General features: G+C 42.4%; 6 protein-coding genes and 1 non-coding gene across 15 annotated transcripts in view; 3 read left to right on the top strand and 4 right to left on the bottom strand.

Annotated features, from left to right (window-relative positions):
* GLIS1 (GLIS family zinc finger 1) overlaps positions 1-41,799 on the bottom strand; it is a 245,769-nt gene extending 203,970 nt beyond the window's left edge. For all 3 annotated transcript variants that reach the window (XM_040231104.1, XM_040231105.1, XM_040231106.1), the window contains exon 1: positions 41,504-41,799. In XM_040231104.1, coding sequence (XP_040087038.1) covers positions 41,504-41,765 — 262 coding nt within the window. In that variant the 5' untranslated portion in view covers positions 41,766-41,799. The remainder of the gene's footprint in view (positions 1-41,503) is intronic.
* A 25,215-nt stretch (positions 41,800-67,014) lies between these two features.
* On the bottom strand, positions 67,015-127,176 carry NDC1 (NDC1 transmembrane nucleoporin). 2 transcript variants are annotated; one of them, XM_040231102.1, is made up of 18 exons: positions 126,886-127,176; positions 123,991-124,111; positions 120,611-120,712; positions 116,948-117,122; positions 115,501-115,639; positions 111,035-111,143; positions 106,490-106,541; positions 104,292-104,427; positions 103,356-103,448; positions 101,779-101,860; positions 98,204-98,362; positions 93,270-93,515; positions 93,052-93,167; positions 90,139-90,189; positions 87,709-87,772; positions 86,888-86,988; positions 73,108-73,268; positions 67,015-69,628 (listed from the first exon to the last, which is right to left on the bottom strand). In XM_040231102.1, the coding sequence occupies exons 1-18, from the start codon at positions 127,033-127,035 to the stop codon at positions 69,565-69,567; spliced, it is 2,121 nt and encodes a 706-aa protein (XP_040087036.1). In that variant the 5' UTR covers positions 127,036-127,176; the 3' UTR covers positions 67,015-69,564. The 2 variants fall into 2 exon arrangements, with proteins under 2 accessions (XP_040087036.1, XP_040087037.1); XM_040231103.1 differs by lacking the exons at positions 86,888-86,988; positions 87,709-87,772.
* Positions 127,177-140,873: 13,697 nt separating this feature from the next.
* Positions 140,874-183,366, bottom strand: YIPF1 (Yip1 domain family member 1). 2 transcript variants are annotated; one of them, XM_040231093.1, is made up of 11 exons: positions 183,200-183,366; positions 176,812-177,041; positions 175,997-176,076; positions 170,231-170,394; positions 167,826-167,906; positions 167,472-167,559; positions 160,228-160,344; positions 156,753-157,054; positions 156,229-156,411; positions 152,033-152,160; positions 140,874-141,715 (listed from the first exon to the last, which is right to left on the bottom strand). In XM_040231093.1, the coding sequence occupies exons 3-10, from the start codon at positions 176,025-176,027 to the stop codon at positions 152,071-152,073; spliced, it is 1,056 nt and encodes a 351-aa protein (XP_040087027.1). In that variant the 5' UTR covers positions 176,028-176,076; positions 176,812-177,041; positions 183,200-183,366; the 3' UTR covers positions 140,874-141,715; positions 152,033-152,070. The 2 variants fall into 2 exon arrangements, with proteins under 2 accessions (XP_040087027.1, XP_040087028.1); XM_040231094.1 differs by having other exon boundaries at positions 156,753-156,919; positions 183,200-183,362.
* Positions 183,367-190,406: 7,040 nt separating this feature from the next.
* DIO1 (iodothyronine deiodinase 1) lies at positions 190,407-210,195 on the top strand. The gene is made up of 4 exons (XM_040231095.1): positions 190,407-190,853; positions 202,591-202,734; positions 206,768-206,967; positions 209,143-210,195. The coding sequence occupies exons 1-4, from the start codon at positions 190,517-190,519 to the stop codon at positions 209,209-209,211; spliced, it is 750 nt and encodes a 249-aa protein (XP_040087029.1). The 5' UTR covers positions 190,407-190,516; the 3' UTR covers positions 209,212-210,195.
* On the top strand, positions 200,779-200,850 carry TRNAW-CCA. Its single transcript has one exon. It is a non-coding gene; the product is annotated as a tRNA-Trp (tRNA).
* Positions 210,196-223,929: 13,734 nt separating the features above from the next.
* HSPB11 (heat shock protein family B (small) member 11) lies at positions 223,930-259,604 on the bottom strand. Of its 5 annotated transcripts, none has more exons than XM_040231096.1 (7): positions 259,535-259,604; positions 246,482-246,552; positions 245,667-245,779; positions 231,598-231,704; positions 229,955-230,023; positions 226,512-226,555; positions 223,930-224,126 (listed from the first exon to the last, which is right to left on the bottom strand). In XM_040231096.1, the coding sequence occupies exons 1-7, from the start codon at positions 259,545-259,547 to the stop codon at positions 224,013-224,015; spliced, it is 531 nt and encodes a 176-aa protein (XP_040087030.1). In that variant the 5' UTR covers positions 259,548-259,604; the 3' UTR covers positions 223,930-224,012. The 5 variants fall into 5 exon arrangements, with proteins under 5 accessions (XP_040087030.1, XP_040087035.1, XP_040087032.1 ...); XM_040231101.1 differs by lacking the exon at positions 259,535-259,604 and adding an exon at positions 259,016-259,141; XM_040231098.1 differs by lacking the exon at positions 259,535-259,604 and adding an exon at positions 258,962-259,094.
* A 34-nt stretch (positions 259,605-259,638) lies between these two features.
* LRRC42 (leucine rich repeat containing 42) lies at positions 259,639-279,713 on the top strand. Its single transcript, XM_040231092.1, has 8 exons — positions 259,639-259,866; positions 265,501-265,987; positions 272,120-272,251; positions 273,382-273,500; positions 275,035-275,123; positions 275,330-275,443; positions 277,677-277,761; positions 279,213-279,713. The coding sequence occupies exons 2-8, from the start codon at positions 265,515-265,517 to the stop codon at positions 279,485-279,487; spliced, it is 1,287 nt and encodes a 428-aa protein (XP_040087026.1). The 5' UTR covers positions 259,639-259,866; positions 265,501-265,514; the 3' UTR covers positions 279,488-279,713.
* Positions 279,714-288,358: the final 8,645 nt, after the last annotated feature.

Raw genomic sequence — 288,358 nt, 5'->3', positions numbered from 1 at the left:
CCTATGTTCAGTCACTCAGTTGTGTCTGACTCTTTGTGACCCCATGGACTGCAGCACATCAGGCTTCCCTGTCCTTTACTATCTCCCAGAATATACTTTGGCCACCTGATTCGAAGAGCCAACTCATTAGAAAAGACCCTGATGCTGGAAAAGATTGAAGGCAAGAGGAGAAGGGGATGACAGAGGATGAGATGGTTGGATGGCATCACTGACCCAATGGACATGAGCTTGAGCAAACTCCAGGAGGTGGTGAAGGACAGGGAAGCCTGGCGTGCTGCAGTCCATGGGGTCATAAAGAGCCAGACATGACTGGGAAACGCCTGAACAACAATGTGTCCTGTGAGTCGATGATACTACTCTGCCTAAGAAACACCTATTCTTCGTTCAAAATATCGCCATTTGTCTCCTTCCTCCCCTGGGGGCCACTGTCTGTTCTTGAGCCTCTATTTCACCCAGCTAGTGAGCATTCCCGAGGTGGGTTCAGAGGATTGAATCCACTCCCAGCAGAGGACTCGCCCCTAGGGAAGGGCTCAGTGCACATCAGTGGAGCTGAACTAAACAGGAACTTGGAGGAAGAAGGGGAAACAAGTCTGCTGGAAGGACCACCCCGACCTCATGCCTCTTGCACAGTCCAGTGAAGGTTTGCTTAGCATTATTCTATGCCAGACGCTGTTCTAAATGCTTTGCCTGTCTCATCTCACTTCATCCTAAGAACAACCTATAAGATAGGCTACTTGTGTTATTTTACAGATGAGGGAACGGAGGTACAGAGAAGTTAAGAACCTTGCCAAGGTCACAGAGCCCATCAGTGGTAGAAGTGGGTTCAGAGTCAGTGGTTTTTGACCACTCCAGCCCACGCCTCTCTGAAATACAAGGACCTGCAGGGTGGGGCTAGACCAGAGCTATTCTAGCAACCAAACCCCTGCCCCTTATGTTTGAAAACCTCCCATCTCCACATCCGTTTTCTGACGTCTGCCCTCCTCTGCCCAAGACAGGCTTCCATGCTGCCCAGGCCAACATTCCGAGGATCCCCACCCCACCCACCCCACAGCCCCAGACCAGACAGCAAACAAACAGGACACAATTAAAGAACCAACCAGAAAATCCCATAAACTCTCCTGGGAACACACCCCTCCCGCTGACCCAGTGTGGGACGTCTGAGCAGGGGAACGACCTCAGCCCACAGCTCTGAAGTCAGATACACCAGGCAAGGGCCCCTCGGGACACACTCCAGAGGATGACGCCAAAGGAGTTCTAAACGGTGCTTTTCCACCCGAAGACTTCCGAGTCCCTGATGCCACAGAGCGGGATCCAAAGCCAGCTCAGCCAGTGCTTCCAGGTCTCCTCAGCTCCCAGAGACCGCTTTTGGCCTCAGTCCGGGAGGTTTCCCTGTTACCCAGGGCTCTCCCCAACTCAGGGTGGGACACTGCCAAGCAGCAAGGTCACAAGCTGTCTGTAGGCTGGAGTACGCACCTCTGCCTCCAGGCACAGGCCCCGCTTCCCCTCTACCTGGGGCTCCCCATTCCGAGACAAGACACTGAGCCCTGAATACCAAGCCCAGGAACCTCCGCTCAACCACTGCCACCTGGATACAGGTAGACAGACGCTGCTGCCAAAACAGTCACTTCCTGAAAGGACCGTGTTGAGAGCCAGGAGTCCCCGCCAGACCCACTGCATCACCATGCTGCTCAAACTCCATCCCACATTTGTCTGCCAAGCTCCATTCCATAAACAGCCAGCCCCTTCCACGGGCACGCCATCTCACAGTTTACGAGCCCCTCGACCTAGATTATCTCATCTGACCCTTACCACAGCCCTGTATGGGCAGCGTCTTGCCCTCATTCTACAGAGAAGGAAGTGACAACACTTCAGAGTCCAGTGACTCGCCTAAAGCCCCGCAGCTGCTAAACCCCCATCGCGGTGGTAGATGGAGCCACTTGATAGTAACAGCAGGCGTGCCTGCCCCCTGCCAGGCACTGTGCTCCGCACTGTACATCCATTACTGCTTCTAACGTCCTGGTGCAGTCTGCTCAGGCTGCCTTAACAAGAGAGCATAGACTGGGTGTCTTAAACCACAGACAACAATATCTCCCACTCAAGAGGCTGGGAGTCTGAGATCAGGGAGGCGTGAGGTCAGTGTCTAGTGAGGGCTCTCTCTTGCTGATGTGCAGATGGCCACCTTCTGGATGTGTCCCCATGGCAGAGAAAGATGGAGGAGAGAGAGAAGGCTCTCTGATCTCATCATGGTTCCTTTCCAGGCAGAGCAAGAGTAACTCTGCCTGCCAATACCGGAGACGCAGTTTCGGTCCCTGGGTCGGGAAGATCCCCTGGAACAGGAAATGGCAACCACTCCACTACTCTAGCCAGGAAAATTCCAAGGACAGAGTATCCTGGTGGGCTCCAGTCCATGGGGTCACAAATAGTCAAACACAACTGAGCACACACACACCGTCTCATTCTGAAGACCCCATCTGCATGATCTCATCCAAACCTAATTTAGACGAGGCCCCATCTCTAGATCCCACCACACTGGGAGGTCAGGGCTTCAACATATGAATTGGAGGAGGGACACAATTCAGTGTCCAGCATGCCTACCACAACCCATGTCTACTAAAGAGGACACTGAAGCAGAGAAAGGTTGAGTTGTCTGCCAAAGGTCACTCAGCTAGGAGAAGAGTTGGAAGTCAAGTCTGGGCCTCCCTGACCCAGAGCCAGCACTCAGAGCTGGTGCTGCCTCTATCAGGTGATGGCATAGCCCAGCTTCACACCCACCCATGACCTTGGCCCCACCAGTGTCCAACACTTCCCCCAAACATTCTGGAATACCTACAGAGCACAAGGCACTCGACCTGGAGAAGCTAACACACGATGGAGAATTCAGATGCTCCTGCTCTTGGTACCCATCCCAAGCCACGCCCACTCTCATTTCCCCCTCACAAGAGTCCTGCGCTCATAGAGTCCACCCTCCCACTTTCAGGCTAGGAAACTGAGACTCAGAGAAAGGGGCATGAGTGGGAAAATGCAAGGCTCGGTGGCTCCAAAGCTGTGGGTTTCTTCCCAAGATATCATCTACAAAGTGCTGACTTCCTGGCCCAGACAGCCTGCCGAGGGAGAATGGCATGGAGAACCAGAAGAGCCCAGGCTTGGCTGCACCAGGTGTTACCGCCTGACCACAGAGTGAGACGCGGCCCCAGAGCGGGTGGAGGGCTCACATCAGGGAGGGGTTTTGTTTCTCTTATTGGTTTTTTAAAAACTGAGGCATCTTGTACTTTTAATAAGCATTATTAGTAATACTTGGGAGAGTGAAAAAGCTGGCTTAAAACTCAACTTTCAAAAGACTAAGATCATGGCCTCATGGCCCCATTACTTCATGGCAAATAGTGGGGAAACAATGGAAACAGGGAGAGACTTTATTTTCTTGGGCTCCAAAATCACTGCAGATAGTGACTGCAGCCTCAGGATTAAAAGATACTTGTCCCTGGAAGAAAAGATGACAAACCTAGACAATGTATTAAAAAGCAGAGACCTTACTTTGCTGACAAAGGTCCATCTAGTCAAAGATACTGTTTTTCCAGTAGTCATGTATGGATGTGAGAACTGGACCATAAAGAAGGCTAAGTGCCAAAAAATTGATGCCTTTGAACTGTGGTCCTGGAGAAGACTCTTGAGAGTCCCTTCAATTGCAAGGAGATCAAACCAGTCAATCCTAAATGAGATCAGTCCTGAATATTCATTGGAAGGAGTGATGCTGAAGCTGAAGCTCCAATACTTTGGCCACTGATGGGAAAGCTGACTCATTAGAAAAAATGCTAATGCTGGGAAAGATTGAAGGCAGAAGGAGAAAGGGATGACAGAGGATGAGATGGTTGGATGGTATCACCAACTCAATGGACATGAGTTTGAGCAAGCTCCAGGAGATGAAGGACAGGGAAGCCTGGTGTGCTGCAGTCCATGGGGTCACAAAGAGTGGGATACGACTGAGTGACTTAACAACAAAATTAACACTTTTAATGTATATTATTGCTGGCTTCAGTATATTTGCAGAGCTGTGCACCCATCACCTCCGTCTAGTTTCAGAACATTTCCATCAGCCCAAAAAGAAACTCACACCTATTAACAATCACTTCCTATTTTCCCTTCCCTTAAACCCCGGGCGACCACTCATCTATACATTCTATCTCTATAAATTTGCTTATTGTGGGCATTTCGTATAAAGGGAATCATTCAATATGGGGTCTTTTTTGTCTGGCTTAACTTATCAGAACATTTTCAAGGTTCATCCATGTTGTAGCATAATTAGTATTTCAACCCTTTTTATGGTTGAGTAACATTTCTTTGCATGGACAGACATTTTGCTTGTCCATCCATCAGGCAGTGGACATTTGAGGTAGCATCTACTTTGGGGCTATAATGAATAATATTGCTATTAACATTCATGTACAAGTTTTGTGTAGATCAGTTCAGTTCAGTCGCTCAGTTATGTCCGACTCTTTGCGACCCCATGAATCGCAGCACGCCAGGCCTCCCTGTCTATCACCAACTCCCAGAATTCACTCAGACTCACATCCATCGAGTCAGTGATGCCATCCAGCCATCTCATCCTCTGTCATCCCCTTTTCCTCCTGCCCCCAATCCTTCCCAGCATCAGAGTCTTTTCCAATGAGTCAACTCTTCGCATGCGGTGGCCAAAGTATTGCAGTTTCAGCTTTAGCATCAGTCCTTCCAATGAACGCCCAGGACTGATCTCTTTTAGAATGGACTGGTTGGACCTCCCTGCAATCCAAGGGACTCTCAAGAGTTTTCTCCAACACCACAGTTCAAAAGCATCAATTCTTTGGCACTCAGCCTTCCTCACAGTCCAACCTTCACATCCATACATGACCACTGGAAAAACCATAGCCTTGACTAGACGGACCTTTGTTGGCAAAGTAATGTCTCTCCTTTTTAATATGCTATCTAGATTGGTCATAACTTTCCTTCCAAGGAGTAAGCGTCTTTTAATTTCATGGCTGCAGTCATGATCTGCAGTGATTTTGGAGCCCCCTCAAAAAAAGGTCTGACAGTTTCCCCATCTATTTCCCATGAAGTGATGGAACCAGATGCCATGATCTTCGTTTTCTGAATGTTGAGCTTTAAGCCAACTTTTTCACTCTCCTCTTTCACTTTCATCAAGAGGCTTTTTAGTTTCTCTTCACTTTCTGCCATGAGGGTGGTGTCATCTGCATATCTGAGGTTATTGATATATCTCCCGGCAATCTTGATTCCAGCTTGTGCTTCTTCCAGCCCAGCGTTTCTCATGATGTACTCTGCACAGAAGTTAAATAAGCAGGGTAACAATATACAGCCTTGACGTACTCCATTTCCACTGGAGAAGAGAATGGCAAACCACTTCAGTATTCTTGCCTTAAGAACCCCATGAACAGTATGAAAAGGCAAAATGATAGGATACTGAAAGAGGAACTCCCCAGGTCAGTAGGTGCCCAATATGCTACTGGAGACCAGTGGAGAAATAACTCCAGAAAGAAGGAAGGGATGGAGCCAAAGCAAAAACAATACCAGATTGTAGATGTGACTGGTGATAGAAGCAAGATCCGATGCTGTAAAGAGCAATATTGCATAGGTACCTGGAATGTCAGGTCCATGAGTCAAGGCAAATCGGAAATGGTCAAACAAGAGATGGCAAGGGTGAACATCGACATTCTAGGAATCAGCAAACTAAAATGGACTGGAATGGGTGAATTTAACTCAGATGGCCATTATATCTACTACTGTGGGCAGGAATCCCTCAGAAGAAATGGAGTAGCCATCATGGTAAACAAAAGTCTGAAATGCAGAACTTGGATGCAATCTCAAAAACGACAGAATGATCTCTGTTCGTTTCCAAGGCAAACCATTCAATATCACAGTAATCCAAGTCTATGCCCCAACCAGTAACACTGAAGCCGCTGAAGTTTGTGTAGATGGCTGTCTTCAATTCTGCTGGGTCGTAAGGTCAGTCTATGTTAAACTTCGGAGGAACTGCAGATTCTTTTTCACAGCACCATTTTCCATTCCCACCACACCAGGGTGTAGGACTCTGGTTTTTCCACGCCCTCCTTGACGCTTGTCAGCATCTGTCTCTTTTATCAGAGCCGTCCTGAGGGTATGCCATGGCACCTCATTGTGGTTAGGGAAGGCTGTGGACTCCTGACTGAGGGGTAGTCCTCTTCTCCCAAAAAGAACAACTCTGGGGATGATCAGAGCCTCCTGAAGTCTGCTCCACCTACTCTCCCTCAAGTTCCACACCCTCCTCTCCGAGAGTGATCACAATGTGCCACATACTGTCCTAAGCTCTGCTATTATCCCCATTTTATAGACACAAAAACTGAGGCACAGAAAGAAGTGACTGCCCAAGCTGGTAACTGGTGGAATTGAGATTCAGAGCTAGGAGTCTGGCTCCAGAGACCTGGCTGGCTCTTAACCAGCAGGATCTTCTATCTCCTAAGTCAAAAAAGACTGCTGGGAACAGCCTTGGTTTGAAAACTGAAGGATTGCACCGCTACCAGCAATCACCGCTACCAGAAAGCTCAGCTTCCTTCGAGTCAGCCTAGTGCCCCAGCCCCTGACACAATTCCCGATATAGTAAATGCTCATAGGATGCAGGCAGGCTTCACCCATTTCCCGCTCCCTGCATTCGCTCCTGGAGCTTTGCTCCTACCTCAGACTCCTCCCTGCTGCCCTCCATCGCGGGCAGCAGGGTGCTAAAGGGCCAAGACAGCACCGGCACTCGGCCCCCAACCTGGCTCCAAGGTCAGCACTCCTCCCCTCGCCAGCCTGTCTCTCCAAGGGGATGTCCAGCCTCTCTCCGCCCCTGAAAAGTGGGCTAACAAGAGTACCCACGTCACAGGTTCACAGGTATGGTGAAGACTGTGCTAGCACTGAGTGAGAGCTTAGGGAAGGGCCAACCTCAGGATGAAGGCACAGTAACCATCGGCTCCCACAAGGGAGGCTTCCCTTGCACCAGCCTTGTCTCCGAAGCGTGGGGAGCAGTCTGGCGGGGGGTGGCAGGGCCTCCCAACTGTAGTAGGAGCAGAGGAGAGGGAGATAGACCCTGAACCACCTGGCGGTGGGCCAGCCTTCTTCTCACCGCTCCCCACCCCAAGTCACACTCACAGCCCAGACCAGGGCACCTTGCTGCTCGCAACTCCAGGCAACCCAGCGGTGCAAGGGGGTTGCTGCTCCCCACTTGGCAGTCTGCCCTGAACAACTGATAAGGAACAACTGGGTCAGTGAGGGACCGTGGGCCTTGGGACTTCAGCCACAGAAGATTCTGGCCATGTTCTCTGCGTGGCCATAAAACTCTAAGCAAAGTGCCAGCCCTGACCAGTCTGCTCAAGCCCTCTCATGGGCTTGGGATCCTGCCCTTAGGAGCCCAGGCTGTCCACAGGGCTCATGGGAGAAGAGGGACTAGAGACGGCACGTCCCCCACGAGGGGGCTCCTGCACTCAAGACGCATCGTGGCATTGATGGTCTAGTCTCCCAACAGACATTCTCTGGCTTCGAAGTCAGCTAGACCCAGGTTCGAACTCCTGCTCTGCCACTCCCCAACACGGGCAAATTAACTCACCACTGTCAGATTCAGCCACATTCAACGTAAAAAGTAATTCCATATAAACTGGTGCAGCTACTATGGAAAACAGTATGGAGGTTGCTTAAAAAGCTAAAAGTAGATCAGCAATCCCACCATTGGGCATACAGCCAGAAAAGATATAATTTGAAAAGATACATGCACGCCAATGTTCGTAGCAACATTATTTACAATTGCCAAGACATGGAAGTAATCTAAATGTCCATCAGAAGGTGAGTGGATAGAGAAGATGTGGTCTATATACAATGGCATACTATTTGGTCATTAAAAAGAATGATATAATGCCATTCGCAGCATCACAGGTAGACCTAGAGATTATCATACTGAGTCAGAAAGACATATATCTACGATATCACTTAGATGTAGAATCTAAAATATGACGCAAGTGAACATATTTATGAAACAAAATCAGACTCACAGACATAGAAAACAAACTTATGGTTACCAAAGGGGGATGGGGATTCGGGAGGGATAAATTAGGTGTTCGAGATTAGCAGATAGAAACTACTCTATATAAAATAAACAACAAGGTCCTGCTGTATAAAACAGGAAATTACATTTAATATAATAAACCATAATGGAAAAAAACCAACTCATTTCATCCCTCCTGGCAAGGTCCTCACGGAAACTGATGTTGCTGTGCATCTATCTACCCTGTGCCCTGCCTGTTCTGAGCTCTGTGCATTCGTTCACTTTGCCTTCACCACCACCCTATGAAGTAGACACCGTTAGGATCCCCACTTTATAGAGCAGAAAACAAGACAGAGATGTGTACAGGAGACACATATGCAGGGCGCCTGGAACTGGCCGTGGCATCCAGGCCCGCTCAAAGTATGAATCCTTCCTCTTTGAAAGGATGGGGGCCGGGCTTGGGGCCCCTGAGACCAACAGGACAGCCCTTGTCCCAAGGAGTCCACATACCAAACTGGTCCCCACACAGCCCTCAACACAAACCTCCCGATCCAAGGCATCTAGAGCCAGGGGGCGTGCTGTGGATTCCGCCTGCCCAGGGGAAGGCTCCCCAGTTCCCCATCGGGGTGCGGAATGCTCCAACCACTGTCTGAGGCCCTCTGCAGCCTCTGATTCTACAACCACGGCCAGGGAGACCCAGGGCAGGGAAGGCACTCCGGATCCCTTCAAACCACACACGTTTAAAGCCTCTTAGATTTTCCGATTTTAATCAAGCCTAGCCCCGAGCAACATTCTACAATAAGGAGGGATTTGTTTGGCTTGTTCTGAGCATCATCGTTACCTACTAAAGAAACAAAATCCTTTGCCCCCTCAGTCTCACTTGTGCATTTAAGACCGTTCATGGCCTGTAAAAACCCTTCTCCACCCACTTGTTAGAAATGCCTGCTCACAACCAAGGATGCAAAATATTGGGCCTTCTCCCAGGATCAATGTGCCATAAGGACACACTCCTTTACCTGGGCCCCACCTGCTCACTGTCCTCGGCACTACTTTTAACCCATTGGAACAAATCTGTGGCAGAAATAAAGCAGATATTACCAATCCTATTTTACTGATGGAGAAATCAAGGCACAGAGAGGGGAAGTAACTTGCCCAAGGACACACAGAGTTAGCAGCCGTACACAGAGTTTTTAATTCAGTGGACTCACCATCTTGCACCATTCAATCACATCACTCGAAACCTGGGTGAGCGGGTGGACTATGGTGAAGAAGGGGGAGGCGAAAGGATGAGAAAAGAGGAGCAGGGAAGGGAGAGCTCATTGAGGATGGAGAGAACCAGAGGAGCCTCCTGCTTAATGAGCCATTCCAACTCCAGGAGTGCAGGGCCTCTCCAAGAGGGGGGCTTCAGGGTGGGGATGGAACAGGCCTGACCTGCAGTGGGACAGGTATCAGGTTAGCTCCTGGCTCTGTGGGACCTCGTAGCCCCCAAATCTTGAGCGACTCACTTCCTCCCAAACCCCACCCCCCAGCACTGCCTCATAGTGAGAGATATGACAGTAGCCCAGGGGGAGTGCTGTTAAGTTAGAGGAGAGGGTGCTCTCTGTAACTTTCCACGGGAAGCACAATCACTGTTATCATTATTTTATTTATAGGGTCTGCAGCTTTCCAAGGGCTCTCATAAGCACTGTCTCTTGGGAGGTAGAAGAGGGATTCTCGCCCCCATTCTGCAGATGAGTAAAAGGAGGCCGGGGGAGGGGAATGAGCAGGGGGAGCTTGCACTCACACTCACTCTCTGCACATACCTAACAGCACTGGGCAATGAAGGAAGGAGGCTTTGGCTCCTTGGGGCTTTTCCTAGGTCCCTGCTGCCTCCTGGGAAGATCTAGCAGCTTCTAACTTGGTGTCAGCCCCAGTTCAGAACCTTCATATCTACTGTGGCATCTGACTCCCATAACAACTATTTATCCTACAAGGATACTGAGGCCCAGAGGGAGAAAGTGACCTGCTCAAGATGCCCAGCTGGCCAGTGGCAAGGCCAGGGGGTGAATCCAATCTGGCAGATTTCAGAGCCAGCCTCCCCACAACTGCAGAGATCCCTACCTTGCCCCTTCATCGAGATGAAAATCAGATGTCCAGTCTCCAGGGAGAGGGCAGATGAGGGTCCATAAAGGCTCTTGCACAGAGAGGAAGTCAATGTTTTCAAGAGCAAGCTTTTCTACTGTGGGAAGTGGAGGGGGGCTGGCATGTGTCCTTCTCTCCTCTTTGTCAGTCTCTGCTCCTATAAAGCAGCTAAGCTAGTTAGAGGTCTTAAGAAGAAATTTTAAACATGAAAAATATCCAATCCTACTCTCAGTCATTCTCAGGCCACCTGCCACCAGGTGTCCTGAAAAGGGGGAATAAAAAGTGTGTCTCCTGGCTGTGCTCAGCCCCATAGGTCAGTAGCACCCCACCCCCCACCCGATGCCTTCTGAGGCAGAAGCAGGGAAGAAGCAAGGGAGGGAGGAGGAGAGAGGGAGGGAGATGGGGGTAGGGAAAGCCTTGCATCCCAAGCTGTTTCCACTTTTTATATTTACCCAAATCCTTTAATTGACCTCCATGGAAAGACTCCCGATTAGGCTAATCCTGCCTACCGAGCTTTCCCATTAATGCTCCTGGGAAGTCTCAGGAAGGCCAAGGGAATACCCCACGTGCCAGCACGGGAGTCAGCAGGCGGCCCTGGCTGCCCAGGCTGCCCAGCACAGCCCATCACAGCAGCATCCGGGAAGGCTTTGGAACCTGAAGGCCTGTACTCTGGCTGCAGTTTCCTACTGGCAGTGACCTTGATAAGTCATCCTCGCAGTGCACCTCCACTGATAGCACTGGCTCGTGGACTATGGAGCATGGACAATGATGGTCTTACTGGCCCCGCTTTACAGGGGAAGCAGTCAAGGCTTAGTGACATAGAATGGCAGAGCTAAGACCTGCAAGTGGTCCCTGCAGGCTGCAGCCAACATCCTCAATCCCATGCCTTGTGGATGCCCCTCAGGAAGGCAGTAGCATCAGAGTTGTGAGGTTCAGCTAGACTCTGCAGGAAAGCATTTCTACAAGAAAGCCTGGCACACAGTAGGTGCTCCAAAAAGGAGCACTCTTTCCTTTCCTTCTTCCCCAGTTGGTTGAGAGTAAGAAGGACTTGTCAAGACCTTTTTATTCTGACCCCTAGGTGGGAAATCCCAACACACGGGTCCCACCCTCGCCAAAGGACTGCTACCTTCTGCATTTCCTGCAGCCAGCTGAGGGGCAACTCCACCATCCAGGCCCCATCAGAGACTGCCTCCTCCTCTCTGAACCTGGCCTTTCAAAGGGGCTTTTCATTTATCGGACTTTAATGTCTCACATGATTTAATCGGAAACACGTGCCTTGTAAATATCATCTGTCATGTTCCATTAGGTTCACAGGGAAAAGTACAAGTCAATAAACAAAGGTTGCAGCATAAATCTACCTTGAACACATAATACCTCAAATAAGAAAATCAAAACATATGTGGCCTCTGACCCATGGAGTTTCACAAGCGGGAACTCTGGGAAGAGTCAGGAACATTTCTCAATGTTCGTAATTAATAGGAAGATTGGAGTTGGTCCTGGGCATAATATAAGTGCATGCAGGGCCCTTCAACAAAAGATTCTGCGTCTGCAGCACCTGTTAGATCACAAAGCACCTCCAGTTGGACCAAATACTGGCTATCTCCACTGCAAAAAGACTCTCAGAGACCAAGAAGCTTCTTTTTTTTTTTTTTTTTGAGGAAGGAGCGTTACTCCCCATTTTTCTCATAGGGAAGATACAGGAGAGGATGGTAGGATAAAAACCTTCCCCCTTCTCTTTCAATCTCCTTCCTCCCTGGCACTCTCCCAGTCTGTTTCGAGAGCCCTGAAATGGAGACAGGGAGAGAGGACGAGGCTTGGTGAGTCAAACAGCCTTGGATTTGAGTCCCAGCTGTCACTTAGGGCCAAGTGACTGCTGCCAGCATCTGTGTGACCCTCATCTAATAAGAAAGCAGTTAATTACAATATGTTCTGTCCCAGGGTTCCTGCTATTAAAGATATCGAAATCATGTATTGACTTTTTCCCTCAAAAAGAAACAAGGAAGCATTTGCCATCTTCAAAGATGATGTCCAAGGGATGAAGACAGAGCTCTGAGACCCTTAACACGTGCCCCACTCAGGGCTGGTGCTTCCAGACACACATGTCCGTCCATCCAGCAGTAGACTTCCCTGAAGCTTTGAAAGGAAAGCAAAGGCTCAAAGTAGCCTTGATACAGTAGGAAGACTCAGTTTTCTCATCTGCAAAGTGAGGGCAGCACTTCCTCCCTTACAAGATTGTTACAAAGATTATTACTCGAAATGGTATATTCAAGAATGCCACCATAAAACATGACATAACTATGTCTCCCCTACTAATTAAATGCATAGATCTCAAAGCCATGGTTCAGAAGACTTTATAGCTCACCTCATCCCACCCCTTCATTTTGTGATTCTAGGCCAGCAATTCAGACTGGGCAACACTCTGGCTTTAACCGGCAAATTTAGTAAACTGAATGCTGGCTCCAGGCATTGAATGGTCCCTCATCTGCATATTTCAGCAGGTCCCCCAATACTGTGAATTCCCATGCTGAACCCTGGCTCCCCTTCCCTGGGAGGTCCTTCTCAACTACCCCTCTGACCACCTGGAGTCCCTGCTATACAGGTGCACTCCAGTTTGGAACACAGCCCACACTCACAGAGTCTGGGAGTCTTATCTTTGTCCAGACTTGTCTCACTATCAGCTAGACTAGAAACTCCCCGAGGGAGCCTCGCCCACACCCGGCACACGGAGGCACTTACTGCAATTTATTACTCTTTCACTGTCTGTCTCCTTCACTAGAATGCAAACTCCACAAGGTCCAGGATTGTCTCTCTTGTTCACCACAGTATCCTGAGAGTCTCAGAGAGTATCAGGTACACAGCAGGCATTTAACAACTGTGAAACGTGTAGATTTGTTGAATAAATGAGAGCAGGATCCTTGTCTTGTGCTTCTACGTATTACAGAATATCAGAGTTGGAAAAGCTAATCTGAGTTTAAAAAGCCAATCTGAGTGACTCTACTGACGCGGGGAATTTATCAGGCTAGTTTTCCAGAATCTAATATAGTGCCTCATACATATACACTGTGATCATGCAAATATATTTGTTGATGGTATAAAGGTGAATGAGTTAGTATGCGGTTGGGTGGCTGAGTGGGAAGCAGGATAGTTGGGTAGTTGGTAGCAGTTAGATGGCTTCATGGTGGATCATACAGATGGGTGGATGAGTAGGCAGGTGGGTGGATAGATGGTAAGATGGGTGGACACATGAGTGAGTAAATGGGTGAATGGGTAAACAGACAAGTAGGTGGAAGGGAAAGGAAAGGTGGAAGGAAGACTCACTCAGATTTACTGTCTCATGTGATTCATCTTTAAAGGAAGGTCAAGGAGTTTATGGTCTTCTTTGATGTCAGACAGAAAGCCACGCCCACCTCCAGTGATTCCTCACAGAGGCAAATCTGATTCATCCCATGCCATCTAGTGCAGAGAAAGAGCAGGGCACGTGACAGGGCTTCGTAAATGTCGGCCAATCAGTGACTAGCTGGGTGGATACAAATACTAACGGGTATTCATACAAAGAGGTGGATGTGGGGCTAGGTGGGCAAAAGAACAACGGATATCTGAAAGCCTCACTGTCGGTGGGCAGACACAGAGGCACACAGGGGCACCCACAGATGTACAGAGGATGGAGGGGGAGTACTCGGACAGAAGAACAGAGAGGCTGGACCCTTCTTCCTGAAGCACCAAAGAGCCTTGGGTGCTGGCCCTCTGTGCAGCCAAGACCCACAAATGCCAGGACTATCCACCTCCATGGGGCGCTCTGAATCATACCCAGCCAGAAGGTTTCTGTCTGACCCAACAGTAAAGGAAATAAACAGCCCACAGCTTCCCCGGTGGCACCAGTGGAAAAGAACCCCCCTACCAATGCACGAGACATAAGAGACGGGGGTTCAATCCCTGGGTCAGGAAGATCCCCTGGAGAAGGAAATGGCAACCTACTCCAGTATTCTTGCCTGGGAAATTCCATGGATAGAGGAGCCTGGCAGGCTACAGTCCAGGGGTTGCAAAGAGTCGGACACAACTGAAGTGACAGCCCACACGCACGCACCACCTCGTACATGTGACACGCACAAGCTATGTGTGGTGCAGAGGTTGTGCACTCTCATGAATGTGGAGCCCGGGCAAGGGGTGAGATATGGCGACCCTGGTGAGACCACAGTTCAAGTCCTCTCGCGTGCTTTATCTCATCTTCACAACAAGCCTGAAGGACAGACAGTCTGAGACAAATGAAGAAACCGAAATTCAAAGAGGGGAAGGCACTCGCCCGGGCAGGGTCAGAGAACCGTTTTGCTGACTCCAAGTCCCATGCTCGGTCACTGATACCTACTTTCCAGGCTCTGTCTCACCCCTCCTGGAGACAACACCACCTACTTCACAGGGAGGATGAGAGGTTCAAGACGAGCTCTCCTCTACAAGCAACAGTCACTCTCCCTCCTCTGCCTGCCAGGCTCCTCGAAGAACTCCCTGAGTGGGTTCTGCAGGGTCCCTGTGCCCAGGCGACAACGCTCGGACACAGAGCCTTCATGCTCGTGCAAACGCGGTGCCTCCCCGCAGACCCCCAGCACATGTGGGAAGCTGGTGCCAGGAACCCTCCCACGCATGTGAATGTTCCTAAACAGAGTAATTAGAGCGCTGTTTAGGTAACTTTTACACAGGCCCCCTAATCAGAATCACATGTGGAATGGAGTCGGCGATGGTGGCCGAGCTGGAGGAGGCTGGTCAGTCTCCCCCCGGAACAACCGCCACCCCTTCCGCGTTTCTCTGACTACACACGCCCCCCACCTCCCAGCCCAGGACTGAAACAACCCACACACTTGTAGAAAGCAGGGCCAAGCCACCCACCAGCAAGCAGCTCTGCAGTCACTGCCTGACATACCCAAAACCAGACTCAGAACGGACCTTCGAGAGCCTCTCCTAGAACGTGACTGGTGAGGACGCTAAGAAGGGGCTCGCTCACCCAAGGGCACCCAAAGAGCCCAGGGATCACCACACTGGTGTGATCATCCCCAAACCCAGGTCTGACCAGGTCCTTCCCCTGCTCAAAAGCCTCTGTGACGTCCCATCACCTCTAGGATAAAGTTCACATCTCTCTGCCTGTCCTCCAGGTGGGCAGAGCAGCAGGTCCTGGAATCAGCCGCATATCAGTTCAGAGCCCAGCTCTGTCTCTAAAGCCCCTTGTCGTTAGGCAAAGAACGTTACCTCTCAGAGGCCTAGTTTCCTGTGTGTTAAGTGTAGATCACAATAGGGAAATGAACTATCACTAAGCCAATGGGAAGCTCTTAGCTGTATGCCTGGCCTGTAGCATGACCTTATTAAGCAGTAGTCATTCTTATTATAAGCAAACAAATTCCCAAAAGAGTCTGAGAGCTGTGGAGTCTGAGACACATGATTTCTCATCCCATCTCTCATCTTACTTGCTGTGTGATCTTAAACCAGTCACTTGGTATCTCTGGGCTTCAGTCTCCCCATTCATCTTATAAGAAAACAGGATCTGATGATCCCTAAAATCCTGTGGGTCTGGCAGTTATCAGCAAGTTAGCGAGCATGGCCCCAGCTCCGTCCTCCTCTTTAGTGGACTGTTGAAGGCCCAGCACACCTTGAGTCCATCTTCCATTTATAGTTCCATTCAGGCCATTTTCAGCCAATTTCCTGCAACAGCGAATTCCTCCCCATTGCCCAACACACAGGCTCTCTCCCATCAGACCTTAACACACTCTTGGCTGGTGCAGCGGGTCTTCAGCCTTGGTGCATATGAATCACCCAGAATCTTGTTAGAAAGCAGATGTTGGTTCGGCAGCTCTGGGACGGGACTGAGATTCTGTATGTCTATGAAGCTCCTAGATGCCCACGCTGCTGGTCGGCAAAGCACACCTTGAGAATCAAGCCTTCTCCCTGCTCACCACCTAGTAAAGCAACTCCTCACCCCTCAAAGCCTACTCAAGCAAGCCCTCTGCTGAGATACCTATACCCACAGCAGGATTCATAAAGCCCCAGCAGCAATGCTCATGACAAACGGCTTCCCTATCCATGTCCCCTGGTGTCCAGCACAGAATATCAGGATGTGCACAAAGGGAGAGGCAGGAGAGTCCCCCAGCTTTGTGCATAAGGTCATGGGCAGCAGGGTCGTTCTCAGACGTTCCCACTGGAGCCAGTTTCTAGGCAGTTCAAGTGCAGAGAAGAGCTTCCATGGCCGTGGGCCACCACATGGGTTCTTTTCAGACATAATTTGTCAAAGGAGCACTTTTCAGAAATAGCAGATAGCAGGAGCCTAAATCTGAGTATGGACCCAGGAAGGCAGCACCAGGGAGAAGGAAGGAAAAAGCACAGAGAGTGGGGCAGAGAGAAGCCTGGATAGAAAGACATAGAAGGATGCAGAGAGGAAGAAAAAGGGAAAGTCAGAAATAGAGACACTATAGAGACATCAACAAGTGGAGAAACAGAGATAGAAACAGAAGGAAGAGGCGACCAAGGACAGAGAGAGACAGAGAGCACACGTTTGGAAGCAGGAGAGAAGAGAAAGTGGGGAGAAGGGGATTTTGAAAACCGGGACACGGCCTCTAAGATTATAACTAATTTATCCCCCAAAGACATGAAAGCACAGGTTGTATGACAGCCTCCTCACAAAAGGGCACCTGGTCCCCTGAGGGCCTCAGCCTCTTCATGCTGAGACGGGCTGTGGGGTGTGTGGCTGGATGGGGCAAGTCCTAAGATCTCCCCATTTCCCTCTACCTTCCCCTATCCTCCTCCTCCCACATAAAGGAAGAAAGAAACTGAAACAGCAATTTGAATTTTTTTTTGTTTATAAACAAAGTTCAAAACTAGTAGGAAACTGAGCCAAGCCTAAGAAAACAGAGGCATCACAAGCTCCACAAATTACCAGCAAGTCATTCTTCTCCTCCAAGTCTCAGCTTCTTCAGTGCAAAATCACCAGGATCCTCACAGGAGTGCTGAAGATTAAATGAGCTTTGTAAACATGAACATTCCCTTAGGAGAGCACACTCTAGGTGCTTCATAAACGGTCACTGCATTTGAAATGCAGGATGAGTTAAACAAACGCCCTCTTTCTTAGGTTTGTTTTTTTTTTGTTCAGTCTTTTCCTACCCTGTTTCTCCCCTAAGCCTCACGGGATCCCAGACATGGTTTATCACCCATTTCACAGAAGAGAAAACTAAGGTCTTACATGGCTCAAGACAGTATGGAAATTCAGGTCCACCATGGTCCACCACCTTTTCTACTCTATCAGCTGCAGGCAGCATCAAAACCAAGGCCCACACAAGATGAACGAGAAATGCATTTTTTTTCCTACAAAAAATGGCCATGCCTTTGCAGAAGCTGTGCCAGGCCCCGTGCAGAGATGGGCCCAGAGCTGGATGGAGCATGGTCCTGCAACCGCCCCCTGCCCCCACCCCTCCGGGAGACAGCCATCACAATGTAACCACTGTCCAGATGGACAGGAATGGCAAGAGGGCCACCTGTGCTAAGCCCTGTGAGATCCCTGCTACTGGTGGAGTCTTCATTCTGGAGAGCAAAGGATGACCCTGAACTAGAAAACACTGAGTAATAACAAGTGCTCTGATGAAAACCCAAGAGCAAAATAAAACAAATGCACTGGGTGGTCAGGGAAGGCCTCTCTGGAAGGTGACCCTTAAGCAGACACCTGGGTCCGCTGTGCGAAGATGAGCTAGAAAAGCAAGCCAGGCAGCAAGAACAGGCCATGTAAAGGCCCCAACAAGAGGATAAGTTTACCATGTTCAGGACAGAAAGCTCAGTGTGGCCAGCATGAGCTAAGAGAGGCAGAGCAGATGGAGAGGATGAGGCCAGATGTCACGTCAGCCTCATGAGCCTGGACAGGAGAACAGAATGGAGGGCTTTAAACAGAGAAGTGTGGTGGCATGATTTGCATTTTAACTCCAGCTTGCACTAGACTACAGAGGGAGCCCAGTGAGGGAACTGCTGTATTTCCCAGGAGAGCAGTGCCGGGAGCAGCACAGACAAAGTGGTGGAGAGGCAGGGCTGAGCCCGGAGCCCAGCGACGCTGGAACTTGGGCATTGCTGGCGGAGAGGCTGGCAAGGGCAACGAGAAGGGGCAGCCAGAGACCAGGACTGGTCACTGCAGTGCTGCTGCCGCGCAGGCAGTAAGAGGGCGACGGACACAGAGGTTAGCTGAGGCCACGGGAGCCTTGACACAAGCAGGCTGCAGGCAGAGGAGGCCAGAGACTGGGAGGCGATGAAAGAAAGGCCGTAAACCGAGACAGCTCCTTCTGGAAGTTTCCGCCTCAGCAGAAGCCGAGAAGTAAAGCTGCAGCAAGAAGGAGTGTGAGCTCAAGGAAGCCTGCCTTTAGGCTGGAAGATTCTGGAGCAGTTTGTATATGCTGATGGGAATGAGCTCCAGAGAGGGGAACGTTCACACTGCAGGAGAGGGAGCACAGGAGAGACGTCTTAGAAGAAAAGGAAAGAGAATGGGGTGAGAAGCACAAGGCAAGGATGGTTTGGCTTTGACAACTGCAGGGGCCCCTGTGTGCACACAGCAAGAAGCAGCGGGCAGCCAGACTGTGGAGCAGATATGGATCGGATGGCTCAGTACAGCCATCTCTGCTGGCATGTCAACAGGCAGGCCCAGATGGTCCTGTTTGAAGCAGGCTTGGAGCCTGACACGAGAGCTGCTTGGAAAGGAGGGAGTGTAAGATGGAGTCTAAGCTGGGCAAGGAAGGCAGGGAGCACACAAGGGCAACAGGTAGAGAAAAGGCAATAGAATTAGTAGAAGAGATGGCTTCTGAAGGTCAGATCATTGTCACAAGCACGGGAGCAAAACCCCAAGCTGACAGAATGAACCCAAACAAGGACTAATGGAAATCCACAAACAAAAAATAGGAACACAGAGGATAGAAGAAAAGATGTGTTAGATACTGCATACACCACCAAAGACAAAATACAAGAAAAGGAACCTTTAGAGACCAAGAAAGTGCTTCTGCCAATTAAAAGTAACAATTTTAAAATAAAGTGGGAAAGTCAAGGAAATTCTCAGAAAACTGAACAAAAAGACAAAGAGCTAGAGATGAAAGAAAGATAAGAAAATCGGAGGATCAATACAGAAAGCCAAACATGCAACTAATGGGATTTCCAGGAAAAGAAAAAGATAAACGGTACAGGGGGAAAAATTTCAGGAACTGCTACATAAAAATGTCTAGAACTGAAGACCATGGGTCTCCAGAAACAAAGGACACAGCAAGTACTCACTTCAATTAATGGGAAAAAAAAAACCCACATCAAGGCACACCACTGGAAACTTTCAGAAAAGCAGGGATGAAGAGAGTATCTTGCAAGCCAGAAAACAGACTGGAGATGGGGAAGGGACCTACGTGGTTTCAGGCATCACTATGACATTGGCTGCTCAACAGCAATGATGGGAGCTGAGAGACAGTGGGACGGTATCATAGAAATTCTTAACAGGATCGGCTCTGAGATGGCCCAAGTTCAAATCTCAGCCCGGCCACTTACGAGCTGTGTGACCATGGTCAATTACTTAACCTCCCTGGGTCTCAGTTTCCTCGTCTGTAAAACAGGCATAACATTCAACAAGTTGTTGTGAGTATAAGTTAACTGATGTAATGCACTGAGAACTATGCCGGGCACATGGTAATAAGCATTAAAAGGTTAGTTATTATTACTAAAGTTCCCCAGCCAAACTATTAATCAGGAACAAGACACTTCTCTGACAAATACCCTTACTTACCTTTCTCACAAAGTGGCTGGAGGAGGGACTCCAACAAATTATGGGGCTCAACTAAGAAAAAAGGAAATACAGTGACAAGGACATTTGACCTTCTTTTGGGTGCTCAGCATCTGAACAGTTTTCTTCTACTGGGAAAATCACTCCCTTTATAAAAAAAGAACCCCACTTCAGCCCAACACACACACACACACACTGAAAGTGTCAGATCTCTCACAGCTCTTGTCTTTGCTGTGTCACACTATCATGACCACACTGGAAAACAGCAGTTCCCCTAGCTCCCTTCCCTGCTTTTTCTCCAAAGTATGGACCATCATTTGGTAAACATGATATCTGACTGTTGATTTGATCACTGTATTTTCCCCCTCTGAAATGAAAGTGCAGAGCTTTTTGCCTGTGTTCCCAGCATCTAGAGGGGTGCCGAGCACGTGCTCAATGAAAACGTGCCGAGTGCAAAGATGTGCCTCCCCAGCCACCCTTGCAGCTGAGGCATAGGCACGCGAGCCTTGGCCACATCCGTGGCCCATCCACCTCCGTGGCCCATCCGAAATACCCACCTAGGAGGACAGCTCAAATCTACCTGCACTGGCAAAAACAGGGTTCAGTGAGGGCCAGTGACCAAGGACAGTGGCTCAGCGGCCAAAGTCTGCCACTGCTTTCACTGCAAGCCCTGTGGCAGAATCTGGGGTAAGGTTCTGGCTCATCAGGTGGTAAAGAATCTGCCTGCAATGCAGAAGACTCAGCTCCATTCCCTGGGTTGGGAAGATCCCCGGGAAGAGGAAAGGGCAACTCACTCCAGTATTCTTGCCTAGAGAATCCCATGGACAGAGGAGCCTGGTGGGCTACGGTCCATGGGGTCCCAAAGAGTGGGACACGACTGGGCTACTAACACACTTCTTGGCTATGTAGCTTCCAAACCATAATTAGAAATTCTGAGAGTCACCCAGCATCCTTTTAATAAAGTCTCTTTCCTGCTTAAATCAGCCAGAGAATGTGATATGTGCGTGGGGCAGGAATCAGGGATTCCTACGGCATCAGTGGGAACCGCAGGAGGTCAGCAGTTACAAGAGAAATGCTCCCCACCTCTTTCAGGTACAGTAGAAATGGCACTAAGATAACCTCGAGCATTTGAGCATTCAGGAAAGTATGACTGACAGGTGTCTGACAAAACTGATGGAACATTTAGGAGAAAATGACAATAGATAGATACATACAAAACTAAGCAAACTTTTTAAACAATTAAAAAAAAAAAGATTTCCCTATTTAACCCCAGGAAAACAAAACGTTATACCACAAAGAAAAAGTTTCCACGGTGCATGAAAAAGTGGACTTCAGATGGCACTACAGAAACAATACTACCTTCATGCCACCCCATCCCCTCTGGCCCTTTTAAAACCCAATCAGCAGGGGACCTCCCTGGTGGTCCAGTGTCTAAGACTTCATCTTCCAATGCAGGGGGTACAGGTTTGATCCCTGGTCAAGGAGCTAAGATCATACATGCCTCATAGCCAGAAAAACAAAACATAACACAGAGACAGTATTGTAACAAATTCAATAAAGACTTTAAAAATAGTCTACATTTTAAAAAAAATTAGAAAAAAACAAAAAACAATCTCCAGACCTGTTTGTTCCTCATCCCCACTCCCCAATCCTGTGAAGTCTCTAGAAGTTCCCTTAACTCTTTGGATCATTCTTAGATCATAAAACATTTTCCAGACACTTTTAGTCCCGAGAACAGTCTCAGCTTAGTAATTAAGATGTCCCGTCCAGATTAATAATCTAAACCCTGAACTTCTTCATTTACAGCCAAGCTCCTCCCCTCGCCTCGCTTGGGCCTGTCTCGGCTAGGGGCCCTGAGCAAGGTAGAGGGGCAATAAGGTAGCCTTCCTTTGTCTACTGGAATGGCAGGAAGGGGCTCGATTGCCAGGTACCAAAAGAGCTCTCTGGACATAGGTGTTCAGTGCCCACGTCCACGGGTTAGCGGGAGAGCACTCCCCTGTTCCCATGGAACACCGCCAGTCTCATCTCTGCCTGGCAAGAAGCCCTCTCGGGCAGGGTGGGTCAGTCTGAAAAGGACCCCTGGAACACAACCCTCTACCCATCACAAGAACAGTGCAGCCTCCCCCTTCACTCTGCTACTAGGCAGGGCCTCCAACCACAGCTTTCATCTCCCAACACCTTCAGGGACGGAGAAGCACGTTGGTCCTCTGAGTGGGCCTCTCAGAGCCCTTCCTATTTAAGTTGTATGAGGAGAAACTAACCCCCTCCCTGTCCACTTCTCCAAGAAAATGTGCTTTCACATCTCAACCCTTTGACAGCCTCAAAGTGGGTACCAGGGAAGAATCTCCAAACCAGAGTTAAGTTTAGGTACCTGAAGTCCTGCTCCAGAAGGTAGAAGTAGGCATTGATAAGACTACTCTAGACAGCAGTATTATCAGTACTTACTGTCTTGGGGCTCAGCCAAAACCAAGGGAGCAAAATCCCCACAGTGCCCTCCAGCTCGCCACAGTGCCAGCTGTGCACAGGCTGCCCGACTGCAACCAGACACGCTGCAACCAGAGTGGGTGGGAGGACAGAGCCAGCGCAAACGGGATGAGAACTGAGTGGAGTGGTTCAAGAGAACCAAGTCCTCAGCCACCACACAGGAAGCCAGCAGACAGTGAGCCTAGGCTACCATCAGAAATCCACAAACAATAAAGGCTGGAGTCAGCGTGGAGAGAAGGGAACCCTTCCACACTGATGGTACAGCCACTGTGGAGAACAGCATGGAAGTTCTTTAAGAAACTAAAAATAGAGCTAACTTATGACCCTGCAATCCCACTCCTGGATATATATTCAGAGAAAAACATGATCCAAAAAGATACATGCACCCCAATGTTCACTGCAGCACTGTTACAACAGCTAAGACATGTTGTTTTTGTTGTTCAGTTGCTAAGCCACGGACTCTTCGACTCCGTGGATTGCAGCACACCAGTTTCCTCTGTCCTTCATGATCTCCTGGAGTTTGTTCAAACTCATGTCCATTGAATTGGTGATGCTATCTAACTATCTCAGCCTCTGCTGCCCTCTTCTCCTATTGCCCTCAACCTTTCCCAGCATCAGGGTCTTTCCAGTGAATCAGCTCTTCACACGAGGCAGCCAAAGTATTGGAGATTCAGCTTCAGCATGAGCCCTTCCAATGAATATTCAGGGCTGATTTCTTTTGGGACTGACCGGTTTGATCTCCTTGCAGTCCAAGGGACTCTCAAAAGTCTTCTCCAGCACCACAATTTGAAAGAATCAGTTCTTCAGCACTCACCCTTCTTTATGGTCCAGCTCTCACATCGTACAGAACCAACCTAAGTGTCCATTGACAGAGGAATGAATAAAGAAGGTGTGATACATATATACAAAGGAACAGTACTCGGTCATTAACAAGAATGAAATAACGCCACTTGCAGCACCATGGATGGGCCTAGAGATTCTCATACTGAGTGAAGTAAGTCAGACCGAGAAGCAGAAATAGCATATGACATCCTTCATATGTGGAATCTAAAAAGAAATGATACAAATGAACTTACTTACAAAACAGAAAGAAATTCACAGACTTGAAGAACAAAGGTATGGTTGGTGGGGGAGGGGAGGGACACCATAAAGGATAGTTGGGGAATTTGGGGATGGACATGTACACACTGCTATGTTTAAAATGGATAGACCAAGGACCTCCACAGAGCACATGGAACTCTGCTCAATGGTATGTGGCAGCTTGGATGGGAGGGGAGTTCAGGGGAGAAAGGATATTTTTCTATGTGTGGCTAAGTCCTTTCACCGTTCATCTGAAACTATCACAACATTGTTAATTGGCTACCCCCAATACAAAAAAACTCCAGTACTTTGGCCACCTCATGCAAAGAGTTGACTCATTGGAAAAGACTCTGATGCTGGGAGGGATTGGGGCCGGGAGGAGAAGGGGACGACAGAGGATGAGATGGCTGGATGGCATCACTGACTCAATGGACCTGAGTCTGAGTGAACTCCGGGAGTTGGGGATGGACAGGGAGGCCTGGTGTGCTGCGATTCATGGGGTCGCAAAGAGTCGGACACGACTGAGCGACTGAGCTGAACTGAACTGAATACAAAAAAAAACTAGGAGGAAAAAAATAGTGAAGTTGGTGAGCCTCCAATTTGAGCCAAAGTGGAGTCTGAATTTAGTGGGAATATCATTACAGTGAAAGAAAAAAAAAAGGAAAGAAATAGCAGCCTAAGTCTCACTTAAAGGCTAAACAGAGCACACCAGTTAAGGCCTCACCTCTCACTGTCATGTAACCCTGAACAAATCACTCCCTCCTCCGGATCTGTTTCTTCATCTGCAAGTCCGGTAACAGCAGTAACTCTTTCACAGGGTTGTTGGGAGAATCAAAGGAATAATACTTGTAATGCGCTCAGAGCGTCACTGGACCATGGTAATAAGCACCATGTTTAGCTATTATTGTTTTTATTTTTGCAACCGAGACAAATGGAAGAAAATACTAGAAAATGAAAACTAAGTAAGCTGAAGTCAGGGCCCCCATGGTGCAAGCTCAGGGAGCACTGTCCATGTAGATGGGGGTGAGTGGTGCCCCCTGGAGGTGGCCATCCCCACAGCTCTGGAAGAAGGCAGCTGCCTTTTGGCAATGCAATGAGGAAGGCAAGGGACTGACTCCCTGTGGAGTCTGAGAGTATTAGATGGTTTAAAAACTATGTTACTATTATTTTGCTGAAAATAAAAATTCATTTTCAGGATGTTAATAAAACAAGCTCCCCAAAACAGTAATAAGAAAAGCAATGAAGGAAATAAAGGAAAATCTTGGAATTAGGACTATATAAAATTTTTAAATTTTTGTTTCAAAATTATCATTAGAAAAACTTGCCTAAACAGCAGGCTCATAAAAATATTAGCAAAAATACGAAGAATTGAGCTAATTTATTGAGCACTTTAAAATATGTAAGGTTTTAAATTTTACATATAAAATATTTAGACCCCAACATAGTTGCAACAACTTGCAAAAGAGGAGCTATGGACTGTAAATCAATACACAGTATATATTCCACTACACCAACAATCAAATAAATGTAAATAAAACTATAACCAGATGTCACTTCCACCTTCCAATTTGGAGATTACTTCCAAAACAATGGTGAAGATAAAGGGAAGTAAGTTCTCTAAGACACTGCAGTTGTGAAAATTCATGCACCTTCAAAAAAGCTATTTGGTAATATGTAGGTCAAATATTACTAGCCTTTGACCCAGTCATTTTCAATTTGGGAATCTATCCTAAGAAAACAATCAGAGATGTAAATGAAGATTAAAGCATAAAAATAGTAACTGCAGCATTATCTATACTAAGGGAAAAGGTGAAAAATTCTAAGCATCACGCACATGCAAGTAATATATATATATATATATATGTATTTGTTTGTACCCACATCAACTATCTCTGAGAGGCTAAATAAAAATGGGGGAGGGTAGGGGGTATTACTAGTTGTTTCCAGCAAAGGGAACTGGGGGGTGGGGGGAAAAGAGGAAGGTTTTTCCTAAGAACCCTTTTTGGGTCTTCTGAGTTTTAAACTATTTTCATGTTCTGCCAATTAAAACTGTAATAAAATACAATACACTTTTGAATGTTTACAAAGAATTTTAACAGCATGGGAAAGTTTTATTATGTTACTAATAGAATGTTAAGTTTAAAAATAAGTACATAAGGCTTTATATTCAGAATGATACCAATGATAATAAAAATATTAATATAGAGATAAGTATAGAAAAAAGACTGAAAAGAAATATACTAAAACATAAATGGTGATCACCACCCAGGGTGGGATTATTTTCATCTTTAAATGTTTTTAGGGACCTCCCCGGTAGTCCAGTGGTTAAGACTTCATGCTTCCAATACAGGGGGTGCAGGCTTGATCCCTGGTCCGGGAGCTAAGATCCTACATGCCTCCCAGCCAAAAATAACAAAACATAAAAGGGAAGCAATATTTTACCAAATTCAATAAAGATTTTTAAATGGTCCATATAAAAAAAAATCTTAAAAAAATTAAATAATGTTTTTTATGGTGGTCCAGTGGTAAGGAATCTACCTGCCAATGCAGGAGACACAGCAGACTGGGGTTCAATCCCTGGGTGGGGGGAGATCCCCCGATGGAGGCAACAGCAACCCACTCCAGTATTCAGAGGAGCCTGGCAAGCTACAGTCCATGGGATCATAAAGAGTCGGATCCAACTGAGAGACTGAGCATGTATGCACACATCTTATTATTTCCAAATTTTCTACAATAAGTATATACTTCTGACGTGAGAAAAATAAAAATTATTAAATTACCTTTAAAAGGTATCTTTAAAGCTATATCTGTAGCTTTACCACTTCAGCCACTTCCCAAAGAAGGATGAGGAGTAAGATCAAGTAATTGGCTGGAAGTCAATGAGAGCTGGACTGTTAAAAAAAAAAAAAAAAAGGTGGTGGATGCCAAAGAATTGATGCTGTAGAACTGTGGTGCTGGAGAATACTCCTGAGAGTCCCTTGGACAGCAAGGTCAAACCAGTCAATCTTAAGGGAAATCAATCCTGAACACTCATTGGGAGGACTGATGCTGAAGCTGAAACTCCAGTATTTTGGTCATCTGATGCAAACAGCTGACTCACTGAAAAAATCCCTGATGCTGGGAAAGATTGAGCGCAGAAGCAGAAGGGACCAGTCATCAGAGGATGAGATGGCTAGATGGCATCACTGATGCAATGGACATGAAATTGGGCAAACTTCAGGAGATGGTGAGAGACAGAAAGGCCTAGGGTGCTGCAGTCCATGGGGTTGAAAAGAGTCAGACACGACTGGGCTACTGAACAACAACAACAGGAGTGATTCCTATCTAAACATCTATGCAAGATGCCATCAGGGGGCCATGTGCATGATTCCAGCTTCAGAGGTGTACTTGCATGAACCATCTGCCCTCTCTGGACTGCTTCCTGGGGAATCAGCAAAACACACCCACTACAGCTGGGCCATTGCTACTTTTCCAGGAAGGCTGCTCTGACCTCTCTCTTGTCAGTGCTAGCCTGTGAGCTCTCTGAGAGGCAGCAGACCCTAGGATTCACATCTGCACCCTCAGTAGGAGCCAGGCCTGGTAACCAACATGCTGGCCCTACCTCCAAGCTGTTATGTTCATCTGCCTGCCCTCTTGACTGGATGCTCCCAAAGCTGATGCCGAGCTTGGGTTATACCCACTTCTCCAGAGTCTAACAGAGAACCTAGCATATGACAGGGTTCTAGGAAATGTTTGCTGAACAAATGAATAAATTAAAGAAAGATACTCTAGACTAGCACTGTCCAACCGAACTTTCTCTGGTGATGGAAATGTTCTATATTTGCTGTCCAATATGGTAGCCACTGGGCTTCCCAGATGGCAATAGTGGTAAAGAACCTGCTTGCCAATGCAGGAGACACAAGAGATGAGGGTTTGACTCCTGGGTGGGGAAGATCCCCTGGAGGAGGGCAGGCAACCCATCCTAGTATTCCTGCCTGGAGAAGTCCATGGACAGAGGAGCCTGGTGGGCTACCGTGCATGGGGTCACAAAGAGTCAGACAGGACTGAATGACTAAGCGTGCAACACGCACACGTGGTGACCACTGGCCACATGGGCAGTGAAAGCCACTGAGCACTGAAATGTCGCCAGTCGTCTCTTTTATTTAATTGTAAATTAATTTAAATAGCCATAAATTCTTCCATAAGAATGCTTACATACAGGATAATTGTAAGATTACAGAGATGATCCATTTTAAAAAAGAGAGATGACCCAACGTCGTGTAGCACTCAAAAGATGATCACGGCAGGATACTGAAAATGAGGAGAGGGAAGAAAAGGGAGGTCCCCAGCCGCCCCCAAGCCTGTACCTACCTGGCCGATATCACACAATGGGAACCTACTCGTCTCCATAGCTGCCTGGCCAACAGCTCTGCTGTATTCTGGGTACAAAGCAGCCAAAATCATTGAGAGAATAAAAGACTGGGATGAATGAGAAGGGAAGGGTGTGGGTCTGGGAGAGGAGAGACTCTGAAGGGGTTGCAAAAGGTAAACTCTGGCCTTTTTTATCACCAGAGATAAGGAGAGAGGGTATTCCCTCCAAGACAAAAGCTTATGCAAGCAGGGACTAGCAACAGGTACAGGAAAAGAGCTAGCAAAGGCGTCCCCAACCCCAGGACTGGGTAACCCGTGTGACTCCACCACCAGTGTCCAGAGCAGAAGGCTGCTCTGCACACCCATGTTCCCGCCCGTCCTCAGATTCTAGGCTTGCAAGGGGAGCTAGCTAGCAAATATTTCCATCTTATAAGCTGGCAAACCAAGGTTCTGTGAGATCATCTGAGGTCACAGGTCTCAGACTGTCTGGAGCTCAGAAGTCTGCTGAGGACAGTGAGCCAGCTGATGAGTTGGTGAAGTCACACAGATGAGGACTGGAGACCTGGCCAGGCTGGGAGGGAAGCTGAACACACTGTCGTCTTGCCCTGCTGACTTCGAGCTCAGTGCAGGTAAGGGCTCTGTGTGTTAGACCACGATGGTGTCCCAGGGCCCAATCAATACCTGGGACATAGTAGCCATTCAATATACTGATGAACAGACAAAGCAACAACCAAACCCGGATTACAGCCCATCTGTTTTCAGGATACTTTCCCACACGTGTGGGTGCTCAGTCGTATCCGACTCCTTGTGACCCCATGGACTGTAGCCCACCAGGCTCCTTTGTCCATGGGATTCTCCAAGCAAGAATACTGGGGTGGGTTGCCATGCCCTCCTCCAGGGGATCTTCCAGACCCAGGGATCAGACCCACATCTCCTCCGTCTCCTGCACTGGCAGGCAGATTCTTTGCCATCAAGCCACCTGGATAAAGCCAATACTTCATTCCCTGGGCTCCTGACAATTGGCCAGGCAGAGATCACTGTCCAAGGCTCAGACATACAGAGCCACTCTGGGTTGCTGTCCTGAAAATCTGCTTGGGGAATTGCCCAGGAAGCCACATGTTGACTGCAGAAGGACAGATTAATTCCTCTGGGGACCTGCATTCATTCTTTTCTCTCGTCCACACTCCTCCAGCAAGTCGGAGATACAGTTATTACAGACCCTGCTCCACAGAGCTCACAGTCTCGTTGGGGAGGAAGCATCCATGAAAGCTGACTATTCAATGGGAGAAAAGTGACAAAGGGCAGCAGAAGATGAAGGAGAGAAACAGTAATTCTGGCTGGAGGAGGCAGTTTCTCAACCATGAAGAATGGGGAAGATTGGACCCAAGGCATTCGAGTTTAGAGGACCTGGGGGAAGGTCCAGAGAGGAGGCAAGGTGTGAGAAAGGACGGGGTCTTGGAGTCAGGCCTGCAGCTACCATCCAACAGCTCCAGAATTTTGGGCAGGTCATTCAGCCTTAGTTTTTCTCATCTGTAAAATGGGGGTGATGATACCTCACAAGGAGTAAGTGGCTTCACAGAATATCTGCTCAAGCAGGGCCCAACAAATTGAAGCTTCCCCAGGGCTGAAGAGCCCCACTGGCGTGGCGATGTGGGAGAAGAAAAGGAGCACCATCTTAAGGATAGGAGGTAGAAGCAAGGGAATTCAGCTGGATATTAGAGTTTTGAAGGCAACTCCCAACCCAACTAACCAGGGACAAGGGGAGGGAGGTCTGTACCTCCTGACCCACCCCAGAAATACCCACTCCTGCCAGACACCAGAGCCACTGCAGCTTGAATGAATGTCCTGGACTGACCCCAGGGCCGGGACTTGTCAGATAATTGTGCTGATACAGCCCACCCCCACCTGGGCAAGGGAGGTGGACAGCTCCTAACCTTCCTCCAACCCTAAGTGAAGTCAAGATCCCAGCCAGTCACATCTGTGAACTCCAGCACTGAGATTAGGACCTCAGTCTCTGAAACCCTGAAGTCCTTGTTCTTTAATTTTTCCAAATAAATAAAGAAAGAACAAAATCAGGACTTCCTTGGCAGTTCAGTGGCTAGGCTAACACTCCAAGCTCCCAACACAGGGGGCCTGCTTTCAATCCCTGGTCAGGGGACTAGATCCTGCAACTAAGACCCAGCACAGCCAAATAAGTAAATGAATAAACTATTTGAAAAAAGAAAGAAAGAAAGAACAAAACACCAAAATAAGGGGGTGGGGTACTGAGACATAGAGAAACACCATCAGACCAAGTCAGGCTTGGGGACCTAGCCCAGCTCTGCCACTCAGTAAGAGCAGTAATAACAGCTCACCTTTGTCACATACCTACTCTGTGCCAGCCCCTGAGCTAGGTGCTCTACAGACTCATCACTTAATCCTCACCTTAGTCCCCTCATCAACTCTATGAGACAGACTTTATCTCCATTTTACAAATGAAGAAAACGGGGGCTCAGAGTCCAGTGAATTTGCCCAAGGTCCAGCAAATGGTATAGTTGAGGTCTGAACTCAGTTCTGACTCCAAAAGCCATGTGACCACCTTTGCGCAAGTCATGTGACTTCTCTGAACCTTAGTCTTCCCATCTGTTCATAGGGGGGTGGAATGAATAATAACAATTTGGGCAGAGCTCTACAATTTACAAGCTCAAACCACAACAGTACCCAGAGAGGAGCCAGGAAGCCAACACAATCCCTGGGGTCCATCTAAGCCTGTCCTGGAGTGGGGATGAGGGTGTATACAGCCATCTCCACCCCAGCAGGGCAACTGAGAGCTGGCTCCTGGTTCTCATTTCCAAGGTTCTTCTTCATCTTAGAGAAAACTGAGTCAGATGTGTTGCAACCACCAATAACTGGTCTTTAAACCACAGGATGAGACACTCTTGAAAGCACCTGGGACTCTGCCTAGAAGGGAGGGCAGGTGTGTGGCAGAGAGTGCCTACAATCCAGGCCAGTGACTCCAGGACAGCATTGGCCCCTCACTCTTCCACCTGGCACCACTCTGCCTGGCCACAGCCTAGAAGGGTCTGTGATTATGGAAGCCAACTCCTCCCAGAAAGGAGAGGAAAGGGAGGCCCAAACAGAGAAGACTCGCCCAATGAATGTGACCCAGAAGAGCGGGGCAGACCTCACGGTGAAAAGTACCAAGACAGCGTGGAAAGAAAACAGGGCTGTGAGTACTCCTTGCACACCTACTGAAGTCTCGCGTGTGCTGAGAGCTTACTATATGTTCAATCTTGCAGGAGAAACAAAGACACCAAACTTCTCCTTTCCCGATGACAAGCTCCTTGAGGGCCAAGACTGGGCTGGACTCCATTCCCAAACTTCCTTGACACCCACTTTGATCCAGGCCCTGTGCTAGGCACAGGCGTGCAGGAATAATGAGACTCTGCCCTGCCCTCAAGGACACAGTAAGTAAATGGAAATTGCCACAGGACATGTCCTGTGCTACAGACGAAAGAAGAAGGGTTGTGGGTGCCAGAGGCCTAGCATCACCAGGCTGCGGGAGAACAGGAAGGCTTCCAGAAAGAGGCGGCATCTGAGCTGGGTCTTAAGATTAAGTAGGAGTCAGACCGGTGGAAGGAAGGGAAGGAAGGCCCTTCCAGGAGATTCGGTTTATCAGACGTTTGCATAACAGCAATAACAATAATAATTCCAACATTAATTGAGCATCTGACCATGTGCCAGTCTCTGTATTTAAGCACTTATACATATACAAGTATTAACTCATTTCATCCACATAAAAATCTTTTGAGACCATTACAACTACTATTCCCATTTTACAGATAAAAGAGCTTAATAACTTGCCCAAGATCCCTAAGTTGGTACCTAGAACCAGAGTTCAAATCTAGTGGTCTGGTTCCACATTACAGCCCCAACCAGCACCCTATATCCTTCTCAGATACGTATTTTGCGAGACAAGGTGCTAGACATAAGGCTACAAGGATAGATATTTGAATATTAACTATTTATATTCTAAAAATGATTTAAAGAGGCACACAAATGAATAAAAATAAGCTCACAGTGCTTAAGGACGGAAGGACACATAAAGAGAAAATTCCAGGTTCAAAAAATTCATCAGGAAAAGTCTGATGCTGCTGAAGGACAAGCAAATAAGACATTAGGAAGAGATGGTAAACTTTCCTGGTGGTCTGGTGGTTAAGAATCCACCTTCCAATGAAGGGGATGCAAGTTCAATACCTGGTCAGGGAACTGAGGTCCCACAAACCTCAGAGCAACCAAGCGTGAGTATTACAACTACTGAGCTCACAGACCACAACTAGAGAGTCTGAGCACCACAACAAAAGATTCCACTGATGCAATGAAGCAACAAAGACCTGATGCAGCCAAATGAATTAATTTAAAAATAAATAAATTCATTTCCTTTAAAAAAAAAAAAAGGAAGAGATGGAACTAGATTGGCCGGAAGGCTTTGAACACCAGACCAAGGTGCTCAGATTTTTCCCTCAGTCAACTAGCTGCTAATCTACAAGCCATGGAGAAGGCAATGGCACCCCATTCCAGTACTCTTGCCTGGAAAATTCCATGGACTGAGGAGCCTGCTAGTCTACAGTCCATGGGGTCGCAAAGAGTCAGACACGACTGAGCGACTTTACTTACTTACTTAATCTACAAGCCAAGATATGATTTCAGGGGAGAGCTTGAAAGCATGTGCCAAAGACTATCTCTAGAACAAACCGATATCACTACAGATATGTGAGTGGTTGATAAAATATAAATCTCTTTAAAATAGCCCTTAAAACTAGTAACCTCCAGGTATCTTTTCCACCAGTAGATAAAAAATATAACAGCTATCATAGGGGATGGATTTTTGTCCTTATGTTTAGAAAACTTGGGATACCCTGCTGTCAGGGATGGGAAGTAACAAGAAGGCTTTAAGCAAGGAACTCTTTGGGGATTGAAGGTCTGGGAATTTTGCCCTCCACCCACGCCTATACCTCCACCTCTCCAGGCTAGAAATCAACCATCTGAAGTCCCAAAGATGAGCTGAGCCCAGCCAAAAGCCCCAGTGCAGAGACATTCTCACAAAGAGAGCTACGTAAGTACAAATGACTGTTTGATCAATCATTTGGCCTCAGCGTGGGATTTGGTTAGAATTAAAGCCATCTGGTTGGGAGGGGGAGGAGACAAGCAGGCGGGAAAATGACCCACCCCCTCCCCCAAAAAAGCATTGTTAAAATATAACGGGGAAAAAACAGTAAAGTCTCTGCTGTTATTTCAGCCTAAGCCACTTAATCCTTCAGCACATAAAGCAACTTATTTTATGACCTTTTCCCTTTAAAAAGTAAATCAGAAGACGCTGCCTTGAATTCAGATATCTCTGAAACACACTACTCATCCCTCCCAGTGAAATATCCTGTTTCATAAACCTTCTTCGAGATACTTGAAACTGCAGATCACTAAATGCCTAGCTTTAGGCATCTGACATTCCAGAGAATTAATATTTAAACTTATTATAGGAAAAAAGAATTGAGTTTGGTTGAAGCATGAAATATTTAATAGTGTCTCCAAATTAGAAACCCTATTTTGTTTCGCGTTGGAAATGCCAACGTTATTACCTGGGCTTTGCACTCAAATAAGATAAAATGCACGGGCGGTCTTGAGATTAAACACACAATTATGGCCGTTTTCTCCAGAGAGAAGGGGAGCGAGACAGGTTTGGGGAGTGGAAGCGATTGGGTTTCATTTTTACGATACACTTAAAATTATATTATCATTCTCTGCCTGGAGGGTTGGACTTGAGAAGGTTGAAGCTACTTAACCACTGAAAACTGTGTCAAGACCGGTGAATCCACAGAGCCCTATTCACAGGCTGATGAAGCCGTCTATGTCTTGGAACGGGCCCGCTGCTGGGCAAAACCCCGGGAACTTTCTCTACTCGCTAGGACAAAAGTATTAAGTGGTTTGGGATAAAAATTAAGCTTCAATTGACACAGTGGATCCTGGCAGCCTCCGCCGGCACGTGTAATTTATTTACAGGGTTGGAAAGTCGGCAAAATACATCATCAACTCTTATACAAACTTCTATTAGGTATTAAATACCCAAGCCTCAGAGAAGTAATTCATATAGTCCAACAACGTTCCAAAATAAACCCAATCTCCAGCCCTCCGGAGAGCTTAAAACAGCAAATGGGATCTGTGTTTTTAAAGCCGTTTATAATACTCCCTGGTTTCTTGCTAAAGCTTTGCCATCAAACCTGTTACTTAAAAACAAAAGCAACAACATCTAAGAGAGTAATCCGGTTGCTAAAAAGGACATAAATAGGAAGAGGCTGAGCCACAAGGCAACCAGGCCATCCTTGACACCCCTTCCGGCTCTCGCTTTCAGACCCAGGGTCAACATCTAAAGGCAAAGGAGCTTTGGGCAAGCCTAAAGCCTCCTACAGTTTCCACTTCAGAAAAAATGTGACCCCTTGAGAATGTCCACGTTCACATACATTCTCACAAACACAGACACACCCCCTTGCAATGCCACAGACTCAAGCCAGCAGTGGGACCTCTTCCTTCCAGAGAGGGGCATTTGACTCATTCATCATTTGACACAAAAGACCCATTTCCCACAAACTCTAGTTCACTCTGATCCCTGACTTGCTCTCCCCCGCAAGCCTTTCTTCATCCCACCAGGCGTTTAATAAGAAATAATTAGTTAATAGATCTCCAGCCATCATGCCCAGTGAAGCATGCATTCTACACACCAAGTGTAGTGGGATCATGAGGAATTCTCTTCAAACAGAAGTCTTCATTACCAGCAGAAGGGAGATCACAGCCAGGGCCTGGGCAACAGAGCTCCCACTGTATGACAGGCTCAAATGGGGACTCGAACATGCAGTAACCAGTGGGGTGTGAGTATGCTGCTTCTGAGAGGGGTCTGCTTCCAGGGGCCCTCCAGTCTCAGGCTCCTTGCCTGAGGACCCCCATGTCACAACTGGGAACCACTGTTCTTTCCCCATTTCTGCAGCAGAGAGGAGTTGGGAGAGCCCCAGTGGAGGCAGAGTCTCCCCTTAAAGTCACACCTCAGCCTGTGAGCTGAGACTGCAGTCTGCCTGAGGGACTGGTTGTCTGGACCTGCCTATGGCCTTCCACTGTTGTCCCCCAGGGTTCAGAGAAACACGCTAGAGCCACCGCAACTCTTAGCTGCTGCATGGGTTTTAAGAGCTGTAGTTGAGAGCTCTGTGCTCTAGAGTAGCGGTCCCCGACCTTTTTGGCACCAGGGACCTGTCTCGTGGAACGTGATTTTTCCACGGACCAGGAGAAATGCAGGGTGGTTTGGCGATGATTCGAGCACATTGCGCTTATTGTGCACTTTATTTCTATTATTATTACATCAGCTCCACCTCAGATCATCAGGTATTAGATCCCGGAGGTTGAGGACCCCTGCTTCAGGGGGAAAGCACCGGCTTTGCTGTCAGACAGAGCTGGGTTCAAATCCCAGGCTCTACTATCTACTTTCTGTACAGTGAGTCACTGCATATTAAATATGGAGCTCACTGTTTAGACAAATTGCTCAACTTTTCCAAGCCTCATTTCCCTGATCTGTAAATTCAGAATAATGCCTCTTTTCTCATAAGGTTATTGGGCTTTATTAAATGCAATGACAGCTACGAACTGCTTGACCTGGCACAGAGTAGGTGCTCAGTAAAGGTTAGTTGACATCTCTTCCTCTTCTGGTTCCTTCTGTGGTCAGCTTTAGGAGTCAAGAGTTCCAAGAAGAGGTCAAGTCGAGAACCAGACCTTTTTCTGTACTCTATATCCTCCCCAACTGCCCCAGCCAAGTTCACATGGAATCCTGGAGCAACGGAGCAGGAAGGGACTATAGGTCATCCCAACCAAGTGCTTCCCATTTTACAGATGGGGAAACTGAGGCTCAGAGCCAAGGGCTGGGCCCACATGCATTGAGTCTGTACAATGGTGTGTGTGTTTGCTCCAGACAGGGCTAACCATAACCACCAAAAAAATTCAGGCCATACAGGAAATGCATTATTCAGGGAACGGACTGAAGGCTCCTCTCAGTGCATCTGACTCAAATGCTGACTTTAAAAACACAGCTCGTAATGCTAACACAATCCGCCTCGACCCACCGGAAACCTTCTGAAGGAATAACCCTTTAGAGTTAGGGAATGACGGAGAAAAGAAGAAAACAGATGCTTCAAGTGACTTTAAACTAAAAGACCACTGGGCCAGGGTTGTATTTTTTCCACCCCATCCCACCCAAGGCCTCTGTTTTCTTTCAGTTTCTTATAAGGCTGTAGGACACCAAAGCAGCCACAAAACTCCCCCCACCCCGACTCTTTTCTGCTTCCCTTAACTCAGTAACCCAGCTATCAGTCCCGGACTTTGCTTCTAATGCTGAAAGCATTTTTTTTTTTCATTGTAAACTATTAAGTCGGGCAGCGGCTGTTGATAAACAAGAAGTCCGTTTTTAAACTGCTAGAATCATTAGCACAGGGAAGGCGAGCAGTACAAATATTTCAGGAGTTTGCTCTTTTTTCCTGGCCCTAGTATCACAGCTGGGCTTTCTGCATGTTGCAGTTGAATTTTTCAAAGCCCAGGGCAGAATTTGTTTCATTTCTTCTCCCCCTTGAACTGAATGTCTTTGTTTCTTTAAACACAAAAATAAACTACCCCCTACAAGAAGAAACAACACAAGTCTCCAGGTCCAAATTAACTGCAACTAAAATCTGTATTAGGAAAAAAAATTAGCAAACCACACATTCTAATTTAACTTTGAATATAATCATAGATACAAGGTGAAGTTGTTGAAGTACTACCATATCAGCTTCAAAACAGAGAATTCTTTTCTAGGAAAATTGAGAGAAAGAAGGGAAATTATCTTCCCTATGCAAAAGTCCCAGTTAGTGACTGGTCCATTTACAAATAAAGTTGGTATTTATTTGTTTGGTTTTTTTTTCCTATTCCTATCCAAAAAAGGATGGAAAACCCCATTCCAAACTTTAGTTTCTCCCCTTTTCTAGGATGCTTGCCAAACTCCACAAAATAAAACCGAAGAAAATGATAATTATGCAACATTCAGAACAAAGAACATAAGAATATATTTTTTAAATGATTCATTGTGCACTTATGCCTGTAATGGGATTTTAACGCACTGTAAAAATAAGTGTGCTGGCTCACTTAGCTTCTCACGCAACTGTAACGCAGGGAGATGAAGAACTTAAAGATGGGGTGAGTTTTGGTTTTTTCCTGAAGGAGGAGATGTGTGAAGGAAAACCATGGTGTATAAAGAAACATGTTTTTTAATCAGAGGTGGAGCAACACAGCCTATCGATATAATTCCACAGCTAAGACAGTCCTGAGACCTCAGCCCAGCCAAGCACTACAGGTAAACGGGTCAGCAATAAGGAAGCCTAAGGAAGTTACAATCTCAAGGGCTGGTTCCCTTTCCATTTTGCACTCCAGGTCTTAGCAGCTTCTACAGAGCTTGGGAGGCAGAAAGGGAAGAGAAATTCTAGCCACCGAAGATTCTTTGGGAATCTTTGGGAATTGTATTTCCGCTACATGTCTATAAAAGATTTGTCGGATACATAATTCTTATGACTGTAGACGCAACATGTTCCTATCTTATTTGTGTACCCACACACAGACATGTTTCTCTTTGTCTCACTGAGCCTGACATTTGGCCAGCAGGTTTTTCTCCCCCTTATTTGAAACCTCAAGCACTGAAGAAATTTGGATCTGATTATTTCCGGATCACAGGACCAGCACTTTAAAATGGATGAAATGCAAGCAAATTGCCCACTAGAGCCGGAGGGGGTAAATGCTTTCAAAATAACTCATACCTTTCTATTATGGATGTGCTGGCCTCTCCAAAACCTCCCCAGAACATCACAGTGGCTTCTGATTCAAATGAAGAAACTCTACAAGGTAATGCCAACCAAAACCGTCACGTCTCACTCTCCACCTCGTCCCTAGTGCGCCTGCACACAACCTACAACTGCATTCCTTCTTTGTTTTCATTTTTAAAGAAAAAAATACATATACTTTTTCTTTAAGTTACACAATTGACTACTTTGGGAATTTTTAGCCACAGTACGATGGCTGTTTACTAACGTCAGGGTCCACATTGGTCATGATCATCAGCCTTTTTATTTGCTAGGATGTGTCCAGTTTCAGCACACTGTGAAAAGGGTCTAGTGAGTTGTTGAGAATTATTTGGTTTGATCTGAGAGCAGCAATTCTGATCAAACAGAATCATTTGGTAAACTAAGAAGTTTTCTAACGATGGCACAGATACTCGTTACCAAATTCCAAAGATTTGAGACAGAAGAAATACCAACAGCAAAAATAGTTTAAATTCTCTGGGAACGCTTGGGAAGCCGTCATGAACACCAGCTCTCACAACACACACACATAGAAGGCACTAGTTGTGGAATGGGAAGCCTTAGAAACTGCCACTTACTCTCTGTAGCCTTAAGCACATCCTTGAACCTGAATGTCTTCATCTATAAAATGGGAATCACAGTAGTAAGAGCCAGGATCTGCCTGCAGATACAAACTGCAAAGAGCTTTTACATCTGTCCCCTCAGAACAGCCCACAAGGTAGGCAGGGCTCAGCTGGCATGAGGCTGATGAAAGAACGTGTGCAGGACACAGGCTGAAAACTGCACAGAGAGCGAGCTTCACAGAGTCAGCGCCACAAAGCCGACCGCCTCCATAAAGTCCAGATGTTTACCTTCTTTCCTTGTCAGAACTTCCACAAGCAGAGCGTTGGGTGTTTAATAAAAAGAAAGAAAAAGAGCAGCATCTGGTAATTTGGCCTTTTCAGCTGTTTGGAATCTGGATAAACGGGACTCTGCCATAAACAGATCGTGATTCTTATTGTAAATGATGACAGTGTTAGTCCATGACGTTGCACCATCCCCAGTGCCTCCTAACTCCAGATCTGGAAATGCAGAGGACCCTGACATTTACGGATAAGCTGCTGGGTTCGAGAGCTCACGCCCCACCTCACTTTAGGGTCTGTCCGAGAAACAAGACGGCAGAGCATCTGAAACCTGATTCCAAACCAAGCAATACTGTCGTCTCTCCGGTCACCGGGGAAGCACTGGCCGCGGAAGACCTGCCGCTTGGCCCCTCTCAGCTTCCTCTGGCTAGGACACCAGTTAACAGTCATGAGAGTCAACAATTTAAAAAATCAAACCTTTCTCCCTCCTCGCCCTACCTTCTTTGCCTCAAATAGAGCTGACCGTAACGGTGCCCTACACGAATTAATAAATGTGAACCCTTCTTCCTTTTTAGTTTATATTCTTACAACTGTTTCATTTTCCCTTGGGAAGGAAGCATTATTACCTCTCGTGCAAATGAAAAACCAGCAGTTGAGAACGTTAAACACATCACAAGAGCCGTCTCCAAAATAACCAGGCACTGAGGTGGCCCTTTGACACCTTATATCACTAATACTCTCCTCAGTCTTTCTGTCTCACAGTAGATTTACAAATGAGGAAACTAAGGCTCAGAGAAGGAAATAACTTCCCCCAGTCCCACGGATCCTAGGTGGCAGGGTCTTACAATTTCCAGCACGGTCAACAAATATTTTTCAGTTGGTATTCTTGTCTTCTGTTTCCAGTAAGCCTGAGACTTGGAGCTAGACACCAAATATTCAAAGGGTTATGAGGTCTAGGGAATATCTGGGTGGGAACAGGGGCAGCAAGCAGGTTTCTTTTATGGCCTCTTTGAGAAGGTTGCCCAGCTCTGATTTTCTCTCAGGCCACTGTGTAGCTTGACTACAGGGGAAAAAATCGCCTAGAAAGACAGAAGCCGAGTCAGAAGCCTCTTCAAGCCTAGGTCCATAAGCTATGGGCTGGCCAGAGACCCCCACCCAGTAGGCCTCAGTTTCCTCATCTTTTAAATGGGTATGACAAATCTGAGCCCCACCATCCTCACTGGAGGCTGTGAAGAAAACAGAAGCCTCTTACAAAAAGCTTAATCAGTACAACCATCTTAAGGTACAAAGAAAGAGGTGCTTCCTCCCATTTTTTTACCCTCCTCTGCCCTTTCCAAACACAATCCTGATTTAAAGATCTCATATTTTAGACACTGGGGGCATGCGGATAAAAATAATTGGGGTTTAGGAGAATGGACGTCAGAAAGTTGTACACAATGAATGCATCCACATGAAAGGTCTCTAACGGCTTGGAACAAAGGCTATGTTTGGGAGAGCAATTTATTAGGTCTGCAAAGAACTGAGATCTTCAGTTGACAGCTATTTTTTTTTTTAAACACAAAATATTGCAAGAGGGTATCTATTTAAGGGAGGATTGTCTACAGGAGGGGGGCAAGTGAGGGAGCTCCGAGCTGCAAATATTACTCATGTCTTGCTGCACAGCCCTCCTCTCTTCCTAGTAAAAGGGAACCTCATGTGCGTATTCCAACAATAATACGCTAAAGGATTTTCCTCTATATCCTTTAAAAATGACCTCTATCTCTTGGAAAAGAGACTGAATTCAAAACAACAGACAAGAAATAGTGCTCTCCTACAAAGTCAGGTATTTTCATTAAAAAGCAAAAAGTATTTATGTTTATTTCACTTTACCAGTCTTTGAATTAGAGAGGTTTTTGTTTTTGTTTACCCTAAAGGAGCTCTCATCCCTAAAAGTAAGCCACCCTACCATCTCTAAGTTGCCAACTGATGCTAAAGTAATGATGCCTATAGAGCCGTTAAACAAACTTTTTGTCTTCCTTAAGAATTATCTAGAAATAGAACCAAGAGGTCCCAAACAATGAAATAATAAAAAAAAAAAGCTTTGCTTTTTCCCAGGGAAAAAAAGCAGATGAGGGGAAAGATATAGTGCCTCAACAATTTCCCCAATTTCTGGTTAATTATCTGTCAGTGTGAAACTTATAAATAATGGCTCAATAATAATTAACTGCGATGAGAAGAACGTGTTCATGAGAATCCAGCCTCATCACTGACTTTGACCCATTAATTATACTGGAGCCTGCACCTTATACCCACCAGCCTCACTGGGTAGAGGAAGGGTATTACAAACTAACTTTTGACCAAAGACTGTGCTGCTGAAGCATCAAGTACATAACAGCCATTGTTAAAGTCAGGACTTCACTCAGGCTAGACTACAGATTCATAAAATTTTCCATGAGGAATCCAGAAATCATCTGGTATAATTAATTCCTCACTTGACAGATGGGAAACTGAGGTCCCAAGAGGGGAGGGGCCTGGCTGAAGGCTTCGGGTTTTTTGTCACTGAGGAAGACTAGAATACTTCAAAGTATGCTGTTAGCAGGTTCAGAGACAGACATACTCGAGTTGCTACTCATCCTAATTTATAATAAGGTTTTGACAAATTTCACACAACTTTTATCAGAAACATACAGAAGCAAAATTATGTAATCTGAGCTTTCTAAACACACATCTCCCCGCCAAATAGGCTTACTGAGTTTAAATTAGGTGCTTTCTAAACAGTCACCATTTCAGAATGACAAGCGAGTCCCAAACAACTTGAGAGAAAACTGATGAACTCTGGAGAAAGTTCTACCAAGTGCTTGGGAAGACTCCTACAAAGGCCTGCGGTGGAATAAGACTACCCGAATCTCTCCATGCCCGTGGCCAGGCACGTCGGCGGGGCCATACTTACCCTTCCCGGCGGCAGCGGCGGAGGCCTTGGACGGACCGTAGTCTCGGGGACTCCGGGGCCGCAGGAGGTCGTGGGAGCGCGGTGGCGCGGGAGGCCGGGGCAGCAAGTCACGCGGACCTCCCTCCCCGCAGCCCCCGCCGCTCACGGTGACCCTGAAGGCCATGTGCGGGCCGAGGCCAGCGGGCCCCCGGCCGGGACCTGGAGCGCCGGGGGCCTCCTTTGGCCTCTTGTCTGAGTGCGCCTCGGCCACTTCGCAGTGCATGGCGCCGGGGCGGGGCGCACCGCCGGGGGTCGCGCCGGGCTTCTGCGGTGGGGAGAAAGCACAGGCGCGTCAGAATGAGCGGAGCGGTCCCCTTCTGGTCCAGGGGGCGATGTTTGAGCAGGTCACCATCCCTCCGCTTATTCCTCCTTAGCGCCACCACACTCACTCTAACGTGACAAACCTACCTGATCCACGGAAAAGTCCCCTCCAGGGCGCAGGAACATCTAGGATGTCCTTCCCTGACTAGTGGAGGGCCCAGCTACCCAATCTGCCCCCATCCAGTCCTCTTTGGACGAATGGGGAAACTGAGGTCTGGAGAAGGGAGAGCGCCTGTGCGCGTCACCCAGTGGGACACGGAGCTGACGGCAGAGATTCCCGGAGCAGGGTACTGGCAGAGCCGCGGAATGGGTCACGGGCTGCACACCTCGCCTCGTGGGTGCTCTGGGATACTGTTGAGCGCAGGGACAGCCGACTACGCACCCGCAGGCCCGCGGGCAGGCCCTCTGAGATACCAACACCACACAAGCTGCGAAAATGGGAGTCGGAGGATGTGTGCTCACTCCCGCAACGTGAACCCATACACGCACCGAGACGCACACTCCCACGCGCAGCGGAGAAAACGAACCTATCACGCATGCAAACCTGCAAAAAGTCGACAGCCCATGCACTCCCGCTCCCACGCACACCAAACACACCCCGCAAGTGCACACTCGGGGACAAGACGTGCCATACATTCTATTTTCATACACCAGCTCAGACTCTCAGCAACACTAGTAGCTGCACAGTCTCACGCTCACCATGCGCGAGCGCTGGGTGCCCCTCCACAGAGCCTTGGGCCTTCCATCATCCCTCCTGGAAAACGGACCCGGGGCCCCAAACTCTCCTTTCCCCTCGTGCTCCCCGCGCGATCCCAAAACTCCCCAATTCACCATTCCTGGGACACCAGCCTTGTCTGTCGGCCGGGCGCCCTCCCCCTTCCCGGGCCGCGGGCCGCACCCCCTCTCACCTCGCCCCCACTCACCTCGCAGCGGCTGCTGCAGCTCGCTCGCGGGGCGCACAGCTCGGCGCGCCTCCACTGGCGCGGCAGCCCCCGCAGCCGCAGCGTCCAGCGGGGCGGCATCCCGGAGGTGGGGGCGGGGCCGCAGCCTGCCTGACAGCCTCTCCAGCCACTAACTCGCTGCGGCCGCCCCGCCGAGGCCAATCGCGGCCCGAGGGCGGGGCCTCCGCGGCTGTGGGCCAGGGCCAGCCGCGCGCGAGGCAGGCCGGAGGGTTTGACAGGCGGCGGCCGGTGGCGCTGGGTGCTTCCCCGGGCCCCCTCCGCCCGCTGCCTATCAGGGATAGCCCGCGGGGCGGCGCCGCAGGCTGCAGAGCCTGGGCACTGTAGTCGGGGCTGGGCCGGCCAGGGGGGCGAGAGGCACTCCGTATCAGGAGAGCCGAATCAACCTGTCTCTTCTTCGCCTCTCCCAAAGGCTGAGACAAGACCCTTCTTCCCTCGTCCAGCGTCAGTTTTCTCCTGGTCAAATGGGACCCGCCAAGCCTGCTAACGTGGAGACAGTGGAAGTAAAAGTGCTTTCAAAGTTTCTTTGCAGAATACAACCTGCTCCCACAGATTTCTCAGCGGGTCAGCAGCGAAGTTGGGACCCCAACCCAGGGCTTTCAGACTACTTAAGTTTCTGTTTCTGTGGTGTTTTTCACCGAAAAGAAACCAGACTAGAGTGTCTCCTTCCAAAGTTAAAGGATAAACAAAAATAGATATCCAGATCCCAACTAGAAAATACCCCCAAGTGAATCTGGGCATCTGTCTGGGAGTAGAGTCCCTGAACCTTGATTTTTAGCGAGCCCCCAGGAGATCCTGGGCTGGAGAATTCCACAGACAGAAGAGCCTGGTGGGCTATAGAGTCCATGCAGTCCATCAGGACCTGGGACCTGGTTCCCCTGCAGTCCAGCTTCCCTCACAGACAGCAGCATGGCAGCAAGTCCTGCCCAGTGTGTAGAAAGAACGCTGGAGGAGGAACAGGACCTCTGGGCAACTGGAAGCAGTAGCTCAGTTCCCATCTCCGAACCTCAGTTTCCCCCTGGGTAAAATGGGGTTAACTCCCCGTGTCAGGTCTATCTAAGGTTACCGCAGGCTCCAGCCAGGCCTCTGAGGTGGTGTCTGTATTTCATGTCCACTTGCCGCACTCATTGTTTGTTGGTGATCTGGACCCACTTCAAGAACCTTGCTTGGCTCTTCACTCTTTGAAGAAAGGTGTCTGGTCTCTTTGGCCTTGATCTCAAATTTAAAAATGTTTATGGAGACCCTTCCTACTACACACCCAGGTCACGTCTCACAACATAGGATTCTACACAGGGTAAGAGACCTCAAACAGCATCCCTGAATTCTTAGAAAGCCAGGACATTAGAATTACCAAATCCTAAAATCTAATTTCCTGTCATTGATTAAATATAGCATCTTACAATTAGCAATAATGGCAGGAAGGATCTTGGAAATTTTGTTAGGCCCACCTCCACATTCAGAGGAGAGATGTGACTGGCCCATAGCAGTATGGTGGGGTGTGGCAGAACTGGCTCTGGAACCCAGGCTTCCTGACTCCCACTCCAGCACTCTTCCTCCTGTGACAGCCATGATGTCTCTCGTAGACGCAGTATGTCAGCCAGCCCCGCCCATCACGGATAGTCCAGGGGCCATGGGCTGCATAGGGCACCTCAAAGGTTTTGCCTCTATCCAGGGACTTGGAGTTGGGGATTTCTGCTACTTTTATGGCAGGAGAGAAAGGGGTAGAAAGGAGTCAGAGTAGCTCACCAGCCCCTCCAATGCACCACCAGATGCTCCTTCCCCTCTCCCTCACTCTTCTGAAGTGCCAGGGCCAGCTTTGGCACCCATAGGCCATGTGGCTTTTAGTAAATCAGAATCTCATTCTGGACCTCAGTTTCTCCCTCAAAAAGCTGGAGGGTTGGAAAAACATTCCCGGCCTTTCCCATTCTGCCCTTTGGTGAGGCCAGGAACCAGGAACTGAGTCCTTTGCTTCTCTCCTTACCACAGACACACACACACAACACTGCACACTCAGTCAGAACTCAGAAAATATTTGCTGAAGAAGTCACTTAAACCAACTGGCCCTGCAGACAAAGACTTCAGATTTCCAAGATGCAGCAACAACTCCTTTAGTTATTCTTTGCTGAGCACCTACTGCTGATCCAGTTTCCATGCCTGAGTTGGGGACATGGAGATCCTGCCTTTTCCTCAGTGAATTCACAGCTCCACCCCACCAGGACAGATGTGAAGTCTGGCAAAGTAATGAGAAGCTTAATCTACTCAATAGAACAGACCACTTAAACGTAGTATGTGACAGGACCTCTTTGGGGATATACTGAATCCAGGGGGTATATGCTTGGTTTCTTTTTTTCTTTTTTCCTAGAAGGAAACACAAGAAAGTGTTAACAGGGGTTAAAGAAATGGAAGACTGGGGGGTGGGGTGGGGTGGGGTGGGAAGCCTGTACTTTACATTTTACACTTCTCTGAACTGTTCATTTTTTCTAACAATATATATTCTCCTCTCTCCCTTTCAACAGGGGTTATTTAAGAGTAGTAGGATTACAGATTTTAATGTTTTTCTTTATACTTTTAGTTTGAAAATAAAATTTGTTAACATTTTAATTGTCAAGAGCAAAACAAATAAAATTCACTTCTCCCTTTTGCAGGCCAGGCAACACTGTGTGCTTTTTTTACACCGGCCAATGTTCCTGCTCAACACACAGACTGTCTACTAGGTAATTCCATCTGTATCCATCTGCCAAAACAAACATTATTTTCTCTTCTCTGACTTTGTTCCTCCCTCCTCTCCCACACTCCCGTATCTGATCTGCCATGAATACACCTAACAGCCCACCTCCTCTCCATCCTTCTTCCTCACTGATACATCTCTTACCAACCCTTCTTCCTGCCTCTAGCCTTATCTTCTTCCCAATCATTCATTCTCCACATACTGGTCTCCCTGTAAATCTCTAAAATATACATCTGACCATGTCACTTCCCTGTTTAAGCCTCATTAACAGCTCCCAGTGGCCATCTAAATAAAGTCAAACCATTTTCTCACAGCACCTCTTAGCTCTGTCCCATATTTCAAACACCTTAGAATATTTTACATCTCCTAGAACATAGAAAGTATGTTCATGCCTTCATAGCTTTGTATATTGTGCTTCCTATGCTAACACTTTCCTGTTGGCCCACCTCCATACTCCTTCATACTCCATACTCATTTAATACTCAGGTCAAGTGTCACTTTTCTGCAGAAGACTTCCTTGAATCCTCTAGCTAAAATTATTTTCTTCTTGCACATTCTCACAGCAATCTCTGCTTCATTCTATCTTAGAACTTGTTATGCTGCTTTATAATAACCCATCAGTCTCTCCCTCTAGACTGAGAGCATTGTAAACCTCTTTTGCCTTTGTAACTCCAGAACCTAAAACAGATTCAGGCAAAGTCAGCATGTTGATTGAATTATTAAAGAATGACCACTACTTCCTTTACTTACCTGCATTTCTAGCTAAGTGCTTCTTCACCCTACTGTGACCTCCCCCCTCAGCATGTTTATCCAGGGGGTATAAGCATATACTCAGCAAAAATAGAGAGTTCTATGTCTAGGGTCTCCTGTGTCCTGGAGGCAGGAGGAAGGATAAGGAATAGAGGTGATAGCTGTTACACTGCTTACCCTGCCTCTATTTCTTGCAGCAAGGGAAGAATTAACATTTACTGGGGAAACTACTGTATGCCAGGTACTATGGCTGACAGTCTCCATACATAATCCATTCAATCCTGATGACTCTGAGAAAAGGAGAATATCCTTCATCTTATATAGGTGAAAAATAAAAGCTCAAAATTAAGTGACTTGCCAAAATTCTCACAATCAAAAGTGTCCGCCTTCCATACATCTATGGCCAATGATTTTGTACATGAATGCCAAGACCACTCACTGAGAAAAGAATAATCTAACAAATGGTGCCACATAACTGGATATCTACATGCCAAAGAATGAAGCTGGATTCCTATCTCAAGCCATATACCAAAAGTGACTTAAAATGGATCAACATCTTAGATATAAGAGCTAAAACCATAAAACACTTAGAAGAAAACCTAGAGGTAATCTTTGTGACCTTGGATTTGGCAGTGGATAGGAGATCAGCCCTGGGATTACTTTGGAAGGACTGATGCTAAAGCTGAAACTCCAGTACTTTGGCCACCTCATGCGAAGAGTTGACTCATTGGAAAAGACTCTGATGCTGGGAGGGAGTGGGGGCAAGAGGAGAAGGGGACGACAGAGGATGAGATGGCTGGATGGCATCACTGACTCGATGGATGTGAGTCTGAGTGAATTCTGGGAGTTGGTGATGGACAGGGAGGCCTGGCGTGCTGCGATTCATGGGGTCGCAAAGAGTCGGACATGACTGAGCGACTGAACTGAACTGATCTACACAAAACTTGTACATGAATGTTAATAGCAATATTATTCATTATAGCCCCAAAGTAGATGCTACCTCAAATGTCCACTGCCTGATGGATGGACAAGCAAAATGTCTGTCCATGCAAAGAAATGTTACTCAACCATAAAAAGGGTTGAAATACTAATTATGCTACAACATGGATGAACCTTGAAAATGTTCTGATAAGTTAAGCCAGACAAAAAAGACCCCTATAGATGACCAACAAGTACACACAGGAAAAGATGCTCAATATTGTTAGTTATTGCGAGCACGTGCGCTCAGTCGCTTCAGTCGTGTCCGACTCCTTGCAGCCCTGTAGACTGTAGCCTGCCAGGCTCCTGTGACCATGTAATTCTCCACGCAGGAATACTGGAATGGGTTGCCATGCCCTTCCCTGGTGGCTCAGATGGTAAAGCATGTGCTTGCAATGCAGGAGACCTGGGTTTGATCCCTGGGTCAGGAAGATCCCCTGGAGATCTTCTTTCTAGAAGCAAATGGCAACCCACTCCTGCATTCTTGCCTGGAAAATCCCATGGTTGGAGGAGCCTGATAGGTTACAGTCCTTGGGACCGCAGAGTCAGACACAACTAAGCGACTTCACTTTCACTTTCCTCTGGGGGAACTTCCCAACACAGGGAACAAACCTGCGTCTCCTGAATGCAGGCAAATTCTTTACCACTGAGCAACCAGGGTAGTCATTAGGGAAATGCAAATCAAAACCAGAATGAGATATCACTTTGCATCTATTAGGATAACTATAATTTTAAAAGTTAAGAAAAAAAAAAAGAACAGAAAAATAACAAGCATTGGCAAGGATGTGAGAAAATGGAGTACTCACAAATTAGCCACTGTGGAAAACAGTTTGACGATTCCTCAAAAAATTAAGCATAGAAATTACTGTATGACGCAGCAATTCTACTTCTAGGTATATGCCCAAAAGAAAATTATTGTGAAAACAAGCCAACCGTTCATCAGTAGATGAATGTATAAACAAACTGTGGGGGAAAATATTATATTTATATATAAAGGATGAAATACTAACACATATCCCAGCATGGATAAACCTCAAAATCATTATGCTAAGTGAAAGAAGCCAGACACAAAAGGCCATGTAGTGTATGAGTCCACTTATATGAAATATCCAGAATAGGTAAATTCATAGAGACAGAAGGCAGCATAGTGGTTGACAGAGGCTAAGGGGAGGGACCAGTAAGTAGTATCTGCTTAATGGGTACAGGTTTCCTTTCAAGGTGATGAAAACTGTTGGCACTAGGTAGAGATGGTGGCCGCACAGCACCGTGAATGTACTAAATGTCACTGGATCGTTCACTTCTAAATGGCTACTTTTATGTTATACGAATTTCACTGCAATAAAAATGTTTAATTTAGTTAAAAGATTGTCTGCCTGTGTCCAAAGCTTGGACTTTTCACCGCATTTCAAGACTCGCGTTAGGAGCAGTCCACAGAAGGGCTTCTGTGATGGTCGTGGCTCTGGTGTTGCCAAGCCGAGGGGCACAAGCAAGTCGTCATCCCTGGCTCCTCAATACTACACCTGTCAAGCAAAGGTAACAGTACCTGCCCGCCAAGGCTACTGTGGAAACCAGATGAGAAGGTGGAAAAAGATAAAATCAGTTGGAAAATGAGAGGTAATGATGATGATTAATGAAATTCTCAACTTCTACCATTTCTAGAATCCGGCCTTTTTCTTGTTTTTAATTGTGATGGTGAAGTGAAGTGAAAGTCTCTCAGTCGTGTCTGACTCTTAGCAACCCCATGGATTATACAGTCCGTGGAATTCTCCAGGCCAGAATACAAGAACACTGGAATGGGTAGCCGTTCCCTTCTCCAGGGGCTCTTCCCAACCTAGGGATGGAACCCAGGTCTCCCACATTGCAGGCGGATTCTGTACCAGCTGAGCCACAAGGGAAGCCCCATTTTGGCTGCGCTGGGCCTTGACTGTAGCGTGCGGGCACTTCACTGTGGCATGTGGACTTCTCGTCGTTGGGTCTTGACTGCAGCGTGCGGGCACTTCATTGTGGCACGTGGACTTCTCGTTGTCACTGGGCCTTGACTGCAGCATGCGAGCACTTCATTGTGGCACGTGGACTTCTCATTGTCGTGTGTGGGCTTTTCTAGTTTTGGCAACGGCCTTGTTTTGTGGCCTGTCTTGTGGTTCATGGGCTTGGTTTCCCCGAGGCATGCGGAATCTTAGTTCCCCGACCAGGGATCAAACCCATGTCCCCTGCATTGCAAGGCAGATTCTTAATCAATGGACCACCATGGAAGTCCCTAGAATCCTTAGAATCATCTTATAACTCGAAGATGCTATTTTAAAAACCAAATCAAACAAACAAAAACCTGGAGAATCCCAATATTTCCATATTGGGATTCCATATTCCCTATTGTCACAAAGGGCCAAAGGTGATGTTTTATATATAAACTCATATATGGTTAGAGGATAAGAAACAACTTAAACTAGGAATAGAAATAAACTTCCTTAACTAGACAAGGGCATCAGCAAAAGCAAAACCTATAGCTAACATTACACTTAGGGCTTCCCAGGTGGTGCTAGTGGTACCCACCTGCCAGTGCAGGAGACATGGGTTCGATCCCTGGGTCGGGAAGATCTCCTAGAGGATGGCATGGCAACCCACTCCAGTATTCTTGCCTGAAGAATCCCATGGACAGAGGAGCCTAGAGGCCTACAGTCCACAGAGTCACAAAATGTTGAACACGACTGAAATGACTTAGCACATAGCACAACATCACACTTAGTGGTAGAGACTGAATGCTTTCCCCCTAAGATCAAGAACACAGTAAAGATATCCATCTGCACTATTCCTATTCAACTTCACACTGGAAGTCCTAACAAGTGTAGTGAGGCAAGAAAAAAAAAATATATATATATATAAAGGCATACAGATTGGAAAGATTAAAACCATTGGCTGTGTCAATGTATGGCAAAACCAACACAGAATTGTAAAGTAAAATAAAAAATATAAAATAATAAAAAATTTAAAAAAATAAAAAATAAATAAAACCATTGGCTGGCAACCTGATTATCTACATAAATTCCACAGGATCTCCCAAAACAAATTCCTCCTAGAACTAATAAATGAGCTCATTGAGGTTGCAGGATATAAGATTAATATATAAAAATCCATTGTATTTGTAAACACTGGCACTTATTAAACAATTAGAAATGAAAATTTTAAAATACTGTTTATAATAGCACTCAAATTATATACGTAGATATTAATCTAACAAATATTCATGCAGAATCTGCTAAAAACTATGAAACTGATTAAAGAAGTCAAAGAAATAAGTAAATAAAGAGGTATATTATGTTCATGGTTTGGGAGATTCAATACTGTGAAGATGTCAACTCCCCCCAATTTAATCTATAGATTCAACATAACGTGAATTGAGATCCTAGCAGGATTTTTAAATAGAAATCAACAAACTGATTCTAAAACTTATTTGGAAAGGAACTAGAATAGCCAAAAAATTGAAAAAGAAGAACAAAGTCTGAGGACTTGCTATTTGATTCTAAAATTCACTATGTGAAGTCGCTCAGTCATGTCCAACTCTTTGCGACCTCATGGACTGTAGCCTACCAGGCTAATGCTACAGTAATCAAGACAGTGTGATATTGACAAAAAAAATTATATATGTAGGTCAATGGAACAGAATACTCATATTCTGTGGAACCCACATATGGCCATATGCTTTTGCAAAGGTACAAAAGCAATTCACTGGAGAAATAGTAGTCTTTTAACAAACAGTGCTAGAACTGCTGTACATACATATGTAAAAAAATAAACCTCAACCTATATTTCACACACTATGCAAAAATTAACCACAAATGGACAAAAATGCAAAGCTATCACTTCTAGAAAAAACTAAAGTAATTAGATAATGATATCAAAACCATAGTCCATAAAATAAAAATGTATTAGATAGGATTTCATCAAATATTTAAAATTTTTACTCTGTGAAGGATACTGGCTGTTAAAAGAATGAAAAGACAAGTCACAGACTGGGAGAAAATATTCACAAATTATCCAACAAATGACTTGTACTCAGCATAAAGACCTCTTACAACTCAATAAAAAGAAAACAACCAGATTTTCTAAATGAGCAAAAGATCTGAACAAATATTTCACCAAAGAAAGCATGGCGATATAAAGTAAGTCATGAAAAAATGCTCAGAACTAGGGAACTCAAAGTATAAGCACACTGAGATACCAATACACATCTTTAGAATGATTAAAATTAAAAAATAAAACAATAAACCACATCAAATGCTGGCAAGGGCTAGATGCAAAATCAGTGAAGGACTTTCGGTTGGAGACTGACATGACCAGATCTGTTCTGAAAATATTCTAGCTCTTTTGTGGAAATGGATTGAGAAAGGAGCAAGTGTGGGTAATGGAACATAAGTCAGGAGATAATCCCAAGGAGAGATGCTGACAAGCCAGGGGTTGGTGGAGATGGGGCGAGGTGGCTGGAATGCAGCGTCACTGAGGAAGGAAATTTGACAAGCCTGGTAATGGGAGTGAAGAGAAAGGAGAGACTGTTTGGAAGAAGAGTAGTTTTAGAGTTTGGAACTTCCCCTGCATGGCCCTGGAGAATACAATGGCTACCCACTCCAGTATTCTTGGCTGGAGAATTCCATAGACAGAGAAGTCTGGCTGGCTACAGTCCATGGGGTCGCAAAGAGTCAGACGTGACTGAGCAACAAACTTTCACTTTTCTTTCACTGGGTGGCCCAAGGCATTCATCACCCTTAAGGGTGGCTTCTGGAAGCAAAGATGCCACAATTAACAGGCCGTTAAGTTATATCCTTTCCTCTTTCATTATGATGTAACTGCTTTTCCATAAAAAGTTGGTTTTCAGCACATCACTGTATTTATAAGGAAACAGAATCATCCAATATAAAATGTGCATCAAAGGATGCTAATGAGGACAATCAGAACTGACAGCTTGAAAAGTAGCGAGGGACAGTACGGGCTGTCCATTGAGGAGAAGGGGGCTGTTATTTACAGAAGTGCAGAGTACCAGAGTACTTTACAGAGGTTTCTTTTATGATAATTACTGTAGATCACACTACGTATATAAATTAAATGCAGATAACAACCTATGAAGAAAGTGGTATAGTTCCTACTATAGATGAGGAAAATGAGACCCAAACAGGTTACGTGACTTGCCCAAGGTTTCAACTAGCAAGTGGCAGATTCGGGGTTCAGCCTCAGGACTGCTTGATTCTAAATACAGTGGTCTTTTCATCCTGCCACTGTACCTCATCTCCAATTGAACTGGAACGTTCTCTTTGCCTGACCTTTATTTTCCTTTCATTCAGGATGCCTTTGTGGCTGACCACTCCCACCCAAATCCTTTCAGAGCCCCAAGGCTCACCACAAATGGCCCCTTATCCACATAACCTGCTTCCCCTCCCAGACGAACACCAGCACACAAAGCCACTTTCAGAGCGCTACCACCAGCACCGCCTGGGAAGCTCGCCTTATTACACGAAAGGGAAGGTGAAGTGAAAGTTGCTCAGTTGTGTCGTCTTTTTGCGACCCCATGGACTATTCTCCAGGCCAGAATACTGGAGTGGGTAGCCTTTCCCTTCTCCAGGGGATCTTCCCAACCCAGGGATCAAACCCAGGTCTCCCGCATTGCAGGTGAATTCTTTACCAACTGAGTTATGAGGGAAGCCCTTATTACATACCTATTTCCAGTTATAAACTGTAGCACCATTGAAGGCACAGACTTTCTATATGTATGAGAGATGATCAGTGGTGTGTGGATTTGAACACATGTACTAAATTATCCAAATATGTCCAAAAGTTGGCAAATGAGGCTACAACAAATATATATGGAGTAAGGAACAAGATAGTCGATTATTCACAGTTTTATAATAAATATTTTTATTTAATTTATTTAAGTAAATATCAAGTTCATCTGTGCACAGTAGTATTATGCAATTCATATGTTTTTTGAGCTAGTAGTGAAATCATCTATAAGAAGAAAGCATTCTGAAAAATAGAAGAATAGAATTGTATCTATGAATAAGTTTTAAATGAATAATGACAATAATCACTTTAAGACATTTGATAGACATCTTCTTACCATAATATTTTCTTCTAAGTCTTATTTCTTTGTGAAAACTATACTTACCTTACTATGTAACAAAGTCAAAGACTCATGCAAAGTTACAATGAGAAGGGAAGTTAAAAATCATTCAGTCCAATTCTTTTATTTTAGTGATGAAATCTTAGTTCAAAGTCACATGGCTAGATGATGCCAGATTAGAACTTGCTTCTTCCAAAACCAAACTTCAAACTCTGGAGGAGAGACTGCTGGCACTCTACATTAATATTCATTCAGAGCCCCAGTAACAAAACCCCAGTTTTATCGAGAAGTTACACACAGCCTCTAAAGGACATTTCCCAGACTCCGTTGCAGCCAGATACAGCCAGATACAGACTATGCTTCAGCCAATGAGATGCAAGGGTAAATGTGTAGACTTTTAGGAAGCCTCTTTGAAAGGGAGGGGATACAACATTCTCACTTCTCTTCTTCCTTCTTGTTACCTGGAATACAGATATAATGGCTGTAGTTTTAGCAGCCATTTGAAACCATGAGGATGAGGATCACACCTTGGGGCTAACCAAGAAAAGAGCTAGAACGAGCCTGAATCCCTGATAACCTCAGGAAGTCTTCCCAGGACAGCCTATTTCTGGATCTTCTTTTATGTGAAAAAATAATAAATGAGTAAATTTCTATGTTACTTAGACCACCATTATTTTGAGTTTTTCAGTTATATGCAGCCAAACTTAACTAGCCCCATCTTACTTACCCCACTGTCAACCCATTCCTCTCTCGTCTCAGCAAATGGAAATTCCGGTCTACCAACTGCTCAGGCCAAAAGCCTTGGAGTCAGTGTTACTGACTTGTTTTTTCTGTACCCCACAACCATCCCAGCAGCAACTCTCATCAACTCTTTCTTCATGATAGACCTACACCCGTCTGTTCTCCGTTGCTTTCACTGCTATCACTCCGGGCCCATCACTACAGTTGACCCTCGAGCAACACAGGACTCAGGGGCCCACACCCTCTGTGCACAGAGAGCTCTGCACCACACTTTACAGTCTACGTTCTGTGTCTATGGTTCCACATCCACGGATTCGACCAACCACTAATCATGCGGTACTATGGTACAGATTTACTGAAAACAACCTATGTGTAAGAAGATCCACTCACGCTCTTAGTTTTCTCCTGCCTTCAGCCCCCCTTGTATCTTTATCTTCTAGTCAGCCTTAAATGCTGGCTGAGATCTTTCTCCCTCTCCAGCTGTCCATATTCTCAAAGGCAAGGTCATCCATCCATTTCCTAAGAGCTGTCACCATTATCTAGAGGATCATCATCAAGAGTTCCAAAGTTAGAATATGAAAAAGGAGATATATATTGATGCATAACTGAGTCATTTTGCTGTACAGCAGAAATCAACACAACATTGTGAATCTACTCAACTTCAATAAATTTTTTAAAATAGCAAAAACAATTTTAAAAAAGGACCTGTGCAAGTTTGAACCCATTGTTCAAGGCTTAACTGCATTCTCTTTCATCTGGTTTACAGTAACCTCCTAACTAGTCTCCCTGTTTTCATTCTTACCTGCCACCCCCTCCCTCAGTCTGTTTTCCTCAGAATAGACAGATTTAATTTTTTTTAGACATAAGTGGCCCCATGTTCCTCCTTTGCTCAGGACTTTTCAGTGGCTGCCCTTGACGCAGACAGAGGATGAGCAAAGTCCTTGTCATCTGCCAGCCCTGACGTGAACTGGTCCCCTCCCCTGTCTCTCACCTCAGCTCCCACTCTTGCCCGCACTCACTGAACCCTGCCCCCAGGCCCTCTTTGCTATTCCTTAAATGTATCAGCCATGCTCTGGTCTCCAGGATCATAGCTTGCAGGAACTCTTCCCCCAGATATCCACACATCATCTCTCTTACCTCATTCAGGCCTCTGGCCAAGCATCACTTCATCAGGAGGGCATCCCCTCTCCACCCTACCTAAAACAGAATCCCACCTACCATCTACTGTCTGCTCGTCCCCCTGCATGCTCACCACCCATGACATTTGTTTATAGTCATTGTCTATATCCCCACTGGAGCCTTAGTGTTTCTACTCTGAGCAACCTGCCATCCACGTGGACATTTGGTAAATATTTCCCCGCAACAAAAAGAAGCAGCTCCATCTTATTAGTTAATTAAGAAGATCTATAAGGGTAATATGGCTTTCTGTTCTAATAGTAATAATAATTATTGTTATAGTTAACAGCAACTACAAAACATTAAAAATTTTGCAATAAGAATGATGGGCAGAAGTACGTGGGGCCAGTTTGTAAGACTGACTCCAGAACTAAATGTCCTTTTAGCAGCCCAGAAGATCCAAAGCCTGTTCTTACTGTTCTCATGTGACCTCTTGAGTGAGAATAGGGGTGGGCTGAGGCGGGGTGGGGGTCAAAATGACCACTCATGATCTAGTGATGAACACAGCTGTCCCCATAACTCTCCAGCTTTATGGAAAATCCGGATGACTTACTAATGTTTTTTAAAACATGAGTAAATAAAAGTCCATTAAAACAGATTTATCTTTTCATTCACAAACAGCTTATTTCTCGTCAAAGTTAGGAAGTTTTCCGTTAGACTTATAAATTGAAATTAGAAATCTTTTGGGTAAACTAACCAAATAAGCCTTAAGCTTGGGACATTTTTGGAGACAATGTACTACTAATATTTGTTTTTCCTGTGGAGAAGGAGCAAGGCTGACAGAACATCACAGTTCCCATCTTCAAAGACCAAGAAGCCAAGTTTAGCTTCTTGAAGAACATTTGCAAAGAAAAACAGCAAACTATTTATGAGGCTTTGCTTCAAAAATACACACTTCTCTCATACGTTCTTGATGACTGGTGCTTCGAGCTGCTAAAATATTCCTTCTTTGAAGAAAAAATACAGACCCCAAGAAAATTAAGAGTCTGGTTTTGAAGACAAGAGCTCCTTGCATCTGAATCCCATCTCCTTGAATTTCTCCTCATCTCAGCCTCCCCTTCTGAGGCAAGCATCACAGCTACCCCAGAAGACAGATGGCTATTACAAGATAAGAGAGTAGACAGCATGGAGCACCTCCTAGGTGTTCAGTAAATGTTATCACTCTATAAGCAAAACAATCTACAGAAGTCCACACAAGCCATCAGCACTTTTAAACAAAATACATTTTAAAAATTGATTTTTTTTTAGAACATTAGGAAAATACAGAAAATTTTGAATAGACCATCTCCCTCAAACAAAAAAGAAGTGGTGTGGACTACAGATAATTTTCCTCTAACAACTTTGAAACAGTGACCTCTGCTGGCCAGAGGAAAACATGCGCTTTCCAACCAAGTCTGGCGAGTGAGCAAGGGTTGAGTCAGCCAGGCTTGGTCCCTCTCCCTGGAACAAAAACCAGGTGTTGCGTTACAAGGGACAGAAATTGTCACAAGGGTTACCACGATGTAATTGGGATGTTAACAAAATTAAAGGCCGGCCTTTCCATTTGCTCATCTGCCCAGAAGTTTCTTTTTTTCAAACCCCGTGGTCTCCTATTTTTAAAATGTCATAATTGCATGCAAATGTTACAGCCGAAAAACAACGCAAGGGGCATTAAAAATCAATCTTCCATGTAAGCCTCAGATTTTCCAGCATGATGATCCAAAAGCAGAAGTGGTGACAAATGTGTAGAAAACAGAGTTAAAAAGTCAGAATGCATCATTAAGAATATTACAACAAAAGGAGGAAAAGAAACTTTGGGAACACATGCCTGATTCAGCTGGGGTACACAGCCAACTACAAAGAAGGATTTTTTTTTTAATCTACAAACCTTTTACAGATATGACCCAGAAATCCAATTAGGAAGCAGTCATGACCCTTTCCTTCAGGCAGAAATATGCCTGATGGAGGAGGCTGCCCAAGAGTCTGTTGGCTGGGATATTTAGACATCAAACACACTCCTACCTCTTAAGGTATGAAATAAAACAGAGGTTGCAAACTGGCTATGTGGTTTAATTTGGCACTTACTGCATCTTTTTTTAAATTAATTATTTACCAACACTTTAAAAATGGAGATTTCTGTCTTCTTAGAAACAAATGAGATCTAGACATACCAGGCAAGCATTTGCCCATAGCAATAATCAGCTGGGGCCAAACAGCAGTAGTTGCTCCTCTTTTATTAATTTTTAATGCAGTATAGTTGTTTTACAGTGTTGTGATAGTTTCTGCTGTACAGCAAGTGAATCAGTTATACATATATCTCTTTTTAGATTTCCTTTCTGTTTAGGAATCATAGAGCACTGAATTCCCTGTGCTATACAGTAGGTTCTTATTAGTTACCTATTTTATATATAACACCGGTATATGTCAAACCCAATCTCCCAATTCACCCTACCCTCCACTTCCCCCCTTTGTAACCCTTAAGGTTGTTTTTTTTTCTACATCTGTGACTCTATTTCTGCTTTGCAAATAAGTTCATCTGTACCACTCTTCTAGATTCCACATATAAACAAATGATGTTATACAACATTTGCCTTTCTCACTCTGATTTCATTCTTTTTTTGTTTGTTTTTGGTCATGCCATGCAGCATGCAAGATCTTAGTTCCCTGACCAGGGATCAAACCCATGCCCTCTGCAGTGGAAGCACAGAGTCTTAACCTCTGGACCACCAGGGAAGTCCCTTACTTCACTCTGTGACAATCTCTAGGCCCGTCTATGTCATTGAGGATGGTATTATTTCATTCCCTTTTATGGCTGAATATAATCCCACTCCTGGGCATACATCTGGAGAAAACCATGATTTAAAAGGATACTCATTGAAGCACTCTGTATAATACCCAAGGACATAGAAAAAACCGAAATGTCCACTGACAGAGGAACGGGTAAGGCAGATGTGGTACGTGCATACAATGGAATATTACTCAGTAGTCGTTCCTGTAGATGGGGCACGTGCTATTTGCTGCGCTCCCCATCCTGACAGCCTTACTCATCACTTTATCTGTCTGGCTTTTTGTAAGTTTAAGATTGAGACTCCAGGTTTCTGACCTCCCTAAGGCACTGAGGATGACCTGAATTCAGTGAAAACAATTATCAACCATGTGCAAGGTACTTCAACAGACACTTGGTTTATAAAAAGACATGAATCTTGGAACTCAAAGAACTCATAGATCACCATTTCCAATAAGGCCAAGTAAACTTGTTAATTATGTCATGTGCTTGTTGAAAAGGTATAGAAGTGGTAAAGAGCATCCAGTATCATGCATTGAACCTGGACTGGCGACTCATTTCATATATGATATTATACATGTTTCAATGCCATTCTCCCAAATCATCCTACCCTCTCCCTCTCCCACAGAGTCCAAAAGACTGTTCTATACATCTGTGTCTCTGATGCATGATACAGGATGCTTGGGGCTGGTGCACTGAGACGACCCAGAGGGATGGTACGGGGAGGGAGTAGGGAGGGGGGTTCAGGATGGGGAACACGTGTATACCTGTGGCAGAGTCATGTTGATGTATGGCAAAACCAATACAATATTGTAAAGTAAAAAAAAAAAAAAAGAAGTCGTAAAGAGAAACGTGATTAAATTTATTTTCTAACTTTTTGAGATGCTACTCAGCCCACTGATGTTCAACCATTCTTCTTTCCTAATATGTGCATTTAAGGGTTTAAATTTCCTTCCAAGCATTGCATTAGCTATATAAGTTTCAGCATGTATTCTTATTATCATTTTTTAAGAATCATTTTTCTAATTCCCACCTGTGTGATTTTGAAGTGTATTTCTTAATTTCCAAACACATGGAGTATTCTTTTTTATTTTGGAAATGAAGACCCAGGTTCAATCCTGGAATGGCTACTCATTCCAGTATTTTTGCCTAGAGAATTCTATGGACAGAGGGAGCCTGGCAAGCTACAATCCATGGAGTCACAAAGAGTCAGACAAAACTCAGCAATTAACACTTTCACTTTCATGGACTATTCTATTGGGTTGGCCCAAAAGTTCATTCAGGTTTTTCTGTAAGATAGTATGAAAAACCTGAACAAACTTTTTGACCAACCCAGTAATTGTCATTTCAATGGATATTTACCTTAATTGCCTTACAAATATAATCTAAATCATTTTAATCCTTTGAAATTTGTTGAAACTTGCTTCACAGGTCAACAAGTAGCCATATTTGTAAATGTTCAACGTGAGCTTGAAGAGCATGCCTGTTCTTTGTCAGTTGCAGTATTTCATATGTGCCCATGAGGTGAAGTTTGCTGACTGTGTCATTCAAATATTCCACACCCTTACTGATTGCTAAAATCTACTTAAGTGTGTGTGCTCAGCTGTGTCCGACTCTGCGATTCCATGGACTGTAGCCTGCCAGGTTCGTCTATGGGATTTTCCAGGCAACAATACTGGAGTAGGTTGCCATTTCCTACTCAAGGGGATCTTTCCCACTCAGGACCTGCGTCTCATACATCCTCTGCAATGGCAGGAGGATTCTTTACCACTAGTGCCACCTGGGAAGTTTATTCTCTGTTATTGAGAGAGGTATGTAAAGGATCTTGTCATAATTGTGGGTTTATTTCTCCTTGTACATGGTTCTGTCCATTTTTGTTTTGTGTATTTTTTATTAAAGTATACATGAAGCACATAAATCTTCCATATCCACTTCAATAAAAATTTTTTTTCAGTGAATTTGTTGTGTATATATCCATATAATCCAAATCAAGATACAGAATATTTCCAGGACCTCATAATATTTCCTTATGCTCCTCTAAGTCAATATGCTGCCCCTCTCTCCATTACAATTCTGACTGAGGGGGGTAAAGTTTTTACTTAGATTTGAAAAGCATAAAAATGTAATCATACAGTATATATTCCTTTGTGTCTGGCCTGTTTTGCTTACTACTGTGTCTAAGAGACTCATTCATGTTGTAATACAAAGCAGTAATCCACTCTTTTGCTTGCTATGTAAAACTGCATTGTAAAAGTGTAGCATAATTTATTCATTCTACTACTGATAGTTGAATTGTCTCCATTTTGTGGCTATTGTGAAAAAATCCTGCTGTAAGCATCCTTGTAAGTATGACTTTCGGTGAGCACATGGACTTACTTTCTTGGGCACCTGCCAATTAAGGGAATTGAGTCTAAGGCTGGCATGTTTAGCTTTAGTAGACAGTGCACATTGGTTCACTCCTTCCAGCAATTATGAGTTTTATTTGTCCACATCCTCAAGTCTGTCACTGTCAGTATTTTTAATCTGATAAGTGTGTAGTGATTTCAATTTGTATTTCCCTAATAGGAAATGGCAACTCACTCCAGTTTTCTTACCTGGAAAATCCCATGGTATTTTCAGAGGAGGCTGGCTGGCTATACAGTCCATGGGGTTGCAGAGTTGAACATAACTGAGCACACACACAGACACAATAACTAATGGTGCTGAATACCTACCTTCTCTTATAAGCCATTTCAATACCCTCACTTTTGAAGTGCTGTGAATCTTTTTCCCAATTGTTTTAATATACTTTGAGGCTATGTTATTAGGTGCATTAACATTTAGAATTGTTATCATTCCATGAATTGAATCTTTTATTTTGAAGGGACCCTCTTTATCGCTAGTAAGGCTTTTTGCCTTATACATTGTCAAAAATTAACACAAGTATACCAGCTTTCCTTTAGTCTGCCTGTTTATCTTTCCTATTATTTTCAATCTGTCTTTCTTTAAATGTGGCTTTTGTTGACAGCTAACAATTTTGGTTTTGTTTGATGATCCTTGTTTTATGAGTAGTGCATTAGTCCATTTATATGTAATGTAATTACTGATATCTTGGATTTAAATCTACAACTTACTATGTACATTTTCTTTGTCCTACCTACTTCAGATGTCTTTTTTCCTGCTACTTACTTTTGTTCATTTTTTATTTCATTTTTTCTGTCTTAGTTTGAAACTCTAACTATTCTTTTACAGGTTATCCTTAAGTTACAATGCACTCCTTTAATGTATCAAAGTCACCATATCAAAGTCCACTTTTACTCTATTCCCAATGTAAAGACCTTGTGCTTAGTCGCTTGGTTGTGTCCAACTCTTTGTGACCCCACGGACTGTACCCGGCTAGGCTCCTCTTGTCTATGGGGATTCTCCAGGCAAGAATACTAGAGTGGGCTGCCATGCCCTCCTCCAGAGGATCTTTCCAACAAAGGGATCAAACCCAGGTCTCCCGCATTGCAGACGGATTCTTTACCATCTGAGCCACCAGGGAAGTAAAATAAGTGAAGTTGCTCAATCATGTCCGACTCTGTGACCCCACTGACTGTAGCCCACCAGGCTCCTCAGTCCATGGAATTTTCCAGGCAAGACTACTGGAATGGGTTGCCATTTCCTCCTCCAGGGGATCTTTCCAACCCAGGGATCGAACCCAGGTCTCCCACACTGCAGGCAGACGGTTTACTCATCTGCGCCACCAGGGAAGACCTTAAGATATTTTAAATCCCAAAATCTGACTTATATACCATTATGCTGTGTACTTTAATTCTCTGTATATTTAAAACTCCATCAAGACAGTATTATTCAATAAGTCAATATTCATATTTATCTTTTTTGTTTCTTAATTTCTTCCTGCTTCTCTACCCTTTCTTCTGCCTGAAAAAAAAAAAAACAAAATGAACGAAAAAACCAAAAACTACCTTTATAAATTAAGTTCCTTTTAGTGTGTCCTATTGATGAAATTTCTCAGCTTTTGTATGTAAATGTTTTGAATTTCTCCATTATTTTTGTAGATTAATGCTGGATATGGAGTTCTAACTTTCAGCACTTTGAAATTTCCATCCCATTCTCTTCAGCTGTTTTTGTTGAAATGTTAGCTGTCTAGTTGTCGCTTGTTTGAATGTGGTCTTTTGTTTTTCACTTCTGGCTACTTTGAACACTTTAATTTTTAGCACTTTTACTCAGTACTCAGTGCCCAGGCTTCCCAAAAGTGGTTCACTGGTAAAGAATCTGCTTGCCAATGCAGGAGACTTGGGTTTGATCACTGGGTCGGGAAGATCCCATGGAATAGGAAATGACAACAGACTCCAATATCCTTGCCTGGAAAATTCCTTGGGCAGAGGACCCTGGGTGAGCTACAGTCCATGGGGTCACAGTCAAACATGACTGAGTAAACACACACACACACACACACCCCTCAGTGTGTACTCTTACTTTCCATGCTTTATTCTGAATAATTTCTTCTGACTGATCTTCTAAGTCAGTTTTTTCCAGCTATATCTATCTGCAGGGAAACCTATCCTTTGACTTAATTTAGTTATTCTATTTTTCTGTTCTAAACTGTCTGCTTTTTCAAATTATCTGTGTATGTGTAGTTTCTACTCCATATATATGGTAGTTTCTAGTTCTCTAAACAATTAAAGGTTTTTTTTAAATCTTAATGAACACAGTAATCATAATTCTTTTAAATCTTTATCTGATAATTCTAAGATCTGGAGTCCTCATGGGTCTATCCTATGGTCTATTGCTTTTGTTATTCTCATTCACATTGTCTCTTCCTGTGCCTGGTTATTTTTAATTGTCTGTAGACATTATATTTGAAAACTCATTTGTAGAAATAATTGAGACCTAGGATGTTGTTTTCCTCCAGAAAGGATTTATGATGGCTTCTCCCAGGAGCTAGAAGCACTGGCAAACAGAGATTACTGCAGTTCAACTTAATGAGGATTCTAACTCAACTACAGTTCATGCAATCTACTTCCTCCTCACCCTTCCTTCTAGGTTTGCAGCCCTCTGGGGTTCCAACCCAAAGCAAGGGGACTTACCAGCCCCTTTTTGCAGGTCCTTAACCCCAAATTCTGTCCCTTATGTTGGGAAACTGACCCTACCTGCCACTTATCCTGATCAACAAAGCTAACTTCTCAGAAGCCATGCTGGTGATCAAGGCTAATTTCTTTCAAACAGGAATTTGGTTGGCATTCAGAAAGAGCTGGTCAGTTTCTATCTGTTGTAAGTCAACTCAGGAGTTACAGGGCAGATGCGAAGAGTAGTAGAAAGCCACTAGACAGAGAAAGAATAAAGCTTTGGTGCACAAGAAGTAAGAAGAACCATTTAGAGATCCTGAGAGCTTTCCAGGTTCTTCATGGGGCCCAGTAGCAAATCTATACTTGTGCTCACCAAGACATCCCTGTGCCTTTAGGTCAACTCCCTGCCTTATGGGCTTCCCTTATAGCTCAGTTGGTAAAGAATCCGCCTGCAATGCAGGAGACCCCAGTTCAATTCCTGGGTCAGGAAGATCCTATCAGGAATACTCCAGTATTCTTGGGCTTCTCTTGTGGCTCAACTGGTAAAGAATCCACCTGCAATGTGGGAGACCAGGGTTCGATACCTGGGTTGGGAAGATCGTCTGGAGAAGGAAAAGGCTACCCAGTCCAGTATTCTGGCCTGGAGAATTCCATGGACTATATAGTCCATGGGGTTGCAGAGTTGGACACATCTGACTTTCACTTTCCCTGCCTTATGCTTCAGCTAAGTTGGAGATTGTGTCCTTGCAACAAAGAATCATAATATAGCAGGAGAGAGACTAGTGTTTAATATTTTTTCAAGACCATAGATCACTTTATCAGCTGAGAGATAAAAAGGATAAATCAATTGAGTTAATATCTCAGGACTTCCCTGGTGATCCAATGGTTAAGACTCCACGCTACCAATGCAGGGGGTGCAGGTTTGATCCCTGGTCAGGGAGCTAGGGTCTCACAAGCCATGTGGTGCAGCCAAAAAGAAAGCCAACATCTTTTCAAAAGACTATCAAGTAAAAGCCTGTGATTCAGAGGTCATCTCCCAATGTTTCTCTGCCACAGACATACATAGGTCTTCCAGCAAGGCCCCACTCAGCAGTATCTGGTAAGAGATATGTCTGCACAGGAAGAACATGAGCGATTAAAGACAAGGTAGAGCCATACAGCTCCTGAAAAACAATGCAAGAAACAAGTGGGCAGCACCAGAACGCCTAGAGAGATGCTGCACTCTGGGCAGGCTAGGAGCAGAATAGACACTCAACAATGAGACAGCATATAGCAAGACACACCAACTCTGCAAAGCAGCAGAAAAAGCAGAAAAAATAAGGGTTACCTCCACTTACTTCTTCAACACAAAGTAGTGATCTCTTTCTGTACTATCAGTGCCTATCACAAGGCCTGGTATACAGGAGGCAGTTAGTAAATGCTGAATGAGTAGATGGGAGAATTAAAGCATCTTACAAAAACAGGTCTACGATGCTTTGTCTTAAACTCCTAAGGCCCGAAGTTCTGAATAAAGGATTTTAGAAAGGTAAGAAAGATGCATATTACGTAACACTCCCATAGGGTCTGGGACAGCACCTACATCATCACTCTACAGTGAATGTGAACAGTCATATTACAAGGAGTAAATGAAGTCTACAAATAGCCTCCTATCAGTTAAGGTCAGATTTAGCTGCCAAATGTTTTGTCACCAAACTTAACAATAAAAACAACCTCTGGAATTCAGAATTGTAGAAAAGGTCTGCTAAAGATTAAATTTAAAAGTAATCCCCAAAACGACTGCTAATTTTCACTTATCGTGAAACTATTGTTCATGTAATAGGTAAGTTTACTGATTAGACACAGTTGAAGAAAATGACTTGTAAGATAGGTCAGAAGGAACTATGTAGAATAAAGCATGGAAAGTCAAAATAATTAAAAGTAAGAAGACAGGGTGATACACTGAGAAGGTGTACCTAGAATCCTGGAAGGAAAGAGTGCTTATAACCTACAAGGGGAAGCAGATTTGTAACCAGTTAAGTTACAATTCAATGTGATAAGGTCCAAAAAAGAATGACAAAGCATTGAAAAAACACACTGGAATCTATCTGGGAGTATGAGGGAAGGCTAAGCTCATTGTGAAAAACACTAAGTTTGCCAAGAGAGAAATTCAAGTGAAGGCTAGGTGCAAGAGAGCAACTCTGGGCAAATCCCTGCTGCAAACTCAAAATAAGCATCAGAACACCAGAATATTTCTCAGCATTCCTGCATTACCTTTGGGACCTAACCATATTCTTCACACTTTCCAACAAATATCAGATGTAAGAACTCCACCTTATAGCAATCATTGTTCATATGCTTCTGAAAGAATACCAAATATGAGAAAACTCACTAGGGCAGTGGTTTTCAAAATGTGGTCTCCTGACTAGCATCGTGTCTGGACACTAAAAATTCTTGGGCTCCACCTCAGACTTTAAAGACGCTTTGCTCCTTGGAAGAAAAGCTATGGCAAACCTAGACAGCACATTAAAAAGCAGGGACATCACTTTGCCAACAAAGGTCCATATAGTCAAAGCTATGGCTTTTCCAGTAGTCATGTACAGATGTGAGAGTTCCATAAAGAAGGCTGAATGCCAAAGATTTGATGCTCTGGAACCAATTGGTGCTGGAGAAGACTCCTGAGAGTCCTTTGGACAGCAAGGAGATCAAACCAATTAATCCTAAAGGAAATCAACCCTGAATATTCATTGGGAGGACTGATGCTGAAGCTCCAATACTTTGGCCACCTGATTCAAAGAGCAGACTCCCTGGAAAAGACCCTGATGCTGCGAAAGATTGAGGGCCAAAGGAGAAGAGGGTGGCAAAGGATGAGATGGTTAGATAACATAACCAAGTCAATGGACATGAATTTGGGCAAACTCCAGGAGACAGTGAAGGACAAGGAAGCCTGGTGTGCTATAGTCCATGGGGTTGCAGAGTCAGACACAGCTTATTGACTGAACACTTCAGACTTACTAAAACCTGAAACTCTGGAAAGGGGGCCCAGTTACCTGTGTTTTAACAAGCTTTCCATGTGGTTCTGATGCATGCTACATCTGACAACTCCTGAGCTAAGATAAACCCTTTTTTCACAGTGTGATTCTGAGATCATTGCTTGGAATTGGCTACAAACTACACCTCTTGGAAACTAGTCCAGACCTCCTGAAGCAGAATCTGTACTGAAGTGGAGCCCAGACTCTGTACCTCTAATGAGCACTCCCTGTGAGTCAATGCTTGTGAACCCAAGTTTCCAATGCCACTGCATTTGCTTATAAACTCCTAGAGGTCAGGACTGTCTTGTTCACAGGTCAATTTGTTTCCAGTAGCTGGGCCGAAAGAGGCATTAGGTGAGTATTTCTGAATGATTAGCTAGCTCCACATTAAAGCACCTATCACTACAGCAACTGCCAAAGCTGCTTAGGGCCGTGACTGAGAACTCTTAAGGTGGTAATATGCTGTGTGCCCCACTTCCCCCTCAAAAAAATGATTTTGCTCATTTTAGAATGGTGGTCAGCAGCTTTTTAAGAATAGCTAGATTATTAACTGATGAACTAAAGTCATCTTTGTTTTAAGCTATTTGGTTCTAAAGAAAGATAACTATGGATTGGATAGCAAACAGGGAAAGTTGAGGGCCTTAGTTATAGTACCTCAACTACCCTGAGGAGAAGTTCAGGCTAATTTAAGTAAAGTTGACAGACATAACTTTTAGCCTGGGGGAATATGATCCATTTAGAAACACTATTCTGGCAAGAAAAGAAACCTCTATTAAGAAATGGCTTTCAGCACCTGCATCCTTGAAGAAAGAGGCTTTTACAATTTAGGGTCCTCAGGGTTACCATTACAGATCACCCACCAGGGGAGTCCAGTCAGAGGCAAAAGCTGATTTCTCAAGGCATGTTTCAGGTTTTACAAGTATCAGCTCTCAGACTGATCAAAATGGCTAAGGACACACACACACATATACACCAGAAATTAAATAACCGATCTCACAGATATGCATATTTCAATTAACAGTCCCATTTCTAAAAACTATCAATTTATTTTTCTACCCAATTCAGTATCAGTGATATACAAAAGGATATAAACAGATTATCATATTTACAGGAAGACAGAGAACAATTACCAAGGAATAAACCCAGCAAAGTAACAAACTGTTGTTTATCCATGTCCACTCAACTATACAAAATTTTTTTTTTTTTTTAATTCTAGGACACCTTCCCAGTTCTCTAGGAAAGAAGTCACATAGATTTATACCTTCCAGAAGAGTCAAGAAAACATTACAAGAGCTGATACAATCACGTTTTGTACTGACAGTCAGAAAACACTTTTAAAGAACACCCTTTAATTTTCAGGCCAAGGTCAACAGTATCAGTGGGTTCACAGGCAGGATGTGACTTCATCAAGGGAAATGCTTCTCTCCTCTTGCTGGCCTTCCTAAGAGCCTCCTTCCTGCAGACAGGCGAAGGAGCTCTCTTCCCTCTTCCCTAACAGGTGATCAAGCCGTACCCTACTCCAACAGACGGGGGTATAGATTATCGACACAATGAGGAAAAGGAACTGATTTTCTTATCTACTAAATACAATCCAGATTTGGGGAGGCAGTTCCAAATTTCCACCAGGCAGATACCATGTGAACTGTATTGAGTACAAGGCATGTTATCTTCAGAAAAAATAGGGATGAACACCTGAGAAATTTTCACATTGCTCATCAAATACAGTTTGCCCAAAGCATATGGGAAATGACAGGGGAAAAAAAAAAAAAAAAAAACCCTTAAAACAAAGCCAGACATTTTATCCGAGTAAGTCAGAGTTTAAATTCTTTATGCAATTATAAGGTTAAGAGTCCTTTTCTCCCAAAATGCCTCAAACAGGGGCAGCACGGAGAATGGAATATAAAAAGCTCAATGACTGAAATATGGAACTCAATGGTTTCTGGTCATCTGTAAGTAACTTCTACATTCAAAATTCAACTTTTACATTCAAAAAACAGATCAACTCCACTTCAAATGCCAAAAAAAAAAAAAAAGCAATAGCCTACATACTCCAAACACTTGACAACTGGGAAGCTGTCTCATAAAGGCCAGCAGGATTCATTTATAATTTGGCATGTGCTGGCTGAAGGGGCAACAAATAAATCAAGATATAATACATCAAGTAATCAGATAAATGGGAGACATATACACCACAATAAAGATTCATATACAGTCCTGTGCTGACTTTAAAGAAAAAATTAGGGGACACTAGAGGGAAAAGATAATGGGAAAGAATTATAAGGAAGTATTTCTGTCCAAAGCTAGTCCAGTGAATGTCTACCAGTAGGATTTCCAATCTTTCATCTCCAAAGTTGAACTAATAAATTATAAAATTACCTACTCACTTTCAGGACATACAACATACTCCTAAGTACACTAATCCCCATTTTGGTTTCACTTGCTACCTGATGACTAAGTTGTTTCTGGGTATAAAGATGTTCCTAATCTATTTTAACCAGCCAGTTAACAAAGCAACGGTTGCTTCCCTGTGAGGACAATAAGCTTTAAAAAATAATTTGATCTAATGAAGATGGGGGGCCAGGGGGAGGAAGTTTCCTGGTTTTCTTGCAAAACTTTTTCTCTCACTTGAAAAACCTGGCAATCACTTAATGTTTTGTTCCAGAAAAAGAAAGAAAAAACTAGCTGAGAAAACACCCATACACATTGTTTACTAGCATGATACAAAATAAATTCATAGATGTCGGTCAATTATCTTTTGAAAACCAAATGTGAATGTTTCATCTTGTAACTTAAGAGCTGAATTTTTCCACATTCCTTTACATAGAGTTAGCATCTGTAAATTGAGACTTCTTTTTGACAATCATGCAAATTTAATTTGTCTCCAAAAGCAAAAACACAACCTAACAGATTAACAAAATATGTCCTTTAGACAGCATTTTCTGTGACTTTTTCTCCACTGTTACTCTTTTTATACTTTAGTAAACAGAAACTACTCCAAAAAAGTTTACGCATTTTGAGTTTACAGAGAGCTAAACTCTCAGACCGATTAGGAAGGAAGACTAGATCAAGTTGACCTGTTTTACCTTCTGAACTGCCTCTACTCCTCTCAAAAGTAACTTCTAAACATTTTCTAGTTCTTATTATTAAGCTGCATAAGCTACAAACATTTCTACTGGGATAGAGGCTTCTGTAAAATTGAATAAAGATTTTATTATACCACACACAAAAAAAACAATCGGTACAGAAAAGGCAGTTTTCGGTTTTTCTGTTGAGAATTTCTTTCCATGATTTCTCCCATTAAAGTATAGTTTTCAAAGCAACCACCACGACAAAGGAAGCATCTAATTAGTCCATTTTCTTCTGATCCAAGAATGCTGAACATTTACTGTCCCATCTGTAGTTGTATCAGCAGTGTAATGAACACAGTTTATATTACTTAACTATTCTTTGAACTCCAAGAACTGCTGAAGTCTCTTCTGATGTTCTGCAGATGCTTGCACAGCACTAAATGAGACATAAATTCAAAGCATAAGCTTTATTTTACATTAAGCATATTAAGTGAACCACAGAGCACAGAGTCAATATTTTTCAAAACAATTAAAAATGAATAGAAATTTTCACTTATTTAGTACTTCTGAAAAAAGTTGGATGAAAACCCTCCTTAATCTAATGAGAGGAGGACATGTATTGAGCAACAGCATGGTTCTACCTTCTAAAAGCCCAAAGAAAATTAACGCTGACAACTGAAGGCATCAACTGTAACCTGCTCTGCTGTGGAACCTGCTGTGCAGAGTTTCAGGCTGTGCAGTAGATTTTTCTGGATTTTATTATTTTATTTAAACCAGATTCCAACATTATCTTTGAGTTGTGGAGTATATGAATTGCTTTTAATATAAAATCCTTTAAACTAAGATGTTTGGATAAAATACAATAGACTCCACTAATCATTTTCAAAGGTAACAGCTTGGTGGTTTAGATTTACTTTTCCCTTTGAACATAAGTTATGCCTTGGATGGGGAATTGAGTTCTCTTCCCACCCTCACCCCTACAAAAATACATTACCTTGACAAAAGTGGGGCAAATATATACTGAAACTAGTATAGAGCTTTCTTTTAAAATTTTAGGCAGAAATTAAATACAATGAAAGATTCCAGTTTTCTAGTTGTTGATAATACTGTATCCTGACTGAATAATAATGGAGAAGAGAATGACAACCCACTCCAGTATTCTGGCCAGAGAATTCCATGGACTATACAGTCCATGGGGTCACAAAGAGTCAGACATGACTGAGCAACTTTCACACACTGAATAATAAAATTCCAGGTAACTGAAGGTCGCCACTTTTAAAAGTGTCAAAGGCTTACTGTAATAATTTTGCTACAAATTATCCTAAAACACCTTACACATTTTCCATCTGTGCTTTCTTAAACCATGTAGCTGCCACTGACTGAACCATCTCATGTATACTTTACTATTCAGACTTTCTCTCGGTGCCAGGGAGGCTGTCATCTCTAACTAAATGGCTCTGAATTTTTTCAAACACCAAATCTTCTCTCATGATTTTCTTTTGATTTTTATTCTCATGATTCCCCTCTGCCAGCAGGCACTGTACTTCTCTTACTGTTGTTAGTACTCTAATAGTAGTCTTCCTCTCAAATTTTAATGTTATTGGTTGGAAAGTCAGTAAATCAAACTTGTCTAAATTAAGAGTAAAATGAAGGTCTCCAATGTGTAACTGGTCTGTGTTAGTTTTCACACCTCAAGTGTTTACTTCATTTATACCTGGTTCTCAGAGGTGAAGCTCTGGGGAATGAATAAACCAGGTATTAATAGGGGCTTCCCTGTTAGTTCAGTTGGTAAAGAATTCACCTGCAATGCGGGAGACCTGGGTTCAATCCCTGGGTTGGGAAGATCCCCTGGAGAAAGGAAAGGCTACCCACTGCAATATTCTGGCCTGGAGAATTCCATGGACTGTATAGTCCATGGGGTTGCAAAGAGTCGAACATGAATGAGCAACTTTCACTTTCATACAATAATAATAGTTGTTGTCACAATAATATTTAATGTATGTGGGCTTTACATATGTATGATCTTATTTTATCTCTATTAACAGCAAATGAAATAAAATGGGACAAATAATATACACTTTTCATGGCAGGAAAACAGTATCAGAATGGTTTTCAGAGGTTTGTATATAGAATTCTAGGGTCTGAAAGATTTAGAGTCTAATTTCTGGTTCTACAACTTACTACCTACCTAAGTTACTACCTGGAAGTTACTTAAATCAATAGATAACTTGTCCACAACTACAACAGACAGTAGTGTAATCAGACATATATCCAAATGTTTTAATTCCAAATCTAATGCTTCTATTACCATTTGGTCCAATATTTGCACAAAATAGTCTTTACTGGCCTCATCAATTTTAGTATATATATAATATATGGCTCTACTCAGAGAAAAGAAACTAAGGCAGAGTTTCATTCTTACAGTTTTTTAATAATATCTACTTTTCTTATAGAAGAAATCTATTTTCCCCTTTTCTTCCTGTTTTGGTTATATCATCAATATACATCAATCATCATATGTATTTCATTATCTGAATTCACTGAGAATTTTCTAAGAGTACCTTACATCTTATACCTTACATTTATACCTTAAACCTTACAGTTTACATCCTGGAGGGAGTCTAGTGCTGTATAGGGTAACAAGTTAGAATCTTAAGAGCAAGACAGACCTAATTTCAGGTTTATGTTCTAACACTGACTTGACGGTGCTATCAGGCATGTTCTTAAGCTCTCTGAGTCTCAGTTTCTATATTATACAATTATGATGATCTCTATGCCTCACAGGCTCTTTGAGAAGAATAAATGAAAAGTGTTAAGTGTATTGTCTAGAATAGCACTGTCCAAAAGAACTTTCTGCAATGATGGAAATGTTTTATACCTAAGCTGTCCAGTATAGTAGCCAGTAGCCATGTGTAGTTATTGAGAACTTGAAAGGTGGCCAATGTAACTGACAGACTGGATTTTCAATTTTATTTAACTTAATTTAAATTTAAATAGCAACACATGGCTATCATATTAGAGACTACAGATCTAGAAAGCACTCAATGAATGTTTTTTTTCTGGTTTGTTTTTAAACAAATGAATAAACTTCCTAAGGACAGAGTGTTATCTACAGCTTTTCTGTATTCCCACACAGAACCAAAGTGTTCCATAAACTTGCTGCTGTGGCTACCTTAGGTATGTATATAGTATGTTTTATGTATTTGCCTTACAGAAGTAAAAGGAAATACACTACTGTTTCTAAAAGCAGCTAGTTTGAAGAAGTTCTAAACTATTAATTGCATACAGAAAAAAACAGAGCAATCTCATCTTTTAAGGTTTATTTACAATTATGATAAATGTAATTTAGTTAGTAAACTAGTATCCCTTACACTGCCTAGCTAGATTATTTCATGAAAAGAAAGCAGTAAACATCAATGAAACTAAATATACACAGGCTTGGCATTTGTGGTTTTCTTTCTGGTTCCGTTTCTGAAGGTGTTATGATCTGTTGCTGTTTTTCCAGCATGATTCACAAAGCACCAAGGACTCATCTATGGAATACTCTGCTCACCCCAAGTCTTGGTTTGCTAACCAAGATGTAATAACAGAATTATTTTTAATATGCTTTTCTGGAGAGTATTCATTTTGCCTTTTTTCTCCCTTAAGGTTATTTCAGGAATGTAAGAAAACAATATATAATTACATTTGCTGCTTTTTTAACTTTCTATCCTTTTTTATCCATCTGAAAGAAGGTCCCAAAGCTTATACAATAGGCCAATTTTTAAAATGCAAATATTAAATCTAAATCTAAGCTGTTACTTCCCAGTAGGAATCAAGAAGGTCCCAAAAAAACCACTTTCAATTTATGAGCCTTAATTCTCATGCCTGTTTCTCAGGGGAACTCTTGAAAGTGAATAGAAGAGGTAAACTTACTTTAGATGTTCACCAAATGTGGTAGTTATCCTATAGATGGCTGTTTTCAGTGATGCTCTAAACGCAAATCTTAATGTTTTATAGGAAGTGTCCACCAGGCTTCCTGAAATCCGAGGTGGCTTACTGGAAGCATGAGGAAGCTTGAAGTACTTATCAACTGACTATATCAAGAAAAAAAGGAAACACATTAGTTCAGACTATCAAAAAAGCCAACTCAGTGCAAGGATTCAAGAGATTTCATTTCATATAGATAGATACAGAGATAACACATAGACATATAATAAAGTATTTCTTTTGGATCACAGTCAAACGGTTTGAAAACCAGTGCAGTCAAGGTTCTGCCACTTCAGCAGTTACCAGGGAAAAAGTCTACATCCATCCTCTCAAAAGCAGTTATATACTTTTACAGCCTTGAAAATTCAAAAGTGGGAAGTGAAACACAGATGTCCTACTCTGCTTACAATGCATGACAGGTAAGAATACCTTTATTATGAATCTCAGTCCAAAAAAAGATCAAACTTTATACTTTACATAAGTAAGGTTATTTACAAAACTAGCTTATCTTCCTTTTCAATTCTAGATGATTAAGCATCTAATGTGCAAGAATAGGTAGGAAGAGAGAACTCACAAGTGAAACTGATTTCACTTACATACTTGACAATGTAAAAAAAAGAGTTAAGTGCAACTTTTAAAAGCCAAAGGTAAATATTATAATTTTAAATACTGGGAAGCCCAAGAATATTGGTGTGGGTAGCCTATCCCTTCTCCAGCAGATCTTCCCGACCCAGGAATCAAACCAGGGTCTCCTGCATTGCAGGTGGATTCTTTACCAACTGAGCTATCAGGGAAGCCCCTTTAAATGCTATAACTATATTAAGAGAAGGGAGAAGAGAAGATTGAGAAGAATAACTGTGTTAATCTACTGCAGCAAGTATAATGTCTAAGGTGACAAGAAGCAATAGCAGAAGCCTATTATTTATAGTTATGGATGTAAGCACCAAAAAAGTACCTAAGACTCTAGGTAAAATGATTTCTGCCATCATGTTTTTAATTTCAAGAGTTCTTTTATGTCAATTAAATGATCCTTTTTATTTCAACATCCTATTTTTGTTTCCAGGATGCAATACCCTCTTTTATTTCTGAGGGTTTTTGTGGTTTTTTGTTATATTTGGGGGTTTATTTTTGCTTTAGAGTTTCTTTTCCCTCTGTACTCCACTTGGTCTCTATCATCTGTATTGAAGACTTCCCTTGGCTCATGATTGAGAATAGGACCTTCTAAAGAGCTGGACCAAAAGCTCTAAGTACTAGAAATGACTGATAACAGCTTTGAGTACATGACTGGGGATTACCGACAATAGGCTTCACAACAGATGATCTGTATGGACTTCTGGCGGGGCGGGTGCAGAGGGGTGTGGAGGGCAGGGAGGGTGAGTACCCAACTCAGTAACTTTAGGTCTTTCTTCTTGGTTTGATCAGAGTTCCCAAAGAAGAATCTTCCAGTACCCTCTCTAGAAGGCCTGGTTCCCAGTGTTCAGGGAAGCTGAGCAGGTAACAGAGCTATCGAGCACACCCTAAACTTCTAGTAAAGTGCCTACAACTATGAACTCTCCCAGTCCAGAGAGCCAGGGCTGCACTCTCTCTAAAGGATGAAACTTAACTTCTGGAATAAGGGAGAAGCACCTCGGAGAATCTAGGGCTCCAGCTGGGTTTCAACAGCGTTCACACAGCCTCCTTGTTTTGGCGTCTGTCCCTCAGGCCTTGGCCCCAGAGGTGCTCACCCCACTGCCACCTTCGCACTGCCTCTGACTCTGCTAAGTTAGCTATCTCAACTGTCTGCTCTCCAGCTTAGAAAACTTGTTGCTGTTGTCTCCTCTCCTATTTACGGATTTATGTCTTTTTAAAAGTACTTTCACCGTAGTTTAGCAGAGTTTAGAGGGAAGGAACAAGATCTGATGCCTGTGTTCAGTCTGCCACAATAACTGCAAGTCCAATCATTCATTCTTTCAACAGAAGCTTGTAAGAGGAATGCCTGAGATGGGCATGATTTTAGGACACTTTTAGGCAGTATGGAAGATAGCATTCAGTGACATACTTAAGTAACATTAAGTAACACTGAATCACACTGGAAATATTACTTCCTTTTCAATTTTCTTATAAACCTAATTAACCCTCAGTATACCAGCAAAATAGTCATCATCATTTTCACCTGGATTCGGTAGACCCTTTTTATAGTCTTTTTACAAAAAATTTACAGAAATAACAATAACAGGATAATGTAAAATAACTTTAAAGCAATATAAATAAGGTTATAAACATAGTTTCCAGGTTTCAAAGATATAAACATCTGAAGTATGAAATGTGTTTTGAATGCAACTACCTGCTTATCAGCTATTATGAACAAACCTGGAACATATCCATCCTATAATACTGATTTCAAATTGAAGACATATCTCCAACAGACTCTAGCTTATCATTATTTCTGGTTCTTTTTCTTGCATCTGCACCATCAAAACTCAATACTTTAAAAAACTTTTGACAGTTCATAATTTTGTTGCAAAGTTCAGCCATTTTTTTGTACCCCAACTGTGCAAAACATTTTCATTCTTAGGTTTATAAAGATGAACTGAAATGCAATCACATATAAAATTATTTTATACATGTGACTTTTTCTCATTTGAACATCAACCATTTCCTTCCAGCCACTTTTGAATACACTTTTGTATACCTTCAGCATGCATCCATTTAAGAATCATATAAATTTCTAGAGTGCAGTGTCTCTGCATGCATCATCTGATTTATCTAAATAATTATTTTAACATATGGGCAATTTTCTCCTTTTTACTATCATCAGTGGAAAATCTTTTAAATCTGAATTAGCAACTGTATTCATTGAAAGCTTAAAAAAAACTATAAAGATGTTTGTTCAGACTATTTATATACCTTTTCTTGAAAGATGATGCAATACTATATGATTTCATCATTCTTCTGTTTTCTTACTGGTCTTTTTACCACAATTGGAATAACTGATGAGTAATGATGAAATAATTCCTAGGATGATCAAATAGCAAACTGTTTCAAGACACTGGAAATGTAAAATCACTAGGATTCCATAATACATCTCAGATTTTAAAAGGGTTGAAAGGGTAACTGTAAAGGAATGAATTTTGTTTTCTCTTTGTTCTTTAAAAGAACTCTAAGAAAGAATTAAAGTCATAAAATATCAATCTTTACAAGTAATTGGAATACCTAAAAAAAATAAATGCCAAAACTTAAATTGGGTCCAACAGACCCTAATGTATAAAAGTTACATTGGGGAAGAAAGTCTCAGTATGGAGGTGATATGTCTTTAACACATTTCTAATCCTCTCTAATTTCCCTTCACAACAAAAGGACAAGAAGGCTTCAGGTTCAAGGACTTCAGCAAAAAAGAATTATTTAAAATTAATGTCTTTTCTCTTTCATTGTCTTCTCCTCGATACTGAAATCCGAAAAGCCCTGATTGGACAATAAAACCTAACCTAAGGCAGAGGAACCAGAGATCAAATTGCCAACATCTGCTGGATCATGGAAAAAGAGAGTTTCAGAAAAACATCTATTTCTGCTTTATTGACTATGCCAAAGCCTTTGACTGTGTGGATCACAATAAACTGTGGAAAGTTCTAAAAGAGATGGGAATACCAGACCACCTGACCTGACTCTTGAGAAACCTATATGCAGGTCAGGAAGCAACAGTTAGAACTGGACATGGAACAACAGACTGGTTCCAAATAGGAAAAGGAGTACGTCAAGGCTATATATTGTCACCCTGCTTATTTAACTTCTATGCAGAGTACATCATGAGAAACGCTGGGCTGGAAGAAACACAAGCTGGAATCAAGATTGCCGGGAGAAATATCAATAACCTCAGATATGCAGATGACACCACCCTTATGGGAGAAAGTGAAGAGGACCTAAAAAGCCTCTTGATGAAAGTGAAAGAGGAGAGTGAAAAAGTTGGCTTAAAGCTCAACATTCAGAAAACTAAGATCATGGCATCCAGTCCCATCACTTCATGGCAAATAGATGGGGAAACAGTGGAAACAGTGACAGACTTTATTTCTCTGGGCTCCAAAATCACTGCAAATGGTGATTGCAGCCATGAAATTAAAAGACGCTTACTCCTTTGAAGAAAAGTTATGACCAACCTAGATAGCATATTGAAAAGCAGAGACATTACTTTGCCGACTGAGGTCCGTCTAGTCAAGGCTATGGTTTTTCCAGTAGTCATGTATGGATGTGAGAGTTGGACTGTGAAGAAGGCTGAGCACCAAAGAATTGATGCTTTTGAACTATGGAGTTGGAGAAGACTTTTGAGAGTCCCTTGGACTGCAAGGAGATCCAACCAGTCCATTCTGAAGGAGATCAGCCCTGGGATTTCTTTGGAAGGAATGATGCTAAAGCTGAAACTCCAGTACTTTGCCCACCTCATGCGAAGAGTTGACTCATTGGAAAAGACTCTGAAGCTGCGAGGGAATGGGGGCAGGAGGAGAAGGGGACGACTGAGGATGAGATGGCTGGATGGCATCACGGACTCAATGGACATGAGTCTGAGTGAACTCCGGGAGTTAGTGATGGACAGGGAGGCCTGGCGTGCTGCGATTCATGGGGTCGCAAAGAGTCAGACACGACTGAGTGACTGAACTGAACTGAACTGAAGCTGACATAGGTTATTTATATTCTATTTTCCACTTGCTATGAATATTCAGATATTTCACTGGAGAAAAGCATTACTGTATCTGATAAAGGGGCTTCTACCTCAGATAGCAATAGCAGTGTTACATAATGTATGATTGTGTATACCATGTAACATTTTGAAAAATCTTAAAATATCTAAATTTTGAAACAATTTGAGGGTTTCAGATAAGGAATGGTAGACCTATATCTATTCATAGCAAGTCAAACTAGCTTTCCTTTTACAACAGTGATACTGCTTCCTTTTAAATAAATTTAACTTAAAATACTAAGTAAATAATAGTTCATTTAGGTGGTATATAAATATGACTAAAATTATGACAATAGTGTATGCTAATCAACAGTTAAAGCAAAAACTATGATGGCAGTATATGAATAACTTGAACCTAGAGGACATTGGTTTACAGTATTTAATGATATGCCCCATGGTTACCAGAACTGAAGTATCCACTTAATCAGCTATGAGATTAAACAAGTATCTATTGAGCACTCATTTTATGCATTGGTTCCTGCCCTTAAGACTCAGATCACACAACTGGAATCTCAAATATCTAGTTAAGAATTATCCCAAACAATGAAAAGAGTAAGTGGTGAGTAGAACACACCACTGAACAATATAAATATACTCTGGGAAAAATAAATTCTATGAAGGCCTCACTTTGGCCCTAAAAGAAGCCTAAAGAGGGGCTGTACTATGGAAACAGGCACTTTTTGCCCATTTGTATATGTACAAAGGCCACATAAACAGAAAACTCCAGTTGCTCCTTCCTGATTATTTATCTATCAACGTCATTAACAAAAGTCTGCCATGCAGAGACCTGAAAGTCCCTGGTCTCAAGGGTCCTACTTATAACCTAGTTAAAAAGAGTTCTGCTCCACTAAAGCCAGAATCCCAAACAAATGTTAAGGATAAGAATGGACTTTGTTACTGGAAATCATGACTATAGATCAGAGTTTCTCAAACTGAGCACTGCTGACATTCTGGACTGGGTGGTTCTTTCCTGTAGGGCCTGACCTGTGCAGTGTAGGCTGTTCAGCAGCATCCCTGGCCTCTACACAACATATGCAGCAGCATCCCCCACTGTGACAATCAAACTGTTTGCAGACACTACCAAAATCATCCCTGGTTGAGAACCACTGCTACAGAATAATAACAATATCAGATGATGATAATGATAGCTAAATTTATTGATTGCAGTTATTTTGTGTCAGGAACTCAGTTATTTGTGATATATATACATATATATCATCTCATTTAAATAATAATTTGCTAACAAAGCCATGTCTGATAACCACTTGTTTCATTTAATTATTTATAATAATAGTATATGCTATTTATTGCATATATTATACTTGCCAAGAACCATTTTAAACTCTTCACAGATATTATTTCTAACCCTCATAATATTCCTGCAAGATACTATTTTCATTTTATAAATAAAGATACTGATCTCAGAAAACTTTAATAAACTGCTATAGTCACTCAGAGAGCAGTGGAGCCTTGGGCATCTGTCTGACACTGTCACCCAGACTACTTGCTTACAGTATTGACAGCAGTACTTTCTTTTTAATCTTTAAAAATCTTTTCTCCTATACAAGAATTCTGTCATACAGCATGGTAATAGTGACAACAAAGCAATAAGAGCTAACTCACATTTGCTGAGCACTTAACATAAGCTAGCTTCCCAGGTGGCACAGTGGTAAAGAATCCGCCTGCAATGCAGAAGACATGGGTTCAATCCCTGGGTCGGGAAGATCCCCGGGAGAAGGAAATTGCAACCCACTCTAGTATTTTTGCCTGGGAAATCCTATGGACAGAGAAGCCTGGAGGGCTTCAGTCCATGTGGTCGCAAAGGTCAGACACAACTTAGTGACTACAACCACCACAACAATAACATGGGCTAGGCACCCTGAGTGCTTTAGTACGAGCTAGGATTTAAACACAGGTAGCTCTGCCCCTAGAGCTCACACTTTGGCTCTTCTAACCTGCTATAGTCGATATTAAGAAAGGAAGTTAAGAAATACATGTTCTGCCAAGCCCTGGCAGAAGTGATCTGATATGGTAGAAAGGAAAGAACTTGGGGTGTAAAAGCCTGGTTTACAAATTTACCCGACCATTTATTGAGCATGATCTTGAGTAAGTCATACCAACAGATACAGATATAGTCTTTTCGAGAGAGATTCAATCATGCAAAATAAGCTTTATTCTAACTTTATGGGATTTTTACAAAAATTAAAGAAAGAACATTTCTTTTGGATTCTATAGCAATAAAACATAAAAACTGAAAATATATAAATTATATATATAAATATAATATACAAAAATAAATATAGAAATAAAAAATATGATTCTAGAGAAACAAAAACTGTGACTTGTAGAAGAATACTGGTCAAGGGTCAGTGTGACTTGTGGAAGAATACTGGTCAAGGGTCTCTGGATCTGGATCTTCAAACTCAAGAGTTCTGGCCCTCAAGAACATTCCTTTCCTCCTCTTCGTTCTTCCGTCTAACTTCTGTGTCACTTCCCATGAAAGGGAAGCCTTCCATGACTTCACACCCTTCCTATTAATCTCCTATTCACAAGACTAGTTAGACTTGCCTGTTTTATGTGCTTTAATCACCCTGCACTTTTGTACATTGTGGGACTTATACTTACTTTTATGATTTCCTGTTTTACTTTCTGTTACTTATTTGTATGACTTTCTCTTTGAGGTTACAAAGTGTTGGACATGTCTGAGCAACTACCTTCAAGCTCCTGGAGGGCAGGAACCACGTTTGTCTTTTCTTATTCTGTATCTCAGCACACGCTAAACTGTTTGATAATTAATATTTATTGAATATATGAATAGTATAAAAGTCAACTTCAAATTTCCAAGTATATCGAAATTTGGCCTTCGGGTGATAAGGCAAAAAATATAATAGAACTGACATCCTATATCAAGGTGACAGTGACTCTTCAAAGACTAGAAAGCTTTCTGAAAAGTTTAAAACATACTTTCAAAAATGAAAAAGTGGTTGATGGTTAAACAATGTAACTGTACTTAATGACACAGAACTATACACAAAAAGATAGCTAAAATGTTAAGTGTATTTTAAATTTTATATGTGTATTTTAACACAATTAAAAATATTTTTTTAATTAAACAAACCACTCTATTTGGTCCCCAACCTTTTACATATAAGGATCCTTTTTAAAGACTATATATATACACACACACACTTAGACAGATAGATAGCTATGTAGTGGAATTCCATGGGACAGTAACTGTTCTCCATCCACTAATGTAGGAAATAATTCCATGAACTCAATAATGCTTTTAAATGACTATGTATTTCAACTAACCAAAACAGTATATAGAAACCTCTAAAAAATAGCTGTAACTATGCCAGACAAACATTAATTATTCAGATGACAGCAGAACATGTATGGATCCATGAACCCATTGTAGTATTTGGATCTCCCAGGATGGCTTGGCCCACTATTATTAGGAACAACTGTCCTAAGATAGCCATCCGTCCACTCATTGCCCTCTGAATGGTTTGAAGAATGAAAGGCTCCCCCTTTTCTTTCATATTTTGTCTTTAATGATTCAGTAAAATGGCTGAAGTAATTGACAATGAAAAGTAAAGCAAAAGAACAAAATAGTTCCATAAATTGTTCCTTGTGTTTGTGTGTGTGCTCAGCTGTGTCCAACTCTTTCCAACCCCATGGACTGTAGCCCACCAGGCTCCTCTGTCCATGGAATTTTCCAAGCAAGAATGCTGGAGCGGGTTGCCATCTGCCACTCCAGGGGATCTTCCCGACCCAGGGATCAAACCTAACTCCTCCACTGCAGGCAGATCCTTTATCCCTGAGTCACCTGGGAAGCAACCCACACCACTGTTCCTTAGTCAATCCAGAAGCCTGTGTTTAATAACTTACCTTAAATTACAGAGATATTTAGAACTTATTTTTGTTATTAAAAGCAAGGATCCCTTCTGCATCAAAGAATATAAAGCCAAAAACATACAACAGGACTCATATGAGTCACATGACATCCCTGTCTTACAAAATGAAGGGGCTTGTGACTATTATAATTAATTCACATCAGAACTATCATTTAATTCAGGCCCCAGAACAGAAGCCTTCACCCATCAAACCAACCATGAAGCTATCCAGCAGTCATCCACCAAGCATTTAATAAATAAGTACCTGTTATTTGCCAGGTACCAGGTCAGATGCTAGGAATACATAAATAAGACAAGATCCCTGACTCTACTCATGTCTGACTCATTGCAACCCCATGGACTGTAACCCATCAGCCTCCTCTATCCATGGAATTCTCCAGGCAAAAATACTGGAGTGGGTTGCCATTTCCTTCTCCAGGGGAATCTTTCTGACCCAGGAATCAAAACCAGGTCTCCTGCATTGCAGGCAGATTCTTTACCAGTTGAGCCACCGGGGAAGTCCCCTACTCTGACTAGAGACAATAAAAGTAAACAGACAATGAAAATGCAGTGTAATAAAATGATGAAATGGGGGTTACAGGTGGAGCCAGAGAAAACGAGAAAAAATGTGTTCTAGGCAAAGAAAGAAGAGGCATCACGTACAGAGTAAGAGTTAGGTTAAGAAAATGAAATATATTTGGGGCAAGGGTGGAGGAATAGAATAGTCCATGGTGGTCATGAGACTAGAGGGCTTATGGGAGGAACTGCACAGCGGCTGAAGTCAGAGGAAGGGTCCCTGTGAAGTCCCGGGAACCAAAGGCCACAGTAATAATTCAGGTCAGGAATGCCAACAGCCTGAAATGAGGCTGAAGTAGGAGGGATGGGCAAGAGAAAGGGTAGGCGGTCAGTACAGGATTGATCCCTTAGAGTTTTGCCACGTGGGTGCAACTGAAGGACCTGGCAACCAGGAGGTGAGGGAATTGCTAACAGAATGGCTGAAGTGACAGACTATAAGGTGTAACCTGGATAAGGAACGACGTGTGTGTAGGTGGGGGGGGGCTGAAAAACAAAGGAAGTGAAAATATTAGCAAAGACAAAGAGAATGAAAATATTAGCAAAGACAAAAGGAGAAGCAAAGGCATAAAAGGCTGTGCATGAGGGAGAAGGGACTCTTATATAGCCCACAGATCTATGGATAGAATTCAGGGGCCATGAACTTTGGGCTAAAAATGACATGTTTATCTTTACTAAGCTCTAATTAAAATTTAGCAATTGTTTCAATTATGAAACAGTGAATCACAATAGCATTAGTAGTTCCTCTAATTTTGCCAACAGAAATCATCAATATTTTCATCACACTAGTGTAATTATCTTTAAATACCATTCATCTTAATCACTACTTCAAAATGATGAGTTAGACCCACTGCTGCTCACTCACTCAGTCGTGTCTGACCCTTTGTGACCCCACGGAATATAGCCTGATAGGCTCCTCTGTCCACAGAATTCTCCAGGCAAGAATACTGGAGTGGGTTGCCATTTCCTTCTCCATAGACCCACTGATAGACCTTGTTATTTAATGTATTAATGTATCACAAACTTAATACTTTCAAAATTATATTCTAATATAACTGATTTCCTTTCTAATCTGAAAGACTTTATGTTTTATGCATTTGTTTTTCCCATTATTCTGGGAAAAAGGTCATGGGCCTCATCAGACTGCTAAAGAGATCTCTGGCACAAAAACATTCAAGGACTCTGGCTTAGAGGCTAGAATCATGGAGTTTTAAGCTTTGGAAGTGGAGAATACATGGGCTGATGAAGCCTGGATGACAGTCAAAGGCTGAGACTGATAAGTGTGTAAAAGACTGGCAACAGAACACTCTGACATAAATCGTAGCAATATTTTTTCAATCTGTCTCCCAGAATAATGGAAATATAAACAAAAATAAATAAATGGGACGTACTTAAACTCAAAAGCTTTTGCACAGCAAAGGAAACAATAAACAAAATGAAAGCAATCCACAGACTGGGAGAAAACATTTGCAAACAATGAGACCAATAAGGGATTAGTCTCCAAAATTTACAAACAGCTCTTGATGCTTAACAGCATCAAAACAAACAACCCACTCAAAAAATGGGCAGAAGACCTAAATAGGCATTTCTTCAAAGAAGACATACAGATGGCCAAGAGGTACATGAAAAGATGTTCAACCTGGCTAATTACTAGAGAAACGCAAATCAAAACTACAATGAGATACCATCTCACACCAGTCACAGTGGCTATCATCAAAAAATCCACAAACATTAAAGGCTGGAAAGGGTGTGGAGAAATGGGAACCCTCCTACACTGTAGGTGGGAATGTAAATTGGTATAGCCACTTGGAGATTCCCTAAAAAACTAAAACTAGAGCTACCACATGACCTTGCAATCCCACTCCTGGGCACGCATCTGGAGAATAATGTGATCCGAAAAGATATATGCACCCCAGTGTTCATTGCAGCACTCTTTACAACAGTCAAGACATGGAAACAACCTAAATGTTCATCGACAGAGGAATGGATAAAGAAGATGTTGTACATACATAAATGAAACATTACTGAGCCATTAAAAAGAATGAAATAATGCCATTTGCCGCAATATGGATGGACCTAGAGACTTGCTTATTGAGTGAAGTAAGTCAGAAAGAGAAGAAATATCATATGGCATCCCTTATATGTGGAATCTAAAATGAAATGATACAAATGGACTTAAAAAAAGAGACTCAAGAGACTGAAAATGAGCTTATGGTTGCCCAAAGAGAAGGGGGAGGGGAAGGGAGAATTAGGGAGCTTGGGGTGGACATGCACACACTGCTACAGTTAAAATGGATAACCAACAAGGACCCACTGTATAGCACGTGGAACGCTGCTCAATGCGGCGAGGCAGCCTGGGTAGGAAGGGAGTTTGGGAGAGAATGGATACGCGCACGTGTATGGCTGAGTCTCTTTGCTGTTCCCTGAAACGAGCACAACACTGTTTGTTAATCGGTTATTCCCCAGTACAAGGTAAAAAGTTTAAAAAAAAACCAAAGTGAGAAAGCCAAAGTGTAGGATAAATATCCATGTGGACACTGACTCACTCGCTACACTCAACCCTGGGATATGGGGCAGAAAGACTGCAAAGTAGTCTGCAAAATCTGATGACTATAGAGCATGACCGAAAGGGCGACTGTGATGTTGTCTTGGGGAGAAGAGATGCCACAAGCCTCGCACAAAGAGGGGTTTTTGTTCCATTTACCGCTTCCCAAACTCTCAAAAATATACCTTTGCCTCTTTCTCCTCCACCCCTCAAAAGTATTTTCCATTCAGCTCCTGTTTCAAAGTAAAAGAACTTGAGCTTTCAACAAATCTGTAATTCATACCTTCCTAATCAAAGGTAAGAATGACTACAACCAAATAAACAAATCTGCTTTCCTTATCATGCCTAGCCATAATCAACTATGAAGAATTACGAGTTGTGATGGTGAGGAGGTGAGAAGAAAGTAATTTTGGTGCAGAATACCTCTAGGGCAGTGTGATCCTTGTGAAATCAACTGTTTCAACCAGCATTTTTTAAAAAAAAGGAATAGAGTGGAAAACATTAGAATGAAGCACAAAATAAAAGGTAAGCACTGTTCTAAGAATCTTTTGTTACACACACACACACACACACCCCCTCTATATTCTGCGTCTAATGTACTACATATCATAGTCTAAAAAGTTTGAAAGTCACAATTCTAAAAGTAGAGCCAGTCTCTCTGAAGAGAACCCTATGTAAAAATAAAAGCCCAGCAGAAGACAGTAGACAAGTTCGGAGACTGGATCTGCAGCTTTCCCTGAGGTCTATTCCACTGCTAATGCCCTGCAGTGAGATCACATCACGTCCCAGCTCTGCCACTAAGATGTGTGTGAGATCTGAGGTAAGCCACTGCACTACCAAGCCCCTTCATGTGTAATACAGGGCCGAAACATCTCCACTTAACTTCACAAGATAGACTTGAAGTTCAAAAAAATAATGATATGAAATCACTCTGTAGACTAGGGAACATTGTACTGTTGTTTTATTTTAAACTACACAACCAGAGTGATTAAAAAAAAAAGCTACGCTATGAATACCAAAGATATACCCATAATCATGGTTACCCTAATGTGCGGTTAGATAAGGCAAACAGTAGAAGTTGTGGAAACAGTAGAAAATTCTTTCTTTACAGTAAGGTAGTTGGGAAGTGAACCCAAATAATAAAGCTATCCACGGGCATATATATGTCTCAAATAACATACATGATAAAGTAGGCACAAAGACGACAAAGTGAAGAAAAAAAAAATCACTGGTTCTGAAGGGTAAGACATTCTAAGAGGTAAAATGAATTGAGATTTGAAGAAAGGAAGAGCGAAGCTTGTTTTCTCTCATATCTTAAATTGCTTCCCAAAACCCAAAGATGCACCAGTTGTTATCCCTCAAACCTAGTTCAGAAATACTTCCTCCAGAAAACCTGTACACCCAAGCCCCTACCTTTAAATGGCCCCAGCCCTTAGTGTTTATACACCTCATCTGACACAGAACTAATAACACAAGGCAGTGAAAACATATCACCCAACATGAAGTCAGGAAAGGCAGTGTATGTTTTATTTTTTTTCCTTTAAGCCTAGGACTAAAAAGACCTGTTAGTTTAAAACTATGCACCCAGCCTCATAGCAGGAATCCATCGGTCCCAGCTCTAAGCCTCTAGTCGATAAGTAACTTCTTATTTACACAAGTAACTTAACTACAGGTCACTTTCAGGAGCTACAAATTATGTAAGGATGCAAACATATAGTACTGAACAGAATTCCAATATCCTGAATAATCTGATTAATACCAGAGGTATGTCCTACAGGTTTAATATACCTTCTCTGTTACAATAAAATTAACACTTATAAATGAATTAAGTCTGTCTTCCTAGTCTGTCTTAGACTGTAAGTGCCTGACAATGAGAACAGTACCATTATTTTGACTTCCAACATGTTTTTCGTTACTCAATGTGAAATGTAAGAAACAGACAGAAAAAGCTAGGCGGGGGAGAAGACAGGACCTCTACTTCCACCCGACCCATATATTGCCTACCTCTTGCAGCGTCAACAAAGTATTAAGAATAGCTGGTAGTGTGGTCTGGACTACGCCAAATCTATCTTCTGTAAATGATGCTGCTACTAAGTGAGACAGACCTCGAGGGGAAAAGAAGAAACAAGTTAAAAGTGAATCAAAATTAGGAAATCCACTTGCAATACATCTATCTGAGGAAGAATTAATATTCTGAATGTATAAAAGTCTAAATAAAAAAGGGAGTAATAGAATAGAAAAAGAGGCAAAAGGGATGGAAAAGGTGTTCAACTGCAATAGTCTTAAATAAGATGAATCTGACTTATGTTCTAATAGAAAAAAGTTTTTTTAAATAATACTGTGTTTGGCAATGATAAAAGCTAAGAAAACAAAGCCTGATAAGGGAAAGAAGTAAGGATACTTTTCATAGGGTGGTCAGGAAAGGCCTCTCTGAGGAAGTATCATTTAAACATTGAGAAGGTGGTATCTGTAAGATGAAAAGAAATAGTTCTTTAACAACTAAACCTAAGCTAAATATGTTTAAATATATTAAGCAAGTTACATCAACATAGGCGATGGTTAAAAAACAATCTATTAATTGCAATTTTTTTGAAGCAGAGAAAGAGACGCAAGAACCCCAGGCTCAGTTTCTCCACTTATATACAAGGAAAATCTCTAAATTAAAATAAACCTAAATAAGAAAAATTTATCTATATAAAACAAATGCATAAAATGTATCTGAAAATTCAAAGATTGAGATCAAAGTCCAGAACTGATCTTTCATTAAATACCTCAACATTTAATGAATAAATAAATCATTGTTGCAGCTCACTGAGACTACTTACCTTCTAATGCCCAAATATGCATTTGGGCATCTGAAAACACAGCCTGAATGGAGGCCTCTGGGTGCTGAAAGAGGACAAAAATATTTAAGTCAGTTGCTCAGAAATGATCATTTCATCTAATCAACCATGTAGACTAAAATAATAAAAAAATTCATAGCTGCCTCTTAAGAGCTAAGACCTGAAATTCTTACACATTATGATTTACCTGCAATAAAGCACTCTGCTACAACTTACTGTGTGACCCCGGCCAAGTATCTAAATCTCTATGTGCCTCAGTTTCTCATTTAAAATAAGTTATATTCCCTCAACCCACCTCAGGGATTAACATAGAGATCATTCAAAAGAATGGTTGCATGCATGCTCAGTTGCTCAGTTGTGTCCAACTCTTTGCGACTCCAGGGAGTGTAGCCCACCAGGCTCCTCTGTCCATGGGATTTTCTAGGCAAGAATACTGGAGTGGGTTGCCATTTCCTTCTCCAAGGGATTGAACCCACCTCTCCTGCATTGCAGGCAGATTCTTTACTGCTGTGCCCCCAAGGAAGCCCAAAGAGAATGGTTACGAATGCTTTAAAAAAAAAAAAAGTACTGCCTAAGTAAGTACATACTACCTAAAGTGTCTACCCTCAACCCCACTACAAAGAAAAACCACCCAACAGTCTTTAATACAGCAAGGTATTGTGATGTGGAACAACAACTGGCCTGTGTAAGTGGCTGTCGTAATACAGCCAAGGAAGCCCATTCACAACAATAGCATGTTACATTTCCCAACGTTAAGCAGTGGTGTCTACAACTCCTTATCACACAGATCCACCTGCAAAATCAGAATCTAAGGTAGCACTCACTTCCAAGGAAAAAGGAGATCTCATTCAGCTTCTGCTCTGCCACTTACTGGCTATGTGCCCTCAGGCTAGCTACTTGACCCCTCTGAGCCTCAAGCTTCCTTCTCTGTAAAACAAGGCCAAAAAGACACCTCACAGGAAAGCTGTCAGAATTAAATGAGGGGACAGTTTTTCTAGTAGTCGTGTACAGATGTCAGAGCTAGACCATAAAGAAGGCTGAGCATCAAGGAATTGATGCTTTTGAAACTGTGGCACTGGAGAAGACTCTTGAGAATCCCTTAGATAGCAAGGAGATCAAACCAGTCAATCCTAAAGGAAATCAATCCTGAATATTCACTGGAAGGACTGATGTTGAAGCTCCAATACTTTGGCCACCTGATGCGAAGAGTCAGCTCACTGGTAAAGACTCTGATGCTGGGAAAGACTGAGGACAGAAGAAGTATGTGACAGAGGAGGAGATGGTTGGATGGCATCGCCAACTCAATGGATGAATTTAAGCAAACTCCAGAACAAAGTGAAGGACACGGAAGCCTGGCATGCTACAATCCATTGGGGTGGCAAAGAGTCGGACACAACTTAGCAAGTGAAAAGAGCATGGCACACAAAAGAAAGTTTTCTTCCCATCCTTCTGAAACAAAGCTCTGAAGTAAAACTTCAGACAACTCCTCTTTCTCTGGGTAGAAGATGAGACACCTTTCTCAGGGGTCTGATGGTTTTCCCAGGGCTCTAATGGAGAGCCTACAGATTATTTCTGGCAAACATTCTTGCTAGTTGCATGGATATTCCCTGCTACCACAGTGAAAAGTTTCAAGAACTTGAAAGGATTCTTTGCTGTATGTATCTATATTCTACCAGAGTTACTCAGATCTCTCTCCCCACCAGAGTAGGATCCTCAAAGAATAAAATGAGGAATGTATGCCAATACAGACTTTCACTTCAAGGCATTAATACAAGTGCACTATTAGTTAATAATGCAGAATCTGCAAAAACAGAGAAGCTAGATTAAAATAATTAAAACAAAAATTCTTTCCCCTACACATGGCAAAGGTTTTCCTCATCAAAGGATTAACTGACACACAACAGCTGTAGCAGTGAAAACAGAAATGAATCTTTAGCTTCTACCTCTGAGATTTACTCTCCTACAGCAGCTGGGGCAGCTGACAGACAAGCTGGAAAGTCATTTAGTTTGTGGCCTAAATTACAACTTTAATCCAACACCAGTTTAACACCTGCAGTCTAACCCAGTTATCTCTCTTCTGAACACCAAACTGGCCACAACGATGTCAGCAGGACAATGAGCCATGAAGGATCGCCACGGATTTGCTCAATTTGCAGGAAGAGGCCACATCTTGGCACAAAGCTGCCTGCAGCCAAGAGACCCAGAAGGCCACTAGAGCCCAGCCTCAGGAAGTCACTGATGGGAGATGCCTGTCTAGGTCAGGTACTGTTAAAGGGAGGTTTAGTGAAGCATGACGCCAAGCTGTTTGGCTTGCTAGGATCAAGCTAAATATTGAAAAGTCTAATCTTATTTGCTACTTCATTTCTTATTTTGTTTTCTCTCCCCCAACTCCTAATAACTACATACTCTTACCTTACTGAAAAAATACATTATCAGCACTCGTTTTGATAAGAAATTCTTAACCTAAGATGGAAGAAAAGGGAATTATCACATGAACAGTTCGATGCTACTCAAATATAATATTACACATTTCCAGGTTCTTCCAGACACTAACTTAAATGAAACACATCACACTTTACAAAGAAAGGTAAGGTAACTCACGTAAGTAAATACCTTTGTACTATAAATTGGGTAACCAAGACAGGCCATCTAATCTAAACTGCACTCCCATGTACACATGTCTAGCCTTCAAATTAGAGCCCGTCATAATCAAAAAGTAGTTCTGGTGATATTTCCTAAAACCATATTCTTTCTCAATTCTCTACAACTGTCCTACCCTTTAACCTCTTAATATTAATGCCAAAAAAGAGCATGTTTCCTCTATCATAAAAAAAAAAAAAACAGATCTTAAGACAGAAGTAGTTTTCTACTAGTTGACATTTAAAAGGAAAATAACTTTCTCAGTATTAAGTTAAAAGCTACATAACCCACCTGACTTGAAAGTAAATTCATGACACAGTAGTACTTACACACATAGAGCCACAGGTGCTGCTGGAGTTTTGTAGAATGCCTTCAGTTCTCCCTCTCTATTAACTGAGCATTCTATCAACAAACATGGTGTTATTTCTCCCACCTTAAAAAATAAAACCCTTCCCTGACCTCTCAACTTCCCCCAGCTATTCGCCCATTTCTCTGATCCCCTTACAGTCAATCTCCTTGAAAGATGTAGCTTCTCTGTGTCTTCCAGTTCCTCTCCCAGTCTCTCTGGGACCCACGCCAGTCAGGTATTCCTTGCTACTACTCCACCCAGTGGCTCTCGTCAAGGACTCAATGACCTCCATATTCCTAGCACACCAGTTCATTTTTAGTTTGAACCTCATGCTTCTTTTCAGACATAGCAGCATCTTTTCTGTTCAGCAGCATCTGACACTTCTGTCTGAAACACCCTTTTCTTGGTTCTTTCTCACCTTAATGGTGCTCGGTCTCCGTTGCTATTCCTCCTCATCTCCCAGACTTTGTCATCAAAGGGTTCCAGTTCTTGCATCTCTTTTCTTCTATATCTACACTCTCCAATAATTTTCATGGAGTCTCATGGCTTTCACGCTCTGATGACTTCCAAAATTTCAAATCTAACCTGGACTTTCCCTAGACTCCAGATACATGTCTAATATCTTATTCAGTATTTTTACTGGATTGTCTAGTATCTCAAAATTTCTATGCCTAAAATCAGACTCATGATTCCCTACCTCATCTCTATCAAATCTCTTTTCCAGAATCATCAGAAAGTTGCAACTCAATAAACTGCAACTACATTGTTTCAGATCCTCGGGCCAAAGCTTCAGAATCAACACTGATTCTTTCACACCACAACTAAACCATAAGCAAATCCTATCATACCTATCTTCAAAATACACCCTGACTTTGATCACATTTTAGTCTCCATCACCATCACTCAGGTCATAGATACCATCATCCAGATACCATTATCAGGTCACCAGATTCCTCTAACAGCTTTACTACTATCTCTCTGCTTCCACTCCTGCCCCCTGAGGATCTAGTCTCAACACAGCAGTACTTTCAAAATGTAAGGTTACATCATGTCATTCTTGTGGGTAAAACCATGCAGTAGTCATCCATGTCATTCAGAGAAAATTTCAGTCTTTAAAATAGCTAATGAGCCTGACAGGCTGTTCCAGGTGCCTGCTACCTCATCTCACCACGCAGAACTATAATACACGTGCTTGCTCAGCTATCTGCCCTCAGTTCAGTTCATTCAGTTGCTCAGTTGTGTCCAACTCTTTGCGATCCCATGAATCGCAGCATGCCAGGCCTCCCTGTCCATCACCAACTCCCAGAGTCTACCAAAACCCATGTCCATTGAGTCGGTGATGCCATCCGGCCATTTTATCCTCTGTCCCCTTCTCCTCCTGCCCCCAATCCCTCCCAGCATCAGGGTCTTTTCAAATGAGTCAACTCTTAGCATGAGGTGGCCAAAGTATTGCAGTTTCAGCTTCAGCATCATTCCTTCCAAAGAAATCCCAGGGTTGATCACCTTCAGAATGGACTGGTTGGATCTCCTTGCAGTCCAAGGGACTCTCAAGAGTCTTCTCCAACACCACAGTTCAAATGCATCAATTCTTCGGCGCTCAGCCTTCTTCAGAGTCCAACTCTCACATCCGTACACGACCACTGGAAAAACCATAGCCTTGACTAGGCAGACCTTTGTTGGCAAAGTGATGTCTCTGCTTTTCAATATGCTATCTAAGTTGGTCATAACTTTCCTTCCAAGGAGTAAGCATCTTTTAATTTCATGGCTGCAGTCACCATCTGCAGTGATTTTGGAGCCCAAAAAAATTAAGTCTGACACTGTTTCCACTGTTTCCCCATCTATTTCCCATGAAGTGATGGGACCAGATGCCATGATCCTAGTTTTCTGAATGTTGAGGTTTAAGCCAACTTTTTCACTCTCATCCTTCACTTTCATCAAGAAGCTTTTTAGTTCCTCTTCACTTTCTGCCATAACGGTGGTGTCGTCTGCATATCTGAGGTTATTGATATTTCTCCCAGCAATGAAAACATACAGTCAGGGACTTTTGTTTGCTGTTTTCCCAGTATCTAAAAACACACCCAGTGTATATGAAGAAATCAATAAATACCTCTTAAATGAAATAATTCATAGATCAAAGGCATTGATTGCATTAGGTTAAGCCATATGAACTTGTAATTTGTATAACTCAAAACCAAATACTAATAATTTCATATGGGTCAATTTAATATATGAAGCATCCTCAAAGTTCTATTTATTCCTGATGGCTTACTTATGTGAGATCCTTGATGTTCTCAATGCTATATGTAAATATAAATCCTATACCCATATCATCCTACCTGTTCACGTTTATTCTGAATCCATGAGTAAATCACATTGGGCTGTCTCACTGTCTTACCCTCAGCACTAACAGAGGTAGATGGAGAAGGATTAGAAAATTCAGTCATTTGCTGATCTACAAAAAAAAAAAAAAAAAAAAACAAGAAGGCAAAAACTTAGGCTGTATGATTCTCTACAGCTATGACATTTCAAATTTTAGAAAATAAACGGTCCTCACCAGAAGCTGAAGTCCATAATCTTGGCCCTCTTCTTGTGAGCTGAGGACTTCGAGGTGACCCATAGCTTGTGTTTACATCAAAAATTCCAGCCATCCGGTTCACTACACTAGAGCCAAATGGGGTGGCCAGGGGACTTGCAACATCAGGTGTAGATAACTTTGAGGAGAACAGTGATGTCTTAATTAATGATGGCACTGAAGTCCGAGGCATCTGGCTAGATTTGGGGGTCTGAAATGCAGTTTCTTCTGTAAAAGAACAGATCCAGTGCTGAGAAGAGGCAATCTGATGGAAGTAGGCCAGAGAGGAGGTTCTCAAATTTTACACATCTCAATTCTTTGTTTAACATATTTAACCAAGACTCAGTAGATTGTTTCCACCTAGGTTTACAATTTTAACACCCAGATTTTACTACTGCAACTTGGTGACCACTTAAGGAACTTTATACATCTTTTTCTGTTAGACTGGTTCAGCCTCTCTCGGTTTTTTACCCTACAGATACCTTCATCTTCAAGGTCAATTTCTCCAACTCTAAGCTGCACTGAACGAATTTATATTTTATATTTAAATGGCAACAACTTTACTGCATTAGTATATGCCCTGGGTTACTGTATATTCTTACTGTAACCATTACTTGGCTAAATCAAATCTATAGTGTGAAAATGTACAGAGCAGTAACCTTATCTCATTTTCCACAGAGTTCTTTAAAGTTAACAAAAGTCACACCAGTGATTAACTTGTCCAGGATATCTATACATCTGTTCTGTAAACAGCTTCTTCAAAAATTATCTTATAACTCTACCAATTATACAGTCTCTTGTACAAAAATAATATCTTTCTGCCACTCCAGCACAAAGCACAAAGACAATAAATTATACTAGTATTCTATCTTTTTAATAAAACTGGCATAAGACACTAAACATTTATACGAACCAAATTTTCACGACATGACTTTTTAAGAGTAAATGACAATAAGAAATAGCTAAAGAATCAATTTAAAAATTAAAACTGGTGGGTTTTTTTGTTTTTTAATATATTTTTTTAAATTCTATTTATTTATTTGACTTTGCCAAGTCTTAGCTCCCATACTCAGGATCTTTGATCTTCATTGCAGCATGTGGGATCTACTTCCCCAACCAGGGATTGAACCCAGGTCCCCTGAATTAGGAGCACAGTCCTAGTCACCAGACCACCAGGAAGTCCCAAGATCAGTGCTTTTAAGTTTTGTAATTATTCCTCAAAATAAAGGCAAATTGTGACTGATGGGATATGACAACAATTTAAAGAAATGACTAATCCATATTTGCTCAGACCCAGGATCCCCCCAACTCAGAATTACAATGATCTTTCTAAAATGCTAATTTAATGAAACTGTAACTATTCAAATCCTCTAAGGGCTCCACATCTTTACAGGACCAACTTTAACTCCTCCTTTCGTTATCAAGCATCACCCTACTCCTTCAGACTTCCTTTTAATAGTCACACTGTCTTGTCATCGTTTGTGTGCCTCCAGCTAAAAGGTCAGGCCCAAGAATGTTTCTGCCTCTTTGATTCTCTGGTAGTGCTTGGTACATGGCAGTCATTCAATGAATACTTGTTGAATAAATAAATGCTAATCTGAATGTTGATAACATCTGAAACACAGTAGAATCTTTTAAAACGTGACATTCATGAACTTATCTAAATCACTTTTCTTCTGCAATCTGTTTGTGGTCTATAAAGCCAGCAGAATAATGAAATCAAAGTCAGAGATATGTTTCCTTTGGCCCATATAGTGATTTTTTTACATATCAAGATTAGTTGTCAATGTTTAAAAAGTGATAGATTTCCCCCAAAACTTCTTCAGCTGTCTCTTTAAAAGAAAAAAAGAAAAAGACCAGTTCAGATTGTTGTTGTTCACTCAGTCCTACTCTTTGCCCCATGGACTGCAGTACACCAAGCTTCCCTGTCCATCACCATCTCCCGGAGTTTGCTCAAACACATGACCATCGAGTCGGTGATGCCATCCAACCATCTCATCCTCTGTTGTCCCCCTCTCCTCCTGTCTTCAATCCTTCCCAGCATCAGGGTCTTTTCCAATGAGTCGGCTCTTCAAATCAGCTGGCCAAAGTATTGGAGCTTCAGCATCAGTCCTTCCAATGAATATTCAGGATTGATTTCCTTTAGGACTGACTGGTTTGATCTCCATGCTGTCTAAGGGACTCTCAAGACTCTTCTCCAACACCACAGTTCAAAAGCATCAATTCTTCAGTGCTCAGCCTTCTTTATGGTTCCACTCTCACATCTATACACAACTACTGGAAAAACCATAGCTTTGACTATAAGGACCTTTGTCGGCAAAGTGATATCTCTGCTTTTTAACATGCTATGTTTGTCATAGCTTTTTTTCCAAGGAGCAAGTGTCTTTTAACTTTATGGCTACAGTCACTATCTGCAGTGACTCTGGAGCCCAAGAAAATAAAGTTTGTCACTGTTACGATTGTGTCCCCATCTATTTGCCATGAAGTGGGAGATGGTGATGGGCAGGGAGGCCTGGCGTGCTGCAATTCACAGGGTCGCAAAGAGTCAGACACGACTGAGCGACTGAATTGAACTAACTGATGGGACTGGATGCCATGATCTTAGTTTTTTGAATGTTGAGTTTTAAGCCAGCTTTTTCACTCTCCTCTTTCACCTTCATCAAGAGGCTTTTTAGTTCCTCTTTACTTTCTGCCATAAGGGTGGTGTCATCAGCATATCTGAGGTTATTGATATTTCTCCTGGCAATCTTGATTCCAGCTTGTGCTTTATCCAGACTGGCATTTCACATGATATACTCTGCATCTAAGTTAAATAAGCAGGGTGACAATATACAGCTTTGACGTACTCCTTTCCCAATTTGGAACCAGTATGTTGTTCTTGGTTCTAACTGCTGCTTCTTGACCCACATCCAGATTTCTCAGGAGACAGGTAAGGTGGTCTGGTATTCCCAGCTCTTTAAGAATTTTCCACAGTTTGTTGTGATCCACACAGTCAAAGGCTTTAGAATAGTCACTTCAGTGACTATTCAGTCACTTCTGCTTCAGCAGAAGTAGATGTTTTTCTGGAATTCTCTTGCTTTTTCTGTGATCCAGCAGATCTTGGCAATTTGATCTCTGGTTCCTCTGCCTTTTCTAAACCCAACTTGTTTATCTGGAAGTTCTTGATTCACATACTGTTAAAGCCTAGCTTGAAGGATCTTGAGTATTACCTTGCTAGCATGTGAAATGAGTGCAAGTGTGCAGTAGTTTGAACATTCTTTGGCATTCTTTCTTTGGGACTGGAATGAAAACTGACTTTTTCCAGTTCTGTGGCCACTGCTGAGTTTTCCAAGTTTGCTGGCATATTGAGTGCAGCACTTTCACAGCATATTCTCTTAGGATTTGAAATAGCTCAGCTGGAATTCCATCACCTCCACTAGCTTTGTTCATAGTGATGTTTCCTAAGCCCCACTTGACTTTGTACTCCAGGATATCTGGCTCTAGATGAGTAATTACACCATCATGGTTATCTGGGCTGTTAAGATTTTTTTGTATAGCTCTTCTGTATATTCTTGCTGCCTTGTCTTAATATCTTTGCTTCTGTTAGGTCCATACTGCTTCTGTCTTTTATCATGGCCATCCTTGCATGAAATGTTCCCTTGATATCTGCAATTTTCCTGAAGAGATCTCTAGTCTTTCCCATTCTACTGTTTTCCTGTATTTCTTTGCACTGTTGACTTAGGAAAGTTTTCTTACCTCTCTTTACTATTCTGTGGAACTCTGCATTCAGATGGGTATATCTTTCCTTTTCTCCTTTGCCTTTTGTTTCTCTTTTTTTCTCAGTTATTTGTAAGGCCTCCTCAGACAATCATTTTGCATTTTTGCATTTCTTCTTCTTGGGGATGGTTTTGATAACTGCCTCCTGTACAATGTTACAAACCTCCAGTATCAGAAGTTCAGATACTGGGCCCAAATTCTCATATGGGAACCATGGATCAAAGCTAACCCATAGTTTTCCATTTCAGATGAAGCTTATGCCCCAAGTTTACCATAGTCCTCACCCAGCAAGTTCTGCCCATTTTCTTTAAGTGCCTGGCTCCCAAGGCATCAGAACATTAAGTCTTTTTCTCAGTCTTACATTCCTAAGTATCACCTACTTAAGGTGTTTCATGAAATAGCATAGGTTCCTCCACCTCTACTTCTTCCTCTCAGCTTTCATCTTTCGAACATTTAGCTACCTTAAAACAATGAATGTGACAGCCCCATCCCTAAATCACTGAGTCACTTCAGTTACTTCTCTCTGGCACTCCAGCAATTTTTTACCTCTGGGATACTGCAATCAGAACAGCGTCCACTACTACTTGTAAAGATTCACTTGGCTCTGGGAGAAGGCAATGGCACCCCACTCCAGTACTCTTGCCTGGAAAATCCCATGGATGGAGAAGCCTGGTAGGCTGCAGTCCTTGGGATCACTGAGGATCAGACATGACTGAGCAACTTCACTTTCACTTTTCACTTTCACTTTTCACTTTCATGCATTGGAGAAGGAAATGGCAACCCACTCCAGTGTTCTTGCCTGGAGAATCCCAGGGACGGGGGAGCCTGGTGGGCTGCCGTCTATGGGGTCGTACAGAGTCAGACACGACTGAAGCGACTTAGCAGCAGCAGCAGCAGCAGGCTAAACTGAAGTCTTCTGGTTAATGACCCACACGTGTTAGCCTTTTTAACACTACCACCACAATGAACTTAATTTTTTCAATCTACAATGATACTCAGGCTGCCTTCTTGGTTCAGTACAATATCCCACATACTGGATCAATTCTGCCTAAAAATACATATTTCACACTCACATACAACGTAGTCCTTAGGTTAACTACTGTTGCCTTTCTTAGGAGACAGAGTGCACGTGCTGCCCCCTCTCTCAGTGTGAGGATTACCTGGGGAGACCGGCCTCTCAGGCCCCACTGGGTGCGGCGAAGGCACCACCCGCCCATTCGCAGCAGCGGCTTCCTGGCAGAGCACAAGTCTCTGAGTGATGTCGTTCAGAAGAGTCAAACACTCTCTTGAAATAGCTGTCCAGTTGTGGGGATGTCCACCTAAGAGGTCCAAAAACACCAGCTTTTAAAATGAAGATAATCTTATAGTATCCTCTCAAAATGGGGAGAAAGATCAATGAGACATGCTTATTACACTTTGCAGTAGGGCCCACTTTTCTACTATTAAGCCATTATTTATACTCAAGCCATCTAGTAACAGAAATTCCATAAATATTTGGGTGAAATAATTTTCCTAAGTCTACAAAATTTGCTATTTTACCATTAAAAAAAAAAAAAAAACCTCTCAAATTGATTGCCAAAATAAAGCCAAACACAGGAACACGATTTGAGTGAAACAGACCCAAGTTACTTCACTAGCAACACTGAACGGACCAAAGACTAAGGCACTGACCATGTCTAATGAGAGGCACCCCATGGCCCCCGTGACCTCTAAACTGCTATGGCTGGCCTACTGTGCTTCCCTACATTTTCATTTGCAAAAGAGCCCCTATCTGCTATTGTATCTACAGAAGTGACACATTATTTGATAGTGATCATACTTTATCCTTAGAGGGTTTATGAATCTGCTATCCTACGACTCTAAACTACTGTGATCCACACTCTTAATTCCTTTCTATCTTTTGATTTCTGAAACCTTTATCTCCTACAGCTGTCATGTAAAAACCAACTGTGCTTCACTGTGTTCAGAACAGCAGAGGAATCCACTGAAAACTGGTTTCTCCATCCTGGGTACCAAATAAATCATTCTCTCTGTGCTTAGGTCCCTCCTTAAATCTTTCCTTCTATTTACAGCTCAAAAGAGAAATACCACTTAACCTGAAAACAAACACAATACTTCAACAACAGGCCCCAGGATGTTTTATTCTGCTGTAACTTAGGACCACAAAGGAACTATTTCATGGTCCAATTACATTTTTTTCTTCCAGTTTTGAGACATAATTGACACACAGCACTGTATCAGGTTTAAGGTATATACAGCCTAATGATTTGATTTCCATACATCATGAAATGGTAATCACAGTAAGTTTCAGTTCAGTTCAGTTCAGTCGCTCAGTCGTGTCCGACTCTTTGCGACCCCATGAATCGCAGCACGCCAGGCCTCCCCGTCCATCACCAACTCCTGGAGTTCACTCAGACTCACGTCCATCAAGTTGGTGATGCCATCCAGCCATCTCATCCTCGGTCGTCCCCTTCTCCTCCTGCCCCCAATCCCTCCCAGCATCAGAGTCTTTTCAAATGAGTCAACTCTTCGCATAAGGTGGCCAAAGTACTGGAGCTTTAGCTTTAGCATCATTCCTTCCAAAGAAATCCCAAGGTTGATCTCCTTCAGAATGGACTGGTTGGACCTCCTTGCAGTCCAAGGGACTCTCAAGAGTCTTCTCTAACACCACAGTTCAAAAGCATCAATTCTTCGGCGCTCAGCCTTCTTCACATGACCACTGGAAAAACCATAGCCTTGACTAGACGGACCTTAGTCGGCAAAGTAATGTCTCTGCTTTTGAATATGCTATCTAGGTTGGTCATAACTTTTCTTCCAAGGAGTAAGTGTCTTTTAATTTCATGGCTGCAATCACGATCTGCAGTGATTTTGGAGCCCAAAAAAATAAAGTCTGACACTGTTTCCACTGTTTCCCCATCTATTTCCCATGAAGTGATGGGACCGGATGCCATGATCTTCGTTTTCTGAATGTTGAGCTTTAAGCCAAGTTTTTCACTCTCTTACTTTCTTCAAGAGGCTTTTTAGGTCCTCTTCACTTTCTGCCATAAGGGTGGTGTCATCTGCATATCTGAGGTTATTGATATTTCTCCCCGCAATCTTGATTCCAGCTTGTGTTTCTTCCAGTCCAGCGTTTCTCATGATGTACTCTGCATAGAAGTTAAATAAGCAGGGTGACAATATACAGCCTTGACGTACTCCTTTTCCTATTTGGAACCAGTCTGTTGTTCCATGTCCAGTTCTAACTGTTGCTTCCTGGCCTGCATACAGACTTCTCAAGAGGCAGGTCAGTAAGTTTAGCGAACATCAATCATCTCTGACAGATACAAATTAAACAAATAGAAAAAAAACTATTTTCCTTGTGATGAAAACTCTTAGGATTTACACTCAATATCTTTCATATATAATATACAGCAGTGTTAATTATATTTATCCTATTGCACATACATCCCTAGTACTTATTTATATTATAACTGAGAGTTTGTGCTTTTTGATTGCCTTCATCTAATTCTCTCTCCTCTATCCTTCACCTCTGGTAACCATAAATCTAATCTCTATTTCTGTGCCCAGTTAATAATATGTCCTTTGGCAAAGAACAGGCCACCTTATTACAGTTTACTTGAATATCTGGTGAAAACATTTAGTGTATAAGGAATTCTTAAGTAAACCTAAGCCTACTAGAAAAGAATTGCTACAGTTAAGTTTTATAGCACCAGCAGTGGATTTTTTTTCATACTGGGAAAGATTGAGGGCAAAAGGAGAAGGGGGCCACAGAGGATGAGACGGTTAGATGGCATCACCAACTCAAAGGACATGAGTTTGAGCAAACTCAGGGAGATAGTGAAGGATAGGCAAGCCTGATGTGCTGCAGTTCACGGGGTGGCAGACAGTCGTATATGACTTGGCAACTGAACACCACAAAAGGAGAGGGGTGCTGATCCATTTATATTTTTATATAACTGGATTTTATTACCATGTAGCATGTAACTGTAGGTTTATTTTATAATGTGGGAATTGACAAGTTTGGCTAAATAATGAAGAGCTTATTAGAGAGAGATAAAGCCACCTGGTTCTGTCCCCACTGGTGCTAGGCTGGAAGGTTTTCTTCTAACAACTAGGCGGAGCATTACTGGCACAGCTGCAACCTTGAGGAGCTTGGCAAGTAACAATGGAGAAGAGTTCCAGAGTTGCCAAGAGCCTCCTTGGACGGATCACCATCAAATCTAGTTCCTTTTCACACTCCTTTTTACAGGGAGGCAAAGCAGCATGGCCGGAATAGGGACCTCTGCACTTAAGAGTCAAGCGACAGAATTTCTTAATTCCAACTCTTGACATTAACTTTATTAAGCCACTTAATCTCTCTTGAGACTTAGGTCCTCCATGAGAGAATCAGACCACTTGATTTTTAAGAAACTTTGTAGCATTAAAACTTCTGGGATTCTTAAAACTGTGCCTTTCTGCTCTAAAACTGGCAGCCTACCTCACAATTTCTTTAGGTGAAGGGAAGATGGGGGCTGAAAGAAATAACATAAAAGTTGAAAAATACTTTCCCTAGAAACATAATTTTTAACCACAACAATGTGAACACTTAGCTGTATAAAATTCAAATCGATACTTTAACAGACTCACTGATGCGTGATGTTTTAATAAATACATCTCACTCACCAAAAATTTAAAGTAGATTGCTTTCTGCACACACATACTCAATTCCTATTAGGTCTATTACTTTTAGCAATACCTGGTTGGCTAAGGCTAAAAACTTCTTGTCTTCGTGAAGGAGAATATTGAGAAAGCAACATCAGGTCCTGCAGGGCCAAATACTGAAAGGAAAGAAAGTACACATTATTTAAATTTTTATCCTCTATATAAAATCTTATTTATTAATGGGGCTCAACACTACATATCTAAGGGGAAATCAGCTTTTTCATGAAGGGAAGACTTTGCAGAACCATAACTTTTCCTTTAAGACTTTCACTTTCCTGCCTCTACCCTCCGTAGGCTACCCTAGTCACTATGGGCTCCAGCTACCAAGGAATTAGAGAAAGGAACTGTGTTCCTTTCCACCTTATGGTGGGAAACATAAACATCACTTCCTCCTGGAACTTCCCTGGCCTCCCTGACGAAAACATACTCACACAGCTCTCACCTGCTCTGCTTACTGTAACATATATTAAGTGCCTACTTACTTGTCTCACCTGGTACCAGCCACTAAGCTGTGAGGCAGGGACAACACCTTGCTCACTACCATATCCAAAGGTAGTACCCAGCAAGCAGTAGATACACAACATACTCTGTGCTTTTTTATGATAGATCTTCATTTTGTTCCCTGACAAACCACTTCACTCATCATTCAAGACACCACCCCTTCTGTGAAGGTTTCCTGTCTGGGTCCCAAGCAGAGTAAGTGGTTCCCGTTGCACTTATCACAGTAAATCTTCATTAGTTTGTGTATCTGCCTTAGCCGTTAGGTTGTGCTTTGTCTTATTTATCATTATACCCTAAGCAACTAGCAGTGGCTGACATATGCCCAATAATTACAGATCTGTTAAATAACCAAATGAGTATCTGATATTTTTGTTTATCTAATAAACTAAGTATAATTGATATTTAAGGGTAATTAGAACCTCAGTGGGTCGTTTTCTTATTAGTTTACAACTTTTCTAGAGTATAATCCAAACTCTAGGTTCTACTTTAATTCTTTTTTAAGTACTATGAACTCTTAACAAAATCACATATATTATAGTTCTACTTTAAAATTTCAAAATCAAAATAATTTATTCTCACTTAGGTTGATTTAGAAACATGTTACAAATTCTTTAGACTTTTGATTAAAATTTGTTTCAGATTATCATTATTCAAACTTTAAGACAGTTCATTAACTATGTACTCTGATCATAATAAACTTTCTTTGACCACAATAGTCAACAATACTACGTGAGTGAAAATATTTCCTAATCCAGTGACTAAAAAAAAGTGTTTTGTTTTGCTACCATGAGGAATTTGTGAAAAACCAATGTATATCATTGTATATCATTATATTTCATACTTGAAATATTTTTCTCTCTCTCCTAAACATAGAAATAGTCTAGCTTATACACATACACTGCAATATATATTTGCATTTTAGTCACCTGGAATGGAAGTTGGAAAAAGTAATAACATTCAATGTAGCATGTAGGTGACTTTTACAATACTTTTTACAGGATTAGAATATTCTAGACCTTCAAAAAATATAAATATGTTAAATACGAAGATCATTCCGTAAGATAAGTTAGAGATGACTGTGTAAAGACACAAAATGCACAGCTCTGGTACCTTTATGATGAGGGGAGGATTGCTGTTTAAAACTTTTGGGAGGCAGTCATCTGAGTCTTCTGAAAATGGTGGTTGAACAGGGAACAGATGAGCCTATCAAATATAATTAAATATAAAGACTATGCAATGTCTTGTTTTCATGACAAATTACATTCAGTATATTAGCACTAATGACATTCAGTATATTTAGCACTATTTGGAATTCATTATAAAAAAGACAAGACACCAAATTTAACATCTTTAGTGTTCCTTACAAAAACAGCCAGCATTAAAATTATATATACTCAAATATACTATCTTCTAAAATGTTACTTTCCCAAAATTACTGGATCCCTGGCTTCCAATAATAGAAACAAATTTAAGAAAAAAAAATTCTCTGAAGCCACTGAAGGATACAAATCTACAGAAATGGTAAAATAAAACAGAAACACTCATTTTCTAAGACGAACATTTGAATGATGAAGACCATGCTACTCCTATTCATTTAAAATCATTTTTTCAATATAAATTCTAAAATTTCCTTCAAAGAATATATATTTTTATTGCCTTATATTTAAATATTTTAACAGTACCTATATCAATAGCATATAAAATTAATTGAAATGCAGGCCAATCTAGTATACACTCAATAGAGAAATGGAAACTTTCCAAAGAGAATTACACTAGAGATAACTCATAGCAAGTTTAACTAACTGTTCATTCAGTTTAGTTTTCTAACATTATAAATACTAATACTTTTCCTCAGGAAAAAACAAAAACAAAAACACTATAATTAAATGATGGTTATAACTGACACATTTTTTGTGAAGTCTCAGGAAAAAACCAAAACCCAACTTCACAAAATGGCTTTGGACACAACATGCTGATGAGTGTGCTACCAAACCTAAACCTCTGCGCTCCAAAACAGAGAAGTACGGACCGAAACTCAACACTCACCTCTGTGGCATAGATTCTGAAGAGCAGCCATGAGATGTACCAAGTCATCAGGACAAAGACACCACACAGCCAGACGTGGTAGAGTAACGAGAGATTCAAGAGGCCACTCACAGTGTCAAGGGGCCTATGAAACTGCCTACGAAAACAGAAATCACTATTTAATCCTGTGGGAAGACTACAGTCTAAGCATTTAAGAGACCTGGGGCCCCATGCTGAGAAGCAAATCCTATTTCTAAACAGTAATGTTGACAAACTCCTCCTCTTTTGTACTCTATACAGTTCTCTCACTAATACGTTCTTATAAAGTGCACAAGGGAGCCTTGAGGGAAGAGTAGGCCTAAACTAGCTCTCAGTTTCTTGCATTTCAAATCCTCAGTGTCATTTTCTATGACAGAGCAAGACTCCCCAAGAGGCTGGGTACAATTTAGTATTGTTGTTTTGTAGCTTGATACTTAAAAACCATTCAACAAGATCAGCACCTCTCCTGGACCAGATTTCAACTCTATCTGTATATGCATAAACAGTTTCATTAATAGTTAAGGGCACAAAGTACTATCTAAAAATAACAAACTCTACTTTTCAATCAATTTAAGAAACTCTGTTAGAATGCTAAATAAAGAGAACACAGGCAATCTTACCAAAACCTTGAACAGCTCAATTTGCAACACCATCATAATTCTACAGACACTTAGCAACTGTGAAAACAGGAGTGGAACTCCTGACTCTGCTATTTGTAAATGCTGTGATTTTGTTAATCACTTGACCTAACCTACCCTCAGTTTCCTCATCCATATGGTGGCATAATCTCTTCTTCTATCTCTTAGGGCTTTTAGGTGATTTACAACAGTTTATGTTAGGGGTGCCCAGCCTAGTACTTGACACTCCTTGGGGCTGGGAGAGGGAAGGGGGGAAATAATGTTTTTTTATGCTTTTAAATAAACATTACTGAGGACCTGGCCAACATTAAGACCATAATACCATACATTGCCATAGAAGCAAAACATTTTTTAAGGGAAAAGAGGAAAAAAGCATTATATTACATGTCTATCAAATATCATTCTTTTTCTATTTGACCAAGTTTAAAATCTGGGCTAACATAATAAGTGACCTGCCCATTTGGTTTCATATCTAGTGATTAAGCAGAAGACAAAAGTAAATTTTACCAAGAAACTTTTACAAGTTAGGAAATGAAATCTACTGTGCAGAAATCATAATATCTCAAACATTTGTAAATGTCAATATTTTCACTTCTCAAAAGTGGTAGTAGTTAAGGGACCTCCCTGGTGGTCCAGTGGCTAAGATTCCATGCTCCCAATGCAGGGGGCCCAGGTTCGATTTCTGGTCAGGGAGCTAGATCTCACATGCCACAACTAAGACCTGGCACCATCAAATAAGTAAAGAAATATTTTTTAAAAAGACAATGAAAGTGTTATTTTTTTTTAAGTGGTAGTAATTAGGATCATACAAAAAGTATCATGGTGGAATAACCAATAATTAAAAGAACAAATAGTAATAGAGGAGTTTGTATTTTTTTGCCAAATAAAAATTAAAGCTTTACCTATGTGCAAAGTGCATGTAGAAACAACTGGAACAATAAGCCCCAGTGCTGTCACTGCACTGCTACTGAGGAACTTCAGCTGGCCACATGACTCAACTCAAATCTGGTTTCCACACAGGCACAATTAAGAGTAAAACCACAGTATGGTGCTTCTCTACTATAACATAGTATAGAATGATTATTGAGGAGAGAAGCAAGAGAGGCATGCCTGTAGAACTCAAGTCCACTTATATAAAAGCTATATCTAACGAAAAAGGAATCATCACTGCTTATTTTGGGGGAAAGGAACTGGGTGACTAGAAACTGGTCCAACAGAGTCACTGTACACCCTTCTATATACCATTGGGACTTTAAATTATGTGAACTATATACATATATTAAAAAATGAATACAATTCTTTTAATAATATTTTTTTGGCCATGCTGCATGTGGGATCTTAGTTCCCCAACCAGGGATTGAACCCATGCCCTCTGCATTGAAAACATGAAGCTGTAACCACTAGATTGCCAGGGAAGCCTCTGAATACAATTTTCTTTCACATAAAGGCTAAATTTAAATAAAACATCTGGAAAGTAGCAAACAACTAAAAGAATAGAAACAATTAAGATAATTAAAATTAGACTTTTCATGTGACACTTACTTATCTACCTGAAGGTCCATGGCAGTGCTAATCCAAGCTTTTGGAATATGACCTGAGAGGGGGAAGAAAAAAAATACCATGCTATAATCATATAAAATTAACAAAATAAACCATTATGCTTTGGAATATGAGACTGATGAGATGACCAAGTAGACACAAAGACCTCAGTCAAAATGCTAGAGTTGGATTAGGAATGGGCAGCAAAATAGTTTCTAGACAGCCCTTGCTTTTCACGATTTCTTTGGAAGGAATGATGCTGAAGTTGAAAGATCCTGATGCTGGGAAAGATTGAGGGCAGGAGGAGAAGGGGACGACAGAGGATGAGATGGCTGGATGGCATCACAGACTCGATGGACGTGAGTCTGAGTGAACTCCGGGAGTTGGTGATGGACAGGGAACCCTGGCGTGCTGCGATTCATGGGGTCGCAAAGAGTCGGACACGACTGAGCGACTGAACTGAACTGAACATATACATATTTCAGTTACTATAGTTTAATTAAATAACACCAGCTCTCAACAACACAATTCAAATTTCAGTTACTGGCATCAGCTGTATGCAACTGAATACAGTACTCTAGCTTTTCAGCAGTACACAAATCAGCATACAGACAACAGCTGGACGTTGTTTTTTTCAGTCTGTTAGTGATGAGTCACATCTCTTAGTTCTGGCACAGACAGCAAAGCATATAGTTGTGTTGCCTCCGTATCTCCCATGATAAATGCTCATGACATTTTACAAAAACGAAAAACTGAAAGAGGAAAACTGGACAAAAAGACTAAAGTGCAACAAAGAAAGGGAAAGTGTTAATACTGAAAATAAAATCTGAATGAAACACAACGGGAATGACAGAAGAATCAGCTGACCATGGATATGCTGACACAGCTGCTATGTCAGCCCAAAGGGTACCAGCCAGGCTGACTGCAGTAGGTTAATAAAAAAACAATAAAGTGTTAACATTAAAATGACAACAATCCATTTTTCTACATGCTTTTAATAGTTAACTAAAAATTTTAACAGTGGACAACAGAATGGCCTATACACAAATAGAACAATTTTATAAAATTATTCCACAGAAAAAAGTAGGACCAGGAAATGTTCAGAAACAGTCTGAAAAGAGTATTTATTTTAGAATGCTGGATTTTGTTTATATTAATGTGTTGCTATTTGCATTAAAGTCTTCCATTCAACTTGTACTGTTCATTATACTAAATAAGCTGCATCTTTGTGCTTGAAATTCACGTTAGTATATTCTATAATTTATTTGCGTGTATAATCAGTTGCTCAGTCATGTCCAACTCTTCGCAACCCACCAGGCTCCTCTGTCCATGGAATTTTCCAGGCAAAAGAATACTAGAGTGGGTTGCCCTTTCCTACTCCAGGGAATCTTCCCAACCCAGGAATCAAACCAGAATCTCTTGCACCTTCCTGAACTGGCAGGTGGATTCTAAACCACTGCGCCACCTGTGAAGCCTCATAATATTCCTTGAGCAACAAGATATTTCTGTCATTTTAGTTATTGTTGTTCAGTCACTAAGTCATATTTGACTCTTACAACCCCATGAACTGCGGCACGCCAGACTTCCCTGTCCTTCACTATCTCTGGAGTTTCCTCAAACTCATGTCCGTTGTCCGTTGAGTTGGTACTGCTGTCCAACCATGTCATCCTCTGTTGCCCGCTTCTCCCCCTGACCTCAATCTTTCCCAGAATCAGGGTCTTTCCCAGTGAGTTGGCTCTTCACATCAGATGACCCAAAGTACTGGAGCTTCAGCATCAGTCCTTCCAGTAAATAATCAGGGTTTATTTTCTTTAGGATTGAACTTACAGAAAATTACAAAAATGTTATAAAAAGGAATATGTTATTATAATGACCAAATGATATATAATATTTTCTTTTTTAAAGAATATATTTTTTATGAGATAAAAACACATAAAACATCATCATAAAAAAAGAAAAAAAAATCTATCATCATAACCTTTGGGGCCTTGTCATATAACAGATCTCCAGATCTGTTTTACCTTGTAAAACTGAAATTCTATATCCATTGAAGAGAAGTGAAAAACAAGGAAGAAAGGGAAAGATATGCCCAAACAAATGCAGAGTTCCACAGAATAGCAAGGAGAGATAAGAAAACCTTCTTGAATGAATAATGCAAAGTAGTAGAAGAAAACAGCAGAATGGGAAAGACTAGAGATCTTTTCAGGAAAATTGCAGATTATCAAGGGAACACTTGCAAGAATGGGCATGATAAAGAACAGAAAAGCTAAGGACTTGATAGAAGCAGAAGAGATTAAGAAGAGGTGGCAAGAATACATAGAAGAACTATACAAAAAAGGTCTTCAGTTCAGTTCAGTCGCTCAGTCGTGTGACCCGCAAAACCACAATGGTGTGATCACTCACCTAGAGCCAGACAGCCTGGAGTATGAAGTCAAATGCACCTAAGGATGCTTTACTTTGAACAAAGCTAGTAGAGGTGATGGAATTCCAGCTGAGCTATTTTAAATCCCTAGATGATTCTGTTAAAGCGCTTTAGTCAATATGCCAGCAAATTTGGAAAACTCAACAGTGGTCACAGGACTGGAAAAGGTCAGTTTTCATTCCAATCCCAAAGAAAGGCAATGCCAAAGAATGTTCAAACTACCACATGGTTGCACTCATTTCACATGCTAGTAAGGTTATGCTCAACATCCTTCAAGTTAGGTTTCAACAGTAGTAGAATCAAGAACTTCCAGACGTACAAGCTGGGTTTAGAAAAGGCAGAGGAACCAGAGATCAAGTTACCAACATTCATTGGATCATAGAGAAAGCAAAGGAATTTCAGAAAAATATCTACTTCTGCTTCATTGACTATGCTAAAGCCTCTGTGTGGATCACAACAAACTATAGAGAATTCTTAAAGAGATGGGAATACCAGACCACCTTACCTGTCTCCTGAGAAATCTGTCTCCTGACCTCCTGTATGTGGGTCAAGAAGCAACATTTAGAACCCTACATGGAACAACAGACTGGTTCCAAATTGGGAAAGGAGTACATTAAGGCTGTATACTGTCACCCTGCTTATTTAACTTCTATGCAGAATACATCATAGAAAATGCTGGGCTGAATGAACCACAAGTAGAATCAAGATTGCCGGGAGAAATATCAACAACTTCAGATATGCAGATAATACCACTCTAATGGCAGAAAGTGAAGAGAAACTAAAGAGCTTCTTGATGAGGGTGAAAGAAGAGAGTGAAAAAGTTGGCTTAAAAGTCAACATTCAAAACACTAAGATCACAGAATCCAGTCCCATCACTTCATAGCAAATAGAAGGGGAGTAAGTGGAAGCAGTGACAGATTTCATTTTCTTAGATTCCAAAATCACTGCTGACAGTGACTACAGCCATGAAATTAAAAGATGCTTGCTTCTTGGAAGGAAAACTATGACAAACCTAGAAAAACCTAGATTAAAAAGCAAAGACATCACTTTGTGGACAAAAGTCCATATAGTCAAAACTATGGTTTTCCCAGTAATCATGCACAGATATGAGAGTTGGACCAGAAAGAAGGCTGAGCACCAAAGAATTGATGCATTTGAATTGCAGTGCTGGAGAAGACTCTGGAGAGTCCCTTGGACAGCAAGGAGTTCAAACCAGTCAATTCTAAAGGAAATCAACCCTGAATATTTATTGGAGGCTGATGCTGACGCTCCAAAACTTCGGCCACTTGATGTGAAGTGCTGACTCATTGGAAAAGACCATGATACTGGGAAAGACAGAAGGCAAAAGAAGAAGGTGGCGTTGGATGAGCCAGTTGGATGGCATCACCAACTCAGTGGACATCTGAGCAAACTCCCAGAGACAGTGAAGGAGAGGGAAGCCTGGCATGCTACATACAGTCCACTGGGTTGCAAAAAGTTGGACACCGCTTAGCAAATGAACAACTTTATCCACTGAACAACTCCCCTTTCTCCCCTCCCTCCAGCCCCTGACAACCACTATTCTACTCTCTGTTTCTAACAGTTTGACTAGTTTAGATACCTCGTTAAGTGAGATAATGTAGTCATTTTGTGCCTGTCTTATTTCATTTAGTATAATGTCCTTAACGTTCACCCATGTTGTAGCATGTGACAAGATTCCCTTCTTTTTTAAGGCTATTACTGCATTACATGTATATGCCACATTTTCTTTAACAATATTCTCTCAACTAACTAGTCTTTGAATGTTTCAATCTAAATATAAACATTTAATCTAAACAAGCAATCAGTTGGGCTAATGACTGTTGTTCAGTTGCTAAATTGTGTCCAACTCTGCGATGCCATGAACTGTACCACATCCCAGGCTTACCTGTCCTTCACCATCTCCCTGAGTTTGCTCAAACTCATCTCCATCGAGTCAGTGAGGCCATCCAACCATTTCATCCTCTGTCACCCCCTTCTCCTCTTGCTCTCAATCTTTCCCAGCATCAGTAGGAAATAAGTGAATACAATGAAGAACGGCTTTTTGACTGACATTTCCTGAGCTGTGAGCTAATACATACACTGTATCAAAAAGGAGAAATTCTTACCAAGAAAATAATACACAATGCAGAAATTTCTAAGCAGGAACAGTGATTCCACACAACTATGCTTAACTAGCAAGAGCAGAGACCTCCTGAAGCGTAAGAACTTGTATTGCTGTGGAAAAAAAGAAAACCAGAATCAAATGACACATTCAAAGAAAGGTTCTACTTTATCCTAAAGCAAGCACACAACAGTTCACACATAAAAAGACAAAGTCTATTCTAGAGGTAAAAAAAAAAATCAACTATCTCTGATGTTAAAATATTTAATACTTTCTTATACAACATCTCATTTATATGACATCAGAAATGAGAAAATTAACTGTATCAATCTATTAGGTTGGTGCAAAAGTAACTGTGGCTTTGCACTGTTGAACTTTGCTGTTTGATACTGGAATACATTCTTAAATAAATGTGGTTATATTTAAGGTCTATTTCTCGCTTTATATTTTTTTTTGCTTATGACTCATTACTTGCTGTTTATTTTGTATTTATTTTAGACTAGGGCAATGATGTTAGACAAAAAGCAAACCTGAGCGATTTTCTTATAAAAAATGGGTCATAAAGCAGCAGAGACAAATCAAAACATCAACAATGCATTTGGCCCAGGAACTGCTAATGAAGTACAGTGCAGAGGTGGTTCAAGAAGTTTTGCAAAGGAGACAAAAGCCGTGAAGATGAGGAGTGCAGTGGCCAGCCATCAGAAGTTGACAACGACCAATTGACACGATCGCTGAAGCTGATCCTCTTACAACTACACAAGAAGCTGCCAAAGAACTCAAAGTCGGCCATTCTATGATCATTTGGCATTTGAAGCAAACTGGAAAGGTCAAAAAGCTTGATAACCGGGTGCCTCATGAGTTGACTGCACATTCAAAAACCATCGTTTTGAAGTGTTGTCTTCTGTTATTCTACACAACAACAAACCATATCCCAATCGGATTACAATGAGTCACAAAAAGGGGATTTTATACAACCAGCAAAGACTAGCTCAGTGGTTGGACTGAAAAGAAGCTCAAGATACTTCCCAAAGGCAGACTTGCACCAAAGAAAGGTCATGGTCACTGCCTGGCGCCTTGCTGCCTGTCTGATCCACTACACCTTTCTGAATCCTGGCGAAACCATTAACTCTGAGAAGTATGCTCAGCAAATCGATGAGATGCATTGAAAGCTGCAACACAACAGCCAACAGAATGGGTGCACTTCTTCCCCACAGCATCTGACTGCACATCACACAGGCAATGCTTCACAAGGTCAAAGAACTAGGCTACAAAGTTTTGCTTCATTCGTCATATTCACCTGATCTCTTGTTAACCAACCACCATTTCTTAAAGCATCTCAAGAATTTTTTGCAGGGAGAATGCTTCCACAACCAGCAAGAGGCAGAAAATGCTTTCTAAGAATTTGTTAGATCCCAAAGCACAGATTGTTATAGTACAGGAATAAACAAATTTATTTCTCATTGGCAAAAATGTGTTGACTGTAATGGTTCCTATTTTGATGAATAAAGATGTGTTTCAGCCTAGTTATAATGGTTTAAAATTCATGGTCTGAAACGGCCATTAGTTTTTCACCAACCTAATATATAGTAAGGACTATCAAGATGGAGTAAGTATAAAAAAAATAATAATTAACAGCTAACACTTTTTGGACACTTAACACATACCAGGTACTATTCCAAGCACTTTAAATGCATTAATCCATTTAAACCTCACAACAACCCCCTATTATTATTTCCATCTTACAACTGAGAAAACCAAGGCACAGAGAGGTTAAGTAATTTAACCAATGTTACCAGTTAGCAAAATAAAAATCTGTGATTTTAAGGCAGGCTGGCTGGCTTCAGAGCCTGAAACCTTAAAGACAGTATATAATGCCTCTACACTAAAATTTTTCACAAGGGGTTTGCAGAAAAACAGGAAGTAAAGAAGACACAAGCCTAAGAATCAGGAGACCTGAGCTGTAATACTGCCTTTTTTCTGTACAACATTAAGTAAGTCTCATCACCTATCTAATTATCTGAGAGAGAATAAGGCTGAACCAGCTACACAGTTCCTCAGTGGGTACCTTCCAATGCTAACAATCTAAGAGTAAAGAATCAAGCAAGAAAAAATATGAAAGGTTTTTTTCTGAAAAAATTACACTGCTTGTGAAACAAGGGTTGTGTACCCTAAAAATGCCAATGGGAAAAATATTTTTATATTACTGGAGAGGATCTGAGGAAACCTGAAGAACCAAAGATGGACTTCCCAAATTTTAGTCTTCCTTTGTGTTTATACTAGAGCGAGTCCTTCTTTAAGGATTTCAGAAGCAGAAGGACAGCAAAGTTCTTAGGCAGAGGTTTTTGTCTTCATACCATATCTGCAGATGCCAACAGTATCTTACAAAAAGCAGCCCAGGTGAAATGAATACTTGGTCACTAACCATACAGCTTGAAGTATCCTGTTTTATTAAAATACTTTCAAAGTCCAAGATGTAGAATTGCACCTATTGCATGCAGTCACTGGGTGCTACCACTATCTCACCTTCACCTTCCAATAAAAAGGGCATAGTTCCTATACTATTACTATTGAAGCTCTCACCTCAACCATCACTTACAAGGGTCCAGAGAGGCTACAGAAGCAGTTAGATACACAGAGAAAGCTAATCTACCCTCTTCTTGCTCCTAAGGTGACATGCTTTTCAATTCCTTGTTGGGTTCTTCTGTGATTTGGCTATGAGCTCTCCTTTACCTATTCAAATATTCACTATGTGTCAGGCTCTATAAATCTCATCTCATTTAATAATCTTTCAAATAGTCTTGCTGGTGTATAACTTACCAAGCCTGTCTTGGTGTTTATTCATTTCCTTGTATCCTACTCCACACCAATGTTGTGCTTTTCCCTATCAGTCAGTCATTAAGAATCTAATAAGGGCAACAGAACTGTTTTGTAGCAGAAGCAAGTTTAAAGGAAAAAACAAAAACAAAAACAACCTAATGGACTAACAGCAAATTGGTTAAAATACTATATTTTTAAAGAGATCTAATTTTTCATATTGTTACGTGAAAAAGTAGTTACTGAATAATATGTGCAAAATAAAAGTATTTATGAAAACCCCAACCCATCAAATATATAATATTACAGCCACTATTTTATAAATGTACAATGAAGGGTCTGGAAAAATACACAAGAATGAACCCAGAAGTTTATCAAAAGAAATTACAAAAAATTTAGCAGTCAAATTTTACAAATGTGCATTACATGGTATAAACAATAATTTATCAGTACTATCAATACTAGACTCTCCTTGTTCACTCCCTTACACATCTGTGATGTTAAACAGGCTTTCACTATCAACAGAAGTCCATGAAGGAGCAAGATATTTGGGAGTAATCTAATTTTTCTCTAGTACTTTCTTTTCTTCATTTTCTATACTCTTAATGATATTTGAATCAAAGATGATTCACCATGGATATTTCTATGCAGGATTTTGGGATCTTTCTCCTTGTGAAATTCTGAGGTAGCAAAGATGGCACTCTGCTTTTAACTTACCTTCACAGGATGGAAAGAACTTGTAACAGGACTCCCTGTCATAGGCTCACAGACAGCAGAGAGGTAAGCGCCACAGTCTTGCCTGCGAGCACCATCTCTTTGCAGTAGGTGTATTTTCATTGGATTGTTCTCAAGAATGCAACAGGCATGTGAAAACTTCAGTTAAACCAGGAGAACCCCAATCCATCACACTCTAATATTTACGCTCTCGTGGCATATCACTTATCTATACATCCCTCCCCTACGCTCTCCCTCCCAGACTGGGTCCTAGCGCGAAGGAACTGGTTCTGACAGTTTCACTCCAAAGCCCAGCATTCAGTATGCCGTAGAGCAGGAATGAAGCGAATAACAACAGTCAAGAACAGTGGCAACTTCTGCGGAGAGCCTTGGTGGCACTGGAGAAACCTCAACCTACCTTTCTCTCTCCTGCCAGAGGAGGGGATAGCTTCTACCAAATTAGCAGCTTTTTAAAAACCTAAGTGAAAGACAGTCTAAACTATCCCACTGAAACCAATCAGACTGTTTTATTTACTCAGAATGTAACTAACATGTTCTATACTTACTTGTACATCGTCAAGCTAATGAGATTCTTAGGTTCAAAAAGAAGCTGGCAGCTGCACAGAGGCATGTGCATGCCTGTCATCTTCAGCCTCCCCAGCCCTGCTTGGTCACAGCGGCTGCCACTTCCTCGCAAGGAAGGAGAGAGTGGAGCAAAGCGGTATTCTGAGACGCAGCAGGAAGGGTAACTGCAGCTCCCAGACACTCAAGTCTCATGAAGACAAAGATCTCCTCTCCAAATGCCATTTTGAGCATCTCAGTCCTAAGTTTCACTGATCAAATCTTGAATTAATCAGATGAGGCCAGTTATATAAAGAATCACCAGGGCAATTTTAACCCAGCCAAATTCTGACACAAGGAAATGCTAAAATGACAGCTTACCTGTATGATGGGAAATGGAAGATAGTTCATATTGTTAATAAAATACAGGAGGCTATAGCTATAGCCCATAAATGCTCCAGCCAGTAGGAAGAAAAGGTGATACTCATTTAAGCAGGTTTGTACAGCAGGACTATCTAAGCTGAAAGGGAAAATTTAGGTTATTAATTCAATAGCCAGGGACACATCACCATTTAGGCTCAATATTTACTGAAGGTAAAGCTTTGACTTAATTACTTAAGAAATCCCCAAATTCTAACATAAGGGTGTGTTTCAGGTTAAGTGTGGGCAAAAGATTAACAAAACCCTTTCCTCTGATGCATGAGAATTTGACCTTTAGTTAAAACTAAGAAGCATCCTGTGGTTCTGGGCCCAAGGTATGACATAAATTTACTGCTAATCACTTCTCTTAAGAAGCATGGGCTTGGCTGTTACTTTTGCAGAAAAACCTTAATAAATCTTACCATTTTAAGAACAAAACAAAAAACATAACTCTAGCTCTGCTCATTTGGAAATCTGGTAAGGGTAAGAATGTCTCCTATGACAGTAAGCAATGGTGCTTTTGAGTTACTGGTAAACGGTATCTGGGCTAGGTAGAACTCTAAATGAAGGCTATATACCTCATAGAGATGCTGTAACTGGGATTCTCTCTGTGTTGTCTCTTATAAGGAGGCAATCCTTCATGGGAACCCTTTCACTAAAGAACATTTACCACATTAGGAAAAAAGCCTGCCCTATATAACAATAACTGGGGAACAAAAGGAAATCAAGTATTCAGTAGTCATGAACACTGTATAAAAGCAATGGCTAATTGAGGACTTAAAGACTACTCCAGAAATCTTTTTTGATTTTTAAAGTCAGAATATCAACTTGATATTTATATAAATGTCATCTGTTCAAGAACTATGTATGTTTCAAAATTATAAAAGTGCTCTACTGAAGAAGGTAGTTGTAATTATTTAAAATTTTTTTTCATTCTTCCCATATTATCCTTCCTTCAAACCCCAACCTAAATGCCACCTCCTCCCAGAAGCCATGTATAGATCCGTCCCTGCTTTCTGAACTCCCACAAGTTTTATCTGCACATTTCATTTTCTTCCTGTTACATCCTATTTTTCACACATTTCTATTCCTCTCCTCATATATTCATTTGCACCCATGTCTTACATCATCTACTGTTCTCAACTCTGAAGGAGCTTGTAGTCCATATATATGTAAATCATCCTAATAAATTCAACAGCATCTAGCATAGCACCTTGCACAGAATGGTTTAAAAAAAACTGTTGAATTCAACAAACATAAAACATCAAAAACATTTGATGTATGTGAGAAAGCACTTTTTAACAGAAGTCTGGAAAGTAAAGAATGTCCATAAACTATTAATGTATACAGATCACCTTTGGATTAATAACTAAACAAGGACCCTTATAAAAAATATATGGAACATTACCTCTCGGTACCAGTGCAGGGAACCACAAGGAAGCTGTACTGGCCCTTGGTTATCACTGTGGCACACCAAGCCATCATCATTCCCATTGCAGCGTGAAGAAAGGAGTGCATGAGCTGCTGCGGGTGAAGGATCTTCCCTATCAGTGCCAGCCTTGAGCAGGGAATGGAAGGCACAACTGAAAACAAAAGACAAGACTGTAGCTTTATAATCCTCCGCATATACAGCAGGGGACCTAAACTCTTCCCTCCCCTCCTTGCATAAATACTCCAAAGGGCAGGAAGAAGCCGAGTCAGTATAAAACACAGTACAGAAACAGCCTAAGTCAAAATAATCTGAAAAAGGGCTGAGTAAATACAGATACACGCAGAAGAAGAAAAGCCAAAGAATCCAGAGATGAAATCTAAGGATAGTATGATTAACATTTTTCAATTCTTTTTAATTAAGATTTCCGGACAGCTCAAATAGTGCCTACCCTGGCACTCCCCTTACTGCCATAAAGGAATAAACAATAATTTTAAGATAGTGCCTGTCTTCCAGCAAGTAATCCTTATTTCAGAGTTTTGAATTGACAATATATAGTTCATCTGGAAAAATAAACCATAAACTAGGTAAATAATGAAAACACTGAACACTAAAATAAACGCTTGCAAGGTGAACTGGGGTAGGCAAGAGTGAGTAAGAGGTGAGGAATGCTGGCCTTTGAAAACAGCTGGCACAGGGTTCCGTGACCTATCTTTGTACACAGTCTTCTTTTAATTCCTACAGTATTTAATACACGCCAAGTATGGTGGAAAACTAAGCATAAAGGGAGAGGGCTTAGGTGCTTCACAATTTGGAGAAGAGGATGCTATCACCTTTCCCTCCCTACAAGTAGTGCCCACAAGACCTACTGACTGTGTAATTGACTTATACTCTGAACTGCCGGAAGCCACCACGGGAGATCCCACCCATGACAAGGTCATGTGGAAGAGAACTGTTAAGCAAGGCTTCAGAACTCAACGGGCTCCCTAGGCTTTCTCAAGCATCTACCCCAAAACCAGAATCTGTCTGTTTTACTATTTCATGACTTTCACCAACTCCTCTGACATTAACAGGGGTCTATTCCTGACCACCTTTCTCTGGAGAAAATCAACTTAGGGCTATAGCTAATAAGTCTCCTGGACATGAGAAAAATATTTCAAATCAAACTCCCTCTGTTAGCATTATAGCTTGTTTGGCAGGTATATCTAGACTCTTGCAGCTATGCATATGATTTACATCCTCCCAACTGTGAGAGGCATGGAAAGCCTAAAACATAGAGCCTTTCAAAGAGTTAAAAGTTATTAGAGTAGTGTTAATGTAGGATTCCATTATTTGGCCAAATGCTTGTTGCTAAGTTACCATATCTCTTATCCATTCTGCACCTGGGAGTGCATTAGTTAACATAGCTGGAAAGTAAGAAAAACAAGTGTAGCCTTGAATATAACCACATCAGACTTTTGAGCTAATTGGTTCTTTCTTATAACTCACTGCACCTTTGCTTCGTGAGAATGTAACTCCGTTTAATACTTTTTCAGGCTGACATAGATTAGAAATATAAGAAAAAACATTTCAAGGGAAAATAAGTTTTCTGGTTGAGAAGACTTTATCAAAAGAGGGTTATAAAATGTTCACAGGTCTCCAAGGACAGAAGATAATGTACACAATATTGTTTATGGGAAAGGTTTGCAGAAAAATCCTGGTTTCGATAAAGACAAAACAGATGTAATGTTTGGGCTGACTGTATGACTTTGCATCTTTCATTTCCCTCTATGTACAAGTAAACGTATAAAAGACCCTTTTAAAAATAAAAACAATGGGCCTCGCTTGAAGAAGCTTGGTCACCCCGTGTTTTTCTTTTTTCTCTTTTTTTCTCTCTTACTTTCTTTTTCAGGCTGATCCCTTGGAGCATAGAGGCTCCCTGCGTTCACTTATCTGCCCAGGTTTCTAAGACCTGAACGGGAAGACGTTCTGCGTCTTCACTCCCTCGGGAGACCGGGAAGGCACCTGTGGCCTCCGTGAACAGGGCAAACTTCTTGTCTCGAAGTTTTATTGGCTTTCTATGTAAACCAAGGAATATCAGCATCTTTCTCTCCTCTATTTTCTTATCTACAATATTCTTTCCTTATCTCTCTCTAAATCATCCGCCGATGCCATTTTTCCTTCAGGTTCCCCTGGATCCTGCTGGGGCTGGACCCCGGCACTGAATATATACCAAACCTTCTGATGTCATTAAACCTTTTTATATGCTATATCTTTCCCCTGGAAAATCATTTTTCTTGTCTACTTAATATACACACCCTTCGAGGCTTGGTTTCAACGTCATCTCCTCAGGAAGTTCAACATGCTGGGCAAATGGTGCTCCTATATACTCTCCTACTATCCAGTGTATTACTGTCTCAACATTGATTGTGATCTCTTGGGGAAAACTGGGACCAAACATCTCTTAACCCTACACAATGCACTGCATAACAAACGCTGAAGGAATGAGCCAGAGTGACCAGTCAGGCTTTAAGAAAGACTAGATGAAGACCTCCCAGGTGGTCCAGTGGTTAAGACTTCACGCTTCCACTGCAGAGGGCACAGATTCAATTCCTAGTTGGAGAACTAAGATCGTGCAAGCCATGTAGCACAGGCCTGCCACCCCCCTCCCCCCACCCAAAAAGCTAGCTGTGAGCCAAGGGGTTCTACAGATGGCTTGAATAGAAAGAGATCCATCAGCAAGTAGTGAGGGATTAGAAAAGCAAAGGAAAAGGGTATATTTTAAAACCCAGAGAACAATGTGAAATTGTATATCATATCTAGCCAGGAAGTACTAAAGAGCTAAAAAGAGGAATGAAGTTATAGTGAAAAAAAGAAGTATAAGAAAAAGCTTCTCATTTTACCTCAAGGTCAGACTTAAGGAATCTGAAAAGGCAGGAAGAGCAAGGAGAGAAAGTGAGAAAAAGTAAAAAACTCTAAAACCTAGCAGGTGATTCTCCCAAGGCAAAACATGATATTTTAAATTTTGTTGTTCCAAAACCACAGAATTGTAAACTTCAATATTTGAAAAGGACCTCAGAAATCATCTGGTCTTGATCTCCTACTCTATAAAGGAATTATTTTTATAATAGATCCGCTAAATCACAACTTTAGTCACTAGCTGTGAACTATTAAAATGTCTACATCTTTTAATGTCATAAAATACATATTAAAAAATTACCATTTTAAGTATATAGTTTCAAGTACACTCACATTGTTGCACAACCATCGACACCATCCATCTCCAAACTCTTCCGACTTCCCCTGTGCCTATTAACTCTGCATCCACTAAACAATCCCCACTCCTTCCTCCCTCAAGTCCCTGGCAGCCATCATTCTACCTCACATCTCCATGGATTCGAGACTACTCTAGTTACGTCCTATATGGAAGTGGAATCATACAATTTGTCCTAAGAGTGCTAATTATTTTTTAAAATCAGAGAAAGTACCAGTCAAATAAATTTTACAGTAAGACACTCAAAAGTATATAATTCTGTACACATTTTAAAACTTTGACACAAAATACACCCTCTGATGTACACATCCACATACAAAATTCATTATTTCTGCTCTTAGTAAAATAAATTCAGGTATTTTAAAGATGGTTAACATTTGAAAACTCACCTGTATAGAACTCCACATTGAAAATACTTATTATTACAATTACCACTGACAACAGCAGAAGGTAAAAGATAATGTAGGAATTATACAGATCATTGAAAGAAGCTAAAACAAAAGAGAGATGAATCAGTGAGTTCATTCAGTCATATTGTCATGTTTAGTATACTGCAATAAAAAGGGGTGCTTGAACCACAACCCTAATTTTAATTTAAAAACTTATCTTTAATATATACCAGAATTTCTTTTAGATGACCCATATGATAACATCAGACAAATAATACCATATGCAAATATATTTCATGTGAAACAGAGAAGTACCACATTTAGTAATATACCAACAAAGTTTCTTTCTAAAATGTAAATATTTTTCAGATCCCTTCTTAAATGCAGTTAGTCCCTATAGCTAAAAAAAGTAATATTTCCAGAAATAGAATAATCTGTAAATCATCCAAATGAACAGAATTAAAAATAAAAATTTATGACATCCCTGTGAAATACTAATACATTCACATTTTAGAGTGGTTCAACAATCAATATTCCATCTAAAAAATGTGACAGTTTAAAATATGTATATATTATGCCTAAAAACATGAATGAGAAATAAAAATATGGACATATGTTTGTTAAATAGACTAAATGAGACCAATTATTTTTAAAATTTTAATTCATTGACCAAAATTACTGAAAAATTATTAAGCATCCACAAGTAAACTTCTCAAGAATTACACTGAGCTAAAAGAGTGAAATAACTAATTCATGTGGCTGGAAATAAGGAAGGAAGGACTAAATTTTCCTGTAAAGACTTTATGAAGCAAAAGTTGAAGCAGACAAGTAATATTTGATGAGAAAAATGGCATAAATCAAATCCAATCTGGAGAAAAAGGGACTCTAGAATTAAAGAACCCATGGGCCATGAAATGGGAAAAAGGTTTTGTCTAAAGTATCAATCCATAACAACTGGTAATGGCTCTAGATTACAATATTGAATATTCTAAAGTTGCAACTACAGAAGGCAATGGCACCCGACTCCAGTACTCTTGCCTGGAAAATCCCACGGACAGAGGAGCCTGGTGAGCTACAGTCCATGGGGTCGCTAAGAGTCGGGCATGGCTAAGCGACTTCACTTTCACTTTTCACTTTCATGCACTGGAGAAGGAAATGGCAACCCACTCCAGTGTTCTTGCCTGGAGAATCGCAGGGACGGGGGAGCCTAGTGGGCTGCCATCTCTGGGGTCACACAGAGTTGGACACGACTGAAGCAACTTAGCAGCAGCAGCAACTAGACAAGCATGAGTGACGCAGACACAGGCAAGGTGGTTACAGAAATACTTGCCACCCTGGTACTAGCTTATGGCTTAACTTCATCTGACTGTGAGATTCACCCAAAAAGTGATTGATATGTCTCAACAAAAAACTTAAAATGACTTCAATTCTTTAGCAGCAATCTCTCTCCAAAGGCCATAAGGTAAAGCTTTTAATTTTAACTCTGAAAATTGGCATTTCTTCTGAAAAATTAAATTAACAACATACTTCTCACTTTTCAAAGCAAAAGAAATTTATTGTTATCATTTTGGAGGGGAGGGGGAAAAGGAAGAATTTCAAGAGTATTTGTGCTTTTTAGCCTTAAGCAAGACCTTAAAAGGCTTCAAAATCTACTCTGGGAACATTTCTGTTTTTATAAATTCTAGTGTGTCTTTCCAGGGCTGGAAGTTGGGTGACTTAAATCATCTTGCAATCATGTGTGAGTTTGTTTTATCTGTGTGAAATCTCTTACTGTGCACTGTTAATCATTTATCCACTAAACTAAGTGGGGAAACGTAAAAGAAAAAAAAAAAAACCACAGCCAGCCCCGTGTGCTGTTGATAGCGTGAAATTATCATGTTAAACAACAAGAACCAAATGTGACCTTGCGCATATTTTGGCAGCTGAAATTCCTTAAGGCTATCAAATGGGTGACCCCTTAAATCAGCCTTATCTTTTGATTGCAGTGTGCAAGGAAAAGTTTTCTTTCACACTGACTTTTTTTGTGGGGCCGGGGGGGGGGGGCCCCCGCCAGGGAGTGTCCACAAAGCTATTCATTTTGACAATACAGGGCCTCCCCTAAGAGCTGCTCCACCACAAATACCTATAGCTGAACGCCAGCCACACGGACTGATGGTAGCCACTCACCAATGACGATGACATTGAACTAACTTATTTCCATCACTATGATTTTTTGAGCTTGCTCTTATGTTTTAAGAGGTGCCAGGGGTACATTTTTGCACTGAAATCTAAAGATGTTTTAAAAAACACTTTTCACAAAAATATAGTCCTTTGTCATTACATTATTTACTCGTGTTTGTACATTTTTGTATGTTAATTTATGAATGATTTTTTTCAGTAAAAAATACATATTCAAGAACCAAAAAAAACAACAACAAAAAACAAATTCTAGTGTGGCAGAGTGGAATAAACATAGGCTTTGAAGTCAGAGACCAATATTCAAATCCTAGTTCAGTTACTTACTAGCTGTGTCTCTGCAGAGACTTATAACCTGAGTCTCAGGTCCCTCATTTAAGTAGGAATACTACCTCATTTTTATCATACAAGATTGTGTTAATAGGAAGGTTAACAAGTAACATCCTGGGATATCCCTGGCGGGCCAGTGGTTAAGACTCCACTTCTCCACTGCAACGGGTGCAAGTTCAATCCCTTGTTGGGGAAGTAAGACCCCGTATGCGATGAGGCGTGGACAAAAAAAAAGAAAAGAATATATTTAAGGTACTTCGCACGGTGCCTAGCACACAGTAGGCAGCAATAATTGGTAGCTATTATTAACATAAAGTAGTTGCACTTTGATGAATTTACTAATTTTATTATCTCCAAGAATTTTGAGAAACATTAGCCTGCTACAATTTTTCCCTTCTTATTAATCAGTTTAACTCTATGTTCCTTAGTCTCCTCCTTTTCTCTCTTTTCATCTTTCTTATCAGCCACAATAAAGAAATGAAGTATTAATTTTAGAAAATATTTTTTAAAGATATGTCATATTTTCTATCTATAACTTTTAAATATATAAAAGTATTAGTTCACTTCCTTAAAAAGAAAGCTCACAGGTTCACTTCCTCAATAAAGCTGTCAAAGAGAAAGGACAAACAAAATTAAGTTTTTATTAATGTGGTCTCTAGTGATCTTTGTTTCTGTGAACAGTCTCTGACAGGTTTTGCGATCTTATTATGTAGTGAAAATGCCTATGTTAGGCAGGGAATGGCTTAAGAACCTCAGAGTGAATTTTTTTTGCCACTCTCAATACAGACACTAAAATAAATTTAAAACGTAATGCAATTTTTATGTTGAAAAGTGGGTCCTGTAAATTTGTTATCCCCAAATTGAATATCACTTACCAGACAGCCACTGTATAGGATGAAATAAATCAATGCTGCTGAAGATTACAAATACTGTGGTACAGATGGGCAGCAGCAGCACTGACCAGACAATGCTTGTAACTATCCTCCAGCCCAACACCTGTAATTAAATAAACAAAATCCCTCAATCGTGAAGTCAGTTATATTCCAGTTATTTCAGTTATGCAAATCTTATCGTTTCATACAGGATGTTAATCACTAATATTTATACCCAGATTACAGTCCATGCAGCTGTCTATAAACTCCAATTGTCACCACTATTAACAATATTACACACCACTACAGAATTTTCTCCTATCAGTGAACACTTGCTGTTTTAGTCCAGAATCAGATGTCACATTAAATATCACACTTTGGGGAGTGAAGGGTTCATTTAGTTTACAACTGTATTTCACAGCAACTTACAGTTGTCTCCCTAGGTTTGATAAACATGTCAATATCTGAAAGTGTATACATATTACAGGAATCATGTATATACTGCAACTGTGTTTACAATGATTAGATATGGGCTCCTAACTGGGCACCTACTTCATTGTATTCATGTCTGAATTATCAGTGCCCATGTCATAAGAGATGGGCTTCCCAGATGGCACTAGCCGTAGAAGAACCCACCTGCCAATGCAGGAAACATAAGAGACACAGGTCCCACCCCTGGGTGGGGAAGACCCTCTAGAGAAGCGCACGGCAATCCACTCCAGTATTCTTGCCTGGAGAATCCCATGGACAGAGGAGTCTGGTGGGCTACAGTCCATAGGATGGCAAAGAGTCGGACACAACTGAAGCGACTTAACACACACACACCCCCTCATAAGAGGCCCAAGATTTACTGCTGAATCCATAAACACAAGAAAAGATCTTCAGGGATTTTAAGCGCAAAAGTGACAATAAGATTTATCTCTGGAAAGTAAAACACCCTTGTGTCTGTAAGGTGGCTACACGGAAGATGGATCAGAGGGGACAAGAGGCAGGCAGCAGACAAACAGGAGGAAGCACACGCCAACGGCCCAACCCAAAGACTTCAGTCAGTGTCTGAGGAAGGCAGTGGCAATAAGAAACCTTGAAAAAGAAAAACTGCAGCCATCTTTCTGATGCACAATGTGTAGGACATCGATAGCCGATAGTAAAGGTTGTAAAGAACAGGCAAGATTTAGTATTAATAACTTGGGATACAAAGAAAATTCTTCAAGAGATGTGAATACCAGACCACTTGACCTGCCTCTTGAGAAATCTGTATGCAGGTCAAGAAGCAACGGTTAGAACTGGACATGGAACAACCATGGAAGGCTGGTTCCAAATTGGGAAAGGAGTACGTCAAGGCTGTATATTGTCACCCTGCTTATTTAACTTCTATGCAGAGTACATCATGAGAAACGCTGGGCTGGATGAAGCACAAGCTGGAATCAAGATTGCCAGGAGAAATATCAATAACCTCAGATATGCAGATGACACCACCCTTATGGCAGAAAATAAAGAATTAAAGAGCCTCTTGATGAAAGTGAAAGAGGAGAGAAAAAAAGTTAGCTTAAAACTCGACATTCAGAAAACTAAAATCATGGCATCTGGTCCCATCACTTCATGGCAAGTAAATGGGGAAACAGTGCAAACAGTGGCTGACTTTATTTTTGGGGGCTCCAAAATCACTGCAGATGGTGATTGCAGCCATGGAATTAAAAGATGTCTGCTCCTTGGAAGAAAAACTGTGACCAACCTAGTCAGCATAAAAAGCAGAGACATTACTTTGTCAACAAGGGTCTGTCTAGTCAAAGCTATGGTTTTTCCAGTAGTCATATATGGATGTGAGAGTTGGACTATAAAGAAAGCTGAGCACCAAAGAATTGATGCTTTTGAACTGTGGTGTTGGAAAAGACTCTTGAGAGTCCCTTGGACTGCAAGGAGATCCAACCAGTCCATCGTAAAAGAAATCAGTCCTGAGTATTCATTGGAAGGACTGATGCTGAAGCTGAAACTCCAATACTTTGGCCACCTGATGCCAAGAACTGACTCATTGGAAAAGACCCTGATGCTGGGAAAGATAGAGGGCAGGAGAAGAAGGGGACGACAGAGGAGAAGATGGTTGGATGGCATCACCGACGCAAAGGACATAAGTTTGAGTAAACTTCCGGGAGTTGGTGACGGATAGGGAGGCCAAGCATGCTGCAGTTCATGGGGTCGCAAAGAGTCAGACACAACTGAACTGAACAAAGTAGATGGCAGTGCTGCCAGGGTATAAGCACTGTTCTAAAAGGGATCGTACTCCTGTTACTCTTTGCCTGCCACAGAGGGCATGCAGAACTGTTGACTAAACTTCCACAAGGAAGCACCTCCTCACCTCCGGTCCCCAGTGTCCACATCCCTCTAATTTGACAAAATACCCGTCCTGCTTTTACCCAGACCCCAAGTCCAGCTGTTGTCTTTCCGATTCCGGATATTCTTTCCCGCTTCTTATCCCAAGTAATCAACAAATTAAAGATGTCTGCACTTGGTAGGTGCACCTCCCTGGCATACAGCTCTTTCCCATTCCCCGCCCCAATTCCATGCAGGTCATCCTTCCCACCACGACCAGCTTCCATTCAGGACCCCTCTCTCACACAGTAACAAGTTTGCACTCAGGACGTCCCGCACAGACACACATCTTGTAACCATCTCTCCTTAGCACGCCCCTCCCTACTATAACTAGCTCCCACTCAGGATGCCCCGCACAACCCCGAAACCACTCACTCGGGTCTCCCCCCTCCCCACGCGCTCCCCACGCGCTCCCCACGCTACAGTAGAGCCAGCCCCTCCCCCGCCCATGGCGCACGCGCGACCGACGCCCCTAAACCAGCCAGACCCCCGCAGGTAACCAGCGCCTGCCATGGTGCGCGCAGCACTCACGCGCCACAGGACGTCCCGCGACCCTCCGGCGCAGGGCCGACTCGCAGCCGTGGCCATGGTGATGGCGGCCCCTACTCTGAGGGGTGCAGGATACAGCGAGCCCGCCCGCCACCGCAGTTCAAAGGGAGGAAGGCCCCCGGAGGGCCCCATTGGGGCTGCCTCAAACGCTGCCTGGGAGAAGCCCGGCCCAGGCCCCAACCCATCTCTTCGAGGTTTCGTCTGGACAGACCCAACGGACCAGAACTGCCGCGCAGACACTTGCCCCAGAGGGGGCTGGGACTCCAGGACCCGCCCTCTGGAGTCCAAAAGGTCTCTCCGAAGCAGGGTCCAGCGGGGCCCCAGAAACTGGGGGCGGCGCTGCATGCCGGGAATTGTAGTCTTCATGGACCTCTGGGAGCAAGGAGGAGCGTTGCATTCTGGAACTGGAAGTTCCAGAGTACAGCATGCTGGGAGTCGAAGTCTTGCCTGCCGTAACTTGTGGCATCCTGGGAATCGTAGTCATTTATAAAGCCGCTACTAGTCGCAGTGTTGACTGAGTTCTATCTATGATTACAAAAAACTGGCAAAATGATTTGCCTTCGTTTCTTTCGATCTTACTTTATCTGCTGTCTGACAGTGAAATCAAAGGATGCTGTGGGCCTCTCCACATAGATAATTAATTTTACTGAAATTAAGAACTGTCTTTCCCTAGAGAAACCTTTGGTTTCCTAAGATCTGTTTTCTAGTTCCAGCTCTACCACTTGCTGAGGGGAATATCTTGACTCTCCCTGAGCCTATAAAATAAGGATAAAAATACAGAGGGCATCAGATGATGTGACGATGTACTAAAATACTGTACAAACATTCAGTTCAGTTCAGTTCAGTCGCTCAGCCGTGTCCGACTCTTTGCAACCCCATGAATTGCAGCACGCCAGGCCTCCCTGTCCATCACCAACTCCCAGAGTTCACTCAAACTCATGTCAATCGAGTTGGTGATGCCATCCAACCATCTCATTCTCTGTTGTCCCCTTCTCCTTCTGCCCCCAATCCCTCCCAGCATCAGGGTCTTTTCAAATGAGTCAACTCTTAGCATGAGGTGGCCAAAGTATTGCAGTTTCAGCTTCAGCATCAGTCCTTCCAATGAATACCCAGGACTGATCTCCTTAAGAATGGACTGGTTGGATCTCCTTGCAGTCCAAGGGACTCTCAAGAGTCTTCTCCAACACCACAGTTCAAAAGCATCAATTCTTCAGCACTCAGCTTTCTTCATAGTCCAACTCTCACATCCATACATGACCACTGGAAAAACCATAGCCTTGACTAGACAGACCTTTCTTGGCAAAGTAATATCTCTGCTTTTCAATATGCTATCTAGGTTGGCCATAACTTTCCTTCCAAGGAGTAAGTATCTTTTAATTTCATGGCTGCAATCACCATCTGCAGTGATTTTGGAGGCCAGAAAAATAAACTCTGACACTGTTTCCACTGTTTCTCCATCTATTTCCCATGAAATAGGACCAGATGCCATGATCTTCATTTTCTGAATGTTGAGCCAACTTTTTCACTCTCCTCTTTCACTTTCATCAAGAGGCTTTTTAGGTCCTCTTCACTTTCTGCCATAAGGGTGGTGTCATCTGCATATCTGAGGTTATTGATATTTCTCCTGGCAATCTTGATTCCAGCTTGTGCTTCTTCCAGCCCAGTGTTTCTCATGATGTACTCTGCACAGAAGTTAAATAAGCAGGGGGACAATATACAGCCTTGACGTACTCCTTTTCCTATTTGGAACCAGTCTGTTGTTCCATGTCCAGTTCTAACTGTTGCTTCCTGACCTGCATATAGGTTTCTCAAGAGGCAGGTCAGGTGGTCTGGTATTCCCATCTCTTTCAGAATTTTCCACAGTTTATTGTGATCCACACAGTCAAAGGCTTTGGCATAATCAATAAAGCAGAAATAGATGTTTTTCTGGAACTCTCTTGCTTTTTCCATGATCCAGCGGATGTTGGCAATTTGACCTCTGGTTCCTCTGCCTTTTCTAAAACCAGCTTGAACATTTGGAAGTTCACGGTTCATGTATTGCTGAAGCCTGGCTTGGAGAATTTTGAGCATTACTTTACTAGCATGTGAGATGAGTGCAATTGTGTGGTAGTTTGAGCATTCTTTGGCATTACCTTTCTTTGGGATTGGAATGAAAACTGACCTCTTCCAGTCCTGTGGCTACTGCTGAGTTTTCCAAATGTGCTGGCATATTGAGTGCAGCACTTTCACAGCATCATCTTTCAGGATTTGAAATAGCTCAACTGGAATTCCATCACTTCCACCAGCTTTGTTCGTAGTGATGCTTTCTAAGGCCCACTTGACTTCACATTCCAGGATGTCTGGCTCTAGGTGAGTGATCACACCATCGTGATTGCATAGTAGCTTTCCTAAAACCCTTGCTTAAGAAAGAGCTAGTTCATCTTCTTTGCCCCTTGTTAATCCCTTCCTCCACTCAGCTACATGGAACTTGGATGTATTGCCTGCCATACTGAACCACAGGAAGAAGGTCAGATTCTAGACAAAGTTAAATACTGAGGTAAAAGAAAACTTGATTACTTGGAGCAATCATACTATTTGTGGGCTATCTGCCTTTACCTTCTGAAACTAAGGAGCTAGTAGCCTATAGCAGTTGAAACTACCACAAGTGCCCACAACCATCTGCAGTTGCTTTCCAAGCCTTTGTTTCTTCATCAATAATAAAAAGATGTTGTAAGATGCTGTATTAGATCAGATTTTGTTTATAAATTGTCTGCCACACAGTAGAATTTCAATATATGATAAGTATGATTAGTAAGAAGATTACAGGCTTTGGAGTCAGATAAACATGGGTGTGAACACCTGCTCTGCCACTTAATAGCCATTTCATCTTGGGAAAGTCACTTTATCTTTCTTGGCTTTTGTAAAAAGATTTAAAAGCATCCCTATAGACAACTAAAGTGTCTGCCTGCAATGCGGGAGACCTGGGTTCGATTCCTGGGTCAGGAAGATCCCCTGGAGAAGGAAATGGCAATCTACGGCAGCACTCTTGCCTAGAAAATCCCATGGACGGAGGAGCCTGATAGGCTACAGTCCATGGGGTTGCAAAGAGTCGGACATGACTGAGCGACTTCACTTTCACTTTCACAGACAACTAAAGCATACCAGAAAGACATGTACACTAAATAGATGAAACTATAACCTAGTCTTCCAAAATGAAATAAAACTAAGAAAATCATATAAAATATGAAAGGATAGCACTAATCAGTACTAGAAAAACTCAGGATTATTACATTGAATGCCAGCAAGAAATAGAAATATAGCAACAATCACTGTAGAAATGGAGGTTGAACTAGGAGGAACTCAAGAGCAAAGAAACAGATTAATGCCATAAGAAAGGAAGGACTTTTTCAAACAAAAAGGATTTTTTTTTTTTAAGAAATAAACAGAGATGTTAGGCAAAGAAGATCTAACATATGAATAACTGGAGTTTCTGAAGAATCTGGACTCTTATTTTTAACTTCAACTCACTCCCAACAAGGTAAGGGATATGGAAATTACTTTTTGCTAATATTTTTAAGTGAGCTATCATTTTCCTAGAGTTTTCATTTCAAAACCTTCACATTGTATAGTCCTTGGCATCTTATAGCCTGTTAGTGGAAGGGGTTGGTGGTAGCAAATAACCTTTCTTTCTCCCCATCTGTAACCTTTTTAGTGTTAAATTCAATCCTTTGAAGAAAGAAGGCTGCAGACTCTTGATAAAATGTGATTAGCTGTTTCCAAAGACAAAATAAAAGACATTTATTTTAAAAGACAGCTCTTTGGACATCCAGTCTCTTGTGCAACAGTATTTTGATGAGTCAAGCAAAAAATAAATTTGAAACACATGGATGATATTTCCTAAGGGGGCATGGAAAACACATATTCCCTAGGATAAACATAAATCATTATTATTTTTCTTTTACCAAACTGGAGCCTTGAGGGAGAATTTGAAAGGTTCAGCAAGTTAAAAATGAGGCTCAAGCTCCTCCTCCTTCCTTTGATAACCCCTCTCTGGAGCCAAGCTGCTAGTCTTGATGGCTGTTTGCTGGGTTAGATTTCAAAGGAAAGAACAATGAAGGGAGAGGCAGATCCTTGAGGGAAAATCCACACAATACAAAATATGTAATCCAGACTTCGGAGGTGACCTTTTCTTCCTTTTAAACTGGCCTGAGTTGTTTGCAAAGTCTGATTTAAACTTCTACCAGTGACACAGAGAGAGTAAAATGGAATTTGTGGGTGAAGGAAGATGAGGCTACTTGGTGTCTCATCTCCAAGTATGAGGAAAGTGAAAGTCGCTCAGTTGTGTCCGACTCTTTGCAACCCCATGGACTATACAGTCCATGGAATTCTTCAGGCTAGAATACTGGAGTGGGTAGCCTTTCCCTTCTCCAGGGGATTTTCCCAACCCAGGGGTCAAACTCAGGTCTCCCACATTGCAGGCAGATTCTTTACCAGCTGAGCCACAAGGGAAGCCCAAGAATACTGGAGTGGGTAGCCTATCCCTCCTCCAGTGGATCTTCCCGACCCAGAAATTGAACCAGGGTCTCCTGCATTGCAGGCGGATTCTTCACCAACTGAGCTATCAGGGAAGCCCTATGAGGAAAGACAGCATCAAAAGCAGGATATGTTCCTGGTAAGCAATAGGTAAAAGCTTTAGAGTCAGACAAAGGCATATTCGAATCCTAGCACTTTGGTAATAGGTTAGCGTGAGCAAATCATTTAAGCTCTTAGTGCACAGGTGTCCTCAACTATGAAAAGGAGGATAACAGTATAGTGTACACTGTCCTTTCTTTCAATCTATCTACATAGTTAATGGAGCCCCCATTACCCACCTTCAGATAATGTGATAGTCATTAATACTGCTCACCAAGCATTTCAGGTCTCTTGTTTTTTAGGCATATAGTAGGATTATACTTCGGACAAGGCGATGGCACCCCGCTCCAGTACTCTTGCCTGGAAAATCCCATGGGCGGCAGAGCCTGGTGGGCTGCAGAGCCTGGTGGGCTGCAGTCCATGGGGTTGCTAAGAGTTGGACACAGCTGAGCGACTTCACTTTCACTTTTCACTTTCATGCATTGGAGAAGGAAATGGCAACCCACTCCAGTGTTCTTGCCTGGAGAATCCCAGGGATGGGGGAGCCTGGTTGGCTTCCATCAGTGGGATCGCACAGAGTCAGACACAACTGAAGCGACTTAGCAGCAGCAGCAGCAGCAGCAGTGAGACCTTCCAGAGCTCTTTTTCCTCTGGCACAGTGACCAACCCTACATGAAAAGTGCTCATTCCAACAACCCAGGGGCCTGAGTGACTACAATGAACAGTTTCCCTGCCAATCTGTGATGAACTTGTAACATGAGCAAGAAACAAAACTTCATTGTTTTAAACTGATGAAATCTTTGAACTTTTTTTAAAATTAATTTATTTATATTTGGCTGGATCTTCCTTCCCATGAGAGGGCTTTCTCTAGTTGAGGAGAACTGGGACTACTCTTCGCTGTGGTGCCCGGGCTTCTCATTGCTGTGGTTTCGCTTTTTGTGGAGCACAGGCTATAGAGCATGGGCGCAGTAGTTGTGGCACATGGGCTTAGTTGCCCCGAGGCATGTGGAATCTTCCCTGACCAGGGATTGAACCCATGTCCCCTGCATTGGTGGATTTTTAACCACTGGACCATCAGGGAAGTCCGAATTGCTTTATTACTGTAAAATAATCTAACCTATCCCAAATGATACAAATAGTGAAACAATAAATGCAATTACCTAATGAGCATAGGTTGAGTGTAGACCAGGCACTGTGCTGGGTCCCAGGCATGTAATCAGAGTGAAGTTGCTACTGTCAGAGTTGCTTAAACTGGACATGGAATGCCATGTCTTCCATGAAGCCTTCGCTATCGAATCTCTCCTTTTAAAAATTCCTGTAATTCCAGCATTCAGTGAATACGTGTGGCCTTGAGTAGCACAGAAGAGAAACAGCGAACTTTAGAGCCAGACAATCCCACTTTCAAGTCCTAGGTTTGCCCCTCCCTTGCTGAGAACGCTACAGATCTTGCTCTGGTTGAACACTTATTATTGATACCTATTGAATACTGCAAATCATACTATGTAAATTTAATTCTCACACTTGCCCTTCAAGATCAGTTTTACATACACACAGTGCGGTCCCAGGCACTTAAGTCTACATACATATATACAGACGCTTTCTGAGGCAGCCAAGCAGAGAGGAAAGTGAGGCAAGGATTCACACCCACATCTGTGTGAAAATTTCAACTGTTATATAAATAGTTTTTCACTCTATGGTTTGTTTATGTGCTTGCTCACTCTTTTTTTTTTTGTTTTGAATATTTATGAAGGTTTGTACTTTTGTTCTCGGAGAAGGTGATGGCACCCCACTCCAGTACTCTTGCCTGGAAAATCCCATGGATGGAGGAGCCTGGTGGGTTGCAGTCTATGGGGTTGCTAGGAGTCGGACATGACTGCTCGACTTCACTTTCACTTTTCACTCTCATGCATTGGAGAAGGAAATGGCAACCCACTCCAGTGTTCTTGCCTGGAGAATCCCAGGGACATGGGAGCCTGGTGGGCTGCCGTCTATGGGATCGCATAGAGTTGGACATGACTGATGCGACTTAGCAGCAGCAGCAGCAGCAGTACTTTTGTTCTAACCATTTCCTGTTACATTTTTAATCCCCTTTATAGGGGAGGGCAATTATCGATTTTTTTCCTCTTATGAGCAATATTATCTAGTAACTTCTTCTTCCTTCCTCTCCAGCCTCTGGTTGGAAGCAATATTTTGGTTAATAACTGTAAGGCGATCAGCAAGCTTTGTCTGCCTCTTACATATGTTCTCCCCATTCTCTATTTTGTTAGTTTTACTGTATATTAAAGACACATAAGCATTAAAAAATATATTCTCTCCATTATAACCATCAGTTATCATTAGTTATACAAGTAAAGATATATTTAGTGCTCTTCCCTGGTGGCTCAGAGGGTAAAGCGTCTGCCGGCAGTCCAGGAGACCTGGGTTTGATCCCTGGGTTGGGAAGATCCCCTGGAAAAGGAAATGGCAACCCACCCCAGTACTCTTGCCTGGAGAATCCCAAGATCGGAGGAGTCTGGTGGGCTACAGTCCATGGGGATGCAGAGTCGGACACGACTGAGCGACTTCACTTTCACTTTCACCACCTGTTAAGTCAATGTCTCACTAGTCTGGTCGTCTGAAGTATGTTCCCTAGAAGATGCCTCAGAAAGGTCATGAGAATCATCCCTGTGTTTTTCCATGCTGATAACGTTTTGTCTTTGGCCTTCATACCTGAAAGTCAGTTTTGCCGAATGTAAAATGCTTAGGTCACCCTTCCTTTCTTCAGGTATCTTAGACATATTGTTACTCCATAGTCTCCTGACATAAAGCCCTGTTGTCAAGTCTCATCACAGCCTGATTTTCTTTCCCTTATGAGTGAATTTGTCTTTTAGCCTGGATGCCCCGAGTATTTTTTCCTTTTAAAAAAATCCACCAATTTTACTATGTCTCAGTGTTGATCTGCCCTCAGTCTCGAGTTTTTTTGTTTTTAGGGAAGTGTTTTTTGTATAACTTTTAAAAATGTACTTTTTCTCCTCCACTGCCCCATTATTCCTTTCCCTACATGGACATGGATACTACAAATTTAGATAGCAAACCTGCCTATCTTCTTTATTTGTCATTTTCTCTTGAATTCTCAGTTCAGTTCAGTCGTGTCCAACTCTACTAACTTTGCGACTTTTTGTGACTGAATTCTCAGATTTCTCTTATTCATTCTGCAATTTAAATTTTTTCTTCTTTTCACTTTTTACTCCCTTAAGGCATTATCTGTTGTGCAAAAACTATGTTAGTCTTATATTCCTTCTAGTTCAGTCTTCACTTGTGAAATGAGTTTTCCCTTTTGTTTCCAATTCTTTACTGAGTTTGAATACCTAATTTTTGCTTTCTATTTCTGACTTGTGCTTGTCTTTCATATCTTGTACTATTTCCTTAATTTACCTTTGCTCATTTTGAAATTACAATTTTTATCTGGTTTTGTGGGCATGTCTTTCTGGAACACTTTCATTTGATTAAGGACGTTTTTCTGCTCCATGTTCTCATTTTCCTTATAACTCCATTATGAGATTTGACTGCAGTCTCTCTGTTGTTCCTTTTTTTTTTATGAAATTAATTTTCCTGCATATTTAGCAGGGAGGAGTGAGTTAGGATAGCTTTGCTAAATTCAATGCTCTATAGTTTCCTTGTCTATGTGTCCATTAAGTGTTCAAATGAATGGCTTCATACTTGCTAAGATCTTCTGGCCCTGTTCCCCTCCCCTATTCATTCGGCCTTCTTTTTCTTTGTCCCAATATCCCTGGCCTACCCTATTTGTAGTCTGTTCCCTGCAGTTTCGAGTCTGGTATCCTGGAAAGGCACTTTGGCTGGTTTTGAGGGTTCACAGCACCTGGGCTGCTCCAGCCTCTTCAGTCCTTACTTTGGACCCTTTCTACTCATCAGCTGCAAACTGCGTTGTATAACCTCTCTCTCCCAGTTCCAGCTGCTGTTATTCTATTGGTCCTTTGTACTTTCCAGGGAGTACCTGTTGACTATTTTGGGGTTCTCTTTATTCTCAGATTTCTCAGACACTCTTGGTTCCCTCTCCTTCTCTCCACAAAAATGCTGGTATCATGCAAGTCTTTGAGACATCAGGAGTTTCCACCTACACGAATTTTGGGGTTTGTGGTGCTATCTTGTTTCCCAGTTTTGTTACAGATGTCCATAAAAGTTTTTGGTTTTGCTATCCCAGTTGCTCTATTTTTTGTTTGTTTTGCTTTGTTTTTAAGGAGGGAATTCAGGGAGATTTAAAAAGTACCACTGCCATCTTCCCAGAATTCTTTTCTCTCAATTCTTTACACAATGCCAACCAGTGAAATCAGACAGACAATGGGCAAACCACCATCCATGATCTTTTCTAAAAGTAGAAGATTCTGAGATGTAATAGTTATCAATCTAAAATTCATTCTGATTTCACAGGGTGGCAGTGTGCCCAGCTAAGAAGCACTTCCCAGCCTCCCTTGCAGCTAGGGATGACCATGTAATCCAGTTCTGACCAATAAGATACAAGCATAAGACAGCAGTGGGACTTTGGAGAAAGCTCACCAAAAGTTAGCTCAACTCAACTGGCCAACCAACCCCTTTTGCCCTTTCCCTTCTTTTCACCTGTCAAAAGCTGAGCTGAGCTGCAAAGAGCTGAGCTGCCAAGTATCTGTGTAAAGTAATAAAAATGAAACTAATGGTCAATGATTGACTCATTTATTATGACAGTATAACCAAGAGACTAAACAGGAGAAAGTGCTGGCTCCCCAAATGTTCCATTTTTCTTCCTGGCACAGTGCCAGGCAAGAGTCAGATGGATTAGTACAGATAATCAGGATTGTCTCACTGCTGAAGGATCCCTAAACAAAAGGCTCCTGCCTTTTTGCATACTCGGAGGCAGGGAGAAGGGAGCAGAAAAGGGCTGAGAGTGGAAAAGTACTACACACTTAGAATGGAGGAAACATTTCAAGGCCACACACGGGCCCCCTTCCCTCCCCCCACCACCCCACAGCCAGTAGGTTGGTCCCTGCAGAGGCACCTAAGAGAGGCCATGGCTAGGTCCCCCTTCCTCCCACAGGAAGCCTGGGCTAAGGCTGGGGTGATGGTAGAGTGAGGCCAGAGCCCTTGATCGCAGACCCCCTCAGAGGGTGCAGTGCACAGGCTCTGTACCTTCCGAAGAAGCTGTGGGTAAAGCTTTGAATTAATAATTGCCTATGGCTGGGTCTGAAGTACGACACATAGGTTTTGGGCTTAGACCTGGACTCCTCACTTCCTCCACTTTGCTGGAAAAGGAAGCAGGCATACTGGGATAAGATGATAACAAATCCGTGCTAAAGCTTGCTGAACAAAAGAAGATTGAAGGCAGAGTCCATGATGGCCTCATGGAGCAGCCATATCTCCAACTTCTATTTACATGAGAAAAACAAAACTGGTCATTTGTTTAAGCCACTGTTTTTCTGAGTTCTTTTACAGCTGAATGCAGTTCTTAAGGGCTACATGGGGGTCCCAAGGGCAGTGGCTTCCTAAAGGGTGATGCTGGTTGGTTCATGAAGTTTTCAATGGTACTTGGTAGGTGAGAAAGAATAAACAATGTAGCCGGTTTTTCATAAAGGAAATTTATTCAAGTTTTTAGTACTGAGACTATGCCCTTCCAGATCCTTTGATATTATAATGTCCTCTCTTTCATAAGATGATGGTGCTAATTTATGATGCTGGTTATATCTAAAATCCTTACTTAAAAATTAAATTCTGACCACTGTATAATGAATCTCTAAACATATTTTTGGAAAAATATATTTAAGTCATATCATACTTAAAAATACTTAGTAGTAACTAATTTGCCCGTCAAAATTGGATATTTATATGTGCCTGGAAAAAAACTCACTGTTTTTCTTTACTTGAACACTTATCACACTTCTGTGACCAGATGTGTGGTTTTCCACATTAAACAATTTTTACATTAATTGCCTGTAGTGCAGATCTACAGGTTAAGGGTCTTAATGCTAACTGCAAGCAGTGGGTCCCCAGGTTACCCAGTGTCGTGGCAGTCTGAGGGCAGATTGGAGAATTTCCAGACACAGAGCATTTCAGAAGAGACTGAGTTTATTAAGAACAAACAGCAGAGATGATGTGGGCACTGAAAGCACAGAGGGCCAACCTCCTGTGGCCAGGGAAAGTTGACCAGACACTGTTAGAACACGAGGCTGGCTCAAGGGAGAGCCAACGCTTTTTGTGGGTTAGTAGCCAATTTTTATAGCCTCAAGACAAAGAAAATTCCTACTGGAAGGTTAGCATTAGGTGATTGGTTAGGGTGCTATAAAGTGAGTACTAGGCTGGGCATTTTTGAATAATATGGAGCTTCTCAGGTGGTGCAATGGTAAAGAATCCACTTGCCAAAGCAGGAGACACAAGACTCAGGTTTGATCCCTGGGTCGGGAAGATTCCCTGGAGCAGGAAATAGCAACCCACTCCAGTATTCTTGCCTGGAAAATTCCAAGGACAGAGAAGGCTGGTGGGCTACAGTCCATGGGGTTGCAGAGTTGGACATCATAGAGTGACTATGCACACACATTAGGTCAGGAAACTTGCTGGTGATATCAGGGGACTTTTGGCAACAGTTATGAGGGAGCTCAGTCAATTTCGGAGGTGACCTGGGTTCTGGGCTCCCCTTCTCAGGCCCTGATGCAAGGCCTTGCACCTGTGGCCTTGGGATAGCCCTCTACACCCATGACTTCTGCCTGACTCAGCTTACAAATTGGAGGTTCCCACAATCCCCTCCTTGGGTTTGATAATTTGCTCACAGAACCCAGGAAAACAGTCAACTTACTATTGTTGGCTAATATGCAAAGGACATTTTAAAGGATGCAAATGAACGGCCAGATAAAGAGACACATAGGGTGAGGTCTAGAAGGGTCCCAGGTGCAGGAGCTTGTGTCCACCTGGATTTGGAGGCACACCACCCTCCCAGTACATGGATGTATTCACCAAACCAGAAACTCTCCACACCCAGTTCTTTGGGTATTTTTATGGAGGCTTCATCGCATAGACATGATTGATTAGTAACTCTGTTTCTTGTCCCTCTCCTCTCTATGGAGAATGGGGGTTAGGGATGAAAGCTCCAGGCTTCTGATCATGGCTTGCTTTCTTGTGACCAGCCCCATCCAGGGGCCCCCAAGTCTAATTAGACCCAAAAATGCTCTACTACCCAGGAAATTCCAAGAGATTTAGGAGTTCTGTCAGATACCTCTATAGCTCAAGAAACAAGGGTCTCAGGGGCTCTCTGTCAGGAACTGGTGCCAAAGACCAAACATCAGGACAGAAGATTCTCCTAGTACCCCTATTCACAAGGGCTTTAGGGGCTTTTGTCAGGAACTGGGACAGAAACCGACATATATTATATAAATATTATTTTACAACATGCTTCTGGTCTTCAATAAGAGAAAAATCCTGTCACTTTTGGTAAGAGGAAGGAGAGGTGACAGATGGCTTGTACAGGGGAATTCACAGGATCCACATGTGTAAGAATCACTGCCTTGGGCAGCAGAAGTTAAGTATTCAAGAAACAGTGAGCCAGGGCACCAGTTCAGAGGGTGACTGGAGAGTATGAAGGCCAAGTTCTTTGAAGAGTACTTGAAGACAAAAGAAACATTTAGCTGGAGAAAACTCAGGGGGCACAGAATAGCAGCTTTCAAACATCTGAAGTTATCAAAGGGAAAGCTTAGCCTCGATTTGAGAGCCCAGGGTTAGCGCTCAGACCAACCAGTGAAAACCGAAGAGGCCCTTCTCACAGCTTGAGCGGTTCAGGAGGAATGGCTGCCTTGGTGAGGCTGAGGCTGGTGACTCCTGAGTAGGGATCACTGGACCATGGATCCAGTGATCCACAGGATCACAGACCTTGTCTGTTTTGTTCACTGCCCCAGTACCTAGAAAGGTGATCAGCATACAGTACGTGCATAATATATTTGTTGAATAAGGTAATGGGGGTGACATTCAGCATTTGATAGGTTTGCCAAGGTGACCTTAATCAGCTAAATAGTAGCCTGAATTTGTGTACAACTTCCTTTATCTCTGTGTTGCTCTCAGTTGCTAAGTCATGTCCAACTCTTAGCTACTCCATGGACTGCAGCATGTCAGGCTTCCCTGTCCTTCACCATCTCCCAGAGTTTGCCCAAACTCATGCCCATTGAGTCAGTAATGCCATCCAACCATCCTCATCCTCTGTCACCCCCTTTTCCTCCTGCCTTCAATCTTTCCCAGCATCAGGGTCTTTTCCAGTGAGTTGGCTCTTCATATTAGGTGGCCAAAGTCCTGGAGCTTCAGCTTCAGTGTCAGTCCTCCCAATGAATATTCAGGGTTGATTTCCTTTAGGATTGACTGGTTTGATCTCCTTACACTCCAAAGAGATTACCTGCATTATCAGGCTTTTAACTCTAAATGCGTCTTCGCAGTTGCCTCACAGACCCATGACACAACACACAAATACACAGGGAACTCTGGTGCTGGAGAGGACAACAGAAGCAGAGGGCAATCAGCAGTCCTGACCTGGCAGAAATCCGCTGTGGATGGCATGCGTTTTGAACACAAGGTATAAAAAAAGTGTCTTGGAGGTGTCACTGGCTTCTCCCTTTCATGAACTCTAGCCAGGAAGTAAAGCCACCTGGAAGAGGTGCTCAAAGGGCTCTAAAAGAATTTCCAAAAAAAAAAAAAGAATTTTCCAAAATGTATATGTCAAAATAGGTAATAGGTAAACATGTTCTTTTCTTTTTTAATATTTATTTACTTGGCTGCACTGAGTCTTAGTCACAGCACATGAGATCGTCAGTTGCAGCATGCTCACCCTTAGTTGAAGCATGTGGGATCTAGTTCCTTGACCCGATATAATCGAACCTGGGCCCCCTGCACTGAGTCCTAGCCACTGGACCACTAGGGAAGTCCTGGTAAGCACTGTTCAATACTTCAGTTCAGTTCAGTTCAGTCTCAGTTGTGTCCGACTCTTTGCGACCCCATGAATTGCAGCACGCCAGGCCTCCCTGTTATCACCAACTCCCGGAGTTCACCCAAACTCATGTCCTTCAAGTCGGTGATGCCATCCAGCCATCTCATCCTCTGTCGCCCCCTTCTCCTCCTGCCCCCAATCCCTCCCAGCATCAGAGTCTTTTCCAATGAGTCAACTCTTAGCATGAAGTGGCCAAAGTATTGGAGTTTCGGCTTTAGCATACTTAGAGGAGGAAAAATTCTGATGTTCATTCTAACCCCAACACCCCAAAAGTTAGCACATGAAGTCAAGACTCCCAGCAGCATGCTGCAGGCTGACAGTAAAACATCAAAGAAGAAGGTGAGGTCAAAGTCATGAAGTACAGACACAGACATTATTATTATTATTTGCATTTTGTATTTATTTTACAACCATTAGATTCAGCTGCCCACAGTCAGGTCACCAAAGACAAATTTTCAGACTCACTATGAATCCAAACCAAAGTTCACACTGTTTGGCCACTTGAGCATGGCAAGGGGAGCAGAGGCTCACCCGGGTAATCCGTACACAATCCAAAGAAAAGCATCCCAGTTAGGATGGAACCATCTCAGGGATTAAGGGTGTGCCTAATGGGAAGCACACCACGTGACTGTGAGAGGCAAATGCCAGGCACCCAAGTAGCCTCCCATCCCCTTGTATTTCTCCCCAAATCAGTGCACAGTCACAAGGACAACCAACAGCATAACGAAGAGCTGAATGACATGGGTCTCAACTCAACCACATGTAACTCTTGTTTGTTAAACAGGAGATGATTAGGCTTCAGTGTGGCACCACCCAGATGCTGAGTGGTGGGTCCATTCCATTCATCTTCCTGATGCCTTTGGTTGTTCTGCTTTTCTGCAGCGGATGCCATGTCCAAAAGAGCCACACTCCAAAACCCATCGAAGAGAACTGAAGAGCAAAAAGAGTCACTCTCAAGACAAAGATTCCCCCATACAGGAAGGATTCAGAGAGATAACTTTGACACCAGAGCAGTCTGCAGCCACCAGCTCGCCAAACCTAGAGCTTTGAGTCCTGACTTACAGGTTACAGGGAAGACTTACTGCTAGATCGGAGACGACATTTTAAAGTTTTTCTCCATTTCTTTGGAAACCCAGTAACTTCCTCGGACACAGATCCCAAAGCTACCTTCACCCAGTCTCCTCAAACTCTTCTTTGTGACTGCTCTGTTTGGTGCTAGAGAAGAAAAGATAAAAGAAAATATGGAAGGGATTTTCCTGGTGGTCCAGTGGTTAAGACTCCACGCTTCCACTGCAGGGTGCACAAGTTTGATCCCTGGTCATGGAACTAAGACCCCACATGATGCACACACAGTCAAAAAGAAAATAAAAAGAAATATGGAGGGACAGAAAAAGATTCAGGAGCTGAGAGATGACAGTGTTTATATAAGCACAAGCTGGAATCAAGATTGCCAGGAGAAATATCAATAACCTCAGATATGCAGATAATACCACCCTTATGGCAGAAAGTGAAGAAGTACTGAAGAGCCTCTTGATGAAAGTGAAAGAGGAGAGTGAAAAAGTTGGCTAAAAACTCAACATTCAGAAAACTAAGATCATGGTATCCAGTCCCATCACTTCATGGCAAATAGATGGGGAAACAATGGTAACAGTGACAGATTTTATTTTCTTGGGCTCCAAAATCACTGCAGATGGTGACTGCAGCCATGAAATTAAAAGACACTAGCTCCTTGGAAGAAAAACTATGACCAACTTAGACAGCATATTAAAAAGCAGAGACATTACTTTTCCAACAAAGGTCCATCTAGTCAAAGCTATGGTTTTTCCAGTAATCATGTACAGATGTGAAAGCTGGACAATAAAAAAGGTTGAGCGCCAAAGAATTGATGCCTTCAAACTGTGGTGCTGGAGAAGACTCTTGCAAGTCCCTTGGATAGCAAGGAGATCAAACCAGTCAGTCCTAAAGGAAATCAACCCTGAATATTCATTGGAAAGACTGATGCTGAAGCTGAGGCTTCAATACTTTGGCCACCTGATGTGAAGAGCTGACTCATTAGAAAAGACCCTGATGCTGGCAAAGATGGAGGGCAGGGTGAGAGGGGTCAACAGAGGATGAGATGGTTGGATGGCATCACCAACTCAATAGACATGAGTTTGCGCAAGCTCCGGGAGATGGTGAAGGACAGGGAAGCCTGGTGTGCTGCAGTCCATGGGGTCACAAAGAGTCAGACACGACTAAGCAACTGAACAACAACAAGCATAAGGCTATACAGGGGACAATGGCAGGACATGAGGCAGGATAAGTAGATTAGGGATAAACTGTGGCAATACAGGAGTCTGGGTTTTCTTCTTTAGATGACAGGAGGCCAAAAAAAAAAAAATTAGTTTTTAAGTAGAAGAGTGATGCACTCAAAGGCTCAGTCAGATTTATACATTTTAAAGACCCTCATAGCTACATAACACATACTGGTGGCTCAGCAGGTAAAGAATCAGCCTGCAATGCAGGAGACCTGGGTCAATCGCTGGGTTGGGAAGATCCCCTGGAAGGGAATGGAAACCCATTCCAGTATTCTTACCTGGAGAATCCCATGGCTACAGTCCATGGGATCACAAAGTGTCGGACACGACTGAGCTACATATAGGATAAATCAGAAGGAGGAAAAGAAATGAGACAGAGAAACCCATCAAACTATTACCATAGTTTAGATGTAAGATGATCAGGTCCTTAGCGCTGGGTATGGTACTAATAGGGCAGATTTGAGAAACATTTCCAAGGTAGCATAGACAAGTCCTGCTGACAGATAAGATGTGGACGATAAGAGGAAGGAATCTACATCGATGCTGAGGTTTCTAGCTTGAGTGGCTAGGTAGATTTCTTTTTTTTTCAGCCATGCATGCTTTGTGGCTTATGGAATCTTAGTTCCCCAAATGGGGATTGAACCTGGGCCCTCAGCAGTGAAAGTGCAGAGTCCTAACCCCTGGACCACCAGGAAATTCTTCCATAGATTTCTTAATTTATCCAACAAATACTGATGGAGGACTCATGTGCCAGGCACTGGATACAATGATAATAAGGCAAACATGGTTCTAACTCTGAAAAAACTTAACAGTCTAGCAGGGGAAACTACAAGATAAGCAAATACATAAAACATAATTTATGCAAGGTACAATGAAAAGAGAAGTCACTTAGTAGTGTCTGACTCTTTGTGACCCTATGGACTGTAGCCCGCCAGGCTCCTCCATCCATGGGATTTTCTAGGCAAGAGTACTGGAGTGGGGTGCCATTTTCTTCTCCAGGGGATCTTCCCAACCCAGGGATCAAACCCAGGTCTCCCGCATTGCAGGCAGATGCTTCACCATCTGAGCCACCAGGGAAGCCAGGTACAATGAAAGGGCATGATAAAGAATCAAACCTAGTCTGGAGTCAGGAGCGGATGGTAGTGCCATTCACTAAGACAGGAAAATGTAAGAAGATCTAGTTGTTGGGCAGATGAGTTTAGTTTTGAACATGATGAATTTGTGGCATCTGTTGGTACACTTGGTTGAGGATTTGCAAGAAATGGGAACTGGAAAGAGAAGTAGAGATATGGTCAAAACCCAGGAAAGATGAAGGAATGTGGCAGAGAGGGGTTCCTAATGCATGGCTTTCATCCTAAGAGAATGAGCCAGGCCTCCCTGAGGACCTCATCAGGGGAAATGTCACAATCAGGGTCAGTATTTAAACACACCACAAAGGTGATGCTGAGGCAGGGGAATCTGCCTAAATCTACCTACTCTAGAAAAGGGAAAAGTTGCCAACCAAATAGCTGTGAAAAGTAGTTGGAGAAGGGTGGATGGTATAATATGATGGAAGGCCAGAACCTAAATTCCTGATTGGCCTTCTGGTAAACATTGGCATTGGGTTCTGAAATGCCAAGTAAGGGTAAGGACAAGCCAGCCCACAGGGAAGTCATGAAAAAGTCTGTTTTTCTCGTGTTTCTAGTCGTCTGTTCCAAATTAATGTCAACACTGGACAGCAACATGAAGACAGAAAATTCCCTCCTCCCACTGCTAACTGTTACTAGGTGGCCTGTGGGGCAGAGGTTGGAATTCCTGGCATTTAGGCTGAGGATAGTAAGTAAGATACCTTTTGGGCCAGATGTGGTCCATAATGTCACTATCAGCCAGGGCTCCGTCGCCACCGTCAGGCCTAAGACTTGACTCCAGGTCACTTCTGGCTCCCACTGCGGTAGCCCCTCTGTGGCATGCCCTGCTCCCCTCCTGGCCCCATCCTTGCATCCAAGCTGGACAATGTCAGACAACTGCCTCATCTGAGGTATTCCAATCAGAAGTTCCCAAAGTCATGATTCTCTCTTTAACTTAGCAAGGCCTGCTCATCTGTGTGAGGCAGGAGATATAAAGTTAGACTGTGGGGGACTTTCCTGGTGGTCCAGTGGCTAAGACTCCCTGCTCTCAACACAGACGGTGGGCCTGGGGATTCAATCCCTGGTCGAGGAACTAGATCCCACGTGCTACAACAAAGATCAAAGAGCCTGTGTGCTGCAGCTAAGACTCAGAGCGGCCGAATAAATTTTAAAAAGAAGAAGTTGGGCTGTAAAGTCTGGGAAGATAAGGACCTATCTCCATTATTCACTAGTGTTCCAGTCCTCAGTGAAGAACAAGAGTTTCCAAGCAACTTGGCAAATGATCCAAGTTTTGAATGCCATGTGCTATGTGTATAATACTCCCTTGTTCAAAATCAAGCTTTCCCCAAATGCCTGCTGAGTGCTGGGGCTATAATGGTAAATAAATCTCTGACCTCAAGGAACTCTCAGGCTATGAAATCACACTTAATAAGAAAATGGCCACAAAAGAGAAACATACAAAGAGCTCTACCACAGCCCAGAGAAATAAGTAAGTAATATTATCTGGAGAAGTAAAGCAAAACTTCATCAAGGATAGAATATCTGAAGTAGGTCCTGAAGAATAAATAGGAAGTTTCCAAGCAGACAAGGGAGGAAAAAGCATACTCCAAAACTTTAAAAAAAAATCTTCAAAGATTTTATTTAAAATTTTTAATCTTTTTTTATGCCATGCTGCACAGTTTGTGGGATCCTACTTCCCCAACCAGGGATTGAACCTGGGCCCTGGCAGTGAAAGCACTGAGTCCTACCCGCTGGACTGCCAGGGAATCCCCTTCAAAGATTTTAAAGTAACATTTCTAGTAATTAAAGGTAGTTTGGAACTTTTATTACTAGGTCATTATGAGTGCACGGTGGATGAAACAGGTAAGTGCTTATGCGGTGGGTTTCCCAGGCGGCGCAGTGGTAAAGAAGCCGCCTGTCAGTGGGGGAGATACAGGAGGCGTGGGTTCATTTCCTGGGTCAGGAGACCCCCTGGAGGGAGAAACGGCAACCGACTCCAGCACTCTTGCCTGGAGAATCCCACCGACAGAAGAGCCTGGGGGGCTGCAGTCCACAGGGCCGCAAAGAGTCGGACACGACTGAGCAACTGAGCACACTCTTATGTGGCAGTCCAATTCTATCACCAATGGTATCAGTGAGAAGTGAAATCCTCAACACAGGAGAAAGGAGATATGAATATATGATAAAAAGCAATTTCGTAAGAACTCTGTAGTACTGAACAGGAATCGGAAGTATCAGTATGAACTCACATATGTTCTATCAAGCAAACAACAGTCATACACATTGGAAAGGCCTGAAAACAATGACCAAGCCAATTGCAATGAGCAGCAGTAGCATCCAGATTGTGACCTGAAAATGCTATTTCCCCACTAAATGGAACCAGGAGTCCTTAGAGAAATGGCTCAGTCTGGATCTGGAACACGAAAAGTTCAAAATGAGCCCAGAACAGTTGGTTATAACAGACAGCAAGGCAGTTAAGAGAGACGCCTAGAGTTGTGCCAACAAGACCCAGGGGCCAACTGGTGTCCAAATATAGGACAATCTGAGCATCAATAAGCATAATATTTGCAATGGCCTGAAACTAATTGGTCATTGCTGCAGAGTCCTAGTGAACCAACTACAATTTTGAAAGCAGGGAAAAAAGAAAAGAATCATTTATCTTGCTTTTCTTATACATAAACTGTATCAATGGACACCCAAACAGATGAAAGGAAATTTTTATTAAAGAAATATTCTAGTTAACAAAGGAAGAAAGATAGAATTGAAATATCACTGTTTTAAAACCCCTACTGATTCAATGAATCTAAGCATAGCTTATTAATGGCTCCTAATATCAAAAAGAGAGATAATTGGACATTATGAGTTTATGGATGTAAGAATTTACAGCACACATCAAGTAGTCTTGCCAAAGAAATCATACCTGAATCTGATCAATCCTTTAGATAAAACCATCAATTCACAGAAAACAGAGGACAGAGTTATATGTTAAATGATACCATGGAGAAACAATCAGCAAAATCCACGATAAATGAGCTTTCAACAAATAAATGGCAAAAGGAAAGAGAAAGAGAGAGATGGAACAGAACTCTATAATTTAAAAGGCACTTAAAGGCAATTATCCTACAATTAAAAAGGAAAAAAAAAGGCATTTAAGGTGCCTTCCCTGGTGGTCTAGTGGCTAAGACTCTGCATTCCCAATGCAGGGGGCTTGGGTTTGATCCCTGGTCAGGGAACCAGATCCCATGTGCTGCAATTAAAATATCCTGTATGCCACAAAGAAGATCAAAGACCCTGCGTGCTGCAATGAAGACCCAGTGCAGTCAAATAAATAAATAAATAATTTTAAAAATAAATAAAAGGCATTTAAGAGATACACTACCCAACTGCAATATGAAATTCAAACACTGAATGTATTTGATATTAAATAATTATGATTTTTAAAATGTGATTACGGTACTATAGCTAGGTTTTGCAGAGTGTGTGTATATACAAATATATATATATATACACATATACATACATATTTTTTTTAAGATTGTTTTAGCCTTTTATTTTATGTTTATTTTTGGTACACTACATGACATGTAGGATCTTAGTTCCCTGACCAGGGATCAAACCCAGGTTCATGGCATTGAAAGTACAGAATCCTAACCACTGGACCACCAGGGAAGTCCCTGAAAAGAGTATCTTCTATAGATACAGAATATAAATGTTTATGTATGAAAGAACAGGATGTTCTAGATTTGCTTCCAAATAATACAGAGGAAAGAGATGGAGAATATATGGGTAGATGGATGAGACAAGACTGGCTGTGAGTTGACAACTGTTGAAAGTAAAAGAGGGGAGGGGTACCTAGGGATTCATTATACAATTCAGTCTATGAGAGTGAAAGAGGAGATGCCAGCTTAAAACTCAACATTAAAAAAAACCAAGATCATGGCATCCAGTTCCATCACTTCATGGCAAGTAGAAGGGGAGAAAGTGGAAACAGTGACAGATTTTATTTTCTTGGGCTCCAAAATCACTGCAGATGGTGACTGCAGCCTTGAAATTAAAAGACACTTGCTCCTTGGAAGGAAAGCTATGACAAACCTAGATAGCATATTAAATAGCAGAGATATCACTATGCCAACAAAGGTCCATATAGTCAAAGCTATGGTTTTTCCATTAGTCATGTATAGATGTGAGAGTTGGTCCATAAAGAAGGCTTAGGGCTGAAGAATTGATGCTTTTGAATTGCTGTGCTGGAGAAGACTCTTGAGAGTCCTTTGGGCTGCAAGGAGACCAAACCAGTCAATCTTAAAGAAAATCAACCCTGAGTATTCACTGGAAGGACTCATGCTGAAGCTGAAGTTTCAATACTTGGGCCACTTGATGTGAAGAGCCAACTCACTGGAAAAGACCCTGATGCTGGGAAAGATTGAAGGCAAAAGAAGAAAGGGACGGGAGAGGACGAGATGGTTAGATAGCATCACCAACTCAATGGACATGAATTTGAGCAAACTCTGGAAGATAGTGGAGGACAGAGAAGCCTGGAGTGCTACAGTCCATGGGGTCACAAAGAGTCGGACACAACTTAGTGGCTGAACAATAACAGCACATTTTCCACTAGATAAATCAAATAAAAGAATAAAAAGTTATTGTGCTGACCCACTTGCCATCACAGATTCTTCCAATTTTCCTCAAAGAAAGGGAACAAAGAAGAAAACTGAGAAAGAAATAGCCCAGGCATTGAAGATGGGTTCTCTGGGAAGGGACACTGCAGATGTGGTGTGGAAAAGAATAAGGGGCTGTAAAAAATAGTGTTAGCTTTGCTGTGAAATCATACAGTCTGGATGCTGTGTTAAAGGGGATTATAGCACTGAGTTAAAGCTGATTTCAGAATAAAAGAACGGATGTAAAAACATTTGAAGTTTTGGCTTATGAAATGAACTCTTGACGTGAGTGAGTGAAAGGATAATTGCATATAAACCCTGGGTATCAAATCAGGAGGGTTTTAATTACAAAGGAGTTTCCTGAAGCCCTCTGTTCATCTCTTAATAAAGCCCATATCACACAGCAGTATAATTATATGCCAGTCGCCCTCCTCTGGATAGAACCACTTGTCATTGCCCCTGGGAAGGCAGTCCCAGTCTGGATACGGTCCTTCAGACACTCCATCCCTCAAGCCAAAGAAAGACTCCCTAGGTCCACCAGGGTCCTGCCTCAGAGAAGAAATGGCACTGGCTCTAAGGTGATACTGTGTGCTTAGTCTCTCAGTCATGTTCAACTCTTTGTGACCCCATGGAGCCCACCAGGCTCCCCTGTCCATGAGGATTCTCCAGGCAAGAATACTGGAGTGGGTTGTGTTGACCCACTTGCCATCGCTCACTTGCCCACTTCCTAACCCAGGGATCGAGCCCAGGTCTCGTGCATTGCAGGCGGATTCTTTACCGTCTGAGCCACCTGATAAATATATATAAAACATGAAGGAAAGAACAAAGTAAGGAAGGAAGGAAAGAAGAAAGTAAAATGTTCTTTAAAATATCCCAGTGACTTATGTAGGGGTAGCATCCCTGATTACAAGTAATCGGAGGCTCCTCTATGATCCTGAGGTTCCAGGGAAAGAAGGGGTTAATGCTCTCCCAGCAATTCCTTTCAGGCTAAGCCCTCTGATCCACAGATTTACATGAGGAAGGTTATCTGCAAGATAAAAAGTCATTCCTTTTCCTGAAAGCTGGGAGTCCAGAGATTACAGTGGGAGGCACAGTCAGCTCATAAATCTGCAGGGCTCAGGGCTCTGGGCAGCCCTTCTCATTGACAAAGCAATTGATGCTTCTGCCAGGGAGGCTCCAAAGAAACTGTCTGTCACTATCTCATTTAGAGACTTGACACCAGCACCCTTCGATAGGTCAGCTGGTAGAGCAGAGGACGGAGGTGATTAGAAACTAGACACCCAAATGGAAACACTGACACTCAAGTTTATAGATGTGAGTAAAGCCCAGAGACACTGAACCTGTGAAAGTCAGGAGGGGAGGTCAGCAAGGGCCCTGAGGGCTAGGCTCTTCCCAGATGCCAGCTTCTGACTCTCTCAAGGTCGACAGAACCTGGGACACTTGGTCTGGAGACGTCATAACCAAACTGTATGGAAGGAACTGAAGTCCCCGCCCAGGAGCAGGCTGCGAGAGCCCCTCTCCAGGTTGACGTCAGGTGTTCCGAGGCAAGGCAGACAGCCAGACAGCTATGTGTCCTCCACCTCCGTCCCTCTGCACCTGAGCTCAGGTTTTCTTGTTCGAGGTGATGTGAGTCCACAGCACATCTCAGTGTCTCAATGAATGGCCTGCATCTTCACTCTCCCAAAACCACAGGAAACCGACTACTCTTTTCAGAAAAACGGGCAGTCAGTTGCTTCTGCTCAAGCAAGACCCTCTCTGTGAGGTCTTCCCCCAGGCCAAGAGAGTCAGTGCTTCTGTGCTCCCACAGTGCCTATCAACTAACAGCTTGGCCATTGCACTTCTCACATAGCCTGGCCCACCGCCTGGTCCTTATCTGATGAGCTGTTTTACCCATGGACCAAGGTGCCTTGAGGCAGACTGTAGCTGATTTTCTAGGTCCCCCGTGCCTCAAGTAAACTTCAAGTGAGAGTGTAAATGGTGATCCAGGACTCAGCAAGCCAAGACACCTCTGGGTAAAAGCCCATATCCTGACTCTGGCCTGAATTCTACAAAGTCACCTCCATCTACTCAACAGTAATGAAGCACTTGCTCTGTCTGTGCCAGGTGGGCATGAAGCCAAGACCTGGGAGTGTGAGTGAAACAAGAGTCCCTTCCCCGTGGACCTCAGATCCTGCCGAGGCTTCCTCTGCTAACAGTTAATGGAGTCCATTTGCAGGGTGAGCTGGACAAACATGCAGACACTTAAACAGTTATGCAAACAAGCTACCACATGCTCCTTCTAAGGCAATGGTCTCCGAAAAACAACCCACTGAGGCAGTGGGAGGAAAATCCTGGAACGCCTATGACCATTTCTCTTTCATCAAAAAGTAAGGAATTAAGCTTTAATAGTTCCTACATGGATTGACAACAGTCTTTGCAAATGCTTCAAATATACACCTCTCACTGCAGGTATGTGCCTGTGGCAGACAGACTCCAAAAAGAGGGGATATATGCATATGTTATAGCTGATCCACGTCGCTGCATGGCAGAAATGAACACAACACTGTAAAGCAACTGTACTCCAATTAAAACAAAAAAAGATTTCACTTTCAAAATGCAGGTGGTGCAGGTTTGATCCCTGGTCGGGGAACTAAGATTCCACATGCCTTGTGGCCAAAACTCCAGAACAGAAGCAATATTATAACAAATTCAATAAAGACTTTAAAAATGGTCAAAAAAAAATCTTTAAAAAAAGTGACATATAATAGAGAACGTAATGGAATCACAAGGTAAGCAATGACTGCTGGAAGGGAAGGAACACATCAGATGACTAGGTCAGCTAGTACAAAGGCAGGATACATTCCGGTGATGGCAGCAATTCAGCAAGGCTGCAGGCTCGGAATACTGAGGAGTGGGACGGGGAGGCGAGAGACCAGCCGAGGAGGATCAGGGTCTTCTTCCTGTACTCTGACACCCTAGGCTAACCACCGACAGTGGAATCATCAAAGAGGCCTGAAAACAAACCAGGCATGAGAACTGGTAACCTTCAGAGAACTGCACGAGTAATTAAAGAGAGGTCATAGTCAGGGTCTGAGGCCAGCCTGACAAGTCACAGAGAAACTGGAGAGAACCATCAGACTGTAATCAAATGGAATAAATCTATAATGTGCTGCTGGGGAGGGAACACGGAGTAGAGAAGATGCTGGAGCCAAAAAGCAGGAACTCCTCTTACAGAAGAATCTGGGCGCTCGTGTTTCCCAAATGGATAGAGACAGATGATTGAAAGTGAAAGTGTTGGTCGCTCAGTCAAGCTTCCCAAACGGATAAAGCCAGATGAGTAGACTTTCCCACTGAAGCCTCAGCAAGAGGGGCATACACATGGACACGCGTGTGTACACACACCACACTGGACCGTGCTGATGGATAAAAGGGTCCAGGCCTCTGGATGTGTGATGTTAACAACAGGACTGACGTCCCTGCCCATTGTTACTGTACCTCACAGCGAGAAGAAAGATACTTTCTGGCTTTCCTCTTTAGCTGGACTTGGCTGCTACAACTGTTTGGTTTGGGGCAGCTGTGCTTGTTAGGAGATGGTCCATCTCTGGTGCATCAAAAAAGTAGGCCTGCAGGAAAAGGAGACCCAGGAGGAGAGTTAAAAAATAATGGTCCAGGTCAATGCCCTAGACTCCACGCTAAGAGCTCTTCTGGGCCCTCGTGGCCTCTACATTTTCCCCACCGCTCTGGTGATCACTGAACTGTCTCTATTTCTGTCTTGTACTCGACTGCATGCCTTCTAAATTTTTGCTACCATTTATTAAGCACTTGCTACCTATGACTCAATCTTCATAACAGCCTGGTGAGGTTGTTCTCATTACTCTCATCTGACAGATGAAGAAACTGAGGCTCAGGGAGGCTGTCATTTGATCAGGCACACATGGCAGCAAGAGATGCAGGCAGGACTCAGCGGTCCGTCTTTCCAACTGCAAAGCTCAAGTTGTTCACCACCACAGTCTCTTCCAAAGACCATGTCCTTCTTGTCTCTGCATCACCAGCCCCTCATGTAGGGCCTGGCACACTGTGTAGACAATCAACACTTAATGAACTGAACCAAGACAGGCTGCTGCTAAACCAGTCGGCTCCCTCTAAAGACATTTCAAAGAAAGTGCTAGGCAGCCTTTACCTCTTAATTCTTCAGCCTGGAAATGAAAGGTTGATAAGTGCTTCCACTCACCATCTACAATTTAACTGTCAAAAATCAGAAGGAGGTGTAAGATTGGAAAACATTAAGAAGGATCTTCCCACTTGTTCTGGTGTCTGAGAAGCCTAATGTGAGCCCAGGAAAATACCAGTCTCATAGCCTTGAATGAGGGTTGTCCGAAGGACAGGTGAACCCATTAATAAATCCGTGACCACTGCCTGCGCTTCATTCCTGCCTGGAGCAGGGACCTCAGCAAGGTGAAAAAGATAAAAAAATCACTAAGAACCATCTCACCAGCTCTACCCTCTATCAGCCAGAAGGGGGCGCCAATACACCGCACTGGAGTTTCCCCAAGGTACTTTCTATTTTAAGTTAGCGCTTCAACAGTCCATTTCGAAAAGTTTCTAGCTGCAGACTCCCTCTAGTTTGTCGTCCCTGAAGAAATGCTACTAGTTTTGAAAGCCTTCCTCCCCAGGGCCCCTTCCAGCAGCTCTGTTTTCTGAAGGAGAAGAATGGCACTAACCCGAGCAGAGGCCAGGCCACACTGCTAGCGTTTGGTCCCTCCAGTTATCTCCCCTGTGCTCTGGGCCAAGACGCCCCCAGGATGCAAGAACAGCAACTCTCTTGCAGGCTCCTGGAGAAAACCTTCACCAGACAGAACAAGCTGGGAAGCCCAGGTTCTAAACCTGGCTCTGCTAGGAACTCACACTATGACTTTGGACAAGTCTTATCCGTAGAATGAGACTGTAAAAATAATCCCTAATTAATTTCACAAACAACAGGGCACAGATATTCTATCCATAACTGTAACCACCTCAAACGTAGGCTTGCATGCATGCTCAGTGGCTTCCGGCATGTCCGACTCTGCGACCCTACAGACGGTAGCCTGCAGAGGAGCCAAACATAGGTTTGGGCATCTCCGAACATACCAGCCAAGAATGCACCCTCTACTCTAGTGCCTCCTTAGTCATCCCTGCCAGGTGTATTCCAGGATCAACTTAGACCATGTACAGGTACAAGCGCCAAGGAGCCCTCGGCAGGTGTAGGGCTGTCATATACTTCACTGCACTGAGGCAAACACACCAATTCACGTTTCCTGTTGGAGAGAAGGCCAAGCAGTCCAGTTCAGCCGGTGCCCCTCAGCTAAGTAACTCCCCGGATGCTTTTTCTCCCACACAATGATGATAATTGCGCGCATCATTCATCCTTACAACAGCAAAAAATGTTACCATGTCTTTACTTCTAAATGAGGAGGTAGGGTCCAGAGGGGCGAACTAATAAGCAAAAAAGCAAGGAGTGACGGAGCTGAGACTAAAACCTGTCTCCTAATGTCTGCCTCCACCCTCCTGCATTGTGCATCTCCCCCAGAAGAGGACGGAGGAGGCCATCTGCAGGATGGACAACAGAAGCCCAAGCACGGTGGCCTCCTCGAGAGAGAAAACTGTGCCTCCCCTCCAAGAAGTCCTGTACCTGCGATTAGCTGCCTGCTCCACCGTCCAACCTGCCCCATTTCTCAGAACCCTCAGAACTGGACAGGGCAATGCCTTTTCTCTTGCCTCCTTCTCCCCTCCAACTTCTCAACCAGGCGTGTGTGTGTGTGTGTGTGTGTCTGTGTGTGTCTGTGTGTGTGTGTGTGTGTGTCTGTGTGCGTGTCTGTGTGTCTGTGTATGCGATGAGTAAGAAGTTCAGGAGAAAGAGGGGAAGCTACCAGGGAGAGGCATCAATGAAAGGGCACTGCCCTTTTTTGTGACCTGGGACCACTCTTACTGGGGGGTGTTGGCAGAACAGGCCACAGAGTGGCCCTGGCAATTTCTGATAATCCAGGCCTCTTTTAATAACTTCTTTACATCTGGAAAAACTATCACAGTATGTGAAGGGTTTTTCACAGCCATTTCATTGAGTCTCACTAAAGCCCATGAAACATAAATCTCCCTGACAGAAAAGGAAGCCCAGGCACTCAATGCCGAGGATATCCCAGTCTGGTGTTCTTTCTACTTGGTTATGATGCTCTCTTTTAGAAAACTGCTGAGTAGTAAGATGGGCAGGTAAACCCTAACTTCAGTGTCATTTACCCCAAGAGGGATTAGTAGGCCTGGGAGGTAAAAGATCCTGGCCGCAAGTACCAAATTAAATGTGTTAACAACACTACCTCCCTGCTCTGCAGCCCTGTCTGCCTTGCTCCACTCTATTCTTTACAGAACTGAACATGGCAATACCTTTCTCCTGCCTCCTTTCTTTCACCAACTTCTTAACAAGGAACGTAACACACACACAAAATTCAAAACAGAAATGGGAAGATGCCAGGGAGAGGTGTTACATCGAGAGAGTCAGTTTCAATGAAAAGCACATTCTTCCTCAGCAGACAGGAGGGTCACAGCATTTGGAAGCATCAGTCCAGAGGTTCCAAGTACCAAACATGATGAGTGTCACTCTGCTGCGAGTCCTCTGTCTCAAGGGGTTAAAGCTTAGACACATGTAAAATGCATGTCAACCAACCCTGTGTTTCAGAACTTGGCACTTTCTATGAGACTTGCTGAATGATAAAGTATTGGGATCTTATTAAAGCACTCAATGAGACTACGATTGTCTAGAGAAAATATTAAAGATCGAACAGTGCCAAAGATATATCCTGTTGCAAAGCCTGACCAACGGTCTGGCCATGTGCTAAGTGGACATCTTCCTATGGGCATCAGTGACCTTAACATTCTTGGACTCAAAATTTTTAAAAAACCTATACCAGGCCTGGTTAAGGCTACCAGCAGCAAATTTTGTACACAGTGTGTACAGAAATTAAAAAACCATATCTCCTTATGATCAAAGAAAATGGACCTAATTTATGGGCATTTATGGGACAAGTTCCAGGTTAAGTGCTTTATCTGTATTATTTTATCCTCAAAACAACTTTCTGTGGCAAGAACTATTATACCCATGTTACAGATTAAGAGATCCAGAGAAATTAGGTTCCCTGCCCAAGTTTACACAGTTGGTGAGTGATAGAGTTTATCTTTAACCTGGGTGTGTCTGACTCAAAAAGTACATGCTCTTCCTTAAAAGATAGCCAAACACATTAACTTAAACATTGTTTTAAATGTTGTTCATCTTAAAAATAACTTCTCTTTTCTATTTTGACTTCATTCTCAAGTTCTCCATCTGAGTATGTGCAAAAACCCAGCAAAGGCATCCAGAGGTGGAACTCTCAGACCCCTGCTCCCCAGCCTTACGTGAAGACACTCATTTATCCCTACTTCCTCCAGCCAGACACCAAATCTCAACCAAACTTCAGAAATCAGATAAAGTCAGAAAACAAAAGAAATTAGGTGAAGTCAGAGATTACAACCAAATTCTCATGACTACTATTTCTCCTCCAGCAGAGTCTATTTAAAACAATATTTATTCCAGGGAGCCAGCTTTTAAAGAACCATGGTGTCTAACAGTTTGAGGTCTTAGCATGGCATCTAAAGCACACCAGAAGAGCATCAGAATGAGACCATACCAAGCAGCCCACAGAAAGCAGCATGTGAAGCAACACAATCGTCACAATTGTGGCCAATGCGATACGTCGGTTGTCCTCACGAACAGCTGGCCAAAAGGTCATTGCCAAGACAGAGCCCGAGATGCCCAGGGCAATCATAACTAGAACCCAGCGGACCGCTTTCTGGGGGATGATCCACAGTATCTGAAAGAAAAGGAGGGCGGGGAGGGTTTGTTCAGAGTGGCATTTGTTCATTCCCGGCACATGTGCTCATAAAGGCCTGGGAGCCCATCAGCAGAGGAGCCCTTGCTGCCACTCGGGTTTCCCAGCACAGCCCAGAGAAATTCCACCTGGTGCAGACCGAGGGGAACACTTCCCTAATGAAGGGCCCAAGACACAGGGAACGAACTAGGCTCCCCGGCCCCCATTCCCACAAAATTTCTAAATTCTGGGGTTATTTCTGCAGATGCACATCAGTGTTAGGTTAGAAATAATGATGCCAGCTGAGTAATTGTGGCCTCACTCAGAGTACGTGTGGTACTTACTGCCGTGGGGATATAAATGAAGAGTGAATATCCATAGACGCATACAATCTCCAAAAATGAATAGGAAACGATGTTCATAACTTTACTGTTTCTCCATACAAGGAAACCCCAGAGTGCGAGAGGAACCAGCCAGGCGTAGGCATAGATGATTGTGGCTGCGATGGACACTGAGGGCGAGAAGACACAAGTTGCAATTCCACTGTCGCGGTGCTTCTGGGACCCACTGGACTCACTTCCTGCAGGGGTGTCCATCTGCCTCACTGGGTCAGGGGATGATGTCTTACTGGTTTCGGTCCCTGAGCCTGGCAAGGTACCCGACAAGCAGCAGACACTCGATAAATGTGCCGCATCCTTGTTCCTTCAGCATCTGACTTTGTGATGATGACTAGTCGTCTCTCCTATGGCTTCTATAATTCACTTTATAACTAACAACTAATAGTATTAAATGACTGAATTATGTACTGAAATACTTCCGAGGACCATACTACAAGCATTTAAATACACGGAGCATTCCAATCAAATAAAAGTCAACTATCCCCTTGGAAGAACATGTCCTCTTTCCTAATATAACAAAAGCTGACACTGATTTCTTTAGCAAATTTATGAAAATACCCTGGGAACAGATTAACTTGTCCTGTGTGCTATTTAGAGTTCCTTCTGTCTCTGAAAGAGGGAGCTTCAGCTCACTGATGTATTGCTTAAAATATTCTCCAGTTCCACTTTCTTCTTTAAATAATTCTTGGCTCTGTGGTGGAAATGCTACTAAGTGACTCCTCAGAGCAGCAGTGTTCACTGCATTACCTACGGTCCGCCCCACCTCCTTCCCAGCAGCAGCATGTCCTAGAGGGTTCGGCTTCACTCTTCTGGAGTGGAGGATCCTAACTGTGGCTCAGTCCACAACACCAGACCTTCCCATGTGAAAATCAGCAGGTAACCCATCAAATGCTCTTGGCAAGAATAAAAGCACTCCTAGCAACGATGGCCAGGCTCTGGGTAAGATATGTGATTGTCTAAAACATCCTCCAGCTCCCAGAGCAGTTTTTTCATATAAGTAACTCTGTCATTAAGTCAAATGTAATTTTGCTGATCTACTGCCTTTTTCTTGAATAAGGAAAGGAAGAGGCATGAAGCTGCTACTATGACGATGGCTGTCCACTGGGTGTCAGGCATTACACTGAGTGCTTTACTGAGAGGTGACACTGTATAACAATCAGAGCTACAGACTGTATGTATAGACGCTAATCCTAGCTCTGCTGCTTGCTGCTTAGTCACTAAGTTGTGTCTGACTCTTTGCCACCCCATGGACTACTGTAGCCCGCCAGGCTGATCTATCTGTGGGATATCCCAGACAAGAAATGCTGGAGTGGGTTGCCATTTCCTTCTTCAAGGGATCTTCCCAACCCAGGGATTGAACCCAGATCTCCTACCTGGCAGGTGGATTCTTTACCACTGAACCACCTTGGAAGCCCAGCTCTGTCACTGATATTAATAGATGAGTGGTGAGTTACTTAACCTTCCTGCCTCAGTATCCTCATCTGTAAAATGGGAATAATAACAGTACACTACCTTATAAGACTATTAGAATTAAATGAGTAAAAACAGGTATGTTTAGAACACTGACTGATAAATAATAAATGCCCAATCAAGTTTTTTATACGGTTAACTGATATATAAATACATTATTTCATATAAACTATATCTTTACTCTAGAGATGAGGAAATAAGATCAGAGAGCTAAGTGGTTTGGTTAGGGTCAAATAATTAGTAAGTGGGGAAGCAGATCTGACCTTGGATGTGTCACTTACACTCTTTACATAAAATGGAAAAATATTGACTGATTGAGTCAATGACGACCTCACTAGCATATATATCCCAAGACACTCTGACACTGGGATGCCCAGTCCAACAGGAATAAGAACAGACAAGGACCCCCGCCCCCTGCCCTCCCCGCTTTCCTCCCAGCTTCCACACCCCCAGGTAGGGTGACTCACTCCTCTTCTCTGTCAATATACTTCTACAGACCTCTGATACAGAAATTAACACAAGCCATTTATTACAGCAATATCCATTTACCCATTTTTCTTTACTTAACCACTGAACTACTTGAAGGCAGATTGAGAGCTCATGGATAACAATGATTGAGTTAAATTTAAACCAAGGTCACCCGACAAATGCAGCTGGGACTGACTCCGCAATGGAGGAGAGAAGGGCAAACAGGCACAGAGAGGGGAGGGGAGGAGAGGGAGGCCACACGGACACACAGGCAAAAACAGTATTCCGCAGGCACACAGCCATGTGTACATACACATACGGCAACAGTCCATTTTACTGAACCCTTTTTGCACCAGGCACTATTTCAACCTCTTTAGAGACATCACCTCTTTATTCTTACAATAGCCCTATACTATAGATATTCTTACTCCCATTTCACTGACAAGGAATCTGAGGTCAAGAGAGATGAAATAATTTGTCCAACAAGGTAGAAGCTGGTGAGTAAAGAGGGAGGCAGAAGCCGATGGTTGGGGGCCCGAGCCCAAGCTCTTACACAGCTTCTCAACAGGAGAGCGGGTCGTCAGGGACAGAGCGAGGGAAGGAGAGGACAGAGAATGGGGCAAAGGCCAATCTCCTGCACAGCCAAACACTCCTGCCTTGGGTGGCTGTCACCTGCAAGTCCCTAAAAGCTGTTTCTTCGCCCCCAGCTATCCAATACTGCCACATGAAAAGAAGTTTTGTTTATTTTTTTGACTGTGCTGCACAGTTTGTGGGATCTTAGTTCCCCAACCAGGAATCAAAGTCAGGACCCCAGCAGTGGAAGCACAGTATCCTAACCACTGGACCACCAGGGAAAGTCCCTAGAAGGGAAGTTTTAAAACAAGAATATCATCCACAGGCCCATCTTCACTAAGACACTCTCACCTCTGCATTCTCCCTTCTCGGCCCTGACCGTCTGCAGACTTCTCTTTAACAAAACCGCTAACAGCACTGGTATAAGTTTGGATTATGAGTTCTCCACGTTGTTCTAAGTGCTTCATAATTAATTGCTACAGACATAGCTAGCTGAGTCATCATGCCTTAAATAATAAGGCCCCTACTGCTGCTAACAGTTAGATAATACAAATAACACTACAGTGTAGACTCTTCTACACACTGCTTTTTACTTATTTTGTACATTTTTCTTTGGAGACATTCTGATTGCTATGGGGCCTTGCCTTACAGTTTTCCAGAAGAGTGCACAGATTCACAATACTGTGAATATACTTAATGCCACTGAATTGCACACTTAAAAATGGTTAAAATGGAACATTCTAGGTTATTTTAACAAAACAAAAGATAAAAAGACTATGTGGATTTATACGGACAGATGATTAGTTTTGAACCCTCATACAGGAAAATGAGCTGCAGGACCTACAGACAGGGGTCCAAGAACTCAGTTAGCAACTGACAGCATTCCAAATAAGTCAAGCTATTCACCAACCTTTTCGGAATTCGGGCACATAGTGGTATGTCTTTTCTCCCAGATGGATTAAGAAGTTGGAAAGATTCCCACTGATTGCTATGGCAAAGACCAATGTGGCACATATCCAAAAGGGGCCTGCAAAGCAAACCAGAAAATTCAGACAAGAAAATGACGAACCAGCTTCATGGAAGCAATGGAGAATGAAGTTTAGATGGAATCAGTATTTGTTAAGTGGGAATTTTCTTTTTAAAAGGTCAAATACACAACTCAGTAATTAGCTGCCTTAAAGACAGCGGGCATTGAAATGCGCAAAACAAAACACCTTCCCCAATTAGGTGAATGAAGACACTGATTTGTTTATACGTCTCTTGTTGGAAGATCATCCAAAAAAATTCATGGACATTTTGTTAAAACTTCACAGGTTTAACAAACCTGTGGAGGACACAGGAAGCAAAGGTTACTTCCTTTACATAAGTATCAGATGTTAATGCCAGAGAAAAAAATAATTAAAATTATATAGGTCTTTTGCTGTCTAAACAGAAGAGCAGGGCAAGCTTTAGGAAACAGTTCATTTAATCTAACAAATCACCATGGGTGTCTGTATGTGAGTGCCTATATAAGGTTTTCTTTTTTGCTTTTTAATGAAAAAGTAATACACACACATAGTGCATTGTTCAAAAGGCACAAAAGGGGATACAGAGAAAATTAACCTTCTTTCCTCTCTGCTCCCTAGCTATTCATTCTCTTCCACAGAACTCACCACCATAACCAGTTTCTGGTGAACCCTGCCAGAGATTTCTATACACATAAAAGCAAATGCATATTTGTGCGTGTGCTTTAAAGAAATGCTAACATGCATATGTATTTTCACCTTATCATGTCCTGGAGATTCTACTATAGCTATTTATAAGTCACTTCAGTTGTGTCCGTCTCTATGCGACCCTTTCGACTGTAGCCCACCAGGCTCCTCTGTCCACAGAATTCTCCAGGCAAGAAAACTGGAGTGAGTTGTCATGCCCTCCTCCAGGGGATCTTCCCAACCCAGGGACTGAACCCACGTGTCTCATGTCTTCTGCATTGGGAGGCAGATTCTTTACCACTATAACCACCTGGGAAGCCCATAAAATTCAGCTTATTCTTTTTAATGATTATAAAATATTTCACTAAGTGAATGAGTACACCATGCTTTAGAAGTCCCTTTGATCATTTCCCTTGATTTCATGACCATTCTTGTTTCTCCCCATCTAGAAAAAGGACTATTTGAACAAATACAATTTATAAATCTAGAGATTTTAATAGATTTTAAGAATTTCATTTTTCAACTTCAGTAATATTCTTAGGGTTTTTTTATTTTGGATAACTGTAGGCACCTTGACATATCACAAAATTAAGAAAATTACTGCGCTGGGGGAGATGACTGGCAGAAATGGATGAGCACTTTTTGAGGCCAAGTTGGTTCCTGAAGGTGGGAAAGGATTCACAACAAGCACTTGACTGGGAAGCTCCAGAGTCACCAACATCAGCTTCCCAAGTAGCGTCGCTGACTCACTAGCCTGCGGGTGCTCTGTTACAGCCAAGGATCAGATCCTGTTCACTGCAGTACTCTGCATGCCTAGCACATAAACAGTGTAACAACAACCAAAAAAAAAAAAAAAACCACCCTTACAACCAGTAACAGTAATTTTAAAATCCCCCAAAGCTTTATTGAACAAATGAACAAAACTAACCATGTGTTATTGATGGGCTGACACCATTGAAGCAGGCGCCCACAAGCGATCAGAATACTAGCGTACTCGTAGACAGGAAGCAGAGGCTACCCTGTCAGCTGTTATTTACTAACTACCTCCTTTCCTCTGGGCCCTGGTGCTGGGGACACAGCGATGTGTGACAGGCACAGTCACTGCCTCTGCTGCACTCAGGCACACAGGAGGCGTGGCCCCCAGAGACACACACCACCTGCTCCTCCCAGGCCGGCCACCAGGCTCCACACTGCCTTCTCTCTTGCTCATGCCTGCCAAATTCCTACTCCAATTATGGGGTGGGGTGAGAGGAAACGTCAACTTAGCTTGCACTGTGCATTTTTATATTATCAAATATTTCTAACAGACAGAAGTGTCCAAAGAATGTTAAAACAAACACTGGTGCACTCATCATGCTTATTTTTCAAATCTTTCTAATGCTGTGGTACTACTCATATCCTTCTCCAACATGCTTCTTTTCATCGACTACTGTTCTGAGATGTGTCCTTGTTGATGCTTATAGATCAAATCCATTTCTAAAACCTACAGAATTCTGTATATGAACACACCATAGTAACTTTGGTCATTTCCAAATATTTGCTAATTACAAGCAATGAGGAGGCAATGAAGAATAATGCCCTTCTATATGTCTTCTTATTTATCTAGGAGGAGAACTGCTAAGCTGTAGGGCAGGAGCATCTTCAGACTGCTCCAATTTGTGGTACCAGTTACATACCCACCCACATTTTACACAAGGTCCCATGGCTCCATATCCGTGGCAACATTTGATACCAATGTTTATGAAAAGCTGAGTTATCGCTCCTCTCTGTTTAGACCCTTCAATGGCATCTCATTCAAGCTAAAGCCCAAGTCTTTACTTGCTTCCAAGGCCCTACATGTGTCCCTCCACACTGCCCTCTGACCTCATCTACGAGATGCCCTTGTTCACTCCAGCCCATTCACACTAGTGTCTTCACCGTTCTTTGAGCACATGAGGCAAGTTCCTGCCTCAAGGCCTTCGTACATGCTGAGCTCTCCCTTCCATATTATTTATTTACTTGGCTGTGCTGGGTCATAGTTACGGATGCGGGATCTAACTCACTGAACAGGGATCAAAGTGGGGCCCCTGCATTGGGAGGACAAAGTCTTAGCCACTGGACCATCAGAGAGGTCCCAGAACTCTCTTTTTCAAATGCTCTTCTCTGAGATACTTACTTGCATTGCTCCCAATTCCTTCAGGTGTTTACTCAGAATCCACCTTTTAAATTTTTTAAAAGATTCAAATCCACCAAATGTTCAATGTATCAAATGTTGCCACATAAACATTTACGGTCTCTCTTCTCTGCTTTAAAATTTTTACCTTAGCATTTATCACTAGCATACTGTGTATTTTACCTATTTTCTTTGTCTATTGTTAAACTTAGATTATAAACTGTCTCTGAGCAGGGACTTTTGTCTGTTTTTATTACTGCTGTACCTCCAGCGCCTAGAATAGTGCGTGCTTCATATTTGTTAACTGAATGAATAAACGAAGAAAGCCAAGTTGTATGATGGCTAAATTGGTGCACATAAATGATATCCTGTTTTAGTTTTTATTTCCCTGATTATAGGCATGTGCTAAGTCACCTCAGTGGTGTCTGACTCTTTGCGACCCTATGGACTGTCGCCCACCAGGCTCCTCCATCCATGGGATTCTCCAGGCAATACTTGAGTTGCCATGCCCTCCTGCAGGAGACCTTCTCAACGCAGGGATCGAACCTGCATCTCGTAGGCGTCCTGCACTGGCAGGCAGGTTCTTTACCACTAGTGCCCCCTGGGAAGCCCTATTACAGGTGTAGCTAAGCATTTTTTCATATATTTATTGGCCATTCGCGTTTCCTTTTCTGTGACTTGCTTATTTTTTGCTAGAATTTATAATTGGTTCTACTCTTATAATCAGTAGGCACTCTACATGTATTCTTGATTTTTATCTTTTGTGGGTTATGTGCTCTGAAATATTATCTTTGGTCAGTGGTTTATTTATTTTTCCTTGTTTATGGTTTATTTTGTGGTGTAGAAATTTTAAATTTTGGTGTAAATGTAGTCAAATTCATTCATCTTTCCCTCAGATCCTGCAGACTGGCTCTTCTGTTATCTTGCTCCTAACCACCTTCCTCCAGTCCACCCCAAGAGGTCAGCCCTCTCTTCTAAAAACCTTTCTTTTTTCTAGTTGTACTTTTTTTTTTTTTTTTTTGGTTGCACTATGTGGCATGTGGGGTCTTCCCTGATCAGGGATCAAACCTGTGTTGCCTGCATTGGGAGTGCAGAGTTTTAACTACTGGACTGCCAGAGGAATCCTGTACTTTCTTTTTTTAAGCATGTCTGTAAGCTCATGAGGGCTTCCCCAGTGCCTCAGGTGGTAAAGAACCTGCCTGACAACGCAGGAGATGCAGGTTAGATTCCTGGGTCTGGAAGATCCCCTGGAGGAGGAAATGGCAAACCACTCCAGTATTCTTGCCTGGAGAATCCTGTGGAGAGAAGAGCCTGTTGAGCTACAGTCTGTAGGGTCTCAAGGTGTCAGACAAGACTTAGCGACTAGAACAACATGAATTTATGAGGCTAATAGTGCTGTGTAAAGAAGAATGTTTCAGGATCAAAGGTGAGTGGAAAGGAGACTTTCCTCAGCATCCATTAGAGCAGTTCCACTTTCAGTTCAGTTCAGTTCAGTCCCTCAGTCGTGTCCGACTCTTTGCGACCCCATGAATCGCAGCACACTAGGCCTCCCTGTCCATCACCAGCTCCCGGAGTTCACTCAGACTCACGTCCATCGAGTCCGTGATGCCATCCAGCCATCTCATCCTCAGTCGTCCCCTTCTCCTCCTGCCCCCAATCCGTCCCAGCATCAGAGTCTTCTCCAATGAGTCAACTCTTCACATGAGGTGGCCAAAGTACTGGAGTTTCAGCCTCAGCATCAGTCCTTCCAAAGAAATCCCAGGGCTGATCTCCTTCAGAATGGACTGGGTGGATCTCCTTGCAGTCCAAGTTCCACTTTAACTGACTCTAAATATTGGATAACATCCATAACATTTGATGAAAAGTTTCTGGAGCTTAAAAACACCAGTTTAATAGAGTAAGTAGGAGCTTTATATTAACACTAAACCAGGTGCTGCGAGTGTGTGTAGTCGCTTCAGTTCCGTCCGACTCCTTGAGACCTCATGGACTCTAGCCCACCAGGCTCTTCTGTCCATGGAATTCTCCAAGCAAGAATACTGGGGTGGGCTACCAACTCCTCCTCCAGGGGATCTTCCTCACCCAGGAATCAAACCCACATCGCTTATGTCTCCTGCACTGGCACCACTTAGGAAGCCCAAACTAGGTGCCAGTTCTACTTTAACTATTTATAATAAATAGTCGGTTTATTATACAATATTACATAAGTTTCAAGTGTACATAGTGCATCATAATTTGTAAAAATTATATTCCATTTTTAGTTATAAAATATTAGCTATATTCCCTGTGCTGCATCCTTATAGCTTATTTATTTTATACATAAGCAGTTTGTACCTCTTAACCCTCTACATATGAGAGACGCTGGGCTGGAAGAAACACAAGCTGGAATCAAGATTGCCGGGAGAAATATCAATAACCTCAGATATGCAGATGACACCACCCTTATGGCACAAAGTGAAGAGGAACTAAAAAGCCTCTTGATGAAAGTGAAAAAGGAGAGTGAAAAAGTTGGCTCAAAGCTCAACATTCAGAAAACAAAGATCATGGCATCCGGTCCCATCACTTCATAGGAAATAGATGGGGAATCAGTGGAAACAGTGTCAGACTTTATTTTTTGGGGCTCCAAAATCACTGCAGATGGTGACTGCAGTCATGAAATTAAAAGACACTTACTCTTTGGAAGAAAAGTTATGACCAACCTAGATAGCATATTGAAAAGCAGAGACATTACTTTGCCAACAAAGGTCCGTCTAGTCAAGGCTATGGTTTTTCCAGTAGTCATGTATGGATGTGAGAGTTGGACTGTGAAGAAGGCTGAGCGCCGAAGAATTGATGCTTTTGAACTGTGGTGTTGGAGAAGACTCTTGAGGGTTCCTTGGACTGCAAGGAGATCCCACCAGTCCATTCTAAAGGAGATCAGTGCTGGGATTTCTTTGGAAGGAATGATGCTAAAGCTGAAACTCCAGTACTTTGGCTACCTCATGGGAAGAGTTGACTCATTGGAAAAGACTCTGATGCTGGGACGGATTGGGGGCAGGAGGAGAAGGGGACGACAGACGATGAGATGGCTGGATGGCATCACGGACTCGATGGACGTGAGTCTGAGTGAACTCCGGGAGTTGGTGATGGACAGGGAGGCCTGGCGTGCTGCGATTCATGGGGTCGCAGAGAGTCGGCCACGACTGAGCGACTGCACTGACTGACTGACTGACCCTCTGCCCCTATCCTGCCCCTCCTCCCTTCCCTCTCCCCACTGGTAGCTGCTAGTTTGTTCTCTATTATCTGTGAATTTGTTTCTTTTCTGTTAGACTCACCAGTTTCAGTTCTTATATTCCACATATAAGTGAAATCATCCAGCATGTCTTTCTCTGTCTGACTTATTGAACTAAAGTATAATATCCTCCCAGTTCATCCATAATGTTGCTAATGGGAGTTCTTAGTTTGACAGCTTCTAACCTTAGTTTTCTCACATGGAAAACAGAGATAACAGCACTTAATACACTGCCCTCTTGAAAGGATTAAAGACTGTAGGTACTGACTGGTACACAACAGATTCTCATGAATTCCTTTTCCTCTTATAATCAACATGTATAATTGCTCTAATACTTACTGTTTAGGGTTGAACATATAAATTACTGAACACCACTGAGCATCAGGTTCTTCATTAGAAAAATCGGGATAATAACACCTACCTCAAAGGTCGTTGAAAGAATTAGCTGTGCCCACGTACACCAAGTCTAGCATAGAGCATCTGCACACAGAAGCACTGAGTCTCTGGCTCACTTCTCCCCTCAACACAGAAGTCACCAGTGTTGGAACCCTTTCCCTCAGAAGCACCGGATGGACCTCTGGCCCCTCCTCAGACAGCAGGGAGGTTGGGATGACACCAATCCCTAGGCTCATCCCCTTACAAACTCCCAAGGGGAAGCCAGCCTGTCTGAGGGGCAGAGCTGGAACTCAGCATATCAGTGAGTAAGTGTAAGAGAGCCTCCTCCATACTCACCCCAACCACCAAATCCTCTAAAATTAAAATCAATAATCTCCTCTATATGAAGTGACTTAATTTGTCCCAAGTTTGTAATGTCATTTGAAGACTTTCAAAGGACACACCATTCTTGTCATCATGGCATTAATCAAACATGTAATTGCATTTTCTCCAAAATTCTTTTCAAGAGCTGCTACTGAAGTTCAGAAGAGACAAACAAAACGCTCATGCCCCACCAACAGTGTGCTTCTCCAGCTTTCGAGGCAACCCACACCCTCATCTACACTTAGCTGGTACGTGAAAAAGAACCAAAACGGTGCTACACGTACCGTAGAGATCTGGATTGCTGCGGATATACAACCTTACAAAGTTTTTTCCTGGTATTGGCAAAAGAGACCCCTTTATTCTGTCAAAGACCTGCAAAAGAGCATAGCGGTAAATCTACAGATGATTTTTTTCTTAAAGTTCAGTAAAGTTTAACTACCGCAAAATTGAAAGTTACTACAGCTTTTATTATTTATTATCTTTTTATTATTTCATTTAGTATTTTCAAGTGCCAATAACCCTTTACTTTTGCAGACCATATCCAGTATGTAATACTTGTCACATTACTTGACTGTTTAACAGCAGAAGAACTAAGTCTGCATTACACATCAAAAGAAAGGTGAAAGTGGTTTACAGACCTGGTAAGTGTCTACATCAAAGAACGTCTGATAGTATTCAAATGTCCAGAAGGGGGAGCTTTTCTTCTGTCCAGCAAGTAACTGTCAGAGGTAAAATAAAACATAATAAACACAGAATTTCCTTATTCTAGCCACCCAGACAGAGAAAGAGAGAGGATCTAAGAGAAACTCAAGAAATATGAAAGACCAAACTCTTCTACATTCATCCATCACTTTTACCATAGCCACACCCAATTTTTCAGTTCAGTCAGTTCAGTCACTCAGTCGTGTCCGACTCTTTGCGACCCCATGAATCGCAGCACGCCAGGCCTCCCTGTCCATCACCAACTCCCAGAGTTCACTCAGACTCACGTCCGAGTCAGTGATGCCATCCAGCCATCCCATCTTCTGTTGTCCCCTTCTCCTCCTGCCCCCAACTCCTCCCAGCATCAGGGTCTTTTCCAATGAGTCAGTTCTTCACATCAGGTGGCCAAAGTATTGGAGTTTCAGCTTCAGCATCAGTCCTTCCAATGAACACCCAGGACTGATCTCCTTTAGGATGGACTGGTTGGATCTGCCTGCAGTCCAAGGGACTCCCAAGAGTCTTCTCCAGCACCACAGTTCAAAAAGCATCAATTCTTCAGTGCTCAGCTTTCTTCGCAGCCCAGCTCTCACATCCATACATGACCACAGGAAAAACCATAGCCTTGACTAGACGGACCTTTGTTGGCAAAGTAATATCTCTGCTTTTGAATATGCTATCTAGTAACTTTCCTTCCAAGGAGTAAGCGTCTTTTAATTTCAAGGCTGCAATCACCATCTGCAGTGATTTTGGAGCCCCCCAAAAAGTCTGACACTGTTTCCACTGTTTCTCCATCAATTTCCCATGAAGTGATGGGACAGGATGCCATGATCTTTGTTTTCTGAATGTTGAGCTTTAAGCCAACTTTTTCACTCTCCTTTTTCACTTTCATCAAGAGGCTTTTTAGTTCCTCTTCACTTCTTGCCATTGAGTGACATAAAATAAGCATCAGTTTTGAAGTCTTAGCAAAAGGTTTTTAACCCTGGTCCCTCCACTAGGGGGCAGCTTCATCAAATCACTAGACTCATCTCAGTCTCCCTAATCTAAAAAAGTATAGCTAACAGATCTGCCTTATAGGGTTATAGGGAGGATTAGATTAATTATTGGCACTTCCCCAGTGCCTCAGTTGGTAAAGAATCCACCTGCCAATGCAGAAAATGTAAATTTGATCCCTGGGTTGGGACGATCCCCTGGAGGAGGAAAGGGCAACCCACTCTGATACTCTTATGTGGGAAAACCCATAGACAGAGGAGCCTGGCAGGCTACAGTCCACGGGGTCGCAAAGAGTTAGACATGACTTAGCAGCTAAACAACAACTCTAGTACAGAAGGACTCAGATTGCCTCAGTTTAAAGTTCCCTCTGCACCTGCCAGCTGCATGTCCTGGGGCAAGTCACTTAAACCCTGTGCCTCAGGCTTCTCATTTATAAAGCAAGTACATGATTGCTTCCTGGCCTTTTGGCTAAGATGAGGTATAAAATGAGTATAAGAATAGTTCCTTGCATATTGGGTTGTTCTGAGGATTACATGAGATGATCCAAGTGAAGAACTTCAAATGGTGTTTGGCAGCTATTAAACACTGAATGCTGCTGCTGCTGCTGCTAAGTCGCTTCAGTCGTGTCCAACTCTGTGCGACCCCATAGACGGCAGCCCAGGCAACCAGGCTCCCCTGTCCCTGGGATTCTCCAGGGAAGAACACTGGAGTGGGTTGCCATTTCCTTCTCCAATGCATGACAGTGAAAAGTGAAAAGTGAAGTCGCTCAGTCATGTCCGACTCTTCGCGACCCCATGGACTGCAGCCTACCAGGCTCCTCCACCCATGGGATTTCCCAGGCAAGAGTACTGGAGTGGGGTGCCACTGCCTTCTCTGTAAACACTGAATAAATGCCAGCTATTGTGATTATAATGATGAGAAAGAGTCAATATATTACTTTCAGATGAGGAAATCCAGGCTTAGGGAAATTAAAATATCTTACTCAAGACCACAGAGCTATTACTACTGGCCAGACCAGGACTCAAACTCAGGCTCCTAAGTCTGAGCTCTTGCTGTGATACCTAGTATATAATGGTATTTAATTTGGCATAAACTTTGGTACTTATTTTGATATGTCATGGAGTTCCACAAAGCACAGCCAGCACTCCACTATTTCCTAAGCCTGTGAACACACTGCTACAAATCGAGTACTCCTCTACTGAATCAAAAGCATGATCCATTTATAAAATACTACTAGAAATACTACTGGGCTGGCCAAAAAGTTCCTAGCACACAGGAAACTGCAATAAATGCATGGATGAGGTTTTTTAAAGTTAAAAGAAAAAAGAAATTTTCAAACACAAGTCCAAACCTCAGTTTTGTCAGAGTCATCGTTTCCTAGTAACTCATCATCTTCTTCTCTCCCCAAGCCTCTTGGGGGTCCTGGCTTATGCTTTGGGGTTTCACCAGGATCCTCAATGCTGATTGTGGTGGCATCTGGGTTTGCTGCTAGGGAAGTGGTTGTATCACCAAATTCTGAAATCAATTAGAGCACAAGGGTATCAGAGACCTTACTATTAATTTCAAGTCGAGCTGTTACAACCTCAGCTTTGCTATAGACTCTATTTGAGACAAATGGCAAAAGGCTCTAAAAAACATCTCATAGAAAACAAACTGACACAGAAAAATGATCATAAAGACAACAGAATTTGAAGTCAGACCTGAACTGTAGTCCTGGTTAAACTACTAAGTATTCAAGCCTGAGTAAGTAACTTAACCTCAATAAGCTTCAGTGTTCCCATCTCTTCCCCAGGGAGAATAATATTTAAGGAATTGGGAGAAAGTTAGGAGTGCTACCTAAGTAAAGTCCTCAGCAGAGTGCCTAGCCCATAGCAAGTAACCAACCTAACTCTCTCTTCTTTGATTCAAGTTCAAAAAAAAAATTAATGGAAGTTAGTTTTTCCAATAAGTCCTATGTGATCACTACAGGAAACATGGAGACAAAAAATGAAAGTGGAAACGACAGAATAAAAATCACTTCTGCGTGCGTGCGTGGTGCTTAGTTGCTTTGGTTGTGCCTGCCTCTGTCTGACGCTATGGACTGTAGCCTGCCAGGCTCCTCTGTCCACGGGGTTCTCCAAGGCAAGAATACTGGAGTGGGTTGCCATGCCTTCCTCCAAGGGATCTTCCTGACCCAGGGATCAAACTCCTGGCGACTTCTGTGTCTTCTGCATTGCAGCCAGATTTTTTTTCACTGCTGAGCCACCAAGGAAGCTCCCCAAAATCACTCTTAGTCCCACCCATATAAAACTAACACTATTAACTTTTGGTATATTTCCTTTTCTCTGTACAGTAGATTCATACCAGTGATGATCATTCATTCAACAAATATTTACTATATGCCTACAATTGCTGAATACTGACTTAGGATGTGATAGCATACTATGTCAACAATTTTGTATGCTGCTCCGTCTACTGGGGATTATACAAAAATGACTTTTTCATGTTACATCAGTCTTTATAATGAACATTTATGTGTCTAAATAGTAGTCATTGAGCTGGAGGTAGGAAGATTAGGAGAGAGACACCACAAGTTAATACAACTATTCCACTGCTACTGGATGTTTAGGTTGCTTCCCACTTTTATTAGAACAAATAACACGGTTAAGAGTATCTGTGCAGAGAAAGTTTTAGGGCTTATTGCCTTAGTATGAACACTATCTTAAAGAGATGGGAATACCAGACCACCTTACCTGCCTCTGCTGCCTCCTGTGCAACCTGTATGCAGGTCAAGAAGCAACAGTTAGAATCAGACATGGAACAACAGACTGGTTCCAAATTGGGAAAGGAGTACACCAAGGCTGTATATTGTCACCCTGCTTATTTAACTTACATGCAGAGTACATCACAAGAAATGCTGGGCTGGATGAACCACAAGCTAGAATCAAGATTTGCAGAAGAAGTATCAATAATCTCAGATATGCTGATGACACCACCCTTATGGCAGAAAGTGAAGAGGAATTAAAGAGCCACTTGATGAAGGTGAAAAAGGAGAGTGAAAAAGCTGGCTTAAAACTCAACATTCAGAAAACTAAGACCATGGCATCCAGTCCCATCATATGGCAAATAGATGGGGAAACAACGGAAACAGTGACAGACTTTATTTTCCTGGGCTCCAAAAATCACTGCAGATGGTTACTGCAGCCACAAAATTAAAAGACACTTGCTCCTTGGAAGAAAAGCTATGACAAACCTATACAGCATATTAAAAAGCAGGGACATTACTCTGCCAACAAACCTCCTTATAATCAAAGCTATGGTTTTTCCGGTAGTCATGTACAGATCTGATAGTTGGACCATAAAGAAGGTTGAAAGCCGCAGATTTGATGCTTTTGAACTGTGGTCCTGGAGAAGGCTCTTGAGAGTCCCTTGGACTGCAAGATCAAACCAGTCAATCCTAAAGGAAATCAATCCTGTATATTCATTAGAAGGCTAAACCTGAAGCTCCAATACTTTGGCCACCTGATGCGAAGGGCTGACTCATTAGAAAAGACCCTGATGCTGGGAAAGACTGAAGGAGGAGACAGGAGGAGAAGGGGACGACAGAGGATGAGATGGCTGGATGGCATCACCGACTCAATGGACATGGGTTTGAGCAAGCTCCGGGAGATGATGAAGGACAGGAAAGCCTGGCGTGCTGCAATCCATGGGGTCGCAAAGAGTCGGATGTGACTGAACAATAACAATGAACATTATCAGCATGATCACTAGGTCAAAGGGTACAAATCATTTTTAAGGCTCTTGAGCCATATTGCTAAACTGCTCTCCAAAAGAACCTTGCCCATTCATGTCCACCAGCAATGATCATGACTTCCTATCTCCAGGCATCCTAACAAACTTTATTTAGCCACTCAGATAAAATTCAGGGTAGCTGTGGAATTTGACAGGTCTAGGGAAAAGTCGGGAAAACCCCTGGAGAAGGAAATGACAACCTACCCCAGTATTCTTGCCTGAGAAATCCCTTGGACAGAGGAGACTGGCAGGCTACAGTCCGTGGGGTTGCAAGAGAGTCAGATAAACCTTAGCTACTAAACAGCAACAACAACAAAAGGAAGGGTATCAGCAGGGCACCACTCTAACACCACAAGCACGGCCGGCAGTGGGATGGGGCGCTTGCATAACCGAGCCCAATCTTATTGGCTTTCAGCTATGCAAATAGTCTGTGGAGAGAAATAAAGCGACTGAAATTAATGAGGCGGCTGATACATAACAATTACTCAAGTTTCCGTCTCCAGGGTTTTGGCAGTATGAGGCTCTGAAGTGAGACAGTCCTTTGTTTAAGATAAACTAGCACTCCATGACCTTGGGCAAATTACTCCATATTTCTGAGTCTTGGTTTCTTCAACTATAAAATGTAGATAATACTTATCTTACAGAGATGTTGAGGATGATATGAGATAATAAATATTTTCATAGCTATCATTTATTGACTGGGCAGGGCACTGACATTTTAAAAAATGGTTATAACTTTGCCTGAGAGAATCAGACCAAGGAAGATATATTTAAGTCTCATATTTAAAAAGCAGTAGTTTACCAGAGGAAGAACATGCCAGAAGGAGGAACAGAGACTGTCACTTTAGAGCTACCAAGTCCAAAGAGGTTCAAGGGAGGAAGATAACTCCTTGAGCTACCCTATGAGAACGGTGGCCAGAAGCAGTGGGGACAGCATCTGACGCCAAGGAGTATAGGATGAGCAAGACCCAGAAGATGAAAAATGTGTCCTGTGTGTGAAGAACAGCAGACGGCCTAGCTTGATTTGAATGTAGGATGTGTGTGCCTCGCACACAACTGTTTTCACATTCTGCTCCGTAGTAGTCATTCTTGTCCATCTCAGCCCCTTGAGGGCAAGACGGGTGTGCTTATTTCTGCCACCACCACCACCTGCTTCTACATTTTCTGCTGTGTTTTGCCTCTGCTCCTTTCCTGACACATCTCCCATCTGTAGGACCCTGACCTCCACTTTTTCATTTGACACCATTCTTCCTCGGAGAAGCTTTCCATGACCCCCACAGCATCCTATGTTCTCTTCCAAACAGCAATTAAGTCCTGTGTGACTTAGCTTGTGCCTCCCCTCAAATCTGACCTTATGACAGCCTCCCCCACCATCTGTGCTCTGGTACATTGGCCTTCTTTTAATTCCTTGGGGAAAAAAATGAAACAAACTCCCACTCTTCTCAAGTACTCTGCACAGGCTGTTCTTTAGACTTGAACTTTCATGCCCTGTACTCCCAGATAGGATGATCAAGGAAGGCCTCTGGAATGATGTGAGATTTGAGCAGAGCAAGGGAATGAGTCATATGGCTATTTGCAGTAAGAATGTCCTAAGCAGGAAGATGGCACAAAAGCCCTAAGTGTACCTGGTGTCTAGGAGGGACAGTGATGAGGCCCATGTGGAGAGGCAGAAAGAAAGGGCTAGAGTAATACAAAATGAAATCGGAGGCAGAGGAGGCCTAGATCCTGAGGGCCTCCTAAGCACAAAAAGGGCTCCACCTTCCACTTCCAGTGAGATGGAGCCACTGAAAGGCTTTGGAGGAATGGCATGATCTGACTTGGTTTAAAGGACTACTCTGGATGCAAAACAAAGACTGCAGAAAGGTAAGGGAAGATGTGGGAAGACCTGAAGGAAGGGAAGGGCTATAATCCAGACAAGAGGTGATGATGACCTTGAGCATGGTAGGAGAATGGTAGAGGCGGTAGGCAGTGGTCAGGTGCTGGATGTATTTTGAAGATGGTGTTGACAGTATTGGCTGATAAAGTGGATTTTGCTTCAAACATTTTTTCTTTTCCTTAGGTAGGAATAGCATAGGTTGTGATGCCTGGGTTCAAACTCTTCTTTACCACTTACTATAACCTTTAGGCAAATGAGCTAATTTTTCTGTACCTTAATTTCCCCATTGGTAAAATAGGGAGAGTAAAATAACTACTTCATAAAGTTGACATAAGGATGAAAGGATTTATTCGTAAAGCACTTAAAACAGTTATCTGCCATTTAGGAAATACTATGGGCTTCCCTGGAGGCTCAGACGGTAAAGAATCTACCTGCAAGGTGGTAGATTCAAGTTCAATCCTTGTGTCAGGAAGATCCCTTGGAGAAGGGAATAGCAACCCACTCCAGTATTCTTGCCTGGAGAATTCCATAGACAGAGGAGCCTGGAGGGCTATAGTCCATGGGGTCACAGTGTTGGACACAACTGAGTGGACACACACACGCGTGTGCACACACGTGCGTGCAAGTGATTACAAGACAAAATGAGCATTCATCAATCCCTAGCTTATGTCAGGCTCTGGGCTGAGTTATGAACTTTTCTTTCATTACTTTAATAGTTTGGTGGTTTAGTTGTTAAGTTGTATCCGACCCTTGCAACCCCATGGACTGTAGCCTGCCAGGCTCCTCTGTCCGTGGGATTTTCCAGGCAAGAGTACTGGAGTGGGTTGCCATTTCCCTCTCCAGGGGATCTTCCCAACTCAGGAATCGAACCAGGGTCTCCTGCACTGCAGGCAGAGTCTTTACTAACTGAGCTACGAAGGCTAATAGTTTGTAGATATGTATTTAAAAGATCATTTAACAAAAGAATGTCTCCCTCACTAGACTGAGGGCTTTATAAAGGAAGACACTGACTATTCACTCTTTTACCCTGATAATGAGAACAATGGTCAAGAAAGACTTATTGATTTAATGAAGGAATGACCTGATTATGTTTCATCATAATAATCGTTTTATACTTTCATCTACTCAGCAGTGTAAAAAAAAAAAATCCCCTTTAACTTTTGATCTTGTGTACCTAGTAGAGTTCTAAGCACAAATAGGTGCTCAATAAATGCATGTTTAACTAAAGCAGGAACTCTATAAACAATTTCTGTAATCTGCACTAAATTTATGATATTACCAACCTAAAGGGCTATTTGGCAAAAAAGAACAGCTAATACGGACAAATGGAATAACCTGTTGTGGCAAACATTCTTTTATGAAGACGTGTGAAATAATCTTCTTTAATATATGTGCCAGTATACGAACCGAAATCCATTGCGTTTACTACAGAAACGCTAATCATAACAGGTGGACACTCAAATGATGTACCTTCAAACTGCAAGTCATCTACCGTTGCCATTCAGTCAGTGGGTCGTCTCCCAATTATTAGGAAGATAATTTGCAGAGGTCTAAAAGAAAAAAATAAATACACTTCATAGGATACCATAATACAATATCTGCAAACATCTTATTTAAGGGTTAGAAATGGTGTTGCTTTCCCTTGTGTCCTTTTTAGTGGGATTTGATAGGTTTATACAAAGATAACCATTTAGCATCAGATACTATCAAAAATGTTATAAAGAAATTAAGGGGGGGTGGCGAACAGGGGTCCATTGGCTCCATCAAATCTCACTTATAACGTGGGTGTTTAAGGGCCGAGTGCAGCCTGGAGACGGAAGGATGAGAAAGGGGAGGCAGGGATTTGATAGAGATGGCTATGAGGGCAGTGAAGAGCAAAGGCCGTCAGCCTAGCCCGTGGTTAAGGACACAGGCTCTGGGGGTGGACAGACTTGGGTTTGAGTGCCGACTCTGCTGCTTCTGGCTGTTTTGACTATGGGCTCCTCAGCATCTGTTTCCTCACCTGTAAAATGGGTTTATAATTGTATCTACTCACACGATGTTGGGTGCCATTAACTGAGACAAGTGGGTGTGAGGCGCTTAGTGCGCAGCGAAGCAATCAGTAGGCGTTAGAGCAATGGGAACCCTGCACCCTGGAGCCCCCTGAGCCCAGGATGGTCCGGGAAAGAGCTGCCCAAGACGCACGGGCGGTGCTTTAGGAGGGGGAGCTGGGCCGCAGCGACCCAGGCGGGTAGATCCCGGGGTCTTTCAGTCCCAGGCCGGCCCCGCAGACCCCGCTGCCTCACCTCGGGGCCGCTCGGAGTCCAACCTGTCTCGGTAAGCCTGGGGCCTCAGATTCTCCGCGAAAGCTCTGGTCCCACCGAGTTGCCGGAAACCGGAGATCCGGGGGGCAAACCTTCTCCACCTCCTCCGGGCAGAGCTCCGCCCCCTTAAAGAAACAGCAGCTCCCGGAGACATCACTTCCCGAGACCTCAACAAGCGGCAACGTCCACAGTTCACTCCCTCAGCCACCCACCTAAGGGCGAAGATCGGGTTCTTAAAGAGGCAGGTGGCCCGGGGCGGAGCGATGGGGATGCTGAGAGGGTCTGCTTTGGCTCACCTCGCTCCCGGGGTCAGGGGTAGGGGAAGCAGAGAATTCGCTAGGGTGGGGTTTATATTTCGTTATATCTCTTTTCTTGTTGAAATATAGAACAGCTTAAGGAAAGACAATTGTAAAAAGGAAAAAATACCATCAATCCTCCCATTCTTGGCCATTCTTAAAATATATATATATTTATTTACTTATTTTAAAAGTCTAATTAACCAGGGAGGGAGATGCAAGTCAATTACTTTTTGAGTGGTTGAATGCCCATGATCTGGGTCAGGAGGATGTCTGTTCATAGAGACACCTCCGTATGTGTGTAATTTGTTTCTTCACTCCTGCAACGGTCTGCCTTATGGTCTCTGGGCAGTGAGAGGTGTTACCCCTGTGTCCCCCGCACAGCAACTGATCAATGCCTTGACTACCACAGGAGTCCAGTAAGCGATGAAGTTGCACTGAGTGATCTGGTGAGAAACATTTTGCCCCTGCTCCCAGTGTTTGCTTGGTTAAGATATACACATCCCTCAGATATGGGTACACTTTGTTCCTCCTAGGGAACGCCCTCCTTCGCCTCTGAGGATTTCTTTTGCTCTCATAGCGCCCTGTATTTGCCTAAATCGCAGCAGTTGCTATTATTTGCCCATCTTTGCGGGCCTGTGAGTGACTTGCAGGGAAGGATCAGGAATGATTCTGGTCTCTGGGTCCTCAGGGCAGCCCAAAATCAGGGACACGATATCTGCTCACCAAAGGTTAATTATAGAGTGATCGAGTTCTGACTGTCTTAGCAGCATAAGCCAACATCACTGCCCACACAAGGTGGAAGCTGTGACTTTGGCCTCACTATGCTGGGCCTTCACAATCCATTAGAATGACTTACATCTGACTGATGGGCTTCTCAGGTGTCACTCGTGGTAAAGAACCTGCCTGCCAATGCAGGAGACATGAGAGACACAGGTTCGATCCCTGGGTCAGGAAGATCCTGACTAATGAACACACACACACACGCACAGTGTATTTACTGGACTAACCTTGTGATTAGGCTTTATACATGCAGCTCTTTAATTCTCTGAACAATCCAGCAAGCTCAAGGAGACTATCCTCATTTTCTAAAGAGAAAAACTGAGGTCATGTATATATGTGTAGGTTACTTTGGTTGAATAGGTACCAGGAAATAGGTACCAGGAATGCATCACAACACACAAACTCATACGTGTAAGTGTTTCAAACACCTCTTATGCCCCATGTCCGACCCTCTTGGCTGCACCTGCTGCTAATTTCACCACCACAGACCTTATTCCAGCTTCAGCAGGTATAACCTAAGTGGCCATCACCTCAAGTCCCATATCAAGGCTCTGTCATGGGGTCATGGGACTGTGGGAATGGTTCAGCAATGGTTCAGCCCAGAAGTGCGTAAGTGGGGAGCGGTCTACGCCTCATGGGACAAATCTTAGACCAATGCAATCAGTAATTGAGTACATGTTTCTCTTTTTCCTCTCAGATGGACTCTCCTCAGATATTTCATACAGCTTTCAAACTGGCTTGCAGAATCAAACAACCAAATGCCCTTAGCAGTGGCCAGTTTGATAATGCAATAGCTCTCCTTCCCGCCCTGTTCTACAACTCTCGTCCTTCACTCCTGGTCCTTGGACTCACACTTGCAACAAAGTACTCCCATGAGATAAGGAACCTACACTGCGGCCTGTCGGTACCAAGAGTGGTCCCAGAAAGCAGCCCTCAGGATAGAGTTTTGGAATCAGACCGCTCACCAGTCAGATGGCAACAACAACCCCACAGCTATGTTGGAAAGAGGTAATAATACATAGACTGTATATTTCTCCTCTTGGAAATAGAAATAAATTTGCAGTGATATATTAATTATAATGATATGTAAGTTTTGGCTAAAAATGAAACAAGCATCAAATGTAACTGTACTGGTTTAACTAAAACAGCAGTTCTCAACTGGGGACTATTTTGCTCCTAGGGGATATTTGGCTATGCCTGAAGACATTTAAAAAATAATTTTATTGGGGTACAGTTGATTTACAATGTTGTGTTTGTTTCAGGTGTACAGCAAAGTTATTCAGTTATACATATACTCATTCTTTATCAGATTCTTTTCCCATATAGGTTATTACAGAATATTGGGTAGAGTTCCCTGTGCTAAACAGTAGGCCCTTGTTGGTTACCTATTTTATATATAGTAGTGTGTGTATAATGGCACCCCACTCCAGTGCTCTTGCCTGGAAAATCCCCGGGTGGAGGAGCCTGGTGGGCTGCAGTCCATGGGGTCGCTACGAGTTGGACACGACTGAGCAACTTCACTTTCACTTTTCACTTTCATGCATTGGAGAAGGAAATGGCAACCCACTCCAGTGTTCTTGCCTGGAGAATCCCAGGGATGGGGGAGCCTGGTGGGCTGCTGTCTGTGGGGTCGCACAGAGTCGGACACGACTGAAGTGACTTCGCAGCAGCAGCAGCAGTGTGTGTATGTTAATCCCAAGCTCCTAATTTATCCCCCCTCACCACATTTCCCCTTTGGTGACCATAAATTTGTTTCCAAAATCTGTGAGTCTGCCTCTGTGTTGTAAATAACTTCATTTATATCATTTTTTAAAAGATTCTGTGTGAGTGATGTCATACGATATTTGTCTTCCTCTGCCTGATTTATGAAGTTTTTTTTCCTTTTTTTTTAAAGTTATTTTATTATTCTTGTTGTTACTTTATTTCTTTTTATTTTTTGGCCACACCTCACAACATGTGAGATCTTAGTTCCCTGAGCAGGGATGGAGCCCGCGCCCCGTGCAGTGGCAGCGCAGAGTGTTAGCCACTGGACTACCAGGGAGGTCCCATGAGGACATTTTTGATTGTCACCACTTGTGGGGTGTTACTGGCCAGTGTGCTTCTAAACATCCTACAGTGCACAGGATAGCCCCTCACAGCAAAGAATTATCAGAATGCCAGTGGTGTCAAGGTTGAAAAAATCTGACCTCAAAATGTTCATATTTCCTTAGCTCGTTTGTCCAAATACATATGGTAAGGAAGGGGAGCCCAGCTGATGCTATTTAGACCTCGACTGCTCCCTAGGTGGCGCTAGTGGTAAAGAACCTGCCTGGCAATGCAGGAGACCCAAGACTAGGGCTTCATCCCTGGGTGGAGAAGATCCCCTGCAGAAGGAAATGGCAACCCACTCCAGTATTCTTGCCTGGGAAATCCCACTGACAGGGGAGACTGGTGGGCTACAGTCCATGGGGTTGCAAAGAGTCAGACACAACTGGGCAGTGGACGTACACACTGCTCTGAGCGGGGAATGAACCAGTGAGAGATAGAACCCACCCCACCCTCACCTAGATAGAATGGAGGAAGAATGAGGGAAGAAGGGAAACTGAGGAGAAAGCCTTGCTGTGATGGACAGTGTCTGGGGTGGAGGGACCGTCTGAAAAATAGGAGCCTTGTTAGATGCTGCACACGACCCAACAGAGTCCGTTCAGTTCAGTCGCTCAGTCATGTCCGACTCTTTGCGACCCCATGGACTGCAGCACTCCAGGCTTCCCTGACCATTGCCAACTCCGGAAACTTGCTCAAATTCATGTCCATAGAGTTGGTGATCCATCCAACCATCTCATCCTCAGTCGACCCCTTCTCCTCCTGACAGAACCCACTGATTTTCCACAAAGAGGAAAGCTGGCAACCACACAACTAAGCCATGCTCTGAAAGTGTCTCTAACACCCCTGAGTGACATCCATCCCAGGGAGAAAGCTGCTGGCCCTTGCATTATTATCTCAGGATGATGCAATGTTACAGAATTGCCACTCATTATTTTGGCAAATGCACTGTTTTTGTAGAGTGAGCTGAGTCAGGTCAAATAAAACCAAGACCTGAGAACGGAGCTTTCCAAAGGAGATACCAGACTGGTCACATACTGACAGTTCTCTGGAACCGGGGCTTTTTGAAGGGCTCCAAACCTATTCTTCCCTTCCAGTGGTTACTAAATTCTTAAGTTTCACAACAACCATGGTTGCAAAGCTAAATTTTTCAAGGCTGCCTTGGAGCTGGGAGAGGGGAATAGCACTAGAGCAAATTAAAACACCACAAAGCTCACTGTTCTTACCAAGATTCAGCAGTTCTTATTAAATAGACGCTTCTCTGGTGATCAAAAAACCTTTCTTTGGTTAATTTACAGAACACTGAAAGAAGCTGATTTTGACAATTTCTGCCATTGTCCTCATGCGTTTTGAAGTGGATTTTCAGAGATTCTTACTCTTCTAGTTCAGAAGGGCTTCTAACTCATTTATATTAAATGCATTTTTTTATATATGGAGACACTTCAGTCATCTTTTTTCACTTTAATTACCTCCATGACTCTTTTATATCTTCTTTCCGTTCTTTCACTAGCTACTTTTTCTTGCTAGTTCAAAGTTATACATTCATTTAATTTTATTTTGGTTGTTGCTTTTAACTCATTTTATTTTTTCTTATCAGCTTTTTAAGCTTTATATATATATATATACACCATGCTATTGAACAAGTAGCTCCTAGTCTGCTGTTTAACATATTCCCCCAGTCTTTAATTCAACAATTGTGTATTTGTTTCCTAAAACTTCCATTTGACTCTTTAAAAAATCATTCTGGATAGCCTATTAATGCTTTTTTTTTTTAATCCAGGAAGGCAAATGATTTAATAGCTTGCTAGTGGAAGCTGATCTTTGCTGTCAGGGTACACCAGGGTGCCTGTGCTTAGCTGTTCAGTCATGTCTGACTCTTTGAGACCCAGTGGACTGTAGCCCAACAGGCTTCTCTGTCCATGAGGATTATCCAGGCAAAATTACTGGAGTGGGTTGCCATTTCCTTCTTCAGAGGATCTTCCCAATCCAGGGATCAAACCCAGGTCTCCCGCATTGTAGGTGGATTCTTTATCTTTTTAGCCACCAGGGAAGCCCATGAATGCTTTAAACCTTTAATACGTAGTTGTATTGTAGTTATTTAAATAGTTTTTATTGATAATTCTAATGTCTGAAATTCCCGAAGATCTAAATATTGCTGTTTCTGTTGATTCTCACTCATGGTGGTTTGTGTGTTGATAATTTTTGTGAGCTCATATTAGTTTCATCCTCGTCTGTGTAAATTCTCAGCATCTAAGTATGTTGTCTCTCCTAAAAAGTTCTACTTGACTCTATTTTAAAATACTTTTTTGGCTGTGCTGCAGGGCATGTGGGATTTTTAGCTCACCAGCCAGGAATGGAACTATGCCCCCTGCATTGGAAGCATGGAGTCTTAACCACTGGACTGCCAGTGAAGTTCTGGCTCTTTTATCAAAAGTACATGGCCATTTTTAACACCAAGATACAGAGGATACTTCAGAGATGCATTGCTCTTGCATCTTCCAGAAGCAAGAAAATCTTCCAGAGTCACTGCTGATAAAGGATCACTTTGATATCCTTTTAGGAGTCTCCATCTTAATACAGGAATCTCGGAATCAGCTGTCCTATTCTACAGCTGGTTCAGAGCGTAGATTCACCAACACAGAGCTTGCAATGGCGCTTCCCCTCAGGGCTTCTCTAACTTTTGTTAAACTGTTTGTCCAGGACTGTTTTACCCAGTTCCCTGTTTTGCTTTTACCCAATGATATTAATTATGTGCATGTATTACATATGTGTAAATGCTTGGGGATTTTCCTTTAACTCTTATGAAAGTGAAGTGAAGTCACTCAGTCGTATCCAACTGTTTGTGACCCCATGGACTGTAGCCTATCAGGCTCCTCCGTCCATGGGATTTTCCAGGCAAGAGTGCTGGAGTGGATTGCTCTTTCCTTCTCCAGAGAATCTTCCCGACCCAGGAATCGAACCCCAGTCTCCCACATTGCAGGCAGATGCTTTACTGTCTAAGCCACCAGGGAAGCCCCAACTCTTATGAAAGCAGTACATTAAAATAGTTATTTCATGAAATAGCTAATTGTTTAGTGAGCAAAAGTCTGACATGCTGCCAGAAATTAGATTCTCAACTAACTTTTCTATTATTCAAAATTCCAAGTATGCCCACACAAAATAAGAACAATATGATGAAATCCCACACACCATCACCCATATTTACTTACTGCAATTTTTCCATTGATCCCCCTTTTTCTTCTTTCTTTTTATGATTTTGTGAGGTCACTTTTAAAACTTAAACACATTTGTTTTGAAGAGAAACTTGCATTGACTCCATGGAATGGAAAACCATGATCTCTTGCTAGTAATAGAATGTAACTATGATAATAAAATGAAAATCAAAGTTATTAAAAATTAAGAAATAATAAGATATAAAATTAATAATGAATTGATTTATGCAAATACATACCTGGAAGTTTTCCAGTGAGGATAAAGGAACAGCTTGTGATCAATCAGTAATGAAGATATATCAGACTCATTACTATTCATTTAAAATAAGGATTAGTTTGTAGAATAATAAAATGATTCTATCTTCTGGTGTTGATGCTATAGCACCAAGAATCCCAAATCCTAACACATATCTGCAATTGGAAAGGAAAGGCAAAACATACTTAACCACTTTGTAGATTTCAATTATACATATTTATACCTTTAGAAGAAAAGTTATGACCAACCTAGATAGCATATTGAAAAGCAGAGACATTACTTTGCCAACAAATGTCCATCTAGTCAAGGCTATGGTTTTTCCAGTGGTCATGTATGGATGTGAGAGTTGGACTGTGAAGAAAGCTGAGTGTGGAAGAATTGATGCTTTTGAACTGTGGTGTTGGAGAAGACTCTTGAGAGTCCCTTGGACTGCAAGGAGATCCAACCAGTCCATCCTAAAGGAGATCGGTCCTGGGTGTTCTTTGGAAGGAATAATGCTAAAGCTCGGAGAAGGCAATGGCACCCCACTCCAGTACTCTTGCCTGGAAAATCCCATGGATGGGGGAGCCTGGTAGGCTACAGTCCGTGGGGTCGCGAAGAGTCGGATACGACTGAGCGACTTCACTTTCACTTTTCACTTTCGTGCATTGGAGAAGGAGATAGCAACCCACTCCAGTGTTCTTGCCTGGAGAATCCCAGGTACAGGGGAGCCTGGTGGGCTGCCATCTATGGGGTCGCAGAGAGTCGGACACGACTGAAGCGACTTAGCAGCAGCAACAGCAGCAGCAGCCTTTAGTATAGTATAATCTGCCTCCAGATGAACTGCTGGTTCCTGTGCATCCCTTGTGCTTTCCCTTCTATCTTTGCTGATGCCCTTCCCCTCCATCGCCACCATTCCTCATCAGCAGGGTCTGCTCTCAGGCCTCCCCTGGGACACCAGCTCGGATCCCTACAGCTCTCCCACTCTCCCTTCCTTCTCAACTCCTGGATCTCTGCCTGGACCTCTCCTGGGCACTGATCCTTCCTACCCAGCACTTGGCTGCCCAAGCACAAGTGTTATCCTACTGCCCAGGCGGGGGCACCTTGGGACACGGCTGTGGAAATCCCAGGGTATGAACACAGCAAACAGAGGAGAGAAGGTCCCTGAGGTTATTGACTAATCTAGTGTTTTTCAAAGTGTGTTCTTTGGGAACCAAATCCCATAGATATGGTTTACTAGATAATGTTCCCTGGTCAAAATAATTTGGGAAATCCTGCATAGTATACTCTCCTCTGGGCTTCCCTGGTAGCTCAGCTGGTAAAGAATCCACCTGTAGTGCGGGAGACCTGGGTTTGATCCTTGAGTTGGGAAGATCCCCTGGAAGAGGGCATGGCAATCCACTCCAGTATGCTTGCCTAGAGAACCCCATGGACAGAGCAGCCTGGCAGGCTGCATACCATGGGGTCACAAAGAGTTGGACACGACTGAGTAACTAAGCACATACCTACTTTGTAGGTATAAACGATTGTCAGCTTCCAAAGTGTTGGTTGATATACCACTGAAAATAACAGAATTACTAAAGGTTTGAAACTTTTATAGGCCGCTTGTGTAACATGGTGTATTGGCAATCCACCCCAAGGTTCAGCAATTTGTAGGAAGTCTCAGAGAACTTATCATATAGCCATATTCATATAGCTGAGCTATAACAGTGAAAGTATACAAGACAAAATCAGTAAAGGGAAAAGGTACACGAGGTCAAAGTCCAGAGAAAAACAGGAAAAACTTCCCAGGGTCCTCTCCCAGTGGAGTCACACAGGACACACTTAACTCTTCCGGCAACAAGTTGTAACAACACATGTGAAATATCGTCTATCAGAGATCAATACCCAAGGTTTCTAATGGAGGTTGGTCATACCCTGTCTAGCATGTACCTAAATTTCAGATTCCCAGAAGGAAACCAGGTTTTTCAAAATACCTAAAATGTGGAAGGAAACCAAGTGTCCATTAACAGATGAAGGGATAAGCAAAATGTATTATATACATACAATGGAATATTATTCATCCAAAAAAAGAAGGAAATCCCATAACATACTACAACAGGGAAGAAACTTGAGGACTATGCTAAGTGAAATAAGACAGTCATAAACAGAAAAATGCTATGATGGTTACACTTACATGAAGCACTTAGAGAAGTCCAAATCATAAAGACAGAAAATGTAATGGTGGTTGCTGGGAGCTAGCAAGAGAGGGGAATTGAGAGATACTGTTTAGTGAGTATTGTTTCAGTTTCACAAGATGAAAGGACTTACGACAATGACTGGTAGGATAACTTACATGGAATATTCACCAAGATAGACAACATCTGGGGTCATATAACATACATTAAAAAATATTTTAAAAAGTCATATATGCTTTGAGACCACAGTGGAATCAAACAGAAAAATACTTGGAAAACTCCAGGATACCTGTAGATTAAACAGAACACTTCTAAATAACACAAGGCTAAATAAGAAACCTCAGGAGAAGGATGGGACGAATTGAGAGAGTAACATTGAAACATGAACACTACCATATGTAAAACAGATAGTCAGTGGGAATTTGCTGTGTGACGTAGGGACCATCTGGATGGTCTCAACACCATATTACTATCTCAGGCTGCATACTAGGGTAGATTCTAGCATGGGGAAGGCAAGCAGAGCACAGACTCCAAGGACAGGGGAGAAGGTGCGGAGCATCTGATTGCCCAAGTCCAGCTTACAGGTTAACCAGTAGTCATGCCCTCTCAGTGATCTGCAATATCCCCTCTCACCACTCTTTCAACATCATACCAAAAGTTCTAGCTAATGCAATAAAAGAAAAGGAAATAAGTGTGTACATATAGGGACAAATAAATAAAGCTGTCTTTGTAGATTACACAGTTGTTTATGTAGAAGATCTGAATGAACTGACCAAAAAACTACTGGAACTAATAAATGATTATAGCAAGTTTTTAAGATACAAGGTTACTACACAAAAGTCAATTGCTCTCCTATATACCAGCAATTGCCAACATCTGCTGGGTCATTGAAAAAGCAAGAGAGTTCAGAAAAACATCTATTTCTGCTTTATTGACTATGCCAAAGCTTTGACTGTGTGGATCACAATAAACTGGAAAATTCTGAAAGAGATGGGCATACCAGACCACCTGACTTGCCTCTTGAGAAATTTGTATGCAGGTCAGGAAGCAACAGTTAGAACTGGACATGGAACTACAGACTGGTTCCAAATAGGAAAAGGTATACGTCAAGGCTGTATATTGTCACCCTGCTCATTTAACTTCTATGCAGAGTACATTATCAGAAACGCTGGGCTGGAAGAAGCACAAGCTGGAATCAAGATTGCCGGGAAATATATCAATAACCTCAGATATGCAGATGACACCACCCTTATGGCAGAAAGTGAAGAAGAACTAAAGAGCCTCTTGATAAAAGTCTTTCACTTTTATGGAAGAGAGTGAAAAAGTTGGCTTAAAGCTCAACATTCAGAAAACTAAGATCATGGCATATGGTCCCATTACTTCATGGCAGATAGATGGGGAGACAGTGGAAACAGTGTCAGACTTTATTTGGGGGGGAGCTCCAAAATCACTGCAGATGCTGACTGCGGCCATGAAATTAAAAGACACTTACTCATTGGAAGGAAAGTTATGACCAACCTAGATAGCATATTAAAAAGCAGAGATATTACTTTGCTAACAAAGGTCTGTCTAGTCAAGGCTATGGTTTTTCCAGTGGTCATGTATGGATGTGAGAGTTGGACTATAAAGAAAGCTGAGCACTGAAGAATTGATGCTTTTGAACTGTGTTGTTGGAGAAGCCTCTTGAGAGTCCCTTGGACTGCAAGGAGATCCAACCAGTCCATCCTAAAGGAAATCAGTCCTGAATATTCATTGGAAGAACTGATGTTGAAGCTGAAACTCCAATACTTTGGCCACCTGATGTGAAGAGCTGACTCATTTGAAAAGATCCTGATGCTGGGAAAGATTGAGGGCAGGAGGGGAAGGGGACGACAGAGGATGAGATGGTTGGATGGCATCACCAACTCAATGGGCATGAGTTTGAGTAAACTCTGGGAGTTGATGATGGGAGGCCTGGCATGCTGCAGTCCATGGAGTCACAAAGAGTCAGACATGACTCAGTGACTGAACTGAACTGAACTGATACCAGCAATGAACAATTGGAATCTGAAATTAAAATCATAATACCTTTTACATTAGCACTCCCCAAAATGAACTACATAGGTATAAAAATAATAAATATGTGGAAGATTTATACAAGGAAACCTATAAAACTCTGATGGAAAGAAAGCAAGGAAGAGCTAAATTGAGAGATATTCCATGTTCATGAATAGGAAAATTCAATGTTGTCAAGATGCGGATACTTCCTAACTTAATCTGTAGATTCAACACAATCTCAACCGAAATCCCAGCAAGTTATTTTGTGGATATTGACAAACTTATTTCAAAGTTTATACAAAGAGGCAAAAGGCCCAGAATAGCCAGCCCAATATTGAAGGAGAAAAACAAAGTTGAAGGACTGATGCTACTGGACTTCAAGTCTTTATAGAGGTCTTTATAGAGACCTAGCAGTCAAAAGAATATGATATGGACAAAAGAATAGACAAATAGATCAATAAAAAGAAGAGAAAGTCCAGAAACGGATCCACACAAATATAGTCATCTGATTTTTCAAAGGGCCCTGCTATAATTACCTAATCACCTCACAACAACACCACCTCCAAATACCATCATTAGGGATTAGGTTTCATCGTATGAACTTTGTGGGGATACAAACATTCAGTTATTTATTCATAACTGCCAAAATTTGGACAGATAAATAAACTGTGGTATATATCCAGATCATGGAATATTATCTAACGCTAAAAAGAAATGCGCTATCAAGTCTTGAAAAGACATGAAGGTTTCTTACATGCATATTCCTAAGTGAAAGAAACCAATCTGAAAAGACTACATACTGTATGATTCTAGAACTATATGATGTTCTAGAGAAGGCAAAATTATGGAAATACTCAAAAGATGAATGGTTGCCAGTGGAGAGAGAGAAATGAACAGGTGGAGCACAGAAGATTTTAGGACAGCAAAACTATTCTTTATGATACCATAATGGTGAATACATACATCACGTATTTGTCAAAAACCCATAGAGTATATGGCATCAAGAGTGAACTCTAATGTAAGCTGTGGACCTTGGGTGATAAGGATTTGTTAATACAGGTTCATCCATGTAACAGATGTACCACTCTGGTGGGATATGGTTATTGCAGAAGGCTGTGAATGTGTGGGAGCAGGAGGTATATGGGAACTCACTGTACTTTCTGTTGATTTACTGTGAATCTGATACTGCTCCCAAAATAGCCCATTTAAAACAAACAACGATAAGAAAAAACAACTGACACCAGGGATAAAGATTGCTTTGTACCTGGCAAAATGCTATATACACAGGAGATTAATCATGGCTTGAAGAGGCAAGTGCTTGCACTTTGTGGGCACAGCAAGTGGTATTTGCACTGAGATGCTCAGGAAGAGAACATCTTTTGGAGCCGGTTTTTCTTTCTTTAAATAAAGTTAGTGGGCTGCTGGCCAAGGTTGACACCTTTTTGAAGGCGACAACCACTTTCATGTCATTCCCCCTTCTATCCTAACACACAGGTACATAAATGCCTCAGGAGGCTAAACTTAGACGCTTTGTGAATTAACTCCTTAGGGATTACTAACAGCAGAATGGACCTGAGGCCACTTCCCTTCTCTGGGTCTCAGCTTCCCTGCTTAAAAAAGAAAGTGGTTTCAGAGGTTTTCTAAACAGTTCTCACAGTTCTGAGCTTTCTCACAGTTCTGAGCTTCTGTGACTCTTCTCTCTTTCTCTCATGAGCCATGCACTCTCTGGCTTGAAGTTCTCTGGATGTGTGGTTCTTTCCACCAGGACCACTGACCCCACTGGGCTGTCTACTGCTTGCTCTTCTGTATTTCGGAGAAGGCAACAGCAACCCACTCCAGTACTCTTGCCTGGAAAATCCCATGGACAGAGAAGCCTGGTGGGCTGCAGTCCATGGGATCACTATGAGTCGGGCACAACTAAGTGACTTCACTTTCACTTTTCACTTTCCTGCATCGGAGAAGGAAATGGCAGTCCGCTCCAGTGTTCTTGCCTGGAGAATCCCAGGGATGGGGGAGCCCAGTGGGCTTCCGTCTATGGGGTCGCACAGAGTCGGACACGACTGAAGCGACTTAGCAGCAGCAGCAGCAGCTTCTGTATTTCTGGTTTCAGCATAGACATCACTTGCTTGGGGAATTCCTCTTGACCTCTCTAAACAGAATTAGCTGCCCCCTCTCCATGCTCCCAGTGCCCCCATTTAACCTTCCTCTCTGTACTTAGTACACGGAGGATACTCTTCTCTCCACTTGACCCTTCCGGGCTCTGCACTGCACCCAGCTAAGAGCAACATTGTATTTATTCCTCTACCCTCAGTGCTGAGGGAAGGAGCAGGCCCAGTTTCCTTGGGATGTCAGCTCAGTCTCTACCTTGAGAGCTTCCAGACCCAAATCCTCTGGGCAGGGCTAGGCCTCCAGAAATTCACAACCACTAGCTAGAAGCTGTGAGTGAGAAAACATCCTTCAGCAGTAAAAGGACAATTTACATTATTAAACAAATAATTAACAGTAGAACTTACTGCAACAGAGCCTTTCTAAAGAACCACAGAGTCCCTTAAAGTGTGCCGGTTTAAAGCTTTTGTTTTTTGACTTTATCAGAAGGAGAATTTAGGACCTAAAATCTTCCCATCCAGGTATCTCTCAAAGGTTAAGTAAGGCAAAAATTCTGAAATGGTCATTAGAACAGACCTTTAGCCCTTGGCTTGAAATTTTCCATTCTGTTGAACGGAAGGCAAACCCCTTCTGTCCTGGCACCTTCCTGCTGTCTGGGTTGGCTGCCACCCCCCGTCACCTTTGTCCAGCTCCGCCCTGTGTGGCCGGGAGGTTTCCTGTCTGTCCACCGGCCTCAGAGCCAGCTCTGGCTGTGTTGTGATGGGGCTGCCCCCGCCAGGGCTATGGCTGAAGAGGCTCTGGACCCTCTTACAGGTGGCCCTGCATGTGGCCATAGGCAAAGTGCTCCTGACGCTGTTTCCCAGGAGGGTCAAGCACAACATCCTGGCCATGGGCGAGAAGACTGGCATGACCAGGAACCCACACTTCTCCCATGAAAACTGGATCCCTACCTTCTTCAGTGCCCAGTATTTCTGGTTTATCCTGAAGGTCCGTTGGCAGCGACTGGAGGACATGACTGAACAGGGAGGTCTGGCCCCAAACTGCCCTGTGGTCCGCCTGTCAGGAGAGAGGTGCCACATCTGGGACTTCATGCAAGGTCAGACGGCTGGTCCAAGCCTGAGACGTGCTTGGATGGGGGTGTTTGAGGGGGTGGGCAGGCGGGTGGAAAGCCTGAATGCCGCTACTCCAGCTGCCCCTTGCCTGGCTTCTTGTCCTCTTCCCACTTCCTGAAAACAAGGACTTCTCCTGGGTTCTGTTCTTTTAAGTGACACCACCACCTTCCCAGGCAATCAGATGGCAAGCCAGTCACACTAGCCATCAGCTCCTTGAGCACTGCTCTTGCTGCACAGTTGCTCCGCCTGGGATGTCTTCACCGTCCCCTCCCCACCTCCCTGCCCCTATCTGGTCCACTCTGGTTCATCTTCAGACTCTTGCTCAGTGACACTCCCTGATCCCGGTCCCCTGATCTCAGTTAATCCCCTCTTCTATGCTTCATATCCTAAACTTCTCATTACACACCTGTCATGGTTTATAATTATTAATATGTGTGGGTGTTTGATTATTGTCTGTCCTCTTCACTAGCCTGCAAGCTCTATGCAAGTGGAGGCTGTGCTCTAACCCACTGTTGGGTCCCCCTGGCTGCTGCTGGCTCATGGCAGTTGCCCAGTAAATATTTGTTGCAGATCTCTCTCTCTCCCTCTCCCAGACAAACCAGCTCTATCTGTTTGGGTTCTTAAAGGCCTCTCTGCTCAGGCTTCTCTTTTGTCCTCACAGCTGCTCTTCCTGCTCTTCCTCCTCCCCATCTTGCCCTCTCTTCCCACCTAACTTGAGGATGGTCACCAGATGACCCTTCCACAAACATATCCCTGGCTGACTGGTACCCCAGCTCACCAACCTTCAGCAGCCCCATCTGCGTCCGGGATGAAGCCAGGCTCAGCCTCGTTCTCCATGTCCTCTCTGGACTGACTCCAGTTTTTCTTCCCAACTTCACCTGCAGGCTTCCCCTCAGCACACTGCCTCCAGATGAACTGCTGGTTCCTGTGCATCCCTTGTGCTTTCCCTTCTGTCTTTGCTGATGCCCTTCCCCTCCATCGCCACCATTCCTCATCAGCAGGGTCTGCTCTCAGGCCTCCCCTGGGACACCAGCTCGGATCCCTACAGCTCTCCCACTCTCCCTCCCTTCTCAACTCCTGGATCTCTGCCTGGACCTCTCCTGGGCACTGATCCTTCCTACCCAGCACTTGGCTGCCCAAGCACAAGTGTTATCCTACTGCCCAGGCGGGGACACCTTGGGACATGGCTGTGGAAATCCCAAGGCATGAACACAGCAAACAGAGGAGAGAGGGTCCCTGATGTTATTGACTAATCTAGTGTTTTTCAAAGTGTGTTCTTTGGGAACCAAATCCCATAGATATGCTTTACTAGATAGTGTTCCCTGGTCAAAATAGTTTGAGAAATCCTGCATAGTATACTCTCCTCTGGGCTTCCCTGGTAGCTCATCTGGTAAAGAATCCACCTGCACTGCAAGAGATCCCAGTTTGATTCCTGGGTCCGGAAGATCCCCTGGAGAAGGGATAGGCTACCCACTCCAGTATTCTTGGGTTTCCCTGGTGGCTCAGATGGTAAAGAATTCACCTGCAATACGGGAGGCCTGGGTTTGATCCCTGGGTTGGGAAGATCTCCTGGAGAAGGAAATGGCAACCTACTCCAGTATTCTTGCCTGAAGAAACCCCATGGACAGAGGACCCTGGTGGGCTACAGTCCATGTGGTAGCAAAAAGTCAGACATGACTGAGCGACTAAGCACAATACATTCTCTCCTCCTGGAAATTCATCATGTGCATGAACATAAGAGTCTCTGAGAGGCCCTGAAGCTTAAAAAAAAAAAAAAAAACTTGAAAAACTTTAATACAGCACTAATTTTCCTAACACACACATACAACTTCCCACTCTCCGCTGGAGGGATATCCTATCATCGTCATATTAGTTCCAAAAAACACACTCTGGGAGATGCTGGCCTGATCCAGTGCTCTCATTTTAAAAGGGAAATGGAGGAAACTGAGGGCAAAGGTGGCAGAGCCCGTGCGTGACCAAGTCAGACCCAGGATCCGGGCTTCTTCATCCTGTTTTTCCAGTGTACCTCAGCAGACATTCACGAGCACCTCCCTTGAGCTAGATCCTCAGCTAGACGCCAGGCTCTACTCAGAGCTGGGTAAGAGCTTGCTCTTTTGTTTGAGGAATTTATGGTTTCACGGTACAGACAGAAGTAATAACAAATCCATACAGTTCCATGAGGCTGAGGGCAGACTATAAAGGTATGAACTTCACCTGCAGGGCTTGGAAGGTTTCCTAGAAGAGGTGGTGTTGGAGTTGAGCCTTGAAAAATAAGTAAGATTTTGGTAGCTTGAAAAGGGAAGAGTGTTTCAATTAGACGGAAGGGTAAGAGTTTTTTGCTCATGATCTTAAACTGCAGTGCAGAAATGACCTTGGTTTATTCAGCAAACATTCACTAAGTGACCACTGTTGATAAGAACAATGAGAATCAGCTCATGTTTCCTGTGAGTCTACCTCATGCCAACTCCTGTGATAGAACGAGTCTACCTCGTGCCAACTCCTGTGATAGAACCACGCCAGTTTGCTGACTTTTGATGGTCTAGTGATCAGCTCCATGAACGCCAATGTGCCTCATGGCCAATTCACAGCATTTACTTGCTTATTTTAACTGCTTACTTTCCAGTGGGCCAGTGTACATTTTATTTTAAAAAATATTTATTTGTTTGGCTTCACCAGTCTTTGTTGCAGCATGTGAATGCATAGTTGAGGCATGTGCAATCTAGTTTCCTGACTGGGGATCAAACCCAGGTCCCCTGCATTGGGAATGCAGTCTTAGCCACTGAATCACCAGGGAAGTCCTCAGTGTACTTTTTCACCCACTGTTCTATTTGCCTCTGCTCCCTGCTGCTGTACCAGAAATTGATGATGGAGACAGAAGGGGTCTGCGCAATGAAAAAAAAAAACTTTCATAAAATAGAATTTCAGCACATTGGTCCAGAGTCCCCTGAAGTAATAGGTACTGATGGTACAGAAATCAATACAACTGGAAGATCTCATTACTCAAGGAAGGAGATGATGGAGGGGTAGAGGGAACCAAGGAGTTCAGGAAGGAGTAGGGTCAGGTGGGAAGACGGTCAGGGGAGGGCTTCCTGGATAATAGAATGGTGAGCTGATGGTGTAAGCACTGAAGCCTCGGGATGGGTGAGGAAGAGGGGAGTGGTGAACAGAGCAGGGTGGAGGGGAGGGCCAGTAGAGGTCTGATACACGGAGGGGCATCAGTCAGTTTGGTAGAAGTAGGGTGTGAGAAGCATGAAGGAGTGAAGAAGGAGGCTGGAGATGTCATCAGGGATCAGAGCTTCTGGGCCTCTGTGTCTTAGCAAAGAGCCTTTACTCTGAATGTATTGGTGAGTTCTTAGAAGGATCTTTGAGCAGAGTCAACATGATCAGTTCTGCTTATTAGACATTCTGTGTTGATATTTGGCAGAAACCACACAATTCATAAAGCAATTATCCTTCAATTAAAAAATAAATAAAAATTTTCAAAAGGAAAAAAATAAAAAAGAAAGACAGTCTGTAAGAGCTTTGGAAACCCATCAGTCCACTAAAGAGCTCTGCTGTATGCTTTAGGTATAAATCCAGACTCATTTTGGAGCCCCAGGGTAGAAGGTCTGGAAGACTCTTTCAGTTCAGTTTAGTCACTCAGTTGTGTCCGACTCTATGCGACCCCATGAATCGCAGCACACCAGGCCTCCCTGTCCATCACCAACTCCCAGAGTTTACCCAAACTCATGTCCATCGAGTTGGTGATGCCATCCAGCCATCTCATCTTCTGTCATCCCCTTCTCCTCCTGCCCCCAATCCCTCCCAGCATCAGAGTCTTTTCCAACAAGTCAATTCTTCGCATGAGGTGGCCAAAGTATTGGAATTTCAGCTTCAGCATCAGTCCTTCCAGTGAACACCCAGGACTGATCTCCTTCAGAATGGACTGGTTGGATCTCCTTGCAGTCCAAGGAACTCTCAAGAGTCTTCTCCAACACCACAGTTCAAAAGCATCAATTCTTCGGCACTCAGCTTTCTTCACAGTCCAACTCTCACATCCATACATGACCACTGGAAAAACCATAGCCTTGACTAGACAGACCTTTGTTGGCAAAGTAATACCTCTGCTTTTTAATATGCTATCTAGGTTGGTCATAACTTTCCTTCCAAGGAGTAAGCATCTTTTAATTTCATGGCTGCAGTCACCATCTGCAGTGATTCTGGAGCCCAGAAAAATAAAGTCTGACACTGTTTCCACTGTTTCCCCATCCATTTGCCATGAAGTGATGGGACCAGATGCCTCGATCTTTGTTTTCTGAATGTTGAACTGTAAGCCAACTTTTTCACTCTCCTCTTTCACTTTCATCAAGAGGCTTTTTAGTTCCTCTTCACTTTCTGCCATAAAGGTGGTGTCATCTGCATATCTGAGGTTATTGATATTTCTCCCGGCAATCTTGATTCCAGCTTGTGCTTCTTCCAGCCCAGCATTTCTCATGATGTACTCTGCATAGAAGTTAAATAAGCAGGGGGACAATATACAGCCTTGACGTACTCCTTTTCCTATTTGGAACCAGTCTGTTGTTCCATGTCCAGTTCTGTTACTTCCTGACCTGCATATAGGTTTCTCAAGAGGTAGGTCAGGTGGTCTGGTATTCCCATCTCTTTCAGAATTTTCCACAGTTTATTGTGATCCACACAGTCAAAGGCTTTGGCATAGTCAATAAAGCAGAAGTAGATGTTTTTCTGGAACTCTCTTGCTTTTTTGATGATCCAGCGATGTTGGCAATTTGATCTCTGGTTCCTCTGCCTTTGCTAAAACCAGCTTGAACATTTGGAAGTTCATGGTTCATGTATTGCTGAAGCTTGGCTTGGAGAATTTTGAGCATTACTTTACTAGCGTGTGAGATGAGTGCAATTGTGTGGTAGTTTGAGCATTCTTTGGCATTGCCTTTCTTTGGGATTTGGGAAGACTCTTTACAGATCATATAAAGCAACCCTTTCATTTTTTCAGATGCAAAGGCCCAGAGAGGTAAAGGACTTGTTCAGAATCACACAGAGAGTTCTTGTAGAGTCTGAACAAGAACTTGAGACTCCTGACTCTCAGGTGGTGTGCTTTCTAATGTTGGATAAAAAAAACAGAATATCGGAGAAACTCTCAGCTGCCTCTCATCCTCTGCAGGTACATGCACCTGCACACACCAGACATACACCCCATGCAACACTGATAACTGCCACGTTGGGGTAGAAGGCAAATCTGGATGATCGCTTTTCTTAGAACCTGGCCATTAATCTGAAACTAGATTTATTTCACCCCCCATTTAAAATCTTCTAAAATCTCTCCAAGTATACTTATAAGGGGTCATCTAGTAACTATAAAAAGGCTGGTTTTCCCTGCTAAGAGACCCTGGTGTGGGGATTAATTTACTGGTTTGGGGGTTGACCAGTAAGTTAACCAGTGATGGGTTTGAGTCTAGTGCTACCACAGAGCTGTTTCCCCACTTATACAAACAAGCTGGTCTTGACAGTCAGTCCTTGCTTGATGTTCTTGACCTGGTGTCCTCCACAGTGTGGCCTGTGGACATGGGCAGGGGGCCAGTCCCCAGTCTGACCACCCCCTCGCCTCCATTCATTTTCCGTGTGCTACCAGAAAAGCAGGGAACTCAGTTGAAACTTTGCCCTCAATACTGATCACTCCACCCAGCCACACTATAAATAATTAAACAAATGACTGTGTTTCTTCACGTCCTAATCAGTGGATGTTGAAAGTTTTTATCCCATTAAAAACAAATTTCCAGACAGCTCATATTTGGCTCTGGTCCTGACCTTAAATCTCCTCAGTTCTTATCTGAAGTGTGACTCCCTGGGGTCATTGGAGGCCAGTAGCTAGCCACTTGGCTATGACTGGCCTCTGAGCCTCCCCTGCTGTGACCTGAGCAAACTTGTCATATAGGGTGAGGAGGCAACTAGCTGAGGCCCTCCCACTGCCTCCTAGGGCCTCCTGTGAGGTCATCTGCGAGGCAAGGATGATAAGAACTTTGTATCTCCAGTGGAACAGGCCTGCTTTCTCTTCAAGTACTGAAAAAATGAGGAATATATAAGCAATCATGTTTCTCCTTTTCCTTGGCCATCTGGAAACTCAGAGTCAATATTAGCTCAGTTACAATGAATGCATGGGCTTCCCAGGTGGCTCAGTGGTAAAGAATTCATCCGCCAATGCAGGAGATTCTAGTTCGATCCCTGGGTCAGGAAGATTCCCTGGAGAAGGAAATAGCAACCCACTGAAGTATTCTTGCCTGGGAAATCACATGGACAGAGGAGCCTGGCGGACTACAGTCCATGGAGTCGCAAAGAGGCAGCCACGACTTAGCACAGCAGCAGCAGTACAACAAATGCATGAGATCTGAGCCTCCTGGAGGGCCATGGCTTTCAAAATTTTTTATTTCATATTTTATTATACGTGTAAGTTCCTTTAAATCCTTTGTGGAACAAGTTAAAGAAATAACTAACCAAAGAAACCACAAGCAAGTTAAAATGTCCTCCACTCCCCATCATTCAACAAGTCCCATCAGTTCTACCTTTGCCCCTTCCCCCTGTACACACACACTAGCCTAGACTCCCATTAACTCCCTTGTGGATTTCCCCAACTACCCTTAACTGCTTCTGCCCCTCTTCTTTTCTCACTCTCAATCCTTTCTCCACTGAGCAGCCAGGCCCATTCTAAAGGGTCAGCCTATCATTTTTCATCTCATAGCCTACAGTAGCAATTGGAGTTTTGGCTTGTAAGCAACAGAAACTCACTTGGGGTTTCTTAGTCACATGCATTTCCACGTGTATAAATGACAGGTGTGTTAGAAAAATGTTACAGGCTCCCCAGAATCAGTCACAGCAGGAGCACTGGCCCTGAACAATCTTTTAGTTTCAGCAGTTGGGCCTGGAAGCTGCTGACACTGTGGTTGCCATGGGAAATCCCTCTCCACCGTAGGGACTTCACCATCCCCTTGGGGCTCTACCACTGGGGCGTGGATGGGTTGTACCATCTCAATCACTCCAGAATCAAAAAACTACGTGGGAGGGTCCAACCAGCCAGCCTGTGCCCTGGCTGCTGGGAGGGAGAATGGACCTGGCCTGTCTCTCTTCCATAGAGCAAGGCTGGGCACAATCCCCTATTAATAGTACACAAAATAGGGAATTCCAAGCAGGAAGGAAGGCTACAGGCTGGGCAGCCAAAACTGCAACAAATGTCTACCATCCTTGCTTTATCTCCATGATGTCTCCTTGGACCTGGAAGAAAATCCACATTCTATGCCATGGCATAGGAGAGCCTGCCTGCTTTGGCCCTACCTACCTCTCCAGTTACATCTGTCATTGCCCTTGGCCTGGTTGCAGTCACAGTGGCCTTGCAGATCTCTCAATACGCCAAGCTCTGTCCCTCTTGGGCCTTTGGACGTGGTGCCCCTTTGCCTGGAATGACCCTCTTCTCCCTTTGCCCATGGTTGGCTCTTTCCTATTTCTCAGGGTAAAAGGCATCTCCTCAGAGGCCTCCCCTGACCCACCAATGTCAAGTCACTCCTTTATAGCCTCTTTTCTGACACTTATCACAACTTGAAATGACTTCTTTTATGTATTTTCTTGTCTCCTGCCTGTCTCCCCAGTAAACAGATCTTCAGTTGCATAGGGCTCCCCTGGTGGCTCAGACGGTGAAGAATCTGCCTGCAATGCGGGAGACCCAGGTTCGATCCCTGGGTCGAGAAGATCCCCTGGAGAACGAAATGGCAGCCCACTCCAGTATTCTTGCCTGGAGATTCCATGGTCAGAGCAGCCTTGTGGGCTACAGTCCATAGGTCGCAAAGAATCTGACACTTCTGAGCAACTAACACTTGCACATTCTAATTGCACACAGGCAGAGACCTGCTGCTTCTTCTCTGTGCTGAATCCCCAGTGTGTGGCGGAGAACTGTGCACCTTATTTGCACTGAATGAATGCTTGTATTGCGATGAGGGTATACTCAGGGCTGCGGATGTGAGGAAGAATGAGGAACAGGCCCTGCCCTCAGGGGCAGTGAGTAGACTGTGGGATGCAGACACTTAAACTGGCCATGCCACAGTGCAGGACCTGCTGGAGGAGTTACAGAAGGCTCTCACCCAGGGGTGTCTTCCTGGGTATGGGACCAGTGAATCACGAAAGGTGCTTATTCAGAAGGGGCTGAGCGCTGTTTGGAAGGACTGATGCTGAAGCTGAAACTCCAATATTTTGGCCACCCAAGGCAAAGAGCTGACTCATTTGAAAAGACCCTGATGCTGGGAAAGATAGAGGGCAGGAGGAGAAGGGGACGACAGAGGATAAGATGGTTGGATGGCATCACCAACTCGATAGACATGGGTTTGGGTAGACTCCGACAGTTGGTGATGGACAGGGAGGCCTGGCATTCTGCAGTTCATCGGTCGCAAAGAGTTGGACACGACTGAGCGACTGAACTGAGCGCGCTGCCAGAACTGTCTTGAAATTCTTGATAGTTTTATCTTTAATTTGTATTTTGCAAGAGAAGACTTTTTGGACAATTGGACATGCCTCAGGGACTTGGATCCTTGGCTCACACAGGTTCCTGTTTCCTACAGTCTCCCTCCTTCCTCTCCCCCACCCCTAATAGTTCTCCCAGGACCACTCCTGGACTCCCAGGGCCCCAGCCTATCCAACCTCCTTGCTCCCACCCAGTGGCTGCTGCCACCTTCAGGCCCAGAGAGGATCTGGACCCAAGAATAGGAAAGGTTAGGGTCAGGTGTGGGCGTCCTGCAGTATCTCACAGGAGGGCATGGAGGTGGCCATCCCCAGCCTGAGCTGACAGTGCCACGAATCCATTTGGCAAGTGACTGGGGTGACTTAATGGGAGAAGGCTTCTGCCCCCACTCCTTTCCTCGAGGTACTGAGCATGTCCCTGCATGGAAGTTGCAATACCCTGTGGGTTTGGGAGATGGCAGGTGGGAGGATGACATGTCTGGCTCAGTTTCTGTGCTCCTGGCCGGGGCATGGTACATTGGTCTGGTTGCTGGAGGGAAAGGAAAGCTGGTAGCCAGCAGCCACAAATACACATACATGAATGCAGAGTTTGGGGCCTCCTGGGTGACTGTGAGAGTCCACATTCACCCTATGAATATCTCTGTGCCCAGGGGAACCCGATATTAAATAGCAACTAAAAAGCAGCATGCCAGGGCAAGAGAGATACTGTACCAGAAAACTATATTTTAATATATTTATTGGCACTTTCCCCCACTTTTTGAATGAAAGGCCTTGAATTTTCATTTTGCCCTGGCCCAGCCAATTATGTGACCAGTCCCCACATTTCACTCTTTCTGGAGCCTTCTCCACTGCTCCCAATTCACAGCTCAGAGAGGAGATGAGAGCTTACACTTATTCAGTTTGTTTCAGTCACTCAGTTGTGTCTAATTCTTTGCGACCCCATGAACCGCAGCACACCAGGCCTCCCTGTCCATCACCAACTCCCAGAGTTCACCCAAACCCATGTCCATCGAGTCAGTGATGCCATCCAGCCATCTCATCCTCTGTCATCCCCTTCTCCTCCTGCCCTCAATCTTTCCTAGCATCAGGGTCTTTTCAAATGAGTCAGCTCTTCACATCAGGTGGTTAAAGTATTGGAGTTTCAGCTTCAACATCAGTCCTTCCAATGAATATTCAGGGCTGATCTCCTTCAGAATGGACTGGTTGGATCTCCTTGCAGTCCAAGGGACTCTCAGGAGTCTTCTCCAACACTACAGTTCAAAGCATCAATTCTTCAGCGCTCAGCTTTCTTCACAGTTCAATTCTCACATCCATACATGACCAGTGGAAAAACCATAGCCTGGACTAGACGGACTTTTGTGGACAAAGTGATGTCTCTGCTTTTGAATATGTGTTTAGGTTGGTCATAACTTTCCTTCCCTGGTGGCTCAGAGGTTAAAGCATCTGCCTCCAATGCGGGAGACCCAGGTTCGATCCCTGGGTTGGGAAGATCCCCTGGAGAAGGAAACGGCAATCCACTCCAGTATTCTGGCCTGGAGAATCCCATGGACGGAGAAGCCTAGTAGGTTACAGTCCACGGGGTCACAAAGAGTCGGACACGACTGAGTGACTTCACCTTACCCTTACCCTAACTTTCCTTCCAAGGAGTAAGCGTCTTTTAATTTCATGGCTGCAATCACCATCTGCAGTGATTTTGGAGCCCCCCAAAATAAAGTCAGCCACTGTTTCCCCATCTATTTGCCATGAAGTGATGGGACCAGATGCCATGAGCTTTAAGCCAACTTTTTCACTCTCCTCTTTTCACTTTCATCAAGAGGCTCTTTAGTTCTTCACTTTCTGCCATAAGGGTGGTGTCATCTGCATATCTGAGGTTTTTGATATTTCCCTCGGCAATCTTGATCCCAGCTTGTGCTTCCTCCAGCCCAGCGTTCCTCGTGATGTATTCGGCATATAAGTTAAATAAGCAGGGTGACAATATACAGCCTTGACGTATACCTTTTCCTATTTGGAACCAGTCTGTTGTTCCATGTCCAGTTCTAACTGTTGCTTCCTGACCTGCATACAGGTTTCTCAAGAGGCCAGTCAGGTGGTCTGGTATTCCCATCTCTTTCAGAATTTTCCACAATTTATTGTGATCCACACAAGCAAAAGCTTTGGCATAGTCAATAAAGCAGAAATACATGTTTTTCTGGAACTCTCTTGCTTTTTCCATGATCCAGCGGATGTTGGCAATTTGATCTCTGGTTCCTCTGCCTTTTCTAAAACCAGCTTGAACATCTGGAAGTTCACGGTTCACGTATTGCTGAAGCCTGTCTTGGAGAATTTTGCATTACTTTGCTAGCGTGTGATATGAGTACAATTGTGTGGTAGTTTGAGCAATATTACACTTATTGGGTACCTACTATGGGTAGGCACCATTCTAAGCCCTTATCTGCTTTAACTTACCTAATCCTTAGAACAATCCTATGAGGTAAGTATTGTTATTATGTCCATTTGCGGGTGAGGAAACTGAGGTGCTTTGAATAGATAGAGCACCATATCGAGAATCCGGAAGCCAGAATGTTGAGTTTAACGCCAGCACTGACCTGCTATGTGACATGGAACAAGCCTATAAGCCAGAGGGTAAAAAATCACCTACTTTGCAGTACACTAATCACATTGATGACAGAACAGATGGGTGCCTGCCTTATTACTGCATGAAAGGGACTCTTTTTGTCATTATTTACTTCCCAGTGAGTGCAGGTGATCCACTGAGACTGCCTGATAGAATCCCTTCATTCTGGAGAGGAGTCAACGGGCTCTGCTGCTGCTGCTGCTAAGTCGCTTCAGTTGTGTCCGACTCTGTGCGACCCCAGAGACGGCAGCCCACCAGGCTCCCCCGTCCCTGGGAATCTCCAGGCGGGAACACTGGAGTGGGTTGCCATTTCCTCCCCCAGTGCGTGAAAGTGAAAGGGGAAAGGGAAGTCGCTCAGTTGTGTCCAACTCTTAGCGACCCCATGGACTGCAGCGCACCAGGCTCCGCCGCCCATGGGATTCTCCGGGCAAGAGGACTGGCTCTAGCCTCTGCTAAATCTTGTGTTCTAAGCTTCTGCCCCCACCGCCGCACTGTGCCCTGTCTCCATCTTAGAGAAGAAATAAAGGTAACAGTGAAAGCAGGAGTGAAGACGGTGCTTGCAAAAGAAATGCTATGAGTCAATTATTGGTTGATGATGGTACCATTTGTTTTAGGCAACAGACCCTTGGTGCTGAATTTTGGAAGTTGCACCTGACCTTCATTTATTTTCAAATTTGACCAATTCAAGAGACTTATTGAAGATTTTGGTTCCGTAGCAGATTTTCTCATCATTTACATCGAAGAAGCACATGCATCAGGTAAAAAAAGATGGCCTTCCCTCTCCCCTTCACTCATGGTTGGGGGTGGGAAGAAGAGGAAGAGAGAAGGAAAGAGTCACTATTTGTTGAGGACCTAACTCAGTCGCTGCTCCTCGCTAACTCCATAGTCTGTGCTCTCTGCTAGTCACACAGAGCAGAAACCTGGAGTGCTTCTAACATTGAGTGGGTAAGTTGGGGAATCAGGGGAGGAGCTCATCTGAGCACAATCAATCACAAGGAATTTAGACCTTGTGAAATGTCACGAGTGAAATGGCGGCTTTCTTGCAATGTGTGAAATCCATCCTAAGGCTCTTCAAGCTCCAAGGGAGCTTCTCCCTGGTTCATCTCCATCCATGGTTCCCAAGCATTGTGAGTGCCAGAAGCACCAGGGCTTGTGAAAGCACACTGCTGGACCCCACCCTGAGTTGGAGTTGAACCTGGGGTGGGCCTAATAATTTACGTGTCTAACCATCTCTGAGTGATGCTAAAGCTGTGGATTGGGGGACCACACTTTAAGAACCCCTGCTCTGGGCCGGCTTTTAGCTGAGGCTGCAATCCTTGTTTCAGCTCCTAATAGATGATGGCTTATCTTCATTATTTAATGGGAAATCTTGTTCCTTTGCTGAACAACTCTGTGAGAAAGTCCTGCCTTACCACGGGCAGACACGTCCTTCCCCGAAACTTCTACAGCTTGGTCGAAGCCTCTTGAACTTTACAGGATAATCAGACACATCCCTGTCTTTCTGATTTTTATGGGAACTGAACCCAAGAGTTTAGCCCAAGCCTCAAAACTCTGAGGTTGGAGAAGGCAAGAAGGCTCATGTGGCTGAGTGAAATGAGAATTATTTACTCACCCCATCACCCCACAAGACAAGAAGCTGTTTCAGTCATCTGTCATTCAGCACCTGGTCCATGTTATAGAGTCAGAGCTCAGTGAAAGTTGGGTGAATAAGTGAGCATTTAGACCAGTATTAGTCTTTCTGGCTTATCCATGTGTTTAGAGATTGTTATTAATTATCAGCAAAGCTGCTCCATCAGCCCTTTCCCCAGAGTGGTCCCTAGATCCCTCGTGCCTGAGCCATGTGGGTTGTCTGTTGAAAATGCATATTCCAGGGCCCACCCTAAGCCCATTGCATCTTAATTTATATGCACCCAGAGGTTGGAGAACTGCTTTCAGCCTAACACTATGCTCATTTAACTGGCAGCTTCTATCTTCATTGAAGACTTTGGGGCAATTAAAAATATTAGCATAGGGTAACAGTTACGTGAAGGTTCATTAAACTGTTCTCTCTACTTTTATGTATATTTGAACATTTCTAAAATAAAATTCAAAACAAACAGCATAGGCAACAGTAGAGCAAATTCAAGAACAATGTGTTTCTTTGTTAAATACCCTTTGGGAGAGCAGCAGCCATCAGTGAAAGGAAAGAGAACTCAGGCACATACAGGTGTCAGGGTCTCCATGGCTGAGAGGAGGCGATGCCTTGATGTTCGCACAGTTGATGGTGGAAGCTCTGCCAAAGCTGATTTAACTCTGGGGGCAGTGCTGCTCAGTCTTTAAAGTGCACGCAAGTCACCTGGTAAGCTTGTTAAGATGCAGGTTCTGGATCACAGGGCAGCAGAGGGAGGCCTGAGATTGGCGCTTTAAGTCATGCCACCAGGTAGTGTTGAACATGCTGGTCCAGGGACCATGCTTGGAGTAATAAGGTTGTAGAGAATCCAGCTTTAATCTCTAAAAGAACAAGTTGCAAAGTGCAACGAGAGCGGTTGGATCATCACAGAAATTTCCTGATACCTATCTCCTCCCCTGCTTTTTCCTGGAATCCGACTGAGCAGGTTGAATCCTTTCCTGGACCCAGGGCTGTCCATCTCAAGCCACTGAGGGAAAGGCTTCCTATTCCAGCCCTGACCCACACTGGTTTCTGTGCTGTGTATCCTCTGTGCTGTGCCACTCCTAGTTCAAGCATTTCTTCTTCCTCCCCAACTCCTTCCCCAGGATACTCACTCCATCAGTCAGAAGTAGGTAAGGCCTGAATCCCAGAACTAAAATGCACAGAGCCAGTGTCCTCCAATCCTAGGAGGTCTGAGCCAATCAGTTGACTTCCTTTTCCCCCACATACCACGTGTCTGTCCAGGTAAATTACAGGGAGGCATGAGTTGTGGTAGGAAGATCGCCCTAGCTGCATCACGCGCTGGCCACGTGACCTGGACAGCTTACTTTCCATGTCCACTTCTGTGCCACTAAAATAGAATAATAGCACCTATCTCCCAGAACAAGTCTTCTCATGTGGCACTACTGGTTAAGAACCCGCCTGCCAATGCAGGAGACATAAGAGACACAGGTTCAATCCCTGGGTTGGGAAGATCCCCTGGAGGAGGGCATGGCAACCTACTCCATTATTCTTCCCTGGAGAATCCCAAGGACAGAGGAGCCTGGCAGCCTACGGTCCATAGGTTTGCAAAGAGTCAGACACGACTGAGCATGCACACACGTCTCCCAGAATAACCCACTTAACAGAATTTACTGAGTACCTACGATGTGTCCAGCCCTGTGCTGGGCCAAGCGACACATAGAGATGAGAGGTGCATGCAGTGCCTGTCTCTAAAGAACTCACAGTTAAAGGTGGGGAGGCGGGTCACTGCTGCTCTCTGGGCCTCCGCATTCCCAGCTACAGGGTGAGGATGAGAAGGACATCCCGTGAAGCGCCAGGGAGCTAATGGATGGAACAGACTGCTTGCCTAGACATGACACACGCATAAGTTGGTGTGACTGTCATCAGCAAAGTTTAGCTGTCTTGGGGCAGTTAATAAATACTTTAAACCGAGTCCAGGCTGTTGTAACTGGATGTGAATTTCTTCTGATCCTGGGTTTTCCTAAGGGAAGAATACTTTGAGAGGACTTTGAAGCACAAGAAGGAGGAGCCAGTTCCGCTGGTCGACTTCAGCAGCTTACATTACCCTGGGAGGCAACTACTATAAATGCAGGCCCCATGGCTTCTGAAAGAACCCATACTACATTATCTGGGTTCCAATCTCCCCAGATATGGGGAGAGTAGAAGAGCAAGGCCAGTACCAGTTTATGGATATTTTTTCAACCTGTGGGCCCATTCACTAATGAGGACCAGATCCTTTAAGTTGGCAGATGGGCATCTCGGCTAGTGAAGCCAATTGAAAATCCCCTTCCCTTTAAAGCAGGGGTCCCCAACCTCTAGGATCTAATGCCTGATGATCTGAGTTGCAGCTGATATAATAATAATAAAGTGCACAATTAATGTTACGCACTTGAATCATCCCAAAATCATCCCCCCACCCACCACCCAGTCCATGGAAAAACTGTCTTCCAAAAACTGGATCCTAGTGCCAAAAATGTTGGGGGCCGCTGATTTAAAGTGAAGCAATCTTAAATAGATTTGGTTCGGGGTGGGGGTGGGGCATCCAGAGAAAAATAGTAGAAAACCTGTAGTAGAGAATGAAAACTGAAAAAAAAAGAAAAGAAAAGAATGAAAACTGGCTTCTCTACTTGTCTGCTATTTTGGAGCAGTCAGGCAAGGTAAGTCAATAGCGGCTACAACGAACCAGGTAGAATACTGGGAATTCTACAGAATTATCTCAGGTAAGCCTTACAGCCAACTGAAATGTGGGTTCTTTTAATAAGATGGGAAAACTGAGAATTTAAAAAGATTTAAAGAGCCTGCCCAATATCACACAGCTGAGTATATCAAGGAAGGCTTCCTGGAGGAGGTGGTGTGACAGCAGCGGTTCTCAACCAAGGGTAATTTTTGTCCTGCAGAGGGCATCTGGCAATGTCTGAGACATTTTCGGTTGTCACAAGCTGAAGGCAAGGTGACACCACGGACATCTAGTGTGTAGTGGCCAAAGACGCTGCTAAACACCTTACAACACACCAAACAGCCCCCACAACAAAGAATTATCTAGCCCAAACTGTCAGTAGTGCCAAAGTTGAGAAGTCCTCCATCTGAGACCCTCAGTTAAAAGTGGGGCAGTATCTGACCTGCAGGTCTTTCTGTTACAGATGGCTGGGCTTTTAAGAACAACGTGGACATCAAGAATCACCGGAATCTCCAGGACCGCTTGCGGGCAGCCCACCTGCTGCTGGACAGGAGCCCCCAGTGCCCCGTGGTGGTAGACACAATGAAGAACCAGAGCAGCTCATGCTACGCAGCACTGCCAGAGCGGCTCTATGTGCTCCAGGAGGGCAGGATCCTGTACAAGGTGGGGACTTGTGGCAGGGGACCCAGGGAGGGCAGGTAAGGGCAGAGAGAGGACTGTGTTTCAAATCGCTGCCTGGTCATTTACCAGCCACGTGACCACAGGCAAGTCCTTTCCCCTCTTGGAGCTTCAGTTTCTTCTCTAAAATGGAGACATGGACCCCCACTTCACAGGGGATGAAATAATGCACAAGAATGGCCCTAGCATTTGGACTGGTGTTGCAGCTTCCCGGGTGCCTTCTGAATGCAGAAGACTGGCCCAGCCCTGGTTTGCTTTGAGAGACAATGTTTCCATTTCGAGAACAGTGCTCAGAGGAGGAAATGGACTTGCCTAAGGCCAAGTTGCACAAGGCTCCTATTTCAATTCTAAATCCCCTGGGATGGGATGGGAGTGGGAGGGTCTGAAGCTGCTAATCCCTGAAACAGGCCTGAACCTGCAATGGGTGTAGAGGCTGGAAGACCACCTCCTCCGTAGCTTGGAGCGGCAAATGCTGAGGCAGGACCTGAGCCCAGTCTGCTTTTCTGGTGATCATGCACCCCTCCAATGCTTCCAGCTTGGTGAGGGTGGAGGAAGGGAGCACAGCTTCTGATCCTGGGGGCGCTGTGAGCCTCCCCTGTTGTATGTTGTGCGGTGCGCACTCAGTCTTGTCTGACTCTCTGCAGTCCCTGGACTGCAGGCCCTGGGTCCTTGGGATTTTCCAGGCAAGAATGCTGGAATGGGTTGCCATTTTCTCCTCCAGCAGATCTGCCCAACCCAGGGATCGAACCTGTGTCTCCTGTGGTTTCTGCGTTGGCAGGCAGATTCCTTACCACTAGTGCCACCTGGGAATCACTAGCCTCCCCTGAGAGGGTAGAAATTAGGTTTTACATCTGCTGAAGGGATTCAAACCTGGGGGAGCATATGAAGCCCAGTTCTGGGGTGCCTCTCCACCCGTGGGTAAGGCAGGCCTTACTCATGCCGGTGAAACAAACAACAACCTGCACACATTCTCAGAATGCTAAGGGTCACAGCATGAGGGTTCGAGTCCTTCTTCCCTTCCCGTCCCCTGTGACACAGTACTGAGGTGGCCTGGTTGAGGCAAGCTGGGTACTGAGTCCCTACCTGGGGTTAGGCCCTGAGCAAGTACTGGAAACACAAGTGCAAGTTTAAAAGGAGCCTCAAGTTACTTCAAAGTACTCACAACTGGAGGAGCAGGGAATAAGAAGGCATAAAGAGAGTGTTACAGCTTCCCGGGTGCTGTAAACCTCCAGGGCAGGGACTGCAAAGGGCCAGATAGGAAATCTGACTCCATGGGGGCCAAATAATCCCCACTTTATAGCACAAAACCGGCATAGACAATATGTAAAGGAAAGGGTGTGAGACATCAGGATAGATTTGGCTCTCAGACGATACATTTCCTGAACCGAGGAAGGGCAGGCTTTTCAGAGGAGGTGACACCTGCTTAGGATAAGGAGGCTGCCACGTGAACTTGGTGATTAAAAACCACTGCAAATACAGGAAGGAGAGACAGAAGCCCTGAGGTATGTTAGGGCAGGGTGTAGAGGGTTGGGCCATTTCCATTATAAAAGGTTCATTCTGGACCGAGGAGTTCAGCCTACATCTGAGAGCAAAGAGCCACTGAAGAGTTGTGAGCCAGGGAGAAGCACAAATCAGATCTCTACTTTAGAAAGATCATGGACTACTAGGTGAAGAATGGACTGGAGGAAACAAACACAACACTCTAAAGCAAATATACTCCAATTAAAAAAAAAAGAATGGACTGAAGGAGCTGGGGTGGTAGTTGCCCAAACAGGAGGTGAAGAGGGCTGAACTGAGGCCGTGGGATTAGACAGGCAGAGGTGGTTTGATGCAGAGTGAGCAGAACTTGATGTGAGAGGTGGCTGGTCTGAAGGTCCAGTCGTGGAAGAGCAGCTTATTTGTCTACATCCCTTTCTCCTTTTGAAACTATCCTCTTTACCTGCTCTGGTTTTCCTCCTGCTTCTTTGTCCAGTCTTCCCATTACATGTTGATGCCATTCCACATGCTTTCCCTGGGTGCTCTCATCTATCTCATGGACATCTGCCCTTGACTGCACCATCCTGATGACTTCCACAAAGATGTCACCAGCTCAGCTCAGCTCCAGACCTACATCTTCCCGCAAGTTGGAGATCTGGAAATGCTGACTCATTTCTCTTGCAGGGTAAACCTGGTCCTTGGAACTACCATCCAGAGGAAGTTCGTGCTGTTCTGGAGAAGCTCCACAGTTAATCTGGACGGATTGCCCAGTTCTAGGTGCCCAACTTGAGGGCCCCTTAAGACTTGGTTTGACCCCCATCCCAGCTGTCATTTACCTGTTGACCTGTGTTCCCAGTTGAATCACTAGCCTGGATTTTTCTGATCCAAGCAAACAATGGTTGCAATGAGAAAATGAAGCCACAAGTAAGTTGAGTATTAAAGAAGGTATAATTCCATACTGCTCCCACCATGGAGGCCGTGTTCCTTGCACAGCATTCTAAGAATGAGAGCAGGTATATGCTGCGTTTCCTTCTGAGTATCCAGCCACTCTAATATGGCATTCCTTGAATGAAGTAAATTCATTGTACCAAATTTGCCATCTAAAGAATTGATAATTTAAGACACTAAATTGGCTTTTAGAAATAAGCATGGGGAGAACTCCAGGTTTTCAAAGGAATTCAAAGAGAATGGGAGCAGACAGTACAGATGGTACTCTTTTCCTTGCCAAAACATTTAAAACAAAGGATGGTGGCAGTGATGGGTGAGTTTTCACAGTAATATATTTTCATTTCTACAGTAGAAGAGGAGGGTGCTCACTTTACCACCTTTGAATATATTTCATAGACATCTTGCTCTCCGTACCTGGGAGTCTTCTTTTATTTTCAATTATAACAAGCTGCTTGGTGGGAGGACTGGCTTCCTAAAACCACTATGCCCTTGACCAAACTAGACAACAAATACCACAGAGCTGTCATTCAGTTATACAGAAACTCATATCTGAAATCCTGTTTCTCTGATTTCTTCACAAGTCTCCTAAAAGGTCGTCTGCATTAGATTGCCTCAGACTAATGGATAACCATTGGTACTGAGCTGTTTTAATTCTGCCTCTTTTCATATTTGTTCATGACGGCCACAGCCTAAAGTACACGCGGCTGTGACTTGATTTGAAAGAAAATGTTTTAAGATGCAGCGAAGCTAACATAGAATGATTAAAAACTATCAGGCTCTTCTGGATGGCTTCAGTGTGATCTTTACATTGTCTTTTCTAATGCGTGTCCGCTTGCTCTATTTTTTATTCTAGACCAACCTAATCTGATGAGTAAAAAAATACCATATGCTGGAAGGCCCTCCTTTGGTGGGAAGAACACTCAGCCTCTATGTGTTACCTGTCTAACCTGGTTCTGTCTCATAAACTCCTTGCCAGAGAACGTCCACACTGAAATCAAATTACCTTCACAACATGACATGCTAGAAAAGACTTGGGAGGCATTTTTCTAACATGAAAACACATTTTTCTTGTCTCTGTCTTACCTGCCAAGGAACTTTTAAAAATAGTTGTTAATCATTTATCAGGCATGGGCACTTTCAGATTTGCAGTCATTTAAGCTCTATACAGGTCAAAGAGGAGATTATTAGACCCATTTTACAGATGGGGAAACCAAGGCTCAGAATTAAGTAATTAATGGAAGGCCTCAGACTCAGTAACCAACAAGCTGAGATTCAAACCTCATCTCTAACTTCAAACCAGAATCCCAGCTCTGCTCCCTGCTGGCTGTGTGATTTTGGTTAAAGCTGCTTTGGTATCTTGAACTACAAAACAGGGTATCAACAGTGGCTACCCTACAGAGGACTCCTGAGGAAAGCACTCAGAACTGTGCCTGGCTTGGAGAAACTGCCAGGCCACTTGAAATGTTGCCTACTATTGTTACCATCATTACTGCTCTACAACTGCCTCCCTGGGCTCCCTTTTTAGGTGCTGGGAGATGGAAAAAAACACAGGATAGTAGAGACACTGAATGAAACTCTTCATCCTGCCAAAGCCACTGACCGATACTGGGGAGTTTGTAAGAGGATACAGGGGACAAGTAGCTGTCAAACAGTGGGTATAAAGCACAGCTGAGCACTGTCCTTGGTAAGCAGCGTTGCTTAGTCTCTCCGCAGTATTTGATTCTGTGTGATCCCAAGGACTGTAGCCCGCCAGCCTCCTCTGTCCATGGGATTTTTTTCCAGGCAAGAATACTGGAGTGGGTTGCCATTCCTCCTCCAGGGAATCTTCCTGACCCAGGGATCAGAGGCTCCTGCATCGCAGGCAGATTCGTTACCACTGAACCATCAGGGAAGCCCTTCCTAAGCACTAAATTCCACAAAAAGAGGCAGAGTATAAAGCTGTCCTCCTCTGAATCACTTTTCAGGTGGTCCTTCAACTCACACCTATAAACGCCTAGGAATCTCCCAGTTCTAAACAAATAATAGTAGCTGGAACAGAGGAATTTTCAGAAAGCTAAACTAGATCCCAAACAATCCAATTAAATTTTCCTCGATATAATGCTTCAGACACTAATTGAGCCCTGATTTCTTCTCTGGGTGCTGAGAGATGATGCAAAGATGACAAAGGGGATGGGGGGACAGGGGTGGACATACACTGCAATAACCATAATTCAAGGTCAAATATGACAGGTTAGAGTTGTACTGTGTTGTGCTTAGTCGCTTAGTCGTGTCCGACTCTTTGCAACCCCATGGACTGTAGCCCACCAGGCTCCTCTGTCCATGGGAGTTCTTCGGGCAAGAATACTGGAGCAGGTTTCCATGCTCTCCTCCAGGGGATTTCCCAACCCAGGGGTCAAACCCAGGCCTCCTGAACTGCAGGCAGATTCTTTACCATCTGAGCTGCCAGGGACCCAAGAATACTACAGTAGGTTGCCTATCCCTTCTCCAGCAGATCTTCCCGATCCAGGAATTGAACCGGCATCTCCTGCATTGCAGGCAGGTTCTTTACCAGCTACCAGGAATGCCCAGGTTAGAGCTGAGGGAAAGGCTAAAGCTCAGAGAGCACAGAAGGAAAAAGCAGTCTGTCTGAGCTGGGTGCCTCTAGGAAAGCTTTGTGGAAGTGGCAACCTTTGAGCTTGGTCTTCAAAGATGCCCAGGAAGTCTATAATCTGGGATGTGAGCCCAAAGAACATGAGAAGGGAGGATAGCATTAAAATGGACAAAACAATGTGGGGAAAGGTGGGGAAAAAACCTGCCCAGTTCAGTCGCTCAGTCGTGTCTGACTCTTTGCGACCCCATGAATCGCAGCACGCCAGGCCTCCCTGTCCATCAGGAGTTCACTCAGACTCATGTCCATCGAGTCAGTGATGCCATCCAGCCATCTCATCCTCGGTCATCCCCTTCTCCTCCTGCCCCCAATCCCTCCCAGCATCAGAGTCTTTTCCAATGAGTCAACTCTTCGCATGAGGTGGCCAAAGTACTGGAGCTTCAGCTTTAGCATCACTCCTTCCAAAGAAATCCCAGGGTTGATCTCCTTCAGAATGGACTGGTTGGATCTCCTTGCAGTCCAAGGGACTCTCAAGAGTCTTCTCCAACACCACAGTTCAAAGCATCAATTCTTCAGCGCTCAGCCTTCTTCACAGTCCAACTCTCACATCCATACACGACCACAGGAAAAACCATAGCCTTGACTAGACGGACCTTAGTCAGCAAAGTAATGTCTCTGCTTTTGAATATAGACTGCAAAATGTTTGAGCTCAGTTTTAATTTATGATGAAGAAAGGTCTTTTCTCTTAGAAGTTGACCTCTCTGGGTCTGAATACCAAGAATGAACTGACTCTCCTTGACTAGCATTGGAAAGTAAAAGTAAAGTAAAAGAAGCTTGTTAGTATATCTTGTTTCATTCCAAGTACAGGTTGCATTCAGAATATCAACTGATTTGAAGAAGATTTTTCAAAACCACCTATTTGTCTGCTTTCAGGGGAAGATTTACCTTTAGTTCACCTGTTCTCTAAGCCCCCTAGTGGTCCCCAGCCTTTTTGACACTAGAGACCAGTTTCATGGAAGACAATTTTTCCACAGACTGGGAGTTGGGGGGATGGTTTCAGGATGATTCAAGAACATTACATTTATTGTGTACTTTGTTTCTATTATTATTACATCAGCTTCATCTTAGATCATCAGACATTAGATCCCAGAGGCTGGGGACCCCTGCTCTAAGGGTGATGCCCTCTGTGGTACCTGGCTTTATGTAGGACTCTGAGCCTACCGCCCATTCTAGTTTGCGTTCTAGCTGCTGCAAGGCTGGCCTTATGGGCCTGGCAGGAGGCCCAGGAAACCCAGGCTCTGACTCAGAAATTGGCAGATGCCCTCGGAGAGGCCCAGTGACTTTAATGTTTATTCACCTGCCCAGAGTCAGGCTCTCAATTGCTCCTGGCCACAGACAACTTTATTTCTGGTAAACTCAGCCATTAGTTTCCAAAGGTGTATTGAAATATTTTATCCAGCATGTTTGATTGAGGAAGGGGTCCAGGATACCCAATCGGCCATATAGATTGCATCATTCAAAGTCTCAAGTATGCAGCTTTCTGAAGAAGGGTGTGTGGATCCTGTATTCCCTGAAGTCCTACATGCCTCGAATGACCCACTGCTGCTGCTGCTGCTGCTGCTAAGTTGCTTCAGTCGTGTCCGACCCTGTGCGACCCCAGCAGGCTCCCCCGTCCCTGGGATTCTCCAGGCAAGAACACTGGAGTGGGTTCCCATTTCCTTCTCCAGTGCATGAAAGTGAGAAGTGAAAGTGAAGTTGCTCAGTCATGTCCGACTCTTAGCGACCCCATGGACTGCAGCCTACCAGTCTCCTCCGTCCATTGGATTTTCCAGGCAAGAGGACTGGAGTGGGGTGCCATTGCCTTCTCCGCTAATGGCCCATTGCTGTCCTTCAAACCTGGAGGATACTGGCTGGGCTTCAGACTCTTAGGTTTTAGTTCTTTTACCTCAGAGATTTGTGGACATTGTTTTACAGTTGTCTAGCAGTCATGAGAGGAGCCATGAGACCAGCCTAATTTATTTCCCTTGGCACTTAATTGTCTTCGTTCTACCTGGAAACTTGTCAGATTCTTTCTTCTTGTTTGAAGTTCAGTAACTTCACCAAGACCTAGTCCAGTGTTGATTGCTCTATGTCAAACTTTCCTTGGAATACTGCGGTGGTCTGAACGTTTGTGTCCCCTCAGAATCCGTATGCCAAACCTTACAGCCCAGTGTGATAGGGTCAGGAGGTGGGGCCTCTGGGAGGTGATTAGGTTGTGAGAGGGGAGTCTTCATGAATGGGATTAGTGCCCTTATAATAAAAGAGGCTCCTGTGAGCTGGTTTGCCCTCTTCCACCATCTGAGGATACAAGAAGTCTGAAACCCTGGAAAGGGTTCCTTACGCAACCTTGCTGATACCCTAATCTCAGAGTTCCAGCCTCCAGAACTGTAGGCGATAAATTTCTGTCCACTGTGTGTGTGCTCAGTTGCTCAGTCGTGTCGCACTCTTTGCAGCCCCAGGAACTGCAGCCCGCCAGGCTGCAGGCAAGGGGACTGGAGTGGGTTGCCATTGCCTACTCCAGGGGGTCTTCCCGACCCAGGGGTTGAATCCACGTCTCCTGCAGTGGCAGGAGGATTCTTTCCCACCGAGCCAGCGGGCAAGCCTGTCTCTGTTGTCTCTGGGCCACCGCAGGCTATGGTATTTTCGTTACAGTAGCTTGAACAGACTAAGGTAAATACACAAACTTCTTTTGATCTTAAGATTTCTTCTTTTTAAATTTCAGGGACATCTTTTATTTCTTTGAACATCTTTCCTGTTACATTTTGTCCTATTATCTTAGGGACTACAATGATGGGTATGTTGGGTCCTCTCTTTCTTCCATAACTATTATCTTTTCCATAACTTTAAAAATCTTTGTTCTTTTCAATTCCTTGCTGTGATTTTTCTCCAGCTCTTTCCTCTGATCCCAATTCTCCTTAAGTTGGGTTTATTATTGTTCCAAATATGGCTTGGTTCTGACTCTCTCCACTGTCCTCTGGATTTCAGGAGCTGGAGGCCTGAACTTTGCATTCTGGTCAGGTTCTGCAGATGGGAAGCCGTGATGGAGATTAACGGTGAACAGAAGGGAGAAGTCATTTTCTCCACTTCTTGCTGTAGGAGTTGCGGGACACTGTGCATGGCAGTTGCTTTGGGATCCCCAACCATGGTGGCAGAGTGGCTTCTACTTAGGGGCAGTAATGCTGCTCCCACTGGTCAACAGTGAGTGTGGCCCACAGGCTCCTACTCTGGGCAACACTTCTATCTTCTGTTTGTTTTCCCAGCCATTTCAATACCTTTGTAACAGATTCCGTGCATTATTTCCCTATTTTCACTCTGTATCTAGACTGATTGCAGTTTTCCTAATTGAACACTGACGGCTACAATTACATAACATCGTCGTTCCTTTGCTTCTTATATGGCTTTCACCTTTGAATCAATTTTCTTTTTCTCTTCCATGTCTTTTCTTAGCTCTGCCAGACCATTTTCCATCTTCTTTGACTTCTTTTTTTCTTATCTCTTTTGCGTTCTTTTTTTATTTGAGAGGTAACTATGGGTCTCCATTCTCGATGTATTCCTTGTGTAAGTTCTCTTGCAACGAATGTCCTGTCACTGCCTTATTTTTCTGGCCTCTCCCCTCTGTTTGTCTCACAGTCTCTAGTCATAGATCCCTATAGCATAATGGTTCTCAGACTTAGACATGCGTCAAAAACACCTGGAGGGCTTGTCAAAATATGGATTCAAGGGTCACACCATCAGAGTTTCTGATTCCATAGATCTGGAGCTGGGCTAGGAAACTTGCATTTCTAACAAGTTTCAGAAAAGGATGAGGTTGCTGTTCCAGGGACCACCCTTTGATAACTACTGCTGTAATAAATGTTATTGGTGTTCTGCTGAGATTTCTCTTTCCAAATATATATGTCTATATGCCAGCTACTGTGATATTGGCAGCTAATGGCTCAGGTGTTGCTTCTCCTGAGAATTGCCCTAAGTGACAGAAGCTTCTTTACCCAGCAATGCCTGAGAGGTTGTGTTCCCCTGCGGGTGGCCCATGGCCATCGACTGAAGGATTTGAGAGCACAAAGGCCTGGTCCCTTGCCTCAAGGGTGGGAAGCATACCTCTCTGGTATGCACGCTCTAGAACTCCTTGTGGGCTCAGGCTGAGGCCAGACTTCAACCGAAACCGTCTTTGGTTAACTTTCTCCCATGATCTATCCCACTGCCTGAGAGTGCTCTCTTAGGAAATCACTCTCACGGGAATTCCTCTCTAAAGCTCTGTTTCTAGAGACCCAGACCTAAAGCAATCCACTTCTGGGACTTTTCAGATTACTCTTCTTTAATAGGGCTAGTTGTTGGTTGAAACATAGACTCAGAAGGAGGAGTAGGCTAGGGCAGCCTGGAACTTTGATTTACATTAGTTGTCTTGAATGCTCTCATTAAGTCTACTGTTTCCTTTGCAAAGGGACTCCTAGAAATCCCCTTCAGCCACACTCTGCTTTGGCTGCCTTCTCACCACCTGAACTTAATTGTGCAACCCCCTTCAGATGTTGAAGCGATAAGTCCCAATGAAACTGTATTTGGAGATAGAAACTATAAGGAACTTCTTGTTCAATCACTAAGTCTTGTCAGACTCTTTGTGACCCCATGGAATGCAGTACGCCGGGCTTCCTTGTCCTTCACTATCTCCCTGAGTTTGCTCAAACTCCTGTCATAGGCAGTCTGTGATCTCATCCTTTATCGCCCCCTTCTCCTCCTGCCCTCAATCTTCCTAGCATCAGGGTCTTCACATCAGGTGGCCAAAGTTTGGGGCTTCAGCATCAGTCCTTCATGAATGTTCAGGATTGATTTCCTTTAGGACTCACTAGTTTGATCTCCTTGCTATCCAACAGACTCTCAAGTCTTCTCCAGCACCACGATTCCAAAGCATCAGTTCTTCAGTGCTCAACCTTCTTTATGGTCCAGCTCTCACATCCATTTTTGACTACTGGAAACATCATAGCTTTGACTATTTGGATCTTTGTCAGCAAAGTGATGTCTCTGCTCTTTAATATGCTGTCTAGCTTCGTCATAGCTTTCCTTCCAAGGAGCAAGTGTCTTTTAATTTCATGGCTGCAGTCACCGTCTGCAGTGATTTTGGAGCCCAAGAAAATAAAATCTGCTGCTTTTCCCACTTTTTCACCATCTATTGATCATGAAGTGATGGGACCTGATGCCATGATCTTAGTTTTTTGGAAGTTGAGTTTTAAGCCAGCTTTTGCACTCTCCTCTTTCACCTTCATCAAGAGGCTCTTTAGCTCCTCTTTGCTTTCTGCCAGTACAGTGGCTGTTGTTGCTGTTCAGTTGTTCAGTCATGTCCAGCTCTTTGCAACCCCATGGACTGCAGTCAGGCTTCCGTGTCCCTCACCATCTCCCAGAGATTGCTCAAAGTCATGTCCATTGAGTCGGTGATTCCATCCAACCATCTCGTCCTCTGTCATCCCCTTCTCCTCCTGCCTTCTATCTTTCCCAGTCTCAGGGTCTTTTCTAGTGAATTGGCTGGTATCATCTGCATATCGGAGGTTGTTGATATTCCTTCCTTACTACCATTAAGACACTTTCTTAAACTGTACACATTCTTTCTTCACAGCAGCAAAGCAGACATGCTTTATCCCCTTGTGCTAACACACCACAGCGTGACTCAATAGCTTTTCAGGTGGTGCTTATATGGGTCATGATATGCATGCACAGTGTTATAAATGGGCTCAGCCGTTACATAACTATGTAAAGTCATTATTTACAAAACATGGGGCGAGAGGACATGGGGTGAGAGAGCCTGACCAGCACCATCTTGGCCAATTGCCCCTTCCCTACATTCCACTCCTTCAGGGTCTCTCGCCTTACAATCTACGTGCAGATCACCTTTGGAGATATTCCTATGGTGAGTAACACTGACCAGTGGAACTACATCCCACAACTGCAGTAAAGGCTACAACAAACAGTTACACACCCACATTCTGCAACAGCAGTAGATGCTACAACAGTTACATTCCCCAATACATAGAAAAACCCAACGCCAGGTACTGGACAGGTGACTTCCACACAAAGGGGCCAGGCACTCGTCACCCAGGGTACAACCTGGAACGCATGTTGCAATCCTTGCCCCCATGGGGCTAGAAAAGCCATCCAATGCATGTGAAGTGCCTTTATCTTCCATGGCTGAGTCAAGTCCACCATCTGTCCTTATGAAATCCTGATTGGAGCTGGCAGCAGGATATTACCTTTGGTTCTGTATCCAGGCTTTAACAAAATGTCTGTTGTTACTTGCAGCTGTTTAGGTACAGTGACAAGAAGCAGGACAGCCTCCACAGGGGCAACTCCATCCCTGAGAGGTTTCTCATGAAAGACCCGCAAAACCTCCCACAGGTGTTGGGCCTACTCCTTCAAAGAGATTTTTGCAGTGTTCACAGCCCACCCACATGATTCCAAATGCGTTATAAGCTCTGGTGCATACGGTTCTAAATCTGCAAGAGAATCAGAGATTAGTAGCACATCATAGGGCACAGACTTTACTGTATGCCTCCATACAGGGAGCCATCCAGTTTCCAAAAGTAAGGTCACAGCCTTTACAGTTCTGAAGGAACATCCTTGGGTGGCATATAATCTTCTAACTGAACTGCTTGTATCTCTTGCTGTGGGTGCTTTCCAAACTTGGCAAACTGCTGTTCTGGTCTCAGTTGCCTCCCATAGCTCTAGGAGCAGAGTGTTGGGCTGTTTATCAATTTTATTTCTGTCAACTCCCACTGCCAACAAATCAGCCCACATTTTCATCCACGTAACCCAGATGGGGCCTTTACCAGCCAGCCCCCCAAGCAGGGTCTTCACACTTCTAATTCCCTTTTTGTGCCACCGTCCCTCTACTTCTCCCAAGCTTGCCACCATTGAGGTAGCAGTTAGGGGACCAAAAGAGGTGGATGAGACAGTGTTCAAAATGGCGTCTCGCACGCCACCTGTAAAACACTTGTCATCTGGAGGCTCCTCCACTGCCAGGCCAGTGTAGGAGCTGAGAGGGCAGATGTCCGGCTGACTCCAAGCACTGGGACAGTTTCCCCATCATCATCCACCACCCTGAAGTCCAGGTCCTTGTATTTTCTGCACTTCACTTGCTGTCCTGAGTGTCGTTTCTGGCTGTCTGTAGACTTTTTGGACTACTCGGGGCTCTGCAGGGGTGGGTTCAGCAGGCCCTGATCCAGCTCTAAACTCTCCACTGTGGTTGCATTTTTCCCTCTTTCCTTTCTTCATTTTCTCCACCGGGGTTGGTCCTTGCTCCTAGCTCGTCTTCCTGGACTTTGTCCTGGCTGCAGAATCAGTGCCGCTCCTCTTCTCTTTGGCCTCCTTGATGTCCGAGGCCTCCCGGGGCTTCCGTGCCTTGTTGGCCCCATCCTTCTGCTGCACGACAGGCCTTGCTAAAAAGCAGGAACCCACAGTCTCATAACGTTTCTTAGTCTCATAACTTCATCATTACTGTCCCTTATTACCTCTGTCAGAAACACGGGGTTCTTCAGGGCCACGCACTTCTTGCTTTATGTCCATATACATTGCTCTAGCTCTTCCAAGTGTCTCTGCACATCATGGACCTGCCTGGCATCATGTAGGCCACTATTCATATTCACCTTCAGGGCAGTCAGGAATACCCACACTATGGTGCCAGCAGCAGTCCGTGCTGCCTTGTCCGGCAAATGGGAATTCACCGCTTATAATGCCTTTTCAGTGCTATCCAGTGACCTGTCCACCACCAGTCTTCCACCGGGGCCCATGCCGAGAGGACCCCGGCCCCCGGGTACCACGTGCTATGTGGTGGCCACTGGCTTCCTTCCACTGGAGCCTCAGGTTGCCCTACATGCTGGGAACCCTGCCAACTCTGCCAATTGTCTCACTGATCACTGAACCCAGGCTAGGCAAGGCACAAGCTAGGGAGCAGATAAGAAGAACCTGGAAGAAGATGCGAGGAGCTATAGGAACTGCAGACATGCTTCATTTGCAGCAAGGCAGACATGCTTTATTCTCTTGTGGCTAACGCACTGCAATGCAACTCAACAGCTTTACAGGTGGCGCTTATATGCATGTGTACAGTGATATAAATGATCTCAGCTGTTACATAACCATGTAAAGTCATTATTTACAAAAGGTGGGGAGAGAGCAAGAGGACATGGGGTGAGAGAGCCTGAACACTGCCATCTTGGCCAATTGCCCCTTTCCTACAATGGGGTTCAGCAGTGAAAAACAAAAAAGATAAAGCCACATATTGGTCTATCTACTGCTTGAGACTTAAGAGAGTGGTTTTCTCAGTGAAAATGAGTTTTTGAAGCCTAGGAAAATAAAGGTTAAAGGAGGCAGTTTTCAAATACCATGAAGTGTATTACAAGCACTACACTGAGAATTCATTCTCTGCATTCACAGGAGAGAAACAGAGAAAAAAGACTGAAAGATCATTTAGTAGGCCTTTGCCAAAGAGATCATTCAAATAACTTCTAGAAATCCCTTCCAGTGATCTGTAAGCTTTAACACTGTTCTTTAAATGAAGACTTATTGACATTCCAGTTTAGGAAGTTTGGGAAAAAGAAGATCCTCAGTGTTTCATTTTATTGAACATGAACACAATTGCTCTAGGTCACCTCCCTTTTCAAAAACCTTAAATGGTTCCAGGACTATCGGGACAATATCTGAAAGCATTAAGGGCTCTCTGTGATCTGGCTGTAATGTACCATTTCAGGCTTCTTTGCCCCAGTCAGATATATATATTCATCACTCCCTAAATACACCTTCATGTCTCTGATGGCACCAACAACACGACTGAAGTACTTTTTCTACCTCCCTCCATTTATCTAAAAGTAACCTTTCCAAGAGTAAATTTATGCAGCAAATCTTGGTAAGCAAATTATCAGAAAATATCAAAAACCTTAAAACTCTTCTTTAAGAAGAAGATGTATTCATTTATTTTTTTGCTGTAGTGGATTTTTGTTGCTACGCATGAGCTTCCTCTAGTTGTGACAGGCAGGGGCTACTCTCGCTGCAGTGGGTGGTCTTCTCGTTGCAGTGGCTTCTCTTGTTACGGAGCACAGGCTCTAGGCGAAAGGGGCTTCAGCAGTTGTGGGGAGTGGGCTTAGTTGCTCTTCAGCATGTGGGATCTTCCTGGACCAGGGATTGAACTGGCATCCCTTGCATTGCAAGGTGGTTTCTTCACCGCTGAACCACCAGTGCATGCATGCATTCTTAGTTGTTCAGTTCATGTCCGACTCTTTGCAACATTATGGACGGTAGCCCGCAGGCTCTTCTGTCCAGGAGATTCTCCAGGCAAGAATACTGGAGTGAGTTACCACTCCCTTCTCCAGGGGATCTTCCCGACCCAGGGATCGAACCCAGGTCTCCTGCATTGCAGGTGGATACTTTACCACTGAGCCACCAGGGAAGCCCCTTAGAACTATTCTTAACTTTGACTAGTTCCCTTCTGGGAATCTCTTCTAAAAAAAAAAATCATCTGAGGGGTAGACAAAGATTTTTGCACAAAGATATCCTCCGTGGCATTATTTATTTTTGTCTATTATGAAGAATTCCAAGCATACATTAGAGAGACTAGTACAACGAAGCCCTGTATATCCATAACCCAGATCCACCAATTTACTGCTCTATTTGCTTCATCTAAACTTTTCTCCTATAAAAAAATGCTCAATTATTTTAAAGCAAAGCCCAGATACCATGTAATAAACCTACATACTTGTATCTGAATCTACTAAATATATCTGAAAAATATGGGCCTTCTCTTACATAATCTTAAAGCCAGGATCACACCTAATCCATGCAAAAGCAAATGAATACTACCCAATCCATAAGCATATTTTCCAAATTATCTTTAAAATGTCTTTTTTTTTTTTCAATTAGTTTGCGCGTGCTGCTGCTGCTACTGCTGCTAAGTCGCTTCAGTCGTGTCCGACTCTGTGCGACCCCATAGACGGCAGCCCACTAGGCTCCTCTCTCTGGGATTCTCCAGGCAAGAGTACTCGAGTGGGCTGCCATTTCCTTCTCCAATGCATGAAAGTGAAAAGTGAAATTAGTGTCCAAATAAGATTTACACAAGGCATGTATTTTGGGGGCCTCTTATATCTCTTTGAATCTAGAGTGGACCCCCTTCCTTAATTAACATTTTTTGCATCACTGACTTGTTGAAGAAACCAGGTCACTTGTCCTCTAGGATGAGCTATATTCTACATTTGTCTGTATGTTAGTCAGGATAGGCCAGGTTATGCTGGGGTAAAAAGCAACTCCAAAATATCACTGATTTGTGAACTCCCTACAGTCCAGTAGGTTAGGACTCTGGCCTTCCACTGAAGGGTGCCCAGGTTTGGTCCCTGGTCAGGGAACTAAAATTCTGCAAGTGGTGTGATGCAACAACCCCCACCCTACTCCCAAACTAAATGAAGCTTTATCTCTCCTTCTATATGTCTACCTCGGATTGACTGAGAGCTCTACTACCTGTTATCAGCAGTCTCACTCCCAGACCCAGAATGAAGTAGTTACTGTGTAGAAAAACACCACTGCTGGTCATTGTGGGACAGAGAAAAGAGCTTTGAAAGGTCTATACCCCCCTGGTACCTGTGAATGCAATCTGACTTGGAAACAATCACAGCAGATGTAATTAGTTAAGATAATACTGGAGTAAGGGTCTTTAGTTCAATATGATGTTGTCCTTCTAAGAAGAGAAGACACACAAAAATGTACGCATTGCGGGAAGATGATACAAAGAAACACAGAAAGAATGCCATATGATGATAGAGGCAGAAGCTGGAGCTATGGTGCCACAAGCCAAGGAATGCCAAGGACTGCCAGCAACACCAGAAATTAAGAGTATAATCTCCCTCAAAAACTCCAATAGAAACGAACCCTGCCAATACCCTTATTTCTGACTTCAAGTCTCCAGAACAGTGAGAGAATAAATTTTTATTGTTTTAAACCACCAAGTTTGTGGTACTTTATTACAGAAGCCATAGGAAACTAATATAGACTGCACAGATAAAATACTATATTCCAATGCCATTTTTTTTCTGTGAGTCAATCAATTGCAATACATGTAGGTTCGTGCCTTTCTGTTTATTTTCAACATTTTAGAATTGCTTTGTCATTTTAACTTTTGGCTATATTATTTACATTTTTAATTTCAAGTTGTATAAAAAGATATATTCAGAAATGTCCTATCTTGTTTCTTACCTCCTCACAATGTAAAAAAAACAAATCAAATAATATCAATAATGGTTGCCTCGGGGAAATAAGATTATGTTTCCTAACTCTACTCTGAAGTCTTCAAATCAAGAGAAAATAAAATTAAAAGAAAAAAATAAAATGATTTGTCCTACAGGGCCCAACTCAAATTCCATGACCTCAAGGAAATATTCCCATAAATATTTTCTCTTTTTTGAACTTGTATGTTGTTTAGTGTCCATATTTTTCATTTGGTGGGCTGCAGTCCATGGGGTTGCTGAGAGTTGGACACGACTCAGTGACTTCACTTTCACTTTTCACTTTCATGCATTGGAGAAGGAAATGGCAACCCACTCCAGTATTCTTGCCTGGAGAATCCCAGGGATGGGGGAGCCCAGTGGGCTTCCATCTATGGGGTCGCACAGAGTCAGACACGAGTGAAGCGACTTAGCAGCAGCAGCCCTTTGCATCAATCAATAAATTTAAAAATTAATGCACTGATATCTGAAGCGTACCATGTTATGTACAGTTATTTTCATGTATAGTTATATACTTGGTTAAGCTGTATACTGAAACGAAAGCTTTTTTTTTTTTTACAAAAGCTTTCTTATGACCTACATTTGGTCATCACGGCTGTATGATGAACCAAATTCCTACAAAATGCTGAAGGGAAAAATAAAACTGAAACAGACTGATACAAATTCCTTTAATAATGACAACTTCATGTTTAAATAAATATACTGTTAAAAAACAGTGCATGGGTATATTATAATTACTAAGAAAGATTTGAGACTGCCATTCCCTCTGCAGAAACGCTATGCACAGATGCAAAGTGATCAAAGGCTGATCTAATAATGAATCTCAAGTAAGTGACGTGGCCATCACATGCCTGTAGGGAAAAAACAAATACAGATGATGTAGCAACTCTAGTTAACTGCTCAACAAGCAGTTAGCAGATGAAAGGGTTTGATACAAGAATGATTATAAGTATATAATGATTTATAAGATATACTGTTCAGAGGAGAAGCCAGCCACATATAACAATATGGCTGTTCTGATATGTAACAGCCAAACATCAGCGTTGGTTTGAGGAAGAATGCAGGTGGAGCTAAAAACTGCACTGTACAATTCTGATAAATTTTTTAAGTATTTTTCATGATAAAAGATTTCATTTGTTGGATGATGCCTCAGAATACACTACCCTAAAACATTATTATACTTTTACATTTATATATTTTCTCTGAAAAGCAATTTGGCAATATATGTAAGAAGCTATAAATGTGTCTATGGGCTTCCCTCATGGCTCAGTTGGTAAAGGATCTCCTTGCAGTGCAGGAGACCTGGGTTCAATTCCTGGGTTGGGAAGATCCCCTGGAGAAGGAAATGGCAATCCGCTCCAGCATTCTTGACTGGAGAATGCCATGGACAGAGGAGCCTGGCAGGCTACAGTTCATGGGGTCGTAAGAGTTGGACTCAACTTAGAGACTAAACTACTACTACTACTATAAATATGTCTATACCCATGGACCCAGTATTTCCATTTCTTGAAATTTAATTTTAAAGAAAATAACTGAAAAAGTGAACACCACAATAGCACAAACAGGCAGAAGATGTCGCTTGTAGTAGTAGTTATAATGACAGAGGGAAGAAAAAAGGAAATCAGCTAACCTCTATCTGAATACATTTAATTTTTAAATCATAATTATGAAGCATTTGATATAACATTAAATTTTTTAAAAACACAAAGTTTTTCATGCAACTATGCAATCCATTTGGTTGACAATGAGAAGAAATACGTCTGGCAAAGGCTACTGTGTCAGGGCGCTGAAACTATGGGCGACAGACTGCCTTCCAGTCTCCCTTCATTGCCGTTGTTTAGTCGCTCAATCATGTCCAGCTCTCTTTTGACCCCACGGACTGTAGCCCGCCAGGCTGCTCTGTCCATGGGACTCCCCAGGCAAGGGTACTGCAGTGGGCTGCCATTTCCTGCTCCAGGGCATCTCCCTGGCCCAGGGATCGAGCCTGCCTTTCCTCCACTGCAGGTGCATTCTTGACCACTGAGCCCCCGGGGAAGGCTCCATTCCCCCTCACTCTTCTCCAAAAGCTCTATGATGCTGCCACCCTCCCTGACACACAATGACTCCTGAAACAAAATCCTTAGCAGGGGCTTACTAACCATAACCAATGAAACAATATGGAGAAAAATAGGAAGATAAAATTCCATCTAATTAATCATTTTTCTGTTCCCTCCTGGCCTCCTCGGGCTTCCCAGCTGGTGCTAGTGGTAAAGAACCCGAGTGCCATGCAAGCAGACCTAAGAGACATGGGTTCGATCCCTGGGTCGGGAAGATCCCCTGTTGGAGGGCACGGCAGCCCACTAAAGAATCCCCACGGACCTCGGAGCCTGGCAGGGTCTACAGTCCACAGGGTTGCACAGAGCTGCACGCAACAAGTGACTTAAGACGCACGCACGGCCTCCCCAGTCACTGGGCACAACTGGGTGGTAGAGAAGATAATTAATAGGATTCAAACACTACAGAATCTTTTGAAACACTGATCTCATAGCAGCTGCCAGTAAATGGTGAAGAATGAAACTTAATGGACAAGGTACCTCTTTAACCCTTATTTAGAGAAATCTTAATAAGCACTACTACCTTAAAAGCATTCTCAGTTGTTTCACTGTCTGTGTTTGTCTAAAACCAGGGCCTGACAAGCTGGGGACAGAGGAACTCGTGATGAGGCAGCAGCTTCCCCGTCAGTGGCCATTCATTTCACTTGACAAGCAAAGCCCAGCGGAATGCTGTCAGAAAATGCTGGTTCCCTTTTCACCTCATCTCTCTTTGGCTTATTTGTTGCTGATCCTATGCTCCAGTTCCCTTATCTGAATCTCCCTGTCCCTTCATGCTTAAATTAACTCCAATTTTGGCATCTCGACCTGTTTTGATTCCTATTCCATAAGAACTACAGAATCAAATGAAAGGAAAGGAAACAAATACTTCAAAATAAATGAACAAACAAAATAAAACAATAACAAGTGAATTCTGTTTTATCTTGGCTGTCATCCTGTCTATGACAGAAAAGAGCCTAACTTATGAAAGCTATATTTAGATCATAACATTTCTAAGAATAACTGCCTCTATTGGTTGGTTAGACACAGAACCTACAATATTATGAGGGTATTTAGTAATTTTATGACTATGGAGATAGGTTTAAAATTTCAATACATTGTGCTGGCTAAAGATAATGTATATATCTTCAAAGTATATTTACTTACCAAAATTTCTTCATTTTGAAGCTGCCCCTCTGTATGTACTAGATCTAAAACACAAATTTAACAGAATTGAGGTAGGGCTCAAACTGCATCAGGATATATTGAAATTTATTTTCAGCAAAACGTGATATCTGATAAAATTGTAGTTAGACCAGATATACCAGTGTTTTGGTATGTAAAATCCAATATAAAAATAGAGATATTTGATAAAAAAGATATAAAAGCTAAACTATATATGAGCTATAAAATATCTCAGTGAGTATAAATAAAAGTAAATATAAATTATAGTAAAGGAATATCAAGTGAAGAATTAATAAAATATGAAAGTCCTTTTTAAGGATCAAGTTACTAACAGTAATTGCAGGCCTGAAAGGCTGTCTCACCATTCTCATGGGTACTGATTAGAGCTGTTTCTCACAATGAAGTTTCACTATGATGCTGAGTTATGCCACCCATGAATTGATCTTTTCTGGTACCCAGCTTCAGAAAACCTTTACTAGTATTAGTGTGATTTTAGGACAGATTAACTTATTTGGTCATGAGTTAATCATATCAAACATTCTTTTGGAAAGATGAAATATTTCATTGATATAACAATAGTCACATTATTGTTATGTGGCAGCCTGGATGGGAGGGCAGTTTGGGGGAGAAGGGATGCACGTGTATGTATAGCTGAGTCCCTTCCCTGTTCACTTGAAACTAACACAACGTTGTTAACCAGCTATACCCCAATAAAAAATAAAAAGTTCTAAAAAAGAAATTCACAACTTAAAAAAATAATATTGACATTATTTAGAAATTAATTTTACTTATATCAAAATGTGAAAAGTGAAAGTTGCTCAGTTGTGTCCAACTCTTTGCGACTCCATGGACTATACAGTCCATGGAATTCTCCAGGCCAGAATACTGGAGTGGGTAGCCTTTCCCTTCTCCAGGGGATCTTCCCAACCCAGGGATTGAACCCAGGTCTCCTGCATTGCAGGTGACTTCTTTACCAGCTGAGCCACCAGGAGGCCCAAGAATACTGGAGTGGGTAGCCCATCCCTTCTCCAGAGGATCTTCCTAACCCAGGAATTGAACCAGGGACTCCTGCATTGCAGGTGGATTCTTAACCAGCTGAGCTACCAGGGAAGCTCCAACATCAAAACATTGTACCTAATTTTAAAAGGCAGACAGTACAATAGGGAAGTCTCTGGGAAGTAAGATTATGGATGACTTTCTTTCTGTTTCCTAACCTTTCTCTGAGGTAATACAAAATAGTAATCCCCTGCTTGACCCCTTTTCCTCCAATCCTGCTCCCCAGAGGTAAATGTTTTCAACTATTTCAGTTATTTTTTCTGGAATTATAATATGTTTCATGATCCTGTTCTTGATTTATCTATTTTTTACTGACTTTATATTATAGTAGGTGAAAATTTATGTCTCTTGGACCAGTATTCTCTTCTTCCTCTTCCTACAAATTTTCCTGCCATTCTCTCAATTTTGAAGTCAATACTTGATGGCTACACCATTGTCTATATCTTATTTACTACTGAAATAAGTAATAAATTATGACACATTTTCTTATACAACTCCTCCTCCACTAGAAATTAGTAAATTCTTCTTTCATTTGCTTAGTTTTTTTTAATTATGAAAAATTGAAAAATCTCAAACATACATAAAAAAGACAGGATATCACTCTTATATACCCATTGTCTTGAATTTACAATTATTAGCATTTCACCATACTTGATTTATCTAATTTTTTTTGCTAAGGTATTTTAAAGAAAGTCTGAGACATCATGATATTTCACCTTTAAATATTTGATTATCCATCTCTAAAGAGGAATATTTTCTTGTATAACTACAATGCCACTATCATATGACAATTTAAAAATGCTTTAATATCATATACCTAGTATATATTCAAAAGTCCCTATGCGTGCCTGCTCTCTCAGTTTTTTCCGATACTTCATAAGCCCACGGACTGTAGCCTGCCAGGCTCCTCTGTCCATGGAATTTTCCAAGTAAGAATACTGGAGTGGGTTGCTATTTCCTACCCCATCAAAGGTCCCCATTGTCCTCCTAAATGTCTTTTTATGGTTGGTTTATTCAAATCAGAATTAAGCCTCTTTTAATCTTGAACTTCTTTGTCTCCCACACACACATTTTCCCCCCACACCATTGACTTATTGAAGAGACCAAGTCAGTTGTATCATAAAATGTCCCACATTTTCTCATATTGCCTCCTTGTGATTTCATTTGTTTTCTACCCTCTTTTCCTACAGATGGAGTTAGAACTAAAGGCCTGATTATACTTAGGTCTTTAACATATGTCTGGTGATTTGGGACTATTTTTTGTTACTTATGAATAGATCACTGGAAAATAGTACATGGGCCAGACTCACTGACTACCATGATTTCCATAGGGTGACCAGGAATGAACTAACCTTTCTCTGTATCCACAGATCTTCTGGGACCATTCAGTTTCTCCAAAGATGAATCCCCCAATCTCCTGGCTGGGGCTGTCTTTCTGGTTGCTGGGCAGACCATAGGAAGGAGGCTACACTTCCCACTATTCATCATATAGGTTTCCACTTCAATCCCGTTTTCCACTCCATGTCTCACTCATTCTCTTTATTATGACTGGTCTCCCTGAGTCCTGAGCTTCAACAGTCAAAGTTCCTAGTCACTCTTGGGGGTAGTTTGTGGGAGGAAGGTACCTAAAGTCTGTTACACTTTGTAAATAGATGTTCCACCAATCACTTTTCTTGTCCATGCTTCATTCAAACTTTCCATGGTACCTTTGCCTTCAAGTTTCTGGGATTCTATTGGATAAACTTCCTTGTCAGGTACTTAGGTTATAATCTACTCAATTCTGCTACAGAAGTTACTATTCCTCCAACTGCTTCCTTCCTTCCATAATATATATTGACCTCTCACATCTGTTTTGACTTCCTGGTTCCCTGTTTGTTTTTATTTTTTGCCCCTGTAGGTTTATGTCTCATTTTTCTTCTTTATTATTATTTTCATGGTATTTTGGGAAGGAATAGATAGACACATGAAGGCAACATGCTGTCTTTTATGAGAGGCTACCAATTCTGTCAATAATATTTAAATAATACCATTAATCAGGAACAAAGGAAAGATTAAAAACTAATATTTATTGCTTGTCTTCCATATGCCAGACACTGTGTCACAAAAACTTTAAATGGTGATATCATCTCTATTTTTCAGATAAAGATTCTGAAACTCAAAAATTAAGTAACATGTTAACAATTAGATAACCAGAAAGTGAAGAAGCATCTTAGTATTCAAATTTGTGTTTTTCTAGGTTTATCTAAATGTCATAACAATCATTCAGGCCATCTTTTTTCACCAAAATGAAGTACAATTGGAAATATAGAGTAAAACACAATTCTCTACCCCCTCATGATCAAAATAATGCTGGTAAACCAAGCACATACCTCTTTCAATCCATTGCTCAAAATCAACTGGCTCATTAGAAGTACTCTTTTCAATCCTCAAGGTCCTCACTGACATTGTAAATAAACAAAAATAAAGCGTTAATTATCAACTTGATTCTATGTTGCTGTCCCTTGATTTCTTTTTCCCTCTGTCTAAGACTGGCAGGCCATTAGTGGGAATGCACAAAGTGCTGGGATCGGGAAAATCACTCCGTTTTTCCATAAATCCTTATGGTAAAGTACAGTCTGGGTAACTTACAAGTGTTTGCAAGCATATAACACAAAGCTAACAGAGCCTTTTTGAGTTTGGTACCATCTGGTTTGTTTTTTTTTTGTTTGTTTTGGTACACTGGTAAATAATAATATTAGTGGTCTTGATCAAAAAACTTTAGGCAGAAACTACTATAAGTCAGACGTATTCATTCATTCTTGACTTCAACCTTAGAAGAAAGGTATTATTAACCTGCTTTACTGGTGAGAAAACAGGCTTAAAGAAATCAGACAATGTACAGAAGTCAAGCAAAATGTTCAATAATACAGAGCTAGTAAGTACCAGAACTAGAATTCAAAGTTTAGGTCCAACTCCAGAGCCTTCACAATTAATGAGAGAAGAGAGAATGCAGTCATCTTCCTTCTGCATTGGTTTTCTTTTCTCCTTTACCCCTAAAGCAGTTCCCTTGACTCCAAATCCATTCTTCTCTGCTCTGCACCCTGAGGGAGGACCCCTGGGGACTGAACCTCCTGGATTTACTTTCCCACTGCCTACGGGAGGGACTGGGAGGAAACAAGGGCAGCAGGGAACTGAGATCAGGTTGTGTTTTCTTCATTCCCTTCCTGCTTCAGTGTCCTGTCTTTGGCAGTGGTTATGCTCCTCCCTGGTTACAGCTCCTATTGGGCAGGCCCTTTTGTACACGCTCCAGTTCTCCTTGGGCTCCAACAAATACTATTTCCTTCCTTTGGCCCAGGGAGGTAATGGCTTACTGCTATAGCCAGTTTCTGGGTGTCTCACCATCCCTAGCTTGTTCCCTTAACCCAGGCCATAATTCTGTAAGTGGTCCCATCAATAATGTTTCTTCATTTGAGCCACCTGGGATGTATCCTGTTTCCTACCATGATTTTGCTTGATATACTCTGTCCTTAAAAAAACATAAGACAGGATTAGGATGATGTTGTAGTGGAAGATATTCTTCCTAAATCCCTCAGAAAATGGCCACATTAATAAATGAATCAAAGTTACCAAATGCAAATAATCAGGTTTGTCAGATTTTCAGAAAGAATTTGACAGAGAACCCCGAGCCAAAAAAATCTGGAGTAAAGATGTGAAGAAACCTAGCGTTCTGGCAAGTTGGCTTCTTAAATTCATCACAGGGTCTTTTGCCAAAGGCTTTCACGTAGTAAATTGCATGGAAATTATTATGTGCTTTGGAAGGGTTTCAAATTCGCAGTTTCAGAGAAGCTAACTGTGCTCAAGACAGTTAACCCATACTCTCCACCCATCAACCCCAGCAATAAAACTTGATTCCATGCTGTAAAAAAAAAAAAAAAACATCAGTGCTTTGCCAGAAGTTTACATATGTGCATTCTGCCTATGGAAAAACTGAAAGATGAAAATTAATGAAATGAAATGAAAATATCATGCTTACCAAAGTAACTCTGGATTACAAGCTTTTCAATCCTCACATGTTTGTGAAAACATATAATGAACTCTTGGGGAAACATTCCTGTGGTGGTCCAAAAAGTTTCTGGATTTCTATTGTTAATTTTAAAGAAAAAGAGAAAAGAACAGCTAAATGTTTAGCAATGCTTAATCACAAATCCTAGTGAATACTAAAAAAAATAAACCACCATTGGATTCTTACAATCCCTTCCTGTTTATTCTGCCTCTAATCTCTCCCCAACTTTAACAATTCTTTACAACCACCAGATATATTCTTTAAAACATGGAATTGATGTCACTCTTGTCTAAAATCTTACAGTGATCCCTTATTGCCTATAAATCTAAACTCCTTAGTATGGCATTTAATGATCCTATATAATCTGGTCCATTCATTAAGTAAACTGTCCCCCATCATGATATCATCTCTCATTACTGTAGTCACATTGGACCGATTAAAATTCTGCAAACACGTCATGCAGACTCATGCCTCTGTGGAAGCCTTTCTTCCCTTGCAAAAGTTTATTCACTTTTTGGTCACATCTCTCCAAGCCCACCAAATCACAATCACTTTCTCCCTCCTTTGCACTCACCTCATAGACAGCATGCAGTTTCTATTAGCACTTTTTTCATGTATTTGTATTTATTACTCTAGCTATGCCTTCTCTTCCCTTTACATCCCCAGCAACTATCACAATGGCTGACCAACAGTAGATACACAATAGATGCTTGTTGAAAAAATATTAAAACATGCACTCAAGTGTTATATAAAAAATTATACACACATACACACACACTTATAGTATTGACTACATAAATAATCATTTCTTTAATTATATAAGGTTTTTTCTTTTTGGAAGTAAAATTTACCTACAGTGAAATTTCTCTTAAATGTACAATTCAATGAGTTTGATAAATGCATATGCTTATGTAACCAATACATCAAGGTAACTAATAGCCTAATCAAGATAAAGAACATTTCCATTACGCTAGACGTATCCTTTCTCTTTCTCTCCAGACAATCCCTACCTCCCTTAGGCAACCACTGCTCTGAGTCTTATCACCATAGTCTATGCTATAATTTGTTTATGCATTTTTGTTTGATTTTAAAAAATATATTTATTTACTTATTTTTGGCTGCACTGAGTCTCTGTTGCTATGCAGGGGCTTTCTCTAGTTGCACTGTATGGGTTTCTCATTGCAGTGGCTTTTCTTGTTGCAGATCATGGGCTCTAGGGTGTGTGGCCCTCAGTAGTTGCTGCATGTGGGCTCAGCAGTTGTGGCTTGAAGGCTCCAGAATGCAGGCTCAGTTGTTGTGGTGCATGGGCTTAGTTGCCCCATGGCATATGGGTTCTTCCTGGACCAGGGATTAAACCAGTGTCCCCCGCATTGTAAGGTGGATTCTTAACCACTGGACCACCAGGAAAGTCGCTTTCTTGATATTTTTGTTGAATATTTGAATTATTTTCAGTTTTTTACCATTATGAATAAAACTTCTATAAACATTCTTGTACAGAGGTTTTTGTGGAAATGTTTTCGTTTCTCTTGGATAATTACTAGGAGTGGAATTGCTGAGTCATACTGGACATGGAACAACAGACTGGTTTCAAATACGAAAAGGAGTATGTCAAGGCTGTATATTGTCACCCTGCTTATTTAACTTCTATGCAGAGTACATCATGAGAAACGCTGGGCTGGAAGAAGCACAAAATGGAATCAAGATTGCCAGGAGAAATATCAATAACCTCACGTATGCAGATGACACCACCCTTATGGCAGAAAGTGAAGAGGAACTAAAAAGCCTCTTGATGAAAGTGAAAGAAGACAGTGAAAAAGTTGGCTTAAAGCTCAACATTCAAAATACTAAGATCATGGCATCCAGTCCCATCACTTCATGTGAAATAGATGGGGAAACAGTGGAAACAGTGTCAGACTTTATTATTTTGGGCTCCAAAATCACTGCAGATGGTGACTGCTGCCATGAAATTAAAAGATGCTTACTCCTTGGAAGGAAAGTTATGACCAACCTAGATACATATTCAAAAGCAGAGGCATTACTTTGCCGACTAAGGTCCTTCTAGTCAAGGCTATGGTTTTTCCAGTAGTCATGTATGGATGTGAGAGTTGGACTGTGAAGAAAGCTGAGCACCGAAGAATTGATGCTTTTGAACTGTGATGTTGGAGAAGACTCTTGAGAGTCCCTCGGACTGCAAGGAGATCCAACCAGTCCATCCTAAAGGAGATCAGTCCTGGGTGTTCATTGGAAGGATTGATGCTGAAGCTGAAACTCCAGTACTTTGGCCACCTCCTGCAAAGAGTTGACTCATTGGAAAAGACTCTGATGCTGGGAGGGATTGGGGGCAGGAGGAGAAGGGGACGACAGAGGATGAGATGGCTGGATGCCATCACCGACTCGATGGACATGAGTTTGTGTTGACTCCGGGAGGTGGTGATGGACAGGGAGGCCTGGCGTGCTGTGATTCATGGCATTGCAAAGAGTCGGACACGACTGAGCGGCTGAACTGAACTGATATTTAATTTTATAAGAAAATGTCAGACTTCCAAAGTGGTTGTGCCATTTTACATTCCTAACAAAAATGTAAGGGAATTCTAGTTGTTCCACATTCTTGCCAACATTCTGTTGTCAGGCTTCTTAGCTATTCTAGTGGATGTGAAATGGTGTCTGACTATGGTATTAATTTGCATTTTCCTGATGACAAATGATGCTAAGCCCGTTTTCATCTGCTTTCTGGTCATTCGTACAGTTTCTTTTGTGAAGTGTCTACTAAGTATTTTCTCATTTTTTAAAAAAGTTCTTTCCACTTTAGAGGGTGGGACAAATGGACAGAGTACAGAGCTAGACAATAGAAAAGGCTGAGCACCAAAGAGTTGATGCCTTTGAACTGTAGTGCTGGAGAAGACTCTTTTGAGAGCCTCCTGGACAGCAAGGAGATCAATCCAGTCAATCCTAAAGGAAATCAATCCTGAATATTCATTGGAGGATTGATGCTGAAGCTTGAAGCTTCAATACTTTGGTCACCTGATGCCAAGAACTGACTCATTGGAAAAGACCCTGATGCTGGGAAAGACAGAGGGCAGGAGGAGAAGAGGATGACAGATAATGAGATGGTTGGATGGCATCACCTACTCAATGGACATAAGTATGAGCAGACTCCAGGTAATGGTGAAAGACAGGGAAGCCTGGTGTGCTGTAGTCCATGCGGGTGCAAAGAGTCGGATATGACTGAGCGACTGAACAAGAAGAAGAAGCATGGAAAGATAAACACTATGATATGTAAAATAGATAGCCAGTGGAAATTTACTGTATGACTCAAGGAGCTCAAACTGGTGACAACCTAGAGGGTTGGGATGGGGTGGGAGGTGGGAGAAAGATTCAGCGAGGAGGGGAAATATGTACAACTATGGCTGATTCATGTTGATATACAGCAGAAATCAACACAATATTGTAAAGCAATTATCCTTCAATTAAAAATAAATAAACTTAAATGTTCTTTCCACTTTTACTACATATTTGTAGGAGTCCTTTGTCAGACATATGTATTGTGAGCATTTTCTCCTAGGCTTCAGTTTGCCTTTTCATTTTCTTATTTGCATTTTTCAATGAGTAGTAGTCTTACTTTTGGTGAAGTACAGTTTCATTACCCTTTTATGCTTATAATTTTTGTGTCTTCATTAAGAAATCTTTGCCTACCTCACTGTCACAAAAGTACTTTCTTATGTTTTCTGTTATAAGCTTAAATATTTTAGCTTTGAATATAGTTCTATGATCCATATAGAATTAATTTTTGTGTTTAGTATGAGGTAGGGGTTGAGGTTTATTTTTATCCACATGTTTATCCAGTTGTTGGCCAGCACCACATATTAAAAGACTCTTTTTCCTATTAAATCACCTTAGTGTCTTATTCTAAAATGAAAGGACTAGTTATAGGTGTATGTATTTCTGCCCCTCCAGGTTATTCCACTGATCTATTTCTGCATCCTTAGCCTTTTGTTGAAAATTAATTGACTTTACATGCATGGATCTATTCTGGGCCCGCTAGTCTGTTGCTCTGATCTATATAGATCTATCTTTACTAAAATGCCATGCTGTTTTGATTACTGTGTATTTACCTTGAAATCAGATAATTTCAGGGCTGCAACTTTCTTCTTTTACAAGATGTGACAAGATTATTTTTTCAAGATTAGTTTGTATTTCCATATACATTACTACAAGAACAACAGTCGTTTTAGGGAGAAACTGCCATTGAAACAATATTGAGTTTTCCAGTCATGAATGTAGTATATCTTTTAATTTATTTAGTACTTGAATTTCTCTCAGCAATGTTTTATAGTTTTGAGTGTAAAGGTCTTGAGTGTCTTATTAAATTTATTCCTATTTCATGTCTATTTAACTGCTAATATAAATGGAATTTTAAAAAATTTCACTGTCTAAATGTTTCCTGCTAGTATATAGCAATACAATTGATTTTTGTGTATTGACTTTGCTAAATCCACTTTCAGCTCTAGCAGATATTTGTAGATTCCTTAGGGTTATGTAGAGTCATACAATATGTGAACAAAGACAATTTTTTTTTTCAAGTACTCAACAGCTCCTGTTTTATAAACACACACAAACACATACCCCTGGAGAAACTGAAACTCAAATAAATATTATGAATAGTTAAAAAGGCTACTTTGTTACAAGATACATATGAAGAGGGCTCATTCCAAAACGTATTTTCCTTGTTGCCATCAAGAATAGGAACACTCTTTGGGGAAATACTATAAGGGTGCATTTTGATCATTATCCTCATTATAATATAACTACTAATTTTCTTCTAACATTTTAATTTAATTTTAAAGATTACTTTCCATTTAGTTATTACAAAATATTGGTTATATTAGCCATGTTGTACAATATATCCTTGAGCTTATTTTATATTCAATAGTTTGCCCCTCTCCTCTCCCTACTGGTAAACACTAGTTTGTTCTCTGTATCTGTGAGTCTGCTTCTCTTTTTGTTATATTCACTAGTCCACTAAGTTTTTAGATTCCACATATAAGTAATATCATACTGTACTGAACAAAAACTATTTTGCTTTCTTTTCAGTCTTTATGATTTCCGTGTCTTTTCTTGCCTTATTGCATTGGCCAAGAATTCCAGGACAATATTGAATAGAAATGGTGAGAACATCCTTGATTTGTTTCCAGTCTTCAGTTCAGTCGCTCAGTCGTGTCCGACTCTTTGCAACGCCATGAATCACAACACGACAGGCCTCCCTGTCCATCACCAACTCCAGGAGTTCACTCAGACTCACGTCCATCGAGTCAGTGATGCCATCCAGCCATCTCATCATCTGTCGGCCCCTTCTCCTCCTGCCCCCAATCCCTCCCAGCATCAGAGTCTTTTCCAATGAGTCAACTCTTCGCATGAGGTGGCCAAAGTACTGGAGTTTCAGCTTTAGCATCATTCCTTCCAAAGAAATCCCAGGGCTGATCTCCTTCAGAATGGACTGGTTGGATCTCCTTGCAGTCCGAGGGACTCTCAAGAGTCTTCTCCAACATCACAGTTCAAAAGCATCAATTCTTCAGAACTCAGCCTTCTTCACAGTCCAACTCTCACATGCATGCATGACCACAGGAATAACCACAGCCTTGACTAGACGGACCTTAGTTGGGAGGAACCTTTTTTTGATATTGAATACAGTTGATTTATAGTATTAGTTTCAGGTATATAACATGGTGATTCAATATTTTTATAGATTATACTCCATGTTAGGTTATTACAAAATAATGGTTATATTTCCCTGTGCTATACAAAATATTGCTTATCTATTTTATATGTAGTAGTTTGTATCTCTTAATCTCATACCCCTATCATGCCCCTCCCTGCTTCCTTCTCTCCACTTAAATCCACTTAGTTTGCTTTCTGTATCTGTGAGTCTATTTCTGTTTTGTCATATACACTCATTTGTTTTATTAGGAAAGCACTTACTATTTCACCATTAAGTTGAAAATTGTTAGTAGATGCTTTTATCTGACTGAGAAAGTTCCCGTCTCTTTTTAATTTTTTGAGAATTGTTATAATGTTTGGTGCTGAATTCTAATGATTTTGTGGAATGACCATATGATTTTTTTCTCTCTTGCTCTGGCAATAAGGTAAATTACACTCAATCTGTACTCCTGTGATAATATGGTGAATAGGCCAATCTTGCATTCTTATGATAAACTCCCATTTGCTGAATTCAATTTATAATGGTTTTATATCTATGTTTATAAAGGATATTGTTTTTTAATTGTACTTTCTTGTAATGTCTTTGTAAGGTTTTGGGATCAGGTTTATAATTGTTCTCATAAAACAATTTTGAAAATGTTTCCCTCCTCTGTTTTTGAAAGAATTTATGGAATATTGGTACTATTTTCTCTCTAAATATTTTATATATTTTAATTTATGTAACTGATATAAGCTATTCAGATTTCTAAATTTCATCTTATGTCATTTTTATAGCCAGAGTTTTTCAAAGAATCTGTCCATTTCATCTAAGTTGTCAAGTTTATTAGCCTAAATTTGTTCTTGATATTGACTTACTATTCTTTTAGAATCTCTAATGATTGTTTCAATTCTGATACTGGTAATTGCATTTTTTCTTTCTATTTTAGTCAACCTTGCTAGAGGTTTATACCTTTCATTAATTTTTTCACATAATGAACTTCTGGCTTTGATAATTTTTTCTAGTTGTCTATTTTCTATTTCATTGATTTCTGCTCTCATCTTTGTTATTTTTGTCTTCTATTTTCTTTTGGTATAATTTTCTCTTTGTTACCTAGCTTCCTAAGGTAGAAGTTATTGGTTTTTAAAATATTCTCCATTTTAAGTATTTATGCTATTACCTTCCTTTAATGCATTAACTATATCCCACAAATGTGGCTATGTATACATTTTTCATTATCATTCAGTTATAAATATTTTCTAGTATCCCTTGTGATTTCTTCTTTGACCCACTGGTTATTTTGAAGTGCCATGTTTAATTTCTAAGTTTTGGGTGTATCCAGATGCCTTTCTGTTATTTATTTCTAATTTAATTACATAATGGTCAGAGAACATATTCTTTTCCTTCTCAGCTTAACTGAGATGTAATTGACATGTAACATTATGTAACTTTAAGGAGTACAAACACTGTGTGTGAAAGTCGCTCAGTCGTGTCTGACTCTTTGCAACCCCATGGACTGCATAGTCCATGGAATTCTCTAGGCTAGAATACTGGAGTGGGTAGCCTATCCCTTCTCCAGGGGATCTTCCCAGACCTGGGATTGAACCCAGGTTTCCTGCATTGCAGGAGGATTCTTTACCAGCTGAACCACAAGGGGAGCCCGAACAAACACTATGATTTAATATAACACATATACTGCAAAATGATTACCCAATAAAGTTAGTTAACACATACATCACCTCACATAACTACCATTTTGGGGGAGAATATATTCTTTGAGATTTCAGTATTTTGAAATTTATTGAGATTTATTTAACGGCTCGGTTCATTTCAGTGAATGTTCAATATACAAGTATCATTGCTGATTATATAAATGCATAAGTCAAGGTAACCAATAATGTTATGTGGATCATTTAATTTTTACTAATTTTTTTTGTCTACCTGCTCTTTCATTCCTGAAAGGTGTTAAAAATCTCCAACACCTTAACTGTGAATCCAAAGAACATATATGTATTATTCCATTGACATGAAATGTCTGTATAAGCAAGTCTACAGAGACAAAAGTAGACTAGTGGTTGCCTAGGGTTGGTGGGGAGAGGGGGTGGTTGTGAAGGGGTATGAGGTTTTCTTTTGGGATGCTGAAATGTTCTAAAATGGATTGTGCAGACGGCTGCATAATTCTGAATATGTTGGAAGCCACTGAATTGTATATCCTAAATGGGTGAATTTTATGGTATGAAAATAATATGTCAATAAAGCTATTACAAAAAAGAATAGAATTGGGGTCTCCTAACTCACAGTTCTTTATTTTTTTATACTATGTTTAATATTTTACAATTTATTTTTATTTACATTTAAATGGTTTAAAATTTTATTCATTTAAGTAAATAATTTTTACTTGCCCTATGCTTTCTCTTGGGTGCTTTTAATGAACATGATCAATATAATAATATCAAAGATATACAGAGATGCACTTGGATTTTAAAATAACATATAACTGAATCACCATAATTAAGTATAATGATGTCTTTAAAATAGTAGTATCCTTTAAAATAAGGCCTTATGGCTATTGACTATTCAACATCTATTATCTCTATGTGATAGTAAGAAAAAAGTCATGGAATTTTTTTCACAATTCTGAGTCAGGGAAAGTGTTATTAGCCCCATTTTTCACACCAGGAAACTGAGGCTTAAAGAATAACATATTCTTAGTCCAAAGTAACACACACAGTTCACTTACTTACTCAGGAATTTTAACTGCAAATCTACCATTCTTCTACATTATGCCAAAGGAACCAATTCTCTCTCCTACTTTTTCTTAACTCATTTGTTTCTTGTGTAGAATTTTTCTCCTTTTCATTGACATGTTAAATACCAAGCGCCAAAAAAAGAGCCAAGAGGAAGTAGAAATATAATCACTTTTAAAAACTATTTCTGGGAAATTAAGAATTGGGGACACTGTCCATTAGGGGCAAATTTACAGTATTGTTTTCTCCAAATAACTCTATGGTTACTTCCATTTGGATAAATCAACTTATGAGCAGATAATAAATTTTAGTATCTACCATATAGAGTCTATCTGTATTTGTTAGAAATGGATATGAATTAAGTTTCTGATATGCTCTGTTCAGATATCAGGTCAGTAACTACTTTATTCCATATAGTTTTCTATTAGTTTAGTTCAGTTGCTCAGTCATGTCCGACTCTGTGACCCCATGGACTGCAGCATGCCAGGCTTCCAAGTCCATCACCAAGTCCTACAACTTGCTCAAACTCATCTCCATCGGGTCGGTGATGCCATCCAACCAACTCATCCTCTGTCATCCCCTTATCCTCCTGTGCTCAGTCTTTCTCAGCATCAGGGTCTTTTCAAATGAGTCAGCTCTTCACATCAGGTGGCCAAAGTACTGGAGTTTCAGCCTCAACATCAGTCCTTCCAATGAATATTCAGGGTTGATTTCCTTTAGGATGGACTGGTTGGATCTCCTTGCAGTCCAAGGGACTCTCAAGAGTCTTCTCCAACACCACAGTTCAAAAGCATCAATTCCACACCCAGCTTTCTTTATGGTCCAACTCTCACATCCATAATTACTGGAAAAACCATAGCTTTGACTAGACAGACCTTTGTCAGCAAAGTAATGTCTCTGCTTTTTAATATGCTGTCTAGGTTTGTCATAGCTTTTGTTCCAAGGAGCAGCTAGTGTCTTTTAATTTCATGGCCGTAGTCACCATCTGCAGTGATTCTGGGGCCCAGGAAAATAAAGTCTGTCACTGTTACCATTGTTTCCCCATCTATCTGCCATGAAGTAGTGGGACTGGATGCCATGATCTTAGTTTTTTGAATGTTGAGTTTTAAGCCAACTTTTTCACTCACTTCTTTCACTTTCATCAAGAGGCTCTTTAGTTCTTCTTCACTTTCTGCCAAAGGATGGTGTCATCTGCATATCTACGGTTATTGATACCTCTCCTGGCAATCTTGTTTCTGTCTTGTGCTTCTTGCAGCCTGGCATTTCACATGATGTACTCTGCATATAAGTTAAATAAGCAGGGTGACAATATATAGCCTTGATGTGCTCCTTTCCTAATTTGGAACCAGTCTGTTGTTCCATGTCCAGTTCTAACTGTTGCTTCTTGATCTGCATACAGACTTCTCAGGAGGGCGGTAAGGTGGTCTGGTATTCCCATCTCTTGAAGAATTTTCCACAGTTTGTTGTGATCTACTCAGTCAAAGGCCTTGGTGTAGTCAATAAAGCAGAAATAGATGTTTTTCTGGAACTCTCTTGCTTTTTTAATGATCCAGCAGATGTTAGCAATTTGATCTCTGGTTCCTCTGCCTTTTCAAAATGCAGTTTGAACATCTGGAAGTTCTCGGTTCACCTACTGTTGAAGCCTGGCTTGGGGAATTTTGAGCACTACTTTGCTAGTATGTCAGATAAGTGCAATTGTGCGGTAGTTTGAACATTCTTTGGCATTGCCTTTCTTTGGGATTGGAGTGAAAACTGACCTGTTCCATCCCTGTGCCACTGCTGAGTTTTTCAAATTTGCTGGCATACTAAGTGCAGCACTTTAACAGCATCATCTTTTAGGATTTGAAATATCTAAATTGGAATTCCATCACCTCCACTAGCTTTGTTATAGTGATGCTTCCTAAGGCCCACTTGACTTCAGACTCCAGGATGTCTGGCTCTAGGTGAGTGATCTTCTGCTTCTGTTAGGTCCATACCATTTCTGTCCTTCACTGTACCCATCTTTGCATGAAATGTTCCTTTGGTATCTCTAATTTTCTTGAAGATTCTCTAGTCTTTCCCATTCTGTTGTTTTCCTCTATTTCTTTGCACTGATCACTGAGGAAGGATTTTTTATCTCTTTGCTATTCTTTGGCACTCTGCATTCAGATGGGTATATCTTTCCTTTAGCTTCTCTTCTTTTCTCAGTTATTTGTAAGGTCTCCTCAGACACCCATTTTGCCTTTTTGCATTTCTTTTTCTTGGGGATGGTCTTGATCACTGCCTCCTGTACAATGTCACGAACCTCTGTCTACAGTTCTTCAGGCACTCTATCATATCTAATCCCTTGAATCTGTTTGTCACTTCCACTGTATAATCTCAAGGGATTTGATTTAGGTTATACCTGAATGGTCTAGTGGTTTTCCCTACTTTCTTCAATTTAAGTCTGAATTTGGCAATAAGGAGTTCATGATCTGAGCCACAGTCAGCGCCCAGTCTTGTTTTTGCTGACTGTATAGAGCTTCTCCATCTTCAGCTGCAAAGAATATAATCAATTGATTTCAGTATTGACCATCTGGTGATGTCCATATGTAGAATCAACTCTTGTACTGTTGGAAAAGCATGTTTGCTATGACCAGTGAGTTCTCTCGGGAAAACTCTGCTATACTAAGGAGTTCTGCCTAATCTAAAAAATATTACATACTTATTCATTAGCATGGGCTGATAAAGCTATACTATATATTATCCATTATGTGTAACAGCCAATCTAAATGATCTACAGACATACTCCCAAGAAAGGTAGGTCACAAAAAAGTGTAAGGTAAATTAATATTAACTTGGAAATGTGATTTATCTCCAGTCAAAGACAAGAAGTATTTTTAGGAAGATCGTCATTTCTGGCAAACAACTTAAGGTAAATTTCTATAGGTCTGTGACCCTCATAGCAGTTTCCACATTTATATCTTTTTTTTAAGGCCGATTAAGTATTAGAGGCAAGTATATTAAGTTTTTTATTCAAACCTTAAGTCTGAGAAATTGGGAGTTAGAAGACATGAGTGTTAGTTTTGATTCTGCCACTTGCTTATCTGTGCGATTTTGAGAAAATCATTTTACCTCTAGTCATCTTTTTGTTGTCTTTATAATGAGGTTGAAAAAAAAGATTTTTTTTGGCCTCTTATTTCCCAAGCTTACTGTGAGGGTCAAATAGCATAACATCCATGAAACTATAAAGCTCTATGCAAATGTACATTAACAGATGCATATATGTAAGTATGTGTGACTGTATGTATGACTAATCTTTGATGATCTAATTCACAAGCTGCTGCTGCTGCTAAGTCACTCCAGTCGTGTCCGACTCTGTGCAACCCCATAGACGGCAGCCCACCAGGCTCCCCTGTCCTTGGGATTCTCCAGGCAAGAACACTGGAGTGGGTTGCCATTTCCTTCTCCAATGCATGAAAGTGAAAAGTGAAAGTGAAGTCACTCAGTCGTGTCTGACTCTTAGTGACCCCATGGACTATAGCCCACCAGGCTCCTCCATCTATGGGATTTTCCAGACAAGAGTACTGGAGTGGGGTGCCATTGCCTTCTCCAGATTCACAAGCTACTCAACAAATATTTTAAGACACTGTGGAGTCAAAGATGAAGAAGTCATAGTGTCATGATTTCTAGAAACTTCCAGTTGTGATAGGAGTGGTACATTAAAAATAAATAATTTTACAACAAAAGAATAAATAAGGTAATAGAGGCAAATATCAAATGCTACTGGAGCCAAACAAAAAGGTAAAGCAGCCTACCTTAAGGAAGGGACAGATGTCAGAGAGGAGATAACAACTGGGCTTAAAGAACAGGCCCATTTACTAGAATTTTATCCAGATACATGGACTTCACAATAGAACACAAACAGCCACAAGATCTATGTTACAACTGGCTCTGCTTTCAATAGTTAGAACTAGTACCTCTCTTACCACAAGTCTAAATAAAAGGTTTAGATAAGATGAACACATAATTTCTTCCAGCTCTAAAATTATATGATTCTATGAGTCAAACTCAGATCACTGTATAAATACCAAGAAAAAGAACTCAAGAGGGTAATAAAGTAGTCAGAACTATTAAAAAAGGAGTTCTTTCTGGATGGACTTGGAGGTTATTTGCTTAGTGAAATAAGTCAGAGAAAGACAAATATTGTGAACCTCTTACATGTGGAATCTAAAAAATAAAACAAACTAGTGAATACAACAAAAAAGAAAGAGATGTACAGATAAAGAGAACAAATTGGTGGGGAGAGGGTAAGATAGGGTAGGGACTAAGAGGTACAAACTACTATGAATAAAATAAATAAGTTCCAAAGAAAGCTGAGCGCCAAAGAATTAAGCTTTCGTACTGTGGTGTTGGAGAAGACTCTTGAGAGTCCCTTGGACTGCAAGGAGATCTAACCAGTCCATTCTAAAGGAGAGCAGTCCTGGGTGTTCTTTGGAAGGACTGATGTTGAGGCTGAAACTCCAATATTTTGGCCACCTGATGCGAAGAGTTGACTCATTGGAAAAGACCCTGATGCTGAGAAAGATTGAGGGCAGGAGGAGAAGGGGACAACAGAGGATGAGATGGTTGGATGGCAACATCAACTTGATGGACATGGCCTTGGGTGGACTCCAGGAGTTGGTGATGGACAGGGAGGCCTGGCGTGCTCTGGTTCATGGGGTCACAAAGAGTCAGACACGGCTGAGCAACTGAACTGAACTGAACTGAAGGATATATTGTGTAACACGGCAATTATAGCCAATATTTTACAATAACTATACATGAATATAACCTTTAAAATTGTGAATCACTACACTGTACACCTGAACTTACATGATACTGTAAATCAATTATACCTCAATTAAAATAAAAAATTTGTGTTTTTTGCTGCACCAAGTGACATGTGGGGTCTTAGTTCCCCAACTAGGGATCAAACTCTCGGCTCCTATAGGGAAGCAAGGAGTAATAACTCCTGGACCATGAGGGAAGTTCTATATACCTCAGTTTTGTTTTTTTTAAAGGAGTTCTTCCATTAACCATTTACTTTTTTCTTAGAACTTAAAAGTCTGAGAATGATATCTGTCTCTATCTAGAATAAGTTCTAGCACAGTAAAGAGTGATAACTGGAATTATATCAAGAAGCTAAGAACTGAAAAATGCAGGTGGATAGCAAGAAGTGAAGCATTCAGTTCAGCAAAAATTGCTTAGACTAGAAAGAAAACAGGCAGTAGATAGGAAGTTGTAATGTTTACATTCTTATTTACCAATAAAAATTTGGAATAAAATCATATATTAAAATGTATACTTCCAAAAAATGAGGTAGTTGTTTGAAATTTTGCCTTGACAGACCACATTTTAAATATATTTTCAGAAAAAGTTCAGTTTAGGAATTATAAAGAAAATAATAAAAAACTTAAATATACGCAACTGAATTAGCTCCAGGATTGTACTAAAGTGGGTAATCAAGTAATTCAGTTCACCAAACATTTATTAAACTATGCTTAACAGTGCTAGTTGTTGTAAAATACGTAATCTCAGTACTCATAGCATTCACTGACCTAATGTTAAGACTTTAACGAAGAAAAAAGAGTAACTCTTACCCATCAATCATATTTTCAGGTGGGTGTTTTTCATCACTTGATGTAGCTAAAATAACTTCAGTCCCTTCAGAGCTCAAACAAAGATCAACTTTTCTCATCTTAAAGTGTTTAATCTGCAATTAAAACAGTAACAAAATGATAACAACAAAAATAACTTTTTTACTCTCTGAACTTCATCTGAGAAAAGGAAGAGACAGAAAGTCTGTTGCCTAGCACACAGCTTAACAACCAAGTTATTCAACCAGTGGGAGGGACTCTAGCATGTTTATTTACGTAAGTAAACTTCTGACTTCTCCCAGGGATAATCTGTAAGATATGAGTATTTCCAATACTCTACTTCACAAAACAAGTCCCTGACACTGACTTAATTTTTCTGCTTCTAGAATTAAAAATCCTCAATAAATATCTGGAAACAGTTAATAAGCTAGAATAACATGACTTGGTAAGTTAAGTTTTTAAAAAGTATTTCTATTATTATATTTCTGAAATTTAAAAAATGCAAAGCATAAAAATAGACTTTGTACCTATTTATCCATACAAGTATCAACTGAAGTAGTAAGCAACATTATTTAAATCTTAAAAAATACCTATCATAATTTTTTTAGCAGAAATGTGAAATAAGAGAGAAGGCAACTTTTCACTTATTATTAAATTCTAAATCAGTCACTTGGTTGATGAACTTAAAGACATTTCTGTTGGAGAGTAATATTTGAAGTTTGATAAAAAAGCATATTGAAAAGATATTGTTGAGCTCTTCCATGAACCCTGGAGGGTAAGACAGAAGGAAGACCAGAGGAGATTACATCAAAACTTACCTTCCTACTTGATCTGCTGGTGATAGGATACAAAGCAATATATAGATGCAAAGTGACAACAAAAGCTGTATCTGTAAAGAATTAAAAAGATGAATAGTGTTTGGAAAAGAGAAAAAGGCTTCCAATATACTTCACATGTTGGCCCAAGTATCTAACTTAAAACAAAAAAAAACCTATTTCAAATAAACAAGAGGGTACAGTGAATATTACATATATTAAATAACTATATACCAACTTCCCAGATTTAATCAATGTTAACGTTTTGCCATATGTACTTTTTTTGTCCTTATTCCTTTCCTTGCCCAGTGGTAATAGCTATTCTGAAATTGGGGGAATATTCTTCCCGACTATTTATTTATTTATTTATTGGCCATGCTGTGTGGCACGCAGTATCTTAATTTCCCATGAAGTGTGGAATTTAACCACTGGATCGCCAAGGCAGTCCCTGACTATTATTTTTATACTTTTACCATATATGGTCAAGAAGATCCCCTACAGGAGGAAATGGCAACCCACTCCAGTATTCTTGCCTGGAAAATTCCATGGACAGAGAAGCCTGGTGGACTACAGTACTGGGGTCAAAAGAGTGAGACATGGCTGAGCAACTGAGCATACATCAGTATGGACTATTTTAACACTTAGATGCTTTCATGGTGTATACTTGCTACTTGCTTTGTTCATTCAATATTATGTATTCAAGATTTTATTATGTTGATGTAATCTACTTTATTCATTTTAACTGCTATATTTCTCCATTTCTCTAATGATGGTTATTTAGTTCTGTTTCCAATTCTTTGCTATTATAAACAAATTTATAACGTACATCTTTGTGCATGTATCCATAGGCACATCTGGGAGAAAATCTTTATAATAAATTGTATTTTTCTTTGTAGAAGTAAAATTGTTGAATTTATAATTAGTATAATCTCCAAGTCAAAAACTGATGATTTGATCTCTAAATCTAATACAGTATCATTTGCGGTATATGAAAGTTTCTGCTCCCTCATATTCTCACCAACTTGGTATTGTTAGACAGTTTTGGTCAATCTCGTTGATGTGAAATGGTATCTCAATACGGTTTTAACTCGTATTTCCATGATTACTAATGAAGTTGAATACCTTTTCATTTTCACGGGCCACTCAGGCCTCTTATTTGCTTTTTCTTATCTTTGCTCATTTTCTATTGGATTTCTATTTTTCCTTCTGCCCTTTTCCTTTTGATTTGTAGAAAAAAAAATATCCTGGATACAAATACTTTGCTATAGCATTACAAATATCTTCTATACTATAGCTTGATTTTTCTTTTTAACATTTTTGTGTGTGTGCGCGCAAGAGCTCCTCCTCCATCATAAACACCTTCTTTGTTTTTGAACTACAACATATATACAGTTCAGTTCAGTTCAGTCACTCAGTCGTGTCCGACTCTTTGTGACCCCATGAATCGCAGCACGCCAGGCCTCCCTGTCCATCACCAACTCCCGGAGTTCACTCAGACTCACATCCATCGAGTCAGTGATGCCATCCAGCCATCTCATCCTCTATCGTCCCCTTCTCCTCCTGCCCCCAATCCCTCCCAGCATCAGAGTCTTTTCCAATGAGTCAACTCTTTGCATGAGGTGGCCAAAGTACGGAGTTTCAGCCTTAGCATCATTCCTTCCAAAGAAATCCCAGGGCTGACCTCCTTGCAGTCCAAGGGACTCTCAAGAGTCTTCTCCAACACCACAGTTCAAAAGCATCAATTCTTCGGCGCTCAGCTTTCTTCACAGTCCAGCTCTCACATTCATACATGACCACAGGAAAAACCATAGCCTTGACTAGACGGACCTTAGTCAGCAAAGTAATGTCTCTGCTTTTGAATATACTATCTAGGTTGGTCATAACTTTTCTTCCAAGGAGTAAGCGTCTTTTAATTTCATGGCTGCAGTCACCATCTGCAGTGATTCTGGAGCCCCCCAAAAATAGTCTGACACTGTTTCCACTGTTTCCCCATCTATTTCACATGAAGTGATGGGACCAGATGCCATGATCTTCATTTTCTGAATGTTAAGCTTTAAGCCAACTTTTTCACTCTCCTCTTTCACTTTCATCAAGAGGCTCTTTAGTTCCTCTTCAATTTCTGCCGTAAGGCTGCTGTCATCTGCATATCTGAGGTTTTTGATATTTCTCCTGGCAATCTTGATTCCAGTTCATGCTTCTTCCAGCCCAGTGTTTCTTATGATGTACTCTGCATAGAAGTTAAATAAGCAGGGGGACAATATACAGCCTTGACGTACTCCTTTTCCTATTTGGAACCAGTCTATTGTTCCATGTCCAGTTCTAACTGTTGCTTCCTGACCTGTATATAGGTTTCTCAAGAGGCAGGTCAGGTGGTCTGGTATTCCCATCTCTTTCAGAATTTGCCACAGTTTATTGTGATCCACACAAAGGCTTTGGCATAGTTAGTAAAGCAGAAATAGATGTTTTTCTGGGACTCTCTTGCTTTTTCCATGATCCAGCGGATGTTGGCAATTTGATCTCTGGTTCCTCTGCCTTTTCTAAAACCAGCTTGAACATCTGGAAGTTCATGGTTCACGTATTGCTGAAGCCTGGCTTGGAGAATTTTGAGCACTACTTTACTAGCGTGTGAGATGAGTGCAACTGTGCGGTAGTTTGAGCATTCTTTGGCATTGCCTTTCTTTCGGACTGGAATGAAAACTGACCTTTTCCAGTCCTGTGGCCACTGCTGAGTTTTCCAAATTTGCTGGCATATTGAGTGCAGCACTTTCACAGCATCATCTTTCAGCATTTGAAATAGCTCAACTGGAATGCCATCACCTCCACTAGCTTTGTTCATAGTGATGCTTTCTAAGGTCCACTTGACTTCACATTCCAGGATGTCTGGCTCTAGGTGAGTGATCACACCATCCTGATTATCTTGGTCATGAAGATCTTTTTTGTACAGTTCTTCTGTGTATTCTTGCCACCTCTTCTTAACATTCTGCTTCTGTTAGGTCCATACCATTTCTGTCCTTTATCGAGCCCATCTTTGCATGAAATGGTATCTCTAATTCTCTTGAAGAGATCTCGTCTTTCCCATTCTGTTGTTTTCCTCTATTTCTTTGCACTGATCACTGAGGAAGGCTTTCTCATCTCTTCTTGCTATTCTTTGGAACTCTGTATTCAGATGCTTATATCTTTCCTTTTCTCCTTTGCTTTTCACTTCTCTTACCTCCTCAGCCAGCCATTTTGCTTTTTTGCATTTCTTTTCCATGGGGATGGTCTTGATCCATCTCCTGTACAATGTCACAAACCTCTGTCCATAGTTCATCAGGCACTCTATCAGATCTAGTCCCTTAAATCTATTTCTCACTTCCACTGTATAATCATAAGGGATTTGATTTAGGTCATACCTGAATGGTCTAGTGGTTTTCCCTACTTTCTTCAATTTAAGTCTGAATTTGGCAATAAGGAGTTCATGATCTGAGCCACAGTCAGCTCCTGGTCTTGTTTTTGTTGACTGTATAGAGCTTCTCCATCTTTGGCTGCAAAGAATATAATCAATCTGATTTCACTGTTGACCATCTGGTGAGGTCCATGTGTAGAGTCTTCTCTTGTGTTGTTGGAAGAGGGTGTTTGCTCTGACCAGTGCATTTTCTTGGCAAAACTCTATTAGTCTTTGCCCTGCTTCATTCTGTATTCCAAGGCCAAGTTTGCCTGTTAGCTCAGGTGTTTCTTGACTTCCTACTTCTGCATTCCAGTCCCCTGTAATGAAAGGACATCTTTTTTGGGTGTTAGTTCTAAAAGGTCTTGTAGGTCTTCATAGAACCGTTCAGCTTCTTCAGCGTTACTGGTTGGGGCATAGAATTGGATTACCATGATACTGAATGGTTTGCCTTGAAAACAAACAGAGATCATTCTGTCGTTTTTGAGATTGCATCCAAGTACTGCATTTTGGACTCTTTTGTTGACCATGATGGCTACTCCATTTCTTCTGAGGGATTCCTGCCCACAGTAGTAGACATAATGGTCATCTGAGTTAATTCACCCATTCCAGCCCATTTTAGTTCACTGATTCCTAGAATGTCGACGTTCACTCTTGCCATCTCCTGTTTGACCACTTCCAATTTGCCTTGATTCATGGACCTGACATTCCAGGTTCCTATGCAATATTGCTCTTGACAGCGTTGGACCTTGCTTCTATTGCCAGTCACATCCACAACTCGGTATTGTTTTTGCTTTGGCTTCATCCTTTCATTCTTTCTGGAGTTATTTCTCCACTGATCTCCAGTAGCATACTGGGCACCTACTGACCTGGGGAGTTCCTCTTTCAGTATCCTATCATTTTGCCTTTTCATACTGTTCATGGGGTTCTCAAGGCAAGAGTACTTAAGTGGTTTGCCATTCCCTACTCCAGTGGACCACATTCTGTGAGACGTGTCCACCATGACCCGCCCATCTTCGGTGGCCCCATAGGACATGGCTTAGTTTCACTGAGGTAGACAAGGCTGTGGTCCTAGTGTGATTAGACTGACTAGTTTTCTGTGATTATGGTTTTTACATACATACAGAAGAGATTACAAATCCTAAGTATATGGTCCAATAGATTTTCACAAGGTGTACACACCCAGTTAACCACCACCCAGATAAAGGAACAGAGTGTCACCAGCACTTGAGACAGGCCCTTCTGATGCCCCCTCCTAGTCACTACCCCTTTCTCCTTCCCAAAGGTAGCATGGTCGTTATCTCTCACACAATAAATTTAACCTTAATATCATGTAAATGGAACCATACAGTTGGTACTCACTTATATCTGGCTTCTTTCACTCATCATAATGTGTCTGAGATTTACCCACGTTGTTATGTGTAGCAGAGTTGAAGTGCAACTGAGCATCCCAGTCCCCACCCAGCTCAACTCAAAATAGGATCAAGGAAATCAACCCCTCAGTGGAGTTTCACAGGAAACTGGGCGTGAGCTAAAAAGCAAAAAAAGGTTTCTATGGTCTTGGGTACTTAGATTAAGCTCTGATGAAGGAAGGAACTGATCTCACTCTCAAATATGTGAAATCAGAGATGAGCTGCAACTATTAAAATAAAACTACAACTTTACCCTTAGTTGGACTGAAGTGATCTCTTATCCTAGCTATTAGACAAAGAAAATGTTGTGTTCTTTCTGGGAAAAAACCCATCTACTTCAGTATCTATTGTTCTTAAGCACAGTGTCAAACACACAAAGTCACTTGAATAGCACAGGGAATTATAGCCATTATTTTTTAATAACTTTCAATGGAGTTATAACTTATAATCTATAAAAATATTGAACCACTATGCTATCCTGAGATTAAAATAATTCTGTAAATCAACTATACTTCAATAAAAATTAAAAAATAAAACCTCTTCTAAAAAACAAAACTTAGCAAAAAAAAAAGTCATTTGAAGCAGATCTATAGATGACCCAGGTGCTGGAATTATAAACTGACTAGCGAATTCAGTGATAAGATAGACAAAAGAAAGGGAATTAACAGAGAAATGTAAACTATTAAAATTCCAGGACTGAAAAAATACCATATGTGAAATAAAGAATTCACTTGATGGGTTTAACATCATATTAGACACAACACAAGAAAAGGTCAGTGAACTTTAAAAGACAGGTCAATAGAAATAATCCAATATGAAACAGAGTAGGGGGAAGCTGAAAACAAAACAGAGCACCATGCACCTGTGAAACAATATCAAACTAGTCTGAAATATCAATACATGTAATTATAATCCCAGAAGAGGAAGACAAAGAGGATAATACAGACGAATAATTTAAGGTGATATGGCTGAAAAATATCTAAAATCTATGAAAGACATAAACCCACAGATCCAGGAAGTTCGGTGAACTATAAGTTGGATAAATACAAAGAAGATCCCACCAAGGCACACCTTAGTTGACTGCTGAAAATTAAAGAAAGAGAAAAAAATTAAAAGCAGTCAAGCAAGAAACATCTTATATGCAGCAAAACAAGAAGAATCAAAATTGACTTCTCATCATTACCAGTGGAAGCCAAAAGACAATGGAATGACATCCTTGATGTGCCGAATGAAAAAATAAATAATTTTATTTTCAATAAAAATATCCTCTAAACGTGACAGCAAAATAAAGACAAAAAGTGAAAATATTTGTTATCAATGCAAAGAGTTGGACACAACTGAAGCGACTTAGCACACACACAGACGCACAGTACAAAAAATATTAAATGAAGTACTTGATAATTCCTAGTTGAATTCTGGATCTGTGGGAAGGAATGAAGAGCACTAAAGATGGTAAATATATTTATTTCTAACATAAAGAATATTATTAAAATTTCTAAAAGACTACTGACTAGGGGACTTCCACGGTGGTCCAGTGGTTAAGACTCCATGCTTCCACTGTAGGGGGTGCAGTGCTTTTTTCAAACATTCTTTTTCCTTTTTTAAAAAAATCTCTTGGCTGTACTACACAGAATGTGGGATCTCAGCTCCTTGACCAGGAATCAAAGCCATGTCCTGCACTGAAAGCACAGTCTTAACCACTGGACTGCCAGGGAAGGCCCAAGGGGGCACAGGTTCGATCCCTGTGTGTCAGGTTATTAAGATCCCGCACTGCTGTGTGGTGGGGCCAAAAAATAAGACTACTGACCGAAGTAAAACTAATATCAAGGACTGGTAGAAATTTAACAGATGAAAGTAAGAGACACAATAATAACACAAAAGAGAAAGACAAATGAGGCTGTACTTTTTGTAAAGTACTTTGGTAAAGTTCTAATGCTGAACATGAACTGATAGGCTATTAATTCAAAGTAGAGTAATATAGTGAGGATACATGTTATAATCCTAGAATTAGGATAATACAACCACTTAAAAAAACATAAAGAGTTATAGGAAGGAGGTCAACAGAGAAGAAAAGTTGGAATACCATAAAATATATGATAAATCTGAAAGGCAGAAAAGAAAAAAAGAAGATGGGACAAATTGAAAACAAATTACCAGAAGACAGATTTAAGTACAAATACACAGATTATTCCATTAAATGTTAGTAAATCAAACACTGTATTATCAGACTGAAGGAAAAAAACCCACCAAGTACTCTTTTCAAGAGACACACTCTAAATAAGAAAGTAAAAGGACAGTATAAGATAGAATAAAATCTTAGTATCTCATCAGGTAAATTCCCCTATTTAAATTTTCCGTTATTTAAAACCAAATTTTTTTGGTTCTATCCTTTATACATTATTACAAAGTTTTATTAAATTATATTAAAATATTTTTTGAGATGTGGATTATATCCATTATAGATTGAATTCAATCTACTGTGGATTCAATTCCATTATAGGCTAATTTGGAGAGAAGACACATGTTTATGATAATGAGTTTTCAAATACATGGATCTGGAATATCTTTTCATTAAGACTTCTTTTAAGTCCTTAAACTATATAGTTTCCTACAAACATATCTTCACCTTTATTATAAGATTCACTCTTAGACACCTTATGGTTTCCATTATTACATAAATGGGATCTTAAAAAAAAAACTATTTTTTAGAAGTCTTATTCTTTACCATACAAGGAATATTTCTAACATTTCACCATTAAATGTGATGCTCACTGAAGATTTCTGTCAGACACTGTTCACTGGGTTATAGAAATTCCTTTAGTTTGTTCGTTTTTTTCTTTTAAACACAGATGAACACTGAATTTTATCAAATGCTCTTCTAACATTTACTAAAGTGATCATATAGATGTTTGTATATGTTGCTAATGTGATAAATCAAGATTTTCTAATGTTATAGAATCCCCAGTTTGTAGCATAAAATCTATCTACATGGCCAAGGTATAACATTAGTATTTTCATCCATAGTTGGATTTAGTTTGCTAGTATTTTTAGAAATTTTGCAAATATATTTCTAAGTGAAACTTGCCTATAACTGTTTTTGTTGTTATTTAGTCCATGTCTGGATTTGGAATTTAGACTATACCCCTAACACAAGGAAGTCAGAAAGTTCCCCTTATTTTTCTGTTTGCTAGGTTATTGGGTCCTATAAGTCTAGTAATGTTTGTGTGTAGATTTTTTCTTATTTCAACAGTTCTTTTATTATTTCAACAGGCTTTCTATACCTTCTTGAGTCAATTTTGAAATTTATATTCTGACAAAATTATCTATTTCTTCCTAGCTTTTTTTTATTGGCACCAAGTTCATTTTCTATTGTAACTCTATTGATAAAATCTAGTATTGATATTGCTAAAAAACTGTGGTAAGATTGGTCAAGAAAAAAGGCATATATGCTAATATGTTTTTATTTTTCCTTTTTTCTTGCCAATTTTATAACAGCTTTTAATACTATTGATACCAGGGAACTGGTTTTTTTTTTAATTTTTATTTTTACTTTGCTTTACAATACTATATTGGTTTTGCCATACATTGACATGAATCCGCCATGGGTGTACATGAGTTCCCAATCCTGAACCCCCCTCCCACCTCCCACCCCATATCATCTCTCTGGATCATCCCCGTGCACCAGCCCCAAGCATCCTGTATCTTGTATCGAACATAGACTGGCGATTCGTTTCTTACATGATAGTATACATGTTTCAATGCCATTCTCCCACATCATCCCACCCTCTCCCTCTCCCACAGAGTCCAAAAGTCCTTTCTATACATGTGTCTCTTTTGCTGTCCTGCATACAGGGTTATCATTACCATCTTTCTAAATTCCATATATATGTGTTAGTATATTGTATTGGTGTTTTTCTTCCTTGCTTACTTCACTCTGTATAATAGGCTCCAGTTTCATCCACCTCATTAGAATTGATTCAAATGTATTCTTTTTAATGGCTGAGTAATACTCCATTGTGTATATGTACCACAGCTTTCTTATCCATTCATCTGCTGATGAATATCTAGGTTGTTTCCATGTCCTGGCTATTATAAACAGTGCTGCGATGAACAGTGGAGTACAAGGGAACTGGTTTGCATGAACATTGTTAACCCTTAGTTTGAGGACAAGAAATCTGGTAAATTCCTAGCAATAAAGATTGAGGTACTTGGATGTTAATTTTCAACAAAATTCTGAAATTACTATATTTTATTGTTATTTAAAGCATGGCTTTGAAAATCTAAACAAGAAAGTAGCAAAATTAAAAGCAACAGTAACATTAATTCAAAAGTTATATCAAACTTAAATATTTCTTTTTGTTTGTTTGATAGAGTTACTACCTATCAGAGATATTTCTGAACATTTCAACAAACTTCAGACCAGGTATCTCAAGATACCCTGTGGTCTAGCTGAATAAACAAGGATGGGTGATAGGCAGTACTTTAGGTAGATATTTACTTCTCAGAATGGTTATACTCAAATAATGATTAATGGAACAGAATGAATTGTGAAGACCTCTATCCTTCTATCACATTCAACATTTTTCTTAATTAAGGATGAAAAAATTGTTTATCAGTGCTGCAGAGGACACAAAGCTGGGATGTCAGCTAATATGCTAGATGACACAATTAGCACACAAAAAGATCTGAGCAAGCTAAAAAGACAGACTGCAATGAATAAGATATTTAATAAGAATTGTAAAGGCCTATACTCAGACTTAAAAAAGTCAATCACACCAGGAATGGTCTTGATCAGGGATTGGCAGACTACTGCCTGAGAGCCAAGTCTACCCTGACATCTGTTTTCGTATGGTCCATGAACTAAGAATGCTTTTTACATTTTATAATATTTTTCAAAATCAAAATATTTTGTGCCACATGAAAATTATATGAAATATGAAATATGAAATGCATACAGTTCACTGTCCATGGATAGTTTTATTGGAAATGGCCACACACATTCACTTATATAGACTGTTATGGCTACTTTTGTGCTATAGTGACAGAGCAGAATAGCTGTGACAAACTATAAGACTCATAAAACCTAAAATATTTATTATCTGGCCCATTAGAGAAAAAGTTTGCCAACCTTTCACCTATACGTATAAAAGGTAGAGGATCAGTTGATTGCAAACTCACTGTAAGACAAGAGTGTACTGTATCTGCCCCCAAAGGCAAAGGAATATTACTTCAAATTGTATTAATAGAGTCATGAAGGAACCATATTCTATCAAAATCTTTGAAAACCAACTAAGGGCCAGGCACTGTGCTAGTAATGCAAAGATACTATGTAGTTAATCTTTGACTATGTAAACCTAAGACAAAGATGGTGACTAAGACTTGGTTTTCACCTTTAAGCTCAGAGTCAAGGAAGATGGCCAAGCATGAAACTAATAATTTGTTATGTGCAAATAGCGTGATCCACATCTAGAATACTGTGTTCAGTCCTAGATAGTACAATTTAAGTAGGACATTGTCAGGCTTGATATTGTTCAGAGGAGAACAAAAAGTTCATGATGATCTATAAACTACGTTAATATGGAAAAAGCTGAAAGAATATCAAGAAGAGGTAATTTAGTGAGAGAAATGTGACTACAAGTTTTAATACCACAAATATTCATAAATAGAAAAAGGATTAGAATGCAACTCTAGTATGAATTTTAAGAAGGAAGACATAATAGATATAAGAACTTTCCTACAAAGCAGAGTTTTTAATCTTTTCCACCCTTTAAAGTGTCCAAGAAGAAGACTAATTGATTATCTTTGGAAGAAACTTGCACTGGAGTTCTTTTAGACTGAATCAAATTCTAGGAAATGTAGATAACGAAACTTGAATGCCAGGTAAAGATGGTGGGCTTTATTTAGCCTGTGGTCCAGTGGTTCTCAATTGGACTGGGGATGATTTAGCCCCCCAGGGGACATTTGTCCATTTCTGGGGACAATCTGGCCATCACACTGGGGTCTGTGTGTTAGCCGCTCAGTTGTGTCCAACTATTTGCAACTCCATGGACTGTACTCTGCCAGGCTCCTCTGTCCATGGTATTCTCCAGGCAAGAATACTGGAGTCGGTAGCTATTCCCTTTTCCCAGAGATCTTCCCTACCCAGAAATCGAACCCTGGTCTCTTGCATTGCAGACAGATTCTTTACATGTGAGCCACCAGGGAAGCCCATAGTGGGGGGGGTGATGCTACTGTCATCTAGAAGCATTTGGGCATTTCATGATACTACTAAATACCCAAAAATGCATAGGACACTCCCCCCAAACAAATAATTATCTGACTGAAAATGTGAATAGTTGTAGAGTTGGGAAAACCCTGAGGTAATCTATCTGGGGGTGGAAATATGGGGGTTGGTAAGTGACTTGTAAAGCAAGGAGAGAACCTGCTTTACAAAAGCATTATTTTAGGGAAATATATCTAGCATTGATGTGTACGTAGTAGATGAATAAGGAAGGGAGTGCAATCTCCAAATGTTCAGTTTTGTTCTAACCTCACATTCTTACAACCTAAGTTGTCTGAAGGAAGCAAACTTTTAATACAAAACTAATTTCATACCTCCGATAGCCACCAATGGAGAAGGCAACGGCAACCCACTCCAGTACTCTTGCCTGTAGAATCCCATGGATGGAGGAGCCTGGTAGGCTACACAGTCCATGGGGTCGCTAAGAGTCGGACACGACTGAGCGACTTCACTTTCGCGCATTGGAGAAAGAAACGGCAACCCACTCCAGTACTCTTGCCTGGAGAATCCCAGGGACAGAGGAGCCTTTTGGGCTGCCGTCTATGGGGTCGCAGAGTGGGTCACAACTGACGCGACTTAGCAGCAGCAGCAGCAGAGCCACCAATATCCTTTCTTTTTCTTCTGTTGGGTGGAATTATTCAAATAACAAGTGGCAGAATTTGGGTTCACTTTAAAGCTTTTTGTTGTGGTTAACAACAAAACCAATCCCAAAGAACCCAAAAAACCAGCTCAGCAGATATGCTGCTTCGTAACTCCAAAATGCAGGTTCAGGGTGTAGTCTAACTCCCCATCCTGGGAGGCCTTACTTAATTCATTTGTGTTCACTCAGGGCCTCAGTTCATTAAAGGCGGTGAACTCTGGGATGCCATCCTTTGCATTTTTAACATTCCCTGACCCTGGACTTCCCTGATGCCTATCCTCCTCTAAACCCAGTGCCACTTAGCCACCCTTTCATCTCCAGTTCAAAGCCATTTCAAGACCTCCAAGAGCCCCAAACACATACTTTTGGACGCCCGGCCCCAATTACATAAAATACACGAGCCCATATCCTATTAATACAGCAACTATAACCCTTAAGTATACGGGTTACGTTTCAGTTGATAGGTTACATCTTGATACATTTATTAATTTCGACTCGGAATTGATTTCCCCTTTTGGGGGGTCAAAACATTATTTCTGCCTTCCAAAAAGTTCGTGGGCTGCCACTACTGTCTCCAGGACTCAGAAAACAGACCTGCGTCAGGCTTCCACCATCCGGGTCCCCCCAGCACCCGCCCGCCGTCCTCCGCCTCCTCTCCGCGCGTCTCCTCACAATAACCCGACACGCTCGGTCGCTCCCTCCCCCACCAGCATCCCCCTCCTACGACCCCGTCCAGCTAGGATCCCACCTCCCCCAGGGCTGGCCGCACCGCCCCGCTCGCCTCAGTTTCCGGTTAGCGCCAAGCTCGCAGAACGCCGGGAGTCGGGATCTCCCTACAGCCCCACCTTCAGCCCCGCCCCCTCTCCCCTCTCCGCACGCCTCCAAGGAGTTCGCCGGCGTGCAAGTCCTATTCCCGGCTCTTCGCCCCACCCCGCCCCACAGGCCCCACCCCGCCCCACAGGCTCCGCCCGCCCCCGCCCCCGCCCCACCCTGCGCTGCGTGCCGGCCCCCAGCCCCGCCCCAGCCCCGCCCCCTCTCGCCTAGCCGTCGAAATTCGGTCGCGTACAGCTGTACTCCCGGCTCCTACGCGCCACCTCGCCTGCAGGCCCCGCCCCCAGGCCACGCCCCCTCCCTCTTCACCGCGCGCGTTGAGCTCCGTAGCCCCGCCCAAGGGCCTTCACTAGGCAAGGGCCTTTCCCGAGGCAAGGGTCGGAGCACGCGTAACCTTCCCTCCCCGAGCAAAGCTACATCCCTGGGGGCCTGTGAGACCCACGCGACCCGCCCTCGCGCGAGCACGCACGCGCAGTCCTCATATTTCCAGCTCGCAGCCCTCGGTCCTCAGGTCGCCGGCCTTGGGCCCGGCCCCGCCTCCAAGCACGACCCCGCCCCTCATGCCGGTCTCGCGCAGGCGCGCCTCCCCTGCCCAGTCTTCCCGCCCCCCTCCCCCGCCGGCCCCGCGGTCTCCCGGCGCCAGGTCGCCCCCAGCCCCCTCCTTACTCCCTCCCACTCAGCGTCCCACCCTCCGTAGCTTTGTGCCGGGGGCTCGGAACCGCTTCCCCGCCTCAGCCGCGCGGCAGGGGGAGGGAGCCGCCACAGAGGAGCTGCCGCCGGCTGCCCCAGACAGGGGCACAGGTAGGTGGCGGCCGCGGGCTGGGCCGCTCACGGATCTGCGAGTAGGGGCGGGTATGGGGTTTGAGGGAGGGGTGGGAGAGGGGAGGGGAAGACCGAGAGGGTCGGGGCTGGGGTGTGGTTGGGTGAATGGTGTGAGGGTGAGGATCTAGGGGTGTCAGAGATGGGTTTAAGGGTGGAGTTGATGCTGGGCTAGGGTATGGGTCGTGTGAGAATTGAGGTTCTTTCGGGGCCTGGGTGGGAAGAGGGAGCAGGATTAGCTTGGGTGCACTTGGGAAGGGTCACGCCTGGGAATTTAGAGAGAAATGGAGAATTGCAGTACTGGGGAGGGGGAGAGGGAAGGGGATTTGAGGAGTGCTAGGAGTAAAGGATTTAGGATTGGAATACGAGAGAGTGTGGGGTTTGGGGGCAGGGGAGAAAAGTTGGGGCTGTGGACTGTGAAGTTGGACACTGAGTCGTTAAGGAAGGAGATTTTGAAGGTTGAGGGCAGAAGAGGAGGGAAAAGATGGAGAGTTTGGGGTCCCAGGAGAGGGAATCTCAGAGAGTGGGAGGAAGGGAAGACTACGTGATAAAGGACAGAGAAAGAGTGCAGGGGGGTTAGGGAGGGTGGGGGTGGAATGGTGCGGTGGAAGGAGGGAGAGCCAGGTGGAGGTGTGATTGGATCTGGGCCACCGGGAGCCACATTCAGAAGGATCACGGAAAGATTGGAAGGGCGTGAGGTTTGAGAGTTGAGGACAGGCAGTTGGGAGTGGGTGAAAGGAGAGGATTAGGATTTTTGGTGCAGAGATTGGATTTTGTGTGAGAAGCTCTACAGTTGGCAGGTAGAAAAACTGTCAAATGTCAGGATGTAGGAGAGATTGGCCTCTCCTTCTTTGAAGGAGCTAGGTATGGGAGAGAAGGCAGGTGGGCAAGTGCAAGTTATACAACAAAAGAAGTGAATTGAATTGAATAATGGTGGTGATCCAGAACAATAAACCTAAGATTGTTACTTGGTCATTGGTGGTTTGGAACTAGTTTCTGTTCATGTTTTTATGTTAGATGTTTGCTTAAGAATACTGCCTTTTCAAATAAACCGAGGGTGTCTGCAGCCTTGGGATGCAGGCCATGGGGTGGCAGATGCTTTCCTGGTGTGTGGACATGGGTAATTTCTGCCCTGGCAGAGGAGAGAGGGGAAGCCTCAGTGCAGCTACTGTCCTGGCTCAGTTCCCACCAACTCTTTGCTCAGATGGCCACTGTTTTTTTTATCTCTGCCTTCTCTCAGCCACCCCCCTCCCCAGCTTGAGTCAGTGAATACCAGAGGGCTCAAACAGGTGGGTGAGATTAATTTTTAATTTTTTTTTATCCTTAAAGCTGATGTCATATTTTTATTCTTGAGAGACAGCATCATGCAGTGGAAAGAGCTTGAGCTTTGGCGTGATACAGCTTTGAGATTGAATTCTGGCTCTGCCACTTACTAGTTGTGTTTCTTAAGTAAGTTACTTTTAGTCTCTGAGCCCCTTTATTAAATGGCGGACCTTACCTCATAGGATTGTTGAGAATTGCATTTAATATAGTACCTAACCGTGCTTGGCAACTCAGTGGGAGTTATCATACCCACTATTATTATCATCATAGTCTTACTATGGCTTATTATTTCTGAGAGATTGCTGTCTTACTTTACTTTAGGTGTTTTCTTCTTTTTCTTTTCAAATTGCATAACTGTAGGCTCAGCTCACAATTTTAATTGACTCCTATAGTCTGCTTCCCTGACTCCATCTTTCCAGTCCCCTCTACTGGATAGTCATGGTTCTTGCTTGGTGAACTGGCTTCAAGTTCTAAAAAGTCATGTTTAGTTATCACTTATTTTATCTTGCCTCTTATTCGAAGAGGCAGTAGAGAACTGAATTTTTAATGTAGTAAGGCTACATTTTATTCATTTGATGAAATGACATGTTCATGGTAACTTTGGCTCCATTGTGGTGACCAAATACTAGAACATGTACTATTGTAATAGTTTTCTATGAGATTGTATGGGTTACAAAACCACCTCTCCAGAGACAGGCTGGAAAACTATCAGAGGCTACTTTGTTACTGTTGCTCTAATATGAAATATAGCTAATACAGACCTTCACTGAACATTGTTATTCTTTCACATGCTAATTACTTGAATTTTCCAGTTCGTGTAGGATTTTTGCCGTGATATAGAACAGGCTCTGTCTCCTGAGGGGCTCTCTTATAATAGACCACTCTGTATAATAGCCAGGAACAAGCAGAGCCAAGTTACAGAAACTTTGGAATTTTCTTGCCTGTACAGTTCTTAACTTTGAAAGGCTTAAACATTAATATAATTCTTAGATCATTTTATGGTACCTCACAAACTCTTAGGAAGCTTGCTCCTTGTTGGGAGCAAGATGCACAACTTTAGTAGTAAAAATCAAAGGTCCCTGGAATTTCCTGATCATGTTCTGTTCCTTAGGTACCATAGTTGAAGAACAGAGAGCCCTTGGCATCTCTGGACAAATGATGTAGGTTTTACTCTTCAGGAATTATTTGATTTTTTTCATCATTTAGAAAGAGAACTAGCATTTCATGAGTAATTTAAGTAAAAAAGGAAAGGTAAAGTGTAGCCAGAGCTATGTCTGTTTTGAAAATGATTCATGTGAGACTTCCCTGGCAGTCCAGTGGTTAAGACTCTGCACTCCCAATTCAGGGGCGCAGGTTCAATCCCTGATCAGGGAACTAAGATCCAAAAAAGAAAAAAAGAAAATCTGTGGAAGCAGCAGCTGCTGGGATTTTTGGCAGCCTGGGTTAGCATCTTCACTTTGGTCCCCGACTTCTTGTGCCCTCTGCTGGATGGAATCAGTTGTCTGATTTTCGCCGGAAGTGGTCCTCCATTCATCCATTTGTTTTACCCTAGACTCTATGGGCGGCACTATTAGGAGTGATGGCTAGGGGTGCTGCATATGAGCAGACCCTGTGTCATTGCCAGGGGTTTTATAGGGTGCTGATTCCTTGTGTTAACTTCCATAGAATTTGTCTTTCCACTTTTAAAATCAGGTCATTCTTACGTGGGGCTGTGCCTGGTATCTACTTTCAGGTCTACAGGTAGAGAAGGACTATGAATGTTCAAGTCCAGAGGAGAAGACCAAAGGGGATCTGCTTTGTCTCCTCATCAGGATTAAACTCTGTGAGATTGAAGGAACCATGTGCTTACTCCTGGAAGAAAAGCTTAGAATAAGTAAAATTATCACCTTAGCAGAGGCACTGAATACTGGCAAGAATATGGGTTATGAGAGTTGGCACTGTGACAGGATTTTTTTTCTTCTGTTTTTTAGATTCTTTTTCCCCCCCTTCCTGGTAGTACCAGTAACAATATACTCCCATCATCCTCTTTGCTTCTACCACCTGCAAAAGTTGGGGGAGGAGCCTGCAGCTGTTGCCTGGAAGAGGACCTGGCTCCTAGCAACAGTATCAGCAGGCCCTGCAGCTCAGAGCCCTAAGTCTGTTCTTCTGAGGTCTCACTCTTCCTCTCATTTGGTTCAGCAAATATCTACTGAGGGCTTACTCAAGCTAGGCATTGTGTTGGCCTGAAAAAAGAGAGATGAATCAAACAAGTGCCTTGCCCTCAAAGAGCTCACAACTTTGGGAATATTAACAAGTGAACCGACAGTACACAGTGCTAAGTGCTATATAGAAAGAGACATTGGTGCTCCGGAAAAACCAGACAGACATGTGCACTAGTGCAGGGGTTAGGAAGTTTTCCCAGAAGAGGGATGTGGTTGAGTTAGCTGTTAGTGAGAACTAGGAATCAGCTAGGTCAGGGAAGCTAAGAAGGATGTTCCAGCCAAAAGGAGCAGGATGTGCAAAAGCCAGTGGGACGAGAGAACACAGCCAACTTAACCTGGGTAGTATGGCTTGGCCAGAGAGTAAAGCATAAGATGAGCAGGAAAGAATGAGGCTCTTGGGCGTGGCACAGCAGGGCCCTCTTTTCTGGTGTACTTTTACACGCATAATTATCCTCTGGAGAAACATGGATCATACTGATGCCTGCAACAGGATCACTGTTTGATCTTCCCAGTGTCAGCATTTTTGATCACTGACTTGATTGATTGACACTTTTAAGTGGGTGAATTCAGAGCTACATTCTAGCCCTGCATTAATGCAGACAAAGCTAGGTTGGTTCACTCTAAAAGTCAGTCCGTCTTTTAGAGATAATAGCAGCTATTTGACCTGTATTATATTAAATTTTAACTAAAACTTACAACAGTGATAATCATACTTCATTTTATTTAGCGTGGCAATTTCTCAAATATTTTGAAATCTCACCGTTCCTCAGGAAAGCAAATATTTATTCCAATTAGTATTGGGGCATAAAATGTCATCCACATGATAGCATAAATATCCTGTTGTTTTTGATATTTTGCCTTATCTCAGCAGTGCCAGTTAACTGAAGAAATTAAGGAATGAGAGCTAACTATTCTAGCCCTTGGATCTAGCATCTCAGCTTAATAGCTTTTAGTTAGCTCTTGTAATGGAGGTCTTTCTTTGTGGATCCAAAAAAAAAAAAAAAATGTGTTCCTTGTGTTCTGTGTAAAGTTTTATAAAAGAGTAAACTTTAGTTCCATGACTGTCTACTCAGGGACCATTACATGCCAAAGCACTATGTTAGGGTGAATGAATTAAACATAATCTCTGCTTTCAAGGAGCTCAAATCAGCAGGACACGCCTAGAAATAAATCAGCAGCAGAAATGCAAGCCAAGTGTAATAAAGAAATGTGTGGAAGGTGCCAGGGTAGCAAGGAAGGGAGTTATTAGATTCTAGCCTTTGTTCTGTGTGAAAACATTTTAAAATACAAATAGTAAATTCTACACGTCACTATTAATATTTGTAACTTGCAAGTCAGTAAAAATTTTATCATTTTGATGGATGCATAACATTGCATGGTGTGGATGTAACGTTTATGTAATAACACCCGTGTTGGACACTGGGATCCTTTTCAGTTGTTTTGCTACTGTCAGCTGTGCTACTGTGACTTTCCTTGCCAGTGACTGTCTTCCACTTCTATGATCACTCTCTTAGAGTGAACTTTATGTATTTATTATTTATTTTTGGCTGTGCTGGGTCTTCGTTGCTCAGTGGACTTTTCTCCAGTTGTGGCGAGCCGGGGCTACTCTCTCATTGTGGTGCTCAGGCTTCTCACCGTGGTGGCTTGTCCCTTAAGAAGCATGGACTGAGTAGGATATGTGGGCTCAGTAGTTGCAGTGCATGGGTTAGTTGCCCTGAGGCATGTGGAATCTCCCTAGAACAGGGATTGAAACCATGCCCCCTGCCTCGCCAGGCGGTTTCTTAACCACTGAACCACCAGGGAAGCCCTAGAATGAATTTTAGAAATGAGATTTGAGCTGGGTTTTGAAAGATGAATAGGAGTTCACCAGACAGACAAAAAAGGGGAAGAGTAGGAACGGGCATTCCAGGTCAAGGAAACAGAGGCAACCTCCAGTGCCAGGGTTCACAGGCAGCTGGTAAGCTTTGATTCCCCAAAACAGCCAGAGGGCCTGCCTGGTAGGTTTATAAAGCTCTGGGCACAGCATGGCAAAGTTACATTTTACAAATGGCATTTTAATTGGGTTTTATTCCCTTGTACCTTGCTTTTATAGTCACAACCAAGGCAATGTCTTACTACCTCAACTCAGAAAACCATCTGGACTCAGGGCCCATCTACGTGCGAGAAAATGGGCAACTGCACATGGTCAATCTGGCTTTGGATGACGTTAGGAGTAGCCTGCAGAAGCCAAGGCCTTTCAGACTGTTTCCCAAAGGCTTTTCCGTGGAGCTTTGCATGAACAGGGAAGATGACACTGCGCAGAAAGAGAAGACTGATCATTTCATCTTCACATACACCCGGGAGGGAAATCTTCGGTACTCTGCCAAATCCCTCTTCAGCCTTGTCCTGGGCTTCATCTCTGACAATGTTGACCACATTGATTCCCTTATCGGCTTTCCTGAGCAGATTGCTGAAAAGCTGTTCTCTGCTGCTGAAGCCAGACAGAAATTCACGGAGCCTGGTGCGGGGCTCAGGGCTTTACAGAAATTCACTGAGGCCTATGGAAGTCTGGTGCTTTGCTCCTTGTGTTTGCGAAACAGGTGGGTGTTCTGATTATGATAGTGAGTATTTTATTGGGTGTGTCAATTCTGTCAGGTTCTGGGACTTAGTGGGCTTGGGGGCTTCCTCAAAGCCCCCTTCTAAAAACAGCACTTGAGTTTAGAATTTTCAAACACGAAGTGGTAGGCCATTTTGAGAAAAATCATTGTCTTTCTCCCTTCCCTCACCCTCCCAGACAGTACTTAGCTTTATTTTGTTTTTTGTTTTTGTTAGTGTTTTTGTTTTTTAATTTATTTATTTTGAAAATACTTTATAAGAATTAGTTGATTGCCACAGCTCTTTCATTAGATAGAAAATACTCATCTACCAACTTTTCTAATAGGAGAAAATAGGAAAGACAAGATGTGATCTGCCAGATATCTCTTGGTATACTCTCAGGGAGGTGAAGATTAGTACCCAGAGTTCTCATCTCCATTCCAGTTTTCAGACCACAAGATATTGAACATTAGATAAAAAGCAGCTTTCAAAGAAGAGGTGATTAAAATTTCAAGTGTCTTAAAGTTTGGAAATTTTCAGTAAGGTCTCAATGCGAGAACCACCGTCTATTTTCTAACAGAGCATATATTTTCTCTTATGATTGCCTTTGCTCATATACTTTTATTGACTTATTTAAATTTTTATAAATAACTTTCAAGGCATCTACCAATTAAAAAGAAAAACTTAAAAAAAATTACATAGAAAAGGACTTAAACACAAACACAAAAGGGTATAAAGTGAAACATAAGCCTTCCTCCCATCTCTCTCCTTTGCTCTTTCCCAGAGGCAACTACTGTTATCAGTTTTCTTTACATAATTCCAGAAATACTCTGTGCATACCCATGCATTAATAGCTCTCCTCTTCGTTATACAAATGCAGTACAGTGCGCACACCTTTAAGCACTTTGCTCTTTCACATATTTTCACAATTATTTCCCAAAAATATGTGTAGATTTTTAAAATAGCTGTATAGCATACCGTTATATGAATTTTTGTCATTCAAAAGGTAAAAGGCAGCTTACTATTAAGATGCACAATCAATATGACCATTAAAACAAGGCTAACCAAAAGCGATCAATGCAAAGAAATAGAGGAAACAATAGAATGGCAAAGACTAGAGATCTCTTCAAGAGAATTAGAGATATCAAGGGAACATTTCATGCAACAATGGGCTCAATAAAGGACAGAAATGGTCTGGACCTAACAGAAGCAGAAGATATTAAGAAGAGGTGGCAAGAATACACAGAAGAACTGTACAAAAAAGATCTTCACGACGCAGATAATCAACGATGGAGTGATCACTCACCTAGAGCCAGACATCCTGGAATGTGAAGTCAAGTGGGCCTTAGGAAGCATCACTACGAACAAAACTAGTGGAGGTGATGGAATCCAGTTGAGCTATTTTAAATCCTACAAGATGATGCTGTGAGAGTGCTGCACTCAGTATGCCAACAAATGTGGAAAACTCAGCAGTGGCCACAGGACTGGAAAAGGTCAGTTTTCATTCCAGTCCGAAAGAAAGGCAATGCCAAAGAATGCTATAACTACCACACAATTGCACTCATCTCACACACTAGTAAAGTAATGCTCAAAATTCTCCAAGCCAGGCTTCAGCAGTGCATGAACCATGAACTTCCAGATGTTCAAGCTGGTTTTAGAAAATGCAGAGGAACCAGAGATCAAATTGCCAGCATCGCTGGATCATCAAAAAGGCAAGAGAGTTCCAGAAAAACATCTATTTCTGCTTTATTGACTATGCCAAAGCCTTTGACTGTGTGGATCACAATAAACTATGGAAAATTCTTCAAGAGATGGGAATACCAAACCACCTGACCTGCCTCTTGAGAAACCTATATACAGGTCAGGAAGCAACAGTTAGAACTGGACATGGACCAACAGACTGGTTCCAAATAGGAAAAGGAGTACATCAAGGCTGTATATTGTCCCCCTGCTTATTTAACTTATATGCAGAGTACATCATGAGAAACGCTGGGCTGGAAGAAGCACAAGTTGGGATCAGGATTGCCGGGAGAAATATCAATAACCTCAGATATCCAGATGACACCACCCTTATGGCAGAAAGTGAAGAACTAAAGAGCCTCTTGAAAGTGAAAGAGGAGAGTGAAAAAGTTGGCTTAAAGCTCAACATTCAGAAAACTAAGATTATGGTATCTGGTCCCATCATTTCATGGCAAATAGATGGGGAAGCAGTGTTAGACTATTTTGGGGGGGGTTCCAGAATCACTGCAAATGGTGATTGCAGCCATGAAATTAAAAGATACTTGATCCTTGGAAGGAAAGTTATGACCAACCTAGATACATATTCAAAAGCAGAGACATTACTTTGTCCACAAAGGTCTGTCTAGTCAAGGCTATGGTTTTTCCAGTGGTCATGTATGGATGTGAGAGTTGGGCTATAAAGAAAGCTGAGCACCGAAGAATTGATGCTTTTGAACTGTGTTGTTGGAGAAGACCCTTGAGAGTCCCTTGGACTGCAAGGAGATCCAACCAGTATTTCCTAAAGGAGATCAGTCCTGAGTGTTCATTGGAAGGACTGATGCTAAAGCTGAGACTCCAGTACTTTGGCCACCTGATGCTGGGAAAGATTGAGGGCAGCAGGAGAAGGGGATGACAGGGGATGAGATGGTTGGATGGCATCACCGACTCAATGGACGTGAGTTTGGGTGAACTCTGGGAGTTGGTGATAGACAGGGAGGCTTGGCGTGCTGCGGTTCATGGGGTCGCAAAGAGTCAGACATGACTGAGTGACTGAACTGAACCAAGAGGCATATGATAAAAAGAAGGGAAAAAGTACATTTTACTCCTTCATTTTTTATTCCAAGTTTTTATGTTCATTGTGGAAACAGAACAATGAAAAAGAGTTATGATATAAACATTGTTTTAAAATTATTTTATAAAGGCAAATACATACTATTTGAGAAACATAAAATTGTTTAGTAAAATTTATAGTTCCATCACTCATGGTGGTGGTGGTTTAGTTGCTAAGTCATGTCAGACTCTTTGCAATTCCATGGGACTCTAGCTTGCCAGGCTCCTGTCTCCGTGGAATTTCCCAGGCAAGAATATTGGAGATCATTCCTGGTAATCATTTTCAAATAATGTATTTTTGTACATTTGTGAATATACTCTATAACTTGTATTCTGCTTCTTCCTTCCATTTACCATTATAGCTTAGGTAATCCTCACAATGGGGAAAATGCTTTTTATCCCATGTGATGTCTGCATACTGTTCCACTGGTCAAATTGGATGAGAATAGCACTTTCATTCACATTTAATGAGCACATTATGTAGCATTTCTGGAAAGCAACTTGGCAGTATGTAGCAAAAGCCTTAAAAATATCTGTATCATTTGACTCAGTAATTCCATTTATTAAGAGTCTGTTCTAATTTCTAATGTGATAATCAAATATGAGAAGAAATACTTTACATAAGGGTGTTCAATGTAGTACTAGTTGTAACAATGAAAACCTGGAAGCTGAATATCCAACAATAGGAAAGTAAGTAATCGTGTGACTGTTAAAATAATATCCAAAGATCATTTAAAATAATGTGGTAAAATGTTCATTATATGATCCCACTTTTGTTTTTGAAAAAATAGAAAATTTTATATGCATTGCATATATAGGGGGGAAAAGAGGGAACCCCACTGAAATGTAATTTAGATAATAGAATTGAAATTGGTTTTAGTTTTTCTTATAATTTTCTAGATTTTAGTTTTTTTCCAAGGAATGTTTTCCTTATAATCAGAAAAATATAAGAAACATTTTTAACAATCTCTTGACTCATTTTTTTTGCAACAATTCTGAATAAGGAATCAGACAATGCTGTCTTACCCAAATATAAGGGTAGGATTTTCAGTTGTGATTGAAAACTTCCCTTCTCCTTTTGAATCCTTGAAGGGAAATGGGAAGAGGGCAGGAGATTTGGGTTTGCATTTGCAATTTCCAGCTGAAGCTGCAGCAACAAAGGTTTTACCAGCATTGAAAAATAAGGTAATTGGTTAAGTGCAGGTGCTTGCTGTTTGGGGTTGGGTCACAAAGCTGCCTGCCAAAAGGAAAAAACTGTCTTATGTGTTTCAACCTGTAAAATCTTTCTTCCCTCTGATTTTTAATCCCACTGATGGTCACAGGAGGCAAATATGTTTTCCTTAAAATATCACCCTTTGTAACTGAAGTAATTATAATAGCTACCATTTAATGGGGCCTCCCAGGTGCCTCAGTGATAAGGAATATGCCTGCCAGTGCAGGAGACGCAGTAGACTCCGGCTCAACCCAGGTAGGGAAGACCCCCTAGAGGTGGAAATGGCAGCCCACTCCAGTATTAATTGCCTGGGAAATCCCCTGGACAGAGAAGCCTGACAGGCCTCATAGAGTCGTACATGACTGAGTACAAGCACCATTTAAGTACAAGCACACCATTTAATGAGGGCCTGTAAGATAATGTTTACTTCTGAAACATTTTTTTTCTAGTTTTCTTAATAATCCTTAAAGAAAATAATCATCAGCTCCATTTTCTAGCTAGAGAAATTGAGACTTGCAGAGGTTAAGTAATCTCCTACAATCATACAAGTAATTAGCCTTGCTAAAATCTAAACTCAGGTCTGACACTAAACTGTGTTCTTTCTGTTGCTTCTCCATTACATTCTTCTGAACTTTTTAAAGGGAAAGTTGGAAGATTAATTTTCAGCAAGACCCTAGAACTTCATTTATGTCCTAGATAAGCATCTAGTAGTGTCTGTGGCTTTGCACGTTTCATTTCTTAATCTTGATTTTTGTAATGTTTGTGAATCATGTTATACATCGTTGTGTCCTTCCCAGATAACCCATGTCTCACAATTACTAAAAATCTTGTAGTTAATTGATCAAAGGATGTGTGTTTTCCTTTCTCTAATTGCCATTAATCCCCCAAATCCCCATTAACTCACTTCAACTCTATGATTGGAAGATGGAAAACAGAAGCTTTATTTACAGTGTAATTAAAATATGTCTGAGTAAATAAGGCTTATTTGTGTACCCAGCTGAGCTCTGTCATCAGACAGTTTAGAGGGGGTATCAATGCCCCAGGCCATCTGTACTCAGCAGTTAGGCCAGTGATCAGCTTCAGTGTATCTTATTCTGTATGGAAGCAGGCAGAAAATAGATCTGAGGCCCTTCTTATCCTTGGATTATTCAGCGCTCTTTTTGATAATTATGATCCTGGTGACAGAAGAGAAATGTGAACACTTAAATATAAGCCCACTGATTGTAGTGAACCATCTCACTATGAAAACTTTAGACATTATGAGGAAAATGGATGAGAAAGGCATGCTCTTGCCACAGGCGTTTCCCTTTCCCTGTTGTTTTTTTTTAGGCTCCTCTCCTGTTTCCTGTCACTTCTAATCCCTTTTTCATTTTTTCTTGCTGACCTCATATGAAATAGATGGACAACTAGAAACCAGGGCGGAGACCACAGCAGTGTCTTTTTAATCTTCTCTTCCTCTCCAGAGGCCTTCTGATACTCTACGATAGCAGTCTGGCCTGGTGCCCAGTGTAATTAAAGTGTTCATGCTCACAGGTTTGTCTTAATAACCATCTAGTTTGAAATGAGTTCTTGTCATGGTCATGCTGCACATAACTTTGGAGTAAAGTTAGCAGACTAACCCTGGCACCGGGGAGTAGGCAGCTACTCAAACAAGTAGAAAAGATAAAACCTGATGTGACAAATCTTTGATGTGGTATGTTTTTGGACATGTACGGGTTAGAATCCAGAATCCTTGGCCTGTTCCAGTTTTCAAAGCACTAGATATTTAGCATTAAGTAAAAAGCAACCTTAAAAGAATGAGTGATTAAAGTTGTGAGTATCCTAAAGTTTGGAAGTTCTCTGAAAAAGTCCCAACACTGACCCCAAGGTCTGACTCCTGACAAAGCAGATATTTTCTCTCGTGTCTTGCCTTTGCTTTATGTTTTTATGTATTTATTTAAAGTTTTTATAACCTATACCTACATAGTAATCAGTAAAGTCGGCTTGTTACCTAGTATCTTGTCCTGATGGAATGCTGATGTATTACAAAGCCACATATGGTGATGTTTTAAAAGAAGGAAAAGAAAAGCTGTTGATTGCTGTCCATGCCCCACAGATACCTGGTGATTTCAGAAAAACTCGAGGAGATTAAGTCTTTCCGGGAGCTGACCTGTCTGGATCTTTCCTGTTGCAAGCTTGGAGATGAGCATGAACTTCTAGAACATCTCACCAATGAAGCCCTGTCTAGGTATTGACCTACCACCATTTGTAAATGAATTGTTTTGTTTTTTAAAGGATGGTCCAGTGGGAAGGATGTTAATTACTTTCTGGTCCTGTGTTTACTTGCTAACTTTTTTTTCTAAAACATTTTCAATCTCCATTTACTTGATACAAGCAGTGTTGATTGGACAACTCAGGAAAGTTAGTCAGTAGGTTCGTTTATCTAAATAAAATTTATTTCGACATACAGTACTTGACACTACCTGGGTTGAAAAATGATTTTGCCTTGATTTATTCTAGCAAAAGATGAGAAGTTATATAATTTTTGCAATCATTATCATTTTCTAATTGTCATTGAGCTGTAAATCATTTAAAAAGTGAACTAGTAAAAGACAGCCATAGAAATTATTTTCAAGAACCATAATTTAAAGAAATCACCCAGTTCACACCCTTCATAAATAGTCCGACTGATCTCAGTCTGGCTTGCAAAGAGAAGGCCAGATGGATTCCTTTATGGTTTCATAAATACCCAGAAGGACAAAAGTACTACAAACCTGAGTCTAATCTTTTCCCTCAGGCCTGCCTAGAAAGTGACACTGACATACTGCCCTGTAGAAAGGGGTTTTTATGTGGGGTTAATAAAAAGTTTGGATTTCTTGCATGTGTGGAGCACATTAACTCACCAGTTACAGGTTAGCTGAGTGGATTGACTTGTGGCTATACCTTATAAATCCATTCTGAAAATTGGAATTATAAAATATTAGAATGAAAGAATTGTGCTTTATATGGAGGATTCTCATAGGAGTTCTTTAGCAGACTGTCCCAACATTTAGAATTTGACACATTTGTCAAGAATGCAGTTTTTGTGTGAAACAAGTGTGTTTAATCTTAATGAAGTCCCTGCTTACCTCATTCCACCATGTACCTTTAGTGCCCTCTACCATCTGAGGCTAGTACTACATGCTGCTTTGGTCTTAAGTTAACCCTCACATAGTAACTGAAATAGCATCCAAGGATCTTTAATTCTGTTAAATGCATTAAGTGTGAAATAGCAAGGGTTAGAAGATACATTTTTAAATGAAGTTTATGAAAACATTCTCATAACTTGATTTTCTCAAATGTTCTTTAAGTAATTTACTCATGGACTTTGTTTCCTAGTGTAACTCAACTCCGCCTGAAGGATAATTGTTTATCTGATGCCGGGGTGCGGAAAATGACGGCACCAGTTCGAGTGATGAAGAGAGGCCTTGAAAATCTGTCGTTATTAGATTTATCTTGTAAGTTCTGTTAGAAGTTATAGATGATTAATACTGGAAGAATGGACTTAGAAATCTAGTTCTTCCCCTTTGTCTGAGAGCTGATAAAATTGAGGGGTGATTCTTCGGTGCCCCAGCAAGTTGGTGGCAGGGCAGGACTAAAGCCAGAGACTGTTATCTCCTGGCCAGACACCTTTCCTGCCGTGGTTCCACTCTGTAGGGCAGTAAAAGCCCTTATGGATTCACTCATGCCGCTTATTCTCTGCAGAGAGGTCATATTCACTGTATATTCACAGCATAGAGGACACGTGGCTCATCTTTACTTACCTTTGAGTTGCTGATTGATACTGTCTGTCAGCTAGGTCATTTTTATCAATAATTGCTTGGTGAAGATCTAGATAAATTCACAATTTTGATGCTTACTCAAGATGAACCAGATACTGATTCCAGTAGTAGAAAGATTATAAGATCAGTTATGATTTAACTGAGCATGTATTGAATATGTGGCAGGATGGTTGGTGTCAAAAGAGCGGCGAGAGCAGGTGTTTGAGATCAGAGGACACTCCTTGCTCTGCCGCTGTGTGCCCCTGGGCAAGTTATTTAAACTCTCTGAGCCTTGGTTTTGGCTTCTGTAAGATGAAAATAATGACACCCTCCCTTCCTCCCCAGGAAGGATATGCATTTAGCAGATATTTTTTTGAGTGTCTGCAGTGTGCCAGCACTGTGCTCATCCTCTTGAGGACCCAGTGCTAAATGCAGTTCTCTCTGATATGAGAAGATTCCATGTAAGAAAGGATTGGTTTTAAAAAATGCAGGGCTTCCCTGGTGGCTCAGTGGTAAGGAATCCACCTGCCAATGCAGGAGATACGGGTTTGTGAGATCTCACATACCGCTGAGCGTCTAAGCCCATGTGCCACAGTTGTTGAGCCTGTGCTCTGGAGCCCGGTGGCCACAGCTACTGAGCCCGTGTACCACAGTTGCTGAAGCCTGCATGCCCTAGAACCTGTGCTCCACAGAAGAGAAGCCACCACATTGAGCAGCCCGCACAGTTGTGACTAGAGTAGCCTCTCCTTGCCACAACTGGAAAAAAACCCGTGCCGCTGCAAAGACCCAGCACAGCCAAAAATAAATAATTTTTTTAATGCTAATTAAAACAGTGACAGTCTTAGTGTCTAAGTATCCTTGAAAATCTTATTAAAATCTTTTACTTTGGAGGTGAAATGGCTATGAACAAAGTCTAATATACCTGTTTATATACGTGTTTAATATACATGTTTTGAATATGCTGTTTTTATGTGGTTCCAAATTAAACCCTTTGGAGTAGCTATCTGGTTTATTAATTTCTCTGCTAAACCCCAACTCCTAGGAAGTTTAGAGCTATAAAAGGTCTTAATGATCATCTCATGTGGCTCTTCATAGGAAAGATAGATTCCCATATTTAATTTACTCTGAAAAGTTTGTTCTCTCAATATTTTATCATTGTTTGGCCTTTTTTCTTGAGCTTATTGTTGGCATATAACTGTAACAGAATACCACCTATGTTTTTGACATCTAGGTAACCCTGAGATAACAGATGCAGGAATTGGATACCTCTTTTCTTTTAGAAAACTCAACTGCTTAGATATCTCTGGGACGGGACTCAAGGTAGGATTTCTGTTCCCTTCTCTTACTTTTACAAACATACAGTTTGATATTTTGCTTCTGCTAATCAACATTCAGAAAGGGCTGGTATCTATGATAGTGTTTATTTCCTACTGAGAACAAGTTAAGTGTTGACCATGTGTGTGCTGACCATTGTGTTGACTATGCTGAATGTGTTGACCATCCGTGTTCTGTTTTTCCCTTACTAGGACGTCAAAGCTGTCAAACACAAGCTTCAGACCCACATCGGCCTCGTTCACTCCAAAGTCCCTTTGAAGGAATTTGATCACAGTAACTGCAAGACAGAGGGCTGGGCTGATCAGGTAAGGCAGATTTTTCTCTCCTACAGTTAATATGGCTTCATAAATTCCAAGTGTCTTATTCAACACTCGAATAGATGCTAATCCTCTTGGTATTCTTTGGCTGAACTGTCATCTTCAGTCAAACTCGAGACAATGATGATTTGTAACTAACCCAGTTACTTGAGAAAAGTTGTTAGATGCTAGTCCTTATATCTCATGCTCTGGTCGCTAGACTGCTTCATCCTTATTGGACCTAGAAGAAAATGCCTTCTTATAAATGACTCAGAAAATAAATGAATTCTTGCTTGCTATGCAAAAAAAAAGTATGATCCAACTTCAGAAGGGGAGATTCTCTTAGCTGTGTGTGTACCAGAAAAAGAGAACAAGTTACACTGATTAAAATCCAAGTCTAACTCTTTTCCATTTAGGGGGCAAATTTCTTAACTCTCCTTAGTAAGGAAATGTCTTTTTTTTTTTTTTTTTTTAATCCTTAGCACTCCCATTCTCTTTCTTTCTTTCTTAAGTTTAAAAATTGTATTTTGTGTATAGAGAGCTAGCATTGTTTCTGGGAAGGTAGAGGTCTTGGATGACCCATTCAGAGAAGTTCACTTAGTCCAACTTATTGAAGCCGATCCCCTTCGTGTACGGGTGGAAACACTGGTGGCACGTGTTGAGGCCATATTTTCAGATCAGACCATGCTAGTTTGAGCAGACAGAGCCCTCCCATTTTCAGCTTCTTCGCTGAACTTCCCTTCGATGCTGTCTTACCTTCTTGATGGTCTTCCTCAAGTTGGCAGGGTACAGACTAAAGTAGGCACTCAGAAGGTAACCAAGTAGTGGAGCACCAGTAGATGCCAGCTTGCCTCTGGTTGGTGCCTGTTTCCTTCAGATACTTTAAACCAGTGTTGATTGGAGGAGGCCTGGAGGACCCACTGAGCTTTTTGTTCTGGATCCTTCCTTGGCTGCACTCTGTAATGCCTGGTGGTGGAACTATCCAGCCACCTCATGATAGCATCACTTCCTTATAGGTAAGCAAGAAGGAGTGCTAGTGACACAGTGTTTCAGAAGTACTTTGAAGTTTGTCCAGAAAATGCATGCTGAAATCATTATATGCGTCCATTGTCAGACTAAGTTTGTATCGCTGAAAGAGTCCTGGATACATCCAGTGGACTTGGGGCAGGTATGGGATGGTCATATAAGGGCTTGGAGTGGTTTGGTTATGGTAGCAGGTGACATGGTGGAAAGAGCATAGGCTCGAGAGTCAGAGGCCTGAATTTGGGGTCCTGGCTCGGCAACCCAATAGGTATACAACTTAAGGCAGCTTTGGGTCTCTGTTTATTCAATCTCTAAAATGGAGAAACCAGGACCTCTTGCAAAGCTAAGGATGAAGTAAGATAGCTAGCAGCTTGGACTGAAAGTAAGTTGAGATTCCACACAGCCTTGCCCCATGCAGCCCCAGCTAGGCCCCGAGAACGTGGCAGCGGTGCTTTATCTATCTTCTGTTGCTCTGTTATTGAAACTGTTATAGGCTGACTCCATTCTCCTGCCTCATTCTCAGCAGGTGACACAGAAAAATGAGGCCATCTAACAGGAGTCCCTTTACTTCCCCGTCTGTCTCAAAATTTCTCCATTAAATCACTTGCCAAGGGTCCCCTGGCTAGTAAATGGTAGAGCTAACTCTGGAACTGATTTCTTAAACTATGTGCTGTGCTGCTTCTGTGTCTTGCAAATGTTTGTCTGTCTTTATGATTATTTCATTACATACCATAATGAGAAGTGTGGAATTTAAAGTTCTTGTTACTTATGGTATATGTGAAATATTAATAATTGTTGACTTTTCTTTATGTGTATTTTTTACTAAGCCAAATTTTCAAAAGAATTTGTAGTAACATAATAAAAATATTAATACATTTGTAGCAGTTTTAAAAAGTGGAAACTGATCCTAAAGTATCCTGAGAGTATGGAAATGTGGTTATTTTACACACATACAAGAGTTTGAATTCCAGTTGGTATAGTCTAAGGTGTGAAAATGGGCCTAGGAATGTGTGAAAAGTATTATGACTAAGGTTTCAAATTTTAGTAAAGTACATGCAGTTTATTTGTAGATTGGAACAGAGACTTATCGTAGTCTGAAGTAAGATTACCACAGGGGGGTTGTGCTTATGGAAGGAGAGGAGTTGGGAACAAGGAAAGCTTGAGATTAAAAACTCGAGATTTTGTTTGGATTCACATCTTTCCAAATACATTTTATTAGATTGTTCTGCAGTGGGAGCGGGTGACTTTGGAAGCTATGAAGCCGCAAGAAACCTTGGAGTCTCGAAGAGCAGCTCAGCACTTCTGTGAGAAATTCCCTTTCCTTTGGAGTGTTTTGCCCTTAGATTATTTGGGCACTTAGTTCATCTTCAGTCAGTGGGAATATTAATTATGATCACATTGACTTAATTAGATCACCAAAATTTATACTCTGTCAACATGGCTTATAGTGTAAGTTCACACTTAGCTTTGAGCACCAGCACCAGGAAAATAACTTATTAAGTGAATGTATATATGTACATATGTGTTTATATATATCCCGACGTGTTCCAGAAAAGATTTGCAGTGATACAAAAATAGAATTCAGAACATTAAAAAGGAATTAAAGTGTAGCCAAAAGTAGAAGCAACCCAAGTGTCCATCAACAGATGAATGGATAAACAAAATGTAGTGTTTACATACAATGGAATATCATTCAGCCTTAAGGAGGAAGGAAATTGTAACACTTGCTATAACATGGGTGAAATTTATACAGACATCCTGCTAAGTAAAATACACCAGTCAAAGAAGACAAATGTTGGGGCTTCCCTGGTGGTCCAGTGGTTCAAAATCTGCGCTTCCAGTGCAGCCAGCACAGTTCGATCCCTGGTCAGAGAATTAAGATCCCACATGCTTCGTGCTGTGGTCAAAAAAAAAAAAAGGACAGATGTGTGAGTCTTACGAAGTTCCTAGAATAGTCAAGTTCATGGTGACAGAAAGTGGAATGATGGTTGTTGGGACTGAGGTGAGAGGTGGTAGGGAGTTACTGTACCAAGTTTCAGTTTTGCTAGGCTGAAAAAAGTTCTGCAAATGGATGGTGGTGATGTTTACACAGCAGTGTGAATGTACTTGATGCCACAGAACTATACACTCAAAGATGATTAACATGCTAAATTTATGTTATGTGTATTTTACCATAATTTTTTCTGAAAGGACTTAAAGGATAAAATTGAAGTGAAGGGAAAATAAATGTAGAAAAATAAGAATATTCTATACCAAAAGATAGAGAATAAAGCTGTATCATTTGCTAGAGTTGTGCTACAAACTTGGCTGTCTTAGAAGAACAGAGTCAAGTTCAGATTCTGAGTAGTGATAGCTGACATTTTTTTGAGCTTTCAATGTTGTGCCAAGCATTGTCCTAAGCACCATATATTGCTTCTTATATCTTCACATCACCCTTATGAAGTAGGTTTTATATCCCTATCTGAGAAAACTGAGTCCTAGACAAGTCGCTTGCCCAAGGTCATTTATCCAGGAAGTGGCAGATCTGAGATTTGACTGTAAATCTGTGATACTCTCTGTGCGTACATCCCTTCAACCTGTGCTGGTGCATATGCCGTAAATTACTTTATAAGGCACACAAAAGGGGGGAAAATGAATCCAGACTCACCCTGTTTGGGCCTCTCGTCACTTCTGTTGGGTCATTTTTCTGGGCTTGGGCAGGCATTAGCAACTGGCATAGTAAGCTCATCACCCTTCCCTCTGTCATCCCTTACAGATGGGAAGCGGGCTCGAACAGAAGCCCCAGGGAAGTACCCCCCGACAGAGGTCCACACGAACCCTTCTGAGAAGCTCCAGTTCTATAAAGAGAAGGCCGCAGACTGCCATGGGCCACTGTTGAAGCATGAAGCCCTGTCAAGCCAGGTGTCAAAGGAGAGCAAGAAGAGAGCTTTCGAGGAGCCAGAGAAGGAGCAGAGCAGCTCTTCACAGTCTTCAAAGCAGAAATACGTGTGTCTTGCTGTTGAAGACTGGGACTTGCTAAATTCGTATTGATGGGCAAATACAAGTTGACCTTCTCCCCCTCCAGTGCTAACATATGAGGAAGGGGGGCTGATAATGTTTTCCTTTTTGTTTGAATTTACCTATGGCATTAGCATAGCAAGCGGTTATTTCTACTTTTGTGGTGGGGGAGGGGAATGCTATGGAAGTCTGTAATAATTTCTAATGTATATTTTCAATACATAGTAATTTTTTCAAATAAACGTTTTTGCTGTCCTTAGGGTCTCCTTGTGAAATATACACTGGAGCCACAAGAAGTAACAGTTTGCTTTGGGATGGAAGGCCATGTGAGCTAAGGCAGCTTAGTGTCATCTGTTGCTACTCTAGCTTGGCCCAGCCAGTGGGCTATACATATAAATAGGTATATGAATGGCAGCCACTACTGAATGCCTCCCATGTGCCATGCCCCAGCCTGACAACAACAGTAAGTTGTTGAAGGTAGGTATTAACCCCAATTTAGATAGTTACGAAAACTCGGTTAACTCAGGTTAACTCAAGTTAAATGAGTTGTGGAAGGTCCAGAGCTTTAAAGAACCCGAATTTATATTCCATCCTGTCCAGCTCTAAGGTCCTTTCTATTACATTGCCTTCTTTAATAAGAGTTACCATTCATTAAAATCTCAACTATTAAAAGTCTATTAAGTAAACCAAGAATCTTCACAGTAGTCCTAGCAAGTATCACCTCCATTTGACAGGTGAAGAACCTGAGACCCATGACTCCTTAAACCAGTATTTCTCAAGCTTTATTGTACATGCAAATTGCCTGGGGATCTTTTTAAACTATAGATTCTGATTCAGTAGATCTGGAGTTAGACTTGACAGTCAACATTTCTAATAGATTTCCAGATGATGCTAAGGCTTCTAATTTGTGGGCTACACATGGAGTAACAAGGCTCTAGACCTTCACTGTCCAATACAGTGGTCTCTACTCACATGTCACCCTTGATCACTTGAATTGCAGCTAGTCCAAATTAAAGTGTGCTGTAAAATGCATTCTGAATATCAGAATCAACGCCTAAATGTGAATGAAAAATTTCTATTTTTCACTGTTAATTATATGTTAAAATGATAAGTTATCTAATGCGGCTACTAGAAAATTTACATGACCAGTGCTGCTCTAGACCATATTCCATCCATAAAAGGTGAGCTTAAAGCAAGACTTGCTGGCTAGTAAAAGGAAGGGAGAGAGTAGCTTAGGAATTAGGAGCTGGGTGTAACAGATTTGACATCTGGAAATGCTCTGGAGTTTAACCAGGATTTTAATATAATTAGATCTTGGATCTGACGTGTTCTATTTGCTATTCAGAGCAAGGCAAGGTGCTTCCTTTGTAAATGCGGCTGCCTATTGCCTACGGTCGTATCAAAAGCTCTGATATCTGAAATTTATCCAGTGAAAAGGCAGATTCGGTGCAGATTTTCTGTTGTGGAGGTAGAGTTGAGCTTTAATGTATCACTTGGGTGAATGGTAGCACACCTTGCCAGGTTCCTAGTACAAACAACTAGCCTTACTTGTCAGACTTAGCGTGTATTGTTAGTCAAACGTGAATCTAAGTTGATCACCGCCCACCATCACCAGGCTCCTGTTGCTGTGGTGTAATGTTGTGGCACAAAGTGGCATCTGATTACTCATCAAACATCCCACCTATGCTGATCATTTTGGAGGGCAAATCTTTCAAAGCAACATCTGATTACTTTTCTTTTATAAACACAGTGTACTTTTGAAACTAAGATCTCACTTTCTTTAGCTTTTTTTTTTCCTTTCAAGTTTCTCATTTTCCCTTGCTGGTGAGTCCTTTAAACATATATATTTTGTTTGATCCAAACAGTTCATTGTAGTCATTCAGGTAGAGTTATGAAAGTCTAGTCTTTGTTTTAATGACTGAAACAAATGATGAAGGTTAAGAAATTATGACTAGCACAAAATAGATGAGGTAATCTCTGTGTGTATTTTAACTTGTACGATTTGCATTTTTTAAATTAGACTTTCTTGTTTCTAGAATTCACTTGCTGACTAATTACGAACTTTGGGCAAGTGATTCATTTCTGCTAATACTTAGCTTACCCTTTAAAACTAAGCCACCTTACCTACATAAAGTTTGCAAGAGTGAATAAATCAATGGACTGTAGCCCGCCAGGCTCCTCTGTCCGTGAAATTCTCCAGGCAAGAGTACTGAAGTGGGTAGCCATTCCCTTCTTCAGGGGATCTTCCCCACCCAGGGATTGAACCCTGGTCTCCTGCATTGCAGGTGGATTCTTTGCTGTCTGCGCCACCAGGGAAGCCAGTGTTACCCAAAAACTATGGCGAGTGATTCCCTGCCCCAGAGCCTCCTAAGGATTTGTTAAAATAGAAATTCCTGTACCCCACCCATATTTACTGAATCAGAATTGTTTAGTTTACTAGGATTACATAATAATCTGACATTAGACCAAATTTTCTCTTCATACATTTACTCCAAAAAATGCTGAGCTATTCATTTATTCATTTGGAGAAGTATCCGTTGAACTTTTAACCTCTGCCTAGTGCGGGAGATTCAGCACTGAACAAGACAAAAGATGGTATTTGCTTTAAAGGAGCTTCCACTTAAGGGAAGTGAGACAGACATGTCAGTTAACAGGACGTAGGGCAGCAGGCTAAGTTCACGTAGTGATAAAGTAGAGCTGGTCATGAGATACTAGGGGAGGGAGACGGGGAGAGTTAAGTTTTAAATTAATTTAGGGATTGCAGAAGTCCTCTCTGAGGAAGAGACATTTGAGCTGAGAAGTACGACAAGAAGGAGTTAGTCATACAAACATCTAGGAAAAAGGTTCTGAGGAAAGCAAAGACCAAGTGCGGAGCCTGAGATGGCAAATGCTTGGTACATTCTAGGGACAGAAGAAAAAGAGTGAGGTCAGGTGGCTCGTGTACAGTGAACAAGTGGTAAAAGATAAGACAAGTGGCAGATCACCTAGGCCTTGTGGTCAAGGAATTTGGCTTTTACTTCAGTGTAATAGGAAGCCTCTGATTAGATGTAAATCATGTCATCTGATGTATAATTTGCAGAGTGAATCCTTGCTGCTTGATGGATCCCGTGTGTGGGTCATGGGTCATGGGTCATGGGTGGGGGCGGGCAGGCAAGGGTAGAGCAGGGAGGTGTAATCAGAACCATTAAAGGGGCCCCAGTGAGAGATGCTGGCAGCTTGGACCAGATGATAGCAATAGCAGTGATGATGATGATGAAAGGTTAGATAGAAAGCTGTTTCGGAGGTAGAGCCGATGGGTTGTGTTGACGCATTTAATGTCGGAGGGTGAAGGAACAGAGGGAGTAAAATCAAAGATGACTTCTTCCTAAGGTTTTACCTGAGCATCTGAATGGATGGGAAAATGCAGGAGAGGAATAGATATGGGTGGGTGGGGAAATCAAGAGTTCTGTTTTAGATAAGTTTGAGAGATGTAATGAGATGCTCAAGTAGGCAGGCAGAGTCTGGAGCTCACATATGAGTCTGGAGCTCAGAGAAGTCATCAGGACTGAAGGTATAAATAAAGTTCTATAGTATAGGGTTGACATTTGGAGCCCATGAGAGTATAGAATCACCTAGAGGAAGTGTAGATAGACACAGCCTAGGGCCTTCCCACACTTAAGGTCATGCAAAGGAGGCGGGATGGATGTTGAAGACAGGTAAAACCAGGAGAGTGTGAGCCTGCAAGTGAAAGTGCTGTGATGGGAATAGTGAATTGAGTACTTCAATTTGAATGAGGGCAAATTATTTGACAAATTGGAGGTTGTCCATGGCTTTGATTGGGTTGAGGGGAGAGGTGAATGTTAAAAACCCAACTGGAGTAGATTAAAGAGAATGGGAGATAAGGTGGTAATAAGAACTACAGGAGAAATTCCCAAGCCATGTCTTTTCCATCTATACTACATAAAGGAGTATAAATTCCAAACTCTTTTAGTAATTGGGGTCTTATGGTCAAAGGAGTATTTTCTTTCCATTTTTTCATTCAAACATTAAAAAAAAATAGAACAAACCCTCATATACTCATTGCAATAGGCTAAACAATGACCTCAAAGATGTCCAGATCATAACCTCTGGAAATGTTACTTTACATGGTAACAGGGACTTTGTAGATGTGCTCAAATTAAAAATATTGAGATAGGGAGATTATCCTGTCATCACAAGGGTCATTCTAGGAGGGAGGCAGGAGGATCAGTCAAAAGCGAGATGCGATGACAGAGCCAAGGGGTCGGAGTATCACAGCGAAGGGACCGCAGACCAAGGAAGGCGGCTGGCCTCTAGACACTGACGAAGGCAGGGAAATAGGTTCTCCCCCTGAAGCCTCCAGACAGAGGGAAAACACATGAGAATAAGAAAGCATGGGGAGTGTTTAAAAAATGCTTTCCAATCATAGACATGCTTGGGACAATTTAACATCTTGACAAGTTTCAGTTAGCTTGTAGCTCTTTTCTCTGGTCTTGAGATTCTCCCCACTGCCTTTTTAGTGTTAAACACAGCTTTGATCATCTGGAGTCTTGTATTAATAAATACAAAACCATTTTCAGAGGGAGGGCTTTCCTGGGGCAGAGGGAACATAATTTTTCTGGATCCAGAACTAACTAAGAGATTTGATTCAGTAGCACAGCTATGGGAAGGAGTAGCAAGTTTCTCTGAAATGTGCATACAGAAGCTGGGTGATTTTTTGGCAAGACTGGTACATAAACAATGCAAACATCAGGTGGGGGTTGGATTAGATGACTTTCAAAGTCCTTTCTAGGCTTGGAAATCTCAAGCACTTAGGTTTCCCTGGTCATCTCAAAGAATTCTGTGAAATGATCAAGAAGACTATTTTGATTTACGTATGTATATATATTTTAAATCAAGCCACATAATGCTCATGAGGTTAGGAACAAAAAGGGATAACAAGATAACACATCCAGCAAGTGTTGTACATCTTGGGAGGAAAATTGCTGACTTAAGAGTTTGGATCAGTGGTTCCCTGAAGTTCCCAGAGATCATTCAAGTGAAGTCGCTCAGTTGTGTCTGACTCTTTGCAACCCCATGGGCTGTAGCCTAGCAGGTTCCTCTGTCCATGGCATTTTGCAGGCAAGAGTACTGGAGTGGGTTGCCATTACTCAAGGAACCTGTTAAAAAAAAAATCAGGGCTCTCCCTGGTAGTACAGTGGTTAAGACTTTACCTTCCAATGCAGAGGGTACAGGTTACATCCCTGGTCGAGGAGTTAAGATCCCACATGCCTTGCGGCCAAACACCCAGAACATAAAACAGAAGCAATATTGTAACAAATTCAATAAGACTTAATGATCCACATTTTTAAAAAAATCTTAAAAACAAAAAAGTGCAGTTAACCTCCACCCCTCCATTCTGATTCTGGAAAGTGAATTGGCCCTAGGAACATGCATTTTAATTAATCAGCACATTCCCACCCCTCCCAAAACTCTGATGTGGCAGATCCCAGGACTCCTTTTTGAGACACTGAATGAAGATGATGGGATGAGGGTAACAATGATCTAAGTAAAGTGCTCTGTAATTTCAGTGTACTTAGAAGATGGGAGAATCCCAGGGACGGGGAAGCCTGGTGGGCTGCCGTCTATGGGGTCGCACAGAGTCAGACACGACTGACGCGACATAGCAGCAGCAGCAGCAGCAGAAGGTGGGAAACTAGTCTCAGAGATGAGAGGGGGGCGGGTCCTTTTTGGGAAAGTCGAGATGTAATCTCACATTGATTCTCAGGTTCAGTATTTCCCCACAGCAGAGTGCAGGCCAAAAGGGAGAATTTTGTAGGCCTTAATCTCATTCATTCCCACATTCCCATCTGAAAAGAATAGGAAAGAGTCATTGCCTAAGTCTCCCAACCTACAAAATGAAATAATGATGGTTGGACCTTGTCTTCTCAGTGAATGAGGTAGGACAAATCTGGAGGTATAGACCTCTGGCCTACTGGGGTTGAAAAACTCTGGGAAAGTATCTCCCTCTGATTTACTCAAAGGGTTCAGGAGGCAGTCACAATGCAATAATGGGCCCAGCTTTTCTTTCCTGCCTGAAACAACCAAAAAAGCAGGCAGAATATATGAAGCAACAGTTTAGAAACGCAATAAAGGACAGTGACTCCCAAGAGGATACAACATGACCCCTATGATTGCTCCAGCTTACTGCCTAGAGAGATTTCCTAGACCACAGCAAAGGGACAGGGAATCCAGGCAGAGCCTAGCATAATCCATGAATTGAGTTAGAGCTTAGAATTCAGGAAGAAACAAGGCAGCTAGAGTTCACAGGACAGAGCACCAGAAAGGAGAAAGCTACAGACACAGAGAACTCTGGAGAAATGCAGAGAGTGCCCCTCGAGAATTCCGGAGGGTACTGATCGGCACTTGCATGTAAGGAAACTACTTCAGGCCAGAGAAAGAACCACCCAGAAGGATTAGAGGAAGCAGTACTTGATGGCCACACAAGACTAGGAAGAGTAGAAAAACCTCATTATCCAAGGTAGTGAATTCAGAAAATTCTTACCTCCGTAGTGGAGAATAATTAGTCCCAGATAGTAACTAGCCGAGACTAAACATGGCTCTGGGCTTCCTTGGTGGCTCTGACGGTAAAGAATCTGCCCTCAGTGCAGGAGACCTGGGTTTACTCCCTGAGTTGGGAAGATCCCCTGGTGGAAGAAATGGCAACCCTTGTGAGTATTCTTGCCTGGAGAATCCCATGGACAGAGGAGCCTGGCGGGTTACAGTCCATAGAGTCACAAAGAGTTGAACATGACTGAAGCAACTTAGCATGCACTCATGCAAACATGGCTCTAGTCCTGCTCAGTAAGTCTTAAAAGCAAGACCTTAAAGAATCAAGTGTTATAAGTTACTTAACAACATTTCAGAGCCATATCAAGAATATAGGAAATCAAAAAATGTAACACTCAACAAACTAAAATTCACAATGTCTAGCATCCAATAAAAATTTAGCAGGTAGAGTCTAGAAATAAACCCTCAATTTATAGTTAATTGATTTTTGACAAGGGTGCCAAAATAATTCAATGGGGAAAGGATAGTCTTTTTACAAATGGTACCAGGTATCTTGATAGCCACAAGCAAAGAATAAAATTAGACCCTTTCCTCATACCAAACACAAAATTTATCTAAAAATGGATCATAGACCTAAATGTACGGCTACAACTATAAAACTCTTGGAAGAAAGTTCAGTTAGTTCACTTCAGTCGCTCAGTCGTGTCTGATGCCAGGCCTCCCTGTCCATCACCAACTCCCAGAGTTCACTCAAACTCAGGCCCATCGAGTCAGTGATGCCATCCAGCCATCTCATCCTCTGTCGGCCCCTTCTCCTCCTGCCCTCAATCCCTCCCAGCATCAGGGTCTTTTCCAATGAGTCAACTCTTTGCATGAGGTGGCCAAAGTACTGGAGTTTCAGCTTCAGCATCAGTCCTTCCAATGAACACCCAGGACTGATATCCTTTAGGATGGACTGGTTGGATCTCCTTGCAGTCCAAGGGAAAGTATAGGCATAAATCTTCATGACTTTGGGTTAGGCAAAGTTTCTTCAGATATGACACCAAAAGCACAACTGACCAAAAATGAAAATTAAAGACGAAAAGTTAGACTACATCCAAGCTAAAAGCTTCTATGCTCCCATGGACAGCAGTGAAAAGACAGCCTACAGAATGGCAGAAAATATTTGCAAAGCATGTATTTGATAAGGTCTTTAGTATCCAGAATATATAAAGAATTCTTACAACTCAACAATAAAATAAATTACTAAAAAAGTGGCAAAGTAGCTGAGTAGACATTTCTCCAAATAAGATATGCAGGTGGCCAATAAACACATTAAAATATGCTCAACATAATCAGTTATCAGGGAAATGCAAATCAAAGTCACAATCTACATGAGATGCCACTTCACGCCCTCTAGGATGGTTATAATAAAGAGACAATAGCAAGTGTTGGTGAGGAGGTGGAGAAATTGGAACCCTCATGCATACACTACTGGTGGGAGTGTAATATGCTACAACCACTGTAGAAAACAGTCTGGCACTTCTTCAGAAGGTTGAACATATTTATGACCCAGCATAAATATGTTTAAAGGTTAAACATATGACCAGGTTAAACATATGAGCCAGCAGTCCCACTCCTAGAGAAATTAAAATGTTCATACAAAATCGTACATAAATGTTCACAGTAGCTCAAGAGTAGAAACAACCCAAATGTCCATCAGCTGAGGAACTGATAAATGAAATGTGATAGATAGATAGATAGTCACATAGTGGAATATTACTTAGCAATGAAAAGGAATAAAGTAGATACATACTATTAAATGGATGAACTTCAAAAGTGTGTAAGTGAAAGAAATTAGCCACCAAAAAAACCCCACATTTAGTATGATTTCATTTATATGGAATGCCCCAAATAGGCAAATCTATAGAGACAGGGTAGTGGTTGCCTAGGGAGGAGAGGCTGGGTGGAAAAGACAGCTAATGGGTATGAGGGTTCTTTTTTGAGCGATGAAAATGTTTTAAAAATGACTACAGTGATGGTTACACAACTCTATGAATATACTAAAGATTATTGCACATTTTAAAGCAGTGAGTTGAGTGATATGTAAATTATACCACAATATAGCTGTTATGTTAAGTCGCTTCAGTCATGTCCGACTTTGTGTGACCCCATAGTCAGCAGCCCACCAGACTCCCCTGTCCCCGGGATTCTCCAGGCAAGAACACTGGAGTGGGTTGCCATTTCCTTCTCCAAAGCATGAAAGTGAAAAGTGAACGTGAAGTTGCTCAGTTGTGTCTGACCCTCAGCGACCCCATGGATTGCAGCCTACCAGGCTCCTCCGTCCATGGGATTTTCCAGGCAAGAGTACTGGAGTGG

The sequence above is a fragment of the Oryx dammah genome, unplaced genomic scaffold (assembly GCF_014754425.2).
Source record: "Oryx dammah isolate SB20612 unplaced genomic scaffold, SCBI_Odam_1.1 HiC_scaffold_28, whole genome shotgun sequence".
Lineage (NCBI taxonomy): Eukaryota > Metazoa > Chordata > Mammalia > Artiodactyla > Bovidae > Oryx > Oryx dammah.
Note: the sequence above shows the minus strand (reverse complement) of the source record. Positions and strands in the feature narration are given on the sequence as shown.

Bases quoted from the DNA above. Each gene is read 5' to 3' on its own strand.
- NDC1 (XM_040231102.1), bottom strand. From the start codon at position 127,035: ATGGGGCCCTCCGGGGGCCTTCCTCCCTTTGAACTGCGGTGGCGGGCG. The intron at 90,190-93,051 runs GTAGGATGATAT...CTTCCATCTTAG, and splicing joins TTCAGAATAAACGTGAACAG to GTTAAGAATTTCTTATCAAA. The intron at 86,989-87,708 runs GTAAGTAGTCTC...TTTCCCCTCGAG, and splicing joins GCATATTTGGGCATTAGAAG to GTCTGTCTCACTTAGTAGCA.
- YIPF1 (XM_040231093.1), bottom strand. From the start codon at position 176,027: ATGGCAACGGTAGATGACTTGCAGTTTGAAG. The intron at 167,560-167,825 runs GTCTGTAAACCA...GCTCTTTTGCAG, and splicing joins TTGATGTAGACACTTACCAG to GTCTTTGACAGAATAAAGGG. The intron at 152,161-156,228 runs GTATGGTCTCAT...CTTTTCCTGCAG, and splicing joins TGCTTTCTGTGGGCTGCTTG to GCCTACTTTTTTGATGCACC.
- HSPB11 (XM_040231096.1), bottom strand. The intron at 245,780-246,481 runs GTAAGTTTTGAT...TTTTAATTGCAG, and splicing joins CCAGCAGATCAAGTAGGAAG to ATTAAACACTTTAAGATGAG. The intron at 226,556-229,954 runs GTATGTGCTTGG...TTTGTGTTTTAG, and splicing joins TGAGCAATGGATTGAAAGAG to ATCTAGTACATACAGAGGGG.
- LRRC42 (XM_040231092.1), top strand. From the start codon at position 265,515: ATGTCTTACTACCTCAACTCAGAAAACCATCTGGACTCAGGGCCCATC. The intron at 272,252-273,381 runs GTATTGACCTAC...TTTGTTTCCTAG, and splicing joins ACCAATGAAGCCCTGTCTAG to TGTAACTCAACTCCGCCTGA. The intron at 275,444-277,676 runs GTAAGGCAGATT...ACATTTTATTAG, and splicing joins CAGAGGGCTGGGCTGATCAG to ATTGTTCTGCAGTGGGAGCG.